The sequence below is a fragment of the Larus michahellis genome, chromosome W, assembly GCF_964199755.1.
Source record: "Larus michahellis chromosome W, bLarMic1.1, whole genome shotgun sequence".
Taxonomy (NCBI): Eukaryota; Metazoa; Chordata; class Aves; order Charadriiformes; family Laridae; genus Larus; species Larus michahellis.
Window position 1 is genome coordinate 16,014,305 of NC_133929.1, and position 219,947 is coordinate 16,234,251.

The following is a 219,947-nucleotide window of genomic DNA, read 5'->3' on the forward strand; positions in this document are numbered from 1 at the left end:
ATGGGCCCATGACACCTCAGGCCATCAAGGAAGAGATGCGACATATAGATGGGCTTGTGACCGAGGGGTGGACTTGACCATGGACACTATTGCACAGGTCATCCATGAATGTGAGACATGCGCTGAAATCAAGCAAGCCAAGCGTTTGAAGCCTCTTTGGTATGGAGGACGATGGCTGAAATATAAATATGGGGAGGCCTGGCAGATTGATTATATCACACTGCCACAAACCCATCCAGGCAAGCGCCATGCGCTCACAGTGGTGGAAGCAACCACTGGATGGCTGGAAACATGCCCTGTGCCCCATGCCACCTCCTGGAACACTATCCTGGGCCTTGAAAAGCAAGTCCTCTGGAGACATGGTACCCCAGAGAGAATTGAGTCGGACAACGGGACTCATTTCCGAAACAGCCTCATAGACACCTGGGCCAAAGAGCATGGCACTGAGAGGGTATATCATCCCCTATCCCACACCGGCCTCTGGGAAGATAGAACGATACAATGGAGTGTTAAAAACTACACTGAGAGCAATGGGTGGTGGGACTTTAAAACATTGGGATACACATTTAGCAAAGGCTACCTGGCTAGTTAACACCAGGGGATCTACCAATCGGGCTGGCCCTGCCCAATCAAAACTTCCACGTACTGTAGAAGGGGAGAAAGTCCCCATCGTGCACATGAAGAATATGCTAGGGAAGACAGTCTGGGTTAGTCCTGCCTCAGGCAAAGGCAAACCCATCTGTGGGATTGCTTTTGCCCAAGGACCTGGGTGCACTTGGTGGGTGATGCGGAAGGATGGGGAAGTCTGATGTGTACCTCATGGGGATCTGATTTTGGGTGAGAATAGCCAATGAATCAAATTGTGTGTTGTTGATTGCTAAGTAACCCTGTCACTGTATGCCCTCGTTACTATAATTGCTATCAGTTGTACTATGAGTAAGGCACAGGGGTGATGGGATAAGAACTGACCTCAGCAGCTGGCGCCCAGCAACTTCCTCAAGATCTACGTCTTCAGCCCATGGACTGTGGGCATGAGCCACACCGGGTGCACCAATCACAACCTCTGAAAATGCAGCATGCAACAGGCCAGCAGCGCACAGCATCTCACCTGCCCTGAGAGACTGTTCTAACAGATGGAGCCCAAAGCCATGGATTAAAAGAACTCAACGGACACTTTGGAGGGATGGCCCATAAACTAAGGGCATTATATCTGCATGAATATATATGTGTGTATATATATACATGACAGGGGAAAGTGGTGGCAATTCATTGGAACCTGTAAGATCTGGGCATGGCATAGATGGTATGGAATAAGGGGTGGATAATGTCCTGGTTCCCGCGGGGATAGGGTTAATTCTCCCCAGGACACAGGTATTCCATGCCATGTGAGCTATGCCCATCCTGAGCTGCCCGGAGGGGGCAGGAAGTCGCTGCTTGGAGCGGCAGGGAGCGGTGGTTCCGTAATCGTGTTTGTATATTCCTCTATCTGTGGTGGTGGTGTTTTCTTGTTCCCTTGGCTGTTCTGTTAAACTGCCTTTTTCTCAACCCAAGAGTTTTGCCTTTTTCTTCTGATTCTTCCCCTATTGGGAAGGCCCAAGCGAGTGGCACGTGGTTCTTTGTTGCCGTCTGAGGCCAAACCGCGACAGTGACAAAGCATGCACACGCAATTTATGTCATATTTAGAAGAACTGCAGTAGCAGATACCTCTGGTGAAACAAAAGTAGAAATAAATGTTTGAATTGAGAAGAGGAACATCCAGAACCACCTAAGGGGAATCTGCAGTTGATTTAAGAAAGTTTCTAGTATCCTGTCCCCCTTCATTCCTGCAAGAGGTTTCTACCCTCTTACAGATTCAAATGCTGAATCAGCAGCCTGTATCGCAGGACTCAGATTTTAAACCTCATTAAAAAAATAATGAAAAGGTAAATGATAAATGATATTATCTCTTTCAAAATAATATTGCTTTGCAACTTTTAAGGCTGTTGATATGAGAAAAAAGATAAACTGGCATTGTCCATGCTAAGTATAACTTCCCAATGTTTGTACAGGGTCAAGATATTTTTCTTTGATCTATCCCTTTATCCTGTAATTCCTACCTCTCTTTATTTTTATGCATAGGTCATAATTACTAAAAAGAGTTTTAGCTAGAACAGTGCTTTATAAGTTTATGATAATGTTATATAATCTACATTTCCAGTTACTGCTATATTTTGTTCTCATTGCAAATATATTGAGGAAAATGTGAATAGATGGAGAATGATTAATGACCTTGCATTGCACATAGTATACAGACCTAAGGTGACTTAATTTTTATGTGCCCTTAATGGGCGGGGGAGGAAGTTGCTGGGCTGGGGCATCCCGGGTTCAGTCAGCGAGTGGTGGCACAGTAATCATGTTTGTACATTCCTCTATCGGTGTTATTGTTTTCCTGTTCCCTTTGCTGTTCTGTTAAACTGCCTTTGTCTCAACCCACGAGTTTTGCCTTTTTCTTCTGATTCTCCCCCACCGGTGTTGGGGGGTGAGAGAGCGGCCACGTGGTTCTTTGTTGCCGGCTGAGGCTAAACCACGACACCATCATGGTAAATATGTATAATTTCGTGTATCTTGCTCCCTCTTTAGTATCAGAGTATCCATACATAAACTGAAGATAATATCTCAAGTTCTGGAAATCTTTTCAACAATTTGATTCAGATATCACCGACACGCTCTCTTTGAGTTTTATTAGACTTTTATTGCCTGTTCTTGCATTTTCATGCCATTCCACTGGCTTGTATTATTGCTTTTCATTATTAGATCACTGTTTTAATACAGAATAATATATAATCATATATTGGAAACTGATTTTTGACAGTAGTGTTGTCTAAAGTTGTTGAGGAAAGATCCACCTAACAAATGCTGATTTCAAATAACTGATAATTCTGCAGAATGCCATTGATGCTAGCAAGTGGAGTTTGGAGGGATGGGAAATGGTTGTTCTCTAAAATCTTTGTACTGCTTTTCTCCTTTAAACTGCTGTTTACAACCAGTGAGGTGGAAGATTTGTTTCTTCAGTGCAGCCCCAACCTATGTCCAGGTTCAAGATCAATTTGTAAAGTAACTAGATTCAAAGCTAGTCAAGTTAAGTTTTCACTGAGCAGTTTAAAGCACATTTCAGTAATGCCAAGCTTCTGTTTTCTGTGTTTAGCTGTTTTGGCTAAGAAGCTGTTGGAATTTTCTAGTTTGTTTGGTTTTGGTGGTTTGTTTTGTTTGGTTTGGTTTTTTGGTGGTTTGTTTTAGTTTGGTTTTTATAACTGAAAAACGTGTGTTTCGCTCTCTTCAGTTTCAGGAGTGTTTCAATAAAAAAAAACCTGCTCATACAGCTAGGAAATCAGCATAGATACTTACATTCAAAAAAATGGTCCCTGACCACTCAGTGTTTACAGACTATGTAGCCGGTGTTAATACTGATATGGGTTTTTTTCTGTGCTAGAATGATGTTGGATGCTCAGTACTTAGCAAGCTGGAGACTCAATTTTCAAGAGGATGTTTTTTTCCTCAAAAAAGCAAATAGAATAGTCTGAAAACATCTTAAGGGTCTTCTCTTAAACCAGATACTATTTTAATTTTGTCATAATGAAAATACAGTGAATAAAGAACGGTGCTTACTGTTCTTCCAAACTGATGATTTTGCTTGATTATTCAGCTAAGACTACAGATGACTTTCTGATATTGTCAACAAACTAATTATACCAAGCTATTTCATTTTTTTGTTAGTTCTGAATACAAGTTCCAAAAATGTAGAGTGAAAGGAAAGCAAATTTATTATTGTTGCAGGAAACGTTTTACTTTACTTGAAATATTTTTGACATGACTATCTGAATGAAATCAAATTAGTGTATTAACACCTTAATTAAGCCTGAAGACTCTAAGTCTCATTTGGCTTAGAGATACTAGATGCTGCTTTTAGCAGCAAGCATTAATCATATTACAAAAGTCCCTACTGGCTTACAGTGCTGCTGCTTTAAACTGTGAGGGATGGGTTTATGCTTGTAGCAATAAACTAAACAGAGTTTTGTACAACTTCTCACTGTCGTGGTTTGGGCCAGATTGGCCGCTGAGAACAACAGATGCTCTCCCCCACCTCTCACTCCAAGGAGAGGAGGAAGAGAGATAGAGATTTATGAGTTTAGAAGGAACTAAATTACTTTAATGAAAATATTAATAAAATAATAAAAAGGAAATAAGGAAATATATACAAAACCGTATCAAGCTCCTAGTATGATGATCACATCACCATCAGGTACTGGAAAAGTCCCAGACTGGACTCAGCAACGGATGGGAACTGGATTCTGGATCTGGACTCAGGAACACATGGATCAGGATCAAAGGCAGATGAACAGACAGGGTCCTCCTTGGATGCCGGCCATTGAGGAAAAGAGGGCTGACCCTTTGATGCCTCAGCTTTTATACATGATGCAGATGGGATGGAATACCCTGTTGGTCAATTTTGGGTCACCTGTCCTGTTTGCTCCTCCTCGCAGGTGCTTTTCCGCTTCCAACCCTCCAATGGGGCAAATAATGAAGTTAGCTGACCTTGGTTGTTATAGCAATAAGTATAATCAAGAGCCTCTCTGCGTACCATTCCTTGGTATTAACTATAAACATAGGTCTTATCGCTCTGAAGTTTCTGTACAATATGCTGTTAATTTTGAGAGTTTCAGAGAGTTAGGAGAGGCTTAGCTAAAGTAAAATTACTGAACAGAAAGTTGGTTCTGTTCTACCTCAAACCAGGACGTTCACTTGTCCTGATAGAACATATGTTGGTAAATATACATCAAAAATGTTTCAGTTACTTTCCTATCTAATGGAAAGACTACATATAAAGTTTACTAGCTTCACTGAAGTTTTATGAAAAAGAAAATGTGGAATTAGAATACTTCTGAAATTAGTGTAATTATGTATCAATGTTGTAGTGCATACGGTAGCCTGTTCCTATAACTCTCTGCATTGTGCAAATCTAGCATCTAAGTTAGGAATTAAAAAACAATTTACTTTGAATTCTATAATATATTAAGTTCTGTCATCTTCACTTTGCTTATTTTTTCAGTATTACTTACTTTTCAGTAGTATTGCAGAGATGATTCAGAAGATTATTTGGAAGACCATTATCACCTTCCATGAGGCAGGTGTTAGAGGGTTAGCACCTTCAAGAGATGCTAGAGAGCATATCTATAATTATTATTATAAGAGATGCTAGAGATAGCTCAGTCTTGAAATTCCAGCAAGCTTTGCAAATAAGCAAGGATTCAAACCCTTTGTTTTCAAAATAATACAGCACTTTTTTTCAGAATTTGAAAACCACTATTTGGGTGCTAGAACAGCATTACATGCATAGTTGTATTTTAGTAGCTTGTTAAAATTTGGGAAAAAAAAATTGGACTTAAAGTTGAGACTTATTAGTGAACATTGACATATAAGAAATACGAGAGGTTTGTTTACCATTGACTTGAAGTCTATTTCCTTTTATTTTCTTTTTTAGATATCAGGGGAATAAACTTTGTAATATGAAATTACTAACTAGATGAATTTGTCTTGGTAGAGCAGAAAGAAAAATTACTTGAACTTGATATTTTCAAGGCAAATTGTTCTGGCTTCCCTTTCTAATACTGAGTAACTTAAACAAGGGTTTATAGTAGGGTCACATAAGTCATACAGTTAACTAAATATATAGATTAATTGGTTTGTGGGTAAAAAGGTTGATGAAGAAGGGCTTTTTGGAAGTGTTTCAGAAGGTGACTTTGTAATGTGTGCTGCTGTATCAGGGTCACAAGTATGAGAACACTTGTCTATGGCAATTTTAATACCCGTTTTTCTGTGCAAAATTCCCTACAGTCATTTTATACATGACTATGTAGAGCTATGAACTTACTGAAACTAACTAATTAGAAATGTGTTATATGTCCCAAATTACAATCATTGGTTAAAAAATGCAAATTTTTCAGAAACTGGTAGTTTCTTTGCTTGGCAAGATAATATTTTTATTTTTTTTTTACCCTGTAGATTGTGCTAACACTGTTACAAAAGGATATCACTAACATTGGTAAATCTTGATTACAGCAGCTATGGTTTAGAAATTGTTAGAGTATTTCAATTTGAAAAGTCTGTTTATATTTTAAAGACCAGATTACATTTACTGAGAATTACTATAGAATACTAAGCTATTATTGCAATTAGTCCCCTTTTCAAAAGAGTGTAATGTTAGGAATAAGTAATAAAAAGATCATATCTTACCTTTGAAATGTAAAATAGATGGATCATAGAAAATGGTGAAGGATCAAAGGCTAAGAAGCCAATATTAGCAATACTGAGGGAAAGATTGAGATTTACAGTATGAAAGGTGAGGTGACCATAATAAGAAAGAACAACTTGCAGGCACCGATGGAAGATGCTAAGCAGCAGCCTGATTATTCACTGGAGTTGTTCATAAGAAATAAGAAATAAGACTTTAACTTATATTTTGTGGTAATTACAACAGTTTTGGATGTTTTACTCTGTCTCATATTTATGTGGTTGTTTCAATTAGTATTCCCCTGTTTTGTGAATAATATTGTTTAATAAATAAGTAAATATTCTTAAGGTTTGAAGTCTTCCACTCCATATTAAAATTCAAATATTTCTGGTTTTGTATCATGCCAAAATGGAAAGGATTCTCTTCATGTTTTATTATAGGTTTTTTAGGTTTTTATCTCAAAGTATGCATCATTAGTTATGAATGTGCAATTTTTTATTTGAAGAAACTTTTTTATTAGAAAATTCATCCATGAATGTTAGAAAAATGACAGAGCTCATTTGGTGAGAATGACCTAAGCTTACTACTACTACAAAAAAAAATGACTGCTCTGTTTTAGGCAGTAGCCCATCTATGCTCTTATTGATGATGTGTCTCTGTTCAAACTCATTTGTCAGTCCAGGTAGTTTATTAAATAAGCATACTTCCTATATTGCATTCCCATTTGATATAAACTCCATGTGATACTAATTGTATCCCATAGCTTCTGATCAGAGAAGAATTAAATGTCTTATTTCCTGGTTCTGATTCAACTCAACAAGGGAATTCGATCAAAAAATGTACACGTTACTGAAACTTAATGGGATCAACTGTATCCATTGTCTACAGGAAAATCCTCTACTTTTCACTTTGGGTTTTTACATGGTGTCTGATAAGATAATGCTGTAATAATGCAGCAAACTTATGCCATAAATTGTATGAAATAAGAATAGGAGGGAATAAAGAAAGATCAGTTGTGCAAGTTTAATATGCCTCACTTCTTTGGAAATAGCAGTATAGCAGGGTATTACGAGCTCAGAAGTGTCTCCTATTTCAGTGGGCTTTGAGATCTAGCATTATATTTTGTTTCCTGACCTTCCAGCATAAATAGTAGTGTTTAGTTTTGATACTAAGATGAGCAGAAGATCATGGGTCTGCAGTAATTTCATGTTTATTTCAACATCCTCCTCCTCTACGAGGAGTCCTCACCTCCTCGGTGACACCTCTAGGTGTCCTCACCTCCTATTCCCCTTCATCCAGCCTGGTGGGCTGAAGGACAAATGCTGCGTAATTATCCATGTCCTTAGCCTGCCCATACCTCTCTTCTGATTTTAAAATTATGAATAGGCCCTCTGTTTCATTTACCTCTTTTTGCCTTTATTAAGAAGCAGTTAGTATGTGGAAAATAGAGAGCAATACTCTTTCCCTCCCTGCCCAAAAGTGTGTCTAGTCTTTACACACATGGACAATTTATTTTAGCTGTTGTTTGTCATATAAATCTAAACCAGTTCAATTATTTTTGTTTTGTTTCCTTACTAATAAAATCTAACTGACCAAAGTTCATGCCATATCTAAAGTGCTTATCGTGGTAACATCTGCTGTGTTTCTTAGAAGTTATGGGGAACTCATTCAGCAGTTAATAACAAAGCAGCTTTGAAATTGTTTTATCTTATAGAAGGATAAGCAGCATGGACCCAGCAGACTGGGTCCATGATTTGAGACTGTTTCAAATAGTTTTAACTGACATTTGTGTTTGATGATAATTAATTTGATCTTTGCTTTACAGGAGCTTTTCCTCGTTTCTCAATTAAGTATAAAGAAAAGCAGATTTATTTCTTGGGCCGAGGTTATAAAAGAGATGAGTAAGTCGCAGAGTATATTTTTAGTGCATTAATATATTTTTTTTCTCGTATATGTTTTCCACAGCTTGCACTAAAGGACCCTGTACACACTGTGTCATTGCAGCAGTTCATCTATGAGAAGCTGAAGGCACAGCAGGAATTACTGGGAGAACAAGGTTTTCATGCACTTATGGAAACTGTGGATACAGAAATAGTTGCACAGCTACAAGAATTTTTACAAGGCTTCTAAATGAGCAGAAACAAGATTTTGTATGTCTAATTTCCCTTTCAAAAAAATATGGAAAAACTCTAGCCTTCCCTCTTGCCTAATGCCTCTAGCCCCTCAGCCTAATGAAAGCTGAAAATAGCTTGTGTTAAAAAATAAAGAGCAGAATGGGTTTGGTTTTTTTTTTTTTCTTCTCGCTGTAAGGTTGAAAGAATAAATGTAAATTGACTCCTGGCTAGAGTTTACAAATTTGTTTCATGAGCGTGTGTGATTTTTCTGTGTATGAAGAATGATAGATTACATGAGGAAATATGTATGTTAATTTTTTTGCTTCCTCTGCTGTTAATAGAAAACAGGAGGTTTTTTGATTCCACAATGAGAAGTGGAAGCTGATTTTGGAGGTTGTTTTTTTTTTTAATGCCTTATACTTATTGCTAGTGACACCATTTTTCAGCAGCTGCTTAAGTAGGGAACTGTTTCAGCAGTGAACAGTTTTTATTGAATTTTGTATGTGCACATAAACTTATGTATGTCTAAGATTCCCAGGCTTAAGAAGTTGAACACCACGTTTTCCTTTCAAAATAAAAAAACTACAAAATGTGAATTCTCTCTCAAGCTAATAGGGTTTGAGTGTACTGTAGGTATTTACACTATCAGTCTTAGTAGGAGTGGGTTCTATGATATATTTACCATTGTTGAGTAGTGCTCTTTTCATAAGAGTAAGGACATCACAAATCTACTGAGTGCATTTGATTTTTAGATCAGATCCTGTAGGATGTAGTGAAGATAGTAGACTTAAGAAAAATGATGGAGAAACCTTGAAGATAGTTGGTGATTCAAAGGCAGTGTTTTTCCATTCCCTCTATTCCTCGAGAGAGGAAAAAATGCTGAGGGGAAGGGGAACAAGGAGAAACCTTTTTTTTTTTTTTCCTAGTTCTCTTATAGTGACAGACTTTTTAAGTGGGGTATCAAAATGCACAGTATGATTTCTCTATAGATGTCTGTGTGCAGCATGTAACTGGGGAGTCCTTTGTTCCCTTTGAGCTGTAAAACTGTAAAAGCTGTAAAACTAAATTCTGATGCTTCCAAAAAGGTGAATGGGAAAGCGTCAAATAAACTTTAGAAAGATACCTCACTTCTGACTGACTTAATTTGTATGCCATTACTACAGTATGTAAAACACTACCTGTAACTTAGAGAATGATGCACTCCTGTACTGACCTTATTGAATCTATAAGGAATGGCACTTAGAATAAGTCACTACAACTCGCCTTGAATTTTCTTATTTGCTCTAAGATTGACTAAAATCTTTTTTTCATGAATTGACCCTCACATGGTTAGTATTTCCATTATTTGTTGTAAAATATGTTTAAACAGAATATATTAAATAGGTTTTCCTGTCTTTCTGTAGAATAGTCTTTAATGTGACATCAATGCATAAACATATTTAAAGATGGAAATTCTCACAGAATGCCTATATTTCCTGATGGGCTTTCAGCTGTAACTATTGTAAACTGCAGTTATTGAGGTTAATTTTAACTATAATTTTAGGTAGTATTACATTAACATGAAAAGGAAGTATTGTTTATTCCAATTCCTCAGATAATACATAGCTTTTACTGCTGAGTTTGAGAAATACTGTTGTCCATCCTAAGTTTCTGTTGTTGCTATTAAACTAACTTTGGTAACATTTTGTTGTTTTTAATAATGTACTTAGGGTTTTATCATCAAAGTAACACTTCCATGTTTCCTAACATGGTATATGCTGTCCTAGATAGGTTTGTGAACCAAAAAGCCAGTGATGGTACAAAAAAATGGTACTATGTCACAAACTGAGAGTTCTGAAGGAACTTAATAATATATATTAATAAGGAGCATCTATTAATCCAGCAATATAATTCAGTATCAGTAGCTGCTTGTCTTGATATTGCATACCTATAATTTTCTCCCCTTCCTATTACCGTTTCTTGACTGTACATTCAACCATACAAGCAGAAAGAGTTAGGAAAGCAGTAAGACTGTGAGCAGAAATATTCATGAGAGAAAGATAATTCCTGTTTGAATTCTCTTGGATAAAAATAAACTTAGATTGTAATGATTTTATCACCAATTTCTTTATTATGAAAAATTTCTTGTTTTCTTGAGTTCCTTCTATCTCCCTGTAGGGCACGAGAAGACTTTGTTGTGGTAACCCAGGATGGCTTACCTCCCCCATCTGAATACGTAGTCCCAAGCACATCTTATCTTGTTACGGTAACCTGGGATAGTTTACCCCCACCCCCCTGGTCTGCACATACCCTTGCACAGGTGCCAAGTGGCAGCCAGCTGTGGATCTCGGAATTTGGACACCTGCATTACAAGGGTAATGAAGCTGATGAGGGGTCTTATGAGGAGCGGCTGAGGGAGCTGGGATTGTTTAGCCTGGAGAAAAGGAGGCTGAGGGGAGACCTTATCAAGGCCAAGTGCAAGGTCCTCATTATTAATACAGGCTGGGGGATGATGTGATAGAGAGCAGCCCTGTGGAAAAGGACTTGGGGGTACTGGTGGATGAAAAGCTGGACATGAGCCAACAATGTGCGCTTGCAGCCCAGAAGGCCAATCGCATCCTGGGCCGCATCAAAAGAAGTGTGGCCAGCAGATCGAGAGAGGTGATTCTCCCCCTCTATTCTGCTCTTGTGAGACCCCACCTGGAGTACTGTGTCCAGCTCTGGAGCCCTCAGCACAAGAAGGATGTGGACCTGTTGGAGCAGGTCCAGAGGAGGCCCACGAGGATGATGAGAGAGCTGGAGCACCTCTCCTATGAAGACAGGCTGAGAGAGCTGGGGTTGTTCAGCCTGGAGAAGAGAAGGATCCGGGGAGACCTTATAGCAGCCTTCCAGTATCTTAAGGGGGCCTACAGGAAAGCTGGGGAGGGGCTGTTTGCAAGGGCGTGTAGCGATAGAACGAGGGGCAATGGTTTTAAACTAGAGCAGGGTAGGTTTAGATTAGACATTAGGAAGAAGTTCTTTACAACGAGGGTGGTGAGGCACTGGCACAGGTTGCCCAGAGAGGTGGTGGAGGCCCCATCCCTGGAGACGTTCAAGGCCAGGCTTGATGAGGCTCTGAGCAATGTGATCTAGTGAAAGATGTCCCTGCTTACTGCAGGGGGGTTGGTCTAGATGACCTTTAAAGGTCCCTTCCAACCCAACACATTCTATGATTATCGCTCTCTACAACTACCTGGAAGGAGGTTGTAGAGAGGTGGGGGTCGGTCTCTTCTCCCAAGTAGCAGGTGATAGGACAAGAGGAAATGGCCTCAAGTTGCACCAGGGGAGGTTTAGATTGGATATTAGGAAAAATTTCTTCACCGAAAGGTTTATCAAGCATTGGAACAAGCTGACCAGGGAAGTAGTAGAGTCACCATCCCTGGAGGTATTTAAAAGATGGGTAGACATAGTGCTTAGAGATATGGTTTATTGATGGTTTTTGTCAGAGTTAGGTTGATGGTTGGACTAGATGATCTGAAAGGTCCCTTCCAACCTAGGCAATTTATGATTCTACATCAGCGAGTTTGCTAATGAGCAAAACAAGTTATTGCATACGTATGATATGTTAATCAGCACAAGTTTTATTATCCTCCCATGCAGTGTTTTCCCTTGAGCTTCACCCCTGAGCAGGGCTCCAGTGCATCAGCTCCCCATTTTGACTAGTGTCGGTGTCCTGGGACTCCCACCGTGGTAACACAATGCTTTCAATAAAGCCAAAGTTTTCACTTGCTGGGTGTTGTGCCTCGTCCCTGAGGGATCCGCACCTGCTTTTTGCTTGTAACACTCACTTTTAGCTGTCATAATACAGAGAAACTCACCAGAGGTAAATGAGTAATTAATTCTTGGCTGTACCTGGACTTTAAATTGCTGTTATTCAGTACCTCAGTTCTTTGCTTTTTTCATCAAAGGCATATCATCAGGATACTTCATAACTGTTACTGAAAAGTTTGAGCCCAGACTGTCACAATTCAAATAATTACCTGAAAATGTGAGGTTTGCTTTGAGTTTTAATTACTTATTAGTTACACGGACAACTGTAGGAATGACAGAGTAAAGCTGCTTCTTTCTATGTGCCTTTGTCTTTCATACCTCGTGGGACGTGGGGGAAGGCTCTTTTTTTGAGATTTTCCTTTTAAGTTCAGATCTTCCACCTTCAAAGTTGAAGTGAACTTTCTTTGCTGCAGTAAGGAATGATACACCCACGGGTACTGAAGGAACTGGCGGATGAGGTTGCTAAATCGCTCTCTATTATATTCCAAAAGTCCTGGCAGTCTGGTGAGGTCCCCACTGACTGGGAAAGGGGAAACATAATCCCCATTTTCAAAAAGGGAAAGAAGGAGGAACCAGGGAACTATAGGCCAGTCAGTCTCACCTCCGTGCCTGGTAAGATTATGGAGCAGATCCTCCTGGAGGCACTGCTGAGGCAGAAGAATAACAAAGAGGTGATTGGGTACAATCAGCACGGCTTCACCAAGGGCAAATCATGCCTGACAAACCCGGTGGCCTTCTATGAGAAGGTCACAGCATCAATAGACAAGGGGAGAGCAACTGATGTCATTTACCTGGACCTGAGCAAAGCCTTTGACACTGTCCCGCATGACATCCTGGTCTCCAAGCTGATAAAATATGGCTTTGATGGACCGACAACTCAGTGGATAAAGAACTGGCTTGACGGCCTTAAAAACTTCCAGGGATGGGGCTTCCACCACCTCTCGGGGCAACCTGTTCCAGTGTCTCACCACCCTCATGGCGAAGAACTGCTTCCTAACGTCCAGTCTGAATCGACCCATCTCTAGTTTTAATCCATTCCCTCTAGTCCTACCATTACCCGACATCCTAAAAAGTCCCTCACCAGCTTTCTTGTAGGCCCCCTTAAGATACTGGTAGGCCACTATAAGGTCTCCTCGGAGCCTTCTTTTCTCCAGACTGAACAACCCCAACTCTCTCAGTCTGTCCTCATAGGAGAGGTGCTCCAGCCCTCTGATCATCCATCCTTGTGGCCCTTCTCTGGACACGTTCCAGCACGTCCATATCTCTCTTGTAGTAGGGACTCCAGAATTGGATGCAGTACTCCAGATGGGGTCTTACGAGAGTGGAGTAGAGGGGGAGAATCACCTCCCTCAACCTGCTGGCCACGCTCCTCCCGATGCGGCCCAGGATACAATTGGCTTTCTGGGCTGCTAGTGCACACTGACAGCTCATGTTGAGCTTCTCGTCCACCAGCACCCCCAAGCCCTTTTCTTCACGGCTGCTCTCAAGCCAGTCGCTGCCCAGCCTATATCGGTGCTTGGGATTGCCCCGACCCAGATGGAGGACCTTGCACTTGGCCTTGTTGAACTTCATAAGGTTGGCATGGGCCCACCTCTCCAGCCTGCCAAGGTCCCTCTGGATGGCATCCCTTCCCTCCAGCGTGTCAGCCACCCCACACAGCTTGGTGTTGTTGGCAAACTTGCTGAGGGTGCACTCTATGCCACTGTCCATGTCGCTGACGAAGAAGTTAAACAAGACTGGTCCCAGTACTGATCCTTGAGGGACTCCACTCGTCACTGGCCTCCACTTGGACATGGACCCATTGACAACCACTCTTTGGGTGCGTCCTTGCCCACGGCAGGGGGGTTGGAACTAGATGATCTTTAAGGTCCCGTCCAACCCTAACGATTCTATGATTCTATGATTAAGCTATTAGGACAGGCTTGTTTCTGTGTTTTTTTTCCAGAGGTGATTACCTGTTTAAAGACTGAAATGCTTTTGATAATCTTACCAGATAACCAGATGCTTTTAAAAACCTGAGCCTTTTTCTTTACTGCCCCTTTGGGGAGTAATTGTTTTTTAAAAACTTCCTTCTGTTTGCAGAAAAAGCCTGAAGTTCCCTGCTTTTCCTTTAGTTTCAGTGGCAGGGGCTGCTAGGGTTCTTACCTCTGAATGCAAAACCTCCCCTATACCTAGCTGGCAGCATCTGTCTGCAGTTGTTGTTTGTTAACCCATTGTTTCCTGCTTCTTACCTTGGCCTAGGGAGGCTTGTTAGAAGAATTGTTACAATTTGTCTGTATGTTACGTGCATGTTATTTCCTCAATCATCCACCAACATCAATATTCACAATTAAGAGTTTTGGCTGGTGATGTTTGGTACTTGCAAGGGAAGGGACTCGGTGTGCTAATGGGCTCTTTCAGCTGTGAACTACAGTTACCAGAACCTGATGGTATTTGACTGAAATTGCATTTGTTGCAAAGTTAATCTGTAGAGACACTAAGCTTGGCTCAGTGTAAAACTAGCACAGATCTGGTCAGCCTTGCTAGCTTTGACACTGCATGGCGTAGAATCATAGAATCATAGGATTGGAAGGGACCTCTGGAGATCATCTAGTCCAACCCCCCTGCCAGAGCAGGGTCACCTTAGAGCAGGTTACACAGGAACGCGTCCAGGTGGGTTTTGAATGTCTCCAGAGAAGGAGACTCCACCACCTCTCTGGGCAGCCTGTTCCAGTGCTCTGCCACCCTCAAAGTAAAGACGTTCCTCCTCATGTTTAGGTGGAACTTCCTATGCTCAAGTTTGTGCCCATTACCTCTCGTGCTGTCCCCGGGCACCACTGAAAAGAGCCTGGCCCCATCCTCCTGACACCCACCCTTTAAGTATTTATAAGTGGTGATAAGGTCCCCCCTCAGCCGTCTATTTTTCCAGACTGAAGAGACCCAAATCCCTCAGCCTTTCTTCATAAGAGAGGTGTTCCAGTCCCCTAATCATCTTGGTAGCCCTTTGCTGTACCCTTTCCAGCAGTTCCCTGTCCTTCTTGAACTGGGGAGCCCAGAACTGGACACAGTACTCCAGATGTGGCCTCACCAGGGCAGAGTAGAGGGGGAGGATGACCTCCCTCGACCTGCTGGCCACCCTCCTCTTGATGCACCCCAGGATGCCCTTGGCCTTCTTGGCCACGAGGGCACATTGCTGCCTCATGGTCTTCCTGTTGTCCACCAGGACTCCCAGGTCTCTTTCCACAGGGCTGCTCTCCAGCAGGTCAGCCCCCAACCTGTACTGGTGCATGGGGTTATTCCTCCCCAGGTGCAGCACCCTACACTTGCCCTTGTTGAATTTCATAAGGTTTCTCTCCGACCAACTCTCCAACCTGTCCAGGTCTCTCTGTATGGCAGCACAGCCTTCCGGTGTGTCAGCCACCCCTCCCAGCTTTGTGTCATCAGCAATCTTGCTGAGGGTGCACTCTGTCCCTTCCTCCAGGTCATTGATGAATATATTGAACAGCACTGGACCCAGTACTGACCCCTGGGGAACACCACTTGTCACTGACCTCCAACTAGACTCTGTGCCCCTAATCATGACCCTCTGAGCTCTGTCTTTCAACCAGTTTTCAATCCACCCCACTGTCCATTCATCTAGCCCACTCTTCCTAAGCTTCCCTATGAGGATGCTGTGGGAGACCATGTTGAAAGCCTTGCTGAAGTCAAGGTAGACCACATCTACTGCCCTCCCCTCATCTATCTATCCAGTCCTGCCATCATAGAAGGCTATCAGATTAGTCAGACATGATTTCCCCTTGGTGAATCCATGTTGAGTACTTCTGATAGCTTTCTTTTCCTCCACATGCCTTGAGATGAGGCCCAGAACGAGCTGTTCCATCCTCTTTCCAGGGATGCAGGTGAGGCTGACTGGCTTGTAGTTTCCTGGGTCTTCCTTCTTGCCCTTTTTGAAGACTGGAGTGACATTGGCTTTCCTCCAGTCCTCAGGCACCTCCCCTGTTCTCCAGGACCTTTTAAAGGTGATGGAGAGTGGCCCAGCAATGACCTCTGCCAGCTCCCTCAACACTCTCGGGTGCATCCCATTGGGGCCCATGGACTTGTGAATATCTAATTGACCTAACTGATCCCTCACTCACATAATCACAGAAACTTCAGAGTTGGAAGGGACCTCTAGAGATCATCTAGTCCAACTCCCCTGCTAGAGCAGGATTGCCTAGAGCACATCACTCAGGACTGCATCCAAGCGGGTCTTGAAAATCTCCAGAGAAGGGGACTCCACAACCTCCCTGGGCAGCCTGTTCCAGTGCTCTGTCACCCTCACCGTAAAGAAGTTTTTCCGTGTATTTGAACGGAACTTCCTGTGTTCTAACTTGTGCCCGTTGCCCCTCGTCCTGTCACTGGGAACCACTGAAAAGAGTCTGGCTCCGTCCTCCTTCAACCCACCCTTTAGATACTTGTATGCCATAATAAGGTCTCCCCTCAGCCTTCTCTTCTCCAGGCTAAAGAGTCCCAGCTCTCTCAGCCTTTCCTCATAAGGGAGATGCTCCAGTCCCTCAATCATCTTAGTTGCCCTATGCTGGACTCGCTCCAGCAGTTCCCTGTCCCTCTTGAACTGGGGAGCCCAGAGCTGGACACAGTACTCCAGTTGTGGCCTCACCAGTGCAGAGTAGAGGGGGAAAATGACCTCCTGTGACCTGCTGGCCACACTCTTCCCTATGCAGCCCAGGATTCCATTGGCCTTTTTGGCAACAAGGGCACATTGTTGGCTCATGGATAATTTACTGTCTACCAGGACCCCCAGATCCTTCTCCTCAGAACTACTTCCCAGCAGGTCCACCCCTAACCTATACTGGTGCTTAGCATTCTTCCTCCCCAGGTGCAGGACCTTGCACTTGCTTTTGTTGAACCTCATTAGGTTCTTCTCTGCCCAGCTCTCCAGCCTGTCCAGGTCACGCTGGATGGCAGCACGGCCCTCTGGAGTGTCAGCCACCCCTCCCAGTTTGGTATCATCAGCAAACTTGCTGAGGATACACTCTGTCCCATCATCCAGGTCATTAATGAATATACTGAACAAAATTGGACCGAGTATTGACCCCTGGGGGACACCACTGGTTATAGGCCTCCAACTAGACTCTGTGCCGCTGATCACAACCCTCTGAGTTCTGTCACACAGCCAGCTCTCAATCCACCTCACCGTCACCTCATCTAGCCCATACTTCCTCAGCTTCCTAATGAGGATGTTATGGGAGGCAGTGTCAAAAGCCTTGCTAAAGTCAAGGTAGATGACATCTACGGCTCTCCCCTCATCCAGCCAACCAGTTATAACATCATAGAAAGCTATCAGATTGGTCAGGCATGATTTACCCTTGGTAAATCCATGCTGACCACTTCCAATGACTTCCTGTTCCTCAACGTGTTTGGAGACGACATCCAGAATGAGTCGCTCCATTACCTTCCCAGGGACAGAGGTGAGACTAACCGGCCTGTAGTTCCCTGGCTCCTCCTCCTTGCCTTTTTTGAAGATTGGAGTGATGGCAGCCTTCCTCCAGTCCTCAGGCACCTCTCCTGTTCCCCATGACCTTTCAAAGATGATGGAGAGTGGCCCAGCAATAACACCTGCCAGCTCTCTCAGCACTCGTGGGTGCACCTCGTCAGGGCCCATGGACTTGTGAATGTCCAGCTTGGCCAAGTGGTCTCTGACCCGGTCCTCCTCAACTGAGGAAAAATCTTCCTCTCTCCAGACCTTCCCCCTTGCCTCCAGGGCCTGGGATTCGTGAGGGACAGCTTTAGCAGTGAAGACTGAAGAAAAGAAGGCATTCAGTAACTCTGCCTTCTCTGTGTCTTCCACCACTAGGGCACCCGTCTCATTCATCAGTGGGCCTACATTTTCCCTAGTCTTCCTTTTTCTATTGATATACTGATAGAAACTCTTCTTGTTGTCTTTAACTGCAGTGGCCAAGCTGAGTTCTGATTGAGCTTTGGCCCTTCTAATTTTACCCCTACACAGCTTCATTATATCTTGATAATCCTCATAAGTTGCCAACCCCCTTTTCCAGAGAATGTAAGCTTTCCTTTTTTTCCCCGAGGTCCAGCCAAAGCTCTCTATTTAGACAGGCTGGTCTTCTTCCCCATCGGCTCATTTTTCGAGACATGGGGATGGCCTTCTCCTGTGCTTCTAAGAGCACCTGCTTGAAGTATGACCAGCCTTCCTGGGCACCTTTGGTCTTCAAAACTGCCTCCCAAGGGACACTCTCGACCATGCTCCTGAACAGGCTAAAGTCTGCCCTTCGGAAATCCAAGGTGTCAGTTCTGCTGGCTCCCCGCCTTGCTTCACCAAGAATTGAAAATTCTACCATTTCATGGTCACTGTGCCCAAGAAAATTTGGAAGAGAAGGAGATGAAGATTATGATGATTATGAGTGATTTTTTATGGTGTGCTAGTGTTAGAGAGACCTGGGAGTCCTGGTGGACAACAGGATGACCATGAGCCAGCAATGTGCCCTTGTGGCCAAGAAGGCCAAGGGCATCCTGGGGTGCATCAAGAGGAGGGTGGCCAGCAGGCCGAGGGAGGTCATCCTCCCCCTCTACTCTGCCCTGGTGAGGCCGCATCTGTAGTACTGTATCCAGTTCTGGGCTCCCCGGTTCAAGAAGGACAGGGAACTGCTGGAGAGGGTGCAGCAAAGGGCTACCAAGATGATTAGGGGACTGGAGCACCTCTCTTATGAAGAAAGGCTGAGGGACTTGGGTCTCTTCAGTCTGGAAAAAAGACGGCTGAGGGGGGACCTTATCACCACTTGTAAATACTTAAAGGGTGGGTGTCAGGAGGATGGGGCCAGGATCTTTTCAGTGGTGCCCAGCAACAGGACAAGGGGTAATGGGCACAAACTTGAGCATAGGAAGTTCCACCTAAACATGAGGAGGAACGTCTTTACTTTGAGGGTGGCAGAGCACTGGAACAGGCTGCCCAGAGAGGTGGTGGTCTCCTTCTCTGGAGACATTCAAAACACACCTGGACGCATTCCTGTGTAACCTGCTCTAAGGTGACCCTGCTCTGGCAGGGGGGTTGGACTAGATGATCTCCAGAGGTCCCTTCCAACCCTACCATTCTGTGATTCTGTGTGATTGTGTGCACCCTCAGCAAGTTTGTTGATGACACCAAACAGTGTGATGCGGTTGACACACTGGAGGGAAGGGATGCCATCCAGTAGGCCCTGGACAGGCTTGAGAGGTGGGCCTGTGCAAACCTCATGAAGTTCAACCAGGCCAAGTGCAAAATCCTGCTCCTGGGTCAGGGCAATCCCAAGCACAAATACAGGCTGGGCGGAGAATGGATAGAAAGCAGCCCTGAGGAGAAGGACTTGGGGGTGCTGGTGGATGAGAAGCTCAACATGAGCAGGCAATGCACGCTCGCAGCCCAGAAAGCCAATCACATCCTGGGCTGCATCAAAAGAAGTGTGTCCATCAGGTCAAGGGAGGTGATTCTGCCCCTCTACTCTGCTCTGGTGAGACCCCACCTGGAGTACTGCGTCCAGCTCTGGAGCCCTCAGCATAAGGATGACATGGACCTGTTGGAACGGGTCCAGCAGAGGGCCACAAAGATGATGAGAGGGCTGGAGCACCTCTGCTATGAGGACAGGCTGAGAGAGTTGGGGTCGTTCAGCCTGGAGAAGGCTCCAGGGAGACCTTATAGCAGCCTTCCAGTACTTAAAGGGGGCCTACAGGAAAGACGGAGAGGGATTCTTTATCAGGGAGTGTAGTGATAGGACACGGGGTAATGGTTTTAAACTGGAAGAGGGGAGATTTAGAATCGATATCAGGAAGAAATTCTTTACTGTGAGGTGGTGAGACACTGGAACGGGTAGCCCAGAGAAGTTGTGAATGTCCCTTCCCTGGCAGTGTTCAAGGCCAGGCTGGATGAGGCTTTGAGCAACCTGGTCTAGTGGGAGGTGTCCCTGCCCATGGCAGGGGGTTTGGAAGAAGGTGATCTTTAAGGTCCCTTCCAACACAAACCATTCTATGATTCTATTATTCTATGGTTCTGTGTTGAACAGCATGGGGCCCAGTATCAAATCCTGGGGGACCCCACTTGTTACAGGCTGCCAGCCTAAGTAAATACCACTGATCACCACCCTCTGAGGGTGGCCTGTTATCCTATTTCCTACTCATCTTGCAGACCACCCATTCAGTCTGCAACCTGCCGGTTTGTCCAGGAGATGGCTGTGGGAAACAGTGTTGAACACTTTGCTGAAGTCCAGGTTAACGACATCTACTGCTATCCCCATGTCAACAGAAGATGCTATTTTGTTGTAGAAGGTGGTCAGGTTAGTCAGGCATGAGTTGTTTTTGGTAAATCTGTGCTGGATTTTCGCAATCGCCTGCTTCATTTGGTTAGTAATAGTTTCCAGGAAGACTCATTCCATCACTTTCCCAGGGACTGAAGCAAAATTAATGGGCCTGTAGTTTCCTGGGTCATCTTTTGGGCCCTTCTTCTAGGCCTGGGCGTGATATTTGCAACAGTGTCAGCCACTTCTCTTTACACTCTGGGGTGGATTCCATCTGGCCCCATATATTTATACGGGTTGAGCTCTTGCAAGAGGCGGCAGAAGTGACCTTCCTCCACTACTGGTGGGTCAGCACAGGCATTGTCGTAGCTAATTGATCCTGTGATCTGGGTTCCAGCTACACAGGTAAAGACAGAGGCAAAGAAGGTATTGAGAACCTCTACCTTGTCAGCATTATTAGAAACTAGTTTCCCCACCCTGTTTAGCAATGGACCTATGTCTTCCCTGGGCTTCTGCTTACTGCTCATGTATCTGAAGAACCCTTTCTTGTTGTTCTTGACAGCTCTGGCCAATTTCAGTTCTAGCTGAGCCTTAGCCTTCCTGACAGCATCTCTGCATGCCCTAGAAAGGTCTTGTAGCCCTCGATGGCTATTTGGCCACCTTTCCAAAGCCGGTATACTGCTTTTTTGCTTTTAAGCCCACACAAAAGCTCATTGTTTAGCCAGAGTGGTCTCTTGTTCTGCCTTCTTTCTTTCTCTTTGTAGGGAATGGACTGTTCTTATGCTTCCAGGAGGCTGTTCTTGAATAGCTCCCAGCACTTGCAAGCTCCTTTGCCCTCCCTGGATGCTTCCCATGGAATCCCTTGCAGATGGGCTCTGAGAGTATTGATATTGGCTCTTCTAAAATCCAGAATCTTTGTTCTACTACTGGTCTTCAGTGTGCTCGGCAGGATCTTATAAACTCCACAATGTTGTGGTTGCTGTATCCAAGGCCATTGGTAGTTATGTTTTCAAGATAGTCTTCTTAGTTCATGAGCAGTAAATCTAGCAATGTTCCTAGTCGGCATATCCAGCATCTGTAGCAGGAAGCAGTCCTCAATGCACTCCGGCAACCTGATGGATGACTTGTGCACCACTGTGTTGCTTTCCCAACAAATGTCCAGGTAATTGAAGTCACCCATGAGGACCAGGTTCTGTTGGCCCGAGACTTCCTGGAGCAGCTGAAGTAAGGTTTCATCAGACTCGTCACCCTGATTGGGAGGTCGGTAACAGGTATCTAACATAAGATCTCCCTTGGTGATGACCCCTCTAATCTTGATCCAAGGCATTTGATGATAGAACTTTCATGGTCTCCATAGCTCACACTTGGATTTCTCTTTTACATAAAGTGCAACTCTACCTCCTCTCCTTCCCTTCCTATCTTTCCAAAACAGTTTGTAACCATACATTGTGGTCTCCCAGTCATGTGAATTTTCGCACCAAGTTTCTGTGGTTTCTATGACATCATAACTCTCAGACTGGGCATGGAGCTCCAGTTCCTCCTGTTTGTTGCCCAGACTATGCGCACTTGAGGTGGCTGGACTTAGGATTCTTGATTTGGAGAGGGTTGGGGAGCTTTCCTCACTACTCCGGTAGGTGTGCTCATCCACTCTGTTGCTTATGAATATGTAGGTGTGTCATGGTTTAGCCTGAGATGGCAACAAAGAACCACGTGCTGCTCACTCGGGCCTTCCCAATACGGGAAGAATCGGAAGAAAAAAAGGCAAAACTCTTGGGTTGAGACAAAGGCAGTTTAACAGAACAGCAAAGGGAACAAATAACAACAACAATAACACGGATAGAGGAATCTACAAACACAATTACGGAACCGCCACTCCCCGCCGCTCCCCGACCAGACCAGGATGCCCCAGCCCAGTCCAAGGGGCGACTTCCTGCCCCCTCCCCCAGCAGCTCAGGATGGGCACGGCTCACACGGTGTAGGAATGTGTCTGAGAGAAAATGGTCACGTGAGCCAGCCTCCCTACTATGAGAGATTAGATTAAGGGCAAAACAGGTGGTAGAAGATGGAATTAGTACATAGGAAAAACGAGAACTGAGAAGGTAGAAAACATGTTGTGCTAATGACTAAGCAATTTACTATGTGAATTCTTGTAACCAATCTGATGTGTGAATGAACTGCATGGACAGCGCGTGGACAGTGTAACTAGCTAATCAGAAATAAGCAAGTGGCATGTACGGCTACAACACAGGGTATAAAAGATGATGATCTGTGCTTAATAAACGGCTTCTGTTGATTCACATTGGATCGTCTGGAGTCCAGTTATTTCTCCTCAGATGGTGACCCCGACGTGATACCGATCGGCGCTTGGCTTGAGCAGCAGAATGCGAGGGGTGGAAGACCCAGAAGGATATCCACCGGCTGGAGGACGGCTCAGCTGGACTGAGACCGGGCGGATTGGGCAGCAATCCGGAATAGAGGAAACAGATGACGTGGCCACGGACACCCAGAGAGAGGTGAGCAGCCAGGGCAGGAGATGGGGCAGCAAGTAACAAAAGAAGAAGGGGTTATGTTAAAACTTTTCCTGCATATCCTCTCTAAGAGAGGGGTGAAATACGATGAGCGTATGCTCCGAAGGCTGTTAACCTGGTGCAGAGGGAACGGATTCGCACCAGAGCCCCAGACAGCTTTTAGACCAGAAATATGGGAAGCTGTTGGGGAAAAACTGTGGGAAGTGATAAGTAACAGAGACAAAGAGGCATCACCGTTAGCGACAACGTGGCGGTTGGTGTATTCGACCTTACAAGATATAGAAGCAGAGCAAGCTGCGACGGCTGGGGCTTTTGCAGCATTACAACCCACGGGGGGAGGATCGAACAGACCAGGTCCGAAGGTTTGGGAAGATCCCCTGCCGATCCCCTCTGCTCCACCTGAGGAAGTTCCAGAGAAAGAAGAACCGATGGAGGAGGATGTTCCCTGTCCAGCACCACCAGCCTCGGAAGTGAGACCAACGGCACCTCCACCAGAATGGTACAATCCTAGAACTGGGCTTTACGAAGGTCCACCTAAGTCTCCACGGCAACATGTTGATGTGCGCCCCAGACAACCTTTTGATCCATCATTGTACCCACCGCTTCCACCGTCACCTCCCTCTCCTGCTGAACAAGAACTGCTGCAAGGCGCGTGTGTGGAGGCAAAAATGCTGCAACAAAAATTGGAACAGCTAGAGAGAGAATGGCAGAATCGATGGAAACTAGAGGAGGAGCAAGCGATACGAAATATGGAGAGGCAACTGAGGGGTGAAAGCGGGGGGGCTTGGGGTGGCGGTAACGGGAATGTGGGAGGAGAGTTGGGGGGTGCAACCGCAAGCTCGGGGGAGCTGCCGAATATGCGAGGGCATTGGGGTGGCGGTAACGGGAACGCGGGAGGAGAGTTGGGGGGTGTGACCACGGGCTCAGGGGAGCCGCCAGATCCGCAATTGCATTGGAAAGGAATTATTCAAAATGCCTTGATATAGGGTGTAATGTTACCAACAGCATTTCCGGTGATACTGGGGGGAACTACGGGAGGTCGAAAGAATCCCAGTAGATGGGAGGGTCTTCCTTGGCTGATCATAAAGGAAGTGAGAAAATCGGTGCATGACTTTGGTCTTAATTCTCCCTACACTCAGTCGTTTCTTAACAATATTTTCACTACTAATATTATGACTCCTTTTGATAGCCGGACGCTGATGTCCCTTATCCTCACACCAATGCAAGAATTAATGTGGAGATCAAGGTGGGAGGATGGTGTACAACACGCGGTTGTAGCGAATTTGAGTAGAGCAGAGGGGGATCCGTTACGGTTGGCGACTATGGAGATGTTATCAGGAACAGGTCCTTCCGCTGATGCTCAGCTACAAGCATGGCTAGATGTCGCTATCTTACAACAGTCTGCAGAGTTGGCGCACGAAGCACTGAGGACCTTGCCAGAGGATGGCAAGGTCACTCCCCCATATACGATGATAAAACAGGGCCCCAGCAAGGGATATATGCAGTTTCTTGATAGACTAAGGAATGCGTTAGACCGGGGAGAACTGCCAGTGGCTGCCAAAGAGGCGGTTTTTCATTCATTGGCCGTAGAGAACGCAAATTCAGCCTGTAAGCGTATTTTGCAAGCTTTGCCTCGACACGCCACCATTACCGACATGATAGAGGCATGCTCTAGGGTAGGAACACCTGAAGAACAGGCAGGATTTTTGGCCTCCACTTTTGCTGCAGCTGTCAAGCCCTTGATTAATAATTGTAATTTGGGACCGAAATGCTTTAAGTGTGGGAAGGTTGGTCAACTGAGGATACAGTGTAGAGCAGGAAAGCAGAGGGGAGAGACAGATATGATGCCTGTTAGGAGCGGAGGAATGGGAGGATTTACGGGCACATGTGATCGGTGTCAGAAATTTAGACATAGAGCATCTGAATGCTGCTCAAAATTCCGTAAGAATGGCATACCATTGGGAAACGGGCTGATGAGCGCGGGGGGCCCGAGCGCGATGACACAAAACAGGCCTCAGGGTCAGGGTGCTTGGGTAGTGCAGCCTCTGCCACCACAGGAAGCGCTGGAGTGGACATGGCAACAATAAAGGAGGTTACCCTTACAGACTCCCAAGTGCAGTGCATTCCTACTGATATGAAAGGGCCACTGGGGTATGGACTGAGTGCACTATTATTGGGACGATCTTCCATTACCAGACGGGGTTTGTTTGTGTTACCTGGGGTAATAGATGCTGATTATAGGGGTCCAATTAAAATGATGGTATGGACACCCACTCCACCTGTGCATATCCCAGCGGGTACTCGCATTGGACAACTAGTGCCATTTAAGGCTGCCGTTCCGACGTCCGGAAATCAGATAAGGGGGGATAAAGGTTTTGGCTCAACAGGTAATGCAGATATATATTTAGCCCTTGAAATCAGTAAAACAAAGCCCTTGCAGCAAGTTGCCCTAAGAGCACCAGGGGGTCAAAAATGTGTGCTTGATATGCTTGTAGACACCGGCGCTGATGTGACTATTATCAGTCAAGGGCGTTGGCCACCCTCTTGGCCCCTAGAACACCCAGCTATATCCATAATGGGGGTCGGAGGAACTCAGACGACAAAAATAAGCAAAGAGGTCATTCAATGCCTAATGGTGGAGTTTGCTCAATTTGACCGTATGTGACAGTAGCACCGGTATGCCTGCTCAGCCGGGATGCTTTAAGTCAACTGGGCACTCATTTAACGACTGGGGGGACGGATTTTCCGGGGCGGCCATTGGGGAAGGGCGACCTATTTTGAAATTGAAGTGGAAAACGAATGACCCGGTGTGGGTGGACCAATGGCCGCTCAATTCGGAAAAAATCGCCCACATTAACCAATTAGTACAGGAACAGTTAGAGAAGGGGCATATAGAACCAACAACCAGCCCCTGGAATACACCTATTTTTACCATCCCAAAAAAGAGTGGCAAATGGCGGTTACTGCACGATTTACGAAAAATCAATGAGGCCATGGAGGACATGGGTGCTTTACAGCCAGGTTTGCCATCCCCTATCATGATCCCTAAAGGGTGGGAGATTCTGATAATAGATCTGAAGGACTGCTTTTTTACAATATCCTTGCACCCCGATGACTATCCGAAATTTGCTTTTTCCGTGCCAACGACAAATAAGAACGGGCCTATGTACAGGTATCATTGGGTAGTGTTGCCACAAGGAATGAAAAATTCACCCGCCTTGTGCCAGATGTACGTAGCATGGGCTTTGGCACCAGTGCGAAAAAAAACACCCTGAGTGGATAATTTATCATTATATGGATGACATCTTGATAGCTGGACAACAATTAGAGTGTGACAAGGCTATTGAGGAGCTGCAGCAGGTACTAGGGAAAGCAGGGTTACAAATTGCACCAGAAAAAGTTCAAAAAGAACCACCCTGGAAAGATTTAGGATGGGAAATATCTAAAACTACAGTTAGGCCACAGAAGTTAGAGATTAGAACACACATTTCGATGCTGAATGATGTTCAAAAACTCTTAGGAGATCTAAACTGGGTTCGTACATTGTGTGGCCTTACGAATGAAGACTTAGCACCTCTCATGCGCTTGTTGCGAGGAGGCGGTGGCGTTGATGCCCCTAGACAGTTATCTTTGGACGCGCAGAAGGCGATGCAGATGGTCAGTGATAAGGTCATCAACGCCTACGCGCATCGATGGGACCCTGATCATTCGATAGGTTTATTAATTATAAATCATGATGAACATCCTTTCGCTTTAGTAATGCAATGGGTACAGGAAAGGGACCCGCTACGAATTCTGGAGTGGATTTTTTTATCTCTCCAACCAAAACGTACGCTTATCCCAAGGATAGAGGCAATGGCGCAACTTGTGATTAAGGGGCATCAGAGGATCGTTGAGATATCCGGTCAGGAACCTGAATATGTGGTAATTCCTTTAGTAGCTGAATACTTGCAGTGGGCCTTACGACACTCTATGGCATTACAGATTGCACTTTTGAACTATGCTGGGACAGTTAAGGTACATTTGCCTCCGCACAAGTTTTTTAGTGTGTTACAAGTAGGACACATTGAGGAAATTCCCGCTTTGTCTCAACGACCTGTCCGAGGGCTGACAATCTTTACAGATGCCGGGGGGAAGACACAGAAAGCAGCAATAACATGGTACATGGACAATAAATGGCATGATATTGTGATCACGGACTGTAAAGGGTCCACACAAAAGCTAGAATTATGTGCTGTACTAGAAGTGTTTCGCAGGTGGACAAAAGGAGGCATTAATATCGTATGTGACTCCTTATATGTGGTTGGAATCGTTCAACGAATGGAGCGTGCTTTGCTGAAGGAGGTCAGAGATGAGCAGCTGTTCACCCTGCTCCATGAATTGTTGCTACTATTCAATGAACGGCACGATCCTTATTTCGTCACCCATATTCGCAGCCATTTGGGGCTCCCAGAAGGTTTAGCTGAGGGCAATAGACGAGCTGATAAACTTGTGGCTCCTGCATGGGCCGCACCACCTCCAGATAAGTTTGCACAGGCACGGGCGTCTCATACATTTTTCCATCAATCTGCACGAATGCTGCGCAGACAATTCGGGATCTCGGACTCTGATGCCCGAGGTATAATGCAAACGTGTGCTGATTGTCAACCATTTATACCTAACTTCAACCCAGGCGTCAGTCCCCGAGGGCATGGACCTTTGGGGTTCTGGCAGACTGATGTAACCCATGCGTCAGAATTTGGAAAACTGAAATTTATACACCTGAGTGTAGACTGTTATTCAACTGCAATTTGGGCAACTGCGCAGACTGGTGAATCTAGTAAACATGTACAAAAGCATTTGCGATCCGCGCTTGCGGCCTTAGGTGTACCGCGTGTGATAAAGACTGATAATGGCCCAGGGTATGTAGCCCGTTCAACAGAGGTATTTCTACAGCTGTGGGGCATTACACATGAGACTGGCACACCACATTCTCCGACAGGTCAAGCCATAGTGGAACGCATGAACCAGTCTTTAAAAAATTTGCTTCAAAAACAAAAAGGGGGAGAGCAAGGGCTGAGTCCAGTAGATCGACTGAACAAAGCCGTTTACGTCCTGAACTTCCTACGCCTTCCTCAACACTGCCTTGTACCTCCAATCGTGCGGCACGGCGCAGGCCTGCAGAGAGACCTGGGAGATTTTAGGCAGGAAAATGGCATGGTAGCAGTTAAAAACAGTGTGACGGGGAAGTGGGAAGGACCGTGTAGATTATTAACCTGGGATCGAGGATATGCCTGTGTCGTTACAGATGCCGGAACCAGATGGGTACCAGCCAAGTGGATAAAGCCCTGGTTTGAGCAGATGGATTCGAATGAGTTACCCCACAATACCAACAACGACGATGAGGGCTGAAGAAGTGCAGTGCCCTAGGTGTGGAACTGTGACCCATAGATCCTTGTGCCTTGTGAGGATCGTTGAGGCCGGTGGTGGTTTGAAAGACCACGTGCTGCGGCCCGGTGTGCTGTGTGTTTTAATTCTAGTGTGCTGTGTGTTTTTATAAGGAATTAGGTAAAGTGACGGGGTATGCTGTGTGTTTTTAATCCGGTGTGCTGTGTATTTTAATTCTAGTGTGCTGTGTGTTTTAATAAGGAATTAGGTAAAGTGATAGGGTATGCTGTGTGTTTTAAATTTTAATTCCGGTGTGCTGTGTGTTTTAATAAGGAGTTAAGTAAAGTAAGGTGACAGGGTGTGCTGTGTATTTTAATTCCGGTGTGCTGTGTATTTTAATTCCGGTGTGCTGTGTGTATTAAATCCGGTGTGTTGTGTGTTTTAAATCCAGTGTGCTGTGTATTTTAATTCTAGTATTTTAATTCCGGTGTGCTGTGTTTTAATAAGGAATTAAGTAAGGTGACGGGTTTAATTCATTTAGCTATTGCAATAGAGTACATATAGAGTCAGATTCACCTCAACACAAGCTGGTTAAGCAACAGGAGATTAGGGAAGTCTACCATTCACAAGGATTGGTCAGAGTGTGGCATACAGTGCTGTTACACAGTGCTACTGCCAGAGGTTTGGTCGGTTCCGGAGGACTAGTGGGAACAGGTAGTATGTCACTGTAGCAACAGGTTCGGTCATCTACAGCACAGAAAGAAGGGCAAGGGTACTGATATTTGAAGATGCCACTGGGAATTAGTGTCGGGCTTATCCTTGTGATTGGAAGTTGCAGCTGAGCACAAAATTGAGAACCCTTGGTATTTTGGCTTCTTTTAATACAGCAGGATTCAATTCAGTTTACCCAACATTTAACACGACCCTAGTGAACTTTTGTGGAGACACCACAGGGGTGATGATTGATTTTTGCTGTTGGCTCAGGGTCATGGATGTGAAGATTTTGAAGGTATGTGTTGTATGAACCTTTCTGACCACTCATCATCCATTCATAAGCAGTTACGGGATCTGAAGGATAACATGTCCAAATTAAAAGCGGTTAAAAACGGTTTCGATGATTGGTTAAGCTCATGGGGTATAACGGGATGGTTATCAGACTTACTAAAACAAGGGCTCATGCTACTGTTGGTTATATTATTATTGATTATGGTAGCCTCGTGTGTTCTCCGCAAAGTGACTGACATGATAGAAAATGCCATGCATAAGGTCTGGCTGGCTCAAGAAGAAAAAGGGGGTATTGTAGGAATGTGTCTGAGAGAAAATGGCCATGTGAGCCAGCCTCCCTACTATGAGAGATTAGATTAAGGGCAAAACAGGTGGTAGAAGATGGAATTAGTACATGGGAAAAACGGGAACTGAGAAGGTAGAAAACATGTTGTGCTAATGACTAAGCAATTTACTATGTGAATTCTTGTAACCAATCTGATGTGTGAACGAACTGCATGCACAGCGTGTGGACAGTGTAACTAGCTAATCAGAAATAAGCAAGTGGCATGTACGGCTACAACACAGGGTATAAAAGATGATGATCTGTGCTTAATAAATGGCTTCTGTTGATTCACATTGGATCGTCTGGAGTCCAGTTATTTCTCCTCAACACGGCATGGAATACCAGGGAGAATTAAGCCTATCCCTGCCGGAACCAGGACATTATCCACCCCTTATTCCATACCATCTATGCCATGCCCAGATCTTACAGGTTCCAATGAATTGCCACCACTTTCCCCTGTCATGTATACATATACATATATATTCATGCAGATATAATGCCCTTAGTTTATGGGCCATCCCTCCAAAGTGTCCGTTGAGTGCTTTTAATCCATGGCTCTGGGCTCCATCTGTTAGAACAGTCTCTCAGGGCAGGTGAGATGCTGTGTGCTGCTGGCCTGTTCCATGCTGTATTTTCAGAGGTTGTGACTGGTGCACCCGGTGTGGCTCATGCACACAGTCCGTGGGCTGAAGATGCAGATCTTGAGGAAGTTGCTGGGCGCCAGCTGCTGAGGTCAGTTCTGATCCCATCACCCCTGTGCCTTACTCATAGTACAACTGATAGCAGTTATAGTAACGAGGACATACAGTGTTACTCAGCAATCAACAACACACAATTTGATTCATTGGCTATTCTCACCCAAAATCAGATCCCCATGAGGTACACATCGGACTTCCCCATCCTTCCGCATCACCCACCAAGTGCACCCAGGTCCTTGGGCAAAAGCAATCCCACAGATGGGTTTGCCTTTGCCTGAGGCAGGACTAACCCAGACTGTCTTCCCTAGCATATCCTTCATGTGCACTATGGGGACTTTATCCCCTTCTACAGTACGTGGAAATTTTGATTGGGCAGGGCCAGCTCAATTCGTAGATCCCCTGGTGTTAACTAGCCAGGTAGCTTTTGCTAAATGTGCATCCCAATGTTTTAAAGTCCCACCACCCATTGCTCTCAGTGTAGTTTTTAACAATCCATTGTATCGTTCTATCTTCCCAGAGGCCGGTGTGGGATAGGGGATGTGGTATACCCTCTCAATACCATGCTCTTTGGCCCAGGTGTCTATGAGGCTGTTTCAGAAATGAGTCCCGTTGTCCGACTCAATTCTCTCTGGGGTGCCATGTCTCCAGAGGACTTGCTTTTCAAGGCCCAGGATAGTGTTCCAGGAGGTGGCATGGGGCACAGGGCATGTTTCCAGCCATCCAGTGGTTGCTTCCACCATTGTGAGCACATAGCGCTTGCCTGGATGGGTTTGTGGCAGTGTGATATAATCAATCTGCCAGGCCTCCCCATATTTATATTTCAGCCATCGTCCTCCATACCAAAGAGGCTTTAACTGCTCGGATTGTTTCATTGCAGCGCATGTCTCACATTCATGGATGACCTGTGCAATAGTGTCCATGGTCAAGTCCACCCCTCGGTCACGAGCCCATCTATATGTCGCATCTCTTCCTTGATGGCCTGAGGTGTCACGGGCCCATTGAGCTGTGAATAGTTCACCCTTATGTTGCCAGTCCAGATCCACCTGACCCACTTCAATCCTAGCAGCCCGATCCACCTGCTGGTTGTTCTGATGTTCCTCCGTGGCCCTATTCCTCGGTACGTGGGCATCTACATGGCGTACTTTCACAACCAGGTTCTCTATCCGGGCAGCAATATCTTGCCACAGTTCAGCACCCCAGATGGGTTTGCCTCTGCGCTGCCAGTTGCCCTGCTTCCACTGCTGTAGCCACCCCCACAGAGCATTTGCCACCATCCATGAGTCAGTATAGAGATAGAGTACTGTCCATTTTTCTCGCTCAGCAATGTCCAAAGCCAGCTGAATGGCTTTCACCTCTGCAAACTGGCTCGATTCACTGGCTTCTGCAACTTGTCGTGTAGGACTCCACACAGCAGCCTTCCACTTTCGATGCTTTCCCACAATCCGGCAGGACCCATCAGTGAACAGGGCATATTTCTCCTCATTTTCTGTCAGTTTATTATATGGTGGGGCCTCTTCCGCACGCGACACATCCTCCTCTGGCGATATTCCGAAATCCTTGCCTTCTGGCCAGTCCATGATCACTTCCAGAATTCCTGGGCGACTGGGGTTTCCCATTCGAGTTCACTGTGTGATCAGTGCAATCCACTTACTCCATGTGGCATCAGTTGCATGATGTGTGGTGGGAACCCTTTCTTTGAACATCCAGCCCAGCACCGGCAGTCGAGGTGCTAAGAGGAGCTGTGCTTCTGTGCCAACCACTTCCGAAGCAGCTCGAACACCTTCATATGCTGCCAATATCTCTTTTTCTGTTGGAGTATAGCGAGCTTCGGATCCCCTGTATCCCCGACTCCAAAACCCTAGGGGTCGACCTCGAGTCTCCCCTGGTGCTTTCTGCCAGAGGCTCCAGGTAGGGCCATTCTCCCCGGCTGCGGTGTAAAGCACATTTTTAACATCTTGTCCTGCCCGGACTGGCCCCAGGGCCACTGCATGGACTATTTCCTGTTTGATTTGTTCAAAAGCTTGTCGTTGCTCAGGACCCCATTTAAAATCATTCTTCTTCCAGGTTACTTGATACAGAGGGCTCACAATTAGACTGTAATCTGGGATATGCATCCTCCAAAAACCCACAATGCCTAAGAAAGCTTGTGTTTCCTTTTTACTAGTCCATGGAGACATAGCTGCTATTTTGTTGATTACATCCATTGGGATCTTATGGCATCCATCTTGCCATTTTATTCCTAAAAACTGGATCTCCTGCACAGGTCCCTTGACCTTGCTTTGTTTTATGGCAAAACCAGCTTTCAGAAGGATTTGGACTATTTTACTCCCTTTCTCAAAAACTTCTTCTGCTGTGTTTCCCCATACGATGATGTCATCAATGTATTGCAGATGTTCTGGAGCTTCACCCTGTTCCAGTGCAGTCTGGATCAGTCCATGGCAAATGGTGGGGCTGTGTTTCCACCCCTGGGGCAGTCGATTCCAGGTGTACTGGATGCCCCTCCAAGTGAAAGCAAACTGTGGCCTGCACTCTGCTGCCAAAGGGATTGAGAAGAATGCATTAGCTATATCAATTGTGGCATACCACTTGGCTGCCTTGGACTCCAGTTCATACTGCAGTTCTAGCATGTCTGGCACAGCAGCACTCAGCAGAGGCGTGACTTCACTCAGGCCACGATAGTCTACGGTTAGCCTCCACTCTCCATTAGATTTTCGTATTGGCCATATGGGACTGTTAAAGGGTGAGTCTTGCTGATCACTCCTTGAACCTTTAGTTGACGAATCAGCTTATGGATGGGAATCAGAGAGTCTTGGTTAGTGCAATATTGCTGCTGATGCACCGTTGTGTAAGCAATAGGCACCTGTTGTTCTTCGACCCTCAACAACCCCACAACAGAAGGGTCCTCCGAGAGACCAGGCAAGGCAGACAACTGTTTAACTTCCTCCGTCTCCAAGGCAGCTATGCCAAAGGCCCACCGGTGCCCTTCTGGGTCCTTAAAATACCCTCTCCTGAGGTAGTCTATGCCAAGGATGCATGGAGCCTCTGGGCCAGTCACAATGGGATACTTTTGCCACTCATTCCCAGTTAGGCTCACTTCAGCCTCCAGTATAATCAACTCTTGGGATCCCCCTGTCACCCCAGAAATACAGATGGGTTCTGTCCCTCTATAGCTTGATGGTATTAGGGTACACTGTGCACCCGTGTCCACTAGAGCCTTATACTCCTGTGGGTCTGATGTGCCAGGCCATCGAATCCACACCGTCCAATAAACCCGGTTGTCCCTTTCCTCCACCTGGCCGGAGGCAGGGCCCCTCTAATCCTGGTCATAGTATCCGTTACTCACTTCTTGCAGAAACGACTTGGAAATTCCTTCAGGAGGATCAGAAGCAAGATCAGGCCTTCTGCTCTGTCTGGGGAACGGCCCACTGGAAACTGGGGCGGCACTTTTCCTGGAGGGATCCCCTTTTGTGGTTGTTCTTCCTTGCAACTCCTGTACCCGTGTCTTCAGGATACAAGTAGGTTGTCCATCCCACTTCCTCATGTCCTCCCCATGGTCACGCAGGTAGAACCACAGGGTGCCTCGTGGTGTGTACCCTCTGTGTAGTCTCTCTCTTGAGTGGGGAAATGCCTGCTCCTAATAGCTGAGATGCTGGCCCGTACAGGTGGGGAGTAGGACACATTCTCTTCAAGTTGCTGGACCTTCTGGGACAGTTTCTCCACAGCTGAGACAAGGGGGGAAGAGAGACTTCCTTCATATTGCCGGAGCCGGCCAGCCACCTCATCCACCGTTGGTCCCTCTTCACCTTTCCATTCCATTACTGCCAGTGAGTTGGCATATGACGATGGTGCGCTCCATACAAACTTCTGCCACATGGGCCTTGTGCATTGGACCTCATCAGGGTCTGTGGGTAAGTCTGCATTGTCCAAGACATAATAAATCATCTCGCACATGGCTAATTCTCTCAGGTACTGGATACCTCTTTCCATGGTAGTCCACTTGCTTGGTTGACATACAACATCTTCACTGAAGGGGTACCTCTCCCTCACGCCTGACAGGAGTCATTTCCAGAGGCTGAGGGCTTGGGTGGTCTTCCCAATAGCCTTGTCAATGCCCCCTTCCTGTTTAGGAAACTAATGCTCCACTTGGGAGTGAAAATCTCCAACTTGGGAGTGAGAATCTCCAACTTATTGGAAAGGGTGACTGGGCTCTTAGATAAAATGCAGCCCCTGACCCAAGTCCAACAAATTCGTAAATTAATGTGTTATCCAAATTCCGGAACCCAGACCGGAGATTTCTGGTCTAATAGTGAGGATGAGGAAGAAGATGAGGAGGAAAGGACTTTTACTTTGAAATCCCAAGTTTTTCCTTTACGTCCTCTGGTTAAAACTGAAACCGCGGTTGATGATGATGATGAAATTCACACCACTGTGCGTACCGTTCCATGGACACCAACTGAGTTAATAAAAATAAGGGAGAAATATTCGAGGCGTCCAGAAGAGTCAGCTGTTGAGTACGTGTGGCGAGTTTCCTCTGAAGGGGGAGACAGAATTATGTTGATTGAGGAAGAAGCAGGAGACTCTTGGGGACCAGGAGTGTTTTTAACCACTATGCCTGGGGATCATAATTATTCCCTAACTGCTCGAGCAGCCTATTGGACAGGGGGTATGGATCTGCGAGAGAGGGGAGAGCCATTAGAAATTATAGCTACAGGCTACTCTGATCTGTTTGCGGCTGTACGGAAAGCAGCTTGTCTGCAAGCCATGTATGACAGAGAGGAATTTCGGAAATCCCCAATGTCAGCCCCTATCGACCCCGATCGATTAGCCCTTCTCATCTGTGGTCTTCCCAATTGCCTGAAGCCGTTCACTGTTAGCACTCAAGATCACATACGAGATGCTCCGGGTGCTCGTGGGCGGGGCCGTCGTCACTACATGCCTACCTGGAATGAATATGTACAGGAAATAGACCAATACGGGCGCCGAATGGTCTGGGCCAGCCCAACTAGTGAAAAATCCTCCGAACACCCCCGAAAGGTTCACCAAGTCCGAACTCACACTCAAACCCCTAAATCGGAGGGAAGGTTTAAGCCTGATAAGGACCGAAATGAGTTGTGGCATAAAGCCCTACAATTAGGGGTGCCCCGACAATTCTTGCACGGTGTCCCTACAGGAGATCTCCATACGCTGGTCCAATCTCTAACTAGAAAGAATAATGCGGCTGGGGAGAAAAGTCTAACCAGAGAATCCCCAAGCTGTGAGAAAATCATGCCTGGAGCGTAATTTGATTGATTTGTCAGAGCCCCAGCCAAAAAACTCCTATCCCCGGGGAGGGCAGTGAACCACCCTGTCCGGTAGGCACTAGCAATTCAATGGCTCTCTCATAAAGACTCCGAACTCGTTATTATCATTCCTGTCGGACCCCGGAAGATGTCAGTAAACTTTATTATTGATACTGGAGCCCAAACGTCTGCAATCACTAACGAAACAGCACAACTTCTAGGTATAAATCCCACCAGACGCAGAGTCAACTTCACAGGAATTGATGGTGTGGTAAAAACATGCCCCGTTGCAAAAATTAACCTCTGGTTGCCGGGAGAGCAGCGAATGACTAGGGCAGAAGTGTTAGTGGGTGCCTCGTGTACTAACCTCCTAGGATTTGACGTGCTGCGTCGGTGAATGTGGAAATTCCCAGATGGAACTGTGTGGAGTTTTGCAGGACGCAAAAAAGGATTAGACACAGTGAAATTGAGTCTATTAGAAACTTCCATACCTTTGCCTCCCTCTAAAATTACCAACGTCTGACAGTACCCACAGCCTGCAGCTGCGCTTGCAGGAACAGATGGGGTGGTATCAGATTTAGAAAAAAGAGACATCATTAAGAGGAGTCACTCGCCTTATAATTCACCGGTGTGGCCGGTAAAGAAACCAACCGGGCAATGGCGTTTCACAGTAGATTACCGAAAGTTAAACGCCAACACTGCACCCCTGACCGCTGCGGTTCCGAATATCGCTGAAATTGTGACAATGATACAAGGAGCTGCCCATCCTTGGATGGCTGCCTTAGATGTTAAAGACATGGTTTTTATGATTCCCCTCCTTGAGCAGGACAAAGCGCAGTTTGCATTCACGTGGAAAGGAGTCCAATATACTTTTAACCGACTTCCACAAGGATACAAACATTCCCCCACCATTGCTCATAATGCCTTAGCTAAAGTGCTATCAGAGATTCCTGTTTCACAGGGATGTACAGTATACCAATATATTGATGACATCCTAATAGGGGGAGAGAGCCAAGAACGTGTACAAGACATGATGCAAAACATCCGAAAAACATTATTGGATTTAGGATTGGAAATTCCAGACTCAAAATGTCAGGGACCCGCACAGGAAGTTAAATTCCTGGGGGTCTGGTGGATTAAGGGAGCTGCTTCTGTCCCTCAGGATACCCTGAAAAAAATAGAACATGGACAGAATCCTTCCAGCACGAAGGAGTTACAGCAAGTTCTGGGAACTTTAAGTTATTGGCGTAAACACATCCCTGGCTTTTCCATCATTGCTCGCCCCCTTTATTGTTTGCTCAAAAAGGGTAAATCCTGGGAGTGGACTGAACAACATACTAATGCACTGGAATTGCTAATAAAGGAGCTAAGGTTATTCCAACAGCTTGGTCCTATACATCCAACTGACCCTGTCCATGTGGAATGGGGGTTCAGTGAACATGGTTCTCATTGTAACTTATGGCAGAAAGGACCAGCAGGACCGGAGAGACCATTAGAATTTAGCTCTCACTCCTTTAATGATACTGAGAGCAGATATTCAGACCTTGAGAAGGGTTTACTGTCCCTGGTGCGAGCATTGCAATGAGCAGAGCAGATAAGGAGAGAACAGAGCGTGATTGTTCGGGGCCCTTTTCGTCTCCTAGTTGTGGTCCGTAAAGGGACAGCACCACCAGCCGGCATTGCCCAGAAACCTACAGTTCGAAAGTGGTATGCTTATCTAGAAAGCATTAATGAAATCATGCCAATCTCTGAAGGTAGTGTTAAAGTATCCAAGCTCCAGAAGGATATAGATGGTGCCCTATTGTTCCAATCCCCACCAAACAGACCATCTCCGATCCAAGAAGCACCTCCTCTGAAAGAAGGCAGTGATCTTACAGGAGTGTGGTTTACTGATGCGTCATCTCACCGTGAGAACAATAAGTGGAAATATAAAGCCGTAGCACTGGAAGTAGCAATGGGAGAAAGAGCGATTGAAACAGGGGAGGGTAGTGCACAAGTAGGGGAACTCAGAGCTGTCCTACTAGCTGCACAACATGGGGCCACCTCCATTTACACTGACTCATATGCTGTTTTTAAAGGAGCCACTGAATGGATAGGCCACTGGGCAGCCAATGATTGGCAGGTGAATAGAGTCCCAATTTGGGAGACGGACAGTTGGAAGCAACTGTTAGAAATAGGAGGACAGAGAACATTGCACATTGGCTGGGTAAAAGGCCATGATCGTTCAAACTCAATCACTGCTCAATTCAACCAACAGGTAGATAGCCTCACGCGGCTGCAGCAAATTGACATTGTAGATGATGGTCGGGAATGGGAACGCTTACTCGAATGGTTACATGTTAAACGTGGCCACACAGGCCATGCTGACCTGTATCAGGAAGGTCTAGCCCGGGGGTGGCCTGTATCAGCTAAACTGTGCGAACAAGTAGTAACCGCCTGTTCACAATGTCGCCTATGACTCAGTAAAGATCATCCTAGTAAGGCACCTCCCTTACACATTCGGGACAAGAAAACGTTGTGGCATTCATGGCAGATTGATTATATTGGGCCCTTGAGATCATCAGGTGGAAAAAGATATATCCTGGTAGGAGTGCAGATTATCTCCAGCCTCAGTATGGCCAGCAGTTTCAAAGCAGCTACCAGGGACAACACAGTGAAAGGCCTAAAAGGGTGGTTCAGCACACTTCCCCTTCCTGAGGAAATCCAAAGTGATAACGGTTCACACTTTACCGCTATGGTGGTACAAGATTGAGCCAAAGAAGAAGGGATTCGATGGGTATTTCATGCTCCCTATTATCCTCAGGCTAATGGCATTGTTGAACGCACCAATGGATTGGTTAAGCGTTTTGCAAAAACTCATGAACCTGGTTGGCATTTGCGATTGGACAATGCCATCTATCAATTAAGTAACAGATGGAGTGGAGATGGCTGTCCTAAAATGAAAGCTTTCTGTGTATCTGCTGATATCATCACTCCAAAAGTTCCCAATGAACCAGGAAAATACCTAGGACAATTTCACCCTGGGTAACCTGTTGGAGTGGGAGACGGACCCGGAGTAATGATGGAGTCTCAATATGAGTATGATCGTTCTCCCTTTATTCCAGTTTTCACAGAGTATATAGAGACAGGCAATAAGAGCACGCGCTAGCGGCAGCTATATGATTGGCTTACAGTCTCTGTTCACGCACTGTCCATGCAGTTCATTCACAGATCAGATTGGTTACAAGAATTCACATAGTAAATTGCTTAGTCATTAGCACAACATGTTTTCTACCTTCTCAGTCCCCGTTTTTCCCATGTACTAATTCCATCTTCTACCACCTGTTTTGCCCTTAATCTAATCTCTCATAGTAGGGAGGCTGGCTCACATGGCCATTTTCTCTCAGACACATTCCTACAATACCCCCTTTTTCTTCTTGAGCCAGCCAGACCTTATGCATGGCATTTTCTATCATGTCAGTCACTTTGCGGAGAACACACGAGGCTACCATAATCAATAATAATATAACCAAGAATAGCATGAGCCCTTGTTTTAGGAAGTCTGATAACCATCCCGTTATACCCCATGAGCTTAACCAATCATCGAAACCATTTTTGACCACTTTTAATTTGGACATGTTATCCTCCAGATCCCATAACTGCTTATGAATGGATGATGAGTGGTCAGAAAGGTTCATACAACACATACCTTCAAAATCTTCACATCCATGACCCTGAGCTAACAGCAAAAAGTCAATAGCTGCTCGATTTTTCAATGTGGCATGCTGAATGCTGTCAACATCAGTAAGCAAGCTAGATATGATTTCAGTTGTGAGGTTTATCTGTTTACTTGCCCAACACCCTATCTTATTCAGCATATTTAATGCCGTTGCTGTTCCTAGCGAAGGAAGAATACTTAGCCCTATTCTTTGTCCGAGATTCGAAAATGTTATATGGTCGTCACAGGATGGAGTGAAGGTATGAACTGTTCTCTTGGCTCTGTGTTTTCTGTGTGCTCTGCTCACTGTGTCTTTGGCTGTATGCAGGCCTCTGCTCGTAGATCTGCCACATCTCCCCCTTTTTTGTTTAACACCAGACCATTTATTAACAAGGTCGCCACGGCTTGTGTTTCTACTCGTTGTGACGCTCTTAGCAGGTTATATACAAACACAATTGAAAACAGAATCAAAAAGAACCCTGCTAAGGCAATAAATACCCAGATTCCTAAATTTAGCCCAGAAAGCCAATTTCTTTGGATTTACCCACGAGAAATCCTTTTGTAATATTTCAAATACTTTGCGGTTGCTGACAGCACAAGCGACCCTGGAAAAACAATCGTGGTAACATTTCAGTCATCATAGTTACTGGTTTTGAAAAGGTATGTGGCAAAAATACCCACTCTAATGCAGTCAGGCTCTTTGCGAGTGCATCATCCCACTGTCCTATCAGGGCATAAAGTTGAAATTCTTGTAGGAAGGTGTTCAATGCGTCTTGCAGCAGTAGTAGACTATATCTTATCTTTCAACATGCTGTGATGCCTTCTGAGCTGTTGGGGTTAATGAACATAAAACTTATGGGGAGGGCGGGGGCAGACACAGTGCTTCAGGGCATCCCCTGTACCTTCAAAGTGTGCTCATGTCTCTCTCCCCCTCTCTGACCCGAGACAGCCTCCTTATATCCTGCACTGGATTGACTGGAGAAGTACAGGCTAGAGTCGCTGCACGCAGGGCCAGTGCACGCAGCGAGTCCCACCAGACTCTCCTGCACTGGATCGAGTAGAAAAGTACAGGCCAGAGTCACTGCACGCGTGGCCAGCGTATGCAGCGAGTCTCACCAAACTCATGATCCAGCTTTGCTAACAGCAGCTGCCTGATACGTGACTACATTGTTGTAATCCCTTCTTGTTATCTTCTTCTGTGAAGGTCGGGTTCTCATGGATACACACATAGTTTTTAGAGCAACATATTCTACAACTCGTACAAGGGTACGATGCAAAGTGGCATCTACAACTGATCGTATAATGCTTATTAAACACGGCAAACAGCATACTCAACATAACAGACAAATTCCTTCCACACAGGCGATGAGTATAATTTGCTTCAACCAACCCCACCCCCAAGTCCATCCAGCAAAGATTTCACCCAGTGGTCTCCACAAGTTGCCGGTTCGGTCGGTGCAGTTCCTGCAGCTGGGCATGGATGGATTTGGAGTGGTCACATAGATTCATACAATACAGTCCTTTAAAATCTTGACAACCATGTCTGTGAGCTGAAAGCAAAAAATCAGTAGCAGTTTTTTTTTGCAACATCGCATATCGAATATGTCCTGGTTCCGGTGGGGATAGGGTTAATTTTTCCTGGTATTCCATGCCATGTGAGCCACGCCCACCCTGAGCTGCCGGGGGAGGGGGCAGGAAGTTGCTGCTTAAAAGCGGGCTGGGGCGGTCGGGCCCGCGAGCGGTGGGGAGCGGCAGTTCCGTAATCGCGTTTGTATATTCCCCTATCCGTGTTGTTGTTGTTGTTTGCCTGTTCCCTTTACTGTCCTGTTAAACTGCCTTTGTCTCAACCCAAGAGTCTTGCCTTTTCTTACGATTCTTCCTGTGTTAGGAAGGCGCGAGCGAGCGGCACGTGGTTCTTTGTTGCCGTCTGAGGCTAAACCACGACAGTCCTTTTTGGCGCCCAACGTGGGGCTCGAAGGGTTGAGATAACTGGTCATCATGTTGCTTGGTTTGTTCTCATGGCTGTGTTACATAAATTCCTATATGGCTTATGTACTCCCTGCGATGCTGTTTACCATGTCTGGAAGAGGGATGAGGATTATCATTCTGCCGTCCTGTGCGTTATCTGTTTATGATATGATAACATCACTGTTCAGACGGCTATTTTGGGGTGTTTATGTGGTTTTGCTGTCCTGTCCGTACATTGGACACCATCTCTCAGAATTTGTTAATAATTTCCCCAGCCCTTTTGCCTCCCTTTTCTCCTTCGGGTCAGGTATGACAGCTTTTGAGAATTTTGAATATCCTTGGGATACTCAAACCAGCGTGTTCCTAGTGCTATGTCTCCTGAATGCGTTCCAGGTCTTGTTTAGGGTTAAGCGACTATTTAAGACTACCACCCGGAGATCTCCTCCGAGGCTGGATAGTCAGGGGTGGCATGGCATGTGGGAGAGCATGGGCAGGTACCTAGAGAACTACTCACCTCCAATGGTCTGGGACTTCACCCCTGAACAATTACAGGACCCTGATAAAGTGGTAGAATATTTGAAGGGAAAATGCTGTGGCTATTCTAGAGAGGCACAACTCACCGCGCTGTGCTGGGCCCTGGCCAGTATCTACCAGGCACTGCTCAGAATTATGCAGCACCCTCAATGGGAAGAGATGGAAACCAGACCAGCAGCCCCTGCGGCAGCCCCTGCGGCTGCTGCAGCCCCTGCGGCAGCCCCTGCGGCTGCTGCAACCCCTGTGACGGACACTGCGGCTACTGCAACCCCTGCATCAGCCACTGTAGCTACTGCAATCCTTGCGACAGACACTGCGGCTACTGCAACCCCTGCGTCAGCCACTGTAGCTACTGCAATCCTTGCGACAGACACTGCGGCTACTGCAACCCCTGTGGTAGCCACTGCAGTTACTCCAGCCCCCGCAGCAGCCACTGCCACTGAACCAGGGAACCAACCCGTGCCGGTATCAGTTGCCCCCATACAGAAGAAGAAGTACACAAAGAAATCAGTTCGCTTAGTAAGAGATGATGATGAACCAGGGCCATCACGAGAGCAGGAGGAAGAGGCAGAACCAGAGATAATTACTCGATCCCTATCATTGAGTGAGCTGCGGGATATGCGAAAAGATTTCAGCCGACTTTCAGGCGAGCACATTGTCACCTGGCTGCTCCGGTGCTGGGATAATGGGGCCAGTAGCCTGGAATTAGAGGGTAGGGAGGCCAGGCAGCTGGGATCCCTGTCTAGGGAAGGCGGCATTGACAAGGCGATTGGGAAAAAGACCCAAGCCCTCAGCCTCTGGAAACGACTCCTGTTAGGCGTGAGGGAGAGGTACCCCTTCAGTGAGGATGTTGTATGTCAGCCAAGCAAGTGGACTACCATGGAAAGAGGTATCCAGTACCTGAGAGAATTAGCCGTGTGGGAGATGATTTATTATGACTTGGACAATGCAGACTTACCCACAGACCCTGATGAGGTCCAATGCACAAGGCCCATGTGGCGGAAGTTTGTACGGAGCGCACCATCGTCATATGCCAACTCCCTGGCAGTAATGGAATGGAAAGGTGAAGAGGGACCAACGGTGGATGAGGTAGCTGGCCGGCTCCGACGATATGAAGAAAGTCTCTCTTCCCCCCTTGTCTCAGCTGTGGAGAAACTGTCGGGAAGGTCCAGCAACTTGAAGAGAATATGTCCTACTCCCCACCTGCACGGGCCAGCATCTCAGCTATTAGAAGCAGGCATTTCCCCACTCAAGAGAGAGAGTACAGAGGGTACACACCACGAGGCACCCTGTGGTTCTACCTGCGGGACCACGGAGAGGACATGAGGAAGTGGGATGGACAACCTACTTCGATCCTGCGGACACGGGTACAGGAGTTGCAAGGAAGGACAACCATAAAAGGGGATCCCTCCAGGAAAAGTGCCGCCCCAGTTTCCAGTGGGCCGTTCCCCAGACAGAGCAGAAGGCCTGATCTTGCTTCTGATCCTCTTGAAGGAACTTCCAAGTCATTTCTGCAAGAAGTGAGTAACAGATACTATGACCAGGATTAGAGGGGCCCTGCCTCCGGCCAGGTGGAGGAAAGGGACAACCGGGTTTATTGGACGGTGTGGATTCGATGGCCTGGCACATCAGACCCACAGGAGTATAAGGCTCTAGTGGACACGGGTGCGCAGTGTACTTTAATACCATCAAGCTATAGAGGGACAGAACCCATTTGTATTTCTGGGGTGACAGGGGGATCCCAAGAGTTGACTGTACTGGAGGCAGAAGTGAGCCTATCTGGGAATGAGTGGCAAAAGCATCCCATTGTGACTGGCCCAGAGGCTCCATGCATCCTTGGCATAGATTACCTCAGGAGAGGGTATTTTAAGGACCCAAAAGGGTACCAGTGGGCCTTTGGCATAGCTGCTTTGGAGACAGAGGAAGTTAAACAGTTGTCTGCCTTGCCTGGTCTCTCAGAGGACCCTTCTGTTGTGGGGTTGTTGAGGGTCAAAGAACAACAGGTGCCGATTGCTACCACAACGGTGCATCGGCGGCAGTATCGCACTAACCGAGACACTCTGATTCCCATCCATGAGCTGATTCGTCAACTAGAGGTTCAAGGAGTGATCAGCAAGACTCGCTCACCCTTTAACAGTCCCATATGGCCGGTGCGAAAATCTAATGGAGAGTGGAGGCTAACTGTAGACTATCGTGGTCTGAATGAAGTCACGCCACCGCTGAGTGCTGCCGTGCCAGACATGCTAGAACTCCAGTACGAACTGGAGTCCAAGGCAGCCAAGTGGTATGCCACGATTGATATAGCGAATGCATTCTTCTCAGTCCCTTTGGCAGCAGAGTGCAGGCCACAGTTTGCTTTCGCTTGGAGGGGCGTCCAATACACCTGGAATCGACTGCCCCAGGGGTGGAGACACAGCCCCACCATTTGCCATGGACTGGTCCAGACTGCACTGGAACAGGGTGAAGCTCCAGAACATCTGCAGTACATTGATGACATCATTGTATGGGGAAACACAGCAGAAGAAGTTTTTGAGAAAGGGAGTAAAATAGTCCAAATCCTTCTAAAAGCTGGTTTTGCTATAAAGCGAAGTAAGGTCAAGGGAGCTGCGCAGGAGATCCAGTTTTTTGGGAATAAAATGGCAAGATGGACGCCGTCAGATCCCAATGGATGTGATCAACAAAATAGCAGCTATGTCTCCACCAACTAGTAAAAAGGAAACACAGGCTTTCTTAGGTATTGTGGGTTTTTGGAGAATGCATATCCCAGATTACAGTCTAATTGTGAGCCCTCTGTATCAAGTAACCTGGAAGAAGAATGATTTTAAATGGGGTCCTGAGCAACGACAAGCTTTTGAAGAAATCAAACAGGAAATAGTCCATGCAGTGGCCCTGGGGCCAGTCCGGGCAGGACAAGATGTTAAAAATGTGCTTTACACCGCAGCCGGGGAGAACGGCCCTACCTGGAGCCTCTGGCAGAAAGCACCAGGGGAGACTCGAGGTCGACCCCTAGGGTTTTGGAGTCGTGGATACAGAGGATCCGAAGCCCACTACACTCCAACAGAAAAAGAGATATTGGCAGCATATGAAGGGGTTCGAGCTGCTTCGGAAGTAGTTGGTACAGAAGCACAGCTCCTCTTAGCACCTCGACTGCCGGTGCTGGGCTGGATGTTCAAAGAAAGGGTCCCCACCACACATCATGCAACCGATGCTACATGGAGTAAGTGGATTGCACTGATCACGCAGCGAACTCGAATGGGAAACCCCAGTCGCCCAGGAATTCTGGAAGGGATCATGGACTGGCCAGAAGGCAAGGATTTCGGAATGTCACCAGAGGAGGAGGTGACGCGTGCAGAAGAGGCCCCACCATATAATAAACTGCCAGAAAATGAGAAGAAATATGCCCTGTTCACTGATGGGTCCTGCCGTATTGTGGGAAAGCATCGAAAGTGGAAGGCTGCTGTGTGGAGTCCTACACGACGAGTTGCAGAAGCCAGTGAGGGACAGGGTGAATCGAGCCAGTTTGCAGAGGTGAAGGCTATTCAGCTGTCTTTGGACATTGCTGAGTGAGAAAAATGGCCAGTACTTTATCTCTACACTGACTCATGGATGGTGGCAAATGCTCTGTGGGGGTGGTTACAGCAGTGGAAGCAGGGCAACTGGCAGCGCAGAGGCAAACCCATCTGGGCTGCTGACCTATGGCAATATATTGCTGCCCGGATAGAGAATCTGGTTGTGAAAGTACGCCATGTAGATGCCCACGTACCGAAGAATCGGGCCACGGAGGAACATCAGAACAACCAGCAGGTGGATCGAGCCGCTAGGATTGAAGTGGCTCAGGTGGATCTGGACTGGCAACATAAGGGTGAACTATTCGTAGCTCGGTGGGCCCATGACACCTCAGGCCATCAAGGGAGAGATGCGACATATAGATGGGCTCGTGACCGAGGGGTGGACTTGACCATGGACACTATTGCACAGGTCATCCATGAATGTGAGACATGCGCTGCGATCAAACAAGCCAAGAGGTTAAAGCCTCTTTGGTATGGAGGGCGATGGCTGAAATACAAATATGGGGAGGCCTGGCAGATTGATTATATCACACTGCCACAAACCCGTCAAGGCAAGCGCTATGTGCTCACAATGGTGGAAGCAACCACTGGATGGCTGGAAACATACCCTGTGCCCCATGCCACTGCCCGGAACACTATCCTGGGCCTTGAAAAGCAAGTCCTGTGGCGACATGGTACCCCAGAGAGAATTGAGTCGGACAACGGGACTCATTTCCGAAACAGCCTCATAGACACCTGGGCCAAAGAGCATGGTATCGAGTGGGTGTATCACATCCCCTATCACGCACCAGCCTCTGGGAAGATAGAACGATACAATGGACTGTTAAAAACTACACTGAGAGCAATGGGTGGTGGGACTTTCAAACACTGGGATACACATTTAGCAAAAGCTACCTGGCTAGTTAACACCAGGGGATCTAACAATCGGGCTCGCCCTGTCAATCAAAACTTCCACGTACTGTAGAAGGGGATAAAGTCCCCGTAGTGCACATGAAGAATATGCTAGGGAAGACAGTCTGGGTTAGTCCTGCCTCAGGCAAAGGCAAACCCATCCGTGGGATTGCTTTTGCCCAAGGACCTGGGTGCACTTGGTGGGTGATGCGGAAGGATGGGGAAGTCCGATGTGTACCTCATGGGGATCTGATTTTGGGTGAGAATAGCCAATGAATCAAATTGTGTGCTGTTAATTGCTAAGTAACACTGTCACTGTATGTCCTCATTGCTATAATTGCTATCAGTTGTACTACAAGTAAGGCACAGGGATGATGGGATAAGAACTGATCTCAGCAGCTGGCGCCCAGCAGTTTCCTCAAGATCTACATCTTCAGCCCACGGACTGCATGCATGAGCCACACCAGGTGCACCAGTCACAAGCTCCGAAAAATACAGCATGCAACAGACCAGCAGCACACAGCATCTCACCTGCCCTGAGAGACTGTTCTAACAGATGGAGCCCAAAGCCGTGGATTAAAAGAACTCAACGGACACTTTGGAGGGATGGCCCATAAACTAAGGGCATTATATGTGTGTGTATATATATATATATATATATATATAACAGGGGAAAGTGGTGGCAATTCATTGGAACCTGCTGGGCATGGCATAGATGGTATGGAATAAGGGGTGGATAATGTCCTGGTTCCGGTGGGGATAGGGTTAATTTTTCCTGGTATTCCATGCCATGTGAGCCATGCCCACCCTGAGCTGCCGGGGGAGGGGGCAGGAAGTTGCTGCTTAAAAGCGGGCTGGGCGGTCTGGCCGGCGAGCGGCGGGGAGCGGCAGTTCCGTAATCGCGTTTGTATATTCCCCTATCCGTGTTGTTGTTGTTGTTTGCCTGTTCCCTTTACTGTCCTGTTAAACTACCTTTGTCTCAACCCAAGAGTCTTGCCTTTTCTTACGATTCTTCCTGTGTTAGGAAGGCGCGAGCGAGCGGCACGTGGTTCTTTGTTGCCGTCTGAGGCTAAACCACGACAGAATACTATCTGCATCTAGCAATAACTCAGAAATAGCGGTACTAGTAGCATTGTTAAACTTATCCCTGGCAGCAAGAGAGTCCTTGTTATCAAGAATCCTTGGCAGCAAAAGAGTCCTTGTTAGCAAGAGCGCATGCGGACAACCTGGTCGTGCTGGTGCTGTGCTTTGATCTTCTTCCACAACAGGCCAAGATTCTCAAGCAGCTGGATAAGGTGTCTGTGAGTCCATTACAGGCTTATGTCATCCAAATGTTTTTCTTGCCAGCACCCAAGACTGAATAACAATTGTTGTGTTATATGTGTTTTCCAGCACCCAGGTGCGAGTCCCTTGAGTGTATTTACAGTCCTCCTCACTGATCTTCCATTGCTTTCCCATATTCCACCCCCTTGCTCAAGAGACCGCTTCTGCTGGGGTTCATTTTAGTCTCGCAGGGTATAACACAGAGCAATCTACTAAGGCATGCAATAACATAGACACATATAGGAAAAAACCAAAACCATATCTCTATGGTACTGCTTTGAATCAGGTGTCCTATTTCTCTTTTTCTGATGCTTTCTCGTAATGCTTATGGCATACTTTTGTGCGAACGTGGCACATTTCCCTTCTAATTGTTCCTGTTTGGTTTCTTTTTTTTTTTTTTCTTCCATCACTTACAACTGACATAAAAGTCTGCCTTTGCAACAAGAGCTCAGTTTCTCATTTTCCTACAGAGCATCCTATAGACTTTGTCTCAACTTCTTTTCCCAATCAACCATGATCTTATAGGCAAACAACAAACAACCAGCGATATGCCCTGCACGGGCGAGCCGTTCCCAAGACCGTAAACGTGTCGGCTCGTGAAAACTCCCCCAATATTTCAGGACTTCCATCGGTTCTACAGCCCATCCTGGTGTATCTACCTGGGACGCGCTCGCCTTACGTCTAAACACTGTGTATATACAAACTTCTTCACTTGATGGAGTGTCAGCCCTAGTTGCATACGAGAACAGCACCACACCGGGCAGAACACCTGCTCAAGTGGAGTCGTCTAATGACACTGCACACCAAAAATGAAACAGTAGCACACATGCTGATCAGCAGGTATAAGCTGGCGCCCACACACACTTACACAGCAGACATACAAAAACCAGCACTTCTATCTCAGGGAGACGACTGGGGAGGGGAGGGGGTGAGGTGGGCAATGGCAGGAGCAAACAGCTCCGGCTCTGTCCGTCTCTGCTGACATTCTGCCTCCTCCCTCGGCCTCAGGTGGAGCAGAGGGGCTCAGCAGGGGATCATCCCAGACCTTCGGACCTGGCCTGTTCGATCCCCCTCCCGTGGGTTGTAATGCTGCAAAAGCCCCGTCTGCCATGGCTCGCTCTGCCTTCATATCTTGTAAGGTCGATAACACCAACCACCATGTCATCACTAACGGTGATGCCTCTTTGTCTCCTTTACTTATCACTTCCCACAGTTTTTCCCCAACAGCCTCCCATATTTCTGGTTTAAAAGCTGTCTGGGGCTCTGGTGCGAATCCGTTCTCTCTGCACCAGGTTAACAACCTTCGGAGCATACGCTCATCGTATTTCACCCCTCTCTTAAAGAGGACATGCAGGAGAAGTCTTAATATAGCCCCTTCTTCTTTTGTTACTTGTTGCCCCATCTCCTGCCCAATTTAATCAGTTTGAGCAACAGTTTCGCTGGTGTTTCAATCCCTCTCTTAGAGAGGTTCCCAGCGAGTAGCGTGACCGCAGCTTCTGTTTCCATAGCTGCGCCTAAAGGGCTTACTCCCCGCTTTTCTAAAAAGCGTTTTAAAATTTTGAAAGCTACCTCTCTATCCATCGCGCGTTGTGTAGACCTTCTTAATTATCCGGTCACTTGCAGCCTTTCCCTTTGGTAGCCTTCACTCGGACGGCAAACCCCTTCTTTATTATCCTGGGTCCAAGCATGGATCAGACACGTCTTGTCACTGATCTTCTGCTCCCTGGTCGCTGCTACCAGTGCTTCTCCGAGCTCGCTGTCCGGTGGAGAACAAGGAGTGGGGTCCCTGTTCGGGCGCCACTTGCAACGAGCGAGGGAAACAAGCAGTCGACTCAATATGAGTGATAAAGCAAGCTTCAGCTTTATTACAGCTTCATCAGACTTTTATACTCTTATACTTAAATATGCCTATTTGTCTTACAACTATTGGCTGTGCACTAAAGATTACATTATTCATACTCCTCCTACATGCGGTTTCTTGGGTCCAGGTTTGTTCCTGTTCTCTCACAGTCTACTTTCTCAAAGTTGTTTATCTGACTTAAGCAAGGTCAGCACGGCCTTCAGCATCTTTCTTATCAGCGTGACTCGGAATTCGCCATGCAGGCAGGCATAGCTTACTTCTGACAATCCTGCATGGCGCCGCGCCCGTTCTCATATAGCCATTCCTCAACAATGATTGACTCAAATACATCTGAACTTGCTGAAATGAATCCAAAACCTACACCTCCACAAACTTTCAAGGGTGTACCTACTCAGCCACCCATTAGTCTAACTCCTTACACCTTCAACATTGGCCCTTATGCCATTAAACACACAGGTCAACAACAGATACTGTTTAATCCCACATATTCCCTCAAACGAGTAGAATTGTCAATGCAGATTAATATCTCTGCGATCAAACCCACCTGCTTACCATTCCTGAGTACATCTTATGCAGGATGGTCAGCATGGTTATGCAGACGAACTCTTGCCACTTCACAACGACTGAAGAGGGATGTGACTGGTATCTTAGGAACAGGCCTGGGAGTCTTAAATAGTATAGATGCTGAGATACTTGCCAACAAACTAGTCACAACCACTAGTGATCTAGACAAATTAAAACATCCTCTACAGTCCTCTCTATCAGCATTGGGAAACCACCAATGGCTTTTATCGAATATATTGCCTCAGTGGGAAGAAACAGGTGAAAAAGACCATCAGCTGATCACAGATGCACTTGGTACAACCCAAAACAATGTTTCCTTGGCCCTTAGTTGTATCCAAGCCCAACTGTGGATGCAATCTATGACAGCCGCAATCATAAGGGAAGGTGAAGAAGGCACCTTGCCCACCGAAATTCAAAAAGTAATATGGGATAATGCAATTGAGTTTGAGAAAAAATTTCAATCCTGGTGGTATCTGGTTAATTTCACCTATGATCCCACTGAGAGCAAAGCCACAGCTTTTGTCTTAACAATACGCGATGCCTCAGTATACACCATATACCCAATCATTGCGCTGGGGTTGAATCACCATGGAGCCATACTCCATCCAGTAGAGCATAGAGTGTGGGCACAACAAAATGAGAATAAATGGCAAACTGTTGATGTTGACGCATGCATTTCACGAGATCAACAAGGATTCATTTGTGAGAGTAATACCCTCAAAGCACAAGACATTTGTCTTGACACCAACCAGAATGTTTGTCACTTTGAGATACATCCCGATGAAACCCCATAAACTGTGCTTGTATATATTGGGAAAGGGTGCGTTTGCATGAGGTCCCCCTGTACTTTTGTATTCGTAGATGACATAGCAGTAGATATAAGTAATAACTCAAATCTTTGTGTTTGTAACTTTACTAACATTATCGGATGTGACTTCAGTTATTCAGCTCCTGTTACGTCTTTTCAATTGCTACAATCTAATTACACATTGATTCGAGATTTGCTGCCTACCCCTATCGGAATGAATCTCTCACTAGTGAAGAAGTTGCTACAACACGAAGACTTGAAGCGACTGTTGAAAGAGGCCCAAGAAAATGGACAAAGAACTCTGATTACTGTCCATTATGATGTTGAAGAAATACACCATGTACTGGAAACAGTCAAGAGAGATGGGGGACATGAATGATGGGACACTCTTTTTGGATGGTCACCAACAGCTACAGGACTTTTTAACAAGATGCTCCATCCTGTTGTTGTTTTACTAGTACTCACTGTATTGTGCTTTGCTTTGACAATTGTTTTGTATGTTAGACTTTGGATTATGATGAAAAGTTTAACTCGCTTAATCACCCCACAAGATGTATTTGCACTTGATATCCCTCGCCAAAAGAGGACATGTGATATTCCCCATCAGTATTGAGTATCGTGGAGCTTGAGTGACTGTAGTCACGGGGTGGATTATGTGGAATAATTACTAAATTGGCCAAGAATACAAAAATACAGCATTGTTCACACATTAAGGAAAGTCATAAAATCAAGAGGCTTCTGAGGTAGAATACAGCTGCAGCTGGCACGCGAAGAATGCAACATCTGTGATTCCCTGTACAAGGTTGTTTGCGAAACTACATGAGGGATGGAACGGAACACGCTTGTTCCGTGGCCTTCCCTTGTGACGAATAGCAGATATGGGGATGAGATGGTACTACGGAACATATAAGCTGCCTACACGCTACCCGAGCCAACATTTCGTCAAATATTGATGAAATGCTGTCCTTTGTGCAAACTTTGCTCACTACAATGTACCAAAACACACCTCCATCCCGGAGACTATCCGCCCCCGAGGTACGAACACTCCTCCTTGAATACATTAATCATAATAAAAGTACGTATGACTAAAGTCACTCAAACTCCACTTTGAAGATAAAAAAATAGTATAAAAATAGCCCAAGAGAGAGGGGATGCCAGGGAAGACACCATCGCGAAGAACTCCATCGCCGATTTCCGGGATCAGTCGACAGGCTGAGCCTTTCTTCCCCCCCGCCATAGGGACGCCTTTGGGTAAGACTTCGATCACACCGAGTGCTTTCTCGGGGACTTAGAAATTTCTCTAGAGACTCTCTACCCTACATTTATAGCCAATAAATTGTTTATAATTTTGTCGCGCGTTTTGTATATGTAACAATACTTTCATTTGCACGTGCTTTGCAGACAGTGTATTTATCACCGGCAATCCTAAAGAACCTGAATATCTGTTGTTTAAATAAACTGCACTTTTTTAAGTAGCTAGTTGTTTTGCTTTCTCACTGAACGCGACCAAAGACTCGAGAGAGGCCGTGCTAGTTCATGAGCATGACTAGACTGAAGATGTAGGAATGTATCTGAGAGAAAATGGTCATGTGAGCCAGCCTCCCTACTATGAGAGATTAAATTAAGAGCAAAATAGGTGGTAGAAGACAGAATTAATACATGGGAAAAACGCGACTGAGAAGGCAGAAAACATGTTGTGCTAATGACTAAGTAATTTACGATGCGAATTCTTGTAACCAATCTGATGTGTGAACAAACTGCATGGACAGCGCGTGGACAGTGTAACTAGCTAATCAGAAATAAGCGATTTGCATGTACAGCTACAATGCAGGGTATAAAAGAGGATGATCTGTGCTTAATAAACGGCTTCTGTTGATTCACATTGGATTATCTGGAGTCCAGTTATTTCTCCTCATGAATGTGCAGTCCACTATTAGTGTATCCAAATCGTAATAGTTTAATACATATTAAACGTGACTGGACTGATAGTGCTGAATTGGGCATCACTCAGAATTTAAACCTAGCCGCACCTAGCCTCCCACCTCGGTGAGGAGTGTTAGAACGCAAGGGGGTTTATCTTCTGCCAAAACCGCATGGCCCCTTTTCACGCAACAATGTGGGCAACTGATACTGGCACGGGTTGGTTCCCTGGTTCAGCGGCAGTGTCTGCCACAGGGGTTGGAGTAGCTGCAGTGGCTGCCGGTCTGGTTTCCATCTCTTTCCCCTGAGGGTGCTGCATAATTCTGAGCAGTGCCTGGTAGATACTGGCCAGGGCCCAGCAGAGTGCGGTGAGTTGTGCCTCTCTAGAATAGCCACAGCATTTTCCCTTCAGAGATTCTACTACTCTGTCAGGGTCCTGTAATTGTTCAGGGGTGAAGTCCCAGACCATTGGAGGTGAGAAGTTCTCTAGGTACCTGCCCATGTTCTCCCACATGCCGTGCCACCCATGACTATCCAGCCTCGGGGCAGATCTCTGGGTGGTAGTCTTAAATAGCTGTTTAACCCTAAACAGGACGTGGAACACATTCAGCAGACATAACAATAGGACCAGGTTGGTTTGAGTATCCCAAGGATATTCAAAATTCTCAAAAGCTGTCATACCTGACCCGAAGGGGAAAAGGGAGGCAAAAGAGCTGGGGAAAGTGTCTCCCCCTGTTTCCCCCACAGACTGGGTGCGATTATTAATAAATTCTGAGAGACGGTGCCCAAGGTACGGACAGGACAGCAATACCAGATAAACACCCCAAAGTAACTGTCTAATAAGTGATGTTATCATATCATAAGCCGATGTCGCACAGGACAGTAAAATGATAATCCTCAGAGGTGATAAACAGCATTACAGGGAGTACCTAAGCCATATAGGAATTCACATAACACAGCCATGAGAACAAACCAAGCAACATGGTGACCAGTGCCTATTTGCCTAATAAAATAAATGCATACAACAAATTCGTTTTTCCCAGCTCTAGTTGGATTCTGTCGTTATCTCAACCCTTCGAGCCCCACATTGGGTGCTAAAAAGGACTGTCGTGGTTTAGCCTCAGACGGCAACAAGGAACCACGTACCGCTCGCTCGGGCCTTCCCAATACAGGAAGAATCCGAAGAAAAAAAGGCAAAACTCTTGGGCTGAGATAAAGGCAGTTTAACAGAACAGCAAAGGGAACAAGAAAACAACAACAATAACACGGACAGCGGAATATACAAACACGATTACGGAACCGCCACTCCCCACTGCTCCCCGATCGGACCCGGGATGCCCCAGCCCGCTCCAAGGGGCGACTTCCTGCTCCCTTCCCCGGCAGCTCAGGATGGGCACGGCTCACATGGCATGGAATACCAGGGAGAATAAAACATATCCCCACCGGAACCAGGACAAGGTGTTACAGCTGTGGACCCTATCCCCCCAAGTTTGCTACTGTAAATCACAATTCACTAAGTCATCCAAACTGCTAGCAAAGATTCTCCTGTCTCTTCTAGATAGGTGGATCCCATCTCCCTCCAATAGGCTGTATTCATTGAAGAATGTCCTGTGATCATAGAAGCCAAAGCCTTGGTGACGACACCAGCCACGAAGCCAGATGGTGATCTGCATGATGCATCGTCTTCTGTGACTTCTGCCTGGGCCCCAGCCGTGACTGGCAGGACAGAGGAGAAGATCACTTGGCCCTTTCACTTGAGCCCCCAGGGCTCTGAAGTCCTGCTTGGTCTTGCCCAGGTTTTGCTTTACCATGTCTTTAGTGCCCACGTGGAAAAGAAGCAGGGGATAGTAGTCTGTGCTTTTTACCAGTTGTGGCAGTTTCTCTGTGACATCCCAGATCTTGGCTCCTGGCAAGCATCAAACTTCCCTTGACTGTATATCAGGTCGACAGATGAGTGCCTCGGTGCCTCTCAGTAGAGTGTCACCCACTACTAGCCCTCACCACTTCCTTTTGCAGCTTTTAGTATGTGCTGCTGGTGCGGTTTCTCCCTGTGAATCTTGCTTGTTGGTTTTGTCCACTGACAAGGCTTCATATCTGTTGCTGGTTGGTACGTATGAGGAAGAGGAGTGAAGTGATATCCTGTTCCCACAGGTCACCAGAGACCATGGCACCTCCTTCTCCAAGGTGCTGTCTGTTTGCTGTTGACACTCTTTGTCTGATAGTCCTTGGAAGTCAGTGCCACAGGACCCTAATATTTCTTCTTGCAAAATCTCAAATAATACTCTGTCTATTTCTTGTTCCCCCTCCCTAATACAGCATAGTCTGCTTACTTCCACCTGCAGCTCCTCCACCTGCTGCCTGAGTGACTCCACCAGAGCACACCTTGCACAGGTGGAGCTTCCACCCTCCTCCACACAGGAGTGTGGGGTACAGACTTTACAGCCCTCTACCTGGACAGCAGCTTCCCTGATAGGAAGCTCCGTCTGGGTGGCCACCTCTACTCTTCCCAGGCTAGCCTGGCTAGGTAGCCAATTCCTGTCTGCTGCAGAGCACAGCCCTCACCTGGTCTTTACCACCACACTTCTGACAATCTCAAAGCACTGCCTAATAAGCCCTTCTAATGCCCTGGAGACCTCAAGTTGCTGGGTAGGCTTGCACAGCCACCAGCTAGCTAGGGTGACCATTGGGGCTGCGGCCTAAGCCTGCAGGTGAGCAGAGTAGGCAGCATCCTGACAAATGGTAGAGTGTGCTGCCCTTATGCGCCCTTCTGCGTGAACTGCTGTGCAAACTGCGGCACTGCTCCTCTCAGCCACTGCTCCCTGTTCACACAACCTTGTTGCAATGCTCCTGGTCGATGGTGCTCTCCAGGGCCTGGTTATATGTGGATTTCTGTGGTTTGAACTAGCTGCAGAGATTCATTCTTCATTGGTTCAGGTGACTCTTGCTGTACTACCTTTGACATATGGCAGCCACAGCAGTGGTGACAGCATCATATAACATGGGCATCATACAGAAATGGCATCATACAACTCAAGTCATGGGTTATTTTCACCCAGGATTAAATCTCTTTGAGGTACACATCGGACTTTCCCATCCTTCCGCATTACCCACCAAGTACACCCAGGTCCTTGAGCAAAAGCAATCCTACAAATAGGTTTGCTTTTTCCCAAGGAAGGAATAACTCTTAAAAGCCAACATCAGCAGATTGCAAAGACAGACTCTCAAACAACAGAAAAGTACTGTAACCCAAGGGGTTGTTGACCTAGCATGGGACATTGGCTTAAAACAATGAAGATGAACACACATTGCTGACCATACATCAACACCACTTGCATGGGACAAGCATGTACTGATTACGTGAAGAATTGTTACTGATTAGCCCATCCCTTAACATGGGTGATTTTATTGGTCTACACAGCTGCCTTCCTCAGTATCAAGGTCCCCAACATTAGGCTGGGGCACCACATGCACATTGCTTTAAGAAAAAAGTCCTCTGTAATTCTATACTTAGACTGTCCATACTATGTCTATACTTAGACGGCTCTGGCAGGGGGGTTGGACTAGATGATCTCCAGAGGTCCCTTCCAACCCCTGCCGCTCTGTGATTCTGTGAGATGCTCCCCCCCAACCTCTCATACACGGAGAGGAGGAGCAGAGATAAAGAGATTTATAAGTTTGAAAGGAACTAAACTACTTCAATGAAATATTAATAATAAAATAAAAAGGAAAATAATGAAATAGATACATTATATAGAAAACCGCATCAAGCTCCCAGGATGACGTCACCAGCAGGCACTGGGGAAGTCCCAGACCGGACTCAGCAATGGGTGGGAACTGGATTCCAGAGATAGAGTCAGGAACCCACGGATCGGGATCAAAGGCAGATGAACAGACAGGGTCCTCCTCAGATGCCAGCCATTGAAGAAAGAGAGACCCTGACCCTATGATCCCTCAGCTTTTATACTGAGCATGGGGCAGATGGGATGGAATACCCCTGTTGGTCAGTTTGGGGTCACCTGTCCTGTCTGCTCCTCCCTGCAGGTGGGACCCCTCTACACTTTTCCGTTTCCGACCCTCCAACGGGGCAAATAACTAAATTAGCTGACCTTGGTTGTTATAGCAATAAGTATAAGCAAGAGTCTCTCTGCATGCCATTCCTTGGCACAAACTGTAAACATAGGTCTTATCACTTTGAGAACGAACAGTTTTTTGCACAATATGCTGTTAATTTCAGAGAGTTAGAAGAGGCCTAGCTAAGAAGTAAAATTACTGAACAGAAAGTTGGTTCTGTTATACCTCAAACCAGGACATTCCACCCCTTAATTCCGTACCATTTGCATCATGCTCAGATCACTAATACTTTTATCCATCAAATCTATATATACATATATATATAGAAATAGATACATGCAGGTTACTTCAGTTATGAAGTCCACTAAACCCATTAGTTCATAACTGTAGGACTTCATCTCTCATAGCAGATTCTCGGTATAGGAAAGATGAAAGAAATTCTCAGGAATGAATGAAATCCATTGTGGTCCATGCCCATGGGTAGTATGTCCATCTCGAAGAGCTTTGCTGGATGCCACTTGATGAAGCTGGTTCAGGTTTCATCACCACTATGTTATCCTGACAACCACATAATGAACACTGTTAGTATCATATAACAATTAATATCATACAACTCAGAATTAAGTATTCTCACCCAGGGTAAAATTTCCTTGGGATACACATTGAACTTCTCCATTCTCCAGCATCACCCACCAAGTACATCCACATCCTTGAGCAAAAACAATCCCATGAATGGGTTTGCCTTTGCCTGAGGCAGGAAAAACCCAAATGGTTTTCCCCAGCATATTCCTGTCATGCACCACAGGGACTTTATCCCCTTCTACTGTATGTAAAAGGTCTGATTGAGCAGGACCAGCTCAATTGATGGAGCCCCTGGTGTTAACTAACCAGGTAGCTTGTGCTAAATGCTTGTCCCAATTATTAAACATTTCACCACCCATTGCTTTCAGGGTGGTTATTAACAATCCATTGTATCGCTCAGTTTTCCCAGAAGCTGGTGCATGATAGGGGATAGGATAGACCCACTCAATGCCATGTTCTTTGGCCCAATTACTTACAAGATTGTTTTTGAAATGAGTCCCATCGTCTGACTCAATTCTTCCTGGAGTACCACATCGCCACAAGACTTGCCTTTCAAGGCCCTGGATGGTATTCTGGGCAGTGGCATGGGGTACAGCATAGGTTTCCAACCATCCGGTGCTTCCTTCCACTATTGTGAGTACATAGCGCTTACCCTAGCGGGTTTGAGGGAGTGTGATGTAGTCAATTTGTCAAGCCTCCCCATACATCTATTTCAGCCATTGTTCCCCATACCACAAAGGTTTTAACCCTTTAGCTTGCTTGATTTTGGCACATGTTTCACAGTCGTGGATAACCTGCACAATAGCATCCATGGTTAAATCCACCCCTCGGTCACGGGCCCATTTATACGTTGCATCCCTTCCTTGATGACCTGAAGTGTCATGGGCCCACTGAGCTAAAAACAGTTCACTTTTATGCTCCCAGTCCAAATCTGTCTGGAAAATCTTAGCAACCTGGTCCACTTGCTGATTGTTTTGAGGTTCCTCAGTGGCTCGACTCATGGGTACGTGGGCATCTACACGGCGTACTTTCACGACTAGTTTTCAAAGAATCACAGAATGGTTCGGGTTGGAAGGGACCTTAAAGATCATCTAGTTCCAAACCCCCTGCCATGGGCAGGGACACCTCCCACTAGACCAGGCTGCTCAAAGCCTCATCCAGCCTGGCCTTGAACACCTCCAGGGATGGGGCATCCACAACTTCCCTGGGCAACCTGTTCCAGTGCCTCACCACCCTTACCATAAAGAATTTCTTCCTAATATCCAGTCTAAATCTACCCTATTCCAGTTTGAGGCCGTTACCCCGTGTCCTATCATTACACTCCCTGATAAAGAGTCCTTCCCCGTCCTTCCTGTAGGCCCCCTTCAGGTACTGGAAGGCTGCTATAAGGTCTCCCCAGAGCCTTCTCTTCTCCAGGCTGAACAACCCCAACTCTCTCAGCCTGTCTTCATAGGAGAGGTGCTACAGGCCTCTCATCACCTTCGTGGTCCTCCGCTGGACCCGTTCCAACAGGTCCATGTCCTTCTTGTGCTGAGGACTCCAGAGCTGGACACAGTACTCCAGGTGGGGTCTCACCAGAGCAGAGCAGAGGGGCAGAGTCACCTCCCTCGACCTGCTGGCCACGCTTCTCCCGATGCAGCCCAGGATGCAGTTGGCTTTCTGGGCTGCAAGTGTGCATTGCCTGCTCATGTTGAGCTTCTCATCCACCAGCACCCCCAAGTCCTTCTCCTCAGGGCTGCTCTCAAGCCATTCTCTGCGCAGCCTGTATTTGTGCCTGGGATTGCCATGACTCAGGAGAAGGACCTTGCACTTGGCCTTGTTGACCTTCATGAGTTCTGCACAGGCCCACCTCTCAAGCCTGTCAAGGTCCCTCTGGATGGCATCCCTCCCCTCCAGCGTGTCGACCGCAACACACAGCTTGGTGTCATCGGCAAACTTGCTGAGGGTGCACTCAATCCCACTGTCCATGTCGCTGACAAAGATGGTCCCAGTACTGACCCCTGAGGAACACCACTCATCACTGATTTCCACGTGGACATTGAGCCATGGACTGCAACTCTCTGAGTGTGGCCATCTAGCCAGTTCCTTATCAACCAAGTGGTCCATCCATCAAATCCATGCTTTTCCAATTTAGAGACCAGGATGTCGTGCGGGACAGTGTCAAATGCTTTGCATAAGTCCAGGTAAATGACCTCTGTTGCTCTCCCCTTATCTACCAATGCTGTAGCACCATCGTAGAAGGCCACTAGATTTGTCAGGCATGACTTGCCCTTGGTGAAGCCATGTTGGCTGTCACCAATCACCTCCTCATTTTCCATGTGCCTTAGCAGAGATTCCAGGAGGATCTGCTCCATGATCTTGCCAGGAACAGAGGTGAGACTGACCGGTCTGTAGTCCCCTGGGTCTTCCTTTTTTCCCTTTTTGAAAATGGGCATTATGTTTCCCCTTTTCCAGTCAGCGGGAACTTCACCAGACTGCCGTGACTTCTCAAATATAATGGAAAGCAGCTTGGCGACTTCATCTGCCAGCTCCCTCAAGACCCATGGATGGATTTCGTCAGGTCCCATGGACTTATGCACCTTCAAGTTCCTCAGATGGTCCCGAACCTGATCTTCTCCTACAGTGGGTGGTTCTTCATTCTCATAGCCCCTGTTTTTGCATCCTGCAACTTGGGTGGTGTGGTTGGAGCCCTTCCTGGTGAAGACCGAGGTGAAAAAGTCATTCAGTACCTCAGCCTTCTCCATATCCCGAGTGACCAGGTCTCCTCTCTCCTTCCAGAGAGGGCCCACATCTTCCCTAGTCTTGCCTTTACCCCGACGTACTTATAGAAGTTTTTCTTGTTGTCCTTGATGCCCCTAGCCAGATTTAATTCTATCTGGGCTTGAGCTTGCCTAATCTGGTTCCTGGTCACTCAGACAGTTTCTCTGTATTCCACCCAGTCAACCCGTCCTTGCTTCCACCCTCTGCAGGCCTCCTTTTTGCTTTTGAGCTTGTCCAGGAGCTCTTTGTTAATCCACACAGGCCTCCTGGCATTTTTGCCTGACATCTTCTTTCTTGGGATGCACTGCTCCTAAGCTTGGAGGAGGTGATCCTTGAATACTAACCAGCTCTCTTGGGCCCCTCATCCCTCCAATACTTTTTCCCATGTTACCCTGCCAAGCAGATCCCTCAAGAGGCCAAAGTCTGCTCTCCTGAAGTCCACGGTAGTAAGCTTGCTGTGGCTTCCTAGCCGGTCAGCACTATCTTGCCATAATTCAGCAGCCCAGATGGGTTTACCTTTGCACTGCCAGTTGCCCTGCTTCCACTGCTTTAACCATCCCCACAGAGCATTTGCCACCATCCATGAGTCAGTGTAGAGATAAAGGACTGGCCATTTTTCTCGCTCAGCAATGTCCAAAGCCAGCTGAATAGCCTTCACCTCTGCAAACTGGCTCAATTCACCCTGTCCCTCACTGGCTTCTGCAACTTGTCGTGTAGGACTCCACACAGCAGCCTTCCACTTTCGATGCTTTCCCACAATCCGGCAGGACCCATCAGTGAACAGGGCATATTTCTTCTCATTTCCTGGCAGTTTATTATATGGTGGGGCCTCTTCCGCACATGTCACCTCCTCTGGTGACATTCCGAAATCCTTGCCTTCGGGCCATGCCATAGAAATCATAGAACCCTAGGGTTGGAATGGTAGGGTTGGAAGGGACCTCTGGAGATCATCTAATCCAACACCCCTGCCAGAGCAGGGTCACCTAGAGCAGGTTGCACAGGAACATGTCCAGGGAGTCTCTGAATGCCTCCAGAGAAGGAGACTCCACCACCTCTCTGGGCAGCCTGTTCCAGTGCTCTGCCACCCTCAAAGTAAAGAAGTTCCTCCTCATGTTTAGGTGGAACTTCCTATGCTCAAGTTTGTGCCCATTACCTCTTGTCCTGTCCCCGGGCACCACTGAAAAGAGCCTGGCCCCATCCTCCTGACACCCACCCTTTAAGTATTTATAAGTGGTGATAAGGTCCCCCCTCAGCTGTCTTTTTCCCAGACTGAAGAGACCCAAATCCCTCAGCCTTTCTTCATAAGAGAGGTGTTCCAGTCCCTTAATCATCTTGGTAGCTCTCTGCTGCACCCTCTCCAGCAGTTCCCTGTCCTTCTTGAACCGGGGAGCCCAGAACTGGATACAGTACTCCAGATGTGGCCTCACCAGGGCAGAGTAGAGGGGGAGGATGACCTCCCTCGACCTGCTGGCCACCCTCCTCTTGATACACCCCAGGATGCCCTTGGCCTTCTTGGCCACAAGGGCACATTGCTGGCTCATGGTCATCCTGGTGTCCACCAGGACTCCCAGGTCTCTTTCCACAGGGCTGCTCTCCAGCAGGTCGGCCCCCAACCTGTACTGGTGCATGGGGTTATTCCTCCCCAGGTGCAGCACCCTACACTTGCCCTTGTTGAATTTCATAAGGTTCCTCTCTTTGCCAAGATCTCCAGCCTGTCCAGGTCTCTCTGTATGGTGGCGCAGCCTTCTGGTGTGTCACCCACCCCTCCCAGCTTTGTGTTATCAGCAAACTTGCTGAGGGTGCACTCTATCCCTTCCTCCAGGTCATTGATGAATATATTGAACAGCACTGGGCCCAGTACTGACCCCTGGGGAACACCACTTGTCACTGACCTCCAACTAGACTCTGTGCCCCTAATCACGATCCTCTGAGCTCTATCTTTCAACCAGTTTTCAATCCACCCCACTGTCCATTCATCTAGCCCACTCTTCCTAAGCTTCCCTATGAGGATGCTGTGGGAGACCATGTTGAAAGCCTTGCTGAAGTCAAGGTAGACCACATCCACCGCCCTCCCCTCATCTATCCATCCAGTCATGCCATCATAGAAGGCTATCAGATTAGTCAGACATGATTTCCCCTTGGTGAATCCATGTTGAGTACTTCTGATAGCTTTCTTTTCCTCCACATGCCTTGAGATGAGGCCCAGAACGAGCTGTTCCATCACCTTTCCAGGGATGCAGGTGAGGCTGACTGGCCTGTAGTTTCCTGGGTCTTCTTTCTCGCCCTTTTTGAAGGCTGGAGTGACATTGGCTTTCCTCCAGTCCTCAGGCACCTCCCCTGTTCTCCAGGACCTTTCAAAGATGATGGAGAGTGGCCCAGCAATGACCTCTGCCAGGTCCCTCAGCACTCTCAGGTGCATCCCATCGGGACCCATGGACTTGTGGATATCCAGTTTACTCGATCTCTAACTGATCCTCCTTAACCAAGGGGAAGTCTTCTTTCATCCAGACTTTCCCTGTTACTTTCTCCAAAGTCTGGGACTCCTGAGGGCTGGGCCGAGCAGTAAAGACTCAAGCAAAGAAGGCCTTCAGTAACTCCGCCTTCTCGGCATCCTCCGTCATCATGGCTCCTGTCTCATTCAACAGCAGGCCCACATTTTCTCTAGTTTTCATTTTGCCTCCAATATACTTGAAGAAGCCCTTCCTGTTGACCTTGACATCCCTTGCCAGGTTTAATTCCAAGGAGGCCTTGGCTTTCCTCATTTCATCCCTGCATACTCTGAAGGCATTCTTGTAATCTTCCCAAGTGGTCAGTCCATTCTTCCACTTGCTGTAAGCTTCCTTCTTCCACTTGAGCTTTTCCAGAAGCTCCCTGCTCAACCATGCAGGTCTCCTGTGTCCCTTGCCCGATTTCTTGCTCCTAGGGATGCACCCATCCTGAGCTTGGAAAAAGTGGTATTTGAATACCAACCAGCTCTCTTGAGCCCTCCTACCTTCCAGAGCCCCAGCCCGTGGGATCTCTCCAAGCAGTTTCTTGAAGAGGTCAAAGTTAGCCCTCCTGAAGTCCAAGGCTGCAATCCTACTTGTTGTTTTGTGCATACTGCCCACGATCCTGAACTCTATTTTTTCATGATCACTACAACCTAGGGTGCCCCCAACCTTAATATCCTCCACCAGTCCCTCTGTGTTTGTCAGTACCAGGTCCAGGAGTGCTCCTCTCCTTGTTGGCTCCTGCACCACCTGAGTCAAAAAGTTATCATCAATGCACTGGAGGAGCCTCCTGGACTGTACATGCCTGGCTGAGTAGCCTTCCCAGCAGATATCAGGGTGGTTGAAGTCCCCCATGAGAACCAAGGCCTGTGATTGGGAGGCCACTTTCAGCTGTGTGTAGAAGGCCTCATCAGCTTCCCCATCCTGATCAGGTGGCCTGTAATAAACACCCACAACAGTGTCCCTCATATTTGCCTGCCCCTTGATCCTTACCCACAAGCTCTCAGCTCTCTCTTCATCCACCCCCAGGGAGAGCTCAATACATTCCAGGTGCTCTCTCACATAAAGAGCAACTCCACCACCTTGCCTGGTTGGTCTGTCTTTCCTGAAAAGGACATAGCCATCCATGACAGCATTCCAGTCATGTGAGCTATCCCACCACATCTCAGTAATTGCAATGAGATCATGGCCCTGCGACCTCACACAGATCTCCAGCTCTTCCTGCTTATTCCCCATGCTGCGTGCACTGGTGTATAAGCATTTCAGAGAGGGAGTTGTGTGTGTAGTTTTCACCCTTGAGGGGTGGTAGGCCTTCTGGTTCTCAAAAATACTGGCACACTCCCCTACAAGTGCTGAGCTACTACACCCAGGCACCTCACTGGCAAGCCCAGTACCATCCCCACCCCCCTTCAAATCTAGTTTAAAGCTCTCTCAATGAGCCCTGATAACTCTTGTCCTAGAACCCTTTTCCCCCTGCAAGATAAGCTATTCCCACCTATTACCAGCAGGCCTGGTGTCTTGTAAATAAGGCCATGGTCAAAGAACCCAAAGTCCTGCTGGTAGCACCAGGCTCGGAGCCAGGCATTGATCTGCTGGCTCCTCCTATTTACCCCCTCATCATTCCCCACAACTGGAGGGATAGAGGAGAACACTACTTGTGCTCCCGATCCCTTGACCAGTCATCCCAGGGGCCTGAAATCTCTCTTCATTGCCCTCGGACTTCTTCTCACTACTTCATCACTGCCTACCTGAAAGATCAAAAGGGGGTAATAATCTGGGGACTGTACTAGGGAAGGAAGCTTCCTCTTCACATCCTTGACCTGAGCCCCAGGGAGGCAGCAGACCTCCCTATGTAGCAGGTCTGGTCTGCATATCGGGCCTTCCGCTCCTTTTAGTAGCAAGTCGCCTATGACAATGACCCATCTTTTGTTCTTTACCGCAGAGGTTTTGATGCAGGGGGGTGGTCTGAGTAGACCTCAATGACACCTCCAATGCCACTCGACCCCATCCCCTGATTAAAAAAAAAAGATTTGAAAGAATTGTGTTTGAAGCCTCACCTTAAAGAAAACCTACCTAGCTTAACTGTACTACTTGCTATATCAGCATCATAGAACACCTTTCATTTTTCAGAACAAGGAACATTCCTTTCAGGATATATTTATATCTTTGGTCAGAGGCTTGCCAAGCTTGTGAAGAGGGCTTTAAACTAGAGTTGCCAGGGGAGGGGAACCTCGATCCATACCCTTCCTACCAGTTTGATGCCAATACCAGTAATAGACGCCCAAAATCTGAAGAAGGGTCGCAGGTCAACAGAAGAGCACCTGGAGTGCAGCACAAAAGAATACTAGCCACTCCAGCCAGGAAGATAGCTTCATCGGGGGCCAAACTTAAATGCCTTTATGCAAACACACATAGCACGGGGAACAAACAAGAGGAGTTAGAGCTGTGCACACACCTCCAGGGCTATGATCTTATTGGCATCATGGAGACACGGTGGGATGACTCCTATGACTGGAGTACTGGAATGGAAAGACACAGGCTCTTCAGGAAGGACAGGCTGGAGAGATGAGGAGGGGGTGTTGCCCTCTATGTCAATGACCAGCTGGAGTGCATGGAGCTCCACCTGGGGATGGCTGCGGAGCCAACAGAGAGCTTATGGTTCAGAATTAGAAGGAGGGCAGGGACAAGTGATGTTACCGTGAGGGTCTGCTACAGCCCACATGACCTGGAAGACCTAGTTGATGAGGCCCTCTATAGACAGATAGGAGCAGCCTCACATTCACAAGCCCTGGTCCTCATGGGGGACTTCAACCACCCCAATATCTGTTGGAGGGACACCACAGCAGGGCACAAGAAATCCAGGAGGTTCCTGAAATGCATTGATGATAACTTCCTTCTCCAAATGATGGAGGAGCCAACAAGGAGAGGAGCTATGCTGGACCTTGCACTTACCAACAAGGAGGGGCTCAAGGGCAGTCTTGCCTACAGTGATCATGAAATGGTAGAATTCAAGAACCTTAGGGCAGTGAGAAGGGCGCACAGTAAGCTCACTACCCTGGACTTCAGGAGAGCAGACTTTGGCCTTTTGAGGAATCTGCTTGGTAGAATACCATGGGATAAAGCACTGGAGGGAAGAGGGGCCCAAGAAAGCTGGCTAATATTCAAGGACCACCTTCTCCAAGCTCAGGAGCAATGCATCCCAACAAAGAGGAAGTCAGGCAAAAACGCCAGGAGGCCTGCATGGATGAACAAGGAGCTCCTGGACAATCTCAAACACAAAAAGGAAACCTACAGAGGGTGGAAGCAAGGACAGGTAGCCTGTGAGGAATACAAATAAATTGTCCAAGCAGCCAGGGATCAGGTTAGGAAAGCTAAAGCCCTGACGGAATTAAATGTGGCCAGGGACATCAAGGGCAACAAGAAAAGCTTCTATAAGGATGTTGGTGATAAAAAGAAGACTAGGGAAGATGTGGGCCCTCTCCAAATGGAAGCAGGAGACCTGGTCACCCTGCATATGGAGAAGGCTGAGGTACTTGACAACTTTTTTGCCTCACTCTTCACCAGCAAGAGCTCTAGCCACACTGCCAAAGTCACAGAAGGCAAAGGCATGGACTGGGAGAATGAGATACCACCCACTGTAGGAGAAGACCAGGTTCAAGACCAGCTGAGGAACCTGAAGGTGCACAAGTCCATGGGACATGAAAAGATGCATCTGCAGGTCCTGAGGGAACTGGAGAATGAAGTTGCCAAACCACTACCTATCATATTTGAGAAGTCGTGGCAGTACGGTGAAGTTTCCACTGACTAGAAAAGGGGAAACATCACACCCATTTTTAAAAAAAGGGAAAAAAGGATGAATTGGGGAACAACAGGCCAGTCAGTCTCACTTCTGTGCCTGGCAAGATCATGGAGCAGATCCTCCTGGAAACCATGTCTCCTGGTTCTGGCGGGGACAGGGTTAATTCTCCCCAGGCTCACAGGTATTCCATGCCATGTGAGCCATGCCCACCCTGAGCTGCGGGGGGGGGGGGGGCGCAGCTTGGAGCGGGCTAGGGCCTCCCATTCCGTAATCATGTTTGTATATTCCTCTATTCACGTTATTGTTGTTGTTTTTCTTGTTCCCTTGGCTGTTCTGTTAAACTGCCTTTGTCTCAACCCAAGAGTCTTGCCTTTTTCTTCTGATTCTTCCCGTATTGGGAAGGCCCGAGTGAGCAGCACGTGGTTCTTTGTTGCCGTCTGAGGCTAAACCACGACAGTGCTTTTTGGCACCCAACGTGGGGCTCGAAGGGTTGAGATAACGACAGAATCCAACTAGAGCTGGGAAAAACGAATTTGTTGTATGCATTTATTGTATTAGGCAAATAGGCACTGGTCACCATGTTGCTTGGTTTGTTCTCATGGCTGTGTTATGTGAATTCCTATATGGCTTATGTACTCCCTGCAACGATTTTTGTTACTTCTGGGAGAGGGATGAGGATTATCATTTTACTGTCCTGTCTGATATTGGCTTATGATACGATAACATCACTTGTTAGACAGTTACTTTGGGGCTTTTATGTGGTATTGCTGTCCTGTCCGTACCTTGGGCACCGTCTCTCAGAATTTATTAATAATTACACCCAGTCTGTGGGGGAAACAGGGGGGGACACTTTCCCCAGCTCTTTTGCCTCCCTTTTCTCCTTCGGGTCAGGTATGACAGCTTTTGAGAATTTTGAATATCCTTGGGATGCTCAGACCAGCATGTTCCTAGTGTTATGTCTCCTGAATGTGTTCCACGTCCTGTTTAGGGTTAAACAGCTATTTAAGACAACCACCCAGAGATCTGCCCCGAGGCTGGATAGTCAGGGGTGGCATGGCATGTGGGAGAACATGGGCAGGTACCTAGAGAACTTCTCGCCTCCAATGGCCTGGGACTTCACCCCTGAACAATTACAGGACCCTGACAGAGTAGTAGAATCTCTGAAGGGAAAATGCTGTGGCTATTCTAGAGAGGCACAACTCACCGCACTGTGCTGGGCCCTGGCCAGTATCTACCAGGCACTGCTCAGTATTATGCAGCACCCTCAGGGGAAAGAGATGGAAACCAGACCGGCAGCCACTGCGGATACTGCAACCCCTGTGACAGTACACAAAGAAATCAGTTCGCTTAGTAAGAGATGATGAACCAGGGCCATCATGAGAGCAGGAGGAAGAGGCAGAACCAGAGATAATTACCCAATCCCTATCCTTGAGCGAGCTGCAGGATATGCGAAAAGATTTTAGCCGACTTTCAGGCGAGCACATTGTCACCTGGCTGCTCCGGTGTTGTGATAACGGGGCCAGTAGCCTGGAATTAGAGGGTAGGGAAGCCAGGCAGCTGGGATCCCTGTCTAGGGAAGGGGGCATTGAGAAGGCAATTGGGAAGAAGACCCAAGCCCTCAGCCTCTGGAAACGACTCCTGTCAGGCGTGAGGGAGAGGTACCCCTTCAGTGAGGATGTTGTATGTCAGCCAAGCAAGTGGACTACCATGGAAAAAGGTATCCAGTACCTGAGAGAATTAGCCATGCGGGAGATGATTTATTATGAGTTGGACAATGCAGACTTACCCACAGACCCTGATGAGGTCCAATGCACAAGGCCCATGTGGTGGAAGTTTGTATGGAGCGCACCATCGTCATATGCCAACTCCCTGGCAGTAATGGAATGGAAAGGTGAAGAGGGACCAATGGTGGATGAGGTGTATGAGGTAGCTGTCTAGCTCTGGTGATATGAAGAAAGTCTCTCTTCCCCCCTTGTCTCAGCTGTGGAGAAACTGTCCCGGAAGGTCCAGCAACTTGAAGAGAATATGTCCTACTCCCCACCTGCACGGGCCAGCATCTCAGCTATTAGGAGCAGGCATTTCCCCACTCAAGAGAGAGACTACACAGAGGGTACACACCACGAGGCACCCTGTGGTTCTACCTGCGTGACCATGGGGAGGACATGAGGAAGTGGGATGGACAACCTACTTGTATCCTGAAGACACGGGTACAGGAGTTGCAAGGAAGAACAACCACAAAAGGGGATCCCTCCAGGAAAAGTGCCGCCCCAGTTTCCAGCGGGCAGTTGCCCAGACAAAGCAGAAGGCCTGATCTTGCTTCTGATCCTCTTGAAGGAACTTCCAAGTCATTTCTGCAAGAAGTGAGTAACAGATACTATGACCAGGATTAGAGGGGCCCTGCCTCCGGCCAGGTGGAGGAAAGGGACAACCGGGTTTATTGGATGGTGTGGATTCGATGGCCAGGCACATCAGACCCACAGGAGTATAAGGCTCTAGTGGACACAGGTGCACAGTGCACCCTAATACCATCAAGCTATAGAGGGGCAGAACCCATTTGTATTTCTGGGGTGACAGGGGGATCCCAAGAGTTGACTGTACTGGAGGCGGAAGTGAGCCTAACTGGGAACAAGTGGCAAAAGCATCCCATTGTGACTGGCCCAGAGGCTCCATGCATCCTTGGCATAGATTACCTCAGGAGAGGGTATTTTAAGGACCCAAAAGGGTACCAGTGGGCCTTTGGCATAGCTGCCTTGGAGACGGAGGAAGTTAAACAGTTGTCTACCTTGCCTGGTCTCTCAGAGGATTCTTCTGTTGTGGGGTTGTTGAGGGTCGAAGAACAGCAGGTGCCAATTGCTACCACAATGGTGCATCGGCAGCAATATCGCACTAACCGAGACTCTCTTGGTTCCCATCCATAAGCTGATTCGTCAACCAGAGACCCAAGGAGTGATCAGCAAGACTCACTCACCCTTTAACAGTCCCATATGGCCGGTGCAAAAATCTAATGGAGAGCGGAGGCTAACAGTGGACTATCGTGGCCTCAATGAAGTCACGCCACCCCTGAGTGCTGCTGTGCTGGACATGCTAGAACTGCAGTACGAACTGGAGTCCAAGGCAGCCAAGTGGTATGCCACAACTGATATAGCTAATGCATTCTTCTCAATCCCTTTGGCAGCAGAGTGCAGGCCACAGTTTGCTTTCACTTGGAGGGGCATGCAGTATACCTGGAATCGACTGCCTGTTGCGTGAAAGGGACAAAGCTGTTTTGGCAGAAAATAAACCCCCTTGCATTCTAACACTCCTCACCGAGGTGGGAAGCTAGGTGCGGCTAGGTTTAAATTCTGAGTGATGCCCAATTCAGCATTATCAGTCCAATCTCGTTTAATATGTATTAAACTATTACGATTTGGATACACTAATAGTGGACTGCACCTTCAGTCTAGTCGTGCTCATGAACTAGCACGGCCACTCTCGAGTCTTTGGTCGCATTCAGTGAGAAACCAAAATGACTAGCTACTTAAAAAAGTGCAGTTTATTTAAAGAACAGATATACAGGTTCTTAGGATTGCTGGTGATAAATACACTGTCTGCAAAGCACGTGCAAATGAAAGTATTGCTACATATACAAAACGCGCGACCAAGTTATAAACGATACAGCCTGGCTATAAATGTAGGAAAGAGATTCTCTAGAGAAATTTCTAAGTTTCCCGAGAAAGCACTCAGTATAATCTAAGTCTTACCCAAAGGCATCCCTATGGCGGGGGGGAAAGAGAGGCTCAGCCCATTGACTGGTCCCGGTAATCAGTGATGGAATTCTTTGCGATGGTGTCTTCCCTGGGTATCCCCCCTCTCTCGGGCTATTTTTATATTATTTGTTATCTTCCAGGTGGAGTTTGAGTGACTTTAGTCATAAATACTTTTATCACGATTGGTGTAAAATTCTCTCGCTTCACAATTAAATGTATAGTTTACGAGAAATTCAGGGCGCAGGCTCAAGGAGGAGTGGTCGCACCTTGGAGGCGGGTAGCCTTTGGGATGGAGGTGTTTTTTGGTATTATAATGACATTATAATGAGCAAAGTTCGCACAAAGGACAGCATTTCATCAAAATTTGACAAAATGTTGGCTCCGAGTATCGAGCGGGCAGCTAATTGGCAGCTTATCTGTTTCATGGTATCATCCCATTCCCATATACGCTATACATCATAAGGTAAAGCCGCAGAATAATTGCATCCCGTCCCGTACTTCATGTAGCTTATCAGGGAACCACAGGTGTTGTATCCTTCATGCCAGCTGCGGCTATTTTCTACCTCAGAAGCCTCTTGATTTTATACTTTTCCTTAATGTGTGAACAATGCTGTACTTCTGTATTGTTACCTAATTTAGTAATTATTCCACACTGCCCCAGGGGTGGAAACACAGCCCCACCATTTGCCATGGACCGATCCAGACTGCACTGGAACAGGGTGAAGCTCCAGAACACCTGCAATACATTGATGACATCATCGTATGGGGAAACACAGCAGAAGAAGTTTTTGAGAAAGGGAGTAAAATAGTCAGAATCCTTCTGAAAGCCGGTTTTGCCATAAAACAAAGCAAGGTCAAGGGACCTGCGCAGGAGATCCAGTTTTTAGGAATAAAATGGCAAGATGGATGCCGTCAGATCCCAATGGATGTGATCAACAAAATAGCAGCTATGTCTCCACCAACTAGTAAAAAGGAAACACAAGCTTTCTTAGGCACTGTGGGGTTTTGGAGAATGCATATCCCAGATTACAGTCTAATTGTGAGCCCTCTGTATCAAGTAACCCGGAAGAAGAATGATTTTAAATGGGGTCCTGAGCAACGACAAGCTTTTGAACAAAACAAACAGGAAATAGTCCATGCAGTGGCCCTGGGGCCAGTCCGGGCAGGACAAGATGTTAAAAATGTGCTCTACACCGCAGCCGGGGAGAACGGCCCTACCTGGAGCCTCTGGCAGAAAGCAGCAGGGGAGACTCAAGGTCGACCCCTAGGGTTTTGGAGTCGGGGATACAGAGGATCCGAAGCTCGCTACACTCCAACAGAAAAAGAGATATTGGCAGCATATGAAGGGGTTCGAGCTGCTTCGGAAGTGGTTGGTACAGAAGCACAGCTCCTCTTAGCACCTCGACTGCCGGTGCTGGGCTGGATGTTCAAAGAAAGGGTCCCCACCACACATCATGCAACTGATGCCACATGGAGTAAGTGGATTGCACTGATCACACAGCGAACTCGAATGGGAAACCCTAGTCCCCCAGGAATTCTGGAAGTGATCATGGACTGGCCAGAAGGCAAGGATTTCGGAATGTCACCAGAGGAGGAGGTGTCACGTGCGGAAGAGGCCCCACCATATAATAAACTGCCAGAAAATGAGAAGAAATATGCCCTGTTCACTGATGGGTCCTGCCGGATTGTGGGAAAGCATCGGAAGTGGAAGGCTGCTGTGTGGAGTCCTACACGACAAGTTGCAGAGGCCAGTGAAGGACAAGGTGAATCGAGCCAGTTTGCAGAGGTGAAAGCCATTCAGCTGGCTTTGGACATTGCTGAGTGAGAAAAATGGACAGTACTTTATCTCTACACTGACTCATGGATGGTGGCAAATGCCCTGTGGGGGTGGCTACAGCAGTGGAATCTGGGCAACTGGCAGCGCAGAGGCAAACCCATCTGGGGTGCTGAACTCTGGCAAGATATTGCTGCCCGGATAGAGAATCTGGTTGTGAAAGTACGCCATGTAGATGCCCATGTACCGAAGAATTGGGCCACGGAGGAACATCAGAACAACCAGCAGGTGGATCGGGCTGCTAGGATTGAAGTGGGTCAGGTGGATCTGGACTGGCAACATAGGGGTGAACTATTTATAGCTTGATGGGCCCATGACACCTCAGGCCCATATCACACTGCCACAAACCCATCAAGGCAAGCGCCATGCGCTCACAGTGGTGGAAGCAACCACTGGATGGCTGGAAACATACCCTGTGCCCCATGCCACCTCCTGGAACACTATCCTGGGCCTTGAAAAGCAAGCCCTGTGGCGACATAGTACCCCAGAGAGAATTGAGTCGGACAATGGGACTCATTTCCAAAACAGCCTCATAGACACCTGGGCCAAAGAGCATGGTATTGAGTGGGTATACCACATCCCCTATCCCACACCGGCCTCTGGGAAGATAGAACGATACAATGGATTGTTAAAAACTACACTGAGAGCAATGGGTGGTGGGACTTTAAAGCATTGGGATACACATTTACCAAAGGCTACCTGGCTAGTTAACACCAGGGGATCTAACAATCGGGCTGGCCCTGCCCAATCAAAACTTCCACGTACTGTAGAAGGGGAGAATGTCCCCATAATGCACATGAAGAATGTGCTAGGGAAGACAGTCTGGGTTAGTCCTGCCTCAGGCAAAGGCAAACCCATCCGTGGGATTGCCTTTGCCCAAGGACCTGGGTGCACTTGGTGGGTGATGCGGAAGGATGGGGAAGTCTGATGCGTACCTCATGGGGTTCTGATTTTGGGTGAGAATAGCCAATGAATCAAATTGTATCATGTTCATTTCCAAGTAACCCTGTCACTGTATGTCCTCAGTACTATAAAAATAATTGCTATCGGTTGTACTACAGTATGAATCACCCAAATTTAGGACAGATGGACTTTGATGAAAAAGCCAGTAAGGCACAGCGGTGATGGGATCAGGACTGACCTCAGCAGCTGGCGCCCAGCAACTTCCTCAAGATCTACATCTTCAGCCCATGGACTGTGGGCATGATCCACACTGGGTACACCAGTCACAAGCTCCAAAAATGCAGCATGGAACAGGCCAGCAGCACACAGCATCTCACCTGCCCTGAGAGACTGTTCTAACAGATGGAGCCCAGAGCCATGGATTACAAGAACTCACCAGACACTTTGGAGGGATGGCCCATAAACTAAGGGCATTATATCTGCATGAATATATATATATATATATATGACAGGGGAAAGTGGTGGCAATTCATTGGAACCTGTAAGATCTGGGCATGGCATAGATGGTATGGAATAAGGGGTGGATAATGTCCTGGTTCCGGCAGGGATAGGGTTAATTCTCCCCAGGCTCCGGCAGGGACTCAGGTATTCCATGCCATGTGAGCCATGCCCACTCTGAGCTGCTGGGGGAGTGGGCAGGAAGTCCTGTTTTGGGAGCGAGCTGGGGTGTCCGGGTCCAGGTGGTTCCGTTATCGTGTTTGTATATTCCTCTATCCATGTTATTGTTGTTGTTTTCTTGTTCCCTTTGCTGTTCTGTTAAACTGACTTTGATTCAGCCCACGAGTTTTGCCTTTTTCTTCTGATTCTTCCCTGTGTAGGGGAAATTTCGAGAGAGCAGCCACATAGTTCTTTGTTGCCGTCTGAGGCCAGCCACAACAGATTGTCAGCGGCACCAGAAACAAACAAATTAGCCTCATGGCAAACCAATCACAGTGCCACTTGTTGTTTTATGTTCAGTCAACAGATAGCTTCAGACTTGGAAGATAACTTCTCCTGCATTTTATCCTTGTAAACTCACCATTTCTTCCAGTGACCAGCTCTGAGAATCATTGAATTAATGTGCTCCCAGAGTCAAGAACGTCAAATTAGTAGATTAGCATGCACATTATAGGGAGTCTAGACTTTTTGCCTTGCTGTTCATTATCACAACAGAACTGTATCCTGCTATCAACTGCTTGAAAATAGATTACCTACTCAGATATTTTTAATTGTGCTTCTTTTCTTAACTTCCTAACTCCACCTCTTCTGAGAAAAGGTATGATATAGATGATGTCAAGGTAAGATAACAAGAACATATACATTCTTAGATAACAAGAACATATACATTCTTAATACAGTCGAAGCTTTTGTTAAATCTTTTTTTTTTCTTCCAGGGATACAAAAATAAAATTTTAAAAATTAGAATTTGATAAAGAACATTCTTACCACAACTCTAAACCATCTTCCAGAAGATAGACATGCAGAGGCTGAGAAACATCTGTACTTAGCTGAATAACTGGAAGTAGAAAAGGAAAGAGATTTTTGCTGTCTGCACCCAGTCCCTATAAAAGTAAATAAAAAACATGTAAAATACTTAAAAAGTCTCAACTCAAGCATTTCAAGAACAGCACTGAAAGAGATCTGTGATGCTGTTCTATTCACATACTGTAAACGTGCATTCACAAAATCAAAGGTTGAAGTTGCAACCATTTCACATAAAAGAAAATATTTAGTTTGATACTGCTGAGCTTTCTCAGTAAGTCTTGAGAAAATTACATAAGTTTTTGGAGAACAAGCAGCTTATCAATGGTCTGCAAGAAAAAAATTATAAAGAATATGCATTCCTAAAAACATTCATTGGTCATTCTCTTTCTGGGAAAGGTCACAGCTCTAACAAATACTAAATGCTGAATAAAATGTGTTAAAGATCAAGAAAAGAATTACTCTTTGGATCTTACCACATCCTAAATCTTTTGACATATTCTAAGAATCAGGAAAATGGTTTGTTTTCATTCCTAAACAAAGAATCACAGACTGACGACAGTGACTTATTAAGTGATCCATGAGTAATACACAAATATGTCTTCCCAAGAACACAAAGTTTTCAATGATCACTTAATAAAAACCCCTAATTTTTAAAAATAAGGTAGAGATAACTATCGTCAAAACTAATCATAAATTAAAACTAATCTTACAAAGATCATAATTCTTATATTGGAAACTACTGGCTATTTTGTAATATTACTAAATAGAACTGAGGCTAGCTGAATGCCGCTTTTGCATAATTACTGTATTTGGAAACTGTTAAATTTAACATTATTTTATGTTTCTCAGTTAAAGCTTCTTTGTGGAATACTTTATTTATTTAAACAAACTTGTCTTAAAAGAAGGTTCTTCCATACGTTTGTCTAATCTCTTGGAGTCCACCTATCCTTTTGGCCTCCACCGTGGCCAGTAACAAGAAGTTCCACAATTCGTATATTGTGAAAATATATTTTCTCTTTGTTTGAACTAACTATACTTTTAAAAGAAACCCAAATTTTCCTTTAGTTGTAATGTGTAATCATTCCCTTTCCACTTTCTCTCCACTGTTAATGTTTTTATAGACCTCTATAATAATATCCTTTATCCAGAAAGTCATGCCTTTCTGCAAGTTCAAGACTGCCTGCATATTCAGTCTGTTCCTGTATGGATACTGCCCTACATCCTAGGAGCCCCTCTCTTGATCTTTGCTAGTTCTACTACATCTTTTTTGAGATGTAGTAGGGGTTGGAGAAGGTGGGATGGCATATAGCCCATATTAAAGAAGTGCTTAATAGCACAGATTCTGCAGGCAATATAACTACATATTGTTTTATTCTTCAATCTTTCCTCAGTAGCCTACTACATTTTATTTGCATTTTTACTGCCAACACCACAGATATTTCTAGATATTTCAAGTTTAAGGATTATTTAAGTTATACCAAGATCTTCTCCTTCACTGATAAGAAATTCAGTTAATTTTAACTATTATCTCTGGATAAAGCAAGCAGCTAATAATTTCTATTGGCTTTCAAAGCTCTCTGCCAAGTTACTTACAGTAAACCTCTAGAGGAATTAGGAAATTTATCGTACATGCATAGAAAAGCAGGGAAGAGAGGCAAATTACCATCAAGAATCGAAACCCCCCAAAAGGTCAAAACTTATTTATTTGACTACAGATTACTAGCAGCTTCCATTTAGATACAGTGTTGCTCAACATAGCTATTAATGTTATATAGCAAGATCTGGGACCAAAAGACATCTAGATTTCTTGAGTTTTGAGAACTGCAAGACACTAAGTGAACTAAACAAACTTGGCTAAATGAACAACTACGGGTAAATGAAACCTAATGTTAATAAATGTAAGCAATATATTCTGGCAAAGGAAAAGTTTCCTACAACACACAGATGTAAAAAAAAACTACAAAAAAAATGGTCTGAGAATAACTACGTTCACCTATATTCTCAGTATTACTATCACTTTTTTATTATTAAACTTCAAAGATGCATTCACGAACAAAGGTAAGGTGATAGTAGTCCCTGCTCACAGATATTTTAAAAGTTATGACCATTTTGTTTTAAAACAGACATTGAAAAAGAGGAGATATTCATGTAGTTAAAAAGAAAATTATGAAAATTATGAGCACAGATGAATACTCAAAAGAAGAAAAAAAATCAAATATTGAAATACAAATAATGGGATGTGATACAAATCTATTATATAACAAAGCAAGCAACTCAGAGCTGCTATTATCTCCATTTCATAACATACGAACGAAGCAAAAGAGAACATCATAAAAGCTGGGAAATTTAAGAAGGGATAAAATAAAATATTTTTTTCCCATATGCTATATAAATGTTGCAGAAATAATTGCAAAAGGACGTAATAGGTATCAGAGTTATGCAGTAAAAAGGTCATGGTAAAAATGGTAACAATAAAAGGGTTGGAATTCTAAATAAACAAGATGACCCACAATTAGTCAATGCCAACAACACCCTTGAGAGACATTAAACCTAGCAGTTATGATTTAAACAAGAAACATTTGACACTAATCTGAATTAAAACGCAAATTTAAAGGACAGGCAAAGCGAAGCTTGTTATGGTGGCCCATATCTTGGCCTATGATTTAAAAATGGCTTATGTTCACAGAATGTTTGCAACCAAAATGGAAAACTCCACATCCTTGGGAGATGAATGGAAAGCAATGGGGAAACAGATGTCCCTATGCTGAAGAATCAATTCTGAAACACACACAACGTTTGTAAGAAGAGACTGACACTCTGGGAAATAAAGGAAGACTGAACAAGCTCTTTTATACAAACTATAAAGGCACTAAAGGAGGTTCAATTCCAAGATTACAAAACCAAAGCAAAAATCCTCCAGAACATAAGCAAATCTGCCTAAAGAACTGCTTTTACTGAACAAGCCCCTGGAAACAAGAGAGTTTCTTGCTTAACATTAGCCATGTTTACCTCCACTATCAGAGAACCATGTCTTTATTATAAAACTGAACAGCATTTAGAAATAGCCTATAAAACCAAAATATACCTTAATTTTACACCTTATACCTTAATATACACACACAGAGAACATGAAGGCATGTCAGAAAGAACAGAAGAAGATACTGGCAACATTTATGTGATTCTGACACTTTACCTGAACAAGATGTATAAGGGTGATTAGAATGGCACATCATAGCATATTGTGCTCCTCACTCTGTTTCCAAAGGAGTGGTAAATACTGAACCAAACATCCTACATATGGTCGTATCTGAAATACAGAACACTTTTTTTTTTTTCCTTACTGTGTGAAACAAGGCCATTAATTTATCCCAGGCATAATTTCCGAAAGATTTAAGAGCTGCTTTTGTCACAGTTAAAATACGGTTTGCTTTAATTTACTCCTCTTTCCTCTTCCTCAAACACCGCATTCCGTACTCTCTGACTGAAGTGACACCTGACTGCACAGGTATTTGAAAAGAACCTATTACCTATGGTAACATTTGTGCATGACAATTAGGGTTAAGTAGTAAATAGAACACAAACAATACTTAATTTGATAACTGAAGTCATTTTCATATTATTATGTTCTTCTCTTAGACAGGATTCCTGAATAACTGCATCCTCTGACAACCAGAAACAGTCCCAGGAAAAATAAAAAAATAAAAAAATAATGCTGAATAACCTCTGAAGTTACGCATGCTTTGAGCAGGGGTTGGACTATGTAACCTCCAGAGGTTTGTCCTAACCTAAATTTTTTCTGTGATGCTCTACAATACTAAAGGGTTAATCTATTTGTCTTCTAAAGTATTTAATTATGAATTAACCTTAAGAGACTCATAAAGGCTCTTACTCAACTTGGGTTTTTTCAGCTGCTTCTCCAGCTGATCTAAAATTCAGGGAAATCTACTGTCATGTTGACTTTACCTACAAGGGACAATTAGGAAAGCTAAATTTGTCGCTCAGGCAGGATTACTTGTAGAAAGAGGAGATAACCTCCAAACCATACATTATCTCTGTCCTTAATACAGTAATACCACGAAAAAAATGGAGACAAAAGCAGTCAACAATTCATTTTTATTTCTGCAAAAACATCTTCAATTCCTTTATGTTTAAGCTGAAGAATATACTTTAACACTAAGAAGGAAGTACTGAAAATTGAGAATGTGAATTTGAAACTTTGCATGCAGTTAAGGAGAATGCTGTATAGGCAATCACGATCCATATCAGTGACAATGAAAGATTACAAATTTAACTGCACAGTCCCTGGGAATGTAAAGCATTTTTTCCCCAAAATGTAGCTCAGATATGAGACAATGAGAATCAAAAGTGGAAATAAAAAAATTTGCAAGAAATGCATTAAGATAAGCAGTGGAAGTCATTCTGTACTCCAAAAGGTGAGTCAATGCAAAAAATAAAGAAGTAATAACCGAACAAGAACATATTACACAAAAGATAAATGAGAACTGAAAAGTGAGAAGAGAACTAAGTAAAGCAAATAATGCAGGCATCTACCATAAAAATAACTAGTCTATCAATGACATTTTTCTACTATTTTTGTATAAGCCAAAACCATTAAGAAGTTCTCTGTTCTTAGTACAAAGCTAGCTCTGAAGTCTATAAAAAAAAAAATACCTGCATATTGACTCTTTCAATCACACAATGTGGAGGAATGGCTGAGTGAGAAGGGACATGACCTGATTGCGATGAACAATCCAGCCTTTCACGTGAGCCTTGAGGAGAAGCCTGTTTAACTACAGGCCCGAATGTGACCGTGAACTCTCCTTGAAATTCTTCAAGGAGCAGAAGTAACAAGGCGGTAAACAAGATAAGAGAAACCACATCTGTGAATAGAGAAAGAAAGTTGTGCTACATAGCAAGGGGTGGACACAGGACGTGTACCAATGAAATAATTGCCTTAATCACATAAACATAGGTTGTAAACCAATCACATATCCATATCTGTTGCTAACGCTTGTTCTTATTGCCTGTCTATATATACTCTGTGAAAACTTGAATAAAGGGAGAACGATCATACTCATATTGAGACCCCATCGTTACTCCGGGTCCGTCTCCCACTCCAACAACACAAGACAGAACGTGAAGAACATGCATTTTGGTGTCACATTCCATTACTTCCTGAAGTAGCTGAAAGAGCAGTGTAAACATGGATTCTAAATACTAAACAAACAAACAAACAAAAGAAACTACAGATTAGACCATCAAAAATACAACTGGTGACATGAAATAGTGATTTTCCTGTATGCTTACAACACTAAGACATCTATGAAGTTTGAAAGACACTTACCAAGTGTGCAAAATGTTACTTTCATTTGGAAAAACGCACACTAGCCTAACCAAGATAAAGTAATTCAGATTTGCTCTTGCATAACAATTCAAGCACGTGATCAATTTGAACATATATGATTTTCATGTTTTGGTAAGTATAAACATGACTTCACAGATAAAATTCTGTAAAGCTGAAGGCCAGCTCTCCAGAAGAAACACTTTGTTAGGGTCAGAGCAAAGGTATGGTCTTCCAGTTTTTGGGTCGGTAGATAAAATTTAGATAATGAACTGAAAAAGACAGCTTAAAAAATTCCAGTGTTTACAGAGTTTCAATTAACATGGAGGTCATAATCAAACAAGAAAAAAAAGCACCTGCTAAATTTGAGTGATCACTATTTGCTGTATTCATGGCTAACATGTCATTGTTTACTTAATGCCAACAGCAGTCACCACTGTAAAGAACAAGAATACAGGAGACCAAGAAAGTCTATGTTTTTAAGGCACTATTTTAACCACACACTTACATTTAATATTTGAAACAGCAGGTTGGGAAGTACTGCGTGAAACAGACATACTAGAAAGTAAGTCACACTGTGTCCTGGTTTGAGGTAAAACAGAATCAATTTTCTGTTTTGTAATTTTACTTTTTAGCTGGGCCTCTTCTAACTGACTAAACTCAGAAATGAACAGCATATTGTTCAGAAACTGTTCACTCCCAGAGTGATAAGACCTGATTATACCAAGGAATGGGATGCACAGAGGCTCTTGCTTAGACTTATTGCTATAACAACCAAGGTCAGCTAACTTTGTTATTTTCCCCGTTAGAGGGTCGGAAGCGGAAAAGCATAGAGGGGGTCACACCTGTAGGGAGGAGCAGACAGAACAGGTGACCCAAAACTGACCAACAGGGTATTCCATCCCATCTGCATCACACTCAGTATAAAAGCTGAGGGATCAAAAGGTCAACTCCCTTTCTTCAATGGCCGATGTCCGAGGAAGACCCTGTCTGTTCGTCTGCTTTTGATCCCGATCTGAGCATTCCTGACTCCAGATCTGGAATCCTGCTCCTGTCCATCACTGACTCCAGTCTGGGACTTTCCCTGTGTCTGCTGGTGATGTGATCATCATCCTGGGAGCTGGATATGGTTTTGTATATGTATATATTGTATAGCTTTTTTTTTATTTTATTATTATTTATTATTTCATTATTTATTATTATTTTCATTAAAGTAGTTTAGTTCTTTTTCTAAACTTGTAAATCTCTTTATCTCTTCCTCTCCTCTCTTTGGGGGGGGGGGAAAGGGCCATCTATCATTCTGATTGGCCAATCCAGCCAAAACCACGACACACTGGTGAGGAGACTTATTTGTTGAAGACAGCATTCATACTGTCTTAGCATCTGATAATAGACAATGTATATAGTACTAAAATATATTGCACATTATCAACCTTAACAGTAAGAGTATGAGCCTTCACACACTTTGGCCTATGAAGACTAAAAAAAAATTATACACACACACACACCCCAATTACTAAGTAGTCTGGTTTAAGATGAAATTGGAAATTACTTTTTCCTGCTTTCCTCTATGGATCTATCTGCTCATCAGAATATGCCCATATAAACGCTCTTACCGGTAAGAACTGGTCAGTTCTGAACTCAAAATCATCTACAGGTAAACAATCATTAAAGAAAAATAATACAGATTGCAGATGGATATGAGACTCAAATAAGCAAATATTCCGTGGATACACAACAATTATAATGTGAAGAATTTGGTAGTAAGTTTAAAATTGCTTATTTTCCAGTAACTCTGAATTAAGAGCTAATCAAACATCTTTGCTAATAAAAGGATATTTAACTTCAATGTTGTAGCTGTCTCAATACGGACCTGAAAGACAAAAGCGAAAAAGCATCACATGAGTCCATTAAACATTATTTTGATTATCAACATAATACCTAAAAATATCAAACCAGTTGCTGTTTTGGCAATTGAATTATCCTGTGTGTTTTGTCACTCTAAGAAGTGCAGTTAGTTCAACTCAGAAATATTTTCGTTCGCTTTTATTTTAGTATCCTTTACAGTTTATTTGGCATTGCTAAAGTGATACCACCTGGAGAAACTACTCAGTCAAAATCTTTATGAAGGTCAAGAAAGAATTAAACAAGGAGATATCTAACATGTGATAAAAAAATCTTGCAAAAAAAGAGTTTAACTTGGGATTATTTTATGGCTTGCTGTCACTCAAAAAGCACAAAAGCAAATAAACTCAACAAGTTAGTATGTTCTTCCCTGGTAGATGTTCAGAAAGCAATAGCTAGGTTTTTTTTATTTGTTGAGTAGCTGCTAGGTCAGTATGCTTAAAAATAAAAAACAACAACAAAAAACAAATGCACAAACAAGCATCTCAACCTCACCTGCTGTCAAACTGAAATTGTAGCTTAAAACCACAGAATAATACTCAGCCAGATTAGCAACCAATGCCATTTATCATATCCTGCCAGCAGATGATAACTGTTGATGCTTAAATAATATTGTATACTGCAGATACTAGTAACAGAATAACTCCATTTTATCTGCACAAAATGTTTGTTTGTTTATATATTATTTATCTCAAGATGCTTCACAACTCTTACAAAAAAGAGAGACTGTTGCTATTGCCATTCATTTTTCCCACTGAAGCCATCACCTAGTGAACATCTTCAGGGTTCTTTTCATGTCTTTGATCTTGTTTTTCAACATTTCCACGATTAAACATCCTCACAACTTCCCAACAGACTTTAAGGTGTGATATTATGAAGTTTTCAACCAAGTTTACATAAGATATGGTATGTGTTTCACCTGTGTTTACAGAACAAATGTATAATCCAAAACACTACTTATACTTACCACTAAGTCTTGGTCTCGAAGCAAGTTACAAATTGCCTCATATAACATAGGCCTCAAGTCCGATTCGAATTTTACAGAAATCCACTGTCCAATTAGCCAAATTACTTGTCAGCGTATTGGCTTATACCTTTAAAAGTGGGTGAAAAAAAAAAAAAGTATTGTACTCATTAATTCATTATACTTGCTGTTCTAGAATGCTTTGATGAAAAAAGAAATCTAAGAATCACTAGGAAAACATTATTCCCCAAAACAATTATTAAAATATTCAGTTTGTCAAGACCAACTTTAGAAATTTAATGCAGAATTTTTTTTCATCAAAATTCTTCACTAGAAGGCTCAGGAAACACCAACTTATTTCTGAAAAAAACAACTCTCTTCCTAAATGACAATCTTGAAAGTCTCACTAGAGATACAGTTTATTCTGCACATAGCACACCAATAAAAGAAACTAAAAATAAATCTTACATTATTACTGCCATCATGGCATCTTACTGCTTTTACCATACTTCCCAGCAATTTCTTTGCCATTCCTTTTGTGCTCAAAATTTGAGGTCAGATACAATTTAAAAATGCAAACTTAGCTACTGCATTACAGAAACTGACAGAGCATTTCATGTCTTCAGTCTAAAACTATTCTCAGAAAGAACTGACATTACCTAATCTTGCACCAGTGCCACAACAAGGGCATAAACCAAACATCTTTAGAGTCAAAAGGAAGAAATAAGAACCAGAATAACAATGAGCTGAATTGCCTAACAAAGACTGAGAAAAGCATTCCATAGAGCTGCTATTTTTCTCCACTGATTATAAAAGCTGGCCAGGAAGAGTAGCTCAGATTTAAATGTTTAACTTTCAGACATATAAAGTTAGGCAAGATGAACTCTATTCATAGAATTTGAAGTAACAAATTATTTTGCTTTGTTATCCTAATTTATTTTTCATTTGATGAACTTCTGCCTTATAAGCCATCAAGATAGTGATTTAAACTGAAGTTATTAAGGCTTCTTTACAGTAAATAAGTTTATTAAACATTCCCATAACCATAAGATAATTAACAAAGCACACCTTCAGAGAACATGAAAGTTGCAAAAGTAGCATGTATACAGCAGCTTATTAGACTGGAACACAAAGCTAATGAGGAATAACATTCCAGTGTTGTGAAGCATGAACAACCCATTTCCTACAAAATAGGATGTGGATGCCCCATCCCTGGAAGTGTTCAAGGCCAGGTTGGATGGGGCTTTGAGTAACCTGGTCTAGTGGAAGGTGTCCCTGCCCATGGCAGGGGAGTTGGAACTAGATGATCTTTAAGGTCCCTTCCAACCCAAATCATTCTATGATTCTATGATTGCTGAAGCACAGCTTTCACAAGATGTTGCCTTACTAACACATCCTTCTACTTGAGAAACTGTGATGATGCAACTTTTTCTATTCTTAGAATACTCACGCCTGATACATAACCTTGTAAAAATCAGAATATTGAAAAAAAAAACAAACTAAGAGTTTTTCTTGAAATTGGCATTGGATAGTTTTCAAACCACTGTCACACATAAAGAAAAGTTCTAAATTACACTTGACATAAGAACATAACTGTCTGCTGACAGCAAGGATTTTCAGTTCTGGTGATATTTGTTGTACAATCCATACCTCCCCTGCCTGCATCTTTGTATATTCTCTCTCTGGTAGAGAAAATATAGCATGCATTTGTGGGGGTGGGGGGTGGTGGGGTTTTTTTGTTGTTGTTGGCTTGTTTTTTAAAGGAATTAAGTTCCTAGAAATTCTTCTACTCATAGGTGCTCATTTTTGAGGTCCTACCTTTTCTACGTTCATTACTTCTGGGGAGAAGCTCACCTTTTAGTACATCATTAGCTTTTACACTAAGAGCACACACTGACTAAGTATAAGCAGATTGAGCCTGCTGGACCTAAAGTTCACATGGGAAAGTGACCATATTGCAAAATAAGGCAGCTTCTGTCATAATAGCCATAGGATGGTAGCTTTAAGCACTCTGGACAGCATTTACACATTCACAGTCAGAAGTATCATACTTGATACCAAAGTACTAAGTGTCACATTGATACTTTCTCTCTTAGCAGGAAAAGAGTTGTTTTAAGACTGAATTATTGCAAAAAAAATGTATTCAGTAAACTATTTTCATACTATGGAAAAGTTTCTCCTTAGTCAGTAAAAACCTAAATATTATGGCAAGTGATAAATTCGGCAATGCAATGTTTCTAAAAGTATTTATTTATTTTTTCATTAATCCCATATTTCTCCTGTTGAGGAATGGCTATATGAGAACGGACACGGCGCCATGCAGGATTGTCAGAAGTAAGCTATGCCTGCCTGCATGGAGAATTCCGAGTCACGCTGATAAGAAAGATGCTGAAGGCCGTGCTGACCTTCCTTAAGTCAGATAAACAACTTTGAGAAAGTAGACTGTGAGAGAACAGGAACAAACCTGGACCCAAGAAACTGCATGTAGGAGGAGTATGAATAATGTAATCTTTAGTGCACAGCCAATAGTTGTAAGACAAATAGGCATATTTAAGTATAAGAGTATAAAAGTCTGATGAAGCTGCAATAAAGCTGAAGCTTGCTTTATCACTCATATTGAGTCGACTGCTTGTTTCCCTCGCTCGTCGCAAGTGGCGCCCGAACAGGGACCCCCCACTCCTTGTTCTCCACCGGACAGCGAGCTTGGAGAAGCACTGGTAGCAGCGACCAAGGAGCAGAAGATCAGCGACAAGACGTGTCGGACCCGTGCTTGGACCCAGGATAATAAAGAAGGGGTTCGCCGTCCGAGTGAAGGCTACCAAAGGGAAAGGCTGCAACTGACCGGATAATTAAGAAGGTCTACACAACGCGCGATGAATAGAGAGGTAGCTTTCAAAATTTTAAAATGCTTTTTAGAAAAGCGGGGAGTAAGCCCTTTAGGCGCAGCTATGGTCTAAGAGAGGGACTGAAACACCAGCGAAACTGTTGCTCAAACTGATTAAATTGGGCAGGAGATGGGGCAACAAGTAACAAAAGAAGAAGGGGCTATATTAAGACTTCTCCTGCATATCCTCTCTAAGAGAGGGGTGAAATACGATGAGCGTATGCTCCGAAGGTTGTTAACCTGGTGCAGAGAGAACGGATTTGCACCAGAGCCCCAGACAGCTTTTAAACCAGAAATATGGGAGGCTGTTGGGAATAAACTGTGGGAAGTGATAAGTAAAGGAGACAAAGAGGCATCACCGTTAGCGACGACATGGTGGTTGGTGTTATCGACCTTACAAGATATGAGGGTGGAGCGAGCCACGGCAGCCGGGGCTTTTGCAGCATTACAACCCACGGGAGGGGGATCGAACAGGCCAGGTCCGAAGGTCTGGGACGATCCCCTGCTGAGCCCCTCTGCTCCACCTGAGGCCGAGGGAGGAGGCAGAATGTCAGCAGAGACGGACAGAGCCGGAGCTGTTTGCTCCTGCCATTGCCCACCCCAACCCCCACGCTCCCTCCCCTCCCCAGTCATCTCCTTGAGATAAAAGTGCTGGTTTTGTATGTCTGCTGTGTAAGTGTGTGTGGGCGCCAGCTTATACCTGCTGATCAGCATGTGTGCTACTGTTTGCTTTTTGTTGTGTGCAGTGTCGTTAGGTGACTCCACTTGAGCAGGTGTTCTGCCCGGTGTGGTACTGTTCTCGTATGCATCTAGGGCTGACACTCCGTCAAGTGAAGAAGTTTGTATATACACAGTGTTTAGACGTAAGGCGAGTGCGCCCCAAGTAGATACACCAGGATGGGCTGTAGAACCGATGGAAGTCCTGAAATATTGGGGTGTAGGAATGTGTCTGAGAGAAAATGATCACGTGAGCCAGCCTCCCTACTATGAGAGATTAGATTAAGAGCAAAACAGGTGGTAGAAGATGGAATTAGTACATGGGAAAAACGGGGACTGAGAAGGTAGAAAACATGTTGTGCTAATGACTAAACAATTTACTATGTGAATTCTTGTAACCAACTTGATCTGTGAATGAACTGCATGGACAGCGCGTGAACAGAGACTGTAAGCCAATCATATAGCTGCCGCTAGCACGTGCTCTTATTGCCTGTCTATATATACTCTGTGAAAACTTGAATAAAGAGAGAACGATCATACTCATATTGAGATTCCATCGTTACTCCGGGTCCGTCTCCCACTCCGACATCCTCCGACATCTGGTAGCAGAGGATGGTTCAGCGCGACTGAGTTCTCCGAGACTGCGGTAAGCAGCTAGAGGAGGGGAGTGGGAAACTTCGGCTGGGAGACGTGCTGCTTGGGCGCATCAGCGGGAGCAGACAACGGCGTGAGGTCGCTCCTCACCTCCCAGGCGCAGCTATGGAAACAGAAGCCGCGGCCACGCTACTCGCTGGGATCCTCTCTAAGAGAGGGATTGAAACACCAGCGAAACTGTTGCTCAAACTGATTAAGCCGGGGCAGGAGATGGGGCAACAAGTAACAAAAGAAGAAGGGGCTATATTAAGACTTCTCCTGCATATCCTCTCTAAGAGAGGGGTGAAATACGATGAGCGTATGCTCCGAAGGTTGTTAACCTGGTGCAGAGAGAACGGATTCGCACCAGAGCCCCAGACAGCTTTTAAACCAGAAATATGGGAGGCTGTTGGGAATAAACTGTGGGAAGTGATAAGTAAAGGAGACAAAGAGGCATCACCGTTAGCGACGACATGGTGGTTGGTGTTATCGACCTTACAAGATATGAAGGTGGAGCGAGCCACGGCAGCCGGGGCTTTTGCAGCATTACAACCCATGGGAGGGGGATCGAACAGGCCAGGTCCGAAGGTCTGGGACGATCCCCTGCTGATCCCCTCTGCTCCACCTGAGGCCGATGGAGGAGGCAGAATGTCAGCAGAGAAGGACAGAGCCGGAGCTGTTTGCTCCTGACATTGCCCGCCTCGCCCCCTGCCCTCCCCAGTCGTCTCCCTGAGATAAAAGTGCTGGTTTTGTATGTCTGCTCTGTATGTGTGTGTGGGCGCCGGCTTATACCTGCTGATCAGCATGTGTGCTACTGTTTGCTTTTTGTTGTGTGCAGTGTCGTTAGGTGACTCCACTTGAGCAGGTGTTCTGCCCGGTGTGGTACTGTTCTCGTATGCAACTAGGGCTGACACTCCGTCAAGTGAAGAAGTTTGTATATACACAATGTTTAGACGTAAGGCGAGTGCGCCCCAGGTAGATACACCAGGATGGGCTGTAGAACCGATGGAAGTCCTGAAATATTGGGGGAGTTTTCACCAGCCGACACGCTTACACTCTCGGGAACGGCTCGCCCGTGCAGGGCGTATTGCTGGTTGTTTGTTGTTTGTCTATAAGGTCATGGTTGATTGGGAAAAGGAGTTGAGCCAAAATCTATAGGATGCTCTGTAGGAAAATGAGAAACTTAAGGAAAAATGAGAAACTGAGCTCTTGTTGCAAAGGCAGACTTTTATGTCAGTCGTAAGTGATGAAAAAAAAAAAAGAATAAAAGAGAAAGAAAAAAAAAGAAAAAAATGAAAAAGAGAAAAAAAAAAGAAAAAAAAAAAAAGAAACCAAACAGGAACAATTAGATGGGAAATGTGCCATGTTAGCACAAAAGTATGCCATAAGCATTATGAGAAAGCATCAGAAAAAGAGAAATAGGACACCTGATTCAAAGCAGTACCATAGAGATATGGTTTTGGTTTTTTCCTATATGTGTCTATGTTATTGCATGCCTTAGTAGATTGCTCTGTGTTATACCCTGCGAGACTAAAAGGAACCCCAGCAGAAGCGGTCTCTTGAGCAAGGGAGTGGAATATGGGAAAGCAATGGAAGATCAGTGAGGAGGACTGTAAATACACTCAAGGGACTCGCACCTGGGTGCTGGAAAACACATATATCACACCAATTGTTATTCAGTCTCGGGTGCTTGCAAGAAAAACATTTGGATGACATAAGCCTGTAATGGACTCACAGACACCTTATCTAGCTGCTTGAGAACCTTGGCCTGTTGTGGAAGAAGATCAAAGCACAGCACCAGCAAGAACAGGGAGTCCGCATGCGCTCTTGCTAACAAGGACTCTTTTGCTGCCAAGGATTCTTGATAACAAGGACTCTCTTGCTGCCAAGGATAAGTTTAACAATGCTACTAGTCCAGCTATTTCTGAGTTATTGCTAGATGTAGATAGTATTCGATATGCGACGCTGCAAAACAGAACTGCTACTGATTTTTTGCTTTCAGCTCACAGACATGGTTGTCAAGATTTTAAAGGACTGTATTGTATGAATCTAAGTGACCACTCCAAATCCATCCATGTCCAGTTGCAGGAACTGCACCGACTGAACCAGCAACTTGTGGAGACCACTGGGTGAAATCTCTTTGCTGGATGGACTTGGGGGTGGGGTTGGTTGAAGCAAATTATACTCATCGCCTGTGTGGAAGGAATTTGTCTGTTATGTTTAGTATGCTGTTTGCCGTGTTTAATAAGCATTATACGATCAGCTGTAAATGCCGCTTTGCATCGTACCCTTGTACGAGTTGTAGAATATGTTGCTCTAAAAACTATGTGTGTATCCATGAGAACCCGACCTTCACAGAAGAAGATAACAAGAAGGGATTACAACAATGTAGTCACGTATCAGACAGCCGCTGTCAGCAAAGCTGGATCATGAGTTTGGTGAGACTCGCTGTGTACGCTGGCCACATGTGCAGCGACTCTAGCCTGTACTTTTCTACTCGATCCAGCGCAGGAGAGTCTGGTGGGACTCGCTGCGTGCACTGGCCATGCATGCAGCGACTCTAGCCTGTACTTCTCCAGTCAATCCAGTGCAGGATATAAGGAGGCTGTCTCAGGTCAGAGAGGGGGAGAGAGACATGAGCACACTTTGAAGGTACAGGGGATGCCCTGAAGCACTGTGTCTGCCCCCGCCCCCCCCCCCATAAGTTCTATGTTCATTAACCCCAACAGCTCTGAAGGCATTACAGTATGTTGCAAGATAAGATATAGTCTACTACTGCTGCAAGACGCATTGAACACCTTCCTACAAGAATTTCAACTTTATGCCCTGATAGGACAGTGGGATGATGCACTCGCAAAGAGCCTGACTGCGTTAGAGTGGGTATTTTTGCCACATACCTTTTAAAAACCAGTAACTATGATGATCGAAATGTTACCACGATTGTTTTTCCAGGGTCGCTCGTGCTGTCAGCAACCGCAAAGTATTTGAAATATTACAAAAGGATTTCTCATGGGTAAATCCAAAGAAATTGGCTTTCTGGGCTAAATTTAGGAATCTGGGTATTTATTGCCTTAGCAGGGTTCTTTTTGATTCTGTTTTTAATTGTGTTTAGTATATAACCTGCTAAGAGCGTCACAACAAGGATAACATGTCCAAATTAAAAGCGGTTAAAAAGGGTTTCGATTGGTTAAGCTCATGGGGTATAACGGGATGGTTATCAGATTTACTAAAACAAGGGCTCATGCTACTGTTGGTTATATTATTATTGATTATGGTAGCCTCGTGTGTTCTCCGCAAAGTGACTGACATGATAGAAAATGCCATGCATAAGGTCTGGCTGGCTCAAGAAGAAAAAGGGGGGATTGTAGGAATGTGTCTGAGAGAAAATGATCACGTGAGCCAGCCTCCCTACTATGAGAGATTAGATTAAGAGCAAAACAGGTGGTAGAAGATGGAATTAGTACATGGGAAAAACGGGAACTGAGAAGGTAGAAAACATGTTGTGCTAATGACTAAGCAATTTACTATGTGAATTCTTGTAACCAACCTGATCTGTGAATGAACTGCATGGACAGCGCGTGAACAGAGACTGTAAGCCAATCATATAGCTGCCGCTAGCGCGTGCTCTTATTGCCTGTCTATATATACTCTGTGAAAACTTGAATAAAGAGAGAACGATCATACTCATATTGAGATTCCATCGTTACTCCGGGTCCATCTCCCACTCCGACATCCTCCGACATTGGGGGAGTTTTCATGAGCCGACACGTTTACACTCTTGGGAACGGCTCGCCCGTGCAGGGCGTATCGCTGGTTGTTTGTTGTTTGTCTATAAGGTCATGGTTGATTGGGAAAAGGAGTTGAGCCAAAATCTATACGATGCTCTGTAGGAAAATGAGAAACTGAAGGAAAAATGAGAAACTGAGCTCTTGTTGCAAAGGCAGACTTTTATGTCAGTCGTAAGTGATGGGAAAAAAAAAAAAAAGAAAAAAGAGAAAAGAAAAAAATGAAAAAAATGAAAAAGAAAAAAAAAAGAAACCAAACAGGAGCAATTAGATGGGAAATGTGCCACGTTCGCACAAAAGTATGCCATAAGCATTATGAGAAAGCATCAGAAAAAGAGAAATAGGACACCTGATTCAAAGCAGTACCATAGAGATATGGTTTTGGTTTTTTCCTATATGTGTCTATGTTATTGCATGCCTTAGTAGATTGCTCTGTGTTATACCCTGCGAGACTAAAAGGAACCCCAGCAGAAGCGGTCTCTTGAGCAAGGGGGTGGAATATGGGAAAGCAATGGAAGATCGGCGAGGAGGACTGTAAATACACTCAAGGGACTCGCACCTGGGTGCTGGGAAACACATATATCACACCAATTGTTATTCAGTCTCGGGTGCTGGCAAGAAAAACATTTGGATGACATAAGCCTGTAATGGACTCACAGACACCTTATCTAGCTGCTTGAGAATCTTGGCCTGTTGTGGAAGAAGATCAAAGCACAGCACCAGCACGACCAGGGAGTCCGCATGCGCTCTTGCTAACAAGGACTCTTTTGCTGCCAAGGATTCTTGATAACAAGGACTCTCTTGCTGCCAGGGATAAGTTTAACAATGCTACTAGTACCGCTATTTCTGACTTATTGCTAGATGTAGATAGTATTCGATATGCGATGTTGCAAAACAGAACTGCTACTGATTTTTTGCTTTCAGCTCACAGACATGGTTGTCAAGATTTTAAAGGACTGTATTGTATGAATCTAAGTGACCACTCCAAATCCATCCATGCCCAGTTGCAGGAACTGCACCGACCGAACCAGCAACTTGTGGAGACCACTGGGTGAAATCTCTTTGCTGGATGGACTTGGGGGTGGAGTTGGTTGAAGCAAATTATACTCATCGCCTGTGTGGAAGGAATTTGTCTGTTATGTTTAGTATGCTGTTTACTGTGTTTAATAAGCATTATATGATCAGCTGTAAATGCCGCTTTGCATCGTACCCTTGTACGAGTTGTAGAATATGTTGCTCTAAAAACTATGTGTGTATCCATGAGAACCTGACCTTCACAGAAGAAGATAACAAGAAGGGATTACAACAATGTAGTCACGTATCAGACAGCCGCTGTCAGCAAAGCTGGATCATGAGTTTGGTGAGACTCGCTGTGTACGCTGGCCACGTGTGCAGCGACTCTGGCCTGTACTTTTCTACTCGATCCAGTGCAGGAGAGTCTGGTGGGACTCGCTGCGTGCACTGGCCATGCATGCAGTGACTCTAGCCTGTACTTCTCCAGTCAATCCAGTGCAGGATATAAGGAGGCTGTCTCGGGTCAGAGAGGGGGAGAGAGACATGAGCACACTTTGAAGGTACAGAGGCTTTAATTAAAGAAGTATTGCGCTGGCTTGGCATTTTGATAGCGATAATTATTGTAGTGAAAATTGCATATCATTGTATTTTACGCAACCTACTACATGTTAACAATACTGTGTTGATTGTACAATCAGTACAAAAAGAAAAAGGGGGAATTGTTGAGGAATGGCTATATGAGAACGGACACGGCGCCATGCAGGATTGTCAGAAGTAAGCTATGCCTGCCTGCATGGAGAATTCCGAGTCATGCTGATAAGAAAGATGCTGAAGGCCGTGCTGACCTTCCTTAAGTCAGATAAACAACTTTGAGAAAGTAGACTGTGAGAGAACAGGAACAAACCTGGACCCAAGAAACTGCACGTAGGAGGAGTATGAATAATGTAATCTTTAGTGCACAGCCAATAGTTGTAAGACAAGTAGGCATATTTAAGTATAAGAGTATAAAAGTCTGATGAAGCTGCAATAAAGCTGAAGCTTGCTTTATCACTCATATTGAGTCGACTGCTTGTTTCCCTCGCTCGTCGCATTCTCCTACTGCTACAGTCATGGTTGACAGTCTCACTATCAACAGACAATGAAACACTCAAAGAAAACAAAACACAGCAAATCCTATGGTTACTGCTGACAACACATAGGTTTGTATTCCCAAACATGAACTAGTTTGTGAACAACCATGCTAATCACCATAGGACATTCTGTAGCACAGCAAATCATACCCTCCAACGTGCTTTATCTGAACTGCATATGTATTCCTGAAGTTGTCATTAAAGCAATGCTCCATTCAAACTATTAATAGTCTCCTTTATTCCCATGGCAGACTCCAAAGATGCTGACAGTAGAAGCAGTTCAAGTAAACAAGGCTTCAAACTTCCAGGCAACTTCTACTGCAAGCTTCTGTCCCCACAGGAATTTAATCATAAATGCCAACCAAATGGTTAGATCAGGTGTCTTCCTTACTGTAAATACAACTATTCAACTGTAGAAGACTTTTGTCAGTCTTACTGTATGGGTGGATGGCATAAAAATGCCAAAGCCAGCATGTGCTACAAATAACATGGCAGCTTTATATCAGAGATTGGTGCTGGTGCAGAACAATAACAAAAGATCATTCGTATATACGAGATCTCCAATTTTTTCCTGTTCTTCTGACATTTAGCCTAACCATTAGAGTGCTTGGCCACTGGTAGATAGTAGGGTGAAATTAAGATCATATAAACAAAAAAAAAAAAAAAAAAGGCTAATGAGAACGAAAAAAAACCACATTAGGAGACACCAGGTAAACAACTGTGGCAATTATTCTGTGACCCTGAAGTAAGGTTACACATCCAAAAATAGATAATTCATTAGGAAAAAAGTATATTGTAATGAAAAGAAGCATTTTAATTTTTGTAATTTCAGCAGAATCTTCCACTCTACGTGAAATTGAACTGTATTTGTAAAGAATATGTTTATAATTGGCATTTGGAAATAAAAAAGCTGGCTAGCAACTCGTTGTAGAAAACCATTTACAATTCATGGTAGCTCCTAAGGTTATTAGCAAACAAATTATTTCATATTTCAGATAATGTCTGGTAAGATGAATTTCAAATGCATAAGAAAAAAATAGTAAAGTCTTTCAAAGGCCATTAGGGTCACTGACAGTGACTTTGATGAGAAAAATAGGACATCTTTATTCAGAGTCAAAGGGTGATTTGGAACTTATCTGATTAGGATTAGCACGTACAATAGCATTCACTATCCTTCTCCTGAGGGAAGGGTGACAGTTTGAGGAACTGGGAGGAACATTGTCTTCCTAGTCAATTGTAGATATGGACAGCTCAGTCTATGAGATGCCAAAACTGATCTTTCAAATTACCCTATGATATCCACTAAACAAAATGGAGATACTCATGTGAAGGCCATCCAAGTGAAGAGGACATTGGTGAGAAGGAAAACCCACAGCAGATGGGCTATGTAATACTCTTCATGTAGAGCCAGCTTGTAATCATTCACACTTTACAACACAACCCAAATCCTCACTTCCCCACTTTATTGCTACCAAAATTAACTGAAGAGTGCTACAGAGGGTTTGTATTTGAACTAGTAAAAAAGAACAAATCACTATTTTGGCTAAGATACAGTTTCACAGAGATTATTTCCACATATTTCAGTGGGACTTTGCTGCCTAAAGGGCTCTGGGGACTCAGAAGGCCTAAGTATCTTTCTCCAAATGAGCAAAGGTGGTTGTCCTGGGAAAGTTTGATCAACTCAAATATATGGAAGAGGACAGACTTATAACATAATAATAATCTGTCTAATATAACAGAACCCTGGAAGTAGCCACCACACAGTAATTTAAACATAAACAGAAACTGCCACTGTCATGAACACTGTCACTTCTGTGACTGTGCCGGTTATCTATATGTATTTCATACCTCTGCTCATTTAGTGGATATGTTTAAATATTAAGCATTTTTCAAGTCTGAAATTATTAGACATTATATCTTACCAGATCTGTATCAACAGTTCATATTTAAATGATGAAGACATAACAAACCAAGGTGTTTACCTGTTATGAGAAACCTGTAGTTCTGCTAATAGTTGATTTTTAAACCACCGATCAAAATCCACACTATCAAATAGTTCATAAGCAGCCAGTCCAACCACAGTATACACTGGGGAAAAACAACAGAGTTATGCTTATTGTTTGCTTGAATATTTAATTTTTATTTCTAAATAATCAGCCTAATTTAAGTTTCGAAAAACATTTTAGATAACCCGAGCATAATAAAGAAAACAAAACTAAAGCATATACTCTGAAGAAAGATATTATCAGATCATGGTGAAGGGAACTCTGCAGGAAATTTTAGTAAAAGTAAGGTATTACAGAAGAAATATACAGACTATTGAAAATAGTTAAAAGCCATAAGAAAAAAAATTAAGATCTCATTCTAACATCAAAAAAAGTTCCATCAGAGGCCTTAGACAATTCTTTTCTTTTGCCATAAAATCTCCTTATTCGTAAAATGGACAATCTCCATCGAAGCACTTTAGTTCATTTATTTACGGAGGGGAAAGGACAGGACAGTAAAGGAGATTGTCTAAGGGTTTGTTTCACAAAAATGCTGAAAAAAGCACCATATGTTTACATAAGCATTTCTAAAAGTTAAGACTGACATCAAGTGCATGGAGAAATAGGATTTAGGTCCTACTTTTCAAAAGTCTTAAAAATAAATCTTGCAAATTCTTCATATAATTTTTAAGTCAAGCACATAAACAAAAGGGCCTCTGTTCCTTCAAAGGTAAAGTAAAATTTAATTTACCAGCATCTGTAATCAATATAGTACTGGTATCTTCCATGTTGATAGATCCTACAAGACAAAGTTAAAATAAAGAAAAAAAGCATAACTAAACAAAGAACGCAAGCAACTTTGCACTTTTACACTTTAAATAAGTATGCTGTGAATTAAGACTGCTTCACTATTTTTGTTTTATTCACAAGTTCAGTATTTCAGTTTTGATGCTTTCTTGAGTGAATATACTAAAATCAAACCTCTGCTTTCATAGCCTATTTTTGACTGACTTCCTCAGCGCTGAACGTTTTTAACAGCAACATGCAAGTAAGTCAAAAGTATGTATTTTAAAAAACAGACTCAAATCCCACAAACCGCTGAAAACTGTCTACCACGCGGTACTATTTCCAGAGTCACTACTTAGACCTAGTTCCTATATACTGTATATACGTGTGCATGTGTACTTACAATGTATAAGTAAAAATTTTCCAAAATCTTAAGAATTAATGAATTCTTAATATCTTCTAGTACTTCAACAATAACTCTCAAATTGAAAACATCCAGAAATGGCTACTAGGGGCTTCAGGAACAACAACAACAAAAGCGTGTATGTGTACCTTTTAGCATGGAAGTATTACCTTCCATAATTCTTGAAAAACGAAGTGTCAACCCTTTTAAAAGGAACCTTTTACCATTCCCAGTATCACAGCACAACATGAAACTCATGTACACAAAGTATTTTATGAAGAGATTCTGGATGTGAAGTCAGAAACCATCCTCATAAAATGAATATTTATTTCTACCTGATAGAATGTACTGATCCATTCTGATAAGTTCAGATATAAAATATTGTAAGTCAAGTATGATACAACCTGGGGAAACAACCTAAACTGAAATGACAGGGAAAACAAAGTGGCAGCTACCAGTCTTTATCTTCCATGTCCACTGTAAAACTCAATTTGGGGGCGAAGAAAACCTGAATCATTCCTCAGTCTATGAAGACTTCAGTCTTCATACAGAAAACCACTAAACTTTTAAAGTAGATTCCTCATATGTGGAAAGTACTCTAGACTCTCCAAAATGACAGGATAACTTGAACTTTCTCTTTAAAAGGTGGTGATTTTTTCCCCAGGATTTTTGCAGAAACTTGGCAAAATTACCATAAAGTGCCTTGAAACATTTGAACAGGAAGTTCCTGGTAAAAAAACAACCTACAGAATGTATTAAGCTTGTCAACCATTCTCAAGAAACCCTGAAACCTCACAAAAGTAGAGCCGACCCAGTTTTTGTCAGTCATCTAAGACAGTTATGACAAAAGGGAAAGAATCATTAGGATTCCCTCTTCCTATATACACATTGCATTCTCCTTAAGAAAGGTTTAGAAGTAATTTCAAAACATTAACACAATCTTTCAAAAACAGAGTGAATACACTATATAAAATTAGATATCACAAGACAAAATTGTTTAACAGTTGACAAAAGCGAGTATCAGAACTCTACATTTTACAGTTTCTTTATTTTTTAAACAACTTACCTTGTAGACTATGGACCATTACTGAAAGCACAGGGGTAAGAGTCCAATTATACTCATGGAAAATATCAACAAAAAGAATGCATGGCTGGAAAATTTAAAGAAAACTGGTTTGGACTCTATCAAAATAAAGGCAATTGAAATGAATTTTATGTTAAAATTTTAAGTGCTGCATACCTCATACTAAAGGCTGTAACTTAAAATGCAATATACTGCAGCAAAGTTAGTCTTAGTACCATATGAAATAGCATTTCATATTATACAGTATACTTAACTCTAGCAAGATTTTGATGGCTATATCTGCATTAGCAAATTCTGTGGTACAAGAACAACATAGGTATCTCAGAGTTTCTTTTTGTATTAGCCCTAGTTCAGTCAGTGGCAGGTCCAGAGGAGGGCCACAAAGATGATCAGACGGCTGGAGCACCTGTGCTATGAGGACAGGCTGAGAGAGTTGGGGCTGTTCAGCCTGGAGAAGAGAAGGATCCGGGGAGACCTTATAGCGGCCTTCCAGTACTTGAAGGGGTCCGACAAGAAAGCTGGGGAGGGGCTGTTTGCAAGGGCATGTAGCGATAGGACAAGGGGCAATGGTTTTAAACTAGAGCAGGGTAGGTTTAGATTAGACATTAGGAAGAAGTTCTTTACAATGAGGGTGGTGAGGCACTGGAACAAGCTGCCCAGAGAGGTGGTGGAGGCCCCATCCCTGGAGACATTCAAGGCCAGGCTTGATGAGGCTCTGAGCAATCTGATCTAGTGAAAGATGTCCCTGCTTACTGCAGGGGGGTTGGTCTAGATGACCTTTAAAGGTCCCTTCCAACCCAACACATTTTATGATTTTACGTCCAGGGCTGGGTTTTTTAGTTTTAATCTGAAAGTAACCCAACAAATAAGTTTTGAGATCTCTTTGCAAAGAAAACCATAGCAGAACAATTTGAAGATTCACTACAACAGCATACTTCTGATTTGAACTAAAATGCTAATATAAATGCATCAACCTTACTTCATCACGTCTACTAACAAAGTCATTAGCAAAAATATCAATTAAAAGTTTAAAAAAAAATCTCTACCAGTTTTAATAACTATCAGATACTACGTGATACAAACACTGAAGCAAACTCCTTTTGCCTCCCTCTTAGAACATGAAGTGCATAGCTTCCAGTGTATTTCAAAACATCTGAACATTGACCAACAAACAAAATTCACTTATATTAATTCTAATGAAATTTCTCTAACAAAGAATTTTTTTTTAAAAGCACAAGCTTATTTTTCTAACAAATATCACCTCTCGGATAGAACACTGTTGTGATTTAGGGTGAAGCAGAAGCAACTTTCTGTTCAGTGAGAGAGGCTCTTGCTTATACTTGTTGCTGTGGCTGACTTGGTTGTTTACCCTGTGGAGGGGTTGCACCTGTGGGGAGGAGCAGACAGGACAGGTGACTTTAACTGACCAACAGGGTATTCCATCCCATTTGCCATGCTCAGTATAAAACCTGAGGGATCAAAGGGTCTGGGATGCTTCTTCAGTGGTTCTCTTTCTTCAGTGATTGTTGTTTGAGGAGGACCCTGTCAGTTATTGGGAATCCAGTTCTTCTCTGTTGCTGAGTCCAGTTTGGGACTTACCCAGTGCTTGCTGGTGACATCTTCCTGGGAACTTGATATGGTTTTATATGTATATTGTATCTATTCTGTTATTTCCTTTTTATTTTTTGTTAATGTTTCATTAAAGTAGCTTAGTTTTTTTCTAAACTCATAATTCTCTTTATTTCTTTCCTTGGAGTGAGAGGTGGGGGAAAGCATCTGGTATCTTGTCATTGGTCAACCTGGCCCAAACCATGACAGACTTATTGTTGCCTGATGCAGGGCTTGATGTGATAGATTGTATTACTGATAATGCTTTTGGCTTCACCTGGGAAATGTTTCTTTTACCCTTCAATGGCTAAGCTAAAAAGCTAGGGGATGGATATATTTTGGACTGTTCAGAAAATGGATGTTACTTTCAAAAGATTGTGATTTTGTTGTTGGTTCTCCTGAATGTGTTGCATGGGTGGTTTTCTGTTAAATGTTACTGTGGGAGTGGGTATTGTGTGACGTGTGCTGCTGCTACTTGTATCCTGTGGGCTAATTCACAGCTGGTATAGGCACAAACCACTACTCCCCAAGATACTCCCCCACCTGCTACTCAAATTCCATCAGAACCAGTACAAGTTGTCCTAGTGACCAGGAAGCAGAAAAGGAAATTGGTTTGTTCCCCTACCCCTAATGATGAAGATACATGAGAGGATCCTTTTTGGGCAGCGTCAACACATGAAGAGGACTCAGATGCAGAGATAACTGTTAAATCCTTCTCTATGAAAGATTTGCAAAATATAAGAAAGGACTTCAGTCATCAAGAAGGGGGGAGACACTTATCTCTCAGTTGCTCTGGTGCTGGGACAAGGGGGCTGATTCCATAGACTTAGATGGTAGAGAACCTAGGCAGTTGGGAAACCTGGCCAAAGATGGAGGGATTGATAAAGCGATTGGGAGAAAATCAAATGCTCTCAGTGTCTGGAGGCTACTGCTAGCAGCTGTGAAGGGCAGGTATCCCTTTAAGGATGATATGGAATGCTGTCCAAGCAAATGGACCAGCATGGAAAAAGGTGTCAAGTACCTCAGGGAACTGGCTATGCAAGAGGTGATTTATGGTGACTGGCGAGTGAATGTAGACCCTGATGAAATACCATGCAAACAATCTTTGCTGAGGAAGTTTGTGCAGAGTACACTATCAAATTATTCCCACACGTTGTCAACAATGGTTTGTGGAGGATCTGATACTGATGCACTAACTGTAAATGAAGTGGCTAACAGGGTACAATACTATGAAGACAGTCTCTCTCATCCCCTCACTGTGGCAGCTGTGGAAAAAATGACTGAGAAAATAGAGGAAATCACCAAGATAATAGCCCAGAAAAAAAATGAAATAGCTAAGAAGAATGATAAACTGTTTGAAAAACTGTCCAAGATGGAGAAAGAATCCTATTCTTCCCCTGAATGGACCCACATCTTGGTCATTAAGAAAAAACACCCTCCTACAAGACCAATTCAAGGGAAACAGGACCTGCTCCAAGATTTCCTGTGGGCTTTGCCTCTGCAACTATGGAGAGGACATGAGTAAGTGGCATAAAACCCCCTATGTTAGCCCTACAGGCACAAGTGCTTGAGATGCAAGGTAAAGCAGATGGAAGAAAGAATTCTTGCAGGAGGGTGGCTGTTCCAGTCCCTGGTAAGCAGTTCACTGGTCTGGGTAGGAACTCATCTGCTAATGGTAGATGATGTTCTCAACGTTAGAGGGGCTCTGCCTCCAGCTAGGTGGAGGAGAGAGACAACAGAGTTTATTGGACTCTGTGGATTTGATGGCCTGGCACATTAGAGCCACAAAAGTATAAAGCCCTGGTGGACACTGGTGCACAGTGCACCCTATTGCCATCGAATCATAAAGGGACAGAATCTGTTGCTATTTCTGGAGTGACAGGCGGGTCTCAAGAACTGACTGTACTGGAGGCTGAAGTGAGCCTAAATGGGAGAAGCACCCAATTGTGACTGGCCCAGATGCTCCATGCATCCTTGGCATAGACTACCTTAAGAGAAGGTATTTCAAAGACCCAAAAGGGTATTGGTGGGCTTTTGGTATAGCAGCTGTAGAGACTGAGGACATTACACAGCTGTCTACTTTACCTGGCCTTTCAGATGACCCTTCTGTGGTGGGACTGCTGAAGGTTAAAGAACAGCAGGTGCCAGTGGCTGCTGCCACAGTGCATAGATGACAGTATCGCGCTAACTGAGACTCCCTGATTCCCATCCAGAACCTGATTCATCAGCTAGAGACCCAAGGAGTGATCAGCAAGACTCACTCACCCTTTAACAGCCCTAGATGGCCAGTGCAAAAGTCTGACAGAGACTGGCAGCTAACAGTGAACTATCGTGGCCTGAATGAAGTCACACCACCACTGAGTGCTGCTGTGCCAGACATGCTAGAACTGCAGTATGAACTGGAGTCCAAGGCAGCCAAATGGTATGCTACAATTGACATTGCTAATGCCTTTTTCTCTATTCCTTTAGCAGCAGATGCAGGCCACAGTTTGCTTTCACCTGGAGAGGCATCCAGTACACCTGGAATGGACTGCCCCAGGGGTGGAAACCCAGCCCTACTATTTGCCATGGACTGATCCAGACTGCACTGGAGAAGGCTGGAGCTCCAGAACACCTGCAGTACAGTGATGACATCATTGTGTGGGGAAACACAGCAGCAGAAGTTTTCAAGAAAGGTAAGAAAATAATCAAGATTCTTCTGAAAGTAGGTTTTGCTGTAAAAAGAGGTAAGGTCAAGGGACCTGCAGGAGACATCCAGTTCTTGGGAATTAAGTGGCAAGATGGCTGTTGTCAGATCCCAATGGATGTGATTTACAAAACAGCAGCTATGTCCCCACCTACTAACAAAAAGGAAACACAAGCCTTCTTAGGGGTTGTAGGTTTCTGGAGAGTGCATATTCCAGGTTATAGTCAGATTGTGAAACCACTCTATGAAGCGACTCGAAAGGAGAATGAGTTTACGTGGGGTCCTGAGCAACGACAGGCCTTTGAGGAAATTAAACAAGAGATTGTGCATGTAGTAGCCCTTGGACAAGCCTGAACAGGACAGGACATTAAAAATGTGCTCTACACTGCAGCTAGGGACAATGGCCCTACCTGGAGCCTCTGGCAGAAAGCACCAGGGGAGACTCGAGGGCGACCCCTGGGATTCTGGAGTCAAGGTTATAAAGGCTCCGAGGCCAACTAATGCCCCAACTGAGAAAGAGATCTTGGCAGCATATAAAGGAGTTAGAGCTGCTTCAGAGGTAATTGGTACCAAAGCGCAGCTCCTCCTGGTGCCCTGATTACCAGTGCTGGGCTGGATGTTCAAGGGTAAAGTTTCTTCTACTCATCATGCCACCGATGCTACCTGGAGTAAGTGGGTTGCCTTAATCACACAGCGAGCTCAAATAGGAAACCCCAGTAGTCCGGGAATTGTAGAAGTGATCACAAACTGGCCTGAAGGTAACGATTCCAGAAGGCCACCAGAGGAGGTTGTGACTCGTGCTGAGGAAGCCCCACCATATAATGAACTCTCAGATAATGAGAAATGGTATGCTCTGTTCACTGATGGGTCTTGTCTTGTAGGAAAACATCAAAGGTGGAAAGCTGCTGGGTGGGGTCCTACACGACGAGTTGCAGAAGCAACTGAAGGAGAAGGTGAATCAAGTCAGTTTGCAGAGGTAAAAGCCATCCAGCTGGCCTTAGACATTGCTGAATGAGAAAAGTGGCCGATACTCTAGATACTGACTCTTGGATGGTGGCAAATGCTCTGCGGGGGTGGTTAAAGCAGTGGAAGCAGAGCAACTGGCAGCGCAAAGGTAAACCCATCTGGGCTGCTGATATCTTGATGTGGCAAGATATTGCTGACTGGCTAGGGAAACTAGTTGTAAAGGTTTGCCATGTAGATGCCCATGTACCCATGAGTTGGGACACTGAGGAACATCAGAACAATCAGGAAGTGGATCAGGCTGCTAAGATTTTCCAGACAGACTTGGACTGGGAACATAAAGGTGAACTATTTTTAGCTCGGTGGGCCCATGGCACTTCAGGTCATCAAGGAAGGGATTCAACATATAAATGGGCCCACGACCAAGGGGTGGATTTAACCATGGACACTATTGCGCTGGTTATCCATGACTGTGAAACATGTGCTGAAATCAAGCAAGCTAAAGGTCAAAACCTTTGTGGTATGGGGGATGATGGTTGAAATATAAATTTGGGGAGGGTTTGCAAGTTGACTACATCAGACACCTTAAATCCCACCAGGGCAAGTGTTACATGCTTACAATGGTGGAAACAAACACTGGATGTTTGGAAACCTATGTTGTGCCCCATGCCACTGCCTGGCATACCATCCTGGGCCTTGAAAGGCAAGTCTTGTGGTGACATGGTACTCTAGAAAGAATTGGGTCAGACAATGGGACTCATTTCAAAAACAATCTTATAAGTAATTGGGCAAAAGAACATGGCACTGAGGGGGTCTATCATATCCCCTATCATGCACCAGCTTCTGGGGAAATTGAGCAATACAGTGGATTGTTAAAACCACCCTGAAAGCAATGGGTGGTGGTGGAACCTTTAAAAATCGGGCCAAGCATTTAGCACAAGCTACCTGGTTAGTTAACACCAGGGGATCCATCAGTCAAGCTGGTCCTGCTCAATCAGACCTTTTACATACTGTAGAAGGGGATAAAGTCCCTGTGGTGCATGAAAGGGATATGCTGGGGAAAACTGTGTTTTTCCTTCCTCAGACAAAGGCAAACCCATTCATGGGATTGTTTTTGCTCAAGGATGTGGATGTACTTGGTGGGTGATGCTGGAGAATTGAGAAATTCAAGGTTTACCTCAAGGAAATTTAACCCTTGGTGAGAATACTCAATCCTGGCTCTGCTGTAATAGATGACACTCTGCAATTATGAACTAAATGGACTTAACAGACTTTTGTGTATAAAGATAAATCATAAATGAGTGATCTGTGTATATCTATGTATGTATATATTTGATGGATAAGAAGTATTAGTGATCTGAGCATGATGCAAACGGTATGGAATAAGGGGTGGAATGTCCTGCTTTGGGGTGGAGCAGAGCCAACTTTCTGTTCAGTGAGAGAGGCTCTTGCTTATACTTGTTGCTGTAGCAACTAGGGTCAGCTGACTTGGTTGTTTACCCTGTGGAGGGGTTGCACCTGTGGGGAGGAGCAGACAGGACAGGTGACTTTAACTGACCAACAGGGTATTCCATCCCATTTGCCATGCTCAGTATAAAACCTGAGGGATCAAAGGGTCTAGGATGCTTCTTCAGTGGTTCTCTTTCTTCAGTGATTGTTGTTTGAGGAGGACCCTGTCAGTTATTGGGAATCCAGTTCTTCTCTGTTGCTGAGTCCAGTTTGGGACTTACCCAGTGCTTGCTGGTGACATCTTCCTGGGAACTTGATATGGTTTTATATGTATATTGTATCTATTCTGTTATTTCCTTTTTATTTTATTATTAGTATTTCTTAAAGTAGTTTAGTTTTTTTTAAAAAAACTCATAACGCTCTTTATCTCTCTCCTTCCTTTCCTTGGAGCGAGAGCTGGGGGAGAGCATGTGTCATCTTGTCATTGGCCAACCCAGCCCAAACCATGACAAAGACTATCAGGAAATGCATCCAGAAATATTGAATGGTTTTATTTCAAATTGAAACACTTACTCTGAGACTGTACTTCCAAGAATCTCCTCCTGTCTCTTCTACAGCTATTATTTCACAAAGAAAAAGAGAAAGTATTATGTCAACTATGTTTCAGTATGTTTAGTATTTAGTTATGTGAATATCACAGACTACTGAGAGATCTCTTGATATGAAAATCATCTCTAGAGGGAATATTTGTCCTTGTAACAAAACAGTTGAAAATTGAACAGCCACTATCGCATGGGCAATTTGTAGAGGCAATGTGGATATAAAACCTCTTATGCCAGTATCTAAATAAACTGCAATCAACCATACAACACGTTTCTTACTGAAGCCTTCTGGATCTTCTTCCCACATCATTAATTCTTCCCTTATCAGCAGGAAATAGTGAGTGATTAATCTCCTACATATTTCCGTTAGTGTTGAATATGTGAAAAACGCTGTCTTTATCTTATGTGCTTCAAGAGTTTCAGGACTGCTATCTGAAATAAAACATAGGAAAATCCAAATTACAATTAAAAGGCTTAATGATCAAACAGTAGTCTAGCAAAACTAGAAAGAAATCAATAGATAAGAAATCCTCAGGAGAAAAAAACCCAAAACATTTTCATGGCAGACTTTCAAGTGTACTTTTGTTAATCAAGCTAAACTCCTAATTTCATTTACTTTTAAGAGAGTTCTTTAGCAGCAAAATTGGACTGAAGGGTTTTTAGGGCTTCATGAAGTATTTATAACGCTTTTCAGCTACTACGTAGATGAAAAGAAAAACTTTTAGCTGTGGCTTTTGTTGCACTTTTTTTTTTTTAATTTAGCATTGCTGAAGAAGCTAATTATTAAACACACAGCACTCAAAGAAAGTTTCATTTATACCTATTCAGAAAGTGTATCCAAATATAATCTTAAAAATAACTTGGGATTTTTTAGGACTTAACATTGGTTAAAGAAAGTAGCAATAAAAAAAATAATTGTATAAATACATAAAAATACAGCCAACACAAGCACTCTATGTCAGTCAAAAATTAGTAAAAAGAAATTATTTTTCTCTATATTTTAATTTTTTAATCACCCAGTTTGCAGAAAGTCAAGTGCTTTTATTAGACTATGCTATATTCTTTTTTCAAGTGACTACATACCTAGTTCAATAACTCAAACACGAGTATGAACTTTTACAAGTAGAAATTTCACTTAATAATCAGTAGATTTATGACATTAATGTATTATAAAATTATGGAATAACACTGAAATACATCAGTGTTATACTACTTTGTGCGTCCAAAGAAGAGCAACAAAGATGGTGAAAGGTCTAGAGAACAAGTCTTATGAGGAGCAGCTGAGGGAATTAGGTTTTAGTCTGGAGAAAAGGAGGCTCAGGGGAGACCGTATCGCTCTCTACAACTACCTGAAAGAAGGTTGTAGCGAGGTGGATGTGACAGGACAAGAGGAAATGGCCTCAAGTTGCTCTAGGGGAGGTTTGATTGGATATTAGGAAAAATTTCTTCACTGAAAAGGTGAACCAAGATGGTCCTGCCACTGGCCAAGGCTGAGCCAATCAGCAAAGGTGGTAGCACCTCTGTGATAACATATTTAAGAAGGGGAAAAAACTGCTGCACAACTGCAACCAGAAGAGAGGAGTGAGAATATGTGAGAGAAACAACCCTGCAGACACTAAGGTCAGTGAAGAAGGAGGGGGAGGAGGGGCTCCAGGCACTGGAGCAGAGATTCCCCTGCAAGCCACGATGAAGACCATGGTAAGGCAGGCTGTCCCCCTGCAGCCCATGGAGGTCCACGGTGGAACAGATATCCACCCACAGCCCATGGAGGACCCCACGCAGAAGCAGGTGGATGCACATGAAGGAGACTGTGACCCCATGGGAAGTCTGCACTCAAGCAGGCTCCTGGCAGGACCTGTGGACCCATGGAGAGAGAGGAGCCCACGGTGGAGCAGGTTTGTTGGCAGGACTTGTGACCCCATGGGGGACCCATGCTGGAGCAGTCTGTTCCTGACAGACTGCACCCCGTGGAAGGGACCCACACTGGAGCAGTTTGTGAAAAACTGCAGCCTGTGGGAAGAATCCACATTGGAGAAGTTTGTGGAGAACCATCTCCCGTGGGAGGGACCCCACGCTGGAGCAGGGGAAGAGTGTGAGGAGGAAGGAGCGGCAGAGGCAATGTGTTATGAACTGACTGCAACCCCCATTCCCCATCCCCCTGCACTGCACAGAGGGAGGAGGTAGAGAAAAATCAGGATTGAAGTTGAGAGTGGGAAGAAGAGAGGGGTGGGGGGAAGATGTTTTAAGATTTGGGTTTTATTTCTCATTATTCTACCCTGATTTGATTGGTAATAAATTTAACTAATTTCCCCAAGTTGAGTCGTTTTGTCCATGACAACAATTGGTGAGTGATCTCTCCCTGTCCTTATCTTGACCCACTAGCCTTTCATTGTATTTTTCTCCCCATTGTCCAGCTGAGGAGGGGGAGTGATAGAGCGGCTTGGTGGGCACCTGGCATCCAGTCAGGGTCAGCCCACCACATCCATACATACAGAAGTGTATGAAGGTTCAGAATGAAACACAGAAACAGAACATATAAACTGCTTTATAGTCAACTGCATTTCAAATTCACTGTGTTTCTATATTTCAGAGTACTGGTATTAGTTAATTACAACAAACACCAAGCATTTTATCAAACTTTTCTCAAGGGAAATATATATCAAACTATTTGATGAAAATTAATCAGTTTCCATACCTCAATACTTTTAAAATTAGTTCAGTGAAAACTAAAACAAGCAACAAAAAGATATTCATACTCCTCATGGATTTAAAATTACTTTAGCAAGTCAATGGCCATATATATTAATAATTTAACCATTCAAATAAGAATTATCAACATAGACAGAAGCATACATTACTAACTTGAAGCATTAAGTGCTTCAAAAGAATGTCTTAAAGGAGTTTAATTCTTGGTAACAACTAGCAAAATGTTACTCAAGATATAAAAAATGTTTTTGGTAAATATTAGCATTACCTTCAATATTTTTGGATGGCTTGGAAGCATAACTTTTTACAATCATCTTAATAAGATTCAGGCACTGTACAATAAACTGCTCAAATAGAACTCCTTCACCAGCCTCTGTGAAAACATAGCTTACAGCAAACTTCAATGACCTCTGAATCAAAGGAGTAAATGAAAAGGGATGTTGATCCAGGAAGTCACGGAATCATGGAATCACAGAATCTTCAGAGTTGGAAGGGACCTCTAGAGATCATCTAGTCCAAAAGCTAAAAATTAAGGAAGTAGAAGAGCAAGAAAAAGAAATAAAATTACTTTTTGTGCAAGTCTTTTATGAAATCCTTTCATAAACTAAACTATAAGTCTATTTATATAAAATCATAAAAGAAAACTGAACAAGGACAGGACATTAGGAAGAGATCAGTATCAATGATTAATGAAGCATTATTTCTCCCTGAAATTCTGGATTCATATTCAAAATTACCTTTTTTTTTTATTAAGTTTAAGGAACAATACCCATTTTCAATTAGACCAGCTTACTAACAACACAGTATATAAAACATATCAGCCACATTTAAAACCCTGAATATTGTAGCAGATAATTCATCCCTATTAGAATTATCGTAAGTAAAAGAGGCATGAGGGAAAGAATTCTTCATTTTTTTTCTCCACTCACTGCAGTACAAGCACTTGCTTCTTCAGCTTAGTTTTCCAACTAGCAATCTAGAATGCACTAGTCAATTCCTTTGATCTCCTCTACTACTGCAAAAATGTCTAAACCTAAATTCTTGCATCTGAATTTCTATGGATGGTAGATTATCTATGAATAAAGTGTATTTTCTCTTCAGGTCTATGAAAAAAAGATACACATGGCCTCATATACTTTGCTTGTTAGTTCAAAGTAAGAAGTATTATGACAAAGACTAAGAATGCTGGGTCAAAGCATCTTCAGTTCAATATTGGTGAAGCTGACCGGTGCCTCCCATCTCTGATGATTAGGCTGAATATTTAAATAAGACCTATGGCCCAAAAATAGAGTCTGCAAACAATGGGAATTCTGTAAGTTTTATATCTATTAAAAACAGAGCAAGTGACAATACTAAAATTACCTTCTGATAATATACGCAATTAATGGTTCCACAGAATTAGTTGAAAACTACAAATGTATTATATAACACAAAAGTCACAGAGGGTGAGAGGTGTTTTTTTTAATCTTCTTTCAATAAACTAAAAGTGGCCAGTTATTCAATAGAACTAACAGTGCCTTAGAAATAGCAATCTAACTGCTTATAAAAGACAGGATGAAAAGTTTATCTCTTCTTTATTCATCAATGCTGATACCAAAGTTTTAGCAAAACTTCCAGAATTCTTTTTTGAGCAAAATGCTAGCTAAATAATTTACTTACGGAATGCACTTAATTTTGTTTGAGCTAAGGAAATGCATTCTTCACTCCTGCAACTTATGTCAGCATGAGTAAACAGATACCCTTTTCTTTAAAAAAAATCAAAAATATATTTCATAACAAAGAAGTTTTAAGTTGTAGTACCTTCCATTTCTTCAAAAGATCTGAAACCTATTGGATTAAAGGAATATATATATCTGAACGGGGACTGCACTTCCAGAACAGTTAACTATTCAGTAACTAAATGGCGAATTTACTTACCACTTCAGTGAACAGAATTATAGTCTTTTCTAGATGGTCTCTGCATACGTTTTCTGCTCCTATACTTCTACCTGGTAAATCAGATATTTAACAACTATCATTTTTTTCAAACTTTCCTTTTCTTTCTGGATAACTACATTTTAAAAAATTAACATTGGAGAACAACTTGTTTTATCTGTAGTTCAGGGATTATGGCATCCAGAAAAAAGTTCTATGGCAGAATAAATTCAAAGTCATAAATTTAAGGTAATGGGTACTGGAAAAAAATAATCTTTAACCATTTCTCTCAGCTGCAGTGAAATTCACTGTAACTGATCAGAATAAAACAATAGGAACATCATTACAGACAACTCAATGATAAAAGACAGTTAAAGTAATGCAAGCAAATGCTAGCATAGGGAAGAAGTAAAAAAGCATTGAAAAGCTGAAAATGCCCTTATATGAAAACTATGGCATATCCTTACTACATAATGCTATGTGCTTTTCTTGAAACCCCACCTTAAAAAAAATCATTATGGACACTGGAAAACATTCTGAATTTACAAAAAACAAATAAACCTTTTATTAAAAAAAAAGAGAAAACGAAAAAGAGCCATAATGAAGGCATACATGCAAAAAACATGATATAATAAGATGTCCTGGTTCTGGTGGGGATAGGGTTAATTCTCCCCAGGACACAGGTATTCCATGCCATGTGAGCTATGCCCATCCTGAGTTGCCGGGGGCGGGGGCAGGAAGTCTCTGCTTGGAGCGGGCTGGGGCGTCTGGTGAGCGGTGAGCTGCGGGGAGCGGCGGTTTCCGTAATCGTGTTTGTATATTCCTCTATTCACGTTATTGTTGGTGTTTTCCTGTTCCCTTTGCTGTTCTGTTAAACTGCCTTTGTCTCAACCCAAGAGTTTTGCCTTTTTCTTCCAATTCTTCCCATATTGGGAAGGCCCAAGCGAGCGGCACGTGGTTCTTTGTTGCCGTCTGAGGTTAAACCACGACATAAGAGTAAACCCTAATCTTGTAAAATAGTCGTGCCTGCTTTTGCAAAACAGCTTATTGATTAGAAAAGTGGAGATGGGAAGCTTCAGCTCAATTCTTATCTTAGGACATTCAAACCCCACAGGCCTATGTTCTAGGGGACTGTGATAACCACTAAGCTTCAGGATGGGATGGCCTTCAATTCAATCTACTAAAGCTAGGCAACTATCTTGCCAAAAATGAAAGAAGGGCTAGAAAGAGCATGACGATACTATATTAGAAGGGGCAAACATTTTCATGCAGAGAAGCCTGCACTTTAGAAAAGCAAAAAAGGTATTTAATTTTGGCATTGAACACAGTGGCAGTTTCCAACTTTTCTAGAAACAAGGCTCAGAGCCCAAATCAGCCCCTCTCACCTAAGTACAGGTTCCTGATCCAAGTACCTTCATTTGTATCAAAAAAATTCTTTCTACTCAGTTTAGACATCTATCCTAAGAAAAAGTGTTGTTGAATTCTAAAAGAATGACCTGATAATCTTTAAATGAATGAATGGCTTGTACCAGGCCTACTACAAGTACACAAGCAAGAAAAGAGTGAGTTCAGATGCAACACTGCTGAACATCTTTTTGTTTGCTTCAGGTAACCTCCCTGCAAAAGTACTAGCACCTGCCAATTATGCTTATATTTCTGTTGACTGTGTTAACCTGTGGTTGCCTGTCTTAACTACTCTTCCAGGTATAAAGTACATATAGCTGAACATGGTCTTTATTTCCCATTTGACACTTACAAAATACATGGCAAACTCCAAGAAAAAGAACAACAAAACCCTCCCAAACAAGAAAACTCAAGATGATCTGGGTTTTAGTAGCATCTAGATATTTTAATATGTATACTTTGTCACTCCATGGCTTAAGATTTTTTTATTTTTTTTTAATTGGCATTATCACACCAAGTATTATTTTGGTGTGATTTTAGTCTTTTAATATAAAAGGACATTTTTACTGAAGTCTTTCCTGTACAGTTTCAGCAGCATTTAAAGTAACAGCTCTGTACTTATATCAAAATCATTTAGGTGCAAGGTATTTTTTTAACTGTATTATGCTTTCATCCAGTTTCTAATATTTAACAACCAATACAAGGAAAAAAGATTCAGATACTTACTACACTCCAGAAACTGTTTTAGCCATTCAAACACTGCATGCAGAAAACCCTGAAAAAAATATAAGTATGTGTCTTAAAGATGAAGCTCATTTTGCACTGTATTACAAGAAGAAAGTTGAGTCAAACCAAAGTCAGTTCATATGTGTTACTAGCTCAGACATCACCTTATCACTTTTAACTAAACTAATTGATTATCTTGGACAAGCAATTTCCTCATGAAACAAATTAGCTATCTAGGAGACTGCATAGATGATCCAAACTGACCTTATTAGTACCACGCAAACAGCATAGCATCTCTAATAGGAAGATGTGTATGTAAATATAGGCATATGCTTTACAATCTGCTTATCCAGTTCTTTCCTGTTCTCAACTTCCTAGTTTAGGATGTAGCTCTTGGGTACCCAATTCTTCCAGCAAAGCAGGCAGTGTTTGGGATTAAGGGAGAGGTTTGGGTTTCTTTCTTCTTTCTTTTTTTTTTTTCCCCCAGATGGGCTGCATACCACAGGCTTTCATCTCATAATCAGACAAATTCTATCAATAGAATTTGATAGGACAAATATGCCATTACATTCATCATTAAATGAAAACATCCTCTTCAAATGATGGCAGAGAATACACATAAGACATCTTCCAGTAGAGAACAGGGGTGTCGCTATCATGTGACATGAAAACTGGAATTGGCACTTTTTTTTAAAACATCATGCTGTTGGTGTCAGCGTTTAGGATCTACCTAGGATCTGACAGTTCTTAACTGATGAGAGGACAAATGAGAGTGTGTTGCTTGATCTTCCTTTACATAACACAAATGCGTGCCTTTGTGCCTAGAGCTATCTTTAAACATAGCTCTAACAACACCTGAAATCATCACAAAAGATTTCTAATTTAGAACTAGAAACAGATATGTGTCACTTACCATCACCTCTACGCTCCAATGAGGTTCTACAAACCCATGGACTGTCAGTTTACGAAGGACTAGGGAAGAAAAAAGTTACTCGTGTAGATATTTCTCAGCCCTTGTTCCAACAAATTTCAGAACACGATTATAGTTAGAGTTGCTGTGCCTTTCTTCCAATTCTCCAAATTAAAAAATATGTTTAATTTTGGGCCTTTGGATGCCTCAACCATACCTAACATGAATCTAATCTTGTTGAAATTACTTTAAAATTCAGTATATTATGTGTAAAACAATGAAGAGAACTACAAGAATTATTGAATTATCAAGAATTATGCAAAAGCTGTAAGTATTCACCCTCTGAAAGGTTTGGAACAGAAAAAGGGCCAAGTACAGTCAACTAGAGTCCATAAGCTGTCTTATAAATTTTCTCAGGTTTATCACTGCCAGTAAACCAGAGAAGCCACATGCTGCATGTTCTGAAACATTTCAAGACTGATATCATCTAAATTGCAAGCCCCACACACAAATATCTCAATTCTTCAATGCAGCAATATACAGTAAGGATATGTATTCTTCCCACTAATAAGTACTTGAGCATCAACCCAAAATCTAAACTGATTGCTAAGACTACCTCTTCACTGACCATAAAGTGAACTTAACACAACAAAATTCATAGCTCAGCTTCCTCAGTGAAATGCCTAAAGATAGATACAAGCCTAAATTACAACAACACATAAAAAAGCATCCTGTTATGCCCTCCACTTTCCAACCTCCTAGACTTTGACTTCTTACAACACGCATATCGGAATGGTACATACTGAGAAACAAGAGTACCTTCTCCCCCTTCCGTGCTTTCTTCCTTGCTAAAGGCACAGTTAAAATAAATCAAGATTACTAGTTTTCCCAATGAATATGGCTTTGTTAGAGAATGTTAAGACTCTTTACCAAAGAGGACTTGATCATTTACTGTGAAGAAACTTATTTCATTCCTTATATTTAACATCATTCTATATTATTACCTTTCAATGACAACAAGGTTCTTTCTAATGAATTTGTGGCTGCAGCTTCATCCCCTGTACAAACTTGCTGTAGGAACGTATCAGTATGATGATTCCACAAGGAACATGCAAAGCTATAAATACCTGATGCAAGCTGCAAAAGGAAGAAAGACCAACAATATATTTGATTTCCCGAATTTGGCTATAGCATAATAAATTCCTAAATTTTAAAGGCCAGTTTAGACTTAAATTATTGAATCCATCTTCTTGCATAACACAGGCCACAGTGTTGCGCTTGCTTCTTTGTTGTATGGAGTTGTACTAATCCAAAGATGTTTTCCAGAAAAATATCTTGTCTTAATTTGAAGATGTTATGATAGAGTCACCTGCTTGCTTGACTACTTGTTCTACAACTCTACCACTTAAAAGATAATTATTTAGGCCTCCTTTCTTATCTGATTTTCACTAACTCCAGCCATAGGTCTATAATAGCATGTGAAGCTTTGCGGTGAGTTGACCTTGGCTGAACACCAGGTGCCCACCAAGCCGCTCTATCACTCCCCCTCCTCAGCAGGACAGGGGGGAGAAAATAAGATAAATATCGTGGGTCAAGATAAAGGCAGTTTAATAAAGAAAAAGCAAAGGCTGCATGCAGAAGCAAAGGAAAACAACCAAACAAAAAGATTTATTCTTGACTTCCCATCAGCAGGTGATGTCCAACTACTTCCTAGGAAGTAGGGCCTCAGTACATGTAGCGGTTGCTCCAGAAGAGAAACACCTTAATGACAAATGCCCCCTCGTCCTCCTTTCTCTTAGCTTTTATTGCTGAGCAGACGTCATATGGTATGGAATATCCCTTTGGTCAGCTTGGGTCCTGGCTATGTCCCCTCCCAAGCTCTTGCCCATCCCCCCCAGCCTACTGGCCTTTGGGGGTGAGGGGATGTTGGAGAGGCAGCCTTGATGCTGTGGGAGCACTGCTCAGCAGTACCCAAAACACTGGTGTGTTATCAACACCTTTCTAGCACAGCACTATGAGGGCTGCTATAGGGAAAGTTAACTCCATCCCAGCCAGACCCAATACAGGCTTCAAAAAACTCTCTTTTCTCCTCATTGCCTCCTCTCCCACAAGATTTAAACTATTTGTCTTACAGCACAGTCAACATCTGAATCAGCTTACTCTGGGATACAGTTAGCAGTTACATGCATGTATCTAATAAAAACAGTATTGAACACTACACTAAAACGTTATTTTGATGATCTCTGCAAACCCTAACTTTCTGCCTCAAATTATTTTAAATACAGAATGACAAATAGTTTCTAATTAGCTAGCACTGAACAAATCTTAGATTTAATTCACATTACAGTTTCCAAACAGTGCTTATCTGATAAAGATATTTGAAGTAAAAGCAGAAGATAAAAGTTTCTCATTCAGTTATGGTAGCACTTGACAGTTTCAAAGTGGAAAGAAGAAATTGCATTTAGTCTGCTACGCGTTAGATCAATAGAATCAAAAGCACATATTACCTGCTTATTTAGTTCCTTTGACTGAGTAATGGTGAGACAGCAGAAACATGACATATCTGTAAGCATGAGCTCATAATCTTCAAGTACCATGTTACATGAAAAATTTATCAATTGTTTCTAAAGATGAACTAAAAAATGTTGAAATACTTTCTGTAACTACTTATTTGAACACATAAAAGAAATCGTAATCTGTTAACTTAACCTTTTAGAACTTTTAGCTTCGAATGGCTACGTTCTATGAGAAAGGTTTTTCAACTGTCCAAGAGAAGTCACATACCACTCAATAGATGTGAATTCCCTTTACCAGGAGACAGAAGCAGCAGATGTCAAAGTTGTTCAATTTTGCCGTTATTAAAAATAAAAAAAATCTTTAAATGTGAACCCCGTAGTGTCAGATGCTCAGAAAATTTCCTTTTCCCACCTAAAGTTCAAAAACCTGAACATATGCAATGTTCACAATGGTGAAACTAGATACACTAAAAATTGCCATTAATTTCAAATCAGATGATAGAGGATCTTTGCATACTGAACATATGCACAAGTTAAAAAACATTTAAGCATAAAAGACTGCCTAAAGAGTATGCTTATTAGAATGAAATTTCAATGGTATTTTTGACAAGAACTGCCTTAAAAAAAATTGTTATAAGCCTTTTCTTCACATCTGAAGTTGTCTCACTTTCCAAACAAAAGAATATACAAAGAAAATACCAAAACAAATTGCATTCCATAAGGAAAAAGGTTCATACAAAACTTAATGAGTTTCTTGGAAACACAAAAATGACTGAATATAACTGAGCTCTTTTTGTGCCTGGTAAGATGGTGGAAATACAGCAAAGGTACTGTTGGACAACATGATGACTTTAACAACAAATACTGTACCTTATGACCTATAAATTCCTTTCTGTCCCTGTACTGAGATGGTATGGATTTAGCTATTTTATGAAGGTGGGGCTTTGGAGTTGGGTTTTGATTGTTTTTAATTTTTTTTTATATATCTTTGAGCATTAACAGTATTTACAGCTGCATATTCAGGCTGAAAAAGCAACACCTTGATTTAGGAGAGCACTAGAAAAAAGTCATTAACTCGCTCTTTCTTTATTTCTTTGGAATAAATACCTGTGAATATACCAAAACCTGTATTGTACAAATAGTCAGAAATCATGTATAATAGCCTAATAAATTTCAAAATATAAATACAAATATTTCCTATACAGAGATTATATTCATCCATACCTATTTATGGCAGAGAGAGAAAAAACTGTTCCTACACACACACATCTCATAGCAACATATCACCATCTCAGTCCTGTCCTATTACAGGAGCCAGCCTTCAGTTCCTCAGACTCCTAACGACTAAAATTTCACCTTAATGATTTCACTGCCAGAAAATTTTTTCTACGTATATGAATAGGTAAACCTTCAGAAATATACTTCATTATCTGCACTATAAACTTTTCTTTAAAATGGAGGAATAAAATGAAGTTTTGAAAATTCAAATGTAACATGTTTGGAAAAGGTGTTTAACTCACTGAATTCAGCTAACTGTAAAATTAAAAACTGTAAAACTGGATTGGAGATGCATCAGCCTACAGCCAAAGGTACATCTGTGTTCTAATCAATAGATTCTTAGAATGGAGAATATAAGCTGCATGAAACAATATTTGGCATTTGCAATCTTACCTATTAATTAACATGAAGAAATAAGTTGATCTGGAAAAACTCCAATCATAAACACATTTCCACTGATGATAAAAGCCAAAATACTGTGGTATGGAAGTCCAAAAAGCAGTGGTTTTTAGAGATTATATTGAATTATGAATGCAGAGCACTCTTCCAAAGCTACCGCAATTTCATATATAATAAAATCTGCTGTACAGCATAGCATAAGGCTGTTATGCATATATTGTGCTGTAGATGAAGCTCTGCTTCTTAACACAAGTTATTAAAATAACACTCAAATTGCATGCAAAATTAGAATCATAGGATCTTCATGGTTGGAAAGGACTTTTGAGATCATCAAGTCCAACCATACACACACAAGAAACCCCAAACCCCTACAATCTCTGCCCTTCAGAGCATGCCCTGAAGTGCCAAATCTAGACATTTCTTAAATACCTCTAGGGATGGTGACTCAACCACCTCCCTGGGCAGGCTGTTCCAGTGCCTGACCACTCTTTCAGTAAAGTAATTCTTCCTAATATCTAATCTAAACCTTCCCTGCTGCAGCTTCAGACTATTTCCTCTGGTCCTGTCATTATTCACCTGGGAGAAGAGGCCAACACCCACCTCTCCAACCTCCTTTCAGGTAGTTGTAGAGGGCAATGAGGTCTCCCCTCAGCCTCCTCCAAGCTAAACCTGCCCAGCTCCCTCAGCCTCTCCTCATATGACCTGGTCTCCAGACCCCTCACCAGCCTGGTAGCTCTCCTCTGGACCCGCTCCAGCACTTCAATGTCCCTCTTGTACAGAAGGGCCCAGAACTGAACACAGTACTCGAGGAGAGGCCTCACCAGTGCCGAGTACAGAGGCACGATCACTTCCCTACTCCTGCTGGCCACGGTATTCCTGATACAAGCCAGAATGCTGTTGGCCTTCTTGGCCACCTGGGCACACCGCTGGCTCATGTTAAGCTGGCCATCCACCAGCACCCCCAGGTCCTTTTCTGCTGGGCAGCTCTCCAGCCACTCTTCCCCAAGCCTGTAGCGTTGCTTGGGGTTGTTGGGACCGAAATGCAGGACCCGGCACTTGGCCTTATTAAACCTCATACAGTTGGCCTTGGCCCATCGATCCAGCCTGTCCAGGTCCCTCTGTAGAGCCTTCCTACCCTCAAGCAGATCAACACTCCCACCTAGCTTGGTGTCATCTGCAAACTTACTGAGGGTGCACTCAATCCCCTCATCCAGATCACTGATAAAGATATTAAATAAAACCGGCCCCAAAACTGAGCCCTGAGGGACACCACTGGTGACCGGCTGCCAAGAGGATTTCACCCCATTAATCACAACTCTCTGGGCACGGCCATCCAGCCAGTTTTTACCCAGCGAAAAGTACACTTGTCTATGCCATGATTCGCCAGCTTCTCCAGGAGAATGCTGTGGGGGACGGTGTCAAAGGCCTTACCAAAGTCCAGATAGACAACGTCCACAGCCTTCCCCACATCCAGAAGGTGGGTCACATGGTCATAGAAAGAGATCAGGTTGGTTAAGCAGGACCTCCCTTTCCTAAACCCATGCTGGCTGGCCCTGATCCCTTGGCTGCCCTGCACTTGCCCTGAGAGCTCACTCAAGATGATCCTCTCCATGATCTTTCCTGGTACCGAGGTCAGGCTGACAGGCCTGTAGTTCCCCGGATCCTCCTTCTGACCCTTCTTGTAGATGGGTGTCACATTAGCCACCCTCCAGTCATCTGGTACCTCCCCTGTTGACCAGGATTGTTGATCAATGATGGAGAGAGGCTTGGTGAGCTCTCCTGCCAGCTCCCTGAGTACTCTTGGGTGAATCCCATCCGGCCCCATAGACTTATGTGCGTCTAGGTGCAGAAGCAGATCATTGACTACTTCCTCCTGGATTATGGGTAGGTTGTTCTGTTCTCCATCCTTATCTTCCAGCTCAGGAGGCTGAACCCCCTGGGGATAGCTGGTCTGACTATTGAAGACGGAGGCAAAGAAGGCATTAAGTATCTCAGCCTTCTCCTCGTCCTTGGTTGCAACTTTCCCCCCCGCATCCAGTAAGGGATGGAAATTCTCCCTGGCTCTTTTTTCGTTGATGGATTTATAAAAACTTTTTTTGTTGTCCTTAATGTTAGTGGCCAAGTTGAGCTCCAGCTGGGCTTTTGCCTTCCTAATTTTCTCTCTGGATAACCTAACGAGATCTCTGTACTCCTCCTGAGTTGCCTGTCCCTTCTTCCAAAGGTGGTAAGCCCTCCTTTTATTCCTAAGTCCCATCAGAAGTTCCTTGTTCATCCAGACTGGCCATTTTCCCTGCCCTTTAGACTTGCGACACTTGGGGACAGCCTGCTCCTGGGCCTTTAAGATCTCCTTCTTGAAGAGCGTCCAGCCTTCCTGGACCCCTTTGCCCTTCAGGACTATCTCCCAAGGGACTCTCTCAACCAGTGTTCTGAACAGGCCAAAGCCCGCCCTCCGGAAGTCCAAGGTGGAGGTTTTGCTAACCCCCCTCCTTACATCACTACGAATTGAAAACTTGACCATTTCATGATCACTAAACCCAAGATGGCCTCCGACCACCACATCTCCCACTAGCCCTTCTTTGTTTGTGAACAGTAGGTCTAGCAAGGCACTTCCCCTGGTAGGCTCACCTAATAAAGATTTCAAACATTTCACCTAGAAACTGACTTCTAATTATTTCATATTGTACATATAACCACCAAAGTAAGAGCATTTCTGTTTCAAAGGCAGGCAGTAAGGTCAACATGCCTACCTTTAATTCACTGCCAGTTAACCATGGGCAGTGGCAAGCATATAAAATAAGTTGTTTGCATGCTCTACAATACTGCATTACTTACATCATGGAAGAGTTTCCGATCTGCAGCAAGTCGTTTGGATGCCAGGGTCTTTGTAACATGATAAAAGGTAAGTAATGCTCTGTGTTGTCGAAGATTGTCCTGAACTTTCACAGATTCTAGAAGAGTGGGTATAAGTTCTGGCCATTGCCTTGGGCAGTCCACTCTGGCAACTTCAGCAATCAGTACAGAGATCTGAGTTGCTATCTGCAAAAAAGCAAAACAAAACCACAGGTACCACAAAGTCAAAGATCATTTAGGAAATGTACACTGCAGAAATTAACAGCCAAATAAAACCTGAATTGAAAAAAAATAGTATGGATTGCTAGTGTTTTGTGTGGTTTTTTTTCTTTAACTATTTTAAAGTTTGTTGAATGCAAATAAAAGTGGAGAAAAAAATTTATTTCTTCCACTTTATGATTATAGTAAATATTTACATAAAATGCTGTTAGCTACTTTGTTTAAATTTTACATGAAGACCACTAAAGTTATTTGTTCTAGAAATCCAATAAATGAAAAACCATTTTTTACTTAGTGATATTTTCTATTGCTTTCTACAAAAAAAATATAGACTGCCAAATATATATCACCCTTATTTCTGCTATACCTGAGTTTGAGCTTTTAGACAGAGACATTCCTTCCCCCCAAGCACATTGGCCTGTGAGCTGCTGTCCCATCCCAGTGGCTGAAGCCAAGACTCACTTGCTCCAGATCCTCACACTCCAGGCCAGGGACATGTACACCACCCCCCTCCCCCACCTGTTTGACTTCAGTTGCTGGCACCAAATCCCACTCCCGCCAGTCTTGACAGCAGCTGACACCTAGTCCTTGCAGCACGCGCACCAAACAGTGAGATTACACAGAAATATATTTAAGGGATTTAACCAGAAGATGGGACAGACTGTGGTGATCAGGTGCAGGGTTTGTTCAGACATGGGTACTGACCAGTAATGGTTTACATGACCGATCCTTTTTTATGCCTCTTTCTGTTTATTCCCCTACTTTGCTCCTCCCTGACTCCCTTCTAAACATTCCTTAATAAATTTTGTATGGTCCCACATAACCCCACCTCAAATATCTAACTGTTCACATTGAAAAGGTCCTTGATGGATAACCTTAGTGAAACAGATGCTCTCACCTTCCACATATACCCTTACAACAAACACTACACTTCAATCCTAGGGAAGAAATTACCTTATGATGCTATAAAAGGGAATCCAAGCAACCTATGGGCATAAGAGGGAATAACCATACCCTCCTTTACTGCTTCATTAGCTGTTTCACGTGAAGCCTGACCAAATAAAATCTTTTTTATATGTAATACAAGAAGCAACCTCTACAGGGATCCCAAGATTGCTTTTCTTGAGGACTGGCTTTTTAAGTGAAAAAAAAAATAATCTGTTGTTATATATTTCAAGGACTATTGTGTTCCTCTGTGTTCTCTACATATGGTAAATACCTTCAGAGGCCATGGAAATTATGCTCCCAACATATGGTATGTTCTTTTTTTCTTCTCCCCCTCCCTAGAAATCAGCTCGAATCATCGCATCACAATATCATGTCAAATTCCTATATTTTGGGTTGCTTTTTTCTTTTTATATATACAAGGGTCATAATTTTTCTACCTTCAATGATGCAGAAACAAGCAGCAGATAGCAACTATATTATGAAGTATCTGCAACTGGAAAAGAATGCTTATCAGGAACACAAGATATCAAACTTCACATATATCAAGGAGACTGGGGACTAAATGAAAGGTGCCTGTGAAATGAAACATCAAGATACCTATAACACAGATTGGGGAACAGGGGAGAAAGAAGGAGAGATGGACTGAAATACCTTTCTGCAGTTGCCAGCTGTTAGTGCCCAAAGAACCTTACCTCCAAAGCATGACAGCAAACAAAGTGCAGGATACATGTCTGTATTGGGTTTATGTGGCAAGGTTTTGGTAGTGGGGGGGCTATAGGGGTGGCTTCTGTGAGAAGATGCCAGAAGCTTCCCCCATGTGCAATAGAGCCAATGACAGATGGCTCCAAGATGGACCCGCTTCTGGCCAAGGCCGAGCCAATCAGCGAAGGTGGTAGTGCCTCTGTGATAACATATTTAAGAAGGGGAAAAAACCTGCTGCGCAACTGCAGCCAGAAAAGAGGAGTGAGAATATGTGAGAGAAACAACCCTGCAGACACCAAGGTCAGTGAAGAAGGAGGGGGAGGAGGGGCTCCAGGCACTGGAGCAGAGATTCCCCTGCAAGCCACGATGAAGACCATGGTAAAGCAGGCTGTCCCCCTGCAGCCCATGGAGGTCCACGGTGGAACAGATATCCACCCACAGCCCATGGAGGACCCCACGCAGAAGCAGGTGGATGCACATGAAGGAGACTGTGACCCCATGGGAAGTCTGCACTCAAGCAGGCTCCTGGCAGGACCTGTGGACCCATGGAGAGAGAGGAGCCCACAGTGGAGCAGGTTTGTTGGCAGGACTTGTGACCCCGCAGGGGACTCACACTGGAGCAGTCCATTTCTGAAGGACTGCAGCCTGTGGAAAGGACCCACACTGGAGCAGTTCATGAATAACTGCAGCCTGTGGGAAGGATCCACATTGGAGAAGTTTGTGGAGAACCATCTCCCGTGGGAGGGATCCCATGCTAGAGCAGGAGAAGAGTGCGAGGAGGAAGGAGCAGCAGAGACAATGTGTGACAAACTGACCACAATCCCCATTCCCCAATGCTGCTCGGGGAGGGGAGGAGGTAGAGAATGTAGGAGTGAAGTCGAGCCAGGGAAGAATGGAGGGGTGGGGGGAAGATGTTTTAAGATTTGGTTTTATTTCTCATTACCCTACTCTGATTTGATTGGTAATAAATTAAACTAATTTCCCTGAGTTGAGTCTGTTTTCCCATGATGGTAATTGCTGAGTGATGTCCCTATCCTTACCTTGACCCACAAGTCTTTCGTTGTATTTTTCTCCCCCTGTCCAGCTGAGGAGGAGTGATAGAATGGCTTGGTGGGCACCTGGCGTCCAGCCAGGGTCAACCCACCACAATGGCATAAGATTTTGTGCTGCTCATTTGTGGTTCATAAATCACGCCACAGACTTTAAATGAGCATCAATAAAGTCTCTGTAAACACACTTCAATATCTCAACAATTGTTTGGGCAACCATTTAGGAGCAAGCTGCTGGCATAAAATAAAACAATCACCCTGTCCTGGTTTCATCTGTGAAAGAGTAGTTTTCTTTCTAGTGATTGCTGTGAAAGGAATGTCAATAATACCTATTGTTTTTATTTGTTGCTAAGTGATGTTTACACTATTCAAGGACTTTTTTTCAGCTTCCCATAGAAACACAGACAGAACAATGGAATGGCCAATGAAATATTCCATGCCATAGACGTCATGCTCAGTATATAAATGGGGGTTAGCCAGGGGGTGGGAATCCACGATCACTGCTCAGGAGGGTGCCAATTCACCAGGCAGTGAGAGTGACCCCTGTCATTATTATTATTATTGTTATTATTATTGTTAATATTATTGTTATTTTTCCTTTTCTGTTATTGTTCTATTAAACTGTCTTTGTCTCAGCCCATGAGGTTTTTTTCTCCCTTTCCACTCCTTTTTTCCCCTCTTCTCCCCACCCTTCTTAGGGGAGGGGGAAGGGGGGCGTAAGGTGAGTGAGTGGCTGCATGGTCCTAGCTGACTGCTGGGGTTAAACCACAACAGTCCTTTTTGGCGCCCAGTGTGGGGCACAAAGGGTTGATATAATGACAAACCTAATCAGAGCACATTAGAACAAATATGTCATAAACATTCATTGTATTGGGTTAATAGTCACAATGTTTATTTATTTGCTCTCAAAGTTGTGGTACTTGCTCTCGGGACTGTGTCTTGCAATATCTTATCTGCTGTATGTGTTCCCTGATATGCTGTTTATCATCCCTAGGAAATGGTTTAAGATTATCATCTCACTGTGCTTTGCAGTGTGGGCTTATGATATGATGGAATTGTGGGTGCTGTGGCTGTACTCTTTAATGACTGAGAGTGACGAACAAAGCAAAACGGCAGCAGCGGTTTCATCTCTGTACTTCAGGAACCTAGCAGAAATTTTAAGTAATTACACTTTTTACCTTTTCTCCTTGGAGAACCAATCTGGGGCGGGACACCTTCCTTCACCTTCCCCTTCTTCTCCAGGCTAATTACAACAGCATTTGAGAATTTTGAATATCCTTGGGATGCTCAAACCAGCATGCTCCTTTTGCTAGGTCTTCTGAATGTGTTTCAGGTCTTGCTAAGGGTGCGTATCATCAGTGCATATGCAGGCACACTACTCCAACCCCCTCGATGAGCGCTGCGGCTACTGAACCAGAGAACCAACCCATGCCGGTATCAGTCGCCCCTTTACAGAAGAAGTGATACAAAAAAAAAAATCAGTTCGCTTAGCAAAGGATGAAGATGAACCAAGGTCATCACGAGAACAGGAGGAAGAACCAGAGATAATCACCTGATCCTTATCCCTGAGTGAGCTGCGAGATATACGAAAAGATTCTAGTTGTCATCCAGGTGAGCAAATTACCACCTGGCAGCTCCAATGCTGGGATAATGGGGACAGTAGCTTGGAATTAGAGGGTAGGGAAGCCAAGCAGCTGGGATCTCTGTCTAGGGAAGAGGGTATTGACAAGGCAATTGGAAAAAGAACACAAACCCTCATTGGGGGTTTGACTACCTGTTTGTTCTCTTTTCTCCTACTGTCTGCTCTTGTGGACATGTTCCATCTTGGAATCCTTAGGAGTGACAGGGTGGGGAAAATGCCTTGTAAATATCACCCGTATGATATTGTGTGATTCAATGCTAGGCCTTACAGCAGCTATATGTATGATCTCTCTCTCTCTCTGTCTTCTCTCTCCTCTGCACCTATACACTATGTTCAGATCACAACGGTCAAAGAAAATCTTGGAGTGTTTGAGCCACAGGGTGGTCTAAGAGATGGCCTGTAAATTCCCTGACGAGGGGCAGAAGGCCCTCCAAGCCTTCAATGGAATGCCTCAAACACTCACAAGGAAATAAATAATGCAGGCCTGGCTTTCAAAGAACTGATAAGGCTAACACTTCTGGTGCCTGAAAATGTGGGAGAAGACACATTTGCCTTGTGAAGACAAGATAGTTCTGCCACTCGTGTGGTGAGCTTGCTAGTTCTCAGTTCTCGAGGACATTGTGTCCGATAAGTGACCTTTGCTTCATTATCCACGAAATGCATATGAAAGCGCACATCCCTGCATATGCTAATGAAGATTACAGAGATCATGCTAAATATGTATGACTATGGCACTCGTTTCTCCACCCAAATCATGCTACACATCACCTGGAAGAAGGGAGAATCATAGAATCATAGAATCATAGAATTGTTGAGGTTGGAAGGGACCTTTAAGATCATCGAGTCCAACCTTTAGCCTACCCTGACAAGAGCCACTTCTAAACCATGTCCCTCAGTGCCCCATCTACTCTTTTTTTAAACACCTCCAGAGATGGTGAATCCACCACCTCCCTGGGCAACCTATTCCAATGTTTAATAACCCTTTCAGTGAAAAAATGTCTCCTAATATCTAATCTAAACCTCCCCTGATGTAACTTGAACCCGTTTCCCCTCGTCCTATCACTTGTCACCAGGGAGAAGAGGTCAGCCCCCATCTCTCTACAACCTCCTTTCAGGTAGTTGTAGAGGGTGATAAGGTCTCCCCTCAGCCTCCTCTTCTCCAGGCTAAACAACCCCAGCTCCCTCAGTCGTTCCTCATAAGGTTTGTCCTCCAGGCCCCTCACCAGCTTTGTAGCCCTTCTCTGGACACGCTCCAACACCTCAATGTCCCTCTTGTAGCGAGGGGCCCAAAACTGAACGCAGTACTCGAGGTGGGGCCTCACCAGTGCCGAGTACAGGGGGATGATCACTTCCCTAGTCCGGCTCACCACACTATTCCTGATACAGGCTAGGATGCTGTTGGCCTTCTTGGCCACCTGGGCACACTGCTGGCTCATATTCAGCCGGCTGTCAACCAACACCCCCAGGTCCTTTTCTGCCGGGCTGCTTTCAAGCCACTCTGCCCCAATCCTGTAGCACTGCATGGGGTTGTTGTGTCCCAAGTGCAGGACCCGGCATTTGGCCTTGTTGAACCTCATACCATTGGTCTCAGCCCATCGGTCCAGCCTGTCCAGATCCCTCTGCAGAGCCAACCTACCCTCAAGCAGATCAACACGCCCGCCCAGTTTAGTGTCATCTGCGAACTTACTGAGGGTGCATTCAATCCCTTCATCCAGATCATTGATAAAGATATTAAAGAGAACCGGCCCCAGCACCGAACCCTGGGGGACACCACTTGTGACTGGACACCAACTGGATTTAACTCCATTTACCACCACTCTCTGGGCACGGCCATCCAGCCAGTTTTTTACCCAGCGAAGAGTACACCTGTCCAGGCCATGAGCAGCCAGTTTCTCCAGAAATCATAGAATCGGAGAATCATAGAATCATAGGGTTGGAAGGGACCTCTGGAGATCATCTAGTCCAACCCCACTGCCAGAGCAGGGTCACCTAGAGCAGGTTACACAGGAACATGTCCAGGCGGGTTTTGAATGTCTCCAGAGTTGGAGACTCCACCACCTCTCTGGGCAGCCTGTTCCAGTGCTCTGTCACCCTCAGGGTAAAGAAGTTCCTCCTCATGTTTAGGTGGAACTTCCTATGCTCAAGTTTGTGCCCATTGCCTCTTGTCCTGTCCCCGGGCACCACTGAAAAGAGCCTGGCCCCATCCTCCTGACACCCACCCTTTAAGTATTTATAAGCGTTGATAAGGTCCCCCCTCAGCCGTCTTTTTTCCAGACTGAAGAGACCCAAATCCCTCAGCCTTTCCTCATAAGAGAGGTGTTCCAGTCCCCCAATCATCTTTGTAGCCCTCTGCTGCACCCTTTCCAGCAGTTCCCTGTCCCTCTTGAACCGGGGAGCCCAGAACTGGACACAGTACTCCAGGTGCGGCCTCACCAAGGCAGAGTAGAGGGGGAGGATGACCTCCCTCGACCTGCTGGCCACACTCTTCTTGATGCATCCCAGGATGCCATTGGCCTTCTTGGCCACAAGGGCACATTGCTGACTCATGGTCATCCTGTTGTCCACCAGGACTCCCAGGTCTCTTTCCACAGAGCTGCTCTCCAGCAGGTCAGCACCCAACCTGTACTGGTGCATGGGGTTGTTCCTTCCCAGGTGCAGCACCCTACACTTGCCCTTGTTGAACTTCATAAGGTTTCTCTCTGCCCAGATCTCCAACCTGTCCAGGTCTCTCTGTATGGCGGCACAGCCTTCCGGTGTGTCAGCCACCCCACCCAGCTTGGTGTCATCAGCAAACTTGCTGAGGGCGCACTCTATCCCCTCATCCAGGTCATTGATGAATATGTTGAAGAGGACTGGACCCAGTACTGACCCCTGGGGAACACCACTCGTCACTGGTCTCCAGCTAGACTCTGTGCCCCTAATCACAACCCTCTGAGCTCTATCTTTCAACCAGTTTTCTATCCACCCCACTGTCCATTCATCTAACCCACACTTCCTAAGCTTCCCTATGAGGATGCTGTGGGAGACCGTGTCAAATGCCTTGCTTAAGTCAAGGTAGACCACATCTACCACCCTCCCCTCATCTATCCATCTAGTCATGCCATCGTAGAAGGCTATCAGATTAGTCAGACATGATTTCCCCTTGGTGAATCCATGTTGAGTACTTCTGATAGCTTTCCTTTCCTCCACGTGCCTTGAGATGACACCCAGAACGAGCTGTTCCATCATCTTTCCAGGGATGGAGGTGAGGCTGACCGGCCTGTAGTTCCCCGGCTCCTCCTTCTTGCCCTTCTTGAAGACTGGAGTGACATTGGCTTTCCTCCAGTCCCCAGGCACCTCGCCTGTTCTCCAGGACTTTACAAAGATGATGGAGAGCGGCCCAGCAATGACTTCTGCCAGCTCCCTCAGCACTCTCGGGTGCATCCCATCAGGGCCCATGGACTTGTGAATATCTAGATGATCTAATTGATCCCTCACTTGATCCTCCTCAACCCAAGGGAAGTCGTCTTCTTTCCCTGTTACTTTATTCAATGCCTGGGACTCCTGAGGGCTGGGCCGAGCAGAAAAGACCGAAGCAAAGAAGGCATTCAGTAACTCTGCCTTCTCCACATCCTCCGTCACCATGACTCCTGCCTCATTCAGCAGTGGGCCTACAACTTCTCTGGTCTTCCTTTTGCTTCCAATATACTTGTAGAAGCTCTTTTTGTTGTGCTTGATGTCCCTAGCCAGGACTAATTCCAAGGCGGCCTTGGCTTTCCTTGTTTCATCCCTGCACGCTCTGGTGGCATTCTTGTAATCCTCCCAAGGGGTCAGTCCCTTCTTCCACTTATTATAAACTTCCTTCTTCCACTTGAGCTTTTTCTGAAGCTCCCTGCTCAACCATGCAGGTCTCCTGCGTCCCTTGGCCGATTTCTTTCTCTTAGGGATGCACCGATCCTGAGCTTGGAGGAAGTGGTCTTTGAATATCAACCAGCTTTCTTGAGCCCCTTTGCCTTCCAGAGCCCTAGCCCACGGGATCTCTCCAAGCAGTTTCTTGAAGAGGTCGAAGTTAGCCCTCCTGAAATCCAAGGTTGTAATTTTACTTCTTGTTGTTGTTTTGTGGATAGTACCCATGATCCCGAACTCAATCATTTCATGATCACTACAACCTAGGGTGCCCCCAACCTTAATGTCCTCCAGCAGTCCCTCTGTGTTTGTCAGTACCAGGTCCAGGAGTGCTCCTCTCCTTGTTGGCTCCTGCACCACCTGAGTCAAAAAGTTATCATCAATGCACTGGAGGAGCCTCCTGGACTGTGCATGCCTGGCTGTGTGGTCTTCCCAGCAGATATCGGGGTGATTGAAGTCCCCCATGAGAACCAGGGCCTGTGATTGGGAGGCTACCTTCAGTTGTCTGTAGAAAGCCTCATCAGTCTCCCCATCCTGATCAGGTGGCCTGTAATAAACACCCACAACAGTGTCCCTCATATTTGCCTGTCCCTTAATCCTCACCCATAAGCTCTCAACCCGCTCTTCATCCGTCCCTAGTGAGAGCTCGATGCATTCCAAATGCTCTCTCACATAGAGTGCAATTCCACCACCACGCCTTGCTGGTCTGTCTTTCCTGAAAAGGACATAGCCATCCATGACAGCATTCCAGTCATGCGAGTTGTCCCACCACGTCTCAGTAATTGCAATGAGATCATGGCCCCGCAACCGCACACAGACCTCCAGCTCTTCCTGCTTATTCCCCATGCTGCGTGCACTGGTGTATAAGCATTTCAGAGAGGGAGTTGTGTGTGTAGTTTTGACCCTTGAGATGTGGTGTGCCTTCTGGCTTTCAGAAATACTGGCACACTGGCCCACGAGCGCTGAGCAACTACACCCTGGCACCTCACCAGCAAGCCCAGTACCATCCCCACCCCCCTTCAGATCTAGTTTAAAGCCCTCTCAATGAGCCCCGATAACTCTTGTCCTAGAACCCTTTTGCCCCTGGAGGTCAAGGTATTCCTGCCTGTTACCAGCAGGCCAGGCGTTTTGTAGATCAGGCCATGATCAAAGAACCCAAAGTCCTGCCGGCAGCACCAAGCTCGAAGCCAGGCATTGATCTGCTGGGTCCTTCTATTTAGCCCCTCATCATTCCCCGCAACTGGGGGAATAGACGAGAACACAACTTGCGCTCCCGATCCCTTGACCAGCCGTCCCAGGGTCTTGAAATCTTTCTTCATTGCCCTTGGACGACTTCTTGTTACCTCGTCGCTGCCTACCTGAAAGAGCAAAAGTGGATAGTAGTCTGAGGGCTGTACCAGGGAAGGAAGCATCCTCTTCACGTCCTTGACCCGGGCCCCAGGGAGGCAGCAGACCTCCCTATGTACCGGGTCCGGCCTGCATATTGGGCCTTCTGTTCCCTTCAGTAATGAGTCACCTATGACAAGGACCCGTCTTTTCTTCTTTACTGCAGAGGTTTTGATGCAGGGGGAGGTCTGACTAGACCTTGCTGACGGCTCCAGGGTAGGAGAAATAGGAGAAATATTGTGCTCGTCATCATCCAGGTTCCTCTGTAGAGCACTGTACCTGTTAAGTAATGGCACCTGGGAAGATGGGGTAGTCATCGGGCAGTCTCGAGTGCAGCGCCTGTTGCGCCGCGCAGGAACTTCCTGCCATTGCCCCCTGTCCTCCAGGTTACCGCCTTCAGTTGAGGTGAGAGAGGATATGGAGCTCCCTGTTGCAGGGGTTTTATCTGCCTGCTGGGTTTCTGTCATGGGATGCAGGATTCTGCTCCAGGAATCTATCTCCCTCTCGCATTCCCTGATGCTCCTCAACCTACTTACCTCCTCCCTGAGCTCCATGACTAATTGGAGAAGATCCTCTACCTGAGCACATCTCCTACAGGTATGCCCATCATTGCCATCCGACACTAGCGTAAGAGTAGGGCATACCCTACAGCCCGATGTCTGTGTGGTAGCATGTTCCTACAAGAGCTCCGTCTGAGAGGCGGCATCAGACCTGGTGGTTGTGGAGCTCATGGACGCCACAGTCATCTTGCGAGTAGTTACCATCACTACCTAGCCGGGTTAGCAGTCTTTCAGCTCTGTCCTGCACGAACTGCTGTGCAGACCGCAGTGATTGGACTGGTGTGTCACACCCTGCTTGGCCACCCCCTTCTCCAGCCCAGGAAGTACACTCTCATTGTGGTGCACCTGGGTGATACCTCGGGTCACACCGAGGGACCACCCACTTACAGCTCACTTGCTCAGTGTTTGCTCAGTGCGCTCCCAAAGGGTTTCTTTTATGAGGGGGGAGAGTGGTCCCACCCTCTGCTCGTTAACACCTGCCGCCGGGGGTGGTGGCTCCGCCCTCGGCTCCTCAGCTGTCCCCGCCCCCCAGAAGGGCCGGGTACCGGCTCGGGCTGGCCCCTTTTCCTGGCTTTAAAAGCCTCAAAAACGAGCCCCTGGCCGTTTCTTTGCCGCGATTTCCTTCCCCAGCACAGACTTACCTGCACTGGAGCTGATCTCCTCGGCAAATGACCGTTAGCGTGTTTACGCCTCGTTTAAATCTGCCGCCGGGGGTGGTGGCTCCGCCCTCGGCTCCTCAGCTGTCCCCGCCCCCCAGAAGGGCCGGGTACCGGCTCGGGCTGGCCCCTTTTCCTGGCTTTAAAAGCCTCAAAAACGAGCCCCTGGCTGTTTCTTTGCTGCGATTTCCTTCCCCAGCACAGACTTACCTGCACTGGAGCTGATCTCCTTGGCAAATAAGAAGCCTGAGATGAGGCTGTCCTCAGCAAGGGGGGTGGACCATGCTAATTCAACAAACATAAAAGGGGAAAATAAGTGCCCCTAAAGGAGAGAAACAAAAGAAGATCATGCCTGGGAAGATTTTTCCCAATAAGATGCTGCCTGGGAAAATTTTTCCCAAGAAAGAAGACCGTACCTTGGAAGATTTTTCCCAAGAAAGAAGAATATTATGCCTGGGAAGATTCCCTGAAAAAGACGCTGGAACCAGGACCAGTGATCTCTTTAACTCTGTCTTTTTCTCTGTCTTTTCCTTTCTCTCTCTCTCAGTTTCTCTTTTCTCTTAGAGTTATTAAGTAACAGTTAGAGAGTTGTTAAGTAACGACCTTAAGTACGACCTTAAGTACGCTTGCCATAAGTTGTTGTATACCTGTTGTTAAGTAACACAATGCATACCTCACCATTTGCCATAATTTGTTATATACCTAACCAATTATCGTGGACTTGTTAAGACCTATACTAATCATTTTGGGAAGCTAATAAATGTTTCTATATGGACCTTGACATTTATCTCACCTTAGTCCATGCCATTGGGGATTTACGAATCTGAGTCACTTACCCCCCCTCTTTCCCGAGAGTGGGACGTGACAACTTCTGTTAGCCGAAAAGGTATCCCTTCAAGAAATGTATTATATGTCCACCCAGGCAAGTGGAACACCGTGGAAAGAGGTATCCAGTACCTGCGGGAATTAGCTTTGTGGGAGCTGATGTATCATTACCTGGACAACCTGCAGTCAACCACAGATCCAGATGAAGTTTGATGAACCCAACCCATATGGCAGAAGTTTCTACAGAGCGCACCATCATCGTATGCCTGTGCACTGGCAACAATGAGCTGGGGAGATGAAGAGGCACCCACGGTAGATGCAATGGCTGGCCAACTCTGGCAATATGAAGAAAGTCTTTCTACTTCCCTATGGGCCTGCATCTTGGCTGTGGAAAGACTGTCCAAGGAAAATAAAGGCCTGTTCGAAAAAATGTTCCGAGAGTTACAGCAACTCAAAGAGGATAGGTCCTACTCTCCACCCATACGGAGCAGTATCTCAGCTATTATAAGTGTTTTCCTGCTCAAGAAAGAGGATATAGAGGGTACACACCACAAGGCATCCTGTGGTTTTACTTCCACAACCACAGAGAGGACATGAGGAAGTGGGATGGAAAATGTACCTCAAACCTACAGGCATGGGTACATGATTTGCAAGAAAAAACAACCACGACTGGAAGCTCTTCCTAGAAAATTACTGCTCTAGTTGCCAGTGGGCAGTTCCCCACAAAAGACAGAAGGGTTTCTGATCCTCTGGGAGAAACTCCTGATTTGTATTTCCAAGAAGTGAATAACAAGGATGGGATTTGAACCCATGTGAGCCACACAAACCTATTCATCGATGCTGGATACAATGATCAGAACTAGAGGGGCCCTGCCTCCAGCCAGGTGGAGGAAAGCAAGAACCAGGTTTACTGGACTGTGTGGATTCGATGGCCTGGCACATCAGACCCACAGGAGTATAAGGCTCTAATGGACACGGGTGCACAGTGTATCATAATGCCATCAAGCTATAGAGGGGCAGAACCCATCTGTATTTCTGGAGTAACAGGGCAGTCCCAACAGTTAACTGTATTGGACGCTAAAGTGAGGCTGACCAGGAATGGAATGAGTGGCAAAAGCACCCCACTGTGACTGGCCTAGAGGCTCTGTGCATTGTTGGCATAGATTAGATATTCAGATTAGATATCAGGAAGAAATTATTTACTCTGAGGGTGGTGAGACACTGGAACGGGTTGCCCAGAGAGGTTGTGGATGCCCCATCCCTGGAGGTGTTCAAGGTCAGGTTGGATGGGGCTTTGAGTAACCTCCTCTAAGTGGAAGATGCCCCTGCCCATGGCAGGGGGGTTGGAACTAGATGGTCTTTAAGGTCCCTTCAAACCAAACCATTCTATGATTCTATGATTACCTCAAGAGAGGATATTTCAAGAACCCAAAAGGGTACCAGTGGGCTTTTGATATAGCTGCCTTGGAGAAGGAAGAAGTTAAATAGTTGTCTACCTTGCCTGGTCTCTCAGAGGACTTTCTGTTGTGGGGCTGCTGAGAGTTGAAGAACAACAGGTGCCGACTGCTAACACAACAGTGCATCAGCGGCAATATCGCACCAACCAAGACTCTGATTCCCATCCAGAACCTAATTAGTCAGCTGGAGAGCTGAGGACTGATCAGCAAGACTCGCTCACCCTTTAACAGTCCCATATTGCCAGTGCAAAAGTCTGATGGAGAGTGGAGGCTAACAGTAGACTATCGTGGCCTGAATGGAGTCGCACCACCACTGAGTGCTGCTGTGCTGGACATGCTAGAACTCCAGTATGAACTGGAGTCCAAGGCAGCCAAGTGGTATGCCACAATTGATATAGCTAATGCATTATTCTCAATCCCTTTGGCAGCAGAGTGCAGGCCACAGTTTGCTTTCACCTGGAGGGGCATCCAGTACACCTGGAATCGACTGCCCCAGGGGTGGAAACACAGCCCCACCATTTGCCATGGACTGATCCAGACTGCACTGGAACAGGGTGAAGCTCCAGAACATCTGCAATACATTGATGACATCATCGTATGGGGCAACACAGCAGAAGAAGTTTTTGAGAAAGGGAAGAAAATAATCCAAATACTTCTAAGAGACAGTTTTGCCATAAAACAAAGTAAGTTCAAGGGACCTGCGCAGGAGATCCAGTTTTTAGGAATAAAATGGCAAGATGGACGCCGTCAGATCCCAATGGATGTGATCAACAAAATAGCAGCTATGTCTCGCCCCAACTAGTGAAAAGGTAACACAAGCTTTCTTAGGTGTTGTGGGTTTTTGGAGAATGCATATTCCAAATTACAGCCTGATTGTAAGTCCTCTTTATCAAGTGACCCAGAAAAAGAATGATTTTAAATGGGATCCTGAGCAACGACAAGCTTTTGAACAAATCAAACAGGAAATAGTCCATGCAGTGGCCCTGGGGCCAGTCCGGGCAGGACAAGATGTTAAAAATGTGCTCTATACCGCAGCCGGGGAGAACGGTCCCACCTGGAGCCTCTGGTAGAAAGCACCAGGGGAGACTCAAGGTCGACCCCCCTAGGGTTTTGGAGTCGGGGATACAGAGGATCCGAAGCCCGCTACACTCCAACAGAAAAAGAGATATTGGCAGCATATGAAGGGGTTCGAGCTGCTTCGGAAGTGGTTGGTACAGAAGCACAGCTCCTCTTAGCACCTCGACTGCCGGTGCTGGGTTGGATGTTCACAGAAAGGGTCCCCACCACACATCATGCAACTGATGCCACATGGAGTAAGTGGATTGCACTGATCACACAGCGAACTCGAATGGGAAACCCCAGTTGCCCAGGAATCTTGGAAGTGATCATGGACTGGTCAGAAAGCAAAGATATCAGAATATCGCCAGAGGAGGAGGTGTCACATGCAGAAGAGGTCCCACCGTATAATGAACTCTCAGATAATAAGAAGCAATATGCCCTGTTCACTGATGGGTCCTGCTGGATTGTGGGAAAGCATCGAAAGTGGAAGGCTGCTGTGTGGAGTCCTACACGACAAGTTGCATAAGCCAGTGAAGGGCAAGGTGAATCAAGCCAGTTTGCAGAGGTGAAAGCCATTCAGCTGGCCTTAGACATTGCCGAGCAAGAAAAATGGCCAGTACTTTATCTCTATACTGTCTCATGGATGGAGGCAAATGCTCTGTGGGGGTGGTTACAAGAATGGAAGCTGGGCAACTGGCAGCACAGAGGCAAACCCATCTGGGCTGCTGAACTGTGGCAAGATATTGCAGCCCAGCTAGAGAATCTGGTTGTAAAAGTACATCACATAGATGCCAATGTACCAAGTAGTCGGGCCACTGAAGAATATCAGAACAACCAGCAGGTGGATCAGGCTGCTAAGACTGAAGTGGCTCAGGTGGATCTGGATTGAGATCTGGATCTCGCTGAGGAGATCAGCTCCAGTGCCTGTAAATCCGCACTGGGGAAGGGAATTTTGGCAAAAAGGGCTGGAAAGGGGCTCGTTTGGGGGCTTTTAGAAGCCAGGAAAAGCAGCTAGTCAGGGCCAGTACCCGGCAGCTCTGGGGGGAGTGAAGCCAGCTTGAGGAGGCATGCGCAGAGCCAGCACAACTGGCAGCAGATCTAGACCAGGTGTGCTGTGTAGGAATGTGTCTGAGAGAAAATGGTCACGTGAGCCAGCCTCCCTACTATGAGAGATTAGATTAAGGGCAAAACAGGTGGTAGAAGATGGAATTAGTACATGGGAAAAACGGGAACTGAGAAGGTAGAAAACATGTTGTGCTAATGACTAAGCAATTTACTATGCTGTCGTGGTTTAGCCTCAGATGGCAACAAAGAACCACGTGCCGCTCGCAAGTGCCTTCCTAATACAGGAAGGATCGTAAGAAAAGGCAAGACTCTTGGGTTGGGACAAAGGCAGTTTAACAGAACAGCAAAGGGAACAGGCAAACAACAACAACAACACGGATAGGGGAACATACAAACGCGATTACGGAACCGCCGCTCCCCGCCGCTCGCCGACCGGCCGGACCCGGGACGCCCCATCCCGCTTTTAAGCAGCAACTTCCTGCCCCCTCCCCCGGCAGCTCAGGGTGGGCGTGGCTCACATGGCATGGAATACCAGGAAAAGTTAACCCTATCCCCACCGGAACCAGGACATTATCCACCCCTTATTCCATACCATCTATGCCATTCCCAGCAGGTTCCAATGAACTGCCACCACTTTCCCCTGTTATATATATATATATACACACATATAATGTCCTTAGTTTATGGGTCATCCCTCCAAAGTGTCCATTGAGTTCTTGTAATCCACGGCTTTGGGCTCCATCTATTAGAACAGTCTCTCAGGGCAGGTGAGATGCTGGGTGGTGCTGGTCTGTTGCATGCTGTATTTTTCGGAGCTTGTGACTGGTGCACCTGGTGTGGCTCATGCACGCAGTCCGTGGGCTGAAGATGTAGATCTTTAGGAAACTGCTGGGCGCCAGCTGCTGAGATCAGTTCTTATCCCATCATCCCTGTGCCTTACTTGTAGTACAACTGATAGCAATTATAGCAATGAGGACATACGGTGACAGTGTTACTTATCAATTAACAGCACACAATCTGATTCATTGGCTATTCTCGCCCAAAATCAGATCCCCATGAGGTACACATCGGACTTCCCCATCCTTCCGCATCACCCACCAAGTGCACCCAGGTCCTTGGGCAAAGGCAATCCCATGGATGGGTTTGCCTTTGCCTGAGGCAGGACTAACCCAGACTGTCTTCCCTAGCATATTCTTCATATGCACTACGGGGACTTTATCCCCTTCTACAGTACGTGGAAGTTTTGATTGGGCAGGGCCAGCTCGATTGGCAGATCCCCTGGTATTAACTAGCCAGGTAGCTTTTGCTAAATGTGTATCCCAATGTTTGAAAGTCCCACCACCCATTGCTCTCAGTGTAGTTTTTAACAGTCCATTGTATCGTTCTATCTTCCCAGAGGCTGGTGCGTGATAGGGGATGTGATATACCCACTCGATACCATGCTCTTTGGCCCAGGTGTCTATGAGGCTGTTTCGGAAATGAGTCCCGTTGTCCGACTCAATTCTCTCTGGGGTGCCATGTCTCCAGAGGACTTGCTTTTCAAGGCCCAGGATAGTGTTCCGGGCAGTGGCATGGGGCACAGGGCATGTTTCCAGCCATCCATTGGTTGCTTCCACCATTGTGAGCACATAGCGCTTGCCTTGATGGGTTTGTGGCAGTGTGATATAATCAATCTGCCAGGCCTCCCCATATTTATATTTCAGCCATCGCCCTCCATACCAAAGAGGCTTCAAACGCTTGGCTTGTTTGATCGCAGCGCATGTCTCACATTCATGGATGACCTGTGCAATAGTGTCCATGGTCAAGTCCACCCCTCGGTCACGAGCCCATCTATATGTCGCATCTCTCCCTTGATGGCCTGAGGAGTCATGGGCCCACCGAGCTATGAATAGTTCACCCTTACATTGCCAGTCCAGATCCACCTGAGCCACTTCAATCCTAGCAGCCCGATCCACTTGCTGGTTGTTCTGATGTTCCTCCGTGGCCCGATTCTTCGGTACATGGGCATCTACGTGGCGTACTTTCACAACCAGATTCTCTATCCGGGCAGCAATATCTTGCCATAGGTCAGCAGCCCAGATGGGTTTGCCTCTGCGCTGCCAGTTGCCCTGCTTCCACTGCTGTAACCACCCCCACAGAGCATTTGCCACCATCCATGAGTCAGTGTAGAGATAAAGTACTGTCCATTTTTCTCACTCAGCAACGTCCAAAGCCAGCTGAATAGCCTTCACCTCTGCAAACTGGCTCGATTCACCTTGTCCCTCACTGGCTTCTGCAACTCGTCGTGTAGGACTCCACACAGCAGCCTTCCACTTTCGATGCTTTCCCACAATCCGGCAGGACCCATCAGTGAAGAGGGCATATTTCTTCTCATTTTCTGGCAGTTTATTATATGGTGGGGCTTCTTCCGCACGCGTCACCTCCTCCTCTGGTGACATTCTGAAATCCTTGCCTTCTGGCCAGTCCATGATCACTTCCAGAATTCCTGGGCGACTGGGGTTTCCCATTCGAGTTCGCTGTGTGATCAGTGCAATCCACTTACTCCATGTACCATCAGTTGCATGATGTGTGGTGGGGACCCTTTCTTTGAACATCCAACCCAGCACCGGCAGTCGAGGTGCTAAGAGGAGCTGTGCTTCTGTACCAACCACTTCCGAAGCAGCTCGAACCCCTTCATATGCTGCCAATATCTCTTTTTCTGTTGGAGTGTAGCGGGCTTCGGATCCTCTGTACCCCGACTCCAAAACCCTAGGGGGGTCGACCTTGAGTCTCCCCTGGTGCTTTCTGCCAGAGGCTCCAGGTAGGGCCGTTCTCCCCGGCTGCGGTATAGAGCACATTTTTAACATCTTGTCCTGCCCGGACTGGCCCCAGGGCCACTGCATGGACTATTTCCTGTTTGATTTGTTCAAAAGCTTGTCGTTGCTCAGGACCCCATTTAAAATCATTCTTCTTCCAGGTTACTTGATACAGAGGGCTTACAATCAGACTGTAATCTGGGATATGCATCCTCCAAAAACCCACAATGCCTAAGAAAGCTTGTGTTTCCTTTTTACTAGTTGGTGGAGACATAGCTGCTATTTTGTTGATCACATCCATTGGAATCTGACGGCGTCCATCTTGCCATTTTATTCCTAAAAACTGGATCTCCTGCGCAGGTCCCTTGACCTTGCTTCGTTTTATAGCAAAACCAGCGTTCAGAAGGATTTGGACTATTTTACTCCCTTTCTCAAAAACTTCTTCTGCTGTGTTTCCCCATACAATGATGTCATCAATGTACTGCAGATGTTCTGGAGCTTCACCCTGTTCCAGTGCAGTCTGGATCAGTCCATGGCAAATGGTGGGGCTGTGTTTCCACCCCTGGGGCAGTCGATTCCAGGTGTATTGGACGCCCCTCCAAGTGAAAGCAAACTGTGGCCTACACTCTGCTGCCAAAGGGATTGAGAAGAATGCATTCGCTATATCAGTTGTGGCATACCACTTGGCTGCCTTGGACTCCAGTTCATACTGGAGTTCTAGCATGTCCGGCACGGCAGCACTCAGCGGTGGCGTGACTTCATTCAGACCACGATAGTCTACAGTTAGCCTCCACTCTCCATTAGATTTTCGCACCGGCCATATGGGACTGTTAAAGGGTGAGCGAGTCTTGCTGATCACTCCTTGAACCTCTAGTTGACGAATCAGCTCATGGATGGGAATCAGAGAGTCTCGGTTAGTGCGATACTGCCGCCGATGCACCGTTGTGGTAGCAATCGGCACCTGTTGTTCTTTGACCCTCAACAACCCCACAACAGAAGGGTCCTCCGAGAGACCAGGCAAGGCAGACAACTGTTTAACTTCCTCTGTCTCCAAAGCAGCTATGCCAAAGGCCCACCGGTACCCTTTTGGGTCCTTAAAATACCCTCTCCTGAGGTAATCTATACCAAGGATGCATGGAGCCTCTGGGCCAGTCACAATGGGATGCTTTTGCCACTCATTCCCAGTTAGGCTCACTTCAGCCTCCAGTACAGTCAACTCTTGGGATCCCCCTGTCACCCCAGAAATACAAATGGGTTCTGCCCCTCTATAGCTTGATGGTATTAAAGTACACTGCGCACCCGTGTCCACTAGAGCCTTATACTCCTGTGGGTCTGATGTGCCAGGCCATCGAATCCACACCGTCCAATAAACCCGGTTGTCCCTTTCCTCCACCTGGCCGGAGGCAGGGCCCCCCTAATCCTGGTCATAGTATCCATTACTCACTTCTTGCAGAAATGACTTGGAAGTTCCTTCAAGAGGATCAGAAGCAAGATCAGGCCTTCTGCTTTGTCTGGGGAACGGCCCACTGGAAACTGGGGCGGCACTTTTCCTGGAGGGATCCCCTTTTGTGGTTGTCCTTCCTTGCAACTCCTGTACCCGTGTCCGCAGGATCGAAGTAGGTTGTCCATCCCACTTCCTCATGTCCTCTCCGTGGTCCCGCAGGTAGAACCACAGGGTGCCTCGTGGTGTGTACCCTCTGTACTCTCTCTCTTGAGTGGGGAAATGCCTGCTTCTAATAGCTGAGATGCTGGCCCGTGCAGGTGGGGAGTAGGACATATTCTCTTCAAGTTGCTGGACCTTCCGGGACAGTTTCTCCACAGCTGAGACAAGGGGGGAAGAGAGACTTTCTTCATATCGCCGGAGCCGGCCAGCTACCTCATCCACCGTTGGTCCCTCTTCACCTTTCCATTCCATTACTGCCAGGGAGTTGGCATATGACGATGGTGCGCTCCGTACAAACTTCCGCCACATGGGCCTTGTGCATCGCACCTCATCAGGGTCTGTCGGTAAGTCGGCATTGTCCAAGTCATAATAAATCATCTCCTGCACGGCTAATTCTCTCAGGTACTGGATACCTCTTTCCATGGTAGTCCACTTGCTTGGCTGACATACAACATCCTCACTGAAGGGGTACCTCTCCCTCACGCCTGACAGGAGTCGTTTCCAGAGGCTGAGGGCTTGGGTCTTTTTCCCAATTGCCTTGTCAATGCCCCCTTCCCTAGACAGGGATCCCAGCTGCCTGGCCTCCCTACCCTCTAATTCCAGGCTACTGGCCCCATTATCCCAGCACCGGAGCAGCCAGGTGACAATGTGCTCGCCTGAAAGTCGGCTGAAATCTTTTCGCATATCCCGCAGCTCACTCAAGGATAGGGATCGAGTAATTATCTCTGGTTCTGCCTCTTCCTCCTGCTCTCGTGATGGCCCTGGTTCATCATCATCTCTTACTAAGCGAACTGATTTCTTTGTGTACTTCTTCTTCTGTATGGGGGCAACTGATACCGGCACGGGTTGGTTCCCTGTTTCAGTGGCAGTGGCTACCACGGGGGTTGCAGCAGCCGCAGGGGCCGCCGCAGGGGCTGCAGCAGCCGCAGGGGCCGCCGCAGGGGCTGCCGCAGGGGCTGCAGCAGGGGCTGCAGCAGCCGCAGGGGCTGCCGGTCTGGTTTCCATCTCTTCCCCTTGAGGGTGCTGCATAATTCTGAGCAGTGCCTGGTAGATACTGGCCAGGGCCCAGCACAGCGCGGTGAGTTGTGCCTCTCTAGAATAGCCACAGCATTTTCCCTTCAAATATTCTACCACTTTATCAGGGTCCTGTAATTGTTCAGGGGTGAAGTCCCAGACCATTGGAGGTGAGTAGTTCTCTAGGTACCTGCCCATGCTCTCCCACATGCCATGCCACCCCTGACTATCCAGCCTCGGAGCAGATCTCCGGGTGGTAGTCTTAAATAGTCGCTTAACCCTAAACAAGACCTGGAACGCATTCAGGAGACATAGCACTAGGAACACACTGGTTTGAGTATCCCAAGGATATTCAAGATTCTCAAAAGCTGTCATACCTGACCCGAAGGAGAAAAGGGAGGCAAAAGGGCTGGGGAAACTATTAACAAATTCTGAGAGACGGTGTCCAATGTACGGGCAGGACAACAAAACCACATAAACACCCCAAAATAGCCGTCTGAACAGTGATGTTATCATATCATAAACAGATATCGCACAGGACGGCAGAATGATAATCCTCATCCCTCTTCCAGACATGGTAAACAGCATCGCAGGGAGTACATAAGCCATATAGGAATTTATGTAACACAGCCATGAGAACAAACCAAGCAACATGATGACCAGTGACTATTTACCTAATAAAATAAATGCATACAAGAAAAAAAAAACCAAAACCGTTTTTTCCACGTTCTAGTTGGATTCTGTCGTTATCTCAACCCTTCAAGCCCCACGTTGGGCGCCAAAAAGGACTGTCGTGGTTTAGCCTCAGATGGCAACAACGAACCACGTGCCGCTCGCACGTGCCTTCCTAATACAGGAAGGATCGTAAGAAAAGGCAAGACTCTTGGGTTGGGACAAAGGCAGTTTAACAGAACAGCAAAGGGAACAGGCAAACAACAACAACAACAACAACAACAACAACAACAACAACAACACGGATAGGGGAATATACAAACGCGATTACGGAACCGCCGCTCCCCGCCGCTCGCCGACCGGCCGGACCCGGGACGCCCCGTCCCGCTTTTAAGCAGCAACTTCCTGCCCCCTCCCCCGGCAGCTCAGGGTGGGCGTGGCTCACATGGCATGGAATACCAGGAAAAGTTAACCCTATCCCCACCGGAACCAGGACATATGCGAACCTTTTACGATCGGCCAAGGAAGACCCTCCCATCTACTGGGATTCTTTCGACCTCCCGTAGTTCCCCCCAGTATCACCGGAAATGCTGTTGGTAACATTATACCCTCTACCAAGGCATTTTGAATAATTCCTTTCCAATGCAATCGCAGATCTGGCGGCTCCCCTGAGCCCGCGGTCACACCCCCCAACTCTCCTCCCGCGTTCCCGTTACCGCCACCCCAATGCACTCGCAGATCCGGTGGCTCCCCTGAGCCCGCGGTTGCACCCCCCAACTCTCCTCCCACATTCCCGTTACCGCCACCCCAAGCCCCCCCGCTTTCACCCCTCAGTTGCCTCTCCATATTTCGTATCGCTTGCTCCTCCTCTAGTTTCCATCGATTCTTTCATTCTCTCTCTAGCTGTTCCAATTTCTGTTGCAGTATTTTTGCCTCCACGCACACGCCTTTCGGCAATTCTTGTTCAGCAGGAGAGGGAGGTGACGGTGGAAGCGGTGGGTACAATGATGGATCAAAAGGTGGTCTGGGGCGCACATCAACATGTTGCCGTGGAGACTTAGGTGGACCTTCGTAAAACCCAGTTCTAGGGTTGTACCACTCTGGTGGAGGTGCCATTGGTCTCGCTTCCGAGGGTGGTGGTGCTGGCCAGGGAATGTCCTCCTCCATCGGTTCTTCTTTCTCTGGAACTTCCTCAGGTGGAGCAGAGGGGATCAGCAGGGGATCGTCCCAAACCTTCGGACCTGGTCTGTTCGATCCCCCTCCCGTGGGTTGTAATGCTGCAAAAGCCCCGGCCGCCGTGGCTTGCTCCGCCTTCATATCTTGTAAGGTCGAATACACCAACGACCATGTCGTCGACAACGGTGATGCCTCTTTGTCTCTGTTACTTATCACTTCCCACAGTTTTTCCCCAACAGCCTCCCATATTTCTGGTTTAAAAGCTGTCTGGGGCTCTGGTGCGAATCCGTTCCCTCTGCACCAGGTTAACAACCTTCGGAGCATACGCTCATCGTATTTCACCCCTCTCTTAGAGAGGATATGCAGGAGAAGTTTTAATACAGCCCCTTCTTCTTTTGTTACTTGTTGCCCCATCTCCTGCCCTGGCTGCTCACCTCTCTCTGGGTGTCCGTGGCCACGTCATCTGTTTCCTCTATTCCGGATTGCCGCCCAATCCGCCCGGTCTCAGTCCAGCTGAGCCGTCCTCCAGCCGGTGGGTCTCCTTCTGGGTCTTCCGCCCCTCGCATTCCGCTGCTCAGGCCAAGCGCCGATCGGTATCACGTCGGGGTCACCATCTGAGGAGAAAGAACTGGACTCCAGACGATCCAATGTGAATCAACAGAAGCCGTTTATTAAGCACAGATCATCATCTTTTATACCCTGTGTTGTAGCCGTACATGCCACTTGCTTATTTCTGATTAGCTAGTTACACTGTCCACGCGCTGTCCATGCAGTTCATTCACAGATCAGATTGGTTACAAGAATTCACATAGTAAATTGCTTAGTCATTAGCACAACATGTTTTCTACCTTCTCGGTTCCCGTTTTTCCCATGTACTAATTCCATCTTCTACCACCTGTTTTGCCCTTAATCTAATCTCTCATAGTAGGGAGGCTGGCTCACATGGCCATTTTCTCTCAGACACATTCCTACAATACCCCCTTTTTCTTCTTGAGCCAGCCAGACCTTATGCATGGCATTTTCTATCATGTCAGTCACTTTGCGGAGAACACACGAGGCTACCATAATCAATAATAATATAACCAAGAATAGCATGAGCCCTTGTTTTAGGAAGTCTGATAACCATCCCATTATACCCCATGAGCTTAACCAACCATCGAAACCATTTTTGACCACTTTTAATTTGGACATGTTATCCTTCAGATCCCGTAACTGCTTATGAATGGATGATGAGTGGTCAGAAAGGTTCATACAACACATACCTTCAAAATCTTCACATCCATGACCCTGAGCCAACAGCAAAAAATCAATAGCCACTTGATTTTGCAATGTGGCATGCCGAATGCTATCAACATCAGTAAGCAAGCTAGATACGATTTCAGTTGTAAGGTTTATCTGTTTACTTGCCCAACACCCTAATCTTTCTAATATCTCCTAGGGCTTTCCCTGCCGCAACCCCGGGGGCTAGCAAGGATGTTACAACCATAGTGGGCAGATCCCAAAACAGGACTTCTTCGTTACATGTCGAATCAAGGGTCACGACAGATCGTTTCGACCGTGCATGCTGATTCGTCACGTTCCACAGCGTGGTGTTCAATAGATCTTTCAGTGATGGCTTAAACATGGTCAATTTACCTATATAACATGGTCCTCCCACAGGTCGCACAGGAACACCTTGCCAGGCGCGATCACCACAAATCAAAAATAATCCCGGGGGTAAGGCCTTTGCCGAATCATTGTTCCAATGATTCCCCACCCCTGTGGTGTCTCCACAAAAGTTCACTAGGGTCATGTTAAACGTTGGGTAAACCGAATTGAATCCTGCTGTATTAAAAGAAGCTGAAATACCAAGGGTTCTTAATTTTGTGCTCAGCTGCAACTTCCAATCACAAGGATAAGCCCGACACTAATTCCCAGTGGCATCTTCAAATATCAGTACCCTTGCCCTTCTTTCTGCGCTGTAGATGACCGAACCTGTTGCTACAGTGACGTACTACCTGTTCCCACTAGTCCTCTGGAACCGACCAAACCTCTGGCAGTAGCACTGTGTAACGGCACTGTATGCCACACCCTGACCAATCCTTGTGAATGGTAGACTTCCCTAATCTCCTGTAGCTCAGCCAGCTCGTGTTGAGGTGAACCTGACTCTATGTACTCTATTGCAATAGCTAAACAAATTAAACCCATCGCCTTACTTAGTTCTTTATTAAAACACACAGCACACCGGAATTAAAATGCACAGCACACCGGATTTAAAACACACAGCATACCCCGTCACCTTACTTAATTCCTTATTAAAACACACAGCACACCAGGCCGCAGCACGTGGTCTTTCAAACCACCACCGGCCTCAACAATCCTCACAAGGCACAAGGATCTATGGGTCACAGTTCCACACCTAGGGCACTGCACTTCTTCAGCCCTCATCGTCGTCGTTGGTATTGTGGGGTAACTCATTCGAATCCGTCTGCTCAAACCAGGGCTTTATCCACTTGGCTGGTACCCATCTGGTTCCGGCATCTGTAACGACACAGGCATATCCTCGACCCCAGGTTAATAGTCTACACAGTCCTTACCCACTTCCCCCTCACACTGTTTTTAACTGCTACCATGCCATTTTCCTGCCTAAAATCTCCCAGGTCTCTCTGCAGGCCTGCGCCGTGCCGCATGATTGGAGGTACAAGGCAGTGTTGAGGAAGGCGTAGGAAGTTCAGGACGTAAACGGCTTTGTTCAGTCGATCTACTGGACTCAGCCCTTGCTCTCCCCCTTTTTGTTTTTGAAGCAAATTTTTTAAAGACTGGTTCATGCGTTCCACTATGGCTTGACCCGTCGGAGAATGTGGTGTGCCAGTCACATGTGTAATGCCCCTCAGCTGTAGAAAGGGGAAGAGGTTCTTTGCCCAAGAGATCATGGGGCTGATCAACAGGGCTTTAAACTAGACGTGAAGGGGGAGGGGGATAATAACATCAGGCTTGTCTGTGACAAGCTGTAGGACACCACATCAGGGTTAGAGGGATGGGGCACTAGTAAAGACCTTCGCCCTGTTGCCCCGAGGCATGCTGGGGATGCTACTTCACAGCCAAAGTCTTACGGAGACGAGACAGGGGCTCCTGAGGTAGTCAGAGTCAGCACGGAAATACCCCAAGGGGTGCTTCTCTAAGAAGGCATCACAGCCAACAGCCAGGCTGAAGTGCCTCTACAAGAACATACACAGCACGGGCAACAAACAGGAGGAGTTGGAAGCTACTGTGCTGCTGGAAAGATACAACATAGTGGCCATTACTGAATCCTGGTGGGACGAATCCTATGACCGGAACGCGGCTATCGATGGCTACGGGCTGTTCAGAAGGGACAGGCGAGGAAGGAGGGGCGGAGGTGTTGCCCTCTTTGTTGCTTAACAAAGCAAGGGATAGAGTGTGAAGAGATGTCCCTAAAGAAAAGCCAAGAGGAAGTCAAAAGCTTATGGGTAGGCATTAGAGACCAAGGCAACATGGGGAACCTTGTGGTTGGTGTCTACTACAGGCCGCCTGATCAAGGGGAGCCTACTGATGAAGCCTTCTTCCTCCAGCTTCAGGAGGCATTGCACTCGAAGGCTCTCGCCCTGCTGGGGGATTTCAACCACCCCGACATCTGCTGGAAAAGTAACATGGCGAGCTGTAGACAATCCAGGAGGTTCCTGGAGTGCCTCGACGATAACTTCCTAAGACAGGAAATAGACAGCCCTACCCGAGGGGATGCCATACTGGACCTCATAGTCACCAATGCCAGTGAGCTCATTGGGGATGTCAAGACTGGAGGCAGCCTGGGCTGCAGTGACCACACGTTGGTGGAGTTCACAGTCCTGAGGGATATGTGTCAGACGAGGAGCGTAGTCAGGACTCTGAATTTTAGGAAAGCAAACCTCCAGCTCTTCAAGGAGTTAGTCAACAGGACCCCCTGGGAAACAGTCCTCAGGGACGAGGGGGCAGAACACAGCTGGCAGCTCTTCAAGGATGCTTTCCATAGAGCACAAGAGCTCTCGATCCCCAGGTGTAAGAAATCAAGCAAGAAAGGGAGGAGACCAGCATGGCTGAGCTGGGACCTGCTGGTCAAACTAAAAGGCAAGAAGGAACTGCACAGGCAGTTCAAGCAGCATCAGGTGTCCTGGGAAGGGTATAGGGATGCTGCCCGGTTATGTAGGGATGAGGTCAGGAAGGCCAAGGTGTGGCTGGAGCTGAACTTGGCAAGGGATGCTAAGAATAACAAGAAGGGCTTCTACAAGTACGTCAACCAGAAAAGGAAGGTCAAAGAAAGCGTACCCTCCCTGATGACCAAGAATGGCAAACTGGTAACAACAGACGAGGAGAAGTATGAGGGTCTCAACAACTTTTTTGCCTCGGTCTTCACTGCCAGGAAGGACCGCAAGAGGGGGACCTGGGGGACAAAGTCCCTCCCACTGTAAGTGAAGACAAGGTTCGTGACCACCTGAGGAACCTGAACATACACAAGTCCATGGGACCTGATGAGATGCATCCGAGAGTCCTGAGGGAATTGGCTGATGTCATTGCCAAGCCACTCGCCATGATATTTGAAAAGTCATGGCAGTCAGGTGAAGTCCCTGGTGACTGGAAAAAGGGAACCATCGCACCCATTTTTAAAAAGGGGAGAAAGGAGGACCCTGGGAACTACCGCCCTGTCAGCCTCACCTCTGTGCCTGGGAAGATCGTGGAACAGATCCTCCTAGAAGCTATGCTAAGGCACATGGAGGACAGGGATGTTGATTCGAGACAGCCAGCATGGCTTCACCAAGGGCAAGTCCTGCCTGACCAACCTGGTGGCTTTCTACGATGGAGTGACTGCATCAGTGGACAAGGGAAGAGCAATGGATATCATCTATCTGGACTTCTGCAAGGCCTTTGACACAGTCCCCCACAACATCCTTCTCTCTAAGTTGGAGAGATACGGATTTGATGGGTGGACTGTTCGGTGGATAAGGAACTGGCTGAATGGTCACATCCAGAGGGTGGTGGTCAATGGCTCGATGTCCAGATGGAGAGGGGTGACAAGTGGTGTCCCTCAGGGATCCATACTGGAACCAGTGCTGTTTAATATCTTCATCAATCACATAGACAGTGGGACCGAGTGCACCCTCAGAAAGTTTGCAGGTGACACCTAGCAGAGTGGTGCGGTCGACGTGCCAGAGGGACGGGACGTCATCCAGAGGGACCTGGACGAACTAGAGAGGTGGGCCTGAGCAAACCTCGTGAAGTTCAACCAGGCCAAGTGCAATGTCCTGCACTTGGGTCAGGACAATCCTCGTTATCAATTCAGGCTGGGGCATGAAGGGATTGAGAGCAGTCCTTTGGAAAAGGACTTCGGGGTACTGGTGGATAAAAAGCTGTACATGAGTCAACAATGTGCGCTTGCAGCCCAGAAGGCCAATCACATCCTGGGCTGCGTCAAAAGAAGCGTGGCCAGCAGATCGAGAGAGGTGATTCTGCCCCTCTACTCTGCTCTTGTGAGACCCCACCTGGAGTACTGAGTCCAGCTCTGGAGCCCTCAGCACAAGAAGGACATGGACCTGTTGGAGGGGGTCCAGAGGAGGGCCACGAAGATGATGAGAGGGCTGGAGCACCTCTCCTATGAAGACAGGCTGAGAGAGCTGGGGTTGTTCAGCCTGGAGAAGAGAAGGCTCCAGGGAGACCTTATAGCAGCCTTCCAGTACCTGAAGGGGGCCTACAGGAAAGCTGGGGAGGGCCTGTTTGCAAGGGCATGTAGTGATAGGACGAGGGTTACCCAGAGAGGTGGTGCAGGCCCCATCCCTGGAGACATTCAAGGCCAGGTTTGATAAGGCTCCGACCAATCTGATCTAGTGAAAGATGTCCCTGCTTACTGCAGGGGGGTTGGACTAGATGACCTTTAAAGGTCCCTTCCAACCAAATACATTCTATGATTCTATGACTGGCAACATAAGGGTGAAGTATTCATAGCTCGGTGGGCCCATGAAACCTCAGGCCATCAAGGAAGAGATGCAAAATATAGATGGCTCATAAACAAAGGGTGGACTTGATCATGGACACTATCACACCAGTTATCCATGAATGTGAGACATGTACTGCAATTAAGGACGCCAAGCAGTTGAAACTTCTCTGGTATAGTGGACGATGGCTGAAATAAATATGGGGAGGCCTAGCAGACTGATTACATTTCACTGCCACAAACCCGCCAACTCAAGCACCATGTGCTTACAATGGTAGAAGCAATCACCAGATGGCTGGGATACATATCCTGTGCCCCATGCCACCACCCAGAACACTATCCTGGGCCTTGAAAAGCAAGTCTTATAGTGACATGGCATCCCAGAAAGAACTGAGTCAGACAACAGGACTCATTTCCGAAACAACCTCATAGACACTTGGGCCAAAGAGCATGGCATTGAGTGGGTGTATCACATCCCCTATCACGCACCAGCCTCTGGGAAGATAGAACAATACAATGGACTGTTAAAAACTACACTGAGATCAATGGGTGGTGGGACCTTCAAACACTGGGATACACATTTAGCAAGAGCCACCTGATTAGTTGAGACTACAGGATCTACCAATTGAGCTGGCCCTGCCCAGTCAGAACTTTTACATATTGTGGAAGTGGATAAAGTCACCATAGTGCACATGAAAAAGATGTTAGGGAAGACAGTCTGGGTTAGTCCTGCCATGGGCAAATGCAAACCCATCTGTGGGACTGCTTTTGCTCAAGGACCTGGTTGCACTTGGTGGGTGATACAAGAGGATGGGAAATTTGATGGGTACCTCATGGGGATTTGATTTTCATAGAATCATAGAATCGTCAAGGTTGGAAGGGACCTTTAAGATCATCGAGTCCAAGCATCAACCTAACACTGACAAGTCTACCACTAAACCATGTCCCTAAGTGCCTTGCCTACATACTTCCAAGGATGGTGACTCTACCACTTCCCTGGGCAGCCTGTTCCAATGCTCGATAGTCCTTTCGGTGAAGAAATTTTTCCTAATACCCAATCTAAACCTCCCCTGGTGCAACTTGAAGCCATTTCCTCTTGTCCTATTGCCTGTTACTTGGGAGAAGAGACCAACACCCACCTCTCTACAATCTCCTTTCAGGTAGCTGTAGGGAGCAATAAGGTCTCCCCTCAGCCTCCTCTTCTCCAGGCTAAACAACCCAGTTCCCTCAGCTGCTCTTCATAAGACTTGTGTTCTAGACCCCTCACCAGCTTCATTGCCCTTCTCTGGACCCACTCCAGCACCTCAATGTCTTTTTTGTGGTGAGGGGCCCAAAACTGGACACAGTACTCGAGGTGTGGCCTCACCAGTGCCGAGTACAGCGGGACAACCACTTCCCTAGTCGTACTCACCACACTGATCCTGATACAGGCCAGGATGCCGTTGGCCTTCTTGGCCACCTGGGCACACTGCTGGCTCATATTCAACCGACTGTCAACCAACACCCCCAGGTCCTTTTCTGCCAGGCAGCTTTCCAGCCACTCTTCCCCGAGCCTGTATCGCTGCATGGGGTTGTTGTGACCTGTCGTGGTTTGGCCTCACACGGCCCAATACAGGAAGGAATCGGAAGAAAAAGGCAAAACTCGTGGGTTGAGACAAAGGCAATTTAACAGAACAGGAAAAGGAACAAGAAAACAACAACAATAACACGGATAGAGGAATATACAAACACGATTACGGAACCACCGCTCACCTCCACTCACCAACTGGACCCAGGGACTTCCTGCCCCCTCCCCGGCAGCTCAGACTGGGCATGGCTAACATGGGATGAAATACCTGTATCCCTGCCAGAGCCTGCGGAAAATTAACCCTATCCCCGCCGGAACCAGGACATTATCCACCCCTTATTCCATACCATCTATGCCATGCCCAGATCTTACAGGTTCCAATTAATTGCCACCACTTTCCCCTGTCTTATATAAAATATATATACATGTTCATATATATTCATACAGATATATTCCCCTTAGTCTATGGGCCATCCCTCTAAAATGTCTGTTGAGTTCACTTAATCCATGGCTTTGGTCTCCATCTGTTAGAACAGTCTCTCAGGGCAGGCGAAATGGTGTGTGGTGCTGGACTGTTGCATGCTGTATTTTTGGAGCTTGTGGCTGGTGTACCCAGTGTGGATCATGCCCACAGTCCATGGGCTGAAGATGCAGATCTCGTTGAAGTTGCTGGGCGCCAGCTGCTGAGGTCAGTTCTGATCCCATCACCGCTGCGCTTTAGTCGGTTTTTCATCAAAGTCCATCTGCCCTTAATTTGGGTGATTCTTACTGTAGTACAACTGATAGCAATTATAGTACTGATGTGGAATAAATACTAAATTGGCTAAAAATACAAAAGTACAGCATTGTTCGCACATTAAGGAAAAGTATAAAATCAAGAGGCTTCTGAGGTAGAAAACAGACGCAGCTGGCATGAAGGACACAACATCTGTGGTTCCCTGATAAGCTACATGAAGTACGGGACGGGATGCAATTATTCTGCGGCTTTACCTTATGATGTATAGCGAATATGGGAATGGGATGATACCATGAAACAGATAAGCTGCCAATTAGCTGCCCGCTTGATACTCGGAGCCAACATTTTGTCAAATTTTAATGAAATGCTGTCCTTTCTGCAAACTTTGCTCATTATGTCATTATAATACCAAAACACGCCTCCATCCCGAAGGCTACCCACCTCCAAGGTGCGACCACTCCTCCTTGAGTCTGCGCCCTGAATTTCTCGTGAACTATACCTTTAATTGTGAAGCGAGAAAAATTTACACCGATCGTGATGAAAGTATGTATGACTAAAGTCACTCAAACTCCACCTTGAAGATAACAAATAGTATAAAAATAGCCCGAGAGAGGGGGGATACCCAGGGAAGACACCATCGCAAAGAATTCCATCATTGACTTCTGGGATCAGTCGATGGGCTGAGCCTCTCTTTCCCCCCACCATAGGGACGCCTTTGGGTAAGACTTAGATTATACCGAGTGCTTCCTCAGGAAACTTAGAAATTTCTCTAGAGACTCTCTTTCCTACATTTATAGCCAGGCTGTATCGTTTATAACTTGGTCGCGCGTTTTGTATATGTAGCAATACTTTCATTTGCACGTGCTTTGCAGACAGTGTATTTATCACCGGCAATCCTAAGAACATGTATATCTGCACTTTTTTAAGTAGCTAGTCGTTTCAGTTTCTCACTGAACACGACCAAAGACTCGAGAGTGGCCGTGCTAGTTCATGAGCACGACTAGACTGAAGGTGCAGTCCACTATTAGTGTATCCAAATCGTAATATTTTAATACATATTTAATGCGATTGGACTGATAGTGCTGAATTCGGCATCACTCAGAATTTAAACCTATCCGCACCTAGCCTCCCACCTCGGTGACAAGTGTTAGAACGCAAGGGGGTTTATTTTCTGCCAAAACCGCTTTGCCCCTTTTCACGCAACAACTGAGTACATACAGTGACAGGGTTACTTAGCAATTAACAGCACACAATTTGATTCATTGGCTATTCTCACCCAAAATCAGATCCCCATGAGGTACACATCAGACTTCCCCATCCTTCCGCATCACCCACCAAGTGCACCCAGGTCCTTGGGCAAAAGCAATCCCACGGATGGGTTTGCCTTTGCCTGAGGCAGGACTAACCCAGACTGTCTTCCCTAGCATATTCTTCATGTGCACTATGGGGACTTTCTCCCCTTCTACGGTATGTGGAAGTTTTGATTGGGCAGGGCCAGCTCGATTGGTAGATCCCCTGGTGCTAACTAGCCGGGTAGCTTTTGCTAAATGTGCATCCCAATGTTTTAAAGTCCCACCACCCATTGCTCTCAGTGTAGTTTTTAACAGTCCATTGTATCGTTCTATCTTCCCAGAGGCTGGTGCATGATAGGGGATGTGATACACCCACTCGATACCATGCTCTTTGGCCCAGGTGTCTATGAGGCTGTTTCAGAAATGAGTCCCTTTCTCCGACTCAATTCTCTCTGGGGTGCCATGTCTCCAGAGGACTTGCTTTTCAAGGCCCAGGATAGTGTTCCAGGCAGTGGCATGGGGCACAGGGCATGTTTCCAGCCATCCATTGGTTGCTTCCACCATTGTGAGCACATAGCGCTTGCCTTGATGGGTTTGTGGCAGTGTGATATAATCAATCTGCCAGGCCTCCCCATAGTTATATTTCAGCCACCGTCCTCCATACCAAAGAGGCTTCAAACGCTTGGCTTGCTTGATTGCAGCGCATGTCTCACATTCATGGATGACCTGTGCAATAGTGTCCATGGTCAAGTCCACCCCTTGGTCATAGGCCCATAGATCTATGAATAATATTGCCAGTCCAGATCCACCTGAGCCACTTCAATCCTAGCAGCCCGATCCACCTGGTGGTTGTTCTGATGTTCCTCAGTGGCCAGATTCTTCGGTACATGGGCATCTGCGTGGCGTACTTTCACAACCAGATTCTCTATCCGGGCAGCAATATCTTGCCACAGTTCAGCAGCCCAGATGGGTTTTCCTCTGCACTGCCAGTTGCCCTGCTTCCACTGCTGTAGCCACCCCCACAGGGCATTTGCCACCATCCATGAGTCAGTGTAGAGATAAAGTACTGGCTATTTTTCTCGCACGGCAATGTCCAAAGCCAGCTGAATGGCTTTCACCTCTGCAAACTGGCTTGATTCACCTTGTCCTTCAGCAGCTTCTACAAGTTGTCCTGTAGGACTCCACACAGCAGCCTTCCACTTTCGATGCTTTCCCACAATCCGGCAGGACCCATCAGTGAACAGGGCATATTGCTTCTCATTTTCTGACAGTTTATTATAAGATGGGGCCTCTTCTGCACGCGTCACCTCCTCCTCTGGTGACATTCCGAAATCCTTGCCTTCTGGCCAGTCCATGATCACTTCCAGAATTCCTGGGCGACTGGGGTTTCCCATTTGAGTTCGCTGTGTGATCAGTGCAATCCACTTACTCCATGTGGTATCAGTCGCATGATGTGTGGTGGGGACCCTTTCTTTGAACATCCAGCCCAGCACCGGCAGTCGAGGTGCTAAGAGGAGCTGTGCTTCTGTACCAACCACTTCCGAAGCAGCTCGAACCCCTTCATATGCTGCCAATATCTCTTTTTCTGTTGGAGTGTAGCGAGCTTCGGATCCTCTGTATCTCCGACTCCAAAACCCTAGGGGTCGACCTCGAGTCTCCCCTGGTGCTTTCTGCCAGAGGCTCCAGGTAGGGCCATTCTCCCCGGCTGCGGTGTAAAGCACATTTTTAACATCTTGTCCTGCCCAGACTGGCCCCAGGGCCACTGCATGAACTATTGTTGGAGTGGGAGACGGACCCGGAGTAATGATGGAGTCTCAATATGAGTATGATCGTTCTCCCTTTATGCCAGTTTTCACAGAGTATATAGAGACAGGCAATAAGAGCACGCGCTAGCGGCAGCTATATGATTGGCTTACAGTCTCTGTTCACGCGCTGTCCATGCAGTTCATTCACAGATCAGATTGGTTACAAGAATTCACATAGTAAATTGCTTAGTCATTAGCACAACATGTTTTCTACCTTCTCAGTCCCCGTTTTTCCCATGTACTAATTCCATCTTCTACCACCTGTTTTGCTCTTAATCTAATCTCTCATAGTAGGGAGGCTGGCTCACGTGACCATTTTCTCTCAGACACATTCCTACAGACTATTTCCTGTTTGATTTGTTCAAAAGCTTGTCGTTGCTCAGGACCCCATTTAAAATTGTTCTTCTTCTGGGTCACTTGGTATAGAGGGCTTACAATCAGACTGTAATCTGGGATATGCATCCTCCAAAAACCCACAATGCCTAAGAAAGCTTGTGTTTCCTTTTTACTAGTTGGTGGAGACATAGCTGCTATTTTGTTGATCACGTCCATTGGGATTTGATGGCATCCATCTTGCCATTTTATTCCTAAAAACTGGATCTCCTGCACAGGTCCCTTGACCTTGCTTCGTATTATGGCAAAACCAGCTTTCAGAAGGATTCTGACTATTTTACTCCCTTTCTCAAAATCTTTTTCTGCTGTGTTGCCCCATACGATGATGTCATCAATGTATTGCAGATGTTCTGGAGCTTCACCCTGTTCCAGTGCAGTCTGGATCAGTCCATGGCAAATGGTGGGGCTGTGTTTCCACCCCTGGGGCAGTCGATTCCAGGTGTACTGGATGCCCCTCCAAGGGAAAGCAAACTGTGGCCTGCACTCTGCTGCCAAAGGGATTGAGAAGAATGCATTAGCTATATCAATTGTGGCATACCACTTGGCTGCCTTGGACTGCAGTTCATACTGGAGTTCTAGCGTGTCTGGCATGGCAGTGCTCAGCAGGCACTTGACTTCGTTCAGGCCACGATAGTCTACTGTTAGCCTCCACTCTCCATTAGATTTTCGCACCGGCCATATGGGGCTGTTAAAGGGTGAGCGAGTCTTGCTGATCAGTCTTTGAAACTCTAGTTGAGAAATCAGGTTCTGGATGGGAATCAGAGAGTCTCGGTTAGTGCGATATTGCCGCTGATGCACTGTTGTGGTAGCAATCGGCACCTGTTGTTCTTCGACCCTCAACAACCCCACAACAAAAGGGTCCTCTGAGAGACCAGGCAAGGTAGGCAACTGTTTAACTTCCTCCGTCTCCAAGGCAGCTATGCCAAAGGCCCAACGGTACCCTTTTGGGTCCTTAAAATACCCTCTCCTGAGGTAATCTATGCCAAGGATGCATGGAGCCTCTGGGCCAGTCACAATGGGATGCTTTTGCCACTCATTCCCAGTTAGGCTCACTTCCGCCTCCAGTACAGTCAACTCTTGGGATCCCCCTGTCACCGCAGAAATGCAAATGCGTTCTGCCCCTCTATAGCTTGATGGCATTAGGGTGCACTGTGCACCTGTGTCCACTAGAGCCTTATACTCCTGTGGGTCTGATGTGCCAGGCCATCGAATCCACACCATCCAATAAACCCGGTTGTCCCTTTCCTCCACCTGGCTGGAGGCAGGGCCCCCCTAATCCTGGTCATAGTATCCATTACTCACTTCTTGCAGAAATGACTTGGAAGTTCCTTCAAGAGGATCAGAAGCAAGATCAGGCCTTCTGCTCTGTCTGGGGAACTGGGAAACTGGGGCAGCACTTTTCCTGGAGGGATCCCCTTTTGTGGTTGTTGTTCCTTGCAACTCCTGTACCCGTGTCTGCAGTATCCAAGTAGGTTGTCCATCCCACTTCCTCATGTCCTCCCCATGGTCACACAGGTAGAACCACAGGGTGCCTCGTGGTGTGTACCCTCTGTGTAGTCTCTCTCTCGAGTGGGGAAATGCCTGCTCCTAATAGCTGAGATGCTGGCCCGTACAGGTGGGGAGTAGGAGATATTCTCTTCAAGTTGCTGGACCTTCCGGGACAGTTTCTCCACAGCTGAGACAAGGGGGGAAGAGAGACTTCCTTCATATTGCCGGAGCCGGCCAGCCACCTCATCCACCGTTGGTCCCTCTTCGCCTTTCCATTCCATTACTGCCAGGGAGTTGGCATATGACGATGGTGCACTCCGTACAAACTTCCGCCACATGGGCCTTGTGCATTGCACCTCATCAGGGTCTGTGGGTAAGTCTGCATTGTCCAAGGCAGAATAAATCATCTCCCATATGGCTAATTCTCTCAGGTACTGGATACCTCTTTCCATGGTAGTCCACTTGCTTGGCTGACATACAACATCCTCACTGAAGGGGTACCTCTCCCTCACGCCTGACAGGAGTCGTTTCCAGAGGCTGAGCGCTTGGGTCTTCTTCCCAATTGCCTTCTCAATGCCCCCTTCCCTAGACAGGGATCCCAGCTGCCTGGCTTCCCTACCCTCTAATTCCAGGCTACTGGCCCCGTTATCCCAGCACCGGAGCAGCCAGGTGACAATGTGCTCGCCTGAAAGTCGGCTGAAATCTTTTCGCATATCCCGCAGCTTGCTCAAGGATAGGGATCGAGTAATTATCTCTGGTTCTGCCTCTTCCTCCTGCTCTCATGATGGCCCTGGTTCATCATCATCCCTTACTAAGCGAACTGATTTCTTCGTGTACTTCTTCTTCTGTATGGGGGCAACTGATACTGGCACGGGCTGGTTCCCTGGTTCAGCTGCAGTGTCTGCCACAGGGGTTGGAGTAGCTGCAGTGGCTGCCGCAGGGGTTGCAGTAGCCGCAGTGTCTGCCGGTCTGGTCTCCATCTCTTCCCCTTGAGGGGGCTGCGTAACACTGAGCAGTGCCTGGTAGATACTGGCCAGGGCCCAGCACAGTGCGGTGAGTTGTGCCTCTCTAGAATAGCCACAGCATTTTCCCTTCAGAGATTCTACTACTCTGTCAGGGTCCTGTAATTGTTCAGGGGTGAAGTCCCAGACCATGGGAGGTGAGAAGTTCTCTAGGTACCTGCCCATGTTCTCCCACATGCCATGCCACCCCTGACTATCCAGCCTCGGGGCAGATCTCTGGGTGTGTGGCGGTGTGCTCTCCCCTTTTCCCCTTTTTCCTCCCCCGGCTCCTGCTCAAGCCATGGCCATCAGCGGGAGTTGTTATGAGTTGCACTTGAACTGTGGGAGGTGGCTGGCAACATAACCAAAACACTGTCTGGAGTGGGAACCTAGGTATCTTGTTCCCATGAGAATATGACTATAGGTCAATTATCTTACTCCATAAATAGCGGACAGCCCAAGAGCTCTTTGAGCTCTCCTGCACGGCAGCGGGCTGCACGACAGGACCTCCCCTTGAGTGGGGACGCTCACTTAAGGTTCTTCTCCTCGAGGTTGAGAGATTCCTTGATGCAACAGATTCTCGGTAAGTGACTAATAGCATGCTAAACTTTGAAATCTTAGCTAAGTGATATAAAGGATTGATTGCACATATATAATCCTTTAGACGTAAACCGTTGACCAAGTCTGGGACTAGGATTGGATCCAGCGGCACCTAGACTCCTCTCTGAGAAGGAGTTTAGAAAGCAAGGGAGTCCTTTCTGAACCTCGTGACTCAACGGGAGGGTCTCCCTGACAGCTTGTCTGACCCTGTCCTCTATGCAGTAAATAATCAAGTGTACCCTGGCATCGAATCTCGTAAAACAGTCGCATTCACTACTAACTTGGTTAAATCACTGTTTTATGTTAATAAACATTTCACTACTCTCTTACGAGTGAAGTTATTCACTCCGCCCGCGACAGGGTGGTAGTCTTAAATACTTGTTTAACCCTAAACGAGACTTGGAACACATTCAGGAGACATAACAATAGGACCAGGCTGGTTTGAATATCCCAAGGATATTCAAAATTCTCAAAAACTGTCATACCTGGCCCAAAGGAGAAAAGGGAGGCAAAAGAGCTGGGGAAAGTATCCCTCCCGTTTCCCCCATAGACTGGGTGTGATTATTAATAAATTCCGAGAGATGGTGCCCAAGGTACGGACAGGACAGCAATACCATATAAACACCCCAAAAATAGCTGTCTGAACAGTGATGTTATATCATAAGCCGATATCACACAGGACAGCAAAATGATAATCCTGATCCCTCTCCCAGAGGTGATAAACAGCATTGCAGGGAGTACATAAACCATATATGAATTTACATAACACAGCCATGAGAACAAACTAAGCAACATGGTGACCAATGACTATTTACCTAAGATAATAAATGCATACAACTAATTCGTTTTAATGAGCTCTAGTTGGATTTTGTCATTATTTCAACCCTTCGAGCCCCACGTTGGGTGCCAAAAAGGACTGTCGTGGTTTAGCCTCAGATGGCAACAAAGAACCACATGCTGCTCTCTCGAGCTTTCCCAATACAGGAAAGAATCGGAAGAAAAAGGCAAAACTCATGGGTTGAGACAAAGGCAATTTAACAGAACAGCAAAAGGAACAAGGGAACAACAACAGTAGCACGGATAGAGGAATATACAAACACGATTACAGAACCTCCGCTCACCGACTGGACCAGGAACGCCCCAGCTACAAGCACAACTTCCTGCCCCCTCCCCTTCCTGTCCCCTCCCCCGGCAGCTCTGAGTGGGCATGGCTCACATGGGATGGAATACTTGTGTCCCTGCCAGAGCCTGGGGAAAATTAACCCTATCCCCGCCGGAACCAGGACATGACCCAAGTGCAGGACCCGGCACTTGGCCTTGTTGAATCTCATACCATTGGCCTTGGCCCATCAATCCAGCCTGTCCAGACCCATCTGCAAAGCCTTTCTACCCTCAAGCAGGCCGTCACTCCCGCCCAACTTGGTGTCGTCTGCAAACTTACCGAGGGTGCACTCAGTCCCCTCGTCTAGATCATTGATAAAGATATTAAAGAGAACCAGCCCCAGTACTGAGCCCTGGGGAACACCATTTGTGACCGGCCGCCGACTGGATTTAACTCCAATCACCACCATTTTTTGGGCCCAGCCATCTAGCCAGGTTTTTTACCCAGCGAAGTGTACGCCCATCCAAGCCATGAGCAGCTATTTTCTCCAGGAGAATTCTGTGGGAAACAGTGTCAGAGGCTTTACTAAAGTCCATGTAAACATCATTCACAGCCTTTCCCTCATCCACTAAATGAGTCACCAGGTGAGAACAGCCAATGAATTAAAATGTATGACGTTAATTGCTAAATTACCACTGTATGTCATCACTACTATGGTTGCTATATGCTATATCAATAGTATTACAGTAAGAATCGCCCAAATTAAGGAAGAACGAACTTAGATAAAACTGAGTGAAATGCAGTGGTGATGCAACCAGAACTGGCTTCAGCAACTGGTGCCCAGCAACTTTCTCGAAACCAACATCTTCGGCCCACAGACTGTGGTCATGGACCGTGCCAGATACAGCAGTTGCAAACTACAGATACAGCATGCCACAATTCAACACCACACACACCATCTCTCCTCTCCTGTTATGACAGATGGAGCCCAAAGTCATGAATTAAATGAACTCAACAGACATTTTAGAGGGATGGCCCACAGACTAAGGGAATGATATCTGTATATTTTTATATAGATAAATTTCAAAGACAGGAATGCGGTGGTGACTATGAAAAGTATAAGGCCTGGGCGTGACGTAAATTTTACAGAATAAGGGGTATCCTGGTTTTAGCTGCGAAAGAGTTAATTTTCTTTCTAGTGATTGCTGTGAAAGGAATGTCAATAATACCTATTGTTTTTAGTTGTTGCTAAGTGATGTTTACACTATTCAAGGAATTTTTTAAGCTTCCCATAGAAGCATAGAAAGAACGATGGAATGGCCAATGAAATATTCCATGCCATAGATGTCATGCTCAGTATATAAATGGGGGTTAGCTGGGGGGACGGGAATCTGTGATCACTGCTTGGGATGGTCCCAATTCACTGGGCAGTGAGAGTGACCCCTGTCATTATTATTATTGTTATTTTTTCTTTTCTGTTATTGGTTTTGTTAAACTCTCTTAATCTCAACCCATGAGTTTTTTTCTCCCTTTCCCCTCCTTTTTTTCTCCTTTTTCCCCACCCTTCTTAGGGGAGGGGGGGAAGTGGGGGGGTCAGGTGAGCAAGTGGCTGCGTGGTTCTAGTTGCCAGCTGATGTCATAAGGACACACAAATATATACATAAAGCCGCTAGTCTCAATGCCCAAACTCAGCCTTCAACTTATAGTTATAGTCTAATTGTCTAACTGTTCATCAGCATTGGAATTTGTAAGTATAAAATATACCATAGTATTGTATTAGAAGGCAAACTGATTAAATACTGTCCTGGTCTGAGGTAAAACAGAAACAATTTTCTTTTCAGTAATTTTGCTTTTCAGCTAAGCCTTTTCTAACTAACTGAACTCTGAAATTAACAGCATATTGTGCAGACACTGTTGGCTTCTAGCAGGGATAAGACCTGACTGTTTATAATTTATACCCAGGAATGGTATGCAGAGAGGCTCCTGCTTATACTTATTGCTATAACAAACAAGGTCAGCTAACCTTGTCATATGCCCTGTTGGAGGGTCGGAAGCGGAAACGCATAGAGGGGTCACACCTGCGGGGAGGAGCGGACAGAACAGGTGACCCAAAATTGACCAACGGAAGTATTCCATCCCATCTGCCCCATGCTCAGTACAAAAGCTAAAGGATCAAAGGGTCATCCCTCTTTCTTCAATGGCCGGGGTCCGAGAAGGACTCTGTCTGTTCATCTGCCTTTGATCCCGATCCGTGCGTTCCTGACTCCAGATCTGGAATCCAGTTCTCGTCCATCACTGAGTCCAGTCTGGGACTTTCCCAATGCCTGCCAGTGACGTGATCGTCATCCTGGGAGCTTGATACTGGTTTTGCATATATTGCATATATTTCGTTATTTTCTTTTTATTATTTTATTAATATTTCATTAAAGTAGTTTAGTTTCTTCTAAACTCATAACTATCTTTCTCTCTCTTCTTCATGAAGGGAGAGGTGGGGGAGAGCATCTGTCTTAATGGCCAGTCTGGCTCAAACCATGACAGATTTATTGATACCCAATGTGGGGCACGACCAGGGCTTTGAAAGATTGCCTGAATAGTTCTAATTCCAGCTTGCTCAGTTGAGAGAGTATCAGATTTTTTCTTATGAGAGTCTTAAGGGGTTAGAAATTAAAACAGACGTTTTAAGCAAAACAGTCGTTCTTAAGCAAAATGTTATATCATGCTTTTAGAGAGCTTTGTTTAAAGTTAATTGATGCAATGCTGCTTAACCTGCTGAATGTGTTGTATAGTTTTTTTGTTCTTTGTATTTCTATGCAGTGGTTTAAACGTGCTATTCTGCTGTGGTTTGGGATGCAGATCTATAATATCATAAATTGGATAACAGTTTTACCTGCGTATCTCGGGCATGTTGTAATGGATTCTATTAGTAATTACACTTTTGATTTTACCTTGGGAAAATTTACTTCGCCCTTTAATGCTTATGCCAAAGTGACACCATCAGAGCTAGGGGATGGAAAGCTATTGGGCCATTTAGAAAATGAATGTTACTTTCTTAAAATCATGATTTTGTTGTTGATTTTCCTGCATGTGTTGCAGGGGTGGTTTCTTATTAAATATCGGTGCAGGAGTAGGTATTATATGACATATGCTGCTTCTACTCAAATCCCACCGGCCACTCCACCGCCCGCACCGGCACAAGCCACTCCAGCTTCGACAATGAACATCACCACTATTTCAACTCTGACAACAACCACTGCCACTATTCCAGCTGCTTTGACAATGACCACTGCCACTATTCCAGCCTTGATAACGAGCACTGTCACTACTACAGCTGCTCCAACAATGACCACTGCCACTATTCCAGCCTTGACAACGAGCACCATCATTACTGCAGCTGCTCCGACAATGAGTACTGCTGTTACTAAAACTCCATCAGTACCGGTACAAGTTGCCCCCGGTAATCAGGAAGCAGAAAAGGAGGTCAGCTCATTCCCCTGTCCCTTATGACAAAGACCAGATAAAGCCAGATAGCATGGGAGAGGATTCTTCTGACAAAGATCAAGGAGAGGCTCCTTCTCAAGCAGATCCAGGAGAGAGTCCTTCTCGGGCAGAGTCAGCACAGGAGGAGGAATCAGATGCAGAGGTAATCATTAAAACCTTCTCTATGAAGGACTTGCAAAATATGAGAAAGGACTTAAGTGTCTCACCTTCATGACGTCTAATCTCCTGGTTGGTCCAGTACTGGGATAATGGGACTGATACCATAGACTTAGACGGTAGAGAAGCTAGGCAGTTGTGAAAACTCGCCAGAGACAGAGGTATCCATAAAGCGACTGGAAGAAAGTCACACACTCTCAGTCTCTGGAGGTGACTCGTGTCAGCTGTAAAGGGCAGGTACCCCTTTAAGAATGATATCGAATGCCGCCTGAGCAAATGGACCACCATAGAGAAAGGTATTAAGTACCTGAGAGAAATGGCTGTGAGAGGTGATTTATGGTGACTGGCAAGTGAATGTAGACCCCGATGAAAAGCCATGCAAATGACCCATGTTGCGGAAGTTTGTTCAGAGTGCACCATCAATGTATTCCCACACATTGTCAGCAATGGTCTGGGGAGGATCTGATGCCAACACACCAACTGTGTCAGTGGCAGCCGTGGAAAAACTGCCTGAGAAATCAAAGAAAATGCCTGAGACAACCGAGAAAATGACCAAGAAAATGGCTGAGCAAAACGAGAAAATGGCTAAGAAAAATGAGAAACTATTTGATAAACTGTCCAGGATGGAGGAAAGATCCCACTCTTCCCCTGCATGGACCCACGTTACAGCCATTAGGAACTGGTCCTGCTCAATCAGACTTTTTACATATTGTAGAAGGGAATAAAGTCCCTGTGGTGCATGAAAGGAATATGCTGGGGAAAACCGTTTGGGTTTTTCCTGCCTCAGGCAAAGGCAAACCCATTCGTGGGACTGTTTTTGCTCAAGGACCTGGATGTACTCAGTGGGTGATGCTGAAGAATGAAGAAGCTCAATGTGTACCCTCAAGGAAATTTAACCTTGGGTGAGAATACTCAATTTTGAGCCTTATGATGTTAGTTGTTATATAATGCTAACAGTATCCAATAAGTGTTTTTCAGGATAATATAGTGAATGATGAAACCTGAGCTAGCTTCATCAAGTGGCTTCCAGCAACCTCTTCGAGGTGGACACGCTACCTGTGGGCACGAACCATGATGAACTTCATACCAAATTTCCTGCCCTGAGAGTCTGCTATGATAGATGAAATCCTGCGATTATGAACTAAATGAACTTAATGAACTTTTGTGTATAAAGATAAATCACAAATTAGTGATCTGTGTATATATTTCAAGATTAAAAAAATTCATTAATGCTGTGATTAGACACTGGACAGCAATACTGCTTTAGGTGGGTTTATGCAGCAGCATTCTCAACAGCTCATTCCTGCTACACCACTACTACTCACCACCACGCTTCCTTGTATGGCTATACTGGGAGTCATCTCAGAGAACAGACATAGCTGAAATAAGAAAATCACTCAGGAGGAGAGGTTATTTTTTATCTACATCCATTCCCTGAAACATTTCACCAAATGGTAGCAAAACAGCAAGGGACAACATAAACTGCCACTGCAACAAAAAACAAACCAAAGAGACAAAACATGCTGAATTATGATCTATGGAAAAGGACTGCAAGACCAGATCTCACTTCAACATAAAGATCTGTTCCAAAGGAAAAATGTAAATTGCAACTTGTCAACTTTATTATTATTATTATTAAACACTTTCTAAAGAGAGAAACTAAATTATATACCAATACAAGCATTTGCTTGCAGAGTAATAATTAATCATTCATCACTAACCTGATTCACTGGCTCATTAAAGTTGGTGATAAGTCCAGCACGCAATATAGTTTTTTCTTCTTCAGTAAGAGCACTGTCAGGATATATTTATTAGAATATCATTTCATGTTCAATAAAACCCAACTATTAATTCATATTTAGAATTATTTTGCAACTACTACTAGAGACAGAATTTCACAGAATCATAGAATGGTTTGGGTTGGAAGGGACCTTAAAGATCATCTAGTTCCAACCCCCCTGACACCTTCCACTAGACCAGGTTACTCAAAGCCCCGTCTAACCTGGCCTTGGATGTTAAATGATCATTTCTATCTGTGTTTGACTGGATGAATTTTACTTTTACACACCATTTTCTTGAAACTAATATATTTTAGTTTGATAAACTATCAAGAGAACATCCCTTGTTTTTCCACTATTTCAAAGATATTTGAAGAGAGGGAAGAGTGAAACAGATAAATATTTATGAGGTCTTTTAACATCAGGTTTTGATGTGACCTTTGTAAACACAAATGGTAAAAGAAAAAGTTCACAGATAGGGTAAGGTACACAGATAAATTATGAAAATAAGGGAAAACTATTCAAATTATAAACTTATTGCTATTAGGCATTTATTATACAGTTATTATCATGACAATTGCTGACTCGAGCATGACTTTGCTTATATATACTAATGGATAATGACAAAAAGGTGCCCAGTATAAGGCGATCATGGTATCAGATGATAGCTCTTTTTGCAAAAGCAACAATCTTTTTCTGTTTACTAACAAGAAAGTCATATAGTTACACTTAAAAATACCGATCCTTTGAAAATTATACATTTGAGTGAAAAATATATTGATACAGCCTTCAAAAAATGCAAGGAAAAGTAATAAGAAGGATAAGTTCTAAGCCATAAAGGTTAATTTTCATTCAAGTGAAGCTTTATGCTATGTTTATACTTCCTTTTAAGTGATCTCTATCAGTTTAAGACTACAAGTTACAGTGTCATATCACTCCTGTACTACTTCAGACTTTATAGGACCCATGTAATTTTCTTTAAAGTTCTGGGTAGGAAACATAACAATCTGCTTTTAAAAATGCTTTGTTGGTATTTATAGATAGTACAATGAGGAAAAAAATCTAAACACTTTCATTTACTAATAGCACCTACAAAGACTTAAATTATCACTCAAGGTTGTTTAGATGAAACTGTTTCACCTAACACTGCAATGATTTAGAAGCATGCATGCAACCATCACATCTCAAATGACATCTAGTAGCTGGGAATTAAGAATAAACAGACTAACACAACCACTTCCTGTTGTCTTGTCATGGTTTTGGCCAAATTGGTCAATGGCCGGCGACAGATGCTCCCCCCCAGCCTCCCGTGCACGGAGAGGAGGAGCAGAGACAAAGAGATTTATGAGTTTAGAAGAAACTAAACTACTTTAATGAAATATTAATAATAAAATAAAAAGGAAAATAATGAAAAAGATACAATATGTACAAAACCATATGACGTCACCGGCAGGCACTGGGGAAGTCCCAGGCTGGACTCAGCAATGGGTGGGAACTGGGTTCCAGAGTTGGAGTCAGGAACCCATGGATCAGGATCAAAGGCAGATGAACAGACAGGGTCCTCCTCAGACGTCAGTCATCGAAGAAAGAGAGTTGACCCTTTGATCCCTCAGCTTTTATACTGAGCATGGGGCAGATGGGATGGAATACCCCTGTTGGTCAATTTTGGGTCACCTGTCTTGTCTGCTCCTCCCTGCAGGTGAGACACCTCTACGCTTTTCCGTTTCCGACCCTCCAACGGGGCAAATAACGAAATTAGCTGACCTCGGTTGTTACAGCAATAAGTATAAGCAAGAGCCTCTCTGCATGCCATTCCTTGGCACAAACTGTCTTATCACTCTGAGCAAACCGTTTTTGGCACAACATGCCATTTCCATTATCTGCCTGAAGTCATGGCTAACTAATCTAGACAAATACTAAATATTCATCTTAAAATAATAAAAAACAGAGGTAGGATTTATCCTATGATCAAACATTTGCAACAGTTTCCTAGTTTTTACTTTTTCCCCCTCTATATAACACAAGTACTCACTATATCCTAAATCAAAGACTTAACATTATAAGTACAGTACACAAGGGGGACGATTTATTGTTTCATTGGTGACTCACAACTGCACACTAAGTCCTATTTTCAAAGGTAATTTATAGCATTCAGGAACTAAATCTGAATGACTTTTTATCAAGATTTAGGCTCTAAGATATTTTTACATGAAATTAAATTATGCCTAAAAACATTTTGGGTAAAGTTTATAAAAAATTCTGCAATAGTAAAAGTTTTTCTGCAGGGAACTATTTCAGTTATTAATCTGAAGCCACTAGATGACATTTAAAGAAAAAAAAATTCTATGATGCCTGGCTTTTTTAAATACACAAATGCAGTATATAATTTTCAGATGTACAAGCATACTCTGGATTGTTTCTAAAACTTGCGAGCTACTATTAAGAAATCTAATCTAATATCAATTAAATGTAGCTTGTACAATAACTTTCAGAGATAATAGAAAGCACCTAAAAACCTATTCTGTAAAAAAAAACCTACTCAACTATATTATTTCATTTACATTGTGAGCTCATGAGGGCCCTTCCCTTAATTATATTTTCCCTCAATCATACGATATATATATTCCAAGAACAGCAAACATTCAATTCATTACTTACTATAAATAAAAATGTTATAATTAAGCTTTTGATGTCACAAACAAATCAAAGGAAGAAAAAGAAAAATAAATCAGACTTGTGAGGATGAACTCCTCAAATACAGCTTATGGACTGATAACGCATATCAACTCCTGGCTACATGGCTGGTGTCGTCGTGAGGGTTTTGGCTTTTATGACAATGGGGCATTCTTTGATGAATATGGCCTGTTAGAGAGGGATGGGATCCACCTGTCTAGAAGAGGCAAGGGAATCTTTGGCAGCAGGCTGGCCAACCTGGTGAGGTAGGCTTTAACCTGAAGGACTCAGGGGGTGGGGTCCAAGGTGGCAATGCTCACACCAGCTTATCCAACTGGGGAATAAGCCAGGCCAACCAGAGCAGTGACAAATGTTCCTTAGCTGACTCCCAAGATGAGATCCAGAAGGCCAGCCACCTCAAGGGTGTGAATGGCTGTGGTGGATCCTCTTGCTCCCCTCCAAGGAAACCTACATGTTCAACTACCTCTCTGAAATGCCTGTACACCAACGCATGCAGCATGGGGAATAAGCAGGAAGAAATAGAGATCTCTGTGCGGTCGCAGAGCCATGATCTCATTGCAGTTACAGAGACATGGTGGGATAGCTCGCATGACTGGAATGCTGTTATGGATGGCTATGTACTTTTTAGAAAACACAGGCCAGTGGGGTGTGGTGGTGGAGTTGCTCTCTACATGAGAGAGCAACTGGAATGTATCGAGCTACGCCTAGGGGTGGATGAAGAACACGTTGAGAGCTTATGTGTAAGAATTAAGGGGCAGGCTAATATGGGTAACACTGTTGTGGGTGTTTACTACAGACCACCAGATCAGGAAGAGGCCTTCTACAGAGAGCTGGAAATAGCACCACAGGCCCTGGTTCTCATGGGGACTTCAACAGCCTTTCTGTTGTAGTCTTTCAATGTCCTGGTTTGGGGTGGAACAGAGCCAACTTTCTGTTCAGTGAGAGAGGCTCTTGCTTATACTTGTTGCTGTGGCAACCAGGGTCAGCTGACTTAGTTGTTTACCCTGTGGAGGGGTTGCACCTGTGGGGAGGAGCGGACAGGACAGGTGACCCCAAATTGACCAATAGGGTATTCCATCCCATCTGCCATGCTCAGTATAAAAGCTGAGGGATCAAAGGGTCAGTTCTCTTTTTCAATGGTTTGGCTTCTTCAAAGGCTGTCTTTCTTCAATGACTGACGTCTGAGGAGGACCCTGTCTGTTCATCTGCCTTTGATCCTGATCCATGGGTTCCTGAATAAAGATCTGGAATCCAGTTCCCATCTATTGCTGAGTCCAGTCTGGGACTTCCCCAGTGCCTGCCAGTGACATTTCCCTGTGAGCTTGATACGGTTTTGTATATATTGTATCTCTTTCATTATTTTATTATTAATATTTCATTAAAGCAGTTTAGTTTTTTCTAAACTCATAAATCTCTTTATCTCTTTCCTTCCTCTCCTTGGAGCGAGAGGTGGAGGAGAGCATCTGTCGTCTTGTCATTGGCTAATCCAGCCCAAACTGTGACAATTTCAAAGTTTCTGATCTTTTCCTGTATTTGTGGTATGGGGAAACATGTATCCAAAGGCTTTAAAAGTTCTTTTGGAGCTTTTTTTTTTCTTAAGCTACTATTTTATAAACCAGAAATCCAAATCTGAAGAGTTATGTATAGTTATAAACACACACATGGACTTGAGAAGTATTATTAAAGTTACTAACACAGTAATCAAATCAAAGAACAAAGTCCACAAGAAACAGGAATTAGCAGTAATTCTCTATAAAATAAAAAACATGTTCAGAAAAGGAATTCTTAATAGCACACAAATTCAAGAGAAGTCATTTCTGAATAAACCAAAAACACATGCAAAATCATGTGCGACCACCTTTTGAGGAGGCTGATAATTCAAAATAAAAATAGGCCAAACCATGCCTGAAAGGAGGCTATGACAACCCTAGACTCTTCTCCACAGCAGTCTGGAAAGCTGCCTAAGAAAACAGGAGAGAGAAAGTTCATAGGACCATCTAAAATCACTCTCACTGGAAAATGCTGCTTTAAGTCCAAGACAGGTAGAGAAAAGGTAGCATGAATTGGACAGGCAACATTGGTGAACATGTGCAAAAAGCAAAATATTTCACAAGGATCACTTTCTCAAGAAAAAAAACAAAAACCCAACAGTTGTTTGTATTCATTGTTCTGTAGCTATGTATTTTACAAGAATGAAACACTCAACTACTGTACTCTCCAAAGAATTCATGATCTCAACATTTTCCTGCTTTGTAGTAGTATCAGTAGCTGAGAAACCACAAATGCTCAGCAGAAGGGTAAAGCTAGCCCTGCTTAATTCAACTGAAATTAACTTCAGCACACTTGTACAACAGAGGCATTTAACTTATTGTGAAAGTTCTTGGAGATTGAAAGTTCTTCACAAGTACATAAGTATTCAAGACAAATAGTTCTAAAAGAAACCATCTTTATCTCTTATTTACTAAGTAATTAAGGCTATATGTATGTCTGCAAGGCTGTATGAACATCTGTCTGCAAGAACTCTCCTCCAATTCTCTTAATTTTTCAAACTACCTGTCAAATTTCAACTAAATTTGTCAAAGAGCAGAAATGTCAATGGTATGATTTTTCCTTAATTTTGTGAAAATCAACAGAAAAAAATTTTTTTTAAAATTTATTTCATATTTTAATCGTATTAAATTTGTGCTAGAAAAATTAGAAATAATGAAAACCAGGACTTGTAGTGGAAATTTGATATAGATTTACCCAATGGAATCTTTAATACTAGCCAATTTTCTTTTGCTTTTTCTAATGCTTGCTAAGTACCAGTAATGCAAACAGCATTATCTCATAACTTCAACCAGAAATGTCAGATATATGCCATCTTCCATGCACAAGATGGTATTTTCCTTTTGCAAAAGAGTCTGAATGCTTGCAGATGTTTTGAAATCGTATACTAATCCACATACACAAAAATTCCAGTGCTTCACGTAATAATGGAGGAGTATTACACTATTTGAAATGCCCTGTAGATGCAGAATTTAATCACTTTTCCCTCTTTCTGACACATAAATTCAGCGGATCTTCGAAAATGCTTACAATGTAAGGCAAAATACATTAAGCTATCTCAAACAAACACCACAATGAAAATCATACCATACTTTCTGAACTAGCTTAGAGTCATGATCCATAAAAACTGGACCTGAAATTCTAATTTTTGCCCTACGCAACCTGACAATGATGTCCCACCTATTTATATTACTAGCATCTAAGAGATGGTAGTCTAGGCCTAGACTAGCTAGATTCTAGGTGTTATGGTTTGAGAAAACCCATAACAATTTATTGTCATTTAGACAATTATTCTATCACCCAATGACTCCCTCCCCACCCGGAAAGGGGAACCGGGGAAAACAAGGAAACATGAGGGTTGAAATATAAATAGATTTAATAGGATAAGACTAAATAATTAACAATAATACTAAAGAACCAGTATTAATCCCAATACTAATATAAGATATACAAGAATTATACTCAGCCAATTATATCAGTAGGAAGCTGTGCACTCCCAGCAGTGGACAGCAAATGTCGGACAGCACATGTGCTATGGCTTCAGGAGGAAGGGAAGGCCTCAGGGTTCCGGCACTGGGGCAAGGAGTTTCTCTGGACTGCCGCCATCAAGGGAGAGAGAGCACTACGCAGCAAACTTTCTAATTTATGTTGAATGTGACGTTCATGGTATGAAATAATCCTGTTGGCCAGCCTGGGTCAAATGCCCAGGCCTCACTCCTCCTCATTCCTGCACCTGGCAAGGCTTGGAAACACTGAGACCTTGAATCCCACATAGCCTAGCTGGCTATAAAGTAAATATTTTCACAAATTCAGACACTAGAGTCTTCCAAAAGTGCAGTTTTCCCAAGCATTAGAAGAGAAGTTAGTCCTGTGTCGCTCAACCCAGAACACTAGGTCTTTCTTAGTTCCTGACAACAGTGAAGAAAAATTGAAACCCTTTTTGAAATTATAGCTACTTTTTTAAAGAAAAAACCCCAAACTTCACACAGAACACTGAGAAGTATATAGTTGTGTAGGTATCACAAATTATATCGGAACTGTTTGTAACTTATACGTAAATTATTTGGTGCTCAAGAATACTGGTTAGATTTTTAGCTTCTTTGGAGAACTTTTTGTCATGCTTTATCAGAACAACAAAAAAATGAAGATCATAACTTCCTAGCGTGATAGCTACTGCCTCTCACATATATATTCAATACAAATTCTGAATCAACTTAAATGAAATATCTCCTTAATAATCTTTCCAAGAGACTTCCTACATTTCATGTCTGCCACTATCAGAAAGTCTAGGCGTTAACTTTATCAAGCTTATCAAGTCACTTCAAAATCCGGTATCTATGAAAAAGACTTCTAACTCAGGTTTCAAAAGTAAAACATGAACAGAGCTGTAAAAAGTACTATGAAAACAGACTGGTTATTAATGAGTCCTAATGCTGAAACATTTTATCAATTTCACTATAAATTCTAAAGTAACTTTTGTCAACCAAGGAATTTGCTGTTTTGCAGTTTGGCAAGTGTAACAAAACCTACTGTAGAAGGTTAAGTGGAAGAAAATTAGAACTTACTGCGGTGCCACCCGTCTCCAGTAGTGATCAATTCCATTTTTAAAGTAGAGCACAGCTAACCATCTTACATTCACATCCAGGGTATGATTTGTAAAGATATTCTGTTAACAATAAAGATTAAGTAAAAAACTGCTCAACATGCCACAGACAGGATAGAAGTTGTATCAATACATGCACTGGCATTTGTATAAATACACGCGCTTCTATGTACAGGTATATATAAAAAAATGTATTAGCATTTGACAGACAAGTGAAACTATGTGTTAAACATTAATTTTAAAAGATTACAAAAATGCTTATCACTAGCCCTAATACTCGATTTGTAAAAAATAAACCCAACATAAAGGGCAAATGTATTTCTAATCTCATCTGGCTGAACAGGGAATAAAAGGGTAATAATTACTAGCACCAGCCAGTTATTACACTCTTTACTGATATAGCTAGATTCTGACTAGAGTAAGAAGTTATTCTTTATTGTGCAGTGCCACAGACTTCTGAGATCTTTCAGGAGGTTTCTTCATTATCTTGACATGTGTCAAGAACTGTCCTGACTACCAATGTTGACTGCAAAACAGTGATCTGGCAGGACAGCAATTCTCAAATTTGCCTATGCTTATTCTAGAAAATTAGTTTCTCCTACTAAAAAGATATCTATACATATATCTGTATCTATACACACTTTCATGTACATATATGTATATATATACACACACAGAGGGATTATTTTACATATTACCGTTGTAAAATTAACCAATCAAGAAAAACTAAAATAAAAGGTAGGCTACTGAACCTTAATACAATTACTACTCTGGACAGCAGCTCTCCTCCTGTTTTCCACATGAAGGATGACTGCATCAGATAGATCCTTCTCGAGGGAGGTGAGACATTACTCCTGCTTTTTGGGAGCAAATAGGTGTGAGCTCAGTGGTCTTATTCTACAGTGCACTGTAGAAAAAGAGTGCACCACTTGTATCAGTTGCTTTTAGAAGCCCATGAAAACATGAAACATTTAGAAGACATGAAAAACACAGGGATTCAGGTCAAGAGCATCTACTACTTTTGGGTGCCATGTTTGAAGAAACTATAAATAAACCCTTCAAAGAAGTCAGCACTATAGAAACCTGGGACCTCGTCAAGCATTTTCACTATAAATTCAAAGCTTAACCTTCTTTCAAATTCTCTTTCTATAATAACAACAGCTTTTTAGATATAATGTCCAACACAAAAAAAACCCTCACAGACTACAATCACTACAAACCAAAGACTTACACGCCAACAAAGCTATTGACTCAAAACTAGCAACCTTTATAAAAACATCAAAAATGTTGTAGCCCACCAATAAACACCACAAAACATGAAAAGGATCTTTATGTAATACATCTTCCTTTCTCAAAGCTAATTTAGGAAAACGGACTGAATCTTTGAAAGATTTGACCTTTCCCAAAAGCAACTTAAGCATTTTAAAATACGAAGAGGAAATTTCAAATATTGTCACACTGCTTTAGTCTCACATGCACGCAAAGCACTGCAAAAAAAATGAAACATGGAAAACAAAACCTACTTGTTCTGAAACTCCCGTTGAGCCTTCAAATTACCATTCCCTTCCTTGCTAAAATATTTGTCAGAAGCAAAGCTTCCACAGATCAAAATACTGTAAAACTAGACTGGGCCAGAATAAGAAATGCAAAAAAAGGCAAAGTGTGGTGGGCTGACCTTGGCTGAATGTCAGGTGCCCACCACCAAGCTGCTCTATCACTCCTCCTACTCAACTGGACAGGGGAGAAAAAATGACAAAAGGCTCACGGGTTGAAATAAGGACAGGGAGATCATTCAGCAATTACCATCATGGGCAAAACAAACTCAACTTGGGGAAATTAATTTAGTTCATTGCAAATCAAATCTGAGTAGGATAATGAGAAATCATAGAATCATAGAATGGTTCGGGTTGGAAGGGACCTTAAAGATCATCTAGTTCCAAGCCCCCTGCCATGGGCAGGGACACCTCCCACTAGACCAGGCTGCTCAAAGCCTCATCCAGCCTGGCCTTGAACACTTCCAGGGACAGGGCATTGACAACCTCCCTGGGCAACCTGTTCCAGTGCCTCACCACCCTCACAGTAAAGAATTTCTTCATGATATCCAATCTAAATCTCCCCTCTTTCAGTTTAAAACATTACCCCTCGTCCTATCACTACAATCCCTGATAAAGATTCCCTCCCCATCCTTCCTGTAGGCCCCCTTTAGGTACTGGAAGGTTGCTATAAGGTCTCCCTGGAGCCTTCTCTTCTCCAGGCTGGACAACCCCAACTCTCAGCCTGTCCTCATAGCACAGGTGCTCCAGCCCTCTCATCATCTTTGTGGCCCTCTGCTGGACTCGTTCCAACAGGTCCATGTCCTTCTTGTGCTGAGGACTCCAGAGCTGGACGCAGTACTCCAGGTGGGGTCTCACCAGAGCAGAGTAGAGGGGCAGAATCACCTCCCTCGACCTGCTGGCCACACTTCTTTTGATGCAGCCCAGGATGCAGTTGGCTTTCTGGGCTGCAAGTGTGCATTGCCTGCTCATGTTGAGCTTCTCATCCACCAACACCCCCAAGTCCTTCTCCTCAGGGCTGTTCTCAAGCCATTCTCCTCCCAACCTGTATTTGTGCCTGGGATTGCCATGACCCAGGTGCAGGACCTTGCACTTAGCCTGGTTGAACTTCATGAGGTTTGCACATGCCCACCTCTCAAGCCTGCCAAGGTCCCTCTGGATGGCATCCCTTCTCTCCAGCGTGTCGACCGCACCACTCAGCTTGGTGTTGTCAGCAAACTTGCTGAGGGTTCACTCAATTGCACTGTCCATGCCACCGACATGGACAAATAAATAAATAAATAAAATAAAACAAAATCTTAAATGACCTTCCCCCCCTCCCCTTCTTCCTGGGCTCAACTTCACTCCTAAATTCTCTACCTTCTCCTCACCCCGAGCAGCATAGGGGGACAGGAAATAGGGGTTGCGGTTAGTTCAGCACACATTGTCTCTGCTGCTCCTTCCTCCTCACACTCTTCTCTGCCCCAGCATAGGGTCCCTCCCACAGGAGACAGTTCTCCATGAATTTCTCCAATGTGAGTCCGTCCCATGGGCTGCACTTCTTCATCAACTGCTCCAGCATCAATCCTTTCCACGGGGTGCAGTCCTTCAAAAACAGAATGCTCCAGTGTGGGTCCCCCATGGGGTCACAAGTCCTGCCAGAAGCCTGCTCCAGCATAGGCTCTCCTTGGAGTCATAGCCTCCTTTAGGTGCATCCACCTGCTTCGGCATGTGATCCTCGATGGGCTGCGGGTGGATATCTGCTCCACTCAAGAGCTGTGGGAAGAGAGGGGTAAGTGAAGACTGTCCTGGTTTGAGGTAAAACAAAAACAATTTTCTTTACAGTAATTTTATTTTTCAGCTGACTCTTCTAACTCTCTGAAATTAATGGCATATTTTTCAGACAGTGTAAGCTTCTAGCAGATAAGGTCTGATGTTTATAGTCAATACCAAGGAATGGTATGCAGAGAGGCTCCTGCTCATACTTATTCCCATAACAACCAAGGTCAGCTAATTTTGTTACATACCAAGTTGGAAAGCCAGAAGCGGAAGAGCATAGAGGGTTTGCACCTGCAGCGAGGAACGGACAGGACAGGTGACCCAAAACTGACCAACAGGGTATTCCATCCCATCTGCCTCATGCTCAGTAAAAAGCTGAAGGATCAAAGGGGTCTAGCTATTTCTTCAACGGCCAGGGTCCGAGGAGGACTCTGTCTGTTCATCTGCCTTTGATCCTGATCCATACATTCCTCAATCCAGTTCCTGAGTTCAGCTCCCATCTGTCACCGAGTCCAGCCTGTGACTTTCCCAGTGCCTGCCAGTGGCGTGGTCGTCATCCTGGGAGCTCGATAACAATTTTGTACATATTGTATATATTTCAATATTTTCTTATTAATATACTTATCTTTTCTTTTTATTATTGATATTTCATTAAAGTGGTTTAGTTTCTTTTTCAACCCATATGTTCTCTCTTCCTCTCGTTCTCTCTCCTCTCCTCTGAAGGGAGATGCTCTTCCTTCTCTGAAGGAGAGAGAGGTAAAAGAGAGCATCTGTCCTTCATTTTAGTGGCAGGCCCAGCTGTCCTGGTTCCGGTGGGGATAGGGTTAATTCTCCCCAGGCTATGGCAGGGACACAGGTATTCCATCCAACCTGAGCCATGCCCAGTCTGAGCTGCCCTGCCGGGGGAGGGGGTAGGAAGTCCCTGATTTGGGAGCGGGATGGGGCATCCAGATGAGCGGTGGTGGTTCCATAAACGTGTTTGTATATTCCTCTATCCATGTTATTGTTGTTGTCTTGTTCCCTTTGCTGTTCTGTTAAACTGCCTTTGTCTCAACCCATGAGTTTTGCCTTTTTCTTCCGATTCATCCCCGGGGGTGGGAAACTTTGAGAGACTGGCCACGTGGTTCTTTGTTGCCCTCTGAGGCTAAACCACGACAGTCCTTTTTCGCGCCCAACGTGGGGCTTGAAGGGTTGAAATAATGATAAAATCCAACTAGAGCTTGTAAAAACAAATTAGTTGTATGCATTTATTATCTTAGGTAAATAGTCATTGGTCACAATGTTGCTTGATTTTTTTCTTGTGGCTGTGTGATAGAAATTCCTATATTGTTTATGATGTACTCCACACAATGCTGTTTATCACCTCTGGGAGAGGGATCAGGATTATCATTTTGCTGTCCTGTGTGATATCGGCTTATGACATGATAACATCACTTATTAGACAGTTACTTTAGGGTGTTTATGCAGCACTGCTGTCCTGCCCGTACCTTGGGCACCGTCTCTCAGAATTTATTAATAATCACACCCAGTCTGTGGGGGAAACAGGGGGGGACACTTTCCCCAGCTCTTTTGCCTCCCTTTTCTCCTTCGGGTCAGGTAGGACAGCTTTTGAGAATTTTGAATATCCTTGGGATGCTCAAACCAGCCTGGTCCTATTGTTATGTCTGCTGAATGTGTTCCAAGTCTCGTTTAGGGTTAAACAGCTATTTAAGACTACCACCCAGAGATCTGCCCCGAGGCTGGATAGTCAGGGGTGGCATGGCATGTGGGAGAGCATGGGCAGGTACCTAGAGAACTTCTCACCTCCCATGGTCTGGGACTTCACCCCTGAACAATTACAGGACCCTGATAAAGTGGTAGAATATTTGAAGGGAAAATGCTGTGGCTGTTCTAGAGAGGCACAACTCACCGCACTGTGCTGGGCCCTGGCCAGTATCTACCAGGCACTGCTCAGAATTATGCAGCACCCTCAGGGGAAAGAGATGGAAAACAGGCTGACAGAAACTGCAGCTACTCCAATCCCGGTGTCAGCCCCTGTGGCTACTCCAACCCCTGTGGCAGACACTGCAGCTGAACCAGGAAACCAACCCATGCCAGTATCAGTTGCCCCTTTAGAGATGAAGTAGTACACAAAGAAATCAGTTTGCTTAGTAAGGGATGATGATGAACCAGGGCCATCACGAGAGCAGGAGGAAGAGGCAGAACCAGCTGCGGGATATGGGAAAAGATGTTATCTGACTTTCAGGCGAGCACATTGTCACCTGGCTGCTCCGGTGCTGGGATAACGGGGCCAGTAGCCTGGAATTAGAGGGTAGGGAATCCAGGCAGCTGGGATCCCTGTCTAGGGAAGGCGGCATTGAGAAGGCAATTGGGAAGAAGACCCAAGCCCTCAGCCTCTGGAAACGACTCCTGTCAGGCGTGAGGGAGAGGTACCCCTTCAGTGAAGATGATGTATGTCACCCAAGCAAGTGGACCACCATGGAAAGAGGCATCCAGTACCTGAGAGAAGTAGCCGTGCGGGAGATGATTTATTATGACTTGGACATGGCAGACTTACCCACAGACCCTGATGAGGTCCAATGCACAAGGCCCATGTGGCAGAAGTTTGTATGGAGCGCACCATTGTCATATGCCAACTCACTGGCAGTAATGGAATTATTGGCCAAAAAGGCCAATGGAATCCTGGGCTGCATAGGGAAGAGTGTGGCCAGCAGGTCGAAGGAGGTCATTCTCCCCCTCTACTCTGCGCTGGTGAGGCCACAACTGGAATACTGCATCCAGTTTTGGGCTCCCCAGTTCATCAAGAGGGACAGGGAACTACTGGAGCGAGTCCAGCGTAGGGCAACTAAGATGATTGAGGGACTGGAGCATCTCCCTTATGAGGAAAGGCTGAGAGAGCTGGGACTCTTTAGCCTGGAGAAGAGAAGGCTGAGGGGAGACCTTATTATGGCATACAAGTATCTAAAGGGTGGGTTGAAGGAGGACGGAGCCAGACTCTTTTCAGTGGTTCCCAGTGACAGGACGAGGGGCAACGGGCACAACATAGGAAGTTCCGTTCAAATACATGGAAAAACTTCTTTACAGTGAGGGTGACAGAGCACTGGAACAGGCTGCCCAGGGAGGTTGTGGAGTCCCCTTCTCTGGAGACTTTCAAGACTCGCCTGGATGCAGTCCTGAGTAATGTGCTCTAGGCAATCCTGCTTTAGCAGGGGAGTTGGACTAGATGATCTCTAGAGGTCCCTTCCAACTCTGACGTTTCTGTGATTCTCTGATTCTGTGAATGCAAAGGCGAAGAGGGACCAACGGTGGATGAGGTGGCTGGCCGGCTCCGGTGATATGAAGAAAGTCTCTCTTCCCCCCTTGAATCAGCTGTGGAGAAACTGTCGCGGAAGGTCCAGCAACTTGAAGAGAATATCTCCTACTCCCCACCTGCACGGGCCAGCATCTCAGCTATTAGGAGCAGGCATTTCCCCACTCAAGAGAGAGAGTACAGAGGGTACACACCACGAGGCACCCTGTGGTTCTACCTGCGGGACCACGAAGAGGACATGAGGAAGTGGGGTGGACAACCTACTTGGATCCTGCGGACACGGGTACAGGAGTTGCAAGGAAGGACAACCACAAAAGGGGATCCCTCCAGGAAAAGTGCCGCCCCAGTTTCCAGCAGGCAGTTCCCCAGACAAAGCAGAAGGCCTGATCTTGCTTCTGATCCTCTTGAAGGAACTTCCAAGTCATTTCTGCAAGAAGTGAGTAATGGATACTATGACCAGGATTAGGGGGGCCCTGCCTCCAGCCAGGTGGAGGAAAGGGACAACCGGGTTTATTGGATGGTGTGGATTCGATGGCCTGGCACATCAGACCCACAGGAGTATAAGGCTCTAGTGGACACAGGTGCACAGTGTACCCTAATGCCATCAAGCTATAGAGGGGCAGAACGCATTTGCATTTCTGCGGTGACAGGGGGATCCCAAGAGTTGACTGTACTGGAGGCGGAAGTGAGCCTAACTGGGAATGAGTGGCAAAAGCATCCCATTGTGACTGGCCCAGAGGCTCCATGCATCCTTGGCATAGATTACCTCAGGAGAGGGTATTTTAAGGACCCAAAAGGGTACTGGTGGGCCTTTGGCATAGCTGCCTTGGAGACGGAGGAAGTTAAACAGTTGTCTACCTTGCCTGGTCTCTCGGAGGACCCTTTTGTTGTGGGGTTGTTGAGGGTCGAAGAACAACAGGTGCCGATTGCTACCACAACGGTGCATCGGCAGCAATATCGCACTAACCGAGACTCTCTGATTCCCATCCATAAGCTGATTCGTCAACTAGAGGTTCAAGGAGTGATCAGCAAGACTTGCTCACCCTTTAACAGTCCCATATGGCCGGTGCGAAAATCTAATGGAGAGTGGAGGCTAACAGTAGACTATCGTGGCCTGAACGAAGTCACATGCCTGCTGAGCGCTGCCATGCCAGACATGCTAGAACTCCAGTATGAACTGCAGTCCAAGGCAGCCAATTGGTATGCCACAATTGACATTGCTAATGCATTCTTCTCAATCCCTTTGGCAGCAGAGTGTAGGCCACAATTTGCTTTCACTTGGAGGGGGTCCAGTACACCTGGAATCGACTGCCCCAGGGGTGGAAACACAGCCCCACCATTTGCCATGGACTGATCCAGACTGCACTGGAACAGGGTGAAGCTCCAGAACATCTGCAATACATTGATGACATCATTGTATGGGGCAACACAGCAGAAAAAGATTTTGAAAAAGGGAGTAAAATAGTCAGAATCCTTCTGAAAGCTGGTTTTGCCATAAAACAAAGCAAGGTCAAGGGACCTGTGCAGGAGATCCAGTTTTTAGGAATAAAATGGCAAGATGGATGCCGTCAAATCCCAATGGACGTGATCAACAAAATAGCAGCTATGTCTCCACCAACTAGTAAAAAGGAAACACAAGCTTTCTTAGGCACTGTGGGGTTTTGGAGGATGCATATCCCAGATTACAGTCTGATTGTAAGCCCTCTGTATCAAGTAACCCAGAAGAAGAACAATTTTAAATGGGGTCCTGAGCAACGACAAGCTTTTGAACAAAACAAACAGGAAATAGTCCATGCAGTGGCCCTGGGGCCAGTCCGGGCAGGACAAGATGTTAAAAATGTGCTCTACACCGCAGCCGGGGAGAACGGTCCCACCTGGAGCCTCTGTCAGAAAGCACCAGGGGAGACTCGAGGTCGACCCCCTAGGGTTTTGGAGTCGGGGATACAGGGGATCCGAAGCCCGCTACACTCCAACAGAAAAAGAGATATTGGCAGCATATGAAGGGGTTCGAGCTGCTTCGGAAGTGGTTGGTACAGAAGCACAGCTCCTCTTAGCACCTCGACTGCCGGTGCTGGGCTGGATGTTCAAAGAAAGGGTCCCCACCACACATCATGCAACCGATGCCACATGGAGTAAGTGGATTGCACTGATCACACAGCGAACTCGAATGGGAAACCCCAGTCGCCCAGGAATTCTGGAAGTGATCATGGATTGGCCAGAGGGCAAGGATTTCGGAATGTCACCAGAGGAGGAGGTGTCACGTGCAGAAGAGGCCCCACCATATAATAAACTGCCAGAGAATGAGAAGAAATATGCCCTGTTCACTGATGGGTCCTGCCGGATTGTGGGAAAGCATTGAAAGTGGAAGGCTGCTGTGTGGAGTCCTACACGACAAGTTGCAGAAGCTGCTGAAGGACAAGGTGAATCGAGCCAGTTTGCAGAGGTGAAAGCCTTTCAGCTGGCTTTGGACATTGCTGAATCAGAAAAATGGCCAGTCCTTTATCTCTACACTGACTCATGGATGGAGGCAAATGCTCTGTGGGGGTGGTTACAGCAGTGGAATCTGGGCAACTGGCAACACAGAGGCAAACCCATATGGGCTGCTGAACTGTGGCAAGATATTGCTGCCCGAATAGAGAATCTGGTTGTGAATGTACGCCATGTAGATGCCCATGTACCGAAGAATCTGGCCATGGAGGAACATCAGAACAGCCAGCAGGTGGATCGGGCTGCTAGGATTGAAGTGGGTCACGTGGATCTGGACTGGCAACATAAGGGTGAACTATTCATAGCTTGATGGGCCCATGACACCTCAGGCCATCAAGGAAGAGATGCGACATATAGATGGGCTCGTGACCGAGGGGTGGACTTGACCATGGATGGACACTATTGCATAGGTTATCCATGAATGTGAGACGTGCTGCAATCAAGCAAGCCAAATGTTTGAAGCCTCTTTGGTATGGAGGACGATGGCTGAAATATAAATATGGGGAGGCCTGGCAGATTGATTATATCACACTGCCACAAACGCATCAAGACAAGCGCCATGTGCTCACAATGGTGGAAGCAACCACCATATGTTTCCGGGCTGGAAATACACCCTGTGCCCCATGCCACCTCCTGGAACACTATCCTGGGCCTCGAAAAGCAAGTCCTCTGGAGACATGGCACCCCAGAGAGAACTGAGTCAGACAACGGGACTCATTTCCGAAACAGCCTCATAGACATCTGGGCCAAAGAGCATGGTATCGAGTGGGTATATCACATCCCCTATCACGCACCAGCCTCTGGGAAGATAGAACGATACAATGGACTGTTAAGAACTACACTGAGAGCAATGGGTGGTGGGAACTTAATACATTGGGATACACATTTAGCAAAGGCTACCTGGCTAGTTAACACCACGTACTGTAGAAGGGGATAAAGTCCCCGTAGTGCACATGAAGAATGTGCTAGGGAAGACAGTCTGGGTTCGTCCTGCCTCAGGCAAAGGCAAACCCATCTGTGGGATTGCTTTTGCCCAAGGACCTGGGTGCACTTGGTGGGTGATGTGGAAGGATGGGGAAGTCTGATGTGTACCTCATGGGGATCTGATTTTGGGTGAGAATAGCCAATGAATCAAATTGTATCATGTTAATTGCTAAGTAACCCTGCCACTGTATGTCCTCAGTACTATAATTGTTATCAGTTGTACTACAGTAAGAATCATCCAAATTAAGGACAGATGGACTTTGATGAAAAACCGAGTAAAGCGCAGTGGTGATGGGATCAGAACTGACCTCAGCAGCTGGCGCCCAGGAACTTCCTCAAGATCTCCATCTTCAGCCCACAGACCGCGGGCATGAATCAGCCACAAGCTCCAAATATACAGCATGCAACACTCTAGCACCACACACCATCTCACTTGCCCTGAGAGACTGTTCTAACAGATGGAGACCAAAGCCATCGATTAAGTGAACTCAACAGACATTTTGGAGGCATGGCCCATAGACTAAGGGCATTATATCTGCATGAATATATATGTACATATATATATAAGACAGGGGAAAGTGGTGGCAATTAATTGGAACCTGTAAGATCTGGGCATGGCATAGATGGTGTGGAATAAGGGGTGGATAATGTCCTGGTTCCGGCGGGGTAGGGTTAATTCTCCCCAGGCTCTGGCAGGGACACACGTATTCCATCCCACCTGAGCCATGCCCAATCTGAGCTGCCGAGAGAGGGGGCAGCTGCTTTGGGAGCGGGCTGGGACATCCGGGGTCTGGTTGGTGAGGCACTGGAACAGGTTGCTCAGAGAGGTGGTGGAGGCCCCATCCCTGGAGACATTCAAGGCCAGGCTTGATGAGGCTCTGAGCAACCTGATCTAGTGAAAGATGTCCCTGCTTACTGCAGGGGGGTTGGACTAGATGACCTTTAAAGGTCCCTTCCAACCCAACACATTCTATGATTCTATGGTCAGTGAGCGGTGGTTCAGTAATCGTGTTTGTATATTCCTCTGTTTCTGTTATTGTTGTTGTTTTCTTGTTCCTTTTGCTGTTCTGTTAAACTGCCTTTGTCTCAAACCACAAGTTTTGCCTTTTTCTTCCAATTCTTCCCCGTGGGGGAGGAAGCTTTGAGAGAATGGCCACGTGGTTCTTTGTTGCCATCTAAGGCTAAACCACGACACCAGCCCAAACCACTACACATTTATTTGTGCCCAACATGGAGCATGACCAGGACTCTGACAGATTGCCTGAATATTTCCAATTCTGGCTTGCTCAGTTGAGAGAGTATCGGATTTTTTCTACGAGCATCTTAAGGGGTTAGAAATTTAAAAAGACAGCTCATGTCCTTTTTGGACAGAATATTGTATTGTGTCTTTATAGGGTTTTGTTTAAAGTTATTTGAAACAATGCTGCTTAACCTGCTGTACGTGTTGTATAATTTATTTGCTCTTTGTGTTTATATGCAGCAGGTGAAACATGCTATTCTGCTGTAGTGTTTAATTCTAATCCATACTGTAATTGATTGGATAATGACTTTAACCTGCATACCTCAGGTGTCACGTAATGGATTCTACACTTTCAGTCTTACCTTGGGAAAGTTTACCTCACCCTTTTATGCTCATGCCAAATTGATATCACCAGAGCTAGGGGATGGAAATTTTTGAATTTTGGAAATGATTGTTATTTTCTTAAAATCATTATTTTATTGTTGATTCTCCTGAATGTATTGCAGGGGTGGTTTCATATTAAATCTTGGTGCAGTAGATGTAACACATACACTGCTGCTACTCAAATCCCACAAGCCATTCCACAGTCTGTACCAGCAGAAGTCATACCAACACCCACACCAGCACGATCTAATCCAACTCCGACAACAACCACTGCCACTATTCCAGCCTCGACAACAAGCACCATCACTACTCCAGCTGCTCCATTGAGCACCTCTGCTACTTCAACTCCATCAGTACCAGTACAAGTTGCACCAGTGACCAGGAAGCAAAAAAAGAGGTCAGCTTGTTCCCCTGCCCCTTATGACAAAGACCAGATAAAACCAGATACCATAGGGGAGAATTCTGGTGAAGATCCAGGAGAGAGTCCTCCTAAAGCAGATAAGGGAAAGGCAATGGCTGTACGCCAATGAACGTTAAAAAATTGACTGGCGGTGGACTGTTTCCTTCTTCAACACCATAAACTCTGCTCCGATTTTAAAGGCATGTGTTGCTTCAACATAACTGATGAAACAGCCAGCATAGAGGATGACATTCAACATTCTCCAGGACTTAATGCATCAAATGAAACTATCTACTGGTGGTGCCTGGCTGGCTGAGTAGTGTAATTCCCTGACAAGAGGAATGGGACGCCTGATTGTCGTGGTTTAGCCTCAGATGGCAACAAAGAACCACGTGCCGCTCGCTCGAGCCTTCCCGATACAGGAAGAATCAGAAGAAAAAGGCAAGACTCTTGGGTTGAGACAAAGGCAGTTTAACAGAACAGCAAAGGGAACAAGCAAACAACAACAATAACATGGATAGAGGCATATACAAACACGATCACGGAACCGCCGCTCCCCGCCGCTCGCCGGCCGGACCCGGGATGCCCCAGCCCGCTCCAAACCGCGACTTCCTGCCCCCTCTCCCGGCAGCTCAGGGTGGGCATGGCTCACATGGCATGGAATACCAGGAAAAATTAACCCTATCCCTGCTGGAACCAGGACATTATCCACCCCTTATTCCATACCATCTATGCCATGCCCAGATCTTACAGGTTCCAATGAATTGCCACCACTTTCCCCTGTCATGTATATATATACATATATATTCATGCAGATATAATGCCCTTAGTTGACGGGCCTTCCCTCCAAAGTGTCCGTTGAGTTCTTGTAATCCATGGCTCTGGACTCCATCTGTTAGAACAGTCTCTCAGGGCAGGTGAGATGCTGGGTGGTGCTGGTCTGTTGCATGCTGTATTTTTCGGAGCTTGTGACTGGTGCACCTGGTGTGGCTCATGCACACAGTCCATGGGCTGAAGATGTAGATCTTGAGGAAGTTGCTGGGCGCAAGCTGCTGAGGTCAGTTCTGATCCCATCACCCCTGTGCCTTACTCGTAGTACAACTGATAGCAATTATAGTAACGAGGACATACAGTGACAGGGTTACTTAGTCATTAACAGCACACAATTTGATTCATTGGCTATTCTCACCCAAAATCAGATCCCCATGAGGTACACATCAGACTTCCCCATCCTTCCGCATCGCCCACCAAGTGCACCCAGGTCCTTGGGCAAAAGCAATCCCACAGATGGGTTTGCCTTTGCCTGAGGCAGGACGAACCCAGACTGTCTTCCCTAGCATATTCTTCATGTGCACTACGGGGACTTTATCCCCTTCTACAGTACGTGGAAGTTTTGATTGGGCAGGGCCAGCCCGATTGGTAGATCCCCTGGTGTTAACTAGCCAGGTAGCTTTTGCTAAATGTGTATCCCAATGTTTTAAAGTCCCACCACCCATTGCTCTCAGTGTAGTTATTAACAATCCGTTGTATCGTTCTATCTTCCCAGAGGCTGGTGCGTGATAGGGGATGTGATACACCCACTCAATACCATGCTCTTTGGCCCAGGTGTCTATGAGGCTGTTTCGGAAATGAGTCCCGTTGTCCGACTCAATTCTCTCTGGGGTGCCATGTCTCCAGAGGACTTGCTTTTCAAGGCCCAGGATAGTGTTTCGGGCAGTGGCATGGGGCACAGGGTATGTTTCCAGCCATCCAGTGGTTGCTTCCACCATTGTGAGCACATGGCGCTTGCCTTGACGGGTTTGTGGCAGTGTGATATAATCAATCTGCCAGGCCTCCCCATATTTATATTTCAGCCATCGCCCTCCATACCAAAGAGGCTTCAAACACTTGGATTGCTTGATTGCAGCGCATGTCTCACATTCATGGATGACCTGTGCAATAGTGTCCATGGTCACGTCCACCCCTCGGTCACGAGCCCATCTATATGTCGCATCTCTCCCTTGATGGCCTGAGGTGTCATGGGCCCATCAAGCTATGAATAGTTCACCCCTATGTTGCCAGTCCAGATCCACCTGAGCCACTTCAATCCTAGCAGCCCGATCCACCTGCTGGTTGTTCTGATGTTCCTCCGTGGCCAGATTCTTCGGTACATGGGCATCTACATGGTGTACTTTCACAACCAGATTCTCTATCCGGGCAGCAATATCTTGCCACAGTTCAGCTGCCCAGATGGGTTTGCCTCTGCGATGCAATTTCCCTGCTTCCACTGCTGTAGCCACCCCCACAGATCATTTGCCACCATCCATGAGTCAGTGTAGAGATAAAGGACTGGCCATTTTTCTGATTCAGCAATGTCCAAAGCCAGCTGAAAGGCTTTCACCTCTGCAAACTGGCTCGATTCACCCTGTTCTTCACTGGCCTCTGCAAGTTGTCCTGTAGGACTCCACACAGCAGCCTTCCACTTTCGATGCTTTCCCACAATCCGGCAGGACCCATCAGTGAACAGGGCATATTTCTTCTCATTTTCTGGCAGTTTATTATATGGTGGGGCCTCTTCCGCATGCATCACTTCCTCCTCTGGTGACATTCCAAAATCCTTGCCCTCTGGCCAATCCATGATCACTTCCAGAATTCCTGGGCGACTGGGGTTTCCCATTCGAGTTCGCTGTGTGATCAGTGCAATCCACTTACTCCATGTGGCATCGGTTGCATGATGTGTGGTGGGGACCCTTTCTTTGAACATCCAGCCCAGCACCGGCAGTCGAGGTGCTAAGAGGAGCTGTGCTTCTGTACCAACCACTTCCGAAGCAGCTCGAACCCCTTCATATGCTGCCAATATCTCTTTTTCTGTTGGGGTGTAGCGAGCTTCAGATCCTCTGTATCCCCGACTCCAAAACCCTAGGGGGGTCGACCTCGAGTCTCCCCTGGTGCTTTCTGCCAGAAGCTCCAGGTAGGGCCGTTCTCCCCGGCTGCAGTGTAGAGCACATTTTTAACATCTTGTCCTGCCCGGACTGGCCCCAGGGCCACTGCATGGACTATTTCCTGTTTGATTTGTTCAAAAGCATGTCATTGCTCAGCACCCCATTTAAAATCATTCTTCTTCTGGGTTACTTGATACAGAGGGCTTGCAATCAGACTGTAATCTGGGATATGCATTCTGCAAAAACCCACAATGCCTAAGAAAGCTTGTGTTTCCTTTTTACTAGTTGGTGGAGACATAGCTGCTATTTTGTTGATCACATCCATTGGGATCTGATGGCGTCCATCTTGCCATTTTACTCCTAAAAACTGGATCTCCTGCACAGGTCCCTTGACCTTGCTTTGTTTTATGGCAAAACCAGCTTTCAGAAGGATTCTATTTTACTCCCTTTCTCAAAAACTTCTTCTGCTGTGTTTCCCCATACAATGATGTCATCAATGTATTGCAGATGTTCTGGAGCTTCACCCTGTTCCAGTGCAGTCTGGACCAGTCCATGGCAAATGGTGGGGCTGTGTTTCCACCCCTGGGGCAGTCGACTCCAGGTGTAGTGGACGCCCCTCCAAGTGAAAGCAAACTGTGGCCTGCACTCTGCTGCCAAAGGGATTGAGAAGAATGCATTAGCTATATCAATTGTGGCATACCACTTGGCTGCCTTGGACTCCAGTTCATACTGGAGTTCTAGCATGTCCAGCACAGCAGCACTCAGGGGTGGCGTGACTTCATTCAGGCCATGATAGTCTACAGTTAGCCTCCACTCTCCATTAGATTTTCGCACCGGCCATATGGGACTGTTAAAGGGTGAGCGAGTCTTGCTGATCACTCCTTGGGTCTCTGGTTGACGAATCAGCTTATGGATGGGAATCAGAGAGTCTCGGTTAGTGCGATATTGCCGCCGATGCACCGTTGTGGTAGCAATCGGCCCCTGTTGTTCTTTGACCCTCAACAACCCCACAACAGAAGGGTCCTCTGAGAGACCAGGCAAGGTAGACAACTGTTTAACTTCCTCCGTCTCCAAGGCAGCTATGCCAAAGGCCCAACGGTACCCTTTTGGGTCCTTAAAATACCCTCTCCTGAGGTAATCTATGCCAAGGATGCATGGAGCCTCTGGGCCAGTCACAATGGGATGCTTTTGCCACTCATTCCCAGTTAGGCTCACTTCAGCCTCCAGTACAGTCAACTCTTGGGATCCCCCTGTCACCCCAGAAATACAAATGGGTTCTGCCCCTCTATAGCTTGATGGCATTAGGGTGCACTGTGCACCCGTGTCCGCTAGAGCCTTATACTCCTGTGGGTCTGATGTGCCAGGCCATCGAATCCACACCATCCAATAAACCCGGTTGTCCCTTTCCTCCACCTGGCCGGAGGCAGGGCCCCTCTAATCCTGGTCATAGTATCCATTACTCACTTCTTGCAGAAATGACTTGGAAGTTCCTTCAAGAGGATCAGAAGCAAGATCAGGCCTTCTGCTCTGTCTGGGGAACTGCCCACTGGAAACACTGGGGCAGCACTTTTCCTGGAGGGATCCCCTTTTGTGGTTGTCCTTCCTTGCAACTCCTGTACCCGTGTCCGCAGGATCCAAGTAGGTTGTCCATCCCACTTCCTCATGTCCTCTCCGTGGTCACGCAGGTAGAACCACAGGGTGCCTCGTGGTGTGTACCCTCTGTACTCTCTCTCTTGAGTGGGGAAATGCCTGCTTCTAATAGCTGAGATGCTGGCCCGTGCAGGTGGGGAGTAGGAGATATTCTCTTCAAGTTGCTGGACCTTCCGCGACAGTTTCTCCACAGCTGAGACAAGGGGGGAAGAGAGACTTTCTTCATATCACCGGAGCCGGCCAGCCACCTCATCCACCGTTGGTCCCTCTTCACCTTTCCATTCCATTACTGCCAGTGAGTTGGCATATGATGATGGTGCGCTCCATACAAACTTCCGCCACATGGGCCTTGTGCATTGCACCTCATCAGGGTCTGTGGGTAAGTCTGCATTGTCCAAGTCATAATAAATCATCTCCCATATGGCTAATTCTCTCAGGTACTGGATACCTCTTTCCATGGTAGTCCACTTGCTTGGCTGACATACAACATCCTCACTGAAGGGGTACCTCTCCCTCACGCCTGACAGGAGTCGTTTCCAGAGGCTGAGCGCTTGGGTCTTCTTCCCAATTGCCTTCTCAATGCCGCCTTCCCTAGACAGGGATCCCAGCTGCCTGGCTTCCCTATCCTCTAATTCCAGGCTACTGGCCCCATTATCCCAGCACCGGAGCAGCCAGGTGACAATGTGCTTGCCTGAAAGTCGGCTAAAATCTTTTCGCATATCCCACAGCTCACTCAAGGATAGGGACCGGGTAATTATCTCTGGTTCTGCCTCTTCCTCCTGCTCCCGTGATGACCCTGGTTCATCATCATCCCTTACTAAGCGAACTGATTTCTTCGTGTACTTCTTCTTCTGTATGGGGGCAACTGATACTGGCATGGGTTGGTTCCCTGGTTCAGCGGCAGTGGCTGCCACAGGGGTTGGAGTAACTGCAGTGGCTTCCGCAGGGGTTGCAGTGGCTGCAGTGGCTGCCACAGGGGTTGGAGTAGCTGCAGTGTCTGTCGCAGGGGTTGCAGTAGCCGCAGTGGCTGCTGATCTGGTCTCCATCTCTTCCCCCTGAGGGTGCTGCGTAATTTTGAGCAGTGCCTGGTAGATATTGGCCAGGGCCCAGCACAGTGCGGTGAGTTGTGCCTCTCTAGAACAGCCACAGCATTTTCCCTTCAAATATTCTACCACTTTATCAGGGTCCTGTAATTGTTCAGGGGTGAAGTCCCAGACCATGGGAGGCGAGAAGTTGTCTAGGTACCTGCCCATGTTCTCCCCCATGCCATGCCACCCCTGACTATCCAGCCTCGGGGCAGATCTCTGGGTGGTAGTCTTAAATAGCTGTTTAACCCTAAACAGGACCTGGAACACATTCAGCAGACATAACAATAGGACCAGGTTGGTTTGAGTATCCCAAGGATATTCAAAATTCTCAAAAGCTGTCATACCTGACCCGAAGGAGAAAAGGGAGGCAAAAGAGCTGGGGAAAGTGTCCCCCCCTGTTTCCCCCACAGACTGGGTGTAATTATTAATAAATTCTGAGAGACGGTGCCCAAGGTACGGACAGGACAGCAACACCACATAAAAGCCCGAAAATAACTGTCTAATAAGTGATGTTATCATCTCATAAGCCGATATTGCACAGGACAACAAAATGATAATCCTCATCCCTCTCCCAGAAGTAACAAAAATCATCGGAAGGAGTACATAAGCCATATAGGAATTCACATAACACAGCCATGAGAACAAACCAAGCAACATGGTGACCAGCGACTATTTGCCTAATACAATAAACGCATACAACACATTGGTTTTTCCAAGCTCTAGTTGGATTCTGTCGTTATCTCAACCCTTCGAGCCCCACGTTGGGCGCCAACAAAGAACCACGTGCAGCTCGCTCGGGCCTTCCCGATACAGGAAGAATCAGAAGAAAAAGGCAAGACTCTTGGGTTGAGACAAAGGCAGTTTAACAGAACAGCAAAGGGAACAAGCAAACAACAACAATAACACGGATAGAGGCATATACAAACACGATTACGGAACCGCCGCTCCCCGCCGCTCACCGACCGGACCCTGGACGCCCCAGCCCCGCTCCAAGCAGCGACTTCCTGCCCCCTCCCCCGGCAGCTCAGGGTGGGCATGGCTCACATGGCATGGAATACCAGGAAAAATTAACCCTATCCCCACCGGAACCAGGACACTGATTCAAAGCATTATTGTAGATATATGTTTATTCCTTTTTCTATATGTGTTTATTGCATGTCTCTGTAAATTACTCTGCGCTACACTGTGCAAGCCCAAATGGACACCTCCAACTTTATCAGCCCAAGAGTAAGCAGTCTCTTGAGCAAGGGGGTGGAATGTGGGAAAACAAAAGAAGACTGGTGAGGAGGATTGTAAATATGCTCAAGTGACTTGCAGCTGAAGTGTAGAAAAACACATATATCACACTAATCATTGTTTAGTCTTGTGTGCTTGACAAGTAGAACATCTGTGCTTAGATAACACAGGCCTGTGATGTACTCAGAAGAACCTTATCAAACATGCTTGAGATTCCTGCCCTGCTGTGGGAAAGATCTAAGCACAGTGGGAAACTACACCTGCATGAATCCCTGATATAAAGGTGAAAACAAAAGGTTTGGTAACTCTCTAGCAAGGACCAAGCTCTGTGGTGCCTGCATTCCTGCTTGTGTGCCTCTGCCCAGGTGCTGCTTCAGAGATACCCTGGTTCGCTAGGTAATGAAAATAAATTTACTCTCTGCATTTCATCCGTGGCCTTGTGGTTGTTCCTGCATCCTGCCTGTGTTGGCTCACACAAAACTTACCAAAAGTGTATTTCATATAACACACTAATGCTGTTGTAGAAATTACAGGAATGAAGCTAAGCAATACATAAACTGATACAACTGGTAAAGGACAGAGGTTGCTTTTCAAAAACAATCATTCTATCTTGTAAACACCACCTTCAAAAGAGAAGCACAAAACCTAATATTAATAACTCCACTAGGTATTAAAAACTGTAGATTCAAAGATGCATGTTTCATGGTGCATTATAGTTTTCTCTATCATGATCATCCCAGGAGAGGCAAATGTATCTGACAGTACTTATATTACTTTCTCTATCCCATAGAGATTAACTGTCTTACCATCTCTCCATTTACAGTCATCTGTATATTGGGTTTGCGTGGCAAGGTTTTGGTAGCAGGGGGCTACAGGGGTGGCTTCTGTGAGAAGCTGCTAGAAGCTTCTCCCATGTCCATAAGAGCCAATGTCATATGGCTCCAAGACAGAATCACTGCCAGTCAAAGTTGAGCCAAATCAGTGACGGTGGTGGCGCCTCTGTGATAACATATTTAAGAAGGGGGAAAAACTTGCTGTGCAACAGCAACCAGAAGAGAGGAGTGAGAATACATGAGAAATGACTATGTAGACACCAAGGTCAGTGAAGGAGGAGAGGAAGGAGATGCTCAAGGCACCAGAGCAGAGATTCCCCTGCAGCCCACAGTGAAGACCATGGTGAGGTAGGCTGTGCCCCTGCAGCCCACGGAGGTCCACGGTGGAGCAGATATCCACCCACAGCCCATGGAGGACCACATGCCGGAGCAGGTGGATGCACCTGAAGTAGACTGTGATCCTGTGGAGAGCCCATGCTGGAGCAGGCTCCTGGCAGGACCTGTGGCCCCATGGAGAGAAGAGCCCACGCTGGAGCAGGACTTGTGACCCCATGGGGGGCCCATGCTGGAGCAGTCTGTTCCTGAAGGACTGTACCCCGTGGAAAGGACCCATGCTGGAGATGTTCATGGAGGACTGTCTCCTGTGGGAAGGGCCCCACACTGGAGCAGGGGAAGAGTGTGAAGAGGAAAAAGCAGCAGAGACAACATGTGATGAACTGACCCCAACCCCTGCGTGAAATAATTACAAGAAAAAAGTGGTGGAACGTATCGAAGAGTGTCGGGCTTCACAAAAGCTCAGAGTGGGAAAAGGCAAGGGTGTGATCTGTGCGGTGTTAGGCACCTGTTTATCTTGTGCACAACAAGAAGCTAGGGAAACCCCTGCTCCTAGTCTGATTTCTGCTGTAGAATATGCAACACTGAAATCGGAGAATTAGGTGTTGATGTCATCATTAGCTTTTCAGAAGGAGACAGGAGAAAAATTAAGAACCCAAGTTGATAAGCTTGTGAGTGAGAATGAATGTTTAGGAAACCGGAATGCTCGACTCGGGAGTGAAAATATCCAACTTAAAATGTTATTGGAAAGGGTGACTGGGTTCTTAGATAAAATGTAGCCCTCGACCCAGATCCAACAAATTCATAAGTTAATGTGTTATCCAAATTCTGGAACCCAGACCAGAGATCTTTGGTCTGACAGTGAGGATGAGGAAGAAGATGAGGTGGAAGGGACTTGGCAGAAGCCAAAGATTGTTCAGGAAAGATACATCAGATCAGTACCCGGTGGATCTCGCCCTCTTTCTAACCCTGTCGGTCAAAGACCGAGCAGATTCTCTTTTCTTTTGTGTCTTACAGGAACCTTAGATGAACTGTACGTGGACAGACAAACTCTTACCCCCTCACAACGGTTGAAGAGAGATGTAACTGGTATCTTAGGAACAGGACTGGGAGTCTTAAATAGTATAGATGCTGAGATACTTGCCAACAAACTAGTCACAACCACTAGTGATCTAGACAAATTTAAACATCCTCTACAGTCCTCTCTATCAGCATTGGGAAACCACCAATGGCTTTTATCAAATATATTGCCTCAGTGGGAAGAAATGGATGAAAAAGACCATCAGCTGATCACAGATGCACTTGATGCAACCCAAAACAATGTTTCCTTGGCTCTTAGTTGTATCCAAGCCCAACTGTGGATGCAATCTATGACAGCCGCAATCATAAGGGAAGGTGAAGAAGGCACCTTGCCCACCGAAATTCAAAAAGTAATATGGGATAACGCAATTGAGTTTGAGAAAAAATTTCAGTCCTGGTGGTATCTGGTTAATTTCACCTATGATCCCATTGAGAGCAAGGCCACAGCTTTTGTCTTAACAATACGCAATGCTTTGGTATACACCATATACCAAATCATCACGCTGGGGTTGAATCACCAAGGAGCTATACTCTATCCAATAGAGCACAGAGTGTGGGCACAACAAAATGAGAATAAATGGCAAACTGTTGATGTTGACGCATGCGTTTCACGAGACCAACAAGGATTCATTTGTGAGAGCAATACTCTCAAAGCACAAGACATTTGTCTTGACACCAACCAGAATGTTTGTTGTGGATGCCGAAGAACCTGCGGACGTGGCACCCGGAACGAGCCCTGGAGTTCTCATCGCTCTCACTGGCGGCAAACCACGGGATAAGTAAACAAGCCCTAGCTGCACAGCACCTGGGCCATGATAAGAGGAAGAAAAGGAGAGAGTGCTGATGGCCAGCCAGGTTGCTAAAGATAAATAGCTTGTCTTTGTTTACACCATGTATGGTATGTGGTATGTGTGGTATGTGCTGTGTAATCACATGATAAGGATGTAGCAGTGGGAAATTGCTAGCTCTGTAGCAGAAGGTATTTAAGGAGGCTGTTGCCTAAAATAAAGCGATTTCGTTTGTGCACCGAAACGGAGTCCGTGCCTATTTGCCACAAATGGTGCCCCGTGTGAGACGGAGCGATTATCCAGGCTAACGAGGTCTGACCGGTGGCAAGCCCCACAGAACTGAAGTGCTGCTGAAAGGAAGCAGGAGCTGGCTTCAATCATCTCCTCAAGAGAGGTGAGCTGTGGGGAACTATGGGGAGTAACATATCTTCAGAAGAAAAATCAGTGCTAGGGCTAATGGAGGGACTCTTGCGGAAACATCATGTAGATATGAGCCTCCAGACCTTAAAAAAGATACTGAAATGGGTCTCCGTTAATTGCGATGGTGTCGATGCAATCACTATTTTTAGTATAAAAACGTGGGATGCAGCAGGGGTTAAACTTTGGGACAGAGCCACAAAGGCGGACAAGGTTGCTGCTGAATTATTAACCCCTTGGCGGCAAATTCTAGAGATGATACGGAAACAGGAGGACATCAGACAAGCTGCAAGCAATAACGATGCTGCTCCGTCTGGGGCAACCACTGCACCTCCTAATTTTAAAGCAGACGATTGCCCCCTGGTCTTGCCGAGATCAGAACAAGCCGAAGGGAAAGGAGGCACTCAAGTTCACTCTACCCTATTCTGTAATAGCCCTGAGGATGATCGTGGAGACCCCTTTGATCCTGGTCCAATAAATCCAGAGACTGAACCTGATTTATATCCACCTTTAACCCCAATTAAAACTATGCCTGCATCTGCTCCAACTGCGGAGGAGATTTTACAGCAACATCGACGAAAGTCGTTATTGCGCTCCTCCATTCTTAACCCTTCTCCATTTGTGCCAGGTATCGCATCTGTTCCTCCTTCTCAACCGCTTATATGTGTGCAGCCAGAATCGGGGTATTGTAGTGTATTGTCAGAATGTCAGCAGAGAAGGACGGAGACGGAGCCGCTTCGCTCCTGCCACCGCCCGCCTCGCCCCCTCCCCTCCCCAGTCGTCTCCCTGAGATAGAAGTGCTGGTTTTTGTATGTCTGCTCTGTAAGTGTGTGTGGGCGCCAGCTTATACCTGCTGATCAGCATCTGTGCCTACTGTTTGTTTTTTGTTGTGTGCAGTGTCGTTAGGTGACTCCCCTTGAGCAGGTGTTCTGCCCGGTGTGGTGCTGTTCTCATACGCGACTAGGGCTGACACTCCGTCAAGTGAAGAAGTTTGTATATACACAATGTTTAGACGTAAGGCGAGCGCGCCCCAGGTAGATACACCAGGATGGGCCGTAGAACCAATGGAAGTCCTGAAATATTGGGGGAGTTTTCACCAGCCGACACGCTTACACTCTCGGGAATGGCTCGCCCGTGCAGGGCGTATCGCTGGTTGTTTGTTGTTTGCCTATAAGATCATGGTTGATTGGGAAAAGGAGTTGAGCCAAAATCTATAGGATGCTCTGTAGGAAAATGAGAAACTTAAGGGTGAGCTCTTGTTGCAAAGGCAGACTTTTATGTCAGTCGTAAGTGATGGGGGGGAAAAAAAAAGAAAAAAGAAAAAAGAAAAAAGAGAGAAAAAAGAGAGAAAAAGAGAAAAAAGAGAAAAAAAGAGAAAAAAAGAGAAAAAAAGAGAAAAAAAGAGAAAAAAAGAGAAAAAAAAAGAGAAAAAAAGAGAAAAAAAGAGAAAAAAAGAGAAAAAAAACCCCAACACCCAAACAGGAACAATTAGATGGGAAATGTGCCACGTTAGCACAAAAGTATGCCATACACGCTACGAGAAAGCGTCAGAAAAAGAGAAATAGGACACCTGATTCAAAGCAGTACCATAGAGATATGTTTTTGGTTTTTTCCTATATGTGTCTATGTTATTGCATGCCTTAGTAGATTGCTCTGTGTTATACCCTGCGAGACTAAATGGACCCCAGCACTCCCCTGCACAATACCTTGCAGCTCCAGGATAGCTCAATTGGTGTATTTTGATGCCTGTCCCCCGAAAGTTGTTCAAACACAAAGGGGGAACCGAGGCTTTGGCTCAACCGGGAATCCACAGATACTATGGACGCAATCTGTCAGTGCTGGCCGACCATTGATGCAGTGTACATTAACGATGCAAGGAAAAGATCCTGTTTGCATGAGCGGTATTCTGGACACCGGAGCGGATGTCACAGTCATCTCTAAAGACAGATGGCCTGTGAACTGGCCATTAGTACAAATGGGGAAGGCATTAATGGGCATTGGCGGGAATGCTTTGCCTTTACAGAGCAAACACATAATTCAGATCCAGGGGCCCGAAAATCATGTTGCCTCAGTCCGTCCTTTTGTGTTAACTACGCCAATTACTTTATGGGGCCGAGACTGTATGAGCCAATGGGGAATACAGATTGGGTCAAATTTGTCTTAGGGGCCACTGTGGTGCAAGCCACCTTAAAGTTAACCTGGAAATCTAATAACCCTGTTTAGGTGGAACAGTGGCCCTTGTCACGTGAAAAGTTGTGCCACCTTAATCAGCTAGTTGAAGAACATCTCCAAGAAGGCCATATAGTCCCAACGACCAGTCCATAGAATTCGCCTGTGTTTGTAATCCAGAAAAAAAGTGGCAAATGGCGACTTTTACATGATCTAAGAAAAATTAATGCCGCAATAGAAGATATGGGTACTCTACAACCCAGTATGCCTTCACCCACTATGGTCCCCTGAAATTGGTGCCTCACCATCATTGATTTGAAAGATTGTTTTTTCACAGTCCCTTTGCATCCTGAGGATGCCACAAAATTTGCATTTTCTGTGCCATCTATCAATGTAAGTGAACCTTGTAAACGCTATCATTGGACGGTTCTCCCACAGGGGATGAAAAATAGCCCCACAATGTGCCAATGGTTTGTAGCAAAGGCCCTATCTCCCGTTCAGCAAAGGTTTACTGATGTTATACCATTATATGGACGATATCCTTATGGCAGCAAAGTCACAAGAGACTATGCAAGCAGCTCTGCAGTTTACATATCATCAAGTAAAACTTGCCGGGTTACAAATTGCGCCTGAAAAAATACAACAGAAGGAGCCATGGCAGTACTTGGGATGGAGGATCACAGAACAAAAAATTATCCTGCAACAAGTGAAAATTCAAGCAGATATTAACACCCTTAATGATTTACAGAAGCTCTTAGGGGCCATTAATTGGGTTCATCCACTATTTGGGATACCAAATCACGAGTTAAGTCCATTATTTTCTTTGTTAAAAGGGAACTCAGATCTTTTGTCACCTAGGAGTCTAACCCCAGAAGCGCAGTCGGCCTTGGCAAAGGTTTCAAAAGCAATAGCCTCACGTCAAGCAGATTGCGTGTGTCCGAGCCTACCTTTCCAAATGGTGATATTAAATCCCACTGTGCAACCATATGCATTAATATATCAGTGGGATGAGACTCGTTCTGACCCTTTGATCATTATTGAATGGGTCTTCCTTTCTCACCATCTGTATAAGACAGTGGTAACTCGCCCAGAATGTTTTGCTATGTTGATCACAAAAGGAAGACAACTGTGCCTAATTGCCACAGTTTGTCACTTTGAGATACATCCCGATGAAACCCCAGAGACTGTGCTTGTATATATTGGGAGAGGGTGCGTTTGCATGAGGTCTCCCTGTCGTCTTGTATTTGTAGATGACATAGTAGTTGATATAAGTAATCACTCAAACCTTTGTGTTTGTAACTTTACTAACATTATCGGATGTGACTTCAATTATTCCGCTCCTGTTATGTCTTTTCAATTGCTACAATCTAATTACACATTGATTCGAGATTTGCTGCCTACCCCTATCGGAATGAATCTCTCACTGGTGAAGAAGTTGCTACAACACGAAGACTTGAAGCGACTGTTGAAAGAGGCCCAAGAAAATGGACAAAGAACTCTGATTACTGTCCATCATGATGTTGAAGAAATACACCATGTACTGGAAACAGTCAAGAGAGATGGGGGACATGAATGATGGGACACTCTTTTTGGATGGTCACCAACAGCTACAGGACTTTTTAACAAGATGCTCCATCCTGTTGTTGTTTTACTAGTACTCACTGTATTGTGCTTTGCTTTGACAATTGTTTTGTATGTTAGACTTTGGATTATGATGAAAAGTTTAACTCGCTTGATCACTCCACGAGATGTATTTGCACTTGATAACCCTCACCCCAAGAGGACGTGTGATATTCCCTATCAGTATTGAGTATCGTGGAGCTTGAGTGACTGTAGTCATGGGGTGGATTATGTGGAATAATTACTAAATTGGCCAAGAATACAAAAATACAGCATTGTTCACACATTAAGGAAAAATATAAAATCAAGAGGCTTCTGAGGTAGAATACAGCCGCAGCTGGCATGCGAAGAATGCAACATCTGCGGTTCCCTGTACAAGGATGCTTGCGAAGCTACACGAGGGATGGAACAAAATGTTATCATTCCGTGGCCTTGCCTTGTGACGAATAGCAGATATGGGGACGAGATGGTACTACGGAACATATAAGCTGCCTACTTGCTACCTTGAGCCAACATTTCGTCAAATATTGATGAAATGCTGTCCTTTGTGCAAACTTTGCTCACTACAATGTACCGAAACACACCTCCATCCCAGAGGCTACCCACCTCCAAGGTGCGACCACTCCTCCTTGAGTACACCAATCATAATAAAAGTACGTATGACTAAAGTCACTCAAACTCCACCTGGAAGATAACAAATAATATAAAAATAGCCCGAGAGAGGGGGGATACCCAGGGAAGACACCATCATGAACAAGTTGAGGAGAACTCCATCACTGACTTCTGGGATCAGTCGACAGGCTGAGCCTCTCTTTCCCCCCCTCATAGGGACGCCTTTGGGTAAGACTTAGATTATACCGAGTGCTTTCTCGGGAAACTTAGAAATTTCTCTAGAGACTCTCTTCTCTACATTTAGAGACAGGCTGTATCGTTTATAACTTTGTTGCGCGTTTTGTATATGTAACAATATTTTTATTTGCACGTGCTTTGCAGACAGTGTATTTATCACCGGCAATCCTAAGAACCTGTATATCTGTTGTTTAAATAAACTGCACTTTTTAAGTAGCTAGTCATTTTGGTTTCTCACTGAACACGACCAAAGACTCGAGAGTGGCCGTGCTAGTTCATGAGCACGACTAGACTGAAGGTGCAGTCCACTATTAGTGCATCCAAAGCGTAATAGTTTAATACCTATTAAATGCGATTGGACTGATAGTGCTGAATTGGGCATCACTCAGAATTTAAACCTAGCCGCACCTAGCCTCCCACCTCGGTGAGGAGTGTTAGAACACAAGGGGGTTTATTTTCTGCCAAAACCGCTTTGTCCCCTTTCTTGCAACACCCTGTTCCCCATCCCCCTGCGCCGCTCAGGGGGAGGAGGTAGAGAATTTGGGAGTAAAGTTGAGCCCGGGAAGAAGGGAGGGGAGGGGGGAAGGTGTTTTAAGATTTGGTTTTATTTCTCATTATACTACTCTGATTTTAATTGGCAATAAATTAAGTTAATTTCCCCATGTTTTGCCCATGACAGTAACTGGTGAGTGATCTCTCCCTGTCCTTATCTCTACCACCCATGAGCCTTTCATTATATTTTCTCTTCCCTGTCCAGCTGAGGAGGGGAGCGATAGAGCAGCTTTGGTGGGCACCTGCTATCTAGCCAGGGTCAACCCACCACAGTCTGCTTCCCCCCACCCTTTTCTGCTCCACCAAGAAGGTGCCAACTATCTGCACTCCCAGGCAGTCCACCCATAACAATCAAGTTAAACAAAGAAGCAGAGATACTCTACTTCTATTTAGTTTGGAAGATTACTGTCTATATTTCACACTTAAAGAAAGGCTGATGTGTCCCTGAACAGGTCTACTTAACCACATTAATAGAATTAACATCATTTGATCCTTTTAAACCCTAAATTTTTAGCCCTTAAATTTCAAACTAACTCACATCAACTTCAGTTACAGCTGTGAGTGCTCAACTTGTCTACAACCTGAGCTGTAAGGTCTCACTGCAAACATCCAGAACATAAAGAATGCCCAGTCAATGGCTATTTCTGCTGTTTTCTATCAAGATTGTTTATCACCGCAGAAACACTATGACAAAGGCTGTGGGTAAAACACAATTAGATAGCTCAGAAGTCAGATTTTTTTTCTCTTTCCCTAAATCCCGACTCACCTTCAACTTTTCAAACAAATCAAACAGAAGGTCTACAGAGAACAAAACATGTCACTCCACAATTCTGAGTCATTCATCCTGTGCACTAAAGACAGATGTTTGTAGGAAGAGCAGTTTATCTGTATGTTTTTTAAGACTATTATATTATAAACACATACACATAGGAATCAGAGTGTAACAACACTGTTAACTTCTTAGTGTCTTCTCTGAAACCATTGGGTCTCCTTCTTTGACTATGTTTTCATCACCTTGCACCATATTAATGCATCTGTTTCACCAACAGTAGTAGTAGTACCTTTAGAAGTATTCAATATCTTTCCCATTCCAGGAACCTTACTTGCTACCAGCCCCGTCAGCTAATCTCTCTGGGAATCGCTCTCTGCTGACAAGGAAAGCAATCCCAGCTGTGTATCAAACTTAGTACAACAAAAAGCCCAGGGAAACTTTTTTTCTACAAAACCTGACAGAATGCATCACCTCCACAATAAAGAAAAGATGGTTACTGTCTTGGTATATACAAGCTCAAAGCTTCTCTAAGCCAGAGGTCATGGTTCAACAGTATTCTAGAAAGCCACATTCAAAATTACTCAAAATTTACATAATAGCACTTTTCCACTGTATCTTACCAACAAGACTGAATAAAAGCCTGGCTGTGTCTCCCACTGCTTCAGTTGTTCCTCAGCTGGTTTCAACACTGCAGTATCTTGACTAGTAGCTTGGGTCAAGACTCGCAAAACAATAGTACTAGTACTATTGAGATCCATGAACATCTGAGAACATTTTAAAAGGAGGAAAAACACTTAAGAAAAAAAGACAGTAAATATAGACAGGTATTTTCCATTCATATTAGCTGAACACCCCACACTAATTTTTCATTAGACTACACTGTATAAGATAGTATTACACCCACTCACAGGCAGTGTCAAGGTACGGCAATTAAACTATTTTACTTTCAGAATTTTCTCAGCAGAAAAAGCAAGCATTAAGTCTATCATTACAAGCACATTTATGAGATTTGAGGAATTACAGAAAATATATAGATTTTAAACTAGTTACCTCTCCTGTGAAGCACAGCAAACTAAGAACAAAACCGCAAGTAGCAATAACTTCAGTTGCAGACAGAGCAAACCATGAGGCTATCTGAAAGAGGCAAAGATGCAGAGTATTAACATTTTTTTAGTTTTTCCCCAAAAGAGAAACTGACTCAATTTCAGATAGTTAAATTCTACAATTCAAATCTATCTAGACATTTTATATTGATTTAAAAGAGGATGAATTGTAGAGTTTCACAATTAGAGTCCTAAATAAAACTCAATTTTCCTCAATATTTGTATTCCTTCATTATCTATTTAGCATACAAAATGCTCATCAACTGAACTGAGAATGCCAATTGCCTAATTTCCAATATAAATATATTCTTGTACTCTATAAAGACAAAACAAAACATTGCTCACCAGATGACATCAACAGAGATTACATTGGTAACGACTGCAGAAACAGCATTACAACGTGCTGTTTACAAGAAGAGAAACATATATAAAATCAACTATGAAGTCTGACAATTAAAACTGGTTTTCTGTCTATAAAATCTTCCATTTATAACCTATGTAAACTTTTCATAATACAGATATATGTTAAAATATTTCTGGATTAAAGTTTTCTAAATAAATAAACTGTGCTTGGTTGTTTCTCTTCTACAAACAGGCTTGAGGATTTGCTTTTGTTTAACACTAAAAAAGTTTATCTTTCCAACCTTCAGGAAAAAAAAAAAAAAGGCGTAAAATTGTTAGGGTGATGGTAATAAAACCAGAGAAATTAAATCTTATTCTGATACAGGCTTAAAATCGTGATTTTTTTTAAAAAAAAAAAACAACCAACCACCCTAGCAACAAAACAAGCAAGAAGATCAAAGACCTTTATACCAATAATAATCCTGCACAATTAAAAAATATATATATATAAATCTAAGAACTCACAATATGTAAGTCTCCAATCATCCTCAAGAAAACAGACTAAAAATTCAATATCCTAAGTTTAAAAAAAAGTATACTTTCAAAACTACTACCTACAAAATCATCTCTCTTTACAGCAATTATTGAATAGAACAAGTAACTCAACCTCTGTTTTATACTACCCATGTGATGCACCTTTTTATCTCTCTGCTTTATCTGCCCTGCAAAACTGATCTACCTTTTATTTCTTTGTATATTCCTGTATCAGTCATTTTAATCTTTATCAACTTGTAGATTCTCTAAAAATTTCCTGTTATTATGCAACCTTTGCATAACAATTTTAAACATTCAAATTCTGAGCAGACCATTAATTTCCAGGGAACCAAGACCCTGATTTAGACTATAAAATCCGATTGGGACTGGTTTACCCTATGTGTAAATAGTGCCTAGCACAAAGAATCGATGTCAAGGCAAGACTTTGATGTTATACTAGAAGTCCTGCTAGCTTCAGTTTTACACTAAAAATAATAATGAAATAATAAATGTGTAAGTAATATTGTTGACAGGACAGGCAGTAAAAAGAGGTATTTAAGTGCAATATCTTTAACTTTTTTCTTCCTGCAGATATTTTGACATCTTGAGTACCTTAGGCTGCCTGCATCATCGCTCAGCCAAAATTGGACAGGAAGCAACAATGTAATGACAACACTGAAAAACACTGGGTTAACTTGTAAGGATCACAATAGGAATTCAGTATTCACAATACACAGAACTTGAGTAAAATAACCACACACAAGAAAAGCAGCGATAAAAGATATATTCGGACTTTTCTGGTATAAACATTGCAGCACTGAAATGTAGCATAGCTAACAATTTCAGAGCACCTAAAAATGATAGTGAAATAAAGGGAGAAAGGAAAACAAGGATACGGGAAAAAACATAACAGAAGTAGGTGTAGAGTTTGTACTAAGGAGGAAATCATAGCTCAATTCCTGCAAGATCAAAACCACACTTCATGTTATGATTTCCTTTATTTCCATTCAAAAGTGAAATTACTGTATTTCTAAAGAAATATATTCTTATCTTACACTATCAACCAAGACCTGATAAAGTATAATTCTGAAGCACCCAATCAACTAAAAAAATAGCAGACCATCAGTCTGATTATTAGATGAAAACCAAAAAGAGAGAACTTCTGAAAGTTAGTAAGCTGGCAGTGCATGTATGTGTAAACAAAACGGTAAATAACTTCTTCAACTTCAGAGAAGTTGATTTTAGGCCTTTTGCAGAACAGTGTTCTTCAAATAATGAGCTGCAACAGGAAAACTGCATGTGTAGCAATAGTGAATCTGCAGCATATGCAGATACTTGCTAAAGATCCATTGCAAGGACATTTTCATTTGAGAGGGGAAAAAACAGATTATGAAGCATTCATGTAACAATTGATTTTGCACTACAAAACTAAGATCATGTCAGTTAAATTAAATTATTTCTCAGCTACTTCAAATCTGATGCAGAAAAGGAAGGTTTTTTCCCCCCCAGGGAATGGTGCTACTACCAAAAATTTATATACTTCACCTAGAACAGTTCTCATCAGATGACTCATTGAAATTAGCACAATACAAACACAAAAGCCATGAGGCTGTTTTTCATTTTCTTATTTCGAAATAATTAGCTGGCAGATCTAAAGATTTAAAAAAAACAAAAACAAACCAGAGAGAAATACTCTCAAAGCTTCTTTTTTATTAATGTTTTTCATACTTGAAAAAGTTTGTATTTTCATTGAAAAAATAGAGCAGCCACTGCTTCTCAAAAACAAAACAAAACAAAACAAAACCCAAAACCACAACTTTCATTTAATACAGTATTCTGTCTCTAACAAAGACCACAGAAGATGCCCATGCCCAGGTCAGAACAGCACAATCTTCTAGTGATATTTCTGAAGAATACTCAGAAAACTGCGGTTCAAGGACTTCCTAGTAAGAAGCAAGGAATTTAAATTTAATAGCCCTCAAGAGATTTAGTCTTCCATGAATTTGCACAGTTGCTTTTTGACCCCATGTAAACAACAGTTCTCACACAACATTGGATGAGGCTGTCGCAAGGAAAATAACAAAATCGAAGATAAAAGGAATAATCTCTCTGAAGATGGGGCAATCTTTAGATAAAGTTTATAAACAATGTAAAATATTTAAGGAAGCAACATATTCTATATGATTTGGATAGCAAAAAATTAACTAGAAAAAACATCTGATACACAGATGGCAAATACAAATGGCAATATGCACAAATGGCAATAATACTTCATTATGGCTGGGATTTTCATCAGAACCCATACAGAACAGAACAAGAAACTGTCCATTGCATTTACATTTAAGAAATTCTTCTAAGCTGTTTCTGCTCTCTTCTGATAAGTCATTAGAATCTGTTTTTTTACAATTATTGTCCTTTTTTTCTTAAATATAAAAAACCCCCACCTATTTCAAACAAATGCACAAAACTCAAATTTGCAGTTTAAGCTAACTACAAATAAGTTAAGCTGATATAAACAGGTATGGTCACCAAAATAAATAGCACCATCCTTTGCTTGTCCCTGCACCCCTTAAATACCTGAAGCTGAAGGGGGTGGGCAAAATACACAGGTTTGTTTGGATCAAGCTCCCCAATCATTTCTACACCACACTGCTAGATAGGTAAACGTGCTAGGCATAAAAAAGCTGTCAGAACAGACACAAGCAGCTTCTGCACTGTGCAACAGATGCACTGCTTCTTCAGCAGCAGTACTGGCTTACGTCAGCTTAAGGTGTTCACCTAACTGCAGTTTTAATAAACAAACACTTTGACAACTATTGGGAGATCCATGACTTCATACTAGGGTACTTACCAGTACTGTAAGAGTGAATGAGTAGCCACATTTAGGGATCTCCCTTTCCAGTGAAATGGAATGCTGTGGTATTAGCAACCCCTCTTTTATCACAAAAATCAATCTTAACACTAGATAAGAAAGCAATTTTTTCTTAATATTAAAAAAAAATAAAAACAATTACCAGATTCAGATACAGAAAAACAAAACTATAGCATGCCTTCAGGATAGCTTCAAGCACTCCTGTCAGCTAGTGAACGCTCAAGTAAAACTAATACCTAAAAGCAAAACCACAAGTTCCTGGGATACAAGCCTGTACATTAATCTTCTTTTATTCTTCTGTCTTATCAAAACATGAAGTGAACTTAAGGCAAACAGAGCCAACTTAATAATTGCCCCCAAAAGGGAGACATCTTTTTTCCCTTTCTACCACACCCCCAGACCCCAGTTCCTCCCCTTCCCCACCTTTTTTTTTTTTAATTTGCACTTCTTTCCTTTCACTAGCTCTGGTCCTCACTTTTGGTAAGCCAGCTGAACTCACTAACCCCACCTTATAGTCCTCTGGGGGATTTTTTGGGCAAAGTTATTGAGTCAAGCCACCCGAGCACACTGTTCAACAGACACCAGGAACTGTCTAGGGGAGGAAGGAAGAACACGGGACTTCTAACAACGTCAAGCCATTAGAGTCTCAAGTCCCAACAGGCAATTTCAACTCTGATGAAGTCTCTCCTTACACTCCCTTCTCACAAACAGGTTTTCTATTGAGAACTTATCCTCTGCATGCACTCTATAGAGATGATTGACTCAATGAGGGCATCAGCTCATACCTTATTTGTTAATGGTATCCTCCCAAAACATAGTTTTAATTACTGCCATGTACAGATGCCTTTATGAAATCAATTCCTGCAGACAGAACCCAGCTGTACTTTAAGAGTTTTAACTCAGATCTCTCAAATCTTGATTCGTTGTGACCTCCCCAAAACTTACCGCCCCACTTTTTTAACTGTTGGGCCAGGCCCTCTTCAGATCATAATTTATACAGGGGACATACAGATGCTTTTAGACCACACAGAACAGCAAAGGCCCATGAACTGCAGCTCTAATATTGTGGGATAGAGGCAATTTTCATCTCTTACAAATCAGGACATAGAAAAGGCTTTTCTGTTGCACAACAAAGGCAGAGGGATGTGGGTTACCATAGCTGGGTTACATCATAGGGACAAGGATTTTCTCCAAGGTCTGTTGAGTACTTCGAGAGTTTACCTCATTGTTGAACAAGTTCTACAAGACTGTCCTAGAGATGAAACAGAGGACATGAATATTAAATAGCTGCCATCTTTTGTGTACCTTCACATCCATGAGGCGTGCACAGAAATGCTGGTAGAGTCTATCAACCTTATAAGCAACATTTTCTTAGAAGGAAGGCAGGATCTGCACTTCGAGACATAACATCCAGAATTTCCAAGTTTGATCATTGGGTAAGGTTAGCGTTTCCCATCTTTGCTTACTAATCTCAGACTCTGACTTCACAATAAATGTTGAGCAATTTCAGGAATGTTGCTTGCTTTCTGCTGCTTTTCTGTAGTTCATAACCATTGCTATCATAACTAATTAGCATGCATGGGGGGAAATAAATCCCTTCAGCTGACAGTGTTGAACATTTTCTAATTAATAATCCAAGCATGGCTCTATTGCCATGACAGAATTTCTGCTTATATGAAGGAAAAGAGCTTAATCACATGCAACAAGGAAAAGCTACTCTCCAAGATTCCACTGAATATGCACAGAACTGAAACAACAGCGTATTCTTGGTTGACAGGGGGAAAAAAACCCAACTCTGTTACACCTAGAAAATATGCAACACATCAAATGCCACCCCTCAGCACAATGAGACAGGAGTATCTTCAGAAACCACAAGCACCAATACAATCTCATCATCATTACCATCTAATGTCCTGCACTTCCATTCCCACCCACAAACTCCATCTCCTCTCGCTTGCAAAAATACAAGACCCACTGTTCCTATTCTACTCTTCAGTCCTTAATGTCCTTTCTTTCTAAGGAAGTATCCGCATACAGTGTTTACTTCAAAGAACAGTTCAAGTCTCTTGAATGTTCTGCCATACTGGTTTAATGTTTTCCCTGTGTAGTCAATCCTTTCGATAGAGACAAAAGAGTATGCAGATACATCCAAATTTCAGAATCATGTCAGTTACGAAAACAAATCAAACACTGCTATAAATCTGCAAGGGAACAAAACAAAAGATTTAAACAGTAAACACTTCCAAACTTCACTTTTTATGGACTTCAAAGAATGCAGTATAACAACTCATATCAAGACAATTATTTTTGTACATTTTTTGTACAAGGCTCCCCTTGAGCTTGACATTCCCCACCAGCCCCTCCTTGTTGGTAAGGGCAAGGTCCAGCAAGGCTCCTCTCCTCATTGCCTCTTCTACCATTTGAAGAGGAAAGTTGTCATCAATGCATTCCAAGAACTTCCTGGACTTCTTGTGCCCCGCTGTGTTGTCCTTCCAACAGATATAGGGTAGCCTCAAGGGCAGCCTCGGGGTGGATGACACAGGGAACTACAGACTGGTCAGCCTCACCTCTGTGCCCAGCAAGATCATGGAGCAGATCCTACTAGAAACTCTGCTAAGGCACATGGAAAATAAGGAGGTGATTGGTGACAGCCAACATGGCTCCACCAAAGGCAAGTCATGCCTGACAAATCTAGTGGCCTTCTACGATGGTGCCACAGCATTGGTAGATAAGGGGAGAGCAACCGACATCATCTACCTGGACCTATGCAAAGCACTTGACACTGTCCTGCACGACATCCTGGTCTCTAAATTGGAAAAGCATGGATTTGATGGATGGACCACTTGGTGGATAAGGAACTGGCTGGATGGCCGCACTCAAAAGGGTTGCAGTCAATGGCTCAATGTCCAAGTGGAAACCAGTGACGAGTGGCGTTCCTCAGGGGTCAGTACTGGGACCAGTGCTGTTTAACATCTTTGTCAGCGACATGGACAGTGGGATTGAATGCACCCTCAGCAAGTTTGCCGATGACACCAAGCTGTGTGTTGCGGTCGACACGCTGGAGGGAAGGGATGCCATCCAGAGGGACCTGGACAGGCTTGAGAGGTGGGCCTGTGCGAACCTCATGAAGTTCAACCAGGCCAAGTGCAAGGTCCTGCACCTGGGTCATGGCAATCCCAGGCACAAATACAGGCTGGGCGGAGAATGGCTTGAGAGCAGCCCTGAGGAGAAGGACTTGGGGGTGCTGGTGGACGAGAAGCTCAACATGAGCAGGCAATGTGTGCTTGCAGCCCAGAAAGCCAACCATATCCTGGGCTGCATCAAAAGAAGTGTGGCCAGCAGGTCGAGGGAGGTGATTCTGCCCCTCTACTCCGCTCTGGTGAGACCCCACCTGGAGTACTGAGTCCAGCTCTGGAGCCCTCAGCACAAGAAGGACATGGACCTGTTGGAGCGAGTCCAAATGAGGGCCATGAAGATGATGAGAGGGCTGGAGCACCTGTGCTATGAGGACAGGCTGAGAGAGCTGGGGCTGTTCAGCCTGGAGAAGAGAAGGCTCCAGAGAGACCTTATAGCAGCCTTCCAGTACCTAAAGGGGGCCTACAGGAAGGACGGGGAAGGACTCTTTATCAGGGAGTGTAATGATAGGACAAGGGGTAACGGTTTCAAACTGAAAGAGGGGAGATTTAGATTGGATGTTAGGAAGAAATTCTTTACTGTGAGGGTGGTGAGGCACTGGAACAGGTTGCCCAGGGAGGTTGTCAATGCCCCATCCCTGGAAGTGTTCAAGGCCAGGCTGGATGAGGCTTTGAGCAGCCTGGTCTAGTGGGAGGTGTCCCCGCCCATGGCAGGGGGGTTGGAACTAGATGATCTTTAAGGTCCCTTCCAACCCAAACCATTCTATGATTCTATATTGTGGTGGTTGAAGTCCCCCATGAGGACCAGGGTCTGTGAATGCAATGCTGCTCCTATCTGTCTATGGAGGGCCTCATCCGCTCTGTCTTCCTGGTCAGGTGGCCTGTAGGAGACCCCCACCGTAATGTCACCTGCCCCTGCATTCCCTTTAATCTTGACCCATAAGCTCTCTGTTGGCTCTTCATCCATCCCCAGCTGGAGCTCCATGCACTCCAGCTGGTCATTGACATGGAGGGCAACACCCCTCCTCTTCTCCCCAGCCTGTCCTTCCTGAAGAGTCTGTATCCCTCCATTCCAACACTCCAGTCATAGGACTCGTCCCACCACATCTCCATGATGCCAATGAGATCACAGTCCTGGAGGCATGCGCACGTTTCTAACTCCTCTTGCTTGTTTCCCATGCTACCTGTGTTTGCATAGAGGCACTTCAGCTGGGCGCCCGATGAAGCTGACTTACTGGCTGGAATGGCTGCATTTCCTTCATGCTGCTTTTCAGGTGGTCTTCCCTTGAGGTGTTTTATCTGTGATCCTCCAGTTCCTATTGCCTCAGGAGCCCCTGACTTGTCTCCATGAGACTTCGAATGTGCCGCAGCATACCCAGCACATCTCGGAGCAACAGGTTGAGGGCCTTCTCTGGCAACCCATTCCTGAGACCTTGGAGTGTCATCCACTGGCTTGTCACGAGCAAGCCTGATAATATCCCCCTCCCCCAACAAGTCTAGTTTAAAGCTCGGTCAATGAGCCCCACTAACTCATGAGCGAACACCCTCTTCCCCCTTGCAGAAAGATGAACCCCATCTGACGCCAGCAAGCCTGGTGCTGTATAGGCCATCCCATTGTCAAAAAACCCTGTCGCCGTGGAGACCAGCTTCAGTGCAGGTAAGGCCTCACTGGGGAAGGGGATCGCGGCGGATAAGGCCGGCAAAGGGCTCTTTCGAGGGCTCTTGTAGCCAGAAAAGGCGGCTAGCTCGTGCCGAAACCGGCAGCTCGGGGGCGGGCTGCTGACGCGGCAGGGGCGGAGTCAGCGTCACACGCGGCAGCTCTAAACGAGCTGTAAACACGCCAACGGTCAGTCGCCGTGGAGACCAGCTTCAGTGCAGGTAAGGCCTCACTGGGGAAGGGGATCGCGGCGGATAAGGCCGGCAAAGGGCTCTTTCGAGGGCTCTTGTAGCCAGAAAAGGCGGCTAGCTCGTGCCGAAACCGGCAGCTCGGGGGCGGGCTGCTGACGCGGCAGGGGCGGAGTCAGCGTCACACGCGGCAGCTCTAAACGAGCTGTAAACACGCCAACGGTCAGTCGCCGTGGAGACCAGCTTCAGTGCAGGTAAGGCCTCACTGGGGAAGGGGATCGCGGCGGATAAGGCCGGCAAAGGGCTCTTTTGAGGGCTCTTGTAGCCAGAAAAGGCGGCTAGCTCGTGCCGAAACCGGCAGCTCGGGGGCGGGCTGCTGACGCGGCAGGGGCGGAGTCAGCGTCACACGCGGCAGCTCTAAACGAGCTGTAAACACGCCAACGGTCAGTCGCCGTGGAGACCAGCTTCAGTGCAGGTAAGGCCTCACTGGGGAAGGGGATCGCGGCGGATAAGGCCGGCAAAGGGCTCTTTTGAGGGCTCTTGTAGCCAGAAAAGGCGGCTAGCTCGTGCCGAAACCGGCAGCTCGGGGGCGGGCTGCTGACGCGGCAGGGGCGGAGTCAGCGTCACACGCGGCAGCTCTAAACGAGCTGTAAACACGCCAACGGTCAGTCGCCGTGGAGACCAGCTTCAGTGCAGGTAAGGCCTCACTGGGGAAGGGGATCGTGGCGGATAAGGCCGGCAAAGGGCTCTTTTGAGGGCTCTTGTAGCCAGAAAAGGCGGCTAGCTCGTGCCGAAACCGGCAGCTCGGGGGCGGGCTGCTGACGCGGCAGGGGCGGAGTCAGCGTCACACGCGGCAGCTCTAAACGAGCTGTAAACACGCCAACGGTCAGTCGCCGTGGAGACCAGCTTCAGTGCAGGTAAGGCCTCACTGGGGAAGGGGATCGCGGCGGATAAGGCCGGCAAAGGGCTCTTTTGAGGGCTCTTGTAGCCAGAAAAGGCGGCTAGCTCGTGCCGAAACCGGCAGCTCGGGGGCGGGCTGCTGACGCGGCAGGGGCGGAGTCAGCGTCACACGCGGCAGCTCTAAACGAGCTGTAAACACGCCAACGGTCAGTCGCCGTGGAGACCAGCTTCAGTGCAGGTAAGGCCTCACTGGGGAAGGGGATCGCGGCGGATAAGGCCGGCAAAGGGCTCTTTCGAGGGCTCTTGTAGCCAGAAAAGGCGGCTAGCTCGTGCCGAAACCGGCAGCTCGGGGGCGGGCTGCTGACGCGGCAGGGGCGGAGTCAGCGTCACACGCGGCAGCTCTAAACGAGCTGTAAACACGCCAACGGTCAGTCGCCGTGGAGACCAGCTTCAGTGCAGGTAAGGCCTCACTGGGGAAGGGGATCGCGGCGGATAAGGCCGGCAAAGGGCTCTTTCGAGGGCTCTTGTAGCCAGAAAACGTGGCTAGCTCGTGCCGAAACCGGCAGCTCGGGGGCGGGCTGCTGACGCGGCAGGGGCGGAGTCAGCGTCACACGCGGCAGCTCTAAACGAGCTGTAAACACGCCAACGGTCAGTCGCCGTGGAGACCAGCTTCAGTGCAGGTAAGGCCTCACTGGGGAAGGGGATCGCGGCGGATAAGGCCGGCAAAGGGCTCTTTCGAGGGCTCTTGTAGCCAGAAAAGGCGGCTAGCTCGTGCCGAAACCGGCAGCTCGGGGGCGGGCTGCTGACGCGGCAGGGGCGGAGTCAGCGTCACACGCGGCAGCTCTAAACGAGCTGTAAACACGCCAACGGTCAGTCGCCGTGGAGACCAGCTTCAGTGCAGGTAAGGCCTCACTGGGGAAGGGGATCGCGGCGGATAAGGCCGGCAAAGGGCTCTTTCGAGGGCTCTTGTAGCCAGAAAAGGCGGCTAGCTCGTGCCGAAACCGGCAGCTCGGGGGCGGGCTGCTGACGCGGCAGGGGCGGAGTCAGCGTCACACGCGGCAGCTCTAAACGAGCTGTAAACACGCCAACGGTCAGTCGCCGTGGAGACCAGCTTCAGTGCAGGTAAGGCCTCACTGGGGAAGGGGATCGCGGCGGATAAGGCCGGCAAAGGGCTCTTTCGAGGGCTCTTGTAGCCAGAAAAGGCGGCTAGCTCGTGCCGAAACCGGCAGCTCGGGGGCGGGCTGCTGACGCGGCAGGGGCGGAGTCAGCGTCACACGCGGCAGCTCTAAACGAGCTGTAAACACGCCAACGGTCAGTCGCCGTGGAGACCAGCTTCAGTGCAGGTAAGGCCTCACTGGGGAAGGGGATCGCGGCGGATAAGGCCGGCAAAGGGCTCTTTCGAGGGCTCTTGTAGCCAGAAAAGGCGGCTAGCTCGTGCCGAAACCGGCAGCTCGGGGGCGGGCTGCTGACGCGGCAGGGGCGGAGTCAGCGTCACACGCGGCAGCTCTAAACGAGCTGTAAACACGCCAACGGTCAGTCGCCGTGGAGACCAGCTTCAGTGCAGGTAAGGCCTCACTGGGGAAGGGGATCGCGGCGGATAAGGCCGGCAAAGGGCTCTTTCGAGGGCTCTTGTAGCCAGAAAAGGCGGCTAGCTCGTGCCGAAACCGGCAGCTCGGGGGCGGGCTGCTGACGCGGCAGGGGCGGAGTCAGCGTCACACGCGGCAGCTCTAAACGAGCTGTAAACACGCCAACGGTCAGTCGCCGTGGAGACCAGCTTCAGTGCAGGTAAGGCCTCACTGGGGAAGGGGATCGCGGCGGATAAGGCCGGCAAAGGGCTCTTTCGAGGGCTCTTGTAGCCAGAAAAGGCGGCTAGCTCGTGCCGAAACCGGCAGCTCGGGGGCGGGCTGCTGACGCGGCAGGGGCGGAGTCAGCGTCACACGCGGCAGCTCTAAACAGGTGGTCCCGGAGCGCAGCGGCCGGCCGCTGCGCACCCAGCACGTGGGTAGCCTACGTGGGTCACCCAGGGTGGCACCGCAGTGCGAGCGAACGAACAAGGAGCAGCATTTCGTACGGTGGGTCACTGGAAGCCTTGAGTCTAAGGTAAGCAGAAGCTGGGCAACCACAAGCAGAGGAACATCGGCGTGCAGGGGCACGGACTCGGGGCGGGAGGGAAGCAGACAGCAGAGATCCTCCATGTACCGGCACAAGAAAAGAACATGGCTGCAAAACAGTCAAAAGCTGCAGCGAGGAAGAACGTGGGAACTCAGACTGAGCTCCTTTGCAAGCATGTGGCTGTGCAGGTCTCGGGCTGCAATGAATGCCTGAGTCTGGCACTGCTCTCACAGGGATCCAGAGACACTGTGTGCATACGGTGCGATCAAGTAAATGATCTGCTCAGGCAGGTGGTTGAACTGAGGGAAGAGGTAGAAAGGTTAAGAAGTATTAGAGACTGTGAAAATGTAATAGATTGGTGGAGCCATACCCTGAGGCAAAGGCAGCAGGAAGAGGCTCTATCAGAAGTGGATGATCCCCTTCCTTCCTGTCACCAGGCAGAAGGAGAGGACTCAAGGGATAAGGGGGAGTGGAGTCAGATCCCTCCTCGGAGAGGTAAGCGAAACCTCTCATGGCCCCCCTCACCATCCCAACTGCCCTTACGTAATAGGTATGAGGCTCTGGAAATTGAGGACCAGGCGATTGAGGATGGAGAAGCTGATCCATCCAGTGAAATGCCCAGTGCTAGTCACTCACCCCCATGCCTCAGGACGTCCTCAACAAAGAAAGAAAGAAGGGTTATTGTAGTAGGTGACTCCCTTCTGAGAGGAACAGAGGGCCCTATCTGTAGACCGGACCCATCCCACAGGGAAGTCAGCTGCCTCCCTGGGGCCAGAATTAAGGACATACGGAGAAAACTCCCTTCCCTGGTCCAGTCATCAGATTACTATCCGCTACTGATATTTCAGGTAGGCAGTGACAAAGTAGGTACCAGAAGTCTGAGGGCAATGAAGAATGACTTTAGGGCCCTGGGACGGCTGGTTAAGGGATCGGGAGCACAAATAGTGTTCTGCTCTATCCCACCAGTTGCAGGGGTAGATGAGGGGATAAATAGGAGGAGCCAGCAAATTAACTCCTGGCTCCGCGACTGGTGCGTCCGGCAGGACTTTGGCTTTTTTTGAACATGGGCTGATCTACAGGAAACCAGGCATGCTGGCAACAGGCGGGGGAAGCCTAACCCGAAGGGGAAGAAAGAGACTGGGACAAGAATTAGCAGGGCTTATTCATAGGGCTTTAAACTAGGTTTGAAGGGGGATGGGGATGAAACCAGGATCACAAAAGTGGTGCCTGGGAGCAACATAGCAGTGCTCATGGGTAAAAGTGATAGCAAGGTCTTGCAGCCTGTCTCAGCGATGGTGGGGGATAGTGAATTGTGTGGCAGCATAGACACAAGGAGTAGTGATAATTTGGTAACTACAGTAGTGTCCGAGAATGATCAGGTGCAAATCAGGGCCTGTCCCCCCAAGAAAGTGGCAGGACAATTAACCCAACTGAAGTGTATCTACACTAATGCACGCAGCATGGGGAATAAGCAGGACGAGCTGGAGGCCATCGTGCAGCAGGGAAACTATGATGTGGTTGCCATCACAGAAACATGGTGGGAAGACACACACAAGTGGAGTGCTGTAATCGATGGCTACCAGCTTTTCAGAAGAGATAGGCAAGGGAAGAGAGGTGGTGGGGTGGCCCTCTATGTCAGGGGCGGTTTTGAATGTCTAGAACTCAACAGTGTGAATGACAGTGTTGAGTGTGTATGGATAAAAATCAAGGGGAAGGCCAACAAGGCAGACATCGTGATGGGAGTTTGTTATAGACCCCCTAATCAGGATGTAGAAACCGATGAAGTATTCTATAAGTGGCTGGCAGAGGTCTCATGATCATTTGCCCTTGTTCTTGTGGGGGACTTCAACTTCCCAGATGTCCGCTGGGAATATAACACAGCGGAGAGGGAACAGTCCCGGAGGTTCCTGGAGTGTGTGGAAGACAACTTCCTAACACAGCTGGTAAAGGAACCTACTAGGGGAAGTGCCCTACTGGACCTACTGTTTGTTAACAGAGAAGGTCTTGTGGGGGATGTAAAGGTTGGAGGTCGTCTTGGGCACAGTGACCATGAAATGGTAGAATTTTCAATTCTTGGTGAAGCAAGGCGGGGAGTCAGCAGAACTGCCACCTTGGATTTCCGAAGGGCAGACCTTAACCTGTTTAGGAGCATGGTTGAGAGTGTCCCTTGGGAGGCAGTTTTGAAGACCAAAGGTGCCCAGGAAGGCTGGTCATACTTCAAGCAGGTGCTCTTAGAAACACAGGAGAAGGCCATCCCCATGTCTCGAAAAACGAACCGACGGGGAAGACTACCAGCCTGGCTAAATAGAGAGCTTTGGCTGGACCTCGGGGGAAAAAAAGGAAAGCTTACATTCTCTGGAAAAAAGGATTGGCAACTTATGAGGATTATCAAGATATAACAAAGCTGTGTAGGGGGAAGATTAGAAGGGCCAAAGCTCAATCAGAACTCAGCTTGGCCACTGCAGTTAAAGACAACAAGAAGAGTTTCTATCAGTATATCAATAGAAAAAGGAAGACTAGGGAAAATGTAGGCCCACTGATGAATGAGACGGGTGCCCTAGTGGTGGAAGACACAGAGAAGGCAGAGTTACTGAATGCCTTCTTTTCTTCAGTCTTCACTGATAAAGCTGTCCCTCACGAATCCCAGGCCCTGGAGGCAAGGGGGAAGGTCTGGAGAGAGGAAGACTTTCCCCTCAGTTGAGGAGGACCAGGTCAGAGACCACTTGGCCAAGCTGGACATTCACAAGTCCATGGGCCCTGACGAGGTGCACCCGCGAGTGCTGAGAGAGCTGGCAGCTGTTATTGCTAGACCAATCTCCATGGTCTTTGCAAGGTCATGGGGAACAGGAGAGGTGCCTGAGGACTGGAGGAAGGCTGCCATCACTCCAATCTTCAAAAAAGGCAAGGAGGAGGAGCCAGGGAACTACAGGCCGGTTAGTCTCACCTCTGTCCCTGGGAAGGTAATGGAGCGACTCATTCTGGATGTCGTCTCCAAACACGTTGAGGAACAGGAAGTCATTGGAAGTGGTCAGCATGGATTTACCAAGGGTAAATCATGCTTGACCAATCTGATAGCTTTCTATGATGTTATAACTGGTTGGCTGGATGAGGGGAGAGCTGTAGATGTCATCTACCTTGACCTTAGCAAGGCTTTTGACACTGCCTCCCATAACATCCTCATTAGGAAGCTGAGGAAGTATGGGCTAGATGAGGTGACAGTGAGGTGGATTGAGAGCTGGCTGTGTGACAGAACTCAGAGGGTTGTGATCAGCGGCACAGAGTCTAGTTGGAGGCCTGTAACCAGTGGTGTCCCTCAGGGGTCAATACTTGGTCCAATTTTGTTCAGTATATTCATTAATGACCTAGATGAGGGGACAGAGTGTATCCTCAGCAAGTTTGCTGATGATACCAAACTGGGAGGGGTGGCTGACACTCCAGAGGGCCGTGCTGCCATCCAGCGTGACCTGGACAGGCTGGAGAGCTGGGCAGAGAAGAACCTAATGAGGTTCAACAAAAGCAAGTGTAGGGTCCTGCACCTGGGAAGGAAGAATGCCAAACACCAGTATAGGTTAGGGGCAGACATGCTGGGAAGCAGCTCTGAGGAGAAGGACCTGGGGGTCCTGGTAGACAGTAAACTATCCATGCCCAGCAGTGTGCCCTTGTCGCCAAGAAGGCCAATGGCATCCTGGGCTGCATAGGGAAGAGTGTGGCCAGTAGGTCGCAGGAGGTCATTCTGCCCCTCTACTCTGCACTGGTGAGGCCACAACTGGAATACTGCATCCAGTTTTGGGCTCCCCAGTTCAAGAGGGACAGGGAACTACTGGAGAGAGTCCAGTGTAGGGCAACCAAGATGATTATGGGACTGGAGCATCTCCCTTATGAGGAAAGGCTGAAAGAGCTGGGACTCTTTAGCCTGGAGAAGAGAAGGCTGAGGGGAGACCTTATTATGGCATACAAGTATCTAAAGGGTGGGTTTAAGGAGGACGGAGACAGACTCTTTTCAGTGGTTCCCAGTGACAGAACAAGGGGCAATGGGCACAAGTTAGAACATAGGAAGTTCCGTTCAAATACATGGAAAAACTTCTTTACAGTGAGGGTGACAGAGCACTGGAACAGGCTGCCCAGGGAGGTTGTGGAGTCCCCTTCTCTGGAGATTTTCAAGACCCGCCTGGATGCAGTCCTGAGGGATGTGCTTTAGGCAATCCTGCTCTAGCAGGGGAGTTGGACTAGATGATCTCTAGAGGTCCCTTCCAACTCTGAAGATTCTGTGATTCCATGAAAACCCAAAGTTGTTGCGGTGACACCAGCCACGGAGCCGTGTATTGACAGAATGAGCCCATCTGTTTCTTTCAGAGTCCCTGCCTATAACTGGGAGAAGAGAAGAAAAAATAACCTGCACCCCAGATTCTCTTATTAACCTTCCTAAGGCCCTGAAGTCTCTTTTGATTACCCTTGGGCTATGTGTTGTCACTTCATCACCACCCACATGAAAGAGCAACAGTGGGTAATAGTCTGAGGGCCAAACGGGCTAGGAAGTTTCCTAGTGATGTCCCTGACCCGAGCCCCAGGGAGGCAGCATACTTCCCTAAGAAGAGGGTCTGCCCAGCATATCGGGCCTCCTGCTCCTCTCAGAATGGAGTCACCTACAACTACTACCCACCTCTTCTTCCTCATGGAGGTGGTTGTCAAACAGGGGGTAGGCCTTTCCGGTCCTGGCAACTCTTCTGGTGTGGTTGGACCATCTTCCACATCATCCATGGGTTGGCCTACCTCCTTGAGAGCCTCATACCTATTGTACAGAGGCACCCGGTATGGGGAGGTGGGCAAGGAGGGGATTCGTTTGCCACCCATAGCACGGACTAGTCTCCATTCACAGCTCTCATTATGGCCACTGCCTTCAGCCTGTCAGGGGGAGGGTACTGGATCTCCTTTAGCTTGGGGTTTTGTCAGTGGCTGTTCTGGTTTCTCTCTCAGGGAAGTCAGAGCCTGATTCCACCAATCAATTTCTTTCTCACGCTCCCTGATGCTCCATAGCCTTTCTACTTTCTCTTTTAGCTCTGCCACCAGGCTGAGTAGATCATCCACCTGGTCGTACCTCACACAGCATCATCCCTTCTACCATCCATTAGCTGTGAGAGGTTAAAGCACTCCATGCAGCCTGAGACCTGGGTGGCTGCATGCTTTCACAGGAGCTCTGTCTGTGTGGCTACATCCGCTCTGCCTAGTGCAGAGGATGCAGCTTTCTGCCAGGTAGAGATCATGGCTGAACTCCCCTCTTGAGCTTTCCGCATAAACTGCTGTGCCACGCCCTAGCTGTGCCACACCTTGTTTGCCCATCCTGGTTGCTGCACTCCTGGTCGCTCATGTTCCCTAGGGCCACCTTTTAAGGGGGTGGGGTTGGCTGCTGCTGGCCCCGTCCCTGCCTTGTCAGCTGCCCTCGCAGAAGCTGCCAGCTCCCTGCAGTTCCCTGTGCTGCCCGGGCCTTTCCCCGCCTCAGAGAAGCTCGGGAAAAGCCCCTTTTTGCCACGATCACCCAGCTCTGCTGCAGAAGTGCCAGCACCGGAGCTGTTTGTCTGAACGAGTGGTCTAGGGTCTAAAGCAAATGACCTATGAGGAGAGCTTAAAGACTTGTTTAGTCTGGTAAAATGGAAGCTAAGGGAAGACTTCGTAGACACGTACAGCTAACTACCTGAAGGGCACTTACAAGGAGAACAGAGTCAAACACTTCTTGTCAGCAGATTATATGACTAGGGAAAAGCTACAAGCTGCAGTTTGTGAGATTCAAGTAGAAACTTAAGATTGTCTCTTTTTTTCCAGCACATTTCTTTTAAGAAAAATGGGAAAAACAAAGTTTCCATTCTGAAAAGCTGCAAGAACCACTTATGGGGTCACCTTCTGAAGAAATGAGTAACATGAATGCTAGCATTCATAGTGATATTCACATGACATACTAGCACTGCTTTTAAGGATACTGTCAATTTCAGGAACAGTTGGTAGTTATACCAGCCCCTCTCCAGCCTTCTATAAAATCTCCTATGAGTCTCCTTTCTAACATTATAGTATCTATATCAATCATGTCATATGTTAGTATTTCTACTGAGCAGTAAAAAAACCCAAAACTACAAACACCTACCAGTATCTTGGCTTCTCCTAAAACCACTAACCACTACACTTATGACCACAATCACTGCAATGACTAATGTTAGTCATTACTGAACTTTTAAAAAAAAATAGATTAATTTTTCTTTATGTAAATGAACAAGGCTGTCTATACTTTGCCCAATTTAAGCCATAGTAAGGAAAACAAAAATGTGAAGTAGCAAAGAGTTATGGATTTTCTTCCATACTGCTATTGACAAAAACAGAAGAATGGAACTTCTACAAATTTATTTTTACAAAAATGCAACACTGAAACTAAAACCTAGGTCTGAAAAAAAATCAGCATGCAGAAGGCACAAGGGATAAAACAACAAAGACTAAGAAGGCAAAAAACAGGAATAAGGACAGCAGTGAGCAACGCTAATAGAATCATAGAATTGCCTAGGTTGGAAGGGACCTTTCAGATCATCTAGTCCAACCATCAGCCTAACTCTGACAAAAACCATCACTAAACCGTATCTCTAAGCACTGTGTCTACCTGTCTTAAATACTTAGGAAGTAACTCAGGTGACATTATAAAATATTGAGTACAACAAGAATGGCCTTTCAGGTTAAATGGAAAGCAGCAAACTTACCAAAAACTCCTAACAAAGAACAAGCAGTAAAAAAAAAAAAATAACAGTGGGACTATTCCAAGGAATTTGCTTGGATACGGCTCAGAAGAATCTATTATCATAGGGTTCAGTACTGATGACATAGGGAAAGCCAAAGGCATACACAAAGACAAAAGAAGAATATTTTTACTGTTTAATAGTATGCTTATAGGATGACCAGTCTCACAAGACCAATCCTATTCCTTTGACTTCTTCCTAGTTCACCTCATTGTCCTGGTTTGAGGTAGAAGAGACCCAATTTTCTGTTCAGTAATTTTACTTTTTAGCTAAGTCTCTCCTAACTCTCTGAAACAGCACATTGTACAGACAGCTGTCCCTTCTCAGAGTGATAAAACCTATGTTTATAGGTCTTAGATGTTTATAGGTCTTAGAACTCTCAGATAATGAGAAACGGTATGCTCTGTTCACTGATGGGTCTTGTCATATTGTAGGAAAATGTTGAAGGTGGAAAGCTGCTGGGTGGAGTCCTACGTGACAAGTCGCAGAAGGAACTGAAGGAGAAGGTGAATCAAGTCAATTTGCAGAGGTAAAAGCCATCCAGCTGGCCTTAGACATTGCTGAAGGAGAAAAGTGGCCAATACTCTATCTCTGTACTGACTCATAGATGGTGGAAATGCTCTGTGGGGATGGTTAAAGCAGTGGAAGCAGAGCAACTGGCAGTGCAAAGGTAAACCCATCTGGGCTGCTGAATTGTGGCAAGATGTTGCTGACTGGCTAGGGAAACTAGTCGTAAATATATATCATGTAGATGCCCACATACCCCATGAGTCGGACCACTGAGGAACATCAAAACAATCAGGAAGTGGATCAGGCTGCTAAGATTTTCCAGACAGACTTGGACTGGGAACATAAAGGTGAACTATTTTTAGCTCGGTGGGCCCATGACCCTTCCAGTCATCAAGGAAGGGATGCAACATATAAATGGGCTCGTGACCGAGGAGTGGATTTAACCATGGACGCTATCGCGCAGGTTATCCACGACTGTGAAACATGTACTGAAATCAAGCAAGCTAAAAGGTTAAAACCTTTGTGGTATGGGGAACAATGGCTGAAATATAAGTATGGGGAGGCCTGGCAAATTAACTACATCACACTCCCTCAAACCCACCAGGGTAAGCACTATGTGCTTACAATGGTGGAAGCAAGCACCGGATGGTTGGAAACCTATGCTGTGCCCCATGCCACTGCCCGAAATACCATCCTGGGCCTTGAAAGGCAAGTCTTGTGGTGACATGGTACTCCAGAAAGAATTGGGTCAGACAATGGGACTCTGTTCAAAAACAATCTTATAAGTAA

General features: G+C 45.4%; 1 pseudogene; it reads right to left on the reverse strand.

Annotated features, from left to right (window-relative positions):
• Nucleotides 1-21,441: 21,441 nt before the first annotated feature.
• LOC141735668 (importin-11-like) lies at nucleotides 21,442-217,243 on the reverse strand (annotated as a pseudogene).
• Between the last annotated feature and the right edge of the window lie 2,704 nt (nucleotides 217,244-219,947).